At 41.0% G+C, this 246168-nt stretch overlaps 8 protein-coding genes across 14 annotated transcripts; 5 read left to right on the forward strand and 3 right to left on the reverse strand.

Moving 5' to 3' along the window:
- The first annotated feature begins 2726 nt into the window (after positions 1 to 2726).
- On the forward strand, positions 2727 to 38141 carry ptpn9a (protein tyrosine phosphatase non-receptor type 9a). The gene is made up of 13 exons (XM_033635781.2): positions 2727 to 3310; positions 13471 to 13614; positions 20149 to 20238; positions 24440 to 24564; positions 26163 to 26268; positions 28669 to 28779; positions 29202 to 29518; positions 31413 to 31500; positions 31852 to 31921; positions 32548 to 32626; positions 33570 to 33720; positions 34218 to 34425; positions 34769 to 38141. Exons 1-13 carry the CDS (start codon positions 3278 to 3280, stop codon positions 34957 to 34959), a joined length of 1713 nt encoding a protein of 570 aa, XP_033491672.1. The 5' UTR covers positions 2727 to 3277; the 3' UTR covers positions 34960 to 38141.
- A 4809-nt stretch (positions 38142 to 42950) lies between these two features.
- Positions 42951 to 78485, forward strand: sin3aa (SIN3 transcription regulator family member Aa). 6 transcript variants are annotated; one of them, XM_078167718.1, is made up of 21 exons: positions 42951 to 43023; positions 50704 to 50920; positions 51282 to 51461; positions 53212 to 53318; positions 55276 to 55570; positions 55681 to 55929; positions 57974 to 58126; positions 58300 to 58455; positions 58577 to 58666; positions 59657 to 59775; positions 59886 to 60096; positions 61379 to 61495; positions 61750 to 61988; positions 62608 to 62791; positions 65573 to 66149; positions 66619 to 66788; positions 68702 to 68875; positions 71243 to 71335; positions 71857 to 71951; positions 72222 to 72414; positions 77281 to 78485. In XM_078167718.1, exons 2-21 carry the CDS (start codon positions 50735 to 50737, stop codon positions 77509 to 77511), a joined length of 3819 nt encoding a protein of 1272 aa, XP_078023844.1. In that variant the 5' UTR covers positions 42951 to 43023; positions 50704 to 50734; the 3' UTR covers positions 77512 to 78485. The 6 variants fall into 6 exon arrangements, with proteins under 6 accessions (XP_078023844.1, XP_033490788.2, XP_033490792.2 ...); XM_033634897.2 differs by having other exon boundaries at positions 42972 to 43023; positions 51264 to 51461; XM_033634901.2 differs by lacking the exon at positions 42951 to 43023 and adding an exon at positions 46049 to 46232.
- An 18462-nt stretch (positions 78486 to 96947) lies between these two features.
- crabp1a (cellular retinoic acid binding protein 1a) lies at positions 96948 to 138315 on the reverse strand. Its single transcript, XM_033634433.2, has 4 exons — positions 137990 to 138315; positions 131403 to 131581; positions 103996 to 104109; positions 96948 to 97338 (listed from the first exon to the last, which is right to left on the reverse strand). Exons 1-4 carry the CDS (start codon positions 138057 to 138059, stop codon positions 97288 to 97290), a joined length of 414 nt encoding a protein of 137 aa, XP_033490324.1. The 5' UTR covers positions 138060 to 138315; the 3' UTR covers positions 96948 to 97287.
- A 9429-nt stretch (positions 138316 to 147744) lies between these two features.
- skic8 (SKI8 subunit of superkiller complex) lies at positions 147745 to 158187 on the forward strand. The gene is made up of 11 exons (XM_033634525.2): positions 147745 to 147884; positions 148259 to 148314; positions 148426 to 148453; positions 149191 to 149296; positions 150225 to 150397; positions 152722 to 152870; positions 153159 to 153252; positions 153831 to 153924; positions 155381 to 155473; positions 156482 to 156560; positions 158000 to 158187. The coding sequence occupies exons 2-11, from the start codon at positions 148303 to 148305 to the stop codon at positions 158087 to 158089; spliced, it is 918 nt and encodes a 305-aa protein (XP_033490416.1). The 5' UTR covers positions 147745 to 147884; positions 148259 to 148302; the 3' UTR covers positions 158090 to 158187.
- Positions 158188 to 158934: 747 nt separating this feature from the next.
- On the reverse strand, positions 158935 to 166811 carry slc25a44a (solute carrier family 25 member 44a). Its single transcript, XM_033634892.2, has 4 exons — positions 166514 to 166811; positions 163480 to 164178; positions 163251 to 163378; positions 158935 to 161731 (listed from the first exon to the last, which is right to left on the reverse strand). Exons 2-4 carry the CDS (start codon positions 164111 to 164113, stop codon positions 161540 to 161542), a joined length of 954 nt encoding a protein of 317 aa, XP_033490783.1. The 5' UTR covers positions 164114 to 164178; positions 166514 to 166811; the 3' UTR covers positions 158935 to 161539.
- On the forward strand, positions 163098 to 189300 carry ireb2 (iron-responsive element binding protein 2). Of its 2 annotated transcripts, none has more exons than XM_078167719.1 (22): positions 163098 to 163146; positions 175230 to 175316; positions 176357 to 176522; positions 176729 to 176866; positions 176973 to 177203; positions 177368 to 177437; positions 178172 to 178355; positions 178472 to 178611; positions 178862 to 179033; positions 179140 to 179240; positions 179495 to 179611; positions 179790 to 179949; positions 180820 to 180955; positions 183393 to 183477; positions 183560 to 183716; positions 184117 to 184241; positions 184338 to 184442; positions 184564 to 184706; positions 185496 to 185643; positions 185881 to 186003; positions 186218 to 186403; positions 188415 to 189300. In XM_078167719.1, the coding sequence occupies exons 1-22, from the start codon at positions 163113 to 163115 to the stop codon at positions 188523 to 188525; spliced, it is 2919 nt and encodes a 972-aa protein (XP_078023845.1). In that variant the 5' UTR covers positions 163098 to 163112; the 3' UTR covers positions 188526 to 189300. The 2 variants fall into 2 exon arrangements, with proteins under 2 accessions (XP_078023845.1, XP_033490782.1); XM_033634891.2 differs by lacking the exon at positions 163098 to 163146 and adding an exon at positions 171021 to 171149.
- A 10053-nt stretch (positions 189301 to 199353) lies between these two features.
- On the reverse strand, positions 199354 to 216731 carry snx1a (sorting nexin 1a). The gene is made up of 15 exons (XM_033634540.2): positions 216333 to 216731; positions 211908 to 212877; positions 209924 to 210060; positions 209529 to 209604; positions 209201 to 209244; positions 208827 to 208968; positions 208658 to 208736; positions 206610 to 206685; positions 206214 to 206327; positions 205079 to 205172; positions 204194 to 204399; positions 203847 to 203990; positions 201750 to 201830; positions 201584 to 201655; positions 199354 to 201096 (listed from the first exon to the last, which is right to left on the reverse strand). Exons 1-15 carry the CDS (start codon positions 216462 to 216464, stop codon positions 201046 to 201048), a joined length of 2418 nt encoding a protein of 805 aa, XP_033490431.1. The 5' UTR covers positions 216465 to 216731; the 3' UTR covers positions 199354 to 201045.
- Positions 216732 to 216769: 38 nt separating this feature from the next.
- Positions 216770 to 233145, forward strand: sv2 (synaptic vesicle glycoprotein 2). The gene is made up of 13 exons (XM_033634542.2): positions 216770 to 217001; positions 220693 to 220791; positions 221760 to 221921; positions 222713 to 222875; positions 223256 to 223377; positions 224684 to 224847; positions 224939 to 225019; positions 225220 to 225318; positions 228154 to 228242; positions 228791 to 228918; positions 230265 to 230360; positions 230479 to 230638; positions 232087 to 233145. The coding sequence occupies exons 1-13, from the start codon at positions 216908 to 216910 to the stop codon at positions 232268 to 232270; spliced, it is 1641 nt and encodes a 546-aa protein (XP_033490433.1). The 5' UTR covers positions 216770 to 216907; the 3' UTR covers positions 232271 to 233145.
- The last annotated feature ends 13023 nt before the right edge of the window (positions 233146 to 246168 follow it).

The raw sequence follows: 246168 nt of genomic DNA on the forward strand, positions 1-246168 counted from the left end.
GTTAACAGCAGCTCAGATCAGAGACCAGATGAATGCCACACAGAGTTCTAGCAGCAGACCCATCTCTAGAACAACTGTTAAGAGGAGACTGCGCCAATCAGGCCTTCATGGTCAAATAGCTGCTAGGAAACCACTGCTAAGGAGAGGCAACAAGCAGAAGAGATTTGTTTGGGCCAAGAAACCCAAGGAATGGACATTAGACCAGTGGAAATCTGTGCTTTGGTCTGATGAGTTCAAATTTGAGATCTTTGGTTCCAACCGCCGTGTCTTTGTGAGACGCAGAAAAGGTGAACGGATGGATTCCACATGCCTGGTTCCCACTGTGAAGCATGGAGGAGGAGGTGTGATGATGTGGGGGTGTTTTGCTGGTGACACTGTTGGGGATTTATTCAAAATTGAAGGCACACTGAACCAGCATGGCTACCACAGCATCCTGCAGCGACATGCCATCCCATCCGGTTTGCGTTTAGTTGGACGATCATTTATTTTTCAACAGGACAATGACCCCAAACACACCTCCAGGCTGTGTAAGGGCTATTTGACCAAGAAGGAGAGTGATGGAGTGCTGCGGCAGATGACCTGGCCTCCACAGTCACCGGACCTGAACCCAGTCGAGATGGTTTGGGGTGAGCTGGACCGCAGAGTGAAGGCAAAGGGGCCAACAAGTGCTAAACACCTCTGGGAACTCCTTCAAGACTGTTGGAAAACCATTTCAGGTGACTACCTCTTGAAGCTCATGGAGAGAATGCCAAGAGTGTGCAAAGCAGTAATCAGAGCAAAGGGTGGCTATTTTGAAGAAACTAGAATATAAAACATGTTTTCAGTTATTTCACCTTTTTTTTGTAAGTACATAACTCCACATGTGTTCATTCATAGTTTTGATGCCTTCAGTGAGAATCTACAATGTAAATAGTCATGAAAATAAAGAAAACGCATTGAATGAGAAGGTGTGTCCATACTTTTGGCCTGTACTGTATATTAGAGAAGTAATGTCTGTAAATAAGCAGATACATTTTTTAGAGTCACAACCCCTGCGAAATGACTCGTTCCACTACAAGGATGAAATCAATTCTGTTTGATAACATTTAGAAAGTCTAGAAAAGCGGCATGATATTTTATCCCCACTACATTTAGCAAAGCACTAAACCCGAAGTAGGTGGCCTGGCCAGCAGAGGCCTCTGATGTACGTGCTCTATGGGCCCACTGATGCGTAAGCAGTGCTTATCATCCAGGTAATTTCATACTTTGGAAACAGAGCTTTTTTGGCTTCATGTGCCACTGAGCAACTTTCATAGGAATAAACGAGGTCCCGCCTCCAATGCTGTATCTAGGTGTCTCATTTATAAAACAGTGCATAGGATCCCCACTAAAATGTACATACGGACAAAGGCCAAAAATTTTAGACAGTTCCTACAATCAGGCTTCCACCTCACCATTTGCATCGCCAATTTCCTGTCTTCAAAATGTTTGTAAGCATGGGTCAAAGTTTCTCCCAGATCTCCTAGATCACAAATTTTCTGTGGAAAGTGGCATACGCCTCTTTCAGGCCTTGTTTTATGCTTACTCAGTGTTTATAAATGTGGACCCCTTAATTCATCCATGGTCTTTGCCCAGGGGCCCATTGTCTCCTAATCTGCCCATGGTGCGTCGGATTTAGTGGCATCTAGCTGAGAAGTTGTAGACTGCAACTAAGTGACACTTCTCCTGTAGATGAGCTACGGTGGCCAATGCAAAAACATGAATGTATCTCTAAATTGACTATCTAGAGCCAGTGTTTGGTTTGTCCGTTCTGGGCTACTGTAGAAACAAAATGGTGGACTGGTGGAGGAGGACTGGTTACATGTAGATATAAACGGCTCTTTCTAAGATAACGAAAACAAGATTCTTAGTTTCAGTTTACTATGCACGTATAAAAACAGAGTTATGACTATTATACACCACTGCTGCCAATATATCCTCCTAAATCCTACATACTGGACCTCGAATATAAAAATACAGCGGACTATTTCTTGGCTCTGAGCAGTTGCTAGGCGACCAAAGAAGACGACAGGAAGTTGCTAACGTAACTCCCAGCATAGAAGAAACAGTGACAATACACAGCCCAATAAAGTTGCGAATTGTTTTTTTATTTTATACCTCAGTTTTTTGACATTATTACGCAAACAAGATATATAATATTAGTAAGTGAGTTTTATAAGCGCTTGTTCGCGGGTTATTTTGCCTTTTGGCGGAGCCGGGCTAGCTGTTTCCGATCGACAAGCTAAGCTAACCTTCTGCTAGCTTTAGCAAAGTTAGCTTTGTATTTAACTGCCGTTAACAGACAAATATCTCATCTAACTCTTGTCAAGAAGGCGTCTAATTTTTAGTTAAAGGTAAGACTAAACTTTGTACATAAAATTACATTAGCCTACACATTTCTTCACAGTGACTATTAAACATTAAAGTGAAATAATGTTAGCTAACGTTATATGAGCAATTTATATTTATTTTATGTGTAGGAATTTTAGTGTTAACGTTACATTGCAGTTGGTGTCCGTTATTTTCGTTTTACTTTATGCATATGGCCTCCTGTATTTCACAGCCCCCTCATGCCTCCTCCAGTTGCAAACTGACACTCAAAATGGTGATTTTCCTGTTTGGTTTCCTATTTTTATGAATGAAGGCGGAGGTCGTGAGCTTTAGTCATTTTCTGGTGTTAGCCACCAGGGGGTAGAGCAACATGCAGAAAGAAAAGCCTTCAGTCTCTCTCGCTGTCCGGGGCTGTGCGTGTGTGTATGTGTCTCTCACAACATAAAGGCGACGTTCACGGCTTAAAACTTGCAATTCATGGCATGGAGGAGTCAGCGGGCAGCTGCAGCCCTCTGATCTGTGTAAGGTTAGGTGGTTTAGCAGCAGATCATGGTCTGAACCCAGTTATCATCGAGCCGAAGCAGAGCCTCGTCTAGCTGCTCGAGTGTTGTCCTCTTTTTTCTCTTCCCTGTCCTCTTTTTCTTCTCCTCGGTGAAATCCGATACAACATCAACGGGGTTTTATATCTAGTTTTGTCTGGCAGATTCAGGCTAATTGTCTTGCATGTTTCGCAGTCAAACAGCACCAAGAGAGAGGAAACATTCAGCTCGTACTGCAGCGATTCGGATGCCTTCAACTTTGAGCGAGAGGGACAACCCCTAAACCCCGTTTTTACACGAGGGACAGACACACAGACATCTCCGTCATCTTCCACTTCATGAGAAGGACGCGTCTCGGTAAAAGGTGATCAGAGAACCGACGGGGGACCATGGCAGCTACTTTATCAGTGGAGGAAGAACAGGTAGGCCCTGAACAGTCTTTATGCTTTACACTTCTTCCTTTCTGTGTCTCACAGCCCTGAGTGTTTCCAGCCTCGGCCCTATACCTGGAGGTATTTTGGCCCTGAGCATTGCGTGTGTGCGCACCGCAGCCAGTGGCGATGGCAGTGCGCAATGGATTTGTTGCGAAATGGTCCTGAATGCGGAGCGGAAATATTGGATCGATTTCTAGCGCTTTATTGCTCTCGTTACATCACTGTCAGTTCCTCTCCGGTGGCTGTTGAGCTCAAGTGTTGCGAAATAGGCCGAGCTCGCCTTTATCAGCCTCCACAGATGTAAAATAGTCATTCTGGGGTCTTAAGAGTTGTTCATTTGTGGGCACAGACCGTGATATTACACCGGGGAAGGGTTTTCGGGAGAGTTGGAAACGCTGTCTGGTTCCACATTTGGCTCCCCCGGGGAATGTATACAGTAGAAACTTGGTTTATACTGTCATGCCTGTAATGTGGCTTTGAAATACTGAGAGAAGTGACATATATTCACATATTTAATCCAATTCCAAGAATAGGAAACGCAAATTCCTTCTTTTTTTGGTCTTATCAAAGCCTACATGACTTTCACCCTACTTACTATAATGTGGGATGCTTTATGTAAGCCTAAAAAGCTGTAAACTTCATTTTGACAAGTTTACCTTTTTGTTACATCCCTCCATATAAAGATATTAGTATAAAAACTTAAAGTATACCATAGGCTTTTGATCTTACAGTTTTGTCAAGTCATCACATCACTTAGCTCTATGTTTTAAGTTGTATGTTTCATTTGTTTGCTATCAAAGTTAATTTAAAAGAAAACTAGGACTTTTTTTTTTTTTTGGACTTTTTTGTTAAAACTAAGAACGATACTTAAATGATTGCTCAAGTGTTGCAGACTAACTGATATCTGTTCATCAGTTGGGTGAATAATCATTTCAGCTCTATACGTGCTTTATGTCTCATGGATTCAGGCCCTGAAGACACACTTTCTTTTTGAATTAAAAGACGACATCTGAATCTTTCCAGTTAAACCCATATTGCTAAACTTGTATTAATTAGTGTACTTTAAATCCACAAAGTAGCAAGCACCTAGCTATGACTAATGCAGTCGAATACAACCTCAATGAAGGTTTTAATTGTTGAAACTGTTTGTGCTGATCGAACTTCATGGTCGTTTTGGAGGCTGTAGCTTTCTGTGCTGCTGCATTGTGTTGTGTCATACTGAGGAAGTGTCTATAATATTTTGTCCACCTCGTTTATATCAACGAGGGTAGATCACAAAGATGAATAAAAACCTCTCTAAAACAGTTTCTACAAAAACTGAACATTATAACCTTCATGAATGTAGGAGTCACTGCAGGACTGTTGTGTCTGAATCTTTCCAGCTAAACCAGGATTGCTAAACTTGTATTTATCAGTATACTCTAAATCTAGAAAGTAGCACGTCTATAACGTACATTTAGCTGTGACCAGTGAAGGTTTTAATTTTTTAAACTGTTGGTGCTGATCCAACTTTATGGTTATTTTGGAGGTTGTAGCTTTCTAATGTTTTGTCCAGCTCGTCTATATCAATGAGGATAGACCTTAAAGATGAATTAACACCTTTCTCAAACAAAAACTGAACATAATAACCTTCATGAATGTAGGATTCATTACAGGACTGTTGTAACAGACTTTATTAGTTAGGTGTCCCTAATATACTGGCAACTTAGTGGACACTATAGTATTAACCTTGGTTGTTTGACAAGCTGTACCAAACCATACAGAATCCAACACAAGCAAACAGACTGTAGTAACTGTTTCTGTGAGTTGTTCATTTTGCTCTTAACAGAAACAGGTACTGCAGGGAATTATAATCAAGTTTCTGTATCTAGATGTTGAATCTGTGTATGATTTTTTTCAACTCTTCTTCTGTGGTGCTTTGGTCATGTGCGTGCGTGCGTGCCTTCTCTTCCCACTGCCTCCTCTCATCATCTGGCCAGCAGAAAGCCTTATCTGGCTACTCCATTTCCTGTGTGAGCCAGGGCCCCCGCTAGGGTACCGGACGCCCTCATTACATCCACAGCCTTGTGGGGGGTGTTTGGGTGGATTGTGTGTGTGTGTATGTGTGTGTGTGTTTTGCAGGGTGGCTCTCTCGGGAACATACACGGGTGTAGTGGAACTTCATTCTAAAGGCAGCTGTTAAAAGCATTTCCACTAGACTCGGGGGGAAGGGGGGAGTTTATGAGTTACAGAGTGCGTTTCTGTGTGTCTGTCTTGTGCTTTAGAGAAAATGTGTGTGTTGTTGTGCTGCCTGTGTTTGTGTGTGTCGAGTCTACTCCCAGGAAGCAGCGGAGTGAGAGAAATTGGGGAATAGGGAGAGAGTGACGTCACTGACTTCCTGTTTTGGTATTGACTCGTGCCAAATGGGACTCGCTGAAGTGAAGCAAAGCCGCTTGGCAACAGCAGTGCTACATTTGTAAATAGATTAGCATGGCATCTGTAATCAGATAGATTCTGGAAAGACGATGTCAAGGGCAGCCATGAATCCTTTTAAAATATAATGATAAAGAAGTGCATTAGCCCTGTCTGCAGGATGGAGGTGTAATCATGACGCTGCAGTAACCCCCCCCCCACTTTCCATAACCTCTTAATAGAGTTTCTTTCTGCTGAGACATTAATACAGTCACCATGTACAGTATGACTCCTCCTGGCTGGAATGCGAATACAATAGACATTATGTCTATACTCAGACATTAATGACCAGTTCCTGTTACGTAGGATCATGATGGTGGTAAGTTAAACATAAAACAAATCCAGTTGTGTGCCAGTAAGCCAGTATGTACAGTACATTTCCCTGGTACTGATGCATTCAAATGAAATGTCGCTATTAATAAAAAAAAGATTTACGCTTGTAATCAACAACCAAAAATATACACCATCAGGATGGGCTATAGCAGTGGTTCTCAACCAGGGATCTGGGGACCTCCAGGGGTCCTTCAGGGAGTCCTAGGAGGTCCCCAGAAACATGGGAAATAGTTTTATTTTCACTATTTAAAGGTCCAGTGTGCAGGATTTAGTGGGATGTATTGTCAGAAGTGGAATATATTGTAATAAGTATGTTTTCTTTAGTGTATAATCACCCGAAAAATAAGAATCACCCGAAAATAAGAATCGGAGCGTTTTCGTTACTTAATGTTAGTTTTTTGAGTAAACATGCTAAAAATTAACTGGTCCTGGCATCTCAGATATAAATAATTTTGGTTTGTGATAGAAAATGGAGTATTTTGGGGTTTTATACTATTGGTCAGACAAAACAAACATTCTGCAGACTTCTCAGTATTTATTATAATGTACTGATCGGTAGTAAATTAGTTAACAAGAGAATGATTTCGGACACAGCTCTGTCTCCCTGTGGCAGCAATTTCTCTCTGACGTCATAGTCCTCTGGGTCATGGTCTCCAACCCTTTTGGACTTATGGACTTGTTTTCAGGGCTGTTTGGCAAAGAACCAACTACAACTTCATCCACCAACTCGCAGCACAGCATGTTCTTACCCCAGTGAACATAATCAATTAGCTATCGACAGTCATTGTCAACACCGCCAATGAACAGCCCCCGACAACAAACTGGATTATGTAACGTCAGCTGTTTATTGTTTAAAATGTCTCACTCAGCATTTGAGAGTGACAAACTGAGGACATAAAGACAGCTGAAGTGGTGTAGATTTAAAAAAAAAAAAAAAGACTAATTCTGTACTTGCTCTGGCTTCTCAGTCGGTTTAGATTCACGTCAGGCAGTTTTAGCCAGAATTAAGTGTTTCAAGAACTTCGAGGAAAATATCTCCTGCCATATCAGATCTGGAGCGAGTCAAGCAAATATTTATGCATCCTCCAGGAATTGAATAAGTCACTCCTCCGCAGCGAGTCGTCCAATGCAGTCTGGTGTGCTATCATGAAAACAAACTGGTTCATCCTCAAATTCCACTCTGGCGGATGTGGCCCCTAGTGCAGAAAAACCAAACAAGACCGGCTTCTCCAGGAACAGAGGGTCACTGCCTGGAGTTGGCAGGCTCTCCTTAAAAGGCTAAGAGAGAAAGAGCAGCTGTCAGACCATTGAAATCTTGGAAACCTGAGTGTACCTGACAGCAATCTGACAGGAAGTTGTCTTTGGCCAACAACGAAGGATTAACGCTTCACAGTGCAACAACAAAGAGCAGACGGCCCACATTTAGTGGAACTTGTGGACTTTGTGTTAAAGGGCGGTACTGCAAAATTTGATTACTCCTCTGATAAAACAGTCCAGAACTTTTTATTACCATAAACAACTTTAAAATAGCGACAAAAACTGGAACACTGACTTTTTAGATCAACAGAACTATAAGCATCCAAGCAAAACTGTTTTTCCGCAGAAGAAGACCTTGTTGACCTTTTCACCAAGAACATTTGTCTGAAGTAGCTCTGGGTTTTATGTCTTGTTGACACTATATATTAGTTTTACTGCAGGTTTTTCTGTAAATAATTCACAATGCACTGCAAAAAGAAACTGTTTTAACTTACAAAAAAATGTGTCCAGGCTGTCTTGAAATTTTAAGTTGACTGAATTTAAGAAGACAAAATGACCTCAACTTGTCTTTGCAAATTCAGTCAACTCAAAACTTTAAGGCTGCCTGAACACTAATCTTTTTATTTTAACTGGGTATTGGCATTTAATACTTTTTAAGGTATCGACCAAAATAACCCAGTACCAAGTAGTAATGAAATTTCTCCAAACGATACCCACATACGAACCTTTTTGTACCCAGATCTAGAATAAAATGGCTATTTCTGTGGTGTTGCTCGCAGCCAGTTACATTCTGATTGGCCCACTACAGCAGCAGCTACAACCCACACAGTCTGTGGTGTGGTGAAGTTGAGTGCAGTGTATTTGACTGAGTTGTTTTAACAGTTATTTTATCATTTAAAAAAAAATGTGTTAGTGTTAAAATCATTTGGATCTTAAGTAGTGGTGGTGGCATTTTGCACAACTCAATGCTTCCATTCACATGATGGGTGTTGGATGAAGTTTTGAAAAAAGCTTTCAAATGAAGCACTCTTAAGCACTTTTAAGGATATTGGTATTGGCTTGGGATGTTCCTGGCAACTAATTTCCCTGTTGGCTAAACAAAACTTTTAATTAAGACTAGTCTAAAAAAGAGAAAACACTCAGAAAACAGTCAAGATTTAGCACAATTTATTGTTAAGTATTTGAAACATTGTCCCAAAAATATTGCGTTTAATTCATTATACGGCTAATCATGCATATCCCTAGTATTGGCATCATGATATTAATTATACAATACCAAGCTCTTGTAATAAGACAAGTCACTGCTCCATACAGTATCTTTCTTTGTCAGCCTTTTTATATTTATTTTGTTTATTAAGTTAACTGAGCTTGATTTCGCACCAGTCCAGTTGAACCAGCTTGAGCCAAACCCACTTTTAGAGGACAGACGACTCCCGTCAGGAAGTCGGCAACTGTCTTCAATTGTCTGAAGCCCTGAGTCATCGTCTTCATGATTTCCACCAGATTAATGGCACCATCTAATTGCACGCTCACTAAACTCCCAGTGCCTCAATAAAAAATGTAATAAAAGGGAGAGATGTTTAAATACATTTTGTGAAAGATGTCTTTCACCTCTCAGGGGTCTTCTTCTTTAGTGAATGGAGCTGGCTAAGCTGGAGCACCAATGTTAAACACTTATTTTATTGTAGGTTTAAAGATGGTCTCTGGCAAGGGATTTGAATGACATCCTTGATTTTGACTTTGACCCTTTCACAGTCGGTGCTCTGACTAGTTGGTGTCACAAACACTCCATTGGCTAAGAAATACTTTTCTACACATGCTGTTCCCAAATGTCAAAAATGAACTCAGAGTTAGTGAAGTTATCTTGGACTGTGATGAGAAACCTGCTCACACAGTAAAGCATGGTAGAGTTTTCTCTCTATTCTGTCGTAGAAGTGCGGCCAGTTCTCTCAGTAAAATATGTTGTTATAGGACCGTAATGTGTAGTTCATTGTTTAATTGTGAGGTCTGAAACACGTACCAGTCAGTTCATGTTTAAATTGTCAGTGTTTAATGCCAGTATTGTAGGATCTGTTTGAAATGATCAGAGATGTTTCCTCTACTGCACTGAAGAGCTCAGGATTCAGAATAACACCCCTCCCCATGAGAATCGGATATGAAACGACCTCAGCCCTGTCAGGTGCAATCATCCCTCATCCCTTGCATGTTAAGGCATCTGAACAGAGCAGACGCTGCAGGCCCTCCTGTCTGTGAAAGCACTGGCTTTCCTGAGGAGAGACAGTGGCATCCTGTCTCGAGGCTCAGCGCTTGTCAGTGATCGTTTTGTATTCCTGAAGAGCCGTGGACTCCCAGAACTTGACTTCCTGTCTCCCATGCATGCCCCACCACTGCTGTGTTTTACCAGAGAAGCGGGACCCTGTGTTTTGAAAGTGTGAGCTTTCATTGCCTCCTGTGTCGCCTTTTGACGATTCACTGGGTGCTGACTCGCTAACTCTGCGGGTGCTGAGGGTGGTGGGGGTGTGTTCCTGAGGGAGGGTATAATAAGAGCAGAGGGGAGGACAGGAAGTCTCTGAAAGACTGCTGGCTAAAATGGATAAGTTATGTGCAAGATGGATGGAAGGCTTTTATAGTAAACGCACATTAAACACAAGTGCAGAGTATGAGATAAATTTGATTGGTTCTTTTTTAGATTTGAACCAGTGTCTGAACATTGTGTTTGATTAAAAAAGAGTAAAAATAATTTCCATGTTTTGTAAGCTTACTTTTCTCTAATTAAGTGCTGTTACTCTCAGGGCCCTGACACACTAAGGCAACAGTTGGCCTTATGTTGCCTGAATTTATGTGGTTGTGTCCTCCACCGTTGGCGCTAGTTGGCCCTTGTTGGTCCTTGTCAGCTGTCGGGCAGATTCAGCATGTTGAATTGAGGGCGGAACCCACTGGTGAATAAAATCACTCTGATCGAAAGTTCAGCTTAGTGCACACGTAGAGAAAAAAAGGAAGTGAGGAAAGCAAACAAATGGCTAGAGTCAAGAGAGCATAACGAACTTGTTCTGTTTAGTAAGATAATGTTCTTAGCCACTGTTTGCTTTAGCAGAAATGTACAGTAAACATTGTTTGTTCTTTTAACATTGGGTTGTGTTGGTTATGTGCTAACTAGCGTCTTGAATCCATGCTGTTGGTCTTCTGGTTTCCCTTCTTGAATGACGAATAAAGACTATTGCTGCGTATAAATTGGACTCATGAGCTCATATTTATGATGTGGGAAGTCGTGAACACGAACTAGTGAAATCGCAACTCTCCAAAAATTTCCATTTAAGAGGTTGTGAATACCACGAGGGGCCTTCATATGGACTCTTCTTATGAACACGATAAACACAACCCCATATGAATGTAGCATGGTGTGGAGAATTATTTCATCTCACAGAGGTGTAGAACATACATGCTCGTTGACCATTAGCTGTAGTCTTTGCGGTGCTTTCAAGTGCAGCTTTTTGGCCAAGATTACGTTTTGGTGAGCCTCCATCTTGAAGTGACTATAATAAATACTCTTTCGTTGCACATTTTCAGCCTCAGCAGGCCGCTGTTTTCAGGATACACCCTCTAAAAACTCACTGACGCTACCCTCTCAGCTTGAAATTGCAGACAGACACAAGCCCCTTTTACACTGCCAGATTTTCCGCGAATGTTGGGCCGTTTTGCCAGCAAGCTGTGAGCGTTTAGACACACAGAGTCGGATTGGCGAGTTGATCCGAGGAGCCCAATTTTCCGCCTCATAGGGTAGACATATTGGCGGAACCCTTTTAGTTTAAACAGACCGAGGCGGCCCTCTGCAACGGGAGGGGCTGTTGAAGACTTGTGGGAGGAGCTGTTCATGATGCCGCATGTGCGAGCCACTGGTGGTGGATAAACAAGAAACAGCTGATAGCAGGAATTAGCGAGCAGCTAGTAGCAAGAGGGAAATGGAAACCTGACAGACACTGTAAAGATGAGCAACTGGGGAGATAAGGAATTGTGCGCCCTCCTTGCCCTCGCAAACAAAGAGGCCATTAACCGTCAGATGACGAGAACAGTAAAGAACGGGCCAACTTACGAGAGAAACGCCAAAGGACTGACCAGCCGTGGTTTCCCTCCCACGTCACTGGTTACGTCACACACTGAGCTACACGTTTTGTTACTTGCTCACGCCCCCCATTGCCCTGAAAAAGGTACATTCTGTATCAACAAAAGTAGGTAGGCGCTAGGGATGGGTCACGATTTTCGAATTTCGAATAGTCGTTTTATTTTTGAAAAATCGATTTTTTTAATGCGACTATTACTATTCGCCGTTTTATTTCCCCCCTTTATTTGACATGCAATTCAGCTCCTAACCGCACGAGGGCAGTATAGGATTGCTACAGCGGTGTGAGATGGGCTACCAGCTAGTTTGATGCTCTTCTACAAACAGGAGAAACATGCAGAGACTGCTACTCTGCGAGGAATGTCCACAGTCATTCGGGCTTTCATAGTCGAGCGCACTTCCGCGTTGTAGTTTCCTGTAAAAATGTCCGAGCTTTGCGCGCACAGGGCTTGCGGATGTCCGCTTTGAGTCTGCACGGACCTCCGTGGAGTCCGTTCCGCGTACGTTCCGCCCGAGTATGTTTGGGCATTTAATGAATGAATCTCTATGTGCGTGGCTCCCAGGGGGTTAGCAACTAGCTGGAGAACATAGAGGGACATTACGTGGCTGAAGAGCCAGATTTGGTGAGTTGGTGGAGACCAAAACGGAGCGAAAAGAAGAGTCAGTGTTGGACTTGAATTCACCAGTTTGTGCCTATGTTGTTCCTTGTCTGTTTGATGTGTAAATAAGCAAATGTTTGCTAACATTGATACTTTATCAACCTAAAGGTGATACATCAGTTATGTTTCCTCAACGGGCTAAAACAAATCTGTCACTGCAGGTTTTATATACATTACACTTGATTTTGTGAATAGCTGATACAAGATTGAAAAAACTTCAAAAGAATATAATTCACTTTACTCTCAGTAAGACTTAATGTGGAACCAAGTACTTAAGAACAAACACTCAGTTGTCTCACTAAGTTTTTTAAATGTAATATGTGGGTCTGATTAGCGCCACATAATCACCAGTAATCCATCATAATGTCTGTCGTCATTTTTAGCTCTTTTCCACTCCGCTCCTCTGGGGTTCTTTTCTGTGGCTGCAGCCAGATTTCACAAGAAACTAATTAGCATCTGCATCCTGAAACATGTTAGATACACATGTGTAAGTTTTACCATCACAGAGTTTGATGGCCAATTAATCATGTTCTCCCTGCTGAAGGGGAAGAGAGAACCAGATTTGGGTTCGGGTGACAAATCAAACCTGAAAGCATCATAAGTTCATTGCCATTAGTTTCATTCTTTCACCAAACATCCTTTTGTTATCAATGAAGAACTGTTTTATTAGCTTTATCTCAGCACTCGACTACGACATGTGACTGGCTTTGCTGCCAAGTGCTATTAAAAGTCCGACAGTGTTGCCCTGTTATTATTGCAGCTTCATGACATAAACACCAGTTCAGCAGGATTCCAGCTTCTCCTCTCATGCTTTCACATTCACTTTATAAAAACTAAGTGAACATTGTAAGCTGGATGTTTTCTTTAACTTAACAAAATATCCTGTTCATCTACAGGCTACATGCATCACTCCTCAGTTTTACTTGTTCTTTTTAGCTCAACTGTGCACTGTATTTTTTTTTTATTTTTCTTTCCCTTCACAGCTTTTACAAAGTGCCAAAACTTGCCCCAAGATAGCTGCGGGTAACACACGAGATGAAACAGCAAAACTGAGGAATAACTTGTGTAAAACCAATGGTTTTGGTCGGCTGCACAAATTACAGTTCACACATTTAATTTTGTACCTCCCTGTGTATATACATTCTGTAAACACACCCGCACTGTGAAACACTACCATGGATGTCTTACAATTGCGTCAAATATTCTGTGAGGCTGTAGATAGCACTTCCTGTGAGGATGTATCAAATTTAAAGCCCAGTTTCACTTCCTCTCCGTTTGACCCTTCGATTGTGGGAGAACAAAGTTTGTGACCACATCTGTGTCTGTTTCAGGCTACCAGGCAATTTCTGGAGGAAATCAACAAATGGACCAGTCAGCATGGAGTGTCACCATTGTCCAGGGAATTGGCCGTCAAGTTCCTCATGGCTCGCAAGTTTGACGTCCTCCGAGCCATCGAGCTATTCCACAGCTACAGGGTAAGAAAAGAGAGGGGAATCATTTAGATTAAAAATAACTTGCAGCTGCTCATTTAAACGAAACAGTTCAGCAGTTGTGACGTAGATCTCTCTGGGGTAGCCATATTAAAAGTCCTCATCCCTTAAACAGTGATTATGTACAGCTGAAAGTCCATCTAAACACAATCCATCAAACAGGAAATTCCCCAAAGTCTGTGCTGGATTTTGCTCCTAGTATGTAATGTTTGAAGTCATCGTATTAATTGACTAACCAAGTGGGCAGCTCACACAGATGTTCACACTACTATCACTTCATTAACACATATGAACGGCTCATCAGGTCACAATTTAGTTGTGCTACTTATGGTAACACCAACTTTTAGGCTAGCTACAAGAGCGTTTTCTTTGTGAATTTTCCAGTTTTGTTTAAGTTTTTATGCCTGAAATTTGCAAATGACAATAGTAGTCTTAGTTGGTCATGTATAAACATTTTAACCCCTATTACATTTAATAAAATGTACCCAACTACGTAAGGCATCAGAGTGAAATGAAGAAATTTGCCTTGATACAAAGTGAGAAAAGATCCTGTTTAAGATCGAGATATCTGATCAAAGAATAAATAAACAAGCTTATCATTTCATGGCAGCTTGAAACACTGGAGACTTTTCAGTACCAGATGTTGCCAACACAATTTGGTTGTACTCATCAAGTATTTAAGATGACGTGTGTATGATTTAGGGGGATTTGGTGGCATCTAGAGGTGAGTTACAGATTGCAACCAGCTAAAACTTCACCCGGTTAGATTTCCTTCAATGTTCATTGTTCAAGTTTTTATTATGAGCTGAATTATCCACAGGGGTCTCTTCCTCTCCAAAACAAGCAGACCAGGCAACTAGAACAGCTAAAAACAGTATTTCATCAAACAAATCAGTGCATCATCTACACTGTTCAGCATTTCGAAAATTGAAGGCTCACAAAAACAGACAGTGCATCATGGAGATCTCCATGAATAAAGACATACTCCATATGTTGATAAAAACGGTTAATTCAGAGCTAATGAGAACACAGCAATTCTTATTTTCAGGTCATTATACACTAAAGAAAACATACTTACTACTTAATACTTATTTTTATTAGGTAGAGCGGGTCGTCCACCAATCGGAAGATCAGCGGTTCCATCCCCAGGGCCTCCAGTCTACATGTCGAAGTATTCTTGAGCAAAATACTGAACCCCAAATTGCTCCCGATGATGCTTCCATTGGTTTGTGAGTGTGTTAGAAACTGAGTAGCAGGTGGCACCTTGTATGGTAGCCTCAACCGCCAGTGTGTGAATGGTTGAATGTGACTCGTAGGGTAAAAGTGCTTTGAGTGGTCAGATAACTAGAAAGGCACTATACAAGTGCAGTCCATTTACCATTTGCCATTCTGCAAATATATCCCCCTAATTCTGCACACTGGACCTTTTAAGTTCCCCTGTCATACTAAAGTTATGAATGTTATACACTGTGCAAACATGTGCAAACATTTTCCTTTCTGGGCCTCAAATAATATCACAATATTGTAGGGTATTTTTCCAATATCAGTATTCTTGATGATATGAAAAAATACTGACTCATTATAAATGTAATAGTTTTCTTAAGATATTTGGTAAAAACTGAAAAATATCTCTCATTTCTTTAGTTTGTAAACAATAACGATAACTCTGAGTGAAATTCAGATTTTGTATAAAGTATAAATAGTGCAAAAAAAGTAAATATCTAAACAGATGTCAAATACAAAAAATATACCCTTGTATCTATATACTATAGACAGACTATAGACAGAGACTTTCTTACCTTTCCCTCTCTATTTCTAAAATTCCAATTTTTTTTCTCGCCTGGGCCTGTACGCCTTGTTATTTCTAATCCACTCCTAACTTGTGTCACTCAGCGCTGACAATCAGACCCGCTGCACACACACCTGCATTTATTTTTGACATACTGTTACTCTACGAAGACTATCGCACATTCACACCTTTTTAAGTTCTTTGTCAAGCTTCCCATAGACTTACAATACAACAGGCTAAAGTTAAAAACTCCTCCACCACGGGGCCTGAAGCAGTTTTGCTGTAAGCCATGCTGGTTGTTGCTGTTGTCATTATGTCAACAAGTCGGAGTATTGCCACGATAACAATATGTTTTTTTTTTGTTTGTTTGTTTGTTTTGTTTTGTTTTGTTTTTAATGAGAAGAAAAAATTAAATTCAGCTGTTTTTCAAAAAACATGGCTGCTTACATTAAAGCACCGACAAGTTTTGATCCTGAGGTCTTTATGAGGGTGCTAAAGGGTGGATGGGAGTCATTTATTCTTCCCATCTGTCTTCAAGAGCACCTGCATTTTTTTCTTGAGTCTCATATGATAAAGACAGTCCTCGAGCACACCAATACCTTGTTCTCCAAAGTAGGATTTTTTTTTTTTAATCTTATTAAAAATGATACCCCTGTTATCGTGAACAATATGATATGGCACACCCCTGTTATCGTGAACAATATGATATGGCACACCCCTGTTTCTCAGCTCAGCTTAAGGTCATGAGGGGAGCCCTCTGTGACAGTGATGTTAACGACATAACCTTTCAACAGGTTCCACCAAAGTTACCAAACACCCAAAGCTGCTTGCTTTAACATCATTGGCCAGTTAGAAAAGCTACAACAGAGCCAGAGGAGTCAAATGTCATTATGTGGAGATAATAGTTTTAGATGAGATGCTGACTCATCTCAAACTGTGTGTTTATTGGAACTCAGGTTATTTTGGTGAAAATATTTTCCACCTTACTGTGGAACCTTTAATTTAAGAATCTTTCTATCTCGTCAGTCTGAACACTTTTTCTGTTTCAACGTTATCGTAAGAATATACACCCACATTGGAACAATCTTATCTCATTATACTGATCATCAGCCATTATTTCCACAGAATCAGTCCTTTTACAGTTTATTAACCTCTATTTGGATGATTATGACACAACGCAGGGTCTGAAACGAGTCGCGTTTGACACATAACTGCAATTTATCACCTTTGTCATTACTTCAGATGGAAAGAAATAACTGATGACATGTTTTAAAGGACAGTGAATAAAATCAGAACAACATGCAGAAGTATTAAAAAGGCCCAGAGGTAGAAAGGTGGAGGTCATGTAGAGCTTCTTCACCACACCCACAGAGCAGCGCAGTAACACAAGGCCCTTTTTTCATTGAACAAATGTCTTCAGAAGCCCAAGCCAAGGGAGAGATCGCCTAAACAGATGCACCAAAAACCTGGGGCCAAACACACACACACACACACTGAATTATATACTGGGGGGATATTTCAAGACGCAGCATGCAGGCTTACTCAGCTTTCCAGAGAGCTTTGAGCTTATCACGAAATAAGTGTTGCGTTGTCGTCAGAAAAGCTTATTTAGTTGGTACAGCTGAGGTTATGAGTTATGAGGTTAGATTAAATGAGGACCATAAAGTTTTACAGGGAAGGGTGTGTTGCATGCAAACAGTGTTAAACACAGTGACAGAATATGTCTAATGTATGTGTGATAAGTCAGACAAAAAGTTGGAATTCTAGTGCTTGTTTTTTGGGATATTTTGAGCTTTCTGTGAAGCTAAAGAGGTGAACAGCAGCTCTCTATTGACCAAAGTTCCTACTTTGTTTGCTCTTAACCAGGAAGAACAGTAAACTGAAAGTGGACCAAGTTTAAAACAGGCACTACCTATAGCTGCCAGCTGTGTATCTATAAGTATCAGCTATAGGCGACGTTAAGAGGCTGCCTGACTGTGTGCCACAGCGCAGCAGAGAAAATGTGTCTCTTCACTACATATCACTGAAATAGCAGTTGGTGACCTTGGTGATATTATTACCATCAAACCGGAAAATGATGATCAAGATGAAACCTCCAGGGCAGCGCCGGCGGATCAGACTGCAGGTCTCATTTACTTTATGACCTGAAAATAACATCTAGATAATAACATAATCAAGGCCTTCTCCTCCGAGCCACGTAATAACTACCAGGGAGTCGAGGATAATGTCTTATTTTCTCCCCTAAATGGTCTATACTGTTGTAAATTTCATCTCGGCCAAATCTGAACATGCAAAATGGGGTTTATCTGCTCAAATCTGCTCTGGTTTATCCACCGCAGCAAACGGAAAGTTCACAGACGTCTCTCGCAGACTCTAATTACCTGAATAGCTCCAAGACGTGGCAGGATTTTTACCACCTACCTTTTAGTAACGACGCTTCAATCACCAAGGTGGGTTTTTTATTTCTGCAACGAATAGTTGGCCCGCATGAACACGACTCATTTGTGAATGCCTCGACTGTGACTTTGAGAGGGATTAGTCTCCCCCCTGCCACGCCACAGTTCATTTAACTCGGTTTAATGCTGCGTCAGCGCCAGGACAGAGGCTGGGGACAAGTAATTTGTCAGAACAAACTAAGAGGGAAAGTTTCCAGTGAAGTGTTTGTTTGGTCGAGGGGGGATGTACAAACAGGCCGGGCTGGCATTCAGACTAATGTGGCTGGTTGTGTGAGTCGGACCTGGCATAAAAAAAGAGTGTTTTTTGTATTTCACCATGTATTGAAACTGCTGCACGAGTAGTTTTAGCCCAGACCTGCTGTATTTTAATGAATCAAAGCACTCAGATTAAGTGGAACATTTCCAAAAAAGTAACTTGTCATTTGAGTGAAGTTTCAGTGATGCAGTAACTTGTCGTCATCGTCAGGTTGACAGGTAGAGATTCCAGAGAGGCAGTCTAGCACATAATCCACCATAACACCACAATATGTCATTTTTTAGCTGCAACCAGCAACCCTTGAGCTCACTCTGATGGTCCGGTGGTTGGTTTGTTGTTTGCGCGGCCACAGTCAGTTGGCAAAAAGGGGCAATGTGTTGATGCATGCGTGTACTTGATCGCAGCAATTGCGAATTCTTGCTTGTTACACTTTAGTTTTTGTACAGGTGAAACAAGCAACGTATAACATGTTGATTAATGTACTTTAGAGGGGCTGGTCGGTAGATTTCCTTGGTTCTAGGTCCCATTTTTAACTTGTCTACTTGTCAAACATTTGCCTTTGTTTCAGTGTCATCAATCATTCTCTAGACATGTCAGGTACACATCTTACAGTCAGGTCTTCCTGAAGAGCTTACATTACTCAGAATATGGCTGCCCTCCAGCGTAATATATCCATTATGTTTTTTAAACTGCTGATATCTTCACATGGTAGTCTTTCTTTCATATTTGTCTCCAATTACCAATAACACATGATTGATTTAAAAAAAACAACAACTTTAAAAACATGGAATAAGACAGCCACAGTTTCCATCATGTCCTCTCTATCAAATAAAAAAGCCTTCATGAAAATCAAACTCTCTATTAAAGAGACAGTTCACCCCAAAACAAAAAAAATACAAATTGTTCCTCTTACCTGTAGTGCTATTCATCAGTTTAGATTATTTTGGTGTGAGTTGCTGAGTGTTGGTGATATCAGCTGTAGAGATGTCTGCCTTCTCTCCAATTTAATGGAGCTAGATGGCACTCAGCTTGTGGTGCTGCAAGTGCCAATACATTTGAAAAACTCAACAGCAATGTCTCTTTCCAGAAATCATGACCTGGTTACTCAAGATAATCAAGAGACCTTGTTGTGAGCAGTTTCATGTAGGAACTATTTTCTTTCTTCCACACTGCATCCACCAACCACATCCCTGTGCAGAAGGAAGCATGTACTAGCTTATGTAGCACCTCTGAGCTAGCTAACATCACAGCTCAGCCCAGGAGGACACCATTAATGTTTACATCTCGCACTGACAGGAGCACAAGCCTCTTGTCCTTGAGTATATGCACTCTGTCGTGGTGATGCAATCAGTGGGTGTAGTTCGATAGAAAGAGTCATGAATTCTGGAAAGAGACATTGCTGTTGAGTTTTTCAAATGTGTTTGTTTTTTTGGCGCTTTGAGCACCACAAGCCGAGTGCCATCTAGTTCTATTATATTGGAGAGAAGGCAGACATCTCTACAGCTGATATCGACAACACTTGGCTACTCACACTAAAACAATCTAGACTGATAAACAGCACTACAGGTAAGAGGAGAAATATGTATATTTTATTTTGAGGTGAGTCAGTCCTTTAAAATTAGTGTTAGTGAAACTATGGGGAAATTATTTTGGGTTTTATGACTTCTCTTTCAGGTAGATCATCCTTTATTTATTACTAGTTATTGCTGAGGTTTATTTGTATGCTCCGTCATCATAGTTCAGGGCCCGCATTATTTAAAAGCCAGAAACGGTAAATACAACGGTAAATGGAAATGACACCTCCCATGCTCGGCCCTCAGAATGAATTCAAGAAACTCCCACACACCCTACTCAGGGGGTGGAAAAAGGAATGGAAACTTTGCCGAGAGGGATCCTCCTGGCAGGAAAGTCAGGCGGGTACTTCTCCATTGTTCACAAAGAGCAGTTCACCTCAAAGTGACGGCCTGTTATAGTTCCTCCGCAGCCTGACTTCACCTGCTGTGATCTGTTCTCTTCAGGAAACACGTCTGAAAGAAGGAATCGTCAGACTTCAGCCTCAGGAAGAACCTCTGCGCTCGGAGCTGCTCAGTGGAAAATTCACTGTGTTGGTAAGAGTCATTTAAATCTCCTCTAGAGTTGGCATTTCTTAGATGGAAAAATCCAGCGTGATGTCATATAGAGAACAATTAAAGGATAAGGCAGGAGATATTCTGTAAATTCTTTATTATAAACAAGTCAAATGAAAAGACCAAAACCAGCCCTGAATCAATCCTGCGTACAAGTACTGTCTGTGTATTCAAAGCTTATTCTTCTGTCCCATAGTCCTCCATTTCACACAGGAACACACTTTTGAGGACGGGTTAGTCTGCATTAGTAAGATGCCCAGTATACATAATGCCGGACCCTCAATGAGGTCTGTTTTCAGTATAATGATAGTACATTTCACACCGTTTCACAATCATGAAACATATGGACCAATGAGCTCTTTTCTTTGCATCTCCAACAGCTATCATCCCCTAAGTCCCAGCCTTGACATTTTCTATTATCATTATTCTTTTAAAAAATGGGGAGACAATAACAATAATGACACTAATTCCTAAAACAAATACAACAAAAGACAAAAGACAGTTGGCTTTTAAAAGAGAATACTGTTGTAGTAGGTCGTAGTTAATGTGGAAGAGAATTCCAGACAGTAAGAGCATAGTGACTAAAAGCACCGTGAGCTGATTGAGAGTTGATTTTAGGTGCAATGAGTCGACCCTTATTTGATGATCTCAGGGATTGTGAGCAAGAGGCCGTGTGTCGCAAACTGCGGTTAAAAACCCCAACTGAGTTGCACATTCTGAATGTGCAGTATACATGACCAAAGAATGCCTCCAAATCATGAAACATATTGGCATTTCCCTCATGTCTTAATCGGGAAAAAGCCTATTTCAGAATAGCTAAATGGAAATATGCTGTTTACGTGAGCCGTATTAAATTTGGAAAATTAGTGTGCATGTAAACCTAGTCGCTGTCTTGGTGTCATGTATGCTTACTAGAGCAACTGGTGCAGTCACAGGCTCCAGAATTTTCCGTAGTTATCGCCTCAAGGTCCACACAGCTTCATCTATTCAATGTTATACTTGTGTTTGGTCATGTCGTCCAGTTCGTTTGCTGTCTCTGTCAAGTAGCTGTCTGTTAGTCAGTCACTCCACAGCAGGAAACAGCACTTCAAAATAAAAGCGCTGTGCCAGAAATTTGCTGTACTTCAAAGTAAAGTGTGTTTTTTTACAAAGTTAACACGTTTGCATGTCACTTGTGGTCCATTCAGAATGAGTCCATGACCCACTTATGGACCGTGACCCACCAGTTGGGAACCACTGCACTAAAGCACCAAATGTGTATTAATTCGCAGTTTGAAATAGTCCCCAACAGACGCACTTTTAACTGTTTTGAGTAATGTTTGCTCAAAGCTATAGCACCCAGCTGTTTTAGGAAATTATATGATTACATATAATAATAAAATTGAAGCTGTGTACTCATGACCTGTTTTTATAGGTTTACATCCTCAGTAGAAAGCAGTGGGCCTGTGTCAAAGGTGGGGGAATCAGAAAGTATCGAGACAGGCAGTGTTGGTTTTGGTGTTTTCTAGTGCTGTACCCAGATATTCGGATATTCGAATATTCGTTTCTATGGGTAGGTATTCGTTATGAAAATTTGGTATTCGAGATTCGTTTTTTTATTTACTTTTTTTTTTTTTTTTTTTTGGTGCTAAATGTAGCCTTTTTGTTGTTGGTAAATGTAGGTTATCAATAAAAATCAAAACTTTTAAATTCCATTGTTAAAAATGTGAAAATATAGTATCGCCTACCAACTGAGCTTCTGCGCACGGCAGGCTTGAGCGCATCCGTCTGAGGCTGTGGATCAATGCCAAGTTTTACCACTTTATCACTATTCCCTCTAACTTGTAGCTGTTTTTTCATTATCTTTTGAATTTAATATGAATTATGGAACTGTTTTTGTCAACGTTTGTTTCCCCCATTTTGTACAATAAATGATTGTTTAAAGTTTCAACAAGTTTCTTTTGGAGTGCGTGACACAAGTGTGTTTTGAAAATGACCGCGGACTGTCACCTGCTCAACGCATCAGTACCTTCGGATGCCATGACAGTAATAGATTATAGATTAATAGACTCTAATAATAATGTCAAAATATCATTTACAGACCGATTTAACAGACGATCACTGCTGCACGACCCGCAGGTCCATTTGCGGGTCCCGCGGGTTACGGGTCGACCCGCGCATCACTACTCAGCTCAGTCTATAAAGGCTGTACACAACAGTAAGGCTATAGACATTATATTCTATTCAGGCCGGCAGAACCAGCAGCGCATCGGCTCTACAGTGCACAGCACTGCTGATTAACCATTTTATTGCAGCACAGAGTATCTGCCAGCAACCAGTTACTTGCAGAGGCTTCCTACAACTTGTTTCAATGGTTCCGATTTAATCAGAAGACAAATTAAACAGGGTGACTAGCCAACGTGAAAATCAAAAGAAAGCATAGAATAATGTACTGAAGGAGACTGTTGTGCTATCACATTTTTTTTTTGTGGTTTGAGAGCAAAGATCCGGTCGCCGCTGTGCAAAACTCCGCAATACAATTAGGGTCCAAAAAAGCCCCCAGAGGAGTGCTTCGCAAGGAGTCTTTGAAAGGAGCCGAGCCTGGCGTAAAACCGGAGAGAGCAGGCAGCACAGCCACAGCTGTTGCTTATCACATTTTCTTTTGCTGTTGTTTAAATAACATTGTTGCTGTGCTTTTGGTCTTCAGTACAGTTCAGTCAAACTTTATTTATGTCGCACTTTTCATACAAAGAGAATGCAACACATTCACAAAGTGCTTCACAAAATATATAAACCAATGAAAGGATCTTAAAATAAGAGGCAGATGTTGTTATTGCATGTAATGTGTGTAATGTCACTCCAACTGGAAATGAAAATTAGGACAGTTTATGAGGTATGGGAGCTCGGACAGAATGATAGAGGATGAAACATGCTTCAGTTCTGTACTGTCTCTGACAAAGCAAACAGAAAAGCTCCCTTTTCAACATGTTAAGTTTGTTGAGTTGTCTCACTTTGGATGTTTTTCCTCCTCCCTCTGTGTCACCTTTCAGAAATCTAAGTTCCTCTGGACTTGTCAAGGAAGTAGCTTGGCTTTAGGATCAATAAATCAATAACTCACACCTCAAAGGATCCCAACCTGCTAATGTAATGAGCTCACTTTTCATTCACAAGGTTTTAGGGTTCAAACTCTGAATGCAGGCTTCTATAATGAGGACTTAAGAGGTCCTTTAAGGGTGCAAGTTATTGACCGACTGATGTGCCAAGTGGATTTCCTTTGCCAGATAAATTTAGCCCTTTGTCAGCCAAATCACAACCATAAAAGATGCCCCCCCCTCCCTCCAGCATGCACACACACACTCCTGCGTTTCCCTTCTTCCTTCCCCATTGACGTGCCACAGTGGCATTGATGCTGCACATCCTCTTGTCTGACGTCGGAGGTCTCCAGCCTCAGCAGCGAGCTTCATATCCTGCCTGAGGTATTTTTAGCCCCCGTACCCGAGAACACAGGCTTATTTGCTTACAAAGGACGGTTCCGTGGTATCTTAGGTCAGCGGCTTCATTCAAGTGAAGAGTTTCTGGCTCTCCTGACAACCAGCAGCCTGAACACCCTTATCAAACCTGAGAACACCCCTCAGGTTTGATATGAGAAATATGTTTCATTTTCCTCTCAGGGTGAAAACAGAGCTGTAAGACCTGCAGCATCATTACTGGAGAATTGTTCCTCCTGTTGAATTGTTGACAGCCCTTTTTGGCAGCCTGCCAGTAACCAGCATATGAACTTAAGTGCCCCCCTGTGGTCATTGTTCATCCTTCATTTTTTGCAGAGCTTCCATTTGGTTGTCTCGTTGTCACACTTAAAACTAACCCCAGTAAACAAGTGGCTAAAAGTACCACATGATTTCTATTTAAAAAAAAAAACACTTCACAGTCAATCCACTGGTAACACTTTCTTCCCAGAAATCATAACTCATGCAACTAAGGAGAAATTCAATGGTAGGTAGTGGAGATGCAGAAAAATAAACCCTTCAGAAGACAAAATAAAAGCTGTAGTTTCTTGTTCTTAATAGAAACATGGAGCTCAGTGTTAGCTACCTTGCTCAAGGGATACACAGAGGGGAATTTATCCAGTGTGAATAGTGAAAAGGGGGTAAACGTGTCACACTAGGCTGAATGCTGATATAAGTTGTGGTGTTTTGTATTCCAGAGTGTACGGGATCCTTCGGGGGCCTCCATCGCCTTGTACACAGCCAAACTTCACCACCCAAACAAGACAGGCAACCATGTGGTGCTTCAGGCCCTCTTCTACCTCCTGGATCGGGCCGTGGAAAGGTGAGGACTGGTTTTAGGATGATTCCCTGAATATAAGAGAAGTTTAACAAGAGACCTACTGTTTTTAAATTATGAGCCTGATGTTATCTGTCCAGCTTTAGCTTTGGAATCTGATGCAAGATTTTACTTTAACTAGAAACCGTACCAAATATATCACCCAATTAAGCTCCAAGTGGGTCAGTTTCCCTTGAGGGAATCCTGAGCATGTAATATTTAATTTGAATATTTAAAGACAGCTTTCTCTATTGTGACTTCCACTGTATTTGAAATTATGAGTGTTAATTCAACGTTCTGTCTATTTGAGGTGTCAGGGGAGGAAAAACGTGCACGTACCTTCATAAGTTAGCTGTTACTTGACCTGTTTGTTACAAAATCCAAAACATTTACAGAGAAGTCTTAAAGAAGTCTCATTATTTTTCCACCTTGACCCTATTTCCTCTTGTTTTATATCTAAGTAACTCATGGGAACATCATTTTGTTAAATTGGTCTCGTATTGAGTGACAGCAGCAGGGATACAGGCTGCAGTGTAACCACTTGGGGCATGTTCGCACCCCTAATTTACATCCACTGACTGCCACTGACAGGCTCAATGCTTATGCTCTAAGTGTCTGACAGCATTATGGAAAGGATCCATGCAGAGACAGACCTTTTGTTAAAGGGTAAGATCCTTTTTGTTTGACAAGAAAAACGGACCCAAAATCACTGTCACTAAACTTACTAGACTCCTTTTAAATAAACAATAATTTCAGCGAGTATAGAGAAAGAATATTGTCACACCTAACAGAGGGAATTAAGGGTTTATTTCGGCCAAACCAGAGTTGATGATTGTTGGAACAGTGAAAAGACAAACTAAGATGTACTGAAACTTTCGTCCATCATTAAAATTTTCAGAACAGGTTCTATTTCCTGTGTTTTTCACATCCGTCTGAGCCTTTAGAGATGTTTGACCAAGAATCAGTGAATAAAATATGGCAGCGGGACACAGCGGCGACAAGACAGAGGAATAGGGTGCACAGAATCATTTCATAACTCTGATAGCTCACGTTCAACAGGTCAGATAGTAATATTCAGGTGGATGATAATAATGAGGAAGAGGATGTGGACCACATAGAATGGGTAACTCCAGTGGAGAGAGGCAAAGGAGGAGATGTGTCTTTTAATTTTGTCACGTATTGTGAATGTTTGCACCAAATTGAACAATACAACACATCAGAATCAGTGTGCAAGGTTTCTGTGCCTTTACTGTTTATTTGAATGGCGTCTGCTGGGTTTGAGATAGCGATTTCAGGGCTGTTTCTGGTTTAACTAAGGACTTTACCCTTTAACAAAAAGGTCTGTCTCTGTAGGGATCTTTCCACAGGTTTTCAGACACTTCCAGTTACAATCTGAGTCTGTCAGTGGATATAAATTGATGGTGCAAGTACGCTCCAAATGATTACATTGCAGCCTGTTTCAAAGCTCCTCTCTGCAGCAGTCTCACTCAATACCACTTTCAAAAAATGTTTTCCTTATCAGTAACTTAGATACACAAACACAGGAAAACAGGGTCCATGTTGGAAAATACGGAGCTTACCTTTAAAATTCTGTTTGCCCATAGCTTTGAGACCCAGAGGAATGGCTTGGTGTTCATCTACGACATGGCGGGCTCCAACTACACAAACTTTGAGCTGGACCTGAGCAAGAAGATCCTCAACCTGCTCAAGGTTAACTTTACAGTGCTGCATTTTACACAGACACATACATGTGTTAATACACGTACAGAAAAAGCCAAACAAAGGAAATGAGATGCTTAACCCTGAGAAACGGTGTAATATTGTAGTGTAATATTCACAAGAACAGATGCAGATTTACTGTAAACACTCCCACATACAGTGGTGGAAAAAAGTTTTCGGACACCCTTAAAATTTTACACAATCTCAAATATTATCATGAAATATTTGTGGAAAAATATTTTTTGTGTTTCAAAAGGTGTGGCTGCATTAGACAGATACAAACAAATACAAATTATATTTTTTTGTTTATTGTTTACAAGAAAAACTAACAAAACTAAATTCTTGACAGTTTCAATATGTCAGTTCTCAACATTGTCGGTATCAAAGTCAACAAATAACAGAGAATGTGTTCAAAACTGAACAAAAAATAAATAAACCATCACATCATCAAATTAATATTTAGTAGTCCTGCCATTGGCACGTAGTAGAGCTCTAATCCTGGCTGGCATGTCCCCCACGAGCCTTTCACACTGAGGGGTAATCTTGTCCCATTCTTCTTGAATTACTGCTTTTAATTCTTCTAAATTCTTTGGTTTATGCTTTGAAACAGACCTTTTGATAATCCACCACAGATTTTCAATGGGGCTCATGTCCAGGGATTGAGCTGGCCACTCTATGACCTGGATACTGTGCTCCTGCAGCCAAGTTCTACTGGCCTTGGATGTGTGGCAAGGGGCATTATCTTGTTGAAACATCCAGTTTTTACCTCGACAAACAGTGCACGCGCAGAAGGGAGCATGTGGGTTTCGAGAATGGTACAATACTTGGTAGAGTTCAATGTGCCATCACAGACAGTGAGATGACCAACACCAGCAGCACTCATGCATCCCCAAACCATGATACTGCCTCCACCATGCTTGACAGTAGGTACTGTACATGCTGGAGATAATGCTTCGCCTGGCCTTCTGCGTACCCTCACATTAGTAGGAGGAAGATAAAGCTGGAAACTGGACTCATCTGACCACAAAATCTTCTTCCAATTCCTGGCTGTCCAGTTCTTGTGTGCCTGGGCCCAACGACGCCGGGCTAACCTCTGTCTCTCATTGATCAGGGGCTTCTTGATAGCCTTGTAGGACCTTAAGCCATGATCTAAAAGTCGGCCACGTACAGTGCGGGTGGAACACTGGACACCAGTTTGGTTTGACCACTGCTGCTGAAGCTCCTGTGATGTCATTCGGCGATTTTGCCTGCACATGCGGATCAGGATGCGGTCATTTCTTGCTGAAGAAACCCTTGGACGCCCAGATCTTGGTTTGTCTTCCAAGCTGTTGGTTCGTCTGTATTTCTGCAGAGTGTATCCAACTGCTGAAGGACTGCATCTGCACTTTCTGGCTATCTGGCGGCAGCTGTACCATTCCTGGCTGAGAATCTTTATCTTCAGGCGTGTTTCCTGCGTTAGGTTCCTTGTTTTAGCCATTTTTGTGTCTGAAGAACTTTCAAATGTGCTGGCTTTATGTAGACACGAAGCTTGGCAACAAAAATTGTGTCTTTTAATAAAAAGAACGACCTTCATCACTGGTACCAAAATGACCCAATACTCAAAATTTCTTATGTATTTTTATGGAACCAATCAATTTTAAGTTTTTAATGGCTTTTTTAGGATTTATTTAGTATTTTGGCTGTGACTGTACTAAAAGAAATTGCACTTGAAGACCTAAGAGTGGTTCTTAATGCAATATTTCACAAATGCATGGGGTGTCCGAAAACTTTTTTCCACCACTGTATATTGGAAGAAAATGTGTTGAATTTTCTGCTGTTGTTGAAAGTGATTCACTCCTTTCCAGGGCCAGGTTAATACATAACTGTTGAGTTATGTCCTTCTTCCTGTGAAGAAGCATAATGATTAAAAGGAGGTTGGCATCATCACAGGATTTAGTGCTCGTCCAAAGGGCAAGATGAATGGCTCAGCGACTGAGATGACAAGCATAAGAATTATTTAATCCATGCACCTTGGCTGTGTAATACTCAGATGAAGGCATACTTGCAGGTACCTGCCAAAATAAGCACCACTCTGTGTGATTTGTGCTTTAAGGATCTTGTAGTATGTCATCTGGAGTCAATAGCACAGACACTTATGTAGCCACATCAGCATCAGCGGCATGTATTTGTGCCCACATATTGATCTAAACATTGACTGTAGTCGTAGAGCTGTGCTCAGTTAGTGTAAACAGCAGTGCCACAATATAATGTGAATGATAAATGAAAGAGGGTGAGCTTCTGTGAGTGTGCTGTCCAAGTCCAAGTGTTACGAGGATAAGATGAGCACATGATTATCATGACTTTTAAAGAAGAATGAAATCCCATTGAAGTTGTGCTGTCTTTCTCCACCAGGGGGCGTTCCCTGCCAGGCTGAAGAAGGTGTTGATTGTCGGGGCTCCTGTTTGGTTTCGAGTGCCCTACAATCTGCTCAGCCTGCTTCTCAAGGAGAAACTTAGGGAGAGGGTAAATAAAAGTTTTCTGATACTTTCTCCATGTTCATGATGATTCTTTTAAGAGGATTGGGAAAATTCTGTTTAGTTTATGTGGAGTGGTATTGAGCAGGCACTTCAGTGTCATTGATTGTTGCAGGTGATCATTTGATTAGGGGCTTCTCTCTAACCACTAATTCTCCCTGCTGCCTCATATATCACCGGATGTTAATGCTTGTATCGCAGGAGTCGATCACCCTGCCACATCACTGTCCCTGAAGAATTTCATTAGTATGGATTTTTTTACAGTCACCTGATGCTCTACTGTAAATTGTGTTTCAGTTTTATTCCTGCAATCAAAAATAAATAAAAAAAAAAAAGTAGTTTCAGCCCTCCGTTAAAGGATACCAGAGGTGTTTAAATGTTTATGATGTGAATTTTCTCTCCTGACTCCAGGTCCAGATGGTGAAAATGGCCGAACTCCGCCAGCACCTCCCCAGGGACTGTCTCCCCCAGCACCTCGGCGGCCTGCTGCCTCTGGAGTCGTACAGCTGGAACCAGCAGCTGCTGGCGGGCCAGAATGGCCGGGTGGACCCAGTGGACGAACTGGTGGGCATCCCTGTGGAGGACTCTTCCATCCACGTCCCCGGACCTGAGTCCATGCGTCCACAGGAGCTGCTGGTACACCTTGGCAGGCTTCAGCGCTCAGGCATCCATCAAGAGTATGAGGAGGTCCGCAAAGAACCGCCGCCCGGAACCTTCCACTGTGCACAGTGAGTTTACTGCAGCATAGTATACTGTGTATATACACATAAATATCTGCTTTAGGGTTAACATTTGAAGCATCTTTACATTGCAAACATGGGATCATTACAACAACAAAACAAGGGATTAATTCACAATGTTCAAACTTACTATTTTCTCTAAAAGAAATCCATTAGATTGCTTTTTCCCCCAGACACATTTTTACACAAGGAACAATTTCAGTTACACTCTAAAACGATTGTCCTACATAGGCTACTTGTTTTTATTGTACAAAATGTTATTTTGTTCTAAGTTCACAACACTAATAGAAGCAGACAAACTGATACTCAGTATTTTAAAGTGAAAGAGTAAATTGACGGAACCGGTGGACTCTAGTGTTGTCTTCGCTGTGTCGATATGAAGAGGCTCAGACCGTGAATATCTTTGGAGGAGATCTCCGTTTATTCCTGACATCTCTGACAGCAAGAGGTAAAAACAAAACCCTCGGTCAATTACAACCATTGAACTCAAGACCCTACACAAGTTAAGTGACACAGGAATATATTAGCATATAATACAATACGTTTAATCTGAAAAATGAACTTAGAAACAGTTTAACAGCACTAAAACATGGGAAATACTACGAGAGCAATGTCACTTACCTCTCCCATGGAGCACAACAGTAGAAGGGGAGAGGTAAGGCAGGAGACACCCCTTTTATAGGTGGGGTACCCCCAAAGGTGAAAGTAGGGGTACAGAACGTATCAAATGTTCCACAAATTGACAATGGAGGCCTAAGCTTGTCACGATATAACGACTGAAACAAATTTTGTGTAATTATAATACTTAATATTACAAATGTAGATTTGACTTTGTCACACATATTACTGCTGTTTATTTAACCCTGTTACATACAGACAGAAGATTAATCAGTAACTTATTTTATAATGAATAACTTCAGTAATTTGTCAAGTGCAAAATGCTAACAACTTGATGGGTTCAGCTTTTCAAATGTGATGATTTTATTTCTGTATTTCTCATGTATGAGAAAGTAAATTGAACATATTTTGATTTTGACCTGTTGACTGTATAAAACAAGCAATTTGAATATGCCGCCTTGGGCTTTGGGAAATTATAGAGGACAAAAATTATTCAAACCCGGGACATCAGGTTCACTATTTGTAGACTTTCAATTGAGCACCGTCAATTTAAGTCCACTTAAAGTGCTTGTTTTTGCCACTGACAGGCTCAGATTGTTATTATAAGTATCCAACAACATTATGGAAAAAACTCTACAGAGTCTACAGCCTTGCTTTTGGACCCACTCCTGAGAAGGTCCATCTGCGGTGCAGCTTGGTGTGGCACAGCGCGTCTAGACTGACAATGGAAACACAAATCGGTGCGGCATAGCTTTACTCGGCGTGGCCACGAGTGACAATGGAAAAAGGGTATAACTCTCGAACATTTCCATCGTTGTTTTCTTGCAACAAGTCACCTCTTGCGAGATTTTAGAACGGGACTTTGGCTCGAGTGAGACTGGGTTATGCACAAAATCAAACAGACCAGCGAAAGGTCTGGACAAACACTTAATCTCTTTTTAGGGCCCTTTCCATAATGTTGTCAGACACTTATAACGACGATCTGAGCCTGTCAGTGGCAAAAACAAGCTTTTAGTAGACCTCCATTGATGATGCCAAATGCCTCGAGTGATCACACTGCAGTCTGTTTGACCGCTGCAGTTGCAGCAGTCTCTCTCAATACTGGACCAGTTTCAAAAATTGTTGTCTGCATGAGTCCGTTAGACCCAAAAACGTGAATCAAACAGTGCAGAATGAAAAATACTGAGGTTTCCTTTTCAGCATTGGTGGAATCTGGCTGCCGCATTAAGCGTCACTCATAATCTATGGTATTATTTGCCTTCAGATCAGCCTACAATCAGGAGAGGAATCGCTATGGAGACGTGCTGTGCCTTGATCAAACAAGAGTTCGTTTGAAAGCCAGGAGGAACGAGGTTAGTGCTTTTTAATAATCTGCATATTACAGTTGTCATTCATATGAAAAGAAAAAGACTGCCAGTTCCATTCATCATCATCCTCCGCTGCCAAGTAATGTGCCAAGCTTCAGCGTTTTGAATGGCTGCCACGCTGCCAGTATTCTGATGTACAAGCTGATATTTGTCCAGAGAGTGTAACCAGAGTATTTTCATTCTGCTGTGTTTACTCCTCTAAAATAACTGAATACACTGTCAGCCCCGTGTAGACGACTCAGCTGTACTATCTCATTCAGCTTAGCACAGTCCACCTTTTAGTGTTTCCTTTAACTGACGTGATGTCTTTGTAACAAAGCTTTGATGTTCCCACAGAGATCAGACTACATCAATGCCAGCTTCATGGACGGCTACAAACAGAGGAATGCATATATTGGTACTCAAGGTATGACATCTGACACATATTTTTAGTCAGTGTTATCTGGATTATCGTAGAAGTTTAAATCAATGGTTCCCAACTGGTCCAGCCCTGGGGTCTAGAAATCTCCCTAGTCATTAGTCCAAGGTCCACACAGTTCAATATATTCAGCATCATACTTGCATTTGGCCATGTCGTTGAGCTAGTTTGCTGTCTCTGTCAAGTAGCTGTCTGTTAGTCAATCAATCTACAGCAGGAAATGGCACTTCAAAAGAAAAGCTCTGTGTTAGAAATTGATTTGTGAAATATAGCAGTGTGGAGCCATTTAGCAGGAGGTTAAAAAGGCAGGATGCTGCAGAATTTTCTCAAAATACCGAGGGACTCTTCCTCATGCTGACAGAATAAGCTGTTGGACCTGCAAGTGCTGGATCTGCACACAACAACACACTGAGGTTAATTTTGTGATTAAAGAGTCGTTAGCAGTAAATGAAGAGTTGAGAGCAGGCGAGGGGTTTCAGGTTTGTTTTCTTTATTAGTGTCTGGTGCGAGTGGAGCTAATTAGGCTGCTGTTCCATGCAATCAAATGGATGTGCTCCATTACACTGATCTCTGACTGAACTGACGTCATTTTAATGTGCTTTGTACTTCTGTAGGACCGCTGGAAAAGACCTACGGTGATTTCTGGAGAATGGTTTGGGAACAAAACGTGCTTGTTATCGTCATGACAACCAGGTAATTTGAGCTGATTTTCGAAAAATCTAGATTAAAAGATAATACTTGTTTGTTGAGTCGGAAAATAATGCCAGTTTCCTTTTTTTTAAGACTAGTCAGGATTAGATCTGTAACTTAAAGGGGACCTAACGTCAAACGGACGTCTTCTAGCAGAAATCTGATCCAAAATCAAGAAAATATTAACATCAGAAAATAAGATTACATATTTCCCTGATGTTAGCATGTAGCTTCATTTAGCACTGTAGGCTCCATTTAGAGTCATAGTTACTCATGCTTATTCGTACCACAAGCCGACGTGGCCTACACATGAGACTCAGCGAATGCCCTTCAATCCATCCTGTTGAGTGTCCTCACATGCGACCCACCCCTCAGGTGATCACCCTAGGCACCGCGAGGATACTACCCTGTTACAGGTAGCGGGTCTTGCTGAAGAAACTTCAATGGGAAGAAGGAGGAGTGATGAGGTTGGAGTACCTCCACTCAGTGTGTCTCCCTTCTAGACCCAAGGACAGTCAGGACCATTACCACACGCTTGACATTTGCACGCCAGCACTCTTGGGTCTGACTAACTAAAAAATCTGGTCTGTCGTATAACCTCCGAACGTAGGGTCTGGAGATCAGGTAGAACACCCTACCCTCCAGGTTGACTCTAGATCCAGAGTCTGGGAACCACGGTTAATTAAGCCATTGATGCTTATCACGCTCATCTAGTGCTTATCCATGCCACAAGCCAATGTGGCCAACACACGAGACTCTGCGAATGTAAACATTTGCAGTAGTGTGCCTGGAGTAGATGACCTTATAAAGAAATCTGGCACGCTATGACGTCATACCACAGTAGAAAAAAAATTGTAACACTATGTATATGACACAAAATATGTAAGAGCATAACAGGTCCCCTTTAAATGTATTTCATCCACTATGTCCTGTCCCTCTCCTGCAGGACAGATGAGGGCAGTCGAAGGAAGTGTGGCCAGTATTGGCCTCTGGACGAAGGGGGGCAGGAGGTCTATGGCCACATGGCAGTGGTTAACCAAAGGGTGGACCACCACACCCACTACAACCACACCACCCTCGAACTGCACAACACTGAGGTACAACCTTTGAGCACTGCAAGGATTAATGTTGCAGAGGAGGAGAACAACAAAAAGCATACTGGTGCATACTGGTGCATACAGGCTCAGTGGAGTCAGATATATTGGCTGGCTGTAGTGAGATCCATCTTCCCCTCTTTATCTGGGTCAGATAGCAGCAGGATAAGAAATGTAGCCTAGATGCCCTTTTTAAACAAATTAGATTCAAAGTGTTAATTAGAAAAATTTAAAAGGTGCAGGTAGATGAGTTTTTTTAAACTTTGCTCAAAGCCAAGCTTGTTTCCTGTCTTTACTTTATGGTAAGCTGAGCTTAACACCTGCTGGCTCCAGGTTTTATATATATAGCGACATAGACATGAGTGGTATTGATCTTCTCATCTAACTCTTGGCAAGTAAGCTTGTTTCCTATAATATCGAACTATCCCTTTAATGGTGCCATATTTCAGGAGCGTAACGTACAACAAGCATGTAACTAAAAATATGTTTAATCCATTCAGACATGTGAACAGAGACAAGTGAGTCATTTCCAGTACCTCAGCTGGCCTGACTACGGCGTTCCCACCTCGGCAGTGACCCTCATCGACTTCCTGGGAGCTGTGAAGAGACAACAGAGGAAAATGGTGAAGGCTTTGGGACTTCAGTGGGCAGGCCACCCACAGGGACCCCCTATAGTGGTCCACTGCAGTGCAGGGATTGGGAGGACAGGTGAGATCCTAGAGATTGTATTCTTTTCAAAATATAGCTTGATGTCTGATAATTGACATATCACCAGTTGCGTTTCCACCAAAAACTTTAGGCATAGTACTCTTGGAATCGATACTTAACATGTATGGACAAAATTGTCAGACACCCATTTGTGAAGTTAAATAACGAGCTTCGGGTAATGAGGTTAACACAGAGTGGATAAGATTGTAAACATTTAGACCAAATTTGAACACAAGAAGCCTCAATTTTGCTTTTTTTTTTAAATGGTATTAATGATTGTGCTTTGTTATCAATAATTATTTTCTTAATAAGTGTGTCTACTAACAAGCCCTGTTGTTTGTAGGTACCTTCTGTGCCCTGGACATCTGTCTGTCCCAGTTACAGGACGTAGGCTCACTAAATGTTTGCCAGACGGTGCGACGCATGAGAACACAGAGGGCCTTCAGCATTCAAACCCCGGACCAGTACTACTTCTGCTACAATGCCATTTTGGAGCACGCCCAACGGCAGGGCCTGCTCCCAGCCAATCAGTGAGCTTCAGCCCTGACTTGCCAAATTAATCCATGAGCTCTGAGATTTCTGCAGCCAATCTGTTAACCCCGAGCTGTGTTGTGTGACCAATTCGTGAGCCCAGGAAAGTTAACTTCCTCACAGAGGCTGACTTCTGAAAGTAGGCCATCCTTCATTGGCAAGCCAGACCAAGACAAGACAGTGACGAGCAAAGGCCTGAGTGTTTGACATTATGATGTTTCATTGTGATAACATTCTCGCTTCCAACAATGTGACATTTTGTTTACGCCGAACATATCTCAGACAATACGTGGCAGTGTGTACAAACTGCTCCTGTGTCGTGCAGTTTTGTGGTCTACGGTCAGACACATTGGGCGGAGTGATCAAGGAAATGTTCATTAACCTTTTGTTTATTTATTCGCTACTTTAAACAGATGGTTTAGGGGACCTTTAAAGGAGCAGTTCACCCCAAATTAAAAATTCAATCAGTAACCACTCATCCAATGTCAGTTAAAATTCCACTGTTGGACTGCGGAACAATGAAGATGACCTTTAAATGTGTTTCAGTCAAATTCTCCTTAAATGCTTAAGTTAACATGGCCGTTGTGTGCCAAAAAGGCATGTTACTTTTTAACCCACACATGTCGTGGAAGGTTTATTTGCAGCCAAATAACTGTCCTATGAACATAATTACTGTACACAGACAATATCTTGGTCAGGTGCATGGTGTAAAAATTAAAGCTAACATTATGCTTTTAATGCACAAATTGTGCTAATTAGACTTTTGAAGGGTAACTGTGATATTTTTCATACTGGATCCTATTTTCCCATGTTTTTGTTTGTAAGTGACTAATGGGAACAACATTTTTTGAAATTGTTCCAGTACTGAGCGAGAGGGCTGCAGCCATCTGCGGAGAAACAGGCTGCTGGTGTGCAATTCCCCATTAAGGTTACACTGCAGCTCCTTTGCTGAATACTGGACCAATTTTAAAAACTGTTGTTCTCATTAGTCACTTAGACACAAAAACATGAGAAAATAGAGTCAGGGTTGAAGAATACCAAACTTACCTGCTAAAGGGGAATTTCTACTTGTGTGTTGGCTCTTTGCAAACCCTACGCCGTAGCCTACGTTGCCTACGTGATCATTTATACTTGTGCCGCTCTGCAGTTACACCTCCAAAACACTAGCTGGTGTCTGGGTTTCTGTGAAGTGCTTTAAAGTTTACTTGATTCAAAACACACCCAAAACATACATTAAACATGGCTTAGTAACAACAATTTCAAACACAAGTACACAAATCAGCTTCATTATAACTCGCAGCATTCTCAGACAAACACTTGTCTTTATCCGGACACATTTTCCCCACAAATACAACATGCTAATGTTTTTAGCACAAGTCTATGGCATTTTACATTGTATACATTAGCTTAGCAGCTAGCAGACTTTTCCTCTGTTCATATAAAACCAGGGACAACAGCAACATTTACCAAAGGTAAAGTTAAAAATTCTGCTCCATTACAGCACACAAGGTTCACTGACAAAACAACTGTCTTTGAGGGAACAACTTTCCACTGAGGGAAATGGTTTCAGCTTACAGAAATAGACAGGAGGTCTGTGTCGCTGTGACGTGTAGTTACATTTCTGGGGAGGTGCACGTCAGGCTACGGTGTAGGCTCTGTGCAAGAAGTAAGTTACTGACCCAGTTTTCATTTTTTTTGGTGAAATGATCCTTTAGCTAAGCACACCATTTTTAATTCCAACTGTTAAGCAACAATATAAGGTTTTAGTCAGGTCATAGTTTTTTCACCTCCTGTGTCCAGGAAATATTGTGTAGTGCATTTTGAGCACATGGTATTTGTCACGTAGATGGTACGAGCTAGTCTCAGGAGCGTCATACTGAACACAAGGAGGTGAAACTGCCCGTCTTGTTATCAAAAACAATTTAGTTAGAAAGTCTTTTGCCAAGAGGATGTTGTATTCCTCTGAGGTTTCATGATGCATTCTCCTTTGCCTTACTGAAAAACCCTGAACGGCTGTGAAGAGGAGTAAAGCACCTCCGTAATGGCCGATACATCCCCTCTGTGATCATTAAATTGCTCCATGTGAATTCCTCTTTAGTTCTTTTTTTTTGTTTCTGTTTTTCCATTGACAGCCTGACCTTCCATCTCACCTAAATATTGAGATTTCCTGACTTGCAGCACAGACAATGACCAGTGTCTTTGGCCGCCTTCGCTCACTAGCAGTGCCATCATGCTTCGGTGATTGTGGGAATGTATCGCTAAACGCCCACACACATGCACACGCACACATTTAGAGCAGTCTGCAGTGACTATGCCATCGAAGCATACATATGTGTACATCTGTGGAAGTCATCAGTTAAGACCTCATGAGTAGTGCAATACTTCTTTTTTTTGTTTTCTTTTACACAAATCACGTCTTAGCACTTTTAAATAACGATTTTCAATGTGCTCTGAGATTAGTCATCGTAGAGATAGGATGCAACAACACCTAAAACTTAATTCTGTAGGTCTACATGTGATGCTGGGATAATTGTTAAATTTAGTGATGCTAAAAACACATCGTGACAATTTGATCTCACTGTAAACATCTGTGTAGAGCTTTATTGGGACGAATCAAGAGGATTTTACAGGGACGCCAGAAATGAATGATAGACTAGCTGAATAAGCGTGCACAACCCTGTGCCTACACCCTTTAGAGTCCGTCTTGGGTGACTGAGAGTCTGAAGTGTATTTTTCATTCGTATTGTGTTACTTTTAAGTTCTACAGACTGTGGTTGTAATCCATGCTTTCATCTGGTCCCAGTATCTTGCCATTATTATAGAGTACATGTACAAAACCTGAGTGTCTGTGTGTCATACGTTGCATTATGTTGTTGCTGGGTGAAAAAAAAACGTGTTCTTTGCTACAGAATTCATATTGAATTTGCTTGTAGTGAAGCATTTTTTAAGTCTGCCATCCTCATGCACTCTGATTTTAGAATTATTTTTTTCCTTTCAATGACGGACGCAAAATGTGCCCTGTTTTATTTTTCTATTATTGTATTCAACAACTGTTTTCATACGATTACCCAGGATATACAGTTATCTACATTAATTTTATATTTGTTCTATTATAACCTGTTACTTTATCATTCGTATGACTATTGAATCAAGCTATACTGTATTAAATACAAACTATGTCAACATATACGTCTGTTACGGTGGGTGTTCTTTGGCTTACAACACTGATTTATTGAGTGTGTGTGATGTTTGCTGAGTTCTAATCAAGAGTTTGTTGATTATGTTAAGTGTCTCATATACTACCATACATTTATTAAAACTCCTCTAAAAGCAGAGTGTGTAAAAAAGAATAATAAAACGTGAAGAAAGGATGCACTGATATAGGTAAAGATATGTAGTTAAAGTGATAACAGACTTTTCAACTTTTCCCCCGTAGCGTTTCCATGTGGTGTTACTGTTGGCGCCGCTGTCGCAAAGACAACAGGATCACTTTCCATTTTCCACAGTCAAGCAGCTACCACAGTTTCCACAGGTACTTGGGTTGTTCCACCATCTGCCATTTCTGCCACTAAGGATAGTAACTTAACAGAACTTACACTGATACTCTTTGGTACATGGAGTTAGCTGCCTATAGCTACTTGGGAAAACAAAAGCACTATCCTCTTCCTGTTTTGGTTGCACAATGCTTTATACACTTTCTTAGCAGTGTAAATTGAGTCTTCATTTTCCCGGGGGTTTCTACCCATTGGCAGACAGAATTGAGCCTTTGCTAAGTCCCGCCCTCGGACGCAGACTGGCCAATCATAACGTAGCGTCGGGCTGGCTCACACCAGGGTCTGACAACAACACAGCTGTGCTCCATTGACTCTAATGCAGTCGTTTCAGATTTCCTTCATTTTCAGGCTGGTTTTGTGGATTTGGAGCTAAATGTTGTGCCTGGGGCACGTCGTGTATTAATGATACTTGTTACCTGGAGAGGTTGGAAAAAGATATATGTTTCTTCCCTGTTCCAAAACCAAAATCAAACCCTGAAAAGTGTAGGGTTGGTTGGCTAGCTAGCTACTGAAGATATAGCCTACTGAATGTTGCCTACAGTGGAAAAAAAGACCGACCCTGCTGTACAGGAATCAGTGAAGGCGATGCATCACTTAAAGCTGCTGATAAACACCTACAGGTCGCACGAAACACCTTCATTAAGTTCGTAAAGAGGTGATGGAAACACAGCGATGACTCGAAACATCCCAACTTGTTTTATTGTTTGTAGGTCTCTCACAATGGTCCCCAGTGGTCTGCAGCTTGGCAGTTCTCTTGCCTTCGTGTCATGCCATCCACCAGCCACCATCCCCTCCACCTGAAAACTGACAATGCCAACATTTTCCTCTGATCAACTGGGTTTTACTTTACTGTTTTGGTTCACTCTCACCACTCTTAACTTCATTTACAGCTGCAACAGGCAACTTTTTCGGCAGAAAGGCTCTAAAAGCTGCATATTTCTCTCGAGTTGGTGGAGACCAAAACAGAGCAAAAAGGAGTGAATATTGGACTTCTATTTGTCACACATCTAAAATCATGACTCCAAATGAATTATCTTGTGTCAATGGACAACTGTTGGCTAACACCTTCACCTTAACTTTATGAAGTGATAATGTTGAGTTTAACTCTTGCTCCGCTGCTCCCAAACAGCCAAACAAATCAATGAGTGCAGGCTTAAATAATTAGATCAGTGGAGATTGTCATTTCAGGCTCTGCATAGTTGAGACAGTGGATTTCAAACTGTTGACACATCCTACACTGAATCTAACCTATAAACCAAATGCATCTCACATTACAAGGCTTGGTAATGATTCCCAGTCATCTCAGCCGACAGCTGAAGGTCCAAACATCTCTTTTCTCTTGAAACACAGAGCCGGTAGTTTCAGTATCACTCCTACACTGCTGCACACACTCAACAAATACGGTGAACTTAGCTCGACTGTGGGGTTTGCCACCACAACGAAGGGAGAAGGGAATACCCACAACACGATGTGTACTCCCAATACGTTGAAACACTGCAGCAGAGAAGCATGCTGGGAGCTCAGTTCAGCAGTGTGTGGGTTTGTCTTTCTCAACAATGCTTATTTTTGGGTGTGGTAGGATGTCCCCAGGGCAAATTATTGCTCTCTGTATGTTGCAGCATAAAGCTCATTGAGAGAGAGATTCAGTGTGTGCATGTGTTCATCTCATTTTACACTGAAGCTTTTTGTCAACACTGTTTTCTGTCCTTAGCAACATTTTAGTATGAATTTCTTAAACTTTAATGATGATGTCTTAATGGAGCACCTTTAAAAGATCACTGTGATCCTGTATTACACATGTCACTGCTTCACAGGCCCTCAGTCCTACACCTGATTATATGGTCATATGGACTAAAACAGAACGATTCATTTGAGATCCGAGACCTCTAATCATCCTCTTCACCACATCAAACAAAGATGGTGACACCAAGAAAACAAACCTTGAATCAAGATCTCTGTTTTTTGTTCCTACTGTTCAGCATTTTACTGCATCAACTGAGGACCGAGTGCACAGAGAAAGTTTGGACATCTATCAAACTGAACATTTAACACAAGTTAATGTAATAGTTTTTAACTTAAAGTGTCATGAATTCTTCATCTTGAGAATTTCGACAAATATAAAAAGTTAAACAGCATTTCTCTTGGACAAATCTGCTGTGGACAAGTCTCCCTCCATGAAGTATCAGTGTTTGGATCTGCAGGAAAGGAAGTTTTCGGCCTTCTGAACATGAATGGAGCTGCTGCATCAAGTATGAAATTAGAGTCCTGGGGCTGATTGCACAAAACACCTCAAGACTTTCCTTAAAGTCCTAGTTAAGGTTTCTTCAAAGTAAAATCAGTTGCACAAAACACCCTGAAGTCTTCTCCTTAAGATGTTCACTTAAGTATTTATGGTTTCCTCCTTGCATTTGTCTTATACTTGAGGAATCCGTAGACCTTAAGTTCATGGGCCAAATAAAGGCAAATTTGATCGCAGGTGGGCCAGACCAGACTAGTAAATGGCTCGTTGTTTTTGGCCTCGTGCTCATACAGTGTATCTTGTAGCTAAAGTCTAACCAAAGCCTTTGAATATGTTTTTGTACCACATTAAATTCGCAACCTCTTCATTCAAGTTACCACACTACAAGAGAGACCTAATTCAACACATCAGGTCAAGAGTCGTAGTCATCAATTTGAATTAAAGCTCAAGATGCTTTTTAGTAGCATCAAATTCCACTTTTATACTGTGTCTAGCGGTTGGAGAGCAGTCATGATAGTATGACAGCCCATGTAACATCCTGAGGCACAGCAGCCTTAAAGAAGGTCCACTGATCACATAGAAAACAAGTACACAGCAGCTCACAGCACAAATCAATCTGGGAGTCTTACTGAGCTGAGTTATTTTTCCCACTGCACCACTTCATCATATCTTAGGGTTCCCCCACCTGCCAAATCCCACCTTAACCCCTGTTGACACCAGAATATTTTATTTCTTGACATTAATGTCGCCTGTTATTACCCTCTTAAAATCAGCCTCCCTGTGGAGACCTCTGCGAGCACTTAGGCAGTGGGCGGTAGATGCAACTGTAATTAATGAGAAGAGTCTGGAGCAATTATCACTGTTAAAGAGTCACTAATGGTTTACTTGAGACATTAATAACGATGTCTTTTCTCTCTTCTTATGAATGTTGTTTTGATCAGCTTTCCTCCGAGGACTTAAGTAAAGACAAATACACACATAATGAGCACCTGATACCAGTTGCACAGAACACCTTAAGTTTTTTGCTTACATTTAAGATTTAATTTCTCCTTAGCTGAGGGACTTAGTTGCAAAATGATAAAAAAATCCATTATTTTACCAGGGGAAGGGTGGTATGACATATTTTTGTAATAGGAGGAAATTAAAAACTTTTCTTAAATCTGACATTGCACCAAAAACAAAAAATAAAGATTATAAAAATAAAAAATTACCAGTGCTGTGCGGTGTGATTGACCCTTATCAGACTGAGATAATAATAGTAGAATAATATCTTTACCTGTTAGTATGTTAAAAATGTGTCAATATATGTGTTTTTTAACAAATGCAAATTAGTGGTGGGGGGTTAATATTTGATTAAATGATGACTTTAACTAATTTAAAACATTTTAATAACAAGAATTAAATGGAAAACTCTGTAGGAATTGATCAAAACTTCATCATTTTACGAGAGGAAGGGTGGCATGATTTATTTTTTGTCTGTGTTGCACCAAAAAATAAATAAATAAATAAATAATAATAATAATAATAATAATAATAATAATAATAATAATAATAATAATAATAATAATGTTGCACCAAAATCAGTGTCGTGGGGTATGACTGACCCTTAATAATAACAGCAGAATAATTGTAATAGTTGAAAATGTGTCAATATATGTGTTTTTAAACAAATGCAAATTAGTGGTGTATGACACAAACTGGAATGTAATGGGTTCATATTTGATTAAATAATGACTCAAACGAATTTAATTTCAAAGAATGAAATGAAAACCCTGGAGAAAATGATTAAAAAAAGTGACATATGGCCTTTGTCAGTGTCTTTGGTCATAAGGGATTTTTAGGAGGCTGTTTTTCTGAGAGGAGCACCGAGGTTAATGACGTCATATACACGTTTAAATTGTGCTAATTTAATTATAACAATGCATCACACATTGTTTGTTGCACGCATGTTTGTATGTAAAATCTGAATCTGACAAGTAGCTGTGGAGTAAAAAGTACACTGAAGTAGAGGATTACAGTCTAAATAAAGTACACGTACTCAAATATATAAATTGAGTAAATGTACTTGATTACTTGGATCTTTTCCCTCCACTGTAGAGATGTAGACTTTAGATGGGAGTCAATGGAGACAGTGTTGTCTCTCTCTGAGCTTTTAGCGGGTGATATTCAAAATAAAGTGACGTGTCATGTAGTGTGCGCCAATGCCAACGGAGGGGGGCGTCTCCAACTATTTTGTTACAAACACGAATCCGGAGTAAGGAGTCTTTTTCCTGGGTATGTAACAGCTGCTTAAACTAAATAATATCAACAGTATCGCTGCTATATGAAGTGAAGGGTGTGTGTATGGAGGGAGGGGGGCGGTTAGTGCTCAGTGGCGCCTTTTGTGTCTTTAAATGAATCGCGGGGGGCTTTTTATGGACGCAGACGACTCAGAGAATAGCCCCAAACACACCGAGATAGATGGCAACATCTGCAGGACGTCATTTTGTCGGCTAATAAACAGAGTGTCGCTCCGGGCTGAGCTGCTTAACGTGAGGCATCCCGCTGTCTGCGAGTCCCAACATTGTGTCTGCAGCGATGTGTGAGCATGTAACGCTAATGGAGGGGGGAGGGAGTTGTTGTGGTGAGACAGGTTAGACATTTTTACTCCCGACTGCTGAAGTAAACAAAGAATATGATTTGTCAGGAGCGCGGTCGGAGGAAAATGGGGCTGCGTGTTGTTCGGGGAGGGGATGGCGTGGCGCCGCCGTGCCGATGTTTCCACACCGCGACGCCGTAGTTCCCGTTTCGTTTGACTTTGGCATTGTTTAGTAAGGGCAACTGGATCGGCTCCTGTCGCCCTGAAATAAGATGCAGCCCGCCTGTAAGGCCCTGCTTCCCCCCGTGCCTCCACCAGCGCTCATGCAAAAAGCGTCAATCACCAGCTGATGCGTTTTAGTGTCTTTTGTTTGCAGCTTGTAAACACACACACACACACACGACGCTGAGTGCAGGGCTGATCCTCCTTCACCGTGTGCACTGTTGTTCGCTGCTGTGGGGGATCTCCACAGCCCCGCAGTGCCGTGTCGTGCAACGCTTTTTGCACAGAAATACTTGTTAAGCTTCCACAATGACCGTGCGGTGCGTTTTGGTCACACGTTTGTATCTTTTGCAAAGACGCACAAATTTACGTGGGGGAAGCCAGTCGGGATAGTCGTGGAAAGCTCTGTGTGTGTGTGTGTGTGTGTGTGTGTGTGTGTGTGTGTGTGTGTGTGTGTGTGTGTGTGTGTGTGTGTGTGGTGCAGCCCACGGTCGCTGCTGAAGCCTCAGCCTGAGCAGGAATGAGGAATCCCGGGCTGGTGTTGCAGCTCCGCCTGTCGTGGGCGATGGTTTATTTTGGAAGTTCCACCTTTTTGGGATTTGTAATGACGGCTGCATGCGGTGATTGGCTGAGGTGTCCACAAAGAGGAGGGACACGAGTGCTAAAGCAGACTCCCTCCTACAAAGTCACGTGTTACCAAACTCCAGGAAGTAGCTAGTTGTGTCGATAATACGACCAATAGATTGATAGATAGGACTCAATGAATATGTCCAATGGTAGTGACTGGTGTTATGTGAACTGTGTATTGTGGTGTACTGGTATAGTAAGGTGCTTGGTTGAATAAATAACTGTTAAAGTAACTATACCGTGAATCTATATATACACAGATATGTAATATACACCAGGTTGGATTACCAAGGCTGCAAGGCAATAATCTTATGCCCCTGTCCTTTAGAGAGGACATGAGTCAAAATCTAGTTTCAAAACCTTTTTTATTTTTTGTTTATATCATGCTCACATGGTGCATTATAAAGTTGTTTTATCTGTTTACCAAAAACTTACTGATGTAAGAGTACCACATGCTTTGTGCAAAATACTGCGCTGTACTCAACAGACCTCCAAATAGTTAATTTAAGCCATGAATGAACACACACGCACACACAGAACATAAATACAAAAAAATGAGTCAAACTAATTCTGCTTTTCAAAGTGCAAGTGGGCAGCATTTATTTGGCATTCGTTACTGAATGAACAGAGTTGAATAGATGTAATTAATGTCCTTGAAAATATTTGTGCAAAGGAAAAAGACGAGTCTGATGCTTCACTGTCAGATGGAAGAGGGTAATCCTTATACTGTTACTACTGTTATTAATACATGGAAATAGTGTGTGTGTTTGTGGAGAAGGCACAGCTATAGACATAAAATGTCTTTTCTACTCATTTTATTTGGATAGGCACAACACGCTCATGGATGGATTACTGAATGGTCTTGGTGGGCACAGGCCCAGAGGCCCCTCTGGCCTTTACATGCAAAATGTCACCCAAATTTATATGTACAGACGAGGAAGAGACTCAAACTGACCAAAAAAAAGTTGCAAAGGAACTGCAAAGAGACACAAAACAACTACAAAAAGACACAAACTGAATACAGAAAAGGGCTAAACAGCCACAAAGACACTCAAAATAACTACAAAGAGACATAAAATAAGCAAAAAGGACATCAAATTAGCTCCAAGAGACACAGAATAACTACAAACAGGTGCAAAACAACCACTAACAGACATGAAACTACTACAGAGACATAAAACCACAAAAAGATGCAAAACAAAAACAAAAAAGGAGCCCAAACCACCACAAGGTCTGTGTTTCTTGCTCCTGTGTAGAAAAGTTTGTGGGGCCTTTTGCATATCTGTGCCCCTGACCATAATCCACCCATAAACACAATGTGGTTGCCCCATAATAAACCGTGTATTTTTCTAGTCAAGTTTTGATCCATATAGTTAACGTTTCATACAGTATTGCTCGCCACACATGATCCAAACTTTTTAAAATCATTTTTTTAAAATCTAGAAGTCCAAAAAAAGTCCCTCAGGAGCATGGTGCAGCTGTGAAGGAGTCTTGCAGGAGTTAACACGTGCAGGATACAGAGCTGCAGGAGAAAGAGACAGGTCACTGTTATTGGTTTAAAAAAGTGCCATTTGAATACACATGTACATTGTTAGAGGTCTTAACTTTACCCCAGATGTTTAACAGTGTACTCATAATACAGGCGGGACTCCTCTCACCGCTGTATTGTCGCGCTTCAACTCAAAATGGGCGTGCATGGTAACCGCGATAAATCTTTGATTGACAGCCCTGATTCACAACCCGGGTTCCTTCGCCCCGCCCCTTGCGTATCCTCACAAAGTTCTGACCAATGGCGGCCGTCGGGAGGCGGGACTATGTCTGAAAACCCCGCCTCCCCCTAGAGCTAACCGAGCGGAGATTGTTTTCCTCTCCGGGGAGATTTTTCACTTTGCAGCCTTTAGCTTGAATTATTTTAAAAACACACGCCACCGATAAGTTGTCTTCAGCACATACGTCACTTTGGTACCTTCCCCGGCCAGAGGTGTAGCGGTTAACCTACAAATAACGGATTATCAAAGCATCATTCGCGATCTTCGGCTTGCTATTTGGGAGAGGGGTGAGTTCAGCTGAATTCATTCAGCATGCTAACACAGCTAGCTACATACCTACCGTTAGCAGACGTTTTAAGCACACCACACCGGGAATCGACGTTTCTCTGCATGTCACTCACTTGTGCCTAGATCCGATATGAGTGCTCTAATAAATCGATAGCTAAATGCTCGCTTCAGATTTAGCAATAGATACCAGATCGTTTAGCTGCATGTGCTTACCTCCGCTAGCCCCGGACGGCGCTCGGTGTCGGGCTAACGTTACTCAATGTTGTTTACATTAGCTAGCAGCTAACTGGCAGCTCGCAGCAACCTATCGACAAAACAAGTTCTCGGCGTAGTTAGTAGAAAAACCCGCCTTTGAATACTTCAAAGCTGGATAGTTAGCTTAGCGGTTAGCAAGTCAGCTACTTTCCGTGCTTACCTGCTTGAAATGGAGTGTAATTCGCTGCCCTCCTGCGCCACACTCTAAATGGCGGGCGTGGGGGGAAAGCGTCGTGCTGTAACTCGAGGTCGGTGCTTGTGTTGCCAGGCCATAAAGGGGATGGTGAATCGCTGTTGTGTGCTAACGGTTAGCATGTAGCTAGCAGACACATTTGCCTCTATGTGACTATAACGTCGCTACACCGAGTGGAGTTGAGGTGTCTATAAATACTGCAGCCTCGCTTTCTGTGGCCGTGTCTGTTTGAGGGAGAATGTAGTTGTAACACGGCTCCATAGTCGGAAGCGTCGCTAGTTAGTTGCTCAGTTTGACACTCGTTGTGCAACTTTTGCTCGACACTCGGGTTTTGAAACGTAATTTCCTCTCCCATGGTCGGTTTTCTTAGCTTTGTGTTTGTTTAACGCTTTTCATTCAGGTGCTTATGGAGTTGTTGCTGTCTTGAGGAAGTTGTGAATGGCAGACCGACTCCCACGTTCCCACAGCACCTGTTTGTTACAGCGGTGACGTAGGCTGTCTGTATTTCATTGGCTGCGCAGGCTGCAAGTTTTACATTCAGTGCATGTTAACATTTAGATGCATTGCTTTAGCACGGAGAGAGCACCTCACTTCTCTGACAGCACAAGACAGGCATTGAAGGGAAAATGGCAGCTTTTATTCTTATCAGTGTTAATGCAGTGTTCTCCCATTATATATCTCTCATATAAACCCCCAAATTGGGTAAGGTATTGACAGGGGGGTTTGCAAGTTATATCTCAACTCAGATTATTTATAAAGCACATTTAAAAACAGCCCACGTTGACCAAAGTGCTGTACAAAAGGGATAAAATGCTAAAAACACAAGAGGCAATATAACTGTCAGATACACAGCTCACACATTTAGAGACACACAGGCGCTTGTCAGGGAAGACCACATCATGGGGACTCAAACACTAATGAATAAAAGTAGGTTTGGGGGGCAGACAGCAAGGCACGATCACCCCTGAGCTAAAGTCTGGAGCATGGGGCCAGGAGCCCCAGGTCAGCTGACCTGAGGGACCTGAAGTCCCTAAGTGTGAAGATTTGATTCAACTTAATGCAGAAAACGCGCTTTCAGTGAATGACACTTTTTATAACAATTAGAATGAAATCTTCCTTCGAACATTTGCACTTTGATTAAACAGAGATCTGACTGTAGCTACAGGCTGAGATCTCAAATTTTAGTTTTGTTGTCTGTTCCTTGTGCTCGGACTGAGCTGGGAAAAAGGACCTATCGTCTCACTTGGAATAACCTCCAAAAAGATTTGAAACTACGCAAATTGTTTTCACAACCTGACTTTAAAGCTCTCATGAACACAAGGATGAATTAGTCGGTTGGGTCTTGTCATTGTGTTTAGGTGTTCTAATGTTTCTACATGTTACTGTATAACCTTTATGTTTTTTTATTGTGCGGTTGTTTGGCCATAACTTTTTGTGTGCTGCTGTCTCAGCCAGGTCTCAACGGTACCTACGTGGTAAAATACGGGTTAAATAAAAAAATAAATAAAATAAAAATATGAAAAAGAAAATAATGCCATTGTCTTTCATGAAAGTTTTCCCCTTTTATCAAGTCAAATTTAACTTCATTAGCCACTGTAGATATTATGTACACAAAAATACACACAATAAAAGAACAGAGATGTTCAATATAAGATAAAAGCTGTACATTGTTGTTTCAGGGTGCTCCACACCTCCCCAACTGTTTACTTTTCCCAAAATACCCTCCTCCAGTCTCCTCATGCACGCACAAAGTTTCCTCATTTTCATACTTTTGCTGCACCATCTGTGCGACAGCCCCTCGGTGACGTAGCTGCTCCTTCGTTACGTATGTACCCCGATGGAGTTTCAGGTTTGAGGCTGACCGGCACATCTCTTGTGTATACAATTCCGGGCATGGTGTTGTTGGCTCGGGACGCCGGCAAGTTCAAACAAAAGTGTAATCAGACTCTGAAGCAGGTCTGCAATGACACGCATGCACTTAGTCTTATGTCAGTGCAACTTTGACCCAGTTTGCGGGGGAACAACACCCTCCCAAAGTATCACACAAAATAAAACTGACATGTGCTATCACAATTTAATAAATCAATACATTGTACAGTGGGTACGGAAAGTATTCAGACCCCTTTAAATTTTTCACTCTTTGTTTCATTGCAGCCATTTGCTAAAATCAAAAAAGTTCATTTTATTCCTCATGAATGTACACTCAGCACCCCATCTTGACAGAAAAAAACAGAAATGTAGAAATTTTTGCAAATTTATTACAAAAGAAAAACTGAAATATCACATGGTCATAAGTATTCAGACCCTTTGTTCAGTATTGAGTAGAAGCACCCTTTTGAGCTAGTACAGCCATGAGTCTTCTTGGGAATGATGCAACAAGTTTTTCACACCTGGATTTGGGGATCCTCTGCCATTCTTCCTTGCAGATCCTCTCCAGTTCTGTCAGGTTGGATGGTGAACGTTGGTGGACAGCCATTTTCAGGTCCCTCCAGAGATGCTCAATTGGGTTTAGGTCAGGGCTCTGGCTGGGCCAGTCAAGAATGGTCACAGAGTTGTTCCGAAGCCACTCCTTTGTCATTTTAGCTGTGTGCTTAGGGTCATTGTCTTGTTGGAAGGTGAACCTTCGGCCCAGTCTGAGGTCCTGAGCACTCTGCAAGAGGTTTTCTTCCAGGATATCTCTGTACTTGGCCGCATTCATCTTTCTTTCAATTGCAACCAGTCGTCCTGTCCCTGCAGCTGAAAAACACCCCCATAGCATGATGCTGCCACCACCATGTTTCACTGTTGGGACTGTATTGGGCAGGTGATGAGCAGTGCCTGGTTTTCTCCACACATACCGCTTAGAATTAACGCCAAAAAGTTCAATCTTGGTCTCATCAGACCAGAGAATCTTATTTCTCATAGTCTGGGAGTCCTTCATGTGTTTTTTGGCAAACTCTATGCAGGCTTTCATATGTCTTGCACTGAGGAGAGGCTTCCGTCGGGCCACTCTGCCATAAAGCCCCGACTGGTGGAGGGCTGCAGTGATAGTTGACTTTGTGGAACTTTCTCCCATCTCCCTACTGCATCTCTGGAGTTCAGCCACAGTGATCTTTGGGTTCTTCTTTACCTCTCTCACCAAGGCTCTTCTCCCACGATTGCTCAGTTTGGCTGGACAGCCAGGTCTAGGAAGAGTTCTGGTTGTCCCAAACTTCTTCCATTTAAGGATTATGGAGGCCACTGTGCTCTTAGGAACCTTGAGTGCTGCAGAAATTCTTTTGTAACCTTGGCCAGATCTGTGCCTTGCCACAATTCTGTCTCTGAGCTCCTTGGGCAGTTCCTTCGACCTCATGATTCTCATTTGCTCTGACATGCACTGTGAGCTGTAAGGTCTTATATAGACAGGTGTGTGCCTTTCCTAATCAAGTCCAATCAGTTTAATTAAACACAGCTGGGCTCCAATGAAGGAGCAGAACCATCTCAAGGAGGATCAGAAGAAATGGACAGCATGTGAGTTAAATATGGGTGTCACAGCAAAGGGTCTGAATACTTATGACCATGTGATATTTCAGTTTTTCTTTTTTAATAAATTTGCAAAAATTTCTACATTTTTGTTTTTTTCTGTCAAGATGGGGTGCTGAGTGTACATTCATGAGGAATAAAATGAACTTTTTTGAGTTTAGCAAATGGCTGCAATGAAACAAAGAGTGAAAAATTTAAAGGGGTCTGAATACTTTCCGTACCCACTGTACATCGTTGACCTCTGTAAATCCTCAGGCGTCTATGTGCCACTAAAAGCATCGTGTGTTTTATTGGCTATATGGTCGGAGACCATGTAATAATTTCCTTCCCAAGCCAAACAACAGAAGTGGCTCGCTGGCACTGTGTGTGTATCCATAAATTCACAGATGGAAGTAAAAAATTACTGCCATATGCTCCTCAACAAAATACTGAATGAAATCAAGAGGCTGATTTAATGGATTCTGATAAGTTGACAGAAACCTGCCTGTATGAAATAGGGTCCATATGCTTTTTATTTGCAGGTCTCTCAGCTCTTACGAGTATGAGTTCATAATGAAGCGGCGACTGGAGGATCAGGAAACGGTTTTTGCGTCCCAGCAGCGGCGCCTCGCTGGCAACGCGGAGGCTTTCCAGCATCGTGTCCTGGCCCCTGCTCCAGCTCCAGCTGTGTATGAGGCCGTGTCTGACAACATGCAGCCCACAGCAGGCGTCCAGTACTCCGTCCCCCAGGGATACCAGGTATACTCTCCTTGTCCACTGCAGCATTTTCTTTTTTATTTTTTTTTTTTAAAAGATGACTTTTAGATTTAAAAGTAGGTCAAGTGCAGCAGTTTCAAGCCACCCATCACTCATACTGTAACTCAGCCTGTCACTTTAACCCCGTCAGCTTGTGGTGCCTGTCAGAGACTGAAACTCTGTTTTATTTCCTCCTGTAAGCTGTCTCACTTTCTATGAAGATAAATTGCTGTGCACTTTCTGTATGTGGTGATTTAAACGATCCTTTGAAGAGAAGGTTGTCGTGCTATCCACCACATATCTCAACAGATACACAGAAGTTAACAACTCGCCGTCATTGTTATAGGTATCTCTGCTTTCCCAGGTTCCCACCGTGGCCCAAAACAGTGGCGGGCATGGGCACACTCCGAGCCCAGCTGTTCATGGCGGGTCCCACCACCACAGCCCGGCAGTCCAGTCCCATGGGCCCTCAGTGATGTCAGGGCACAGCCATACAGCTGCACCTCAAGCCTCTGCACAGGGCCAGCAGTTTCAGAGGCTCAAGGTTAGTGCACTTGCTTTGTTTTTTAAAGGTTTTTACAGTTGTGACGCTGCAAAAATCAAAGAGTGTTTATGCCAAGCTAGTGAAAAATAATATACACAGTGAAATGTGTGTATTTTTAGCCCAATAAATGTGTAGTTGATTTGTTGGTTGCTCAAGGTTTGTGCATTTTTTTCTGGTTATTTAAAGGGCCAGTGTGTAATATTTGGCATGGTTTATTGTCAATCTGAATCTGAATATTCTACCCATTAATATGTTTATGTAAGTGTATAATCGCTATAAAATAAAATTCATTTGGTTTTCGTGGTTTTTGTAGCGTTATAATTATGCTTTTATATATATATATATATATATGTGTGTGTGTGTGTGTGTGTATATATATATATATATATATATATATATATATATATAGCAAGGGCCTTGCTTTAGAGAGGTCGCCATCTTGCGCCGCCATGTATGTACGGCAGAACGAGTGGACAATCCAGCCAGCCAGAGAATGCGTTTCGCGTGTATAAATGAACCAACGAAGACAGCAGGAGGAAGGGAGTAGTGAAAAGTTTTTTTAGTTATAAAGTTTGCGAATGGACCACACTTACCACGCAACAGGAGAGAATGAACCCAAACCGCCATCTGCGAGGAAAAGAAGACTTGTGATGCACTCTCTGCGGCGCTTTTCCTCCTGGTGATATATCTCCCCAACAATGGTAGCAGTAGCACCGAATCCCATTCTGTGCATTCAGCCTCTCTTCTCGCCCGCTCAGCATTAAACACATGGAGTTCCTCATCTGTATGCTCCGGCTCAAACAGGTATGGCTCTGGGTCTGTGTCCGCTACAAGAAACTCTTCAAAATCGCGTTCAAAGTCGTCCATTGCAGCTACTATAGTCCGGAGATATTGCTAGGCTAAATTAACAGCTGAACTCTGTTTACCGGCTACGCTGTCAGTCAGTGTGCGGGCTGGAGATTGAGCAGAGAGGGGAAGGGGTGCCCACTCGGTATGGTAAACGAGTATGTGTGTATGAAGTGTGTCCGTTACGCTAGAAGAGTCAGAGTTTGGGACAGAGTCTTTTACCCCCTGGAGTGTTACCGGAGTTTTTGGAGTGCTCAAATAAACTGGGCTTTTTCCCGAACGCTCCTCTGGTCTCCTGCTCGTGAGGGATTCATTACAATATCGTAACGTGGTTTAGATTTCTAAATAAACATTCACCTCGTCGCTAGATAGACCTACTCCTGAAAAACTCGTGCGCAAGGCTTTATGTCCCTACGAGGCCGCCGTCATTTACCCGACGGGAGGGGTGAGTGAGTGAGCCCTGCAATCTAGAATTTGACCACTGATGTTACTGTTTTCAACCCATTTTACACACTGGGCCTTTAAGTGGCCGCTTAACCCTTATCACGAGAAATCAGATTTTTCCCCTTAACCAAAGTTGTATTGAGCCAAGCAGATGGTTTACAGGGAAGCATTTAACGAAACTCATCCTGTTGGAGAGAATTTTAAATGAACATTTTAATACACAGGTTAATTTATTTATGCTTGTACTGCTTTTTCTTCAGTGTCTGTCAAGATTTTGAAATGCAATGCCAGGGTAAATGGTCACTGTTAATTTGTTGTATGTCAGTTGTAGCTCTTTTACTGTATGGATGTTTGGTGTTTAATATCAGAAACAGGGCATCGCTGCCAAAAGCGAATGTATAAAAAGGCAGATTGGCAGCCAGATTGATGAAATTGACTTTCTGTCTTCTCTGTCCCTAAGGTGGAAGATGCTTTGTCTTACTTGGATCAAGTGAAACTGCAGTTTGGCAACCAGCCTCAGGTCTACAATGACTTTCTGGACATAATGAAAGAGTTCAAGTCTCAAAGGTGAGGCCGCTGTTGTGATTTTATAGAAAAACACTGTGAGTTATTTGGAGGCAAACACAAAGTCGGCCAACTTTATGTTTGAAATGGGGAGTTCTTAGTAGTCCCACCTTGTCGAAAACCCACAGAAGCTGAAGGATAAGGCCACAGATCTCATTCAGATTTCCTTTTTGTTGAATATTTAAGTATATTATTAAAGTATTATCAAACCAGAACGATTCCCGTGTGTCCCAAAAACATGAAAAGTCTTTCACGAGTCTTTCAACCCTGAAAAAATCCTGACATGTTTTTGCCTTCATAAAGATAATTAGTGCACCGACAGTGACCTCATTTGCTGAGGATGACCGGTCCGTTATTTGTGTCATAGATGGCAGCTAAAAGTTGGCATTTGTTCAGAGCAATCTGAAGTTCAAAGGGCACGAGCTGCTCTTAGTTTGGTGAAACTCTTAACACCCCACAATGTTGGCAGCTCTTGAATACACCCTGAGTCACATCCCAGGTATAGCAGGGTGACGGCTGATGCAAGACTGTTGCAGCCGCATCTCTCAGGCTGGGAAGTTTTATGAGGATAAAACTGTGACTAAATTATAGAGATACAACTAAGAAGTGGAAGCCATTTTATTCTTAAAGTGGTAACCTAAGTCTGAAAGACCTTATAGCATTTGTCTGACTCTAAAACAACTTCATATGTGAGTACGGCACCAGCGACACATCCACTGCCAGTTCATCATGGACAGTTTTGTTCAGACGACATTTGTCATTCAGCAGTTAGTAGCACCATTGTGCCATGTTGTGAATTGTGCATTTATGGAGTGCATTGTTTTGCTGAGAAGGTTTGTGTGAGTTTGAGAATTTCATCTTTAACCTCTTCCACTCCACCTCTCCCTATTATAGACCCCTTTTCCTCTCATGTGGGGGACAGGGGATCCTGAGGGCGAGGTAGCAGGTCAACAGTATATGCCACACCAAAATGGTATACCTCATCTGGAAGCAGGGAACGTCAAGATTAATTTGAGATGCAGCTCAGCAGCGTGTGTCCAGTTTTTCATGTCATAAATATTTAGTAAACAGTGTGGGTTTTTTAGGCCCCTATTCAAACTTTGAAAGGGCTGAGAACATTTATGGTGGAAGTATATGAAGGCCACTCCTTTGCTCAGTTGTGTCTCATAACTTGCAGCAATTTTGGGTTTGTTACCATTTGTTGCACAGATTTGGTGCGAAATTTAAACATTTTTCACCACTTAAGAACAGAAAAAAATGGTCAGAAATCCTCCCAAAATACCACATGAAGACACTAAGATTTTGAGGAACATCATAGAAAAATCCATGCTTTAATTGGGTATTAAAAACTTCTGACTTCTGTAAGAATTGCCTTTTTGGCAGGTGGATGGTGAGCACCTCTGTTTTGAAAACTGCTCAGAAACCCCTTTATTTTAAATATACCTACTAAAGCCTTACAACCTCTGAATGTACGAGGTCTCGAGTTTGTGGATGCAAAGTTTCATGAGGAGACGATTATCCTAGAGGTCACTTTAGATCATTTTATACAGTGAGGTCAGGTTTAAAAATAAATGGTCTTACTACAATGAAATGACTGCTACGTGAACTTATGTCATCACACACAAATACATTTGGGCTCATAGAATCCACAAGAGTCTCAATTTTTCAGTCATACCCAGTTAGGCAAAATTAAGACATATGTAGTGCGTGCTAAAAAAATGGCATGTTTTTTTGCTCAAAACTGCATCATATGGTATCATATGGATTCATATGATACCAGTATCTTCACTAGTTTTAACTCAGCTGATGAGTCAGAGTTACTGATATTCATGGGGCTACTATTTTTTCATTAATAAAAAAGGCTTGTTTGAAATAGTTACACTTAGATTACGGAAGTGATTGGCAGGATGACACTCATGGTAGCTTTGATTTAATTCTGTCTTTTGTTTGTATTTTGCAGTATTGACACCCCTGGGGTCATCAGCAGAGTGTCGCAGCTATTCAAAGGTCACCCTGACCTCATCATGGGTTTCAACACCTTCCTGCCGCCTGGCTACAAGATCGAGGTCCAGACCAACGACCTAGTCAACGTGACCACGCCTGGTCAGATCCACCACATCACCCCGCACGGCATTTCAGTCCAGAACATCCCCATAACAGGAGCAGCTACCCAACATCCGCCCCAGCTCCCGTCTGCTGCGACCACCACCGCCCCACCCCTTCTGACGCAGCCCACCCAAGCTAAGATGAGCAAGGTGAGTAATTCAGAGTGGGAAGTGACTGATGAACACCAGCAGAGTCTCACAAAGGCAAAGATACTGTTATTCCCATCTTCTGAAACCCAAAATGTCATGGCCTTTTTCAGCCTCTTCAGCCCCAGGCGTTGACACCAAGCAGTCAGAGCAATCCGTCCATCCCTGCCTACACCTCCCCTCGCTCCCCGCCCATGCAGCTCCACCCGCCACTCAGTGGGACCCCCACTGGGCCACCCATGCAGAACAACCAGCCTGTGGAGTTCAATCACGCCATCAACTACGTCAACAAGATCAAGAACCGCTTCCAGGGCCAGCCCGACATCTACAAAGCCTTCCTGGAGATTCTCCACACATACCAGGTCAGATCGCAACGGAAACGTCAGTAATACTTCATTTCATATAAAGTAGTTTTTAGGCTTAAAAAGATTTAATTCTTTAGTTGCTGAAAACTCAGTCTCTAATTTTCTGCCACTAGGGGTCTCTCAATCAAAACAATAACAAAAGATGGAGCAATGCCGCCATTGCAGTTAGTCTTCCTAGTTAGGATTTCTTCAGTGTTCTTTGTTCAGGAGGTTTTTACCAGGAGCCAAATTATCCACAGTGGTCTCCTCCTCTCCAAATAAACAGACCTGGTGATTAAAACTGGTGAACTCACAGAATAAAGACGTTAAAAATCAGTGTTTCTCTGATGCTGTTTGGCTTGCGCAGAGGTGCCCAACAGCCATGCACCTGTTAATTTGCACTCACCTTTTTTCTCTGATAACTTAAGATCCAGACATTGAGGGGGGTTGTAAAGACAACCGGCAGACAGCCACAAACACTTTCAGTATGGTACCTATGGAACCAACAGTAACCCTTCAGACATGGTACCTAGACCCTAGAGTTTCCACTGCAAACAGTCCTCTTAAATGTGGGCGGGGCTGTTGTCACTTACTGCTGCATCCAGCACTCACTGTATTTCCTCATCACCAGTGACACAAAGGAAAGTCTGCACTTTGTTTATCGTCCACAGAACGAGGCTGCACGCCGACATTTTCAGAACAAAATAAAACAGGCTGCAGTGAGAGTCTCTCTCCATGGGATATTTAGAAATAGCAGGTTTGTGCATTTAGTCCTTCTCAGGCAAGCTCAACCGGCCGTAGTCCACAGGAACAACACTCAGCAACGCTTTTTTTTTCTCCAAGTGAGGATTAGAGTATATGCAGTTCACAAAACCTGGTAGAAATGAATATATATGTTTATAAAGCTTGAAGATCCACTCATTAATAAAAGTGTATTTCATCCAAGAGAGACATTAAAAACTGTTGAAAAAGTCGCTGGCAGTCGGCCCAGTGAATTAATTTATTTTTTCTCAGACTCCAGCTGCTTCAAGAGGCAGCAAAACATCCTTTCATTTTATAGTTACAGTTTACTAATAAAACTCTCCACGTTATGAACAGTGGTTACATGAGCCTCAAAACCAGCCACAACTCAGTCCTGAGCAGAGTGACCGTCCTCTACTGACCAATCAGACTGCAGTGTTCACAGCTCCAATCTGTGTGCTAGGTACCCCAACAGAGGGGGGACCAAAACTGGGGACGGTACGGAACAGTTCCATTGGTACCATCCACAACTTTTCACAGTGGAAAAGGAAAAAATGCACATCAGACTGAACTTTACTGTACTGTACTGCTCGGTGGAAATGGGGCGCATGACGCCTTTGACAGGCGACGGTGACCGCATAACACGGACCTTGTCCTTGATTAAAATAACAGATTTCTTTGGGTTTGAACATTGTTGGAAACGTTTGTGATAATGTAAGTGCACAACTCAACAAAAAATATATGTTGTTTTCAGACACTGTAATGCAAAGAAGTTCTGTATTATATCTTTAATCTCTGAATACGTCATATATACAGAGAGACATACCAGATCTCAGACTCTGACCCAGTGTTTCTTTCCGATCCAAGAACACAAGCTGATTTTAGCAGAAAACACAGTATATTGAGCTGCACTAACATCATATGCCAACAAGAATCTGAAAGACTTTCTGTGAAAAGCCTGAAATTCTGTGAAGAATCTGTGGAAAAATCAAATTAGTGTGGACTTCCTGTTTAAGACAGGACCTTGCTAGACTTCATCTTAGTAATGAAACTGTTTCCAGTTGCTCTTTCAGTAACGTAACCTTCTCCAAAGTGAGCTCAACTGCTTTGGCTTTGTTTGGCCCTGCGGGAGCGCCAACGCAGCGACAAGCTCGACCCTATTTTTCAGAAATGTCACCCTTTTCATCCCACTGGAGTTTACAGGCCTGAAATAAGAAAAACTAGAAGTGCATTTTGAAATTGGTGGAGGCCTTTGTGACCTCTCATATCACTCCAGGTTTCAGCAGTTACTTCACAGTGAACTTGTGTCTGTCTGTTACAGAAGGAGCAGCGTAACGCTAAGGAGGCTGGTGGGAACTACACACCGGCCCTGACAGAGCAGGAGGTGTACGCTCAGGTGGCCAGGCTCTTCAAGAACCAAGAGGACCTGCTCTCGGAGTTTGGGCAATTTCTTCCTGATGCCAACAGTTCAGTGGTGAGCAGAGACCCTCGTTATCATAGTCAAAGAGTGTCTTATTTAGTTTGCACCAGTTAAAGAGTCAACATTCAACCTTGATCCTAACAATAACCTGCTGGAATAATCCTGTTGTACTTCAGGAGATCCAGAGTTGTTCCCTCGTCTTGATTAGCACTGTGTCTTCTCCATAGCTGTTAAATAAGACCACAGCCGAGAAGGCAGAGTCCGTACGGAACGACCACGGCGGTACAGCCAAAAAGCTGCAGCTCAACAACAAACAGAGGCCCAATCAGAATGGCTGCCAGATCCGTCGCCATCCAACTCCAGGGTCCACACCCCCAGTCAAGGTACACACACATGCATCCTCACATACTGCTGAAGCTTTAGTCGACTCCTGCTTCCTTCTTCTTCCCCATCTGTTTTTGTAATGATTGCACCGATGTCCTCTCATCTGCTGTTTTGGAACAGAAGAAGCCCAAGTTACTGAATCTGAAAGATTCCTCAGTGGCGGAGGCCAGCAAGCATGGAGTCGGGACAGAATCTCTGTTCTTTGAGAAGGTGCGTTTTTAGTATGCTGTGTTTTGTCTCTGTTTGTTTGTGTGTAAAGCAAACAGCCATTAAATGAAAGGATAAGAACACAGGATGTGAAAGAAGAAAAACAATCACTAAGTTATGCAGATAGAATTTTAAATCACAGCTAAAGCTTGGGAAAGCAAAGCAGAGATTTTAAGGTGTATTAGCAAGAATTTCACTGAACCTTAAAATGGGATAAAAAAAAAGTGCGTCTGCATATTATTGCACATAAGATAAGTTATTGCACTCAAGAATAAGAACCTCAGTTCAGACTTTAGTATGGTGATGACTTTGGGGCAAGAGCGCTGAGCTGCTGCATGTACATGCACCGCCATCATCCTTAGCATACAGCAGAGTCACAGCTCAGTGTAGCAGGAGTCAGATACTTAGCATGGGACAAGAGTTAGAAGATGATGGTGGAGGTTTCGTGTCAAAGCAACAGGCAAATGCACTTGTGTGGCAATATTTCAGATTTAAACCAATCCTGCTTGGGATCCTGACGACATTAATGAAGGAAAAAAGGTTATTTACATCGCTAAGAAGTCGCCTGCAGCTCTTCATGTGGCTGCTCCTTCTTGTTAGATGACTCCCTGCAATATTTTAAATTGATCTGTTGTCAACAAATACCAAAAATGACCGTTGCTTTGTAGATGCATTTTTGATGAATGATTAGATAGCGGTCGTGCTATTATTACTGACAAACACATTGCATTTGCTGTGACAACTTTCTAATCAAAGCCAGTTAAATTCTTTAATGCAAATCTGCAGCAGTAGGAAATGTTCAGTTTGCATTAGCACTCTACAGACAATGACAGATACTGAGCTTCATTGACGAATATCTTTCCTTGTAAAATTTCTGGTGTATTCAATGTCACCTTGAGTTCATGAGAAAATTTCCTCACCGCGACGTCCCAACTTTAGTTAGGGAAAACTTTCTCTGTCACACACTGTCCTTACATTTATTTCTCACCTCAGGTGCGCAAAGCCTTGCGAAGTGCAGAGGCCTATGACAACTTCCTGCGGTGTCTGGTCATTTTTAATCAGGAGGTGATCTCCAGGGCTGAACTAGTACAGCTGGTGCTGCCCTTTTTAGGGTGAGTACTCACTCAGTGTCATCTCACCTGGCAAATATCATACTTTTTTCCCCCACAAGTGTTCTGTATATCTATCGTACATGTTTCTAACACTGAATTATGTTGCACAGAAAATTCCCCGAGCTGTTCAACTGGTTTAAGAACTTCCTGGGATATCGGGAAATGTCTCACATCGAAACATACCCCAAGGAACGGGCCACCGAGGGCATTGCCATGGAGATTGATTATGCTTCCTGTAAGAGACTCGGCTCCAGTTACAGAGCTCTGCCCAAAAGCTACCAACAGCCCAAATGCACCGGCAGAACTCCACTTTGTAAAGAGGTAAGTAAAGTTTAGAGCAGTGGTTTCCAACTGGTGGGTCACAGTCCAAAAGTGGGTTGCGGATCCATTCTGAATGGACCGCAAGTGACTTTGAAACACATTCAGTTTGTAAAAAACATTATTTGGTGAATTTCCAGCACAGAGCTGCATTTTTAAGTGCTGTACCTGCTGTAGAGTGAATGACTAACGGACAGTTAATTGACAGACAGCAAACTGGCTTGATGACATGGTAAAGCGAAAGTATGACACTGAATGTATTAAACTATGAGGGCCTTAAACTGATGACTAAGGATAAATCTGGACCCCGTGGCTAAACCAGTTGTAAACCACTGGTTTAGAGAGAACCAATTTACGTTAATTCAGTCTGTGACAAGTTTAGTACCTAAGAGCAGATCTGAGTGAGAACACTGGGTTTAGACAGGAAGTGGAAGTGTCGGGAAGCCGACCGAGCACTGTGAAGCTCCATGGCTGGCTTCCTGGCACAGCTGAGCTCCTCAGAGCTGATTCAATCAAACTCAAATTTGTTTGCCCCCTAAGTGCAGGTGTGAACACAGTAGTCACACACAATTGCGCACCGAAACAACCGGACTGAGACCTTCTTGAAGAGGTGGTCTCAGTCTGATTCCAAACAAACGGTGCGGTTCGTTTGTGGTGAGAACGTGTTCCGACCTCGATCTGAACCAACTGCAGTCACATGACACATTGTTTGGGTTAAACATGAGCATGTTACAGTCCTGGAGGATTATTAATGTGCACCTCCTCCTGTACTGCCTTAATATGCACATGCAGCACATCCAATGCATCAAAACATTGTTTTCTAGTTGGAGCCGCACCTCGTTTTCAAACTGTATGGTTTGACTAAAATGAACAATGACAGCAATATAGTAGTAGTAGTTGTCCCTCCATTGTGACATTAGAAAGTGTCACATTTATCTTGCAAGTGAACTCTTCTTCAACGTTTTGATTACTTCCTGGATTTTTCCCACATGGAAATTCTGACCAATCAAGAGCAGCTTTCTCATACAAGACATTTGATCTGGTCCGCTTGTAAATGCTGCCGTGAGAACATGAACCAACTCTAGGCAATTATACAACTTTGTAACAAAATGAGTCCCTGATTCAGACCAAAGCAAGACAACTCTAGGTCTGAAAGCAGCCTTCATCTGTTTAGATCAATAAATGTGTCAGTGTTTCATATTCATCGACATCATTTGACTCAAACTCCACATTAAAAAAAGAGGATGGACCTTTAAATATGACTGTTTGTTTCTGCCTTGTCCAGGTCTTAAATGACACCTGGGTCTCCTTCCCCTCCTGGTCGGAGGACTCCACATTTGTCAGCTCCAAGAAGACTCAGTATGAGGAGCACATCTACAGATGTGAGGACGAACGCTTTGAGGTGAGCAGGAACATTAAACGTTGATGTCACCACAGCGGTCAAGAATTATATTATTCCAGTAGATGTTCTGTTTTCTCTTCCAGGACTTTTTTTTCTTTCTCATGTTTGTTTTAAAATATCTCTGAACAAACACTTTTGAATTACTACTGCGAATTTGCTCAGTGATATTGTACTGTATGAGCTTTTAAATTAAAGATGAAGGGCACGCACACACAGCATTGGATATTAAAACTGCTGTGTTTCCTCGCCCACAGTTGGATGTAGTTCTGGAGACAAACCTGGCTACCATCAGAGTCCTGGAGACGGTACAGAGGAAGTTGTCCCGCATGTCAGCGGAGGAGCAGGCCAAGTTCCGCTTGGACAACACGCTGGGTGGCTCATCGGAGGTCGTACACCGCAAGGCCATCCAGAGGATATACGGAGACAAGGCGCCTGACATAATAGACGGCCTGAAGAAAAACCCCGCTGTGTCTGTCCCCATCGTGTTGAAGAGGTGGGAGTCGAACCTGAATTATGTTTATTAATTCCTTTTTAATCATCTGATCTGTGTACCTGGAAACAGAAGCTGTTTTTTAATCAAAGGATTGTTTTTAACTGGAGCTCTGTCATGTAGTTTTTGATATGGTGAAGAATCAGTGAGGTGCACACATATGCAAACACAGATGTGTACAGTTCACAAGCTCTCTGTTTACACAGTGCAGTGAATGTGTGTACACCAGCTTCTTTTGGGGCCAGACTGAGGCTATGAACCAGAGCTTATAAACCCACTAATCCACACAGGGGAGGAAAAGCCAATATGATGTTGGAGTGGTGGATTTAAAAATGGCTCCTGAGATTGAACGTGTACTTTTATAGACTCCGTTCTCTGTTGCTGCGAAAGGATTCGAAAAGAAGCCATTCCTGTTACAGTATCTCAGATCAGTACTCCTGTGTGAAACGCATAAATGTTGCAACAGATGTTTGTGTCTCGTGAAGATGTGAAGTAACAAAAGCGACACTGAACGCTTTGATACCTGTGCTGTAGTTTGAGAGTTGCAGATTTTGGTTTAAAATGTTCTTTAGAGATTGTGTGTTTGTATATCACATAGTTGACTTCGCTCTCTTCTAACCAGATTAAAGACCAAGGAGGAAGAGTGGCGGGAAGCCCAGCGAGGCTTCAACAAGATCTGGAGGGAGCAGAACGAGAAGTATTACCTCAAGTCTCTCGACCATCAAGGCATCAACTTCAAACAGAATGACACCAAAGTGCTTCGATCCAAGTCCCTGCTGAATGAAATCGAAAGCATTTATGATGAGGTAAGTTTCTTTCCTCTGAACCTCAGTATGGCACCAAACACAGAATATGGATAAAACCTGAATTTACCAAATTCTATTGTTAGCATTCTGTTTTTATATATGAACATAAACAGCTTTGGGAAACTGTATCTCAAAAAAAAAAACAGTTCTGCTGCTGCTCATGGCTGATAACAAATACGATAACTGATATTTTACATTTTTGTGTTTTAAAAAGCAACGTACAGCCTGTAGACTATGTACAGCTGAGGGTAATCAATCTGACATCACTATCGTTAACACAACAAAAACAGGAGAACAGTTCCTATTCTTCATACCTGCCGACATTAGGCTGTGAAAGAGAGAGAGATTTTCTGGGGTATTGTCAAATGGCCGACCTTCAACACCCCTGCCCCCATATAACCCTACACTACAGATGAACATAATTAATACAAAGATGTGAAAGTAAAATGACTTTTTATCAGTAATAAATTTATACTTAACAGTTAAGAGAGAGGGAGATTTTGAAGCCCAGTGTTACTGTGTGATTCTCTGGTGTATCAGTTAGGTGTATAAACTACACTGCAGAGTGGAGTCTCTAATAACAGAGACAAATACTGATTTTATTACAGACTTTTTGTTCTTAAACTATTTTCTTTATTATACAAATACACACAGTTTGTCACAGAGCTGCATAATATGGAAAAAATATTACGAATGTTTTTTCCATATTGATTTATATAGATATTTATTGCGATATAGGCTTATAATTTGATAATGCTGCCAGTTTGTAGTATCCTGATAATGACTGAAGCCTACAGAAAGCATAGGGTTTATAAATTAAACTTAGGACTATAATTTATTAACATATAAAATGGAACAACATAAGCATTAGTTATAGAAACTTGGCTTGGTTTAGAATATATTTTGTGATAATAAAAAAAAAAAAATTGATTAACATCTAAATGTAAACGTTGAGCTTCGCAAACATGCTTTATTTGTCTTGGCAAAATAATAAAAGTGAGCTTGTCTTGTATTTTATGAAAATAATAGTGTGGTTGCTGTAATGGTACCTTTAAGGCCAAAGTATACTTGCTGCACAAAACGCGTGCACATGCAGTTTTTCATGCACGTTTGGCTGCCATTTTGTGGTTGTTTGGCACGTAGGCCGCACACTTTGCTGTGAGGTAGCGTGACGCGTACGCGAGATGCACTACTGACATGAACACTAGAGGCGCTCGTGCAAAGTATACCTTGAGACTGTGAACGTGAGGTTGGAGGTGGACTGGTGAAAAGGATATAATGGAATGAAAGATGTAGGAGCAAGGTAGACCCAGAAGATGGCGGTAATGCAACGTAACGGATGCCAACCACTGTAAAACTCCAAAGAAGAAGAATTCCCTGTGCTTTTCCTCATCGATTGCTCGCATGGGTAAAACAAGGGAAACAAACTCCCCATGTGATTGGTTAAGGGGCCACACATACCATCTCCGATGGCAGCGGAGACAACTCCTTTTCCTCTACCGAGATCATAACAGCAATAAAATTATGATCTCCTCTTCATCGAGATTGTCCATGTTTGTGTTTATCCTGAAATACACTGTCACCGCCTTCTTCGCTTTTCGCGTCCTCTGTGTCTGAGTGCTGTGGTCTGCCCCTAGTGGAGACCACCAGTATCAGGTGTTTTGGCTGCATTGACGAACGTCCGTGCTGCAGCAAGTATACACACACAGGTGCAGCACACCGTGTACGGGTAGGTTTGGCCACGTAGCAAGTACACTCCTCGCTTTACAGGTGATGGAACTGGCGGACATCCAGAAATCATAGCCTTAGTCACATCTGTAACTCTCGATTTGTTGTCTTTCCCATCTTGGCTGGTACTGACTGATGGCATATTTTGCAGACTGTCTTATCTGTGCTTTGTTGCTTTTGAGATATCCATTTCCATAGAAGTGTCGTGGTGTTAGCTTTTTCCTCAACCCTTTCCTCAGCTTTGGAGGATAACACGTGGTCATTTTCAGCACTCGGCACAGCCCTAGTTTGTCACGCAACAGGCAAGCAGGCCTTTATCACTGTGTGATTTATACTACACTAAGGTCACCACTAACCATGAATATTTAATGTAACTCACATTGATTCTTTCAGCACATGCGATAGATGCGGATGCAGCAGCCTGTCATGGTGGTTTATCTTGTATGTTCACGCGTTTCAGCTATTGTCCAGGTGTATTTTTTCTGTTTTTGCCATTCAATGAATTACCTTTGTGTTCCACCACAACGCTGAACTCGGTGTTAACCCCCAATTTCATGCAGAACATTAGGGAATGCCTTGAACGGCTTTCAGCAGTTATTTTTGTTAGTAAATGTAAGGCAATCATGTCTTGGTCAAATAGGCACAAATGCTGTGGGGAGTGGAAAAAAATTGTAAGGTTGTACCGAAATTCACAGGGATCGATGGAATTTATGTTATTTGCCTTGTTTGCCTGTTTTGCTTTGTTTTGTCGTTGATTGCTAAATGTGATGTGCTGTCAAAAGGGAAAGTGTAGCCGTGGCTTCAACCTGCACCTTTTTTCAGACAGCACAAGTGTCTCAGTTATGTTAAATTACTTTATTGTAATGTTTTGCACTCTACTGTTTAAGTATCTGCCGTTTTCTATTGTTGCAATTGTGACATTTCGACATCCTGGAGGAGCTGAAATAGGAACAAACAGGAAACTGTAGAACCACATTTTCATTTCAAGATCAACCAAAATCAAATCTTCTGTGCATCCAAAATGCTGACAATGATTTTTTTCTTGCTGTGCAGCGCCAGGAGCAGGCATCTGAGGAGAACGCCACCCCACCCACAGGCCCCCACCTGACCCTGGTGTACGAGGACAGCCAGATCCTGGAGGACGCAGCAGCGCTCATCATCCACCACGTGAAGCGACAGACCAGCATTCAGAAGGAGGACAAATACAAGATCAAACAGATCATCTACCACTTCATCCCCGACATGCTGTTCTCCCAGCGGGGCGAGCTCTCCGACGTAGAGGAGGAGGAAGAGGAAGAGGAGATGGATCTGGAGGAAGGCGCCTCTAAAAAGCACAACGGCGTCCCCGGCAGCGGGAGCCCCTCCAAGTCCAAGCTGCTGTTCAGCAACACGGCGGCACAGAAGCTGCGTGGCTCCGACGACGCCTACAACCTGTTCTACGTCAACAACAACTGGTACATCTTCCTGCGGCTGCACCAGACGTTGTGCTCGCGTCTGCTGCGGCTGTACGGGCAGGCGGAGCGGCAGATCGAAGAGGAGGTCAGAGAACGAGACTGGGAGAGGGAAGTCCTGGGACTGAAGAAGGAGAAGAATGACAATCCAGCCATCCAGCTGAGACTGAAGGAGCCCAGTGAGTAACATCAGACACATGTTTTATGTTCCTAATTAAACCGTGCTGTATCACGTTTGTTTGTGTTGAGGACAGACCATAAATCCTGTTTCCATTGACTTTTGTTCCACATTCCTGCTCTCTCACACATTATTCACATTCTTCTTTTTTCTCAGAGAAAAGTATGTAAAAAATGTTTGGAGGCTCGTTGGAAACAATGGACAGTGTAAGAGAGGGGAATTAAAAGTTTTACTGAGGCTGATATTTAAACAATAACACAATAGATACTGAAAACTAAATATGAATGAAAACAAATACGTACTGTATATTGAAGCAGAGAATCACTGGATTTGGAAAATTAAGCTGCTGCCAAAATGAGCTCCACTTGCCAAATCAGTCCACGACTGATTTGAAATGCCGCCAGTCTCTGTGTCATGTGCGGATCCACTCAGCCATCTGATTTCTTCTTTATAATATTTCTTTCTTCCAGTGGACATCGAAGTGGAAGATTACTACTCAGCCTTCTTGGAGATGGTCAGGAATTTGCTGGACGGAAATATGGAGGCGTCTCAGTACGAGGACTCCCTGAGGGAAATGTTCACCATTCACGCTTACATCGCCTTCACAATGGACAAGCTCATCCAAAGCATCGTTCGGCAGGTGAGAATCTGTTTGTCATTTCTCATACAGTTTTCACGTTTCATTTGGTGGGCACATTAAAGGGTTAGTTCAGATCTTTTGAAGGGAGGTTGTATGAGGTGATTATCCATAGTCGAGTATTACCTCTAGTAGATGTCAGTCGGCACACCTCCAGTTTGGAGAAGCAGGCAGGAGTACTGCCCAGATGCTAAGCAATGTACTGCATTGATGAGGAGCAGCAGTATTTTAACCTCCTAAAACAATCAGTGTAAGTGGGCACTATATTGAGACTATTTTCACTGCTTTACCTTGTTGTCAAACAGCCTTTTCTGACAGGGAACTGAAGTCATCATCTATGCTCAGACTCCATTGACAAAAAAGTAACTTTACCTTGAAGAACACGGGAGCTGCTGGTCTTTCACTGCCTTGAGTGGTTAGTTTGTGTATTTGTGTAACTTTGGTAGTGCTGCCCCTGACTGAGAATTTTCCTAGTCGACCAATAGTCGTCATTTAGGGCCATTAGTCGACTAGTTGCCCGCATGTTTAGCTACTTCCATGTTTCAGATGATGTTTGTAGTCGACCAATGAAGATGAGTTTACATATCACCTTGGGTTCGTCCTTCACCTTCTCAAAATGATCCCACACTTTGGATTTCCTGCCCGACATGTTATTAACTAGCCTGTGGAATAACTGCAGATACTGTGGCTCCTGTCTGACTGCTGAGCGTGGACACTTCTGTGTCTGTCCTTTCAAATTAAATTCCCACATAAGTCATGTAGGTTTAGATTTATTTTGACAAAGCGCAGCTCCTAATAGAGTTTTACATTTGTTTTTTTGTGTGTGTTTTTTTTCTGCGAAGCGACCAATGAAATCTAGTTGACTGCTAGCCCTTCTGGTCAGCTAATGTTTTGGGGCAGCCGTAGACTTTGGTGTTTTTAAAGGTTTGTTCAGATTGACAAGAGTCACACAATATCACCAATAGGGTTGGGTTGAACTGATACTGGTATCTGATCCAGTACCTGGAATTCGGTTCAGGTACCTTTTTTCTGTATTTGACTTAATCTGAAATAATAAAATCAATCTGCACGTGACTCAGTAGACTAAGATGCAGTCCCACTCCTTTGCTCTGTTCTATCACACATAACACTAACCTATTGTTTCTCTTTTATGTGTGTACATGTGTTCTCTCGTGTCACAGTGATATCAGGCTATTACTGAAATAATCGAGAAACGAAAATAGACCAGACGCCAAAACTGTCATGCCAAAAGAGATCGACACAGCAGTGATAGTTTTGGCTCACAACAGAGCAACTGTGGCGCTCCGTGACAGGCTTCCTGGCTTCAGGGAACTAACTGCTTCCTGTCTAAAGCTCAACCTGGGGGCTTTGCAGAGGTCTGTTGTCGACCTAAGAGCAGTGTGGCTGGCTTCCAGGGTTCAGGATGCTTCCCGGCACTTTTGCCTCTTATGTAAATGGACTCTCAGGTGCAGAGCTCCTGTGTGCTGTGAGGGAAAATACCTGTTTTTTAAAAGGAGACTGGTGGCTTTAAAGAGAGCGATATAATGGCCTCAGTCCCCTGTAAGAGAGGGCTGTCTGATGGCATGGTAAAGCGGTGAAAATATTCTAAATATAGCGTGCACTTAAACTGATACTGATTTTTTTTTTAGATGGCTTAAATATGCTTTGCTGCTTCCCCTGTCCACAGCAGTACATTGCTTGGGTTTGTGTTGGCACTCCTGCCTGCTTCTCCAAACTGGAGGTGACTGACTGCCATCTACTTTATGTAATACACTAACGATGTATAAGTACCTCATAAAACTGAACTTAAAAAATCCAAACCATTCCTTTAAGCCTCCGTTAGCACAGTGAGCGTAATTCTGACATGTTTAAATGTTTTTTTTTCTGACTTAAAACACTTGCTTCTCTCCATCCAGCTTCAACACATCGTGAGTGATGAGATCTGCGTCCAGGTGACGGACCTCTACCTCTCAGAGAGCGCTAATGGAGCCAGTGGAGGAACCATGTCCACCCAGTCCTCGAGGAGCTCAGCTGAGGCAATGTACCAGCGGAAAGCCGAGCAGCTCATGTCTGATGAGAACTGCTTCAAGGTAAACACATGAAGGTCCTACAGTCATTAGAAAACTGGGGAGATGATGAAACTGGATGAGATGCAAGGAGATGAAAGATTGTTTTAAAAAATACGGAAATAAGTTAAATTAAAGTTAATTTAAGGAGAAGTACTTAGATTGACTAATTTTCCACAAGACTGCAGGAGTGGGTGATTTAATTAATCCATTTATGGAAGTTTGTTTACTGCAGAGAGGAACGGAGACCGTGAGGATTTCTTGTTTTGTTTTTGATTTAAATTCTGTTCTCGGGTGTGTTCACAACCAATAAATCTTCTCCACGCTTCTGAGCATTGTAATAAATTACTAGTGGCTGTGCAGAACGCTCTGTTACAAGTCTGTTGGCATCTAAAGCGTCTAAAATGAGGTCTTAAAAGTTTACAGATCAGCTGGCCTGACAAACACCAATGTGCTGTCTGCAGCTTACCAATCATTTTCAGTTGATATCATTTTTTAAGTTTTTCTTGCTCTCATGGAGCTCTGGCAATGTGTAAAAGCAGCTTAAGGCCACCTGCCACCCACAAACAAATTCCCTTTTTGATGTACTTTGAAAAGCTTCATTTTGCTGTTGATAACCTGCTCGGTTCACATGAGTCTATCCAATTTTGTCAGAAGAAAAATTACAGATTCAGTAATGACTTAAAACAAACTCACTCTGCAGTGACAGATTTTTAAAAACACATCAGGTAGTTGTGTGTGCTCTAGTTAGACGGCAAAGTGAAGTGAGAGACATTCAACAACGTACGGCTTGAAAACAGTACACTTAGTTCTCTGCTTCTTTTATTATCTTTTCTTTAAGTTAGGGATGCACAATAATATCGGTACGTCATCAGTATCGTCCAATATTGGCTTTAAAATGAACTGATCAGAATCAGCCAACATGCTTTTAGACCTCAAGTTGTCTTGCTTTGGTCTGAATCAGGGACTCATTTTGTTCCAAAGTTGTATAATTGCCTAGAGTTGGTTCGTGTTCTCACGGCAGCATTTACAAGCAGACCAGATCAAATGCCTTGAGCGAGAAAGCTGCTCTTGATTGGTCAGAATTTCCATGTGGGAAAAATCCAGGAAGTGAACAAAACATTGAAGAAGAGTACACTTGCAAGATAAATGTGACAGTTTCTAATGTCACAATGGAGGGACAACTACGCAGGTTGATTTTAGCGCTGCTCATCGTGGACTACATTGCTGTCATTGTTCATTTTAGTCAAACCATACAGTTTGAAAACAAGGCGCGGCTCCAACTAGAAAACAATGTTTTGATGCATTGGATGTGCTGAATGTGCATATTAAGGCAGTACAGGAGGAGGTGCACATTAATAATCCTCCAGGACTGTAACATGCTCATGTTTAACCCAAACAATGTGCCATGTGACTGCAGTTGGTTCAGATCCAGGTCACAAACGAACCGCACCGATTGTTTGTAACCGGACTGAGACCACCTCTTCAAGAAGGTCTCAGTCCGGTTGTTTTGGTGCACACCTGAGTGTGATTGCTGTGTTCACACCTGCCCAAATGAACTACACTTAGGGGGCAAACGAACTTGAGTTCGACTGAACTGAACCAAACGGGGCAGGTGTGAAAGCACTTGTTTTCATGTCTCCACCTGCTGGTGGGCCATCACGATAAGAGTATGCACGTATAATATGATGTTAATTCCACTACAGAAGAGATTTGATAATCACTTAACTTAGATGGGGGAAAAAATCGATGTATCCATATTGATATCGGTTATTGGCCTGATGAGATGTTATATATTGGCATATCAGATGCCGGCAAATATCCAGTATTGTGCATTCCCACTCTAAGTTGTTTCTCTTTTCATGTTCACGTTTATTAAATAGTTTGGGTTCTTTCACATCAGGGACCTGGGCTGGATGCAAGTACACTTGACCCCACAGTCCAGTTCGATTGATTAGTGTGAATATTGTGCACCATACCCGAGCATGGTACGCTAATCTGGCCTGAGTCCACTTGAAAAGGAGGTCTCGAGTACGGTTCATGTAGACTCTAGTACGATACATGGCAAGTGTGAATACCAACTGTACTAAACACAGAAGTGGACTGGTATTTAACTCGTCTACAGGAAGTTTTTAACCGGTTATAAAACAGTCTTAATCTGACAGTGAAGCCTCTAAATCAAACGGCAGCACAGCCTGCCTCGGACAGACGCATATCTGTCTTAGTTGCTGCCTTTAACCTGCAGTCGGAGCTCTGTTAGGAGGCTGGGAACTCCCCGCCTGACAGCTTTGCCTTGCTGCCCTCTGAGCCCTCATCTCATCCTGGTCTTTTATCTCTCACACGCTAACCTTTCGTTTTTCTTCACATTATTTGTCTTTTTCTCTTTCTCAGGTGATGTTTTTGAGGAACAGAGGGCAGGTGCAGCTCACGGTGGAGCTGCTCGACACAGAGGAGGAGAACTCAGACGAGCCCATGGAGGCCGAGGTAAGAAACTGTTAAACCAGCTGGAAGACTGACGATTTTAAGGTTTAGCTTGTGCGTATAAAGGAAAAATTTTTATTCTCAAGCCACAGAATAATTTCAAAATACGCATACCTTTTCTTTTTTACAAACCGGTTTGGATTTTTAACTCATAGAGCCTCTGTGATTGTTGATAAACTGCCAAAATTAGGAGCTGTGCGAATTCCCAACCATTCGCCCTACATTCCCACACTGATGTTTAGCGACAGTGAATGATTCTTATTTGGCTCCTTATGTCACAATAACTAACATCTCTGAGTATCATCTGCATGTTGTATGACGGGACTAAATATTCATTGAATAAATGCAAATAAAAGTTGTCACTGTTTTTACATTTTGTCCAGTAAGAGGCTCCACTTTTCCAGCTGGAGTGGAAACACTAGTAAGGACCTGTTGGCAACCTTTTGGTAATCCTGGTGTAGTGGTGTACAGTATCTTCCTAGTCTGTGTCTTAAATTCTTGTTACACTTGTCGTTTGGTTGCAGCGTTGGTCTGATTATGTCGGACGCTACTTAAACCCAGATTCCACCACACCTGAGTTAAGAGAGCACCTCGCTCAGAAGCCAGTTTTTCTCCCCAGGTGAGTCATCACATCAGGTCAATTGTTTTTGAATTGGGAATGTTATTTATTTTTTACTTGAAAAAGGTGATGTTAATGGTTGGGATTTTTTTAAATACATAACATCAGAGTGTCTTGCTCAGTAAGATGAACACGTCTCCTCTGATGAAAGTCAAATGTAAAAGTCGAAACATGAATCCTTCTGATTAAATTAACTCCAGTCGATTTGTTCTGACACGTTCCCCTAATGAGTCACACTCATCACGTTTGTCTCTGCCATTGTAAAACCAGGAATCTGAGACGGATCAGGAAGTACCAGAAGGGCCGAGAGCAGCTGGACAAAGAGGCGTGCGAGGGCGGCAAGAAGTCCCTGGAGAAGGAGAAGATGGAGTGCATGTTCAAGCTCAACTCGTACAAGATGGTGTACGTCTTCAAGTCTGAGGATTACATGTACCGACGCACTGCCCTGCTGCGAGCTCACCAGGTACTCACTGCTTCTTCCTGATACTATCACCACTGACCTCCAGATGACTTTCTTACTTCCTCTGTGAAATCGATTTCTGTTTTACTTCCTTAAGCTACTTTCATACCGCCACACGGGAACCGCGCTGACAACAGCCTACCTGTAAAAGCATTCCCCAATAAAAGCAAAGCATTTTTAAAAGTAGCTGCTGCTGCTGCTGCTACAGTCCAGGGCTGCAATGACAGGCAGGTGCTTTGCTTAATGTCACTGGCGGTAATACAAGCTAACTTGCAGCTTGGTGAATTAACTTCAGATTTTATTTCATCTCAAGTTCAGTGGAAATGTTTTCCTGGACTTAGATTTTCTTCTGGGGTCCGTTTCACAAAGCAGGTTTAGTGAAAACTCAGAGTCTGTTAACCCTGAAATGCGGGAAACTCTGAGTTTTCCATTTCAAAAAGGGAGGTAGCTCAAACCAGAGAAAGAGGGGTAACTCTAGCCTGTTTCAGAGAGAGAGGTAACTTAAGCTCTCGGTCAGTTACCGTAGTAACAGACTCTATGAACCTAACCTGGTCGGGACCAGGTTTTTCTCAATGAACCTCGAGTTTCTCTCTGTCTCCGCCCTCTTTCAGAGCCACACACTCCATTTGATTTCCTCATTCATTCAGTCAGCAGGCAAGTTTTGGTGTAGCCTAGTTCTGCCATCTGTCTTTTAAAAAAATCATTTAAAAAATCAGAGTCAGTATATTAGAAGTCCATTAGGCACAGTAGGTGGCAACTTTTTTCACTAACATGGCATGTCCTTTTGATAACGATCCCGTGGATGAAGGCGCAGAATTACTGCGCAGAGAATTAAATATTCATTGGGAGATGGTTATCAGACCGCGCATAGATGTTCTAGCATTTCCACACAATTATCTTTTTGAGCGGTACCGTTTCACATCACAGTCCATCATCTACATACACAACCTAATCCGTCCTTACATTTGCAACATTACCAATCGTGGTCATGCTCTCACATCCCAGCAGATATTGTGTGTTGCGCTCATAGACTGTATAAAAATGCGCTGCGTTTCTTTGCAAATGGAAGTTTTTGGACAATGTCGGAGATGCTGAGCACTTGAGTAAGGCAACTGTATGCAGGGCGGTCAGAAAAGTGTGCTCGTTTTACAGGCATCTGCCTTCTTTCTGTTGGCTGAGTAGAAGTCTGCGTTAGTTTAAATAGGCTTAAATATTTAACAGAACATGATATAGATGAGAAGACATTTATGTGTGTGAAAACAGCATTATGTTGGGGATAAAACAACTGCAGTCAAACAGCCACTTAATATTTACTTTACAATGTAAAACATGATCAAAATGAGGTACCCCCATGAGATTATGCCGAGGTCTTACCTGTTTGAACAATCGGCTTTGTTTTTATATTTCATCCTAAACTGTTGCCAAGTGCGCTTCTTCCCTGCGGGATTGCACCTAAATGAAATAAATTAATAGGCTACCATTCAAGCAGTTTTCCCCTGTAATATTATTGTGATTGCAAAGGAGTACATTTAAACTTACGCATTGACCCGAGCAGCAATGTTCTCCCACGCCGTCTCCCTCTCTTTTGCAGCTGCAGCGGTGTTGCACTTCTTTTTGAAAACGTGTGCAAACTCGCCGTATGAACGCATTAAGATTTCTAATTCTAGTGGGGTGAAAAACGCAGCCCTCCTCTTCCCCGTTGCCATGGTGACTTGTCGAATCGGGGCTCCATTGATGCTGGCTTTTTATAGTTGTGGTGCACGCGCTTAACTCCAGGTGAAACTACTCCGAGTTGATTAAACTGATTCAGATCAGCTGTTCTGGAACCGAAAACTCAGAGTTTACTATCTCAGAGTAGATCAACTCAGAGTTCAGGATTAGACTCAGAGTTTGTTGAACCTGCTTTGTGAAACGGACCCCTGGTTGTCCTTAAAAGTTGGTAGCACTATGTTGCCCAACTCCAGGTATTCATACACTAACATTATCAGCTCCTCCATCTTGTCTTCTTTCTACATCCACAATACCCACCTACTTTTATTTGATGGGCCAAAGTCAGGTGGCAAATTCAACACAGTGAACTCTGTGTGGCAGAGCAAAATCTCTGTGCCTTCACGTGGGCGGCAGCTGCTTCATACCCCTGCCGCCACGTCCAAAACTGCTTTCCCTAACTGAAATGATGGGAGGCGGCAAGTTACTTCACAGCAGTGTGAGTTCCACCCTACTGTGTTAAAGTTGTAGGCGGAGCAGTGAAGGAGTTACACCTGAGTTTGCTAGGTTGTTGGAAAGTGAAGGTTGGCTTTTGCCTTTATTAAAAAATTCACAGCTCAGAATGCATCGGACAAAAGACCAAAGGTTTCCTAAAGATCTTTGAAACATTATAAATTAACATAAAATTCTAAATTTTTGCAAATTTCACAACATGTCACAATAATAATAATAAAATAAAATATATAATATTACACACAACATGAGATGTGAATTGGGTGCACACACACACTGTGATAAAAACAGTAAGATTGTGAAATAGTGGAGGGGGGGCAGAATTGAACAGGCGGGTTTTGAGACGGGATTTGCAGGGTGTTATGCTGTCAGACTGTCGGATTTTTGGAGGTAGGGAGCTGTAAGCCCTGGCACCCATGCTGTTGAGGTGTGAAGTGATCATGCTCAGGAGACCAGCAGAGGAAGAGGAATAACAATTTAGTTACACAGATCTAATTACTTATAATTATTAAATTATTACAAAGATATGTATTTCATACTTTTGAACCCCTGTGAAATGTCAGAAACAAATCACTGACTTAATTATTCAAAACCCAGTATTTGAGTGTAACATTGAGCAGCTCAGCAGGCTGTGCTCCAGCTCCTTATCAGCTGTTAAAACTGTCAAAGCATTTAAACGTACTTTTCTGAAGCAGAGGTGACTTTAAGAGGTGAAATTACAAATCATTTTGCTAATTACAATAATTTCCTTCAGTCTGAAAAGTTAAAGACTTACTGCCCTCAGCTCAGTTTGACTCTGTTTCCTGTTCAGACTGTTAAAAGGAATAATTTGACATTCTGGGAAATACCCTAATTCACTTTCCTGATGAGAGTTAGATGGGAAGATTGATACTGCTGTCGTATCTGAATGTGTTAATACATAACTGGAGGCAGCAGCTGGTTAGCTTAGCTTAGCTTAGCTTAGCATAAAGATCATACACAGGGGAAAGTAGCCACCTTCAGTTTAGCGTACAGATGTGGGAATGATATCACTCTTTTTATCTGTTTGTTGTTTGTTTTTTGTTTGTTTTTTTTGCCCAAAATCAAACTATTTCTTAAAGGTCAGTACAAACTGGTCCTATATCCGTCCATCCATTTTCAGTCGCTTAGTGATAGCCTTGGGGGCAGCAGGCTGTGCAAAGCACCCCAGACGTTCCTCTACCCAGCAACCCTTTCCAGCTCCTCCTCGGGGACCCTGAGGTGTTCCCAGGGCAAACAAGATATGTAATCCCCCCAGTGTGTTCTGGGTCTGCCCCAGGCCTCCTACCAGTGGGATGTGCCCAGAACACCTCTAATGGGAGGCACCCAGGAGGTCCTACATAAGTACTATTTATAGGTGTTACAGAGGGACGTAACACAGTATGTAACGGCTGAGCTGACTTGAGTTGAATGTGGTTTAGGTCACCAGTGAGGGGAGCTCTAATGCAACTTCAGTCTGAACAGTCATGTCAGTGGAGGCACAGTGAGGTGTCACCTGTGACCTCAAGTATTTTGGGTCTGTTTCAAAAATATGGCTTTCTTTCCCTTCGTCTTTATCATCATGTGCGCACAAAGTCGCCGGCTTCCAGTGCACTAGAACTGCAGTTAACAGTTATTTTCATTATCAGTCATTCGCCCCATTAATTTCTCAATAGATCTGTTGATTGATTTGTCAATAAAATAGTGGAATGTGTCCCAGAGCCCATTGTACTGTCCTCCAGTGGTATGTTGTATCCAACCAACAGTCAAAAAACTCAAGGCTGTTCAGTTTATTAACGTGTATGAAAAGAAGCATCAAATTCTCATATTTAAGAAGAATGAAACCAACAATGATGACTCAATTATCAAAATAATTTCCAGTTAATTTTCTGTCGATAGATTAATCAACTAATTGTTGCAGCTCTACACTGCAAATCAAGTGACATTGTAAACGCTGACCACAGTGACCTCCATGTTTACTTTTGTACGACTGAATGATGTGTTCAGTGTCTTTATTATGGATGAGACGCAAGTGAGGGAAGCAAGGAGACAAGTTAGCAAAATTGAAAGCACCTTAAGAATCAGAAGATTGATTTTTCTGATCATAGGTTTCACTTCCTCCACAATTTTCTCCTAAAATGTGGTTGACAACTAAAGAACTCTGGTCTTAATCTTATCTAACAACTAAAATATTTTCACATGGGGGTCCGCAACCTAATTTTTATCAATTTAAGGGTCCTTGACATGAAGAAGGTTGAGACCACGTATGTAGTAAATCCCTAAATGCACCAAAAGATAAAACAGCACAGGGAAAAGACAACAAGTGCAGCAATGAAGAAGGGAGGAAGCTCCTGGAGGAGCTTAGAGTGAGGAAACACAGGTGTATCCTATTCATCTTTTCCAAGCATCTCTCTCGCGAGGAAGCAAGTGAGGGAAGCGAGTCGACATGTTGGCATAATTGAAAGTACCCTAAGAAGAATTTAAATAGCAGGTGGCAGAGCAGCTGTGTCAACATGCTTTTATTTTGTAGGTCATTAAAAAGGTACTAACCATGTACTAACCATCTCTATTCACTTCAGACTCACATCCCTAACCCTCAGAGTGTAGATGTCATGTTTGCTGAGTTTTTAACGCCATGTGGTTTCTCCTCAGTCACACGAACGGGTGAGCACACGGCTGCACAAACGCTTCCAGGCTTGGGTGGACGCGTGGGCCAAGGAGCACGTCACCCGCGACATGAGTGCTGACACCAATAAGTGGCTGATGGGCGAAACGCGTGACGGCCTATTACCCTGCACCACCAGCCGCCAGCCGGAGATCCTTCACTTCATGAACATCAACAAGTACCGCGTCAAATACGGCCCGCCCAGCAAGGCGCCGTAGCCGAGGAGAAACGGGGGAGAGAGAGACTGAATTCTGGGGGTGTTGGGGTCTGAAGTCAAACAGGTCAGGAGTAGAGGTAGGAACGAGGGCTTATTAATGTGTTTTTAAGGCCGACATGGGAGCACAACTAAGCTAGCTACCGTGTGTGTTGCACCCGGGGCGGCAGGATTACTGATTTTTACCAGCGTTTTTAGCTGGGCCCATTTCTTCACAGGGCCTTCGGTGCCAAAACTTAGGAATCGTCATGATCCAGTCGCAGACCTGAGCTCTTACCAGCACTCGGAGCCACTTCTCAAATTCCCTGAGCCTTTTTCTACGGGGCTCAGCGACGTAAACGGCGAGCCTGTGAGAGATAGAGTGGTGCTTTTTTTTGTACTTTATCACAACTGAGCTTCGGTTTCAGATTTCAACTGACCATTTTGTCTGAAGCCATCATGAGTGAGAGCTCCATCGAGATCAACCATACAGGGATTTCTTTACGATAGTGTTATCCGTGTAAAACAATATGGTGGACAAGTGCACTTATTTAGAAAGAGGAACACGTTACAGAAGGTTTTGTTTCCCAGATTGAAGGTTCGGACGGGAGCACAACAAAGTCTGAGAGATCTGGTTCAGACATTCCTGCGTTCAGGCCAAATCACAATTATGTACCTATCACTAGACGGAAAGAGGGTGACATTTCCTTTTCCAGAACACATGGCAGCATTATTAGAAACTGTGCCTGAGCCCCAAACAGTTTTGTCGGGTTAACATCAAACAGCACTGTTGCATTTATGTAAAAAAAAATGTAATGAAAAGACAAAAAATTAGCCTCACAACACTGTTTGGTCTCAGACTGTAAAATTGTATAGCTTGTGAATGTCAGATACTGACATGTATTCCAGTGTATGTGTTGTGTATATATATTATATATAGTTCTATTAACACAAATGATCCTTGCCGCCCTGGATGTCAACCTTTTTAAAACGCCCTCCGCCAATACACCAGCTTGTACACACACACACACACACACACACAAACACACACACTCGTCTCATTCTGGGAGGACTGTCCACATGCCGTTCACGTTGTAAATACACTGTATATAGTCTCAGACTTTTTATGACAGATCCGTGTTGTTGTGCTAGTAATACTTTCCAAGCTTACTGTGGACTTTAGTGATAAATGGCTAAAGTTAGTATGTATATGAAAAAGGCAAATGCAAGACCATTTATTACAGTTTTTACCAAAGGGAGTTGATTATAAAAATAGCTGTTTTCTTCCCCCCTTTGTGTGTTCCTTTATGTCTTTTCTTTTTAATTTCTGTAGTAAAAAAACGTGGAAAAGTAGAAATGTATCCAGGTCTTTCAGTTTTTATATATGAGATTTTTTTTCTTCTGAATGTGACATTTGGTTGGTTAAAAAAAGAAAGAAAAATCACTGACACCCCCCCCCTTTGACAACCAACACCGTCCGTGGCGATGGTGGGACTCATTTCATTTTGTCTTCAGATGAATGGACTCCACAACGGTCTCACCTTGTGATGCACGCTTCCCTCCCTGGATAGATTTCTGCTGCAAACATCACCCCACAACCATATTTTTGATAATGGAAGAAGTCACACGAGCATGTCTTTAGTCCCTTTATTTAGACATTATTTAAAGTAATAATAAAAACGACATTTGTAGCCTACGGAGCCCTTTGTGGAGTTGTTGAGTGTTTTATTCTTTTAACACTAACCTTTATGTATAAACTAACAGGAAAGTCAAAGGAGAAACACTTCTGTTAACTTATCAAACGCACAATAAATTCATGCAGATTCGTCTTAAGCCCTTTTCACACAGAGATCCTTCGATATGGCCACAATGTCGACCCTTCATTATGCTGGATTTACTTTTTTACACAAGTCCAAACAACAGCGGAATCATTAGTGTGTGATTTTAGATAGCTTGCCGATGTTTCAGGTTTAAAACAGGCGTGACAGGGTGACATGTAACACAACAGTGTCGGCCTCTTGTGTGACGTATAACACATGCACTGGGCTTTCCACATGGCGGCAGCAGTCCTTTACTGTCTCTGTTATGTGGCAGCTGATCTCGTCCTCTGCTTAGAGAGTAAAGAGGTCCCAATCTTACCACTTCCCATTTTGCGGACATTTTCGGCCACTGTTCGTCTTCTTAGAGTTAGCTGCTAACTGCTTCTAGCTGCTTTCTAAATCTCCTGGTGTTGGGTCACACACATAACATGTCATGAAAACGTCACACCTGTCCTGTCCTGCCAGCTGTCCCTTTTACACACTGTGGGATCCAATACCTATACTACCATACTATACAGTATGCCAGAAAAAGATTTAGTATGTCCCACTACATAGTATGTCAAATGCAGTTTGCCAAAAATACCAGGATGTTCTACTACATCTGGTCCGATTTTGCAGTTTGCAAGCCAGCATGTTTTCTGGATATTCTGAACCTCACATCAACTGAGCCACAAACAGATGACAGCTTGCTGACAGCTGATTGACAGCTGTCAGAAGTCTCAGTTATGGATGACAGCACATTAAAGTAACTGATAATCAGTTGAACGGTAATAAATGAAAATCAAATGTTCAACTGAAGAAAATAATCATAAATATTACAAACAACACGACATAACTATAAAAATACCTGATGGAGAACTGCAGATGTAATTTCACTGTTGCAAATATAATACGTTAGAATCTACAATCTGTGCGGTTATAACTTAAAGGTTAAATCACCCACATTGCAAAGGAACAACAGCAGAGCTCTAGTTATTTGTCTCTCGCGAACTTGATGAATGGCGTTTGTTTTACTGTATCTCCATGGTAGCAGATGTAAAAGCAAAAGGGTTAAAGTTCAGGGTGTAATGTTATGAGTCAGTATGTCACAGTTGTGTGCGTACTGCATGCAACAGTACTTTTTTACGTACTTTTTAAAGGGCAGCTGCAGTACCTACTAAGTACTAAGTAAAAAAGAAAAAGTGTGAGATTCGAAACGCACCCACAGACTTTGATTCGGCGGGACAGGGACATTAGTTTTCTTGAAAATTGAAACACACTGAAAACACTTTCTTAAAGGCCTTAGAAGACATTAAACGTCTTATATTTGAGTCACAAATGTCTTGAATATTTTCCTGAATGTTTTTGTATTCAAGTGTACGCTTGCAATAGATGTCAGAGACTAGTAAACCAAATGTAGGATCGTCACGATTTGATTATAAGTGCAGGATTTTCAGTCAGCTCCATGAGACCTGTAGCTAACTGTGTCACTACTACTATCTACTGTAGCTAGGAAGCTCTTTACCTCACAGTGGAAAAGTGTCATTTTTTCTTTATAAGTCCAGTGTTCAGGATTTAAGGGCATATATTGGCAGAAATAGAATATAATAGAGTAATTATGTTTTCTTCAGTGTATAAAAACCTTAAACTAAGAATCACTGTGTTTTTGTTACCTCAGAATGAGCCGTTAATATCTACTTATGGAGTGGATCCTGTTTTACCAATTACATCATGTTGTTCTACAGTAGCCCAGAAGTAACAAAACAAACACTGCCTCTAAACAGGACCATTCACGCTTTCATGTTGGCCACTGTAGTTCTCCTGCACGCTTGGTTGAATGCAGCCTCAGCCGCTAGATGCCACTTAATCCTGGCATCCTTCACACAATTACAATTTATCTAGATCCAGGTCACATTAATTGAATTTATTATTTCATTAGGAATTACAGCTACATACCACTGGGAAGTGAAACATGATATAATAATGAGCAGTTCTAGGTCATATTGTCCCTGCTGGTTTTCCATCTTACTTTAATACTTTGGTCTGTGTGACAGTAAAATGGGTCTTTAAATACATTCTGTGTGCTTCTAAAGAGGTCTTAAATTTAACATGGATTTGTTTTCCAAAATCTGCTGATGTAGATACAGGATTTGAATGAGTGAATGGCTTTATTTCAAACCCAAATAAAAAATGACATAATAAAAAACAAACAAAGCAAAGGTAACAGTGTCTGAAGAGGAGTATGTAAAAATGAAACTTTCATGTCCCTACCCCTTTCTTACATTTCTTCTTTTAACTCTTATATAATATTTCAACACATTCCCAAATTTATTTACAACTAATATACAACTATCCCCAGACTGTTTACCACCCAATTAAATAAAAAGTAGTCCAAGTACCTCCCAGTGTTACAAATAAATATGCACTCCCCTGACACCTTTCCTCATCTATATATCTGCCAAAGTTATATTTTATATACTTGATTTATAAAAACAAAAAACATTTTAAACATGCATCAGTGAGTAATTGTCAGTGCAAATGTGTTTTCTGTGAACACCTCCATCAAATGATAAAATGATCTGTTCCCTTTAACTCCTGTAGAGGGAGTCCTTGAACTGTCCACCAACATACAGAGCTCCTTCATTGTGCAAATGCAGTTCTGTTTTTACATGGGTGAATGTTAAGCTTCCTCAGAGACAAATTGAAAGTACTTAATGGCTTGATTTCATCACAAGCTTTAATTTACAGGTTATTATCAAGTAATCTTCCCAACGTGATTATGACTCACTCTGGTTTCTTACCTTCATGATTATTGGCCCAGTGTCAGTTTTTAAACTCCAGGCAATAGGGACTGATACTGATTTATTTTTCATTAATGAATTTATATTATGGGCTTATTTAGTCTGTTGTTTAGTCTATAAAATGTTCATTACAAATTACACTGAGTCCAAGGTGAGAGCTTTTGTTGTATCACCAACCTTTGAAATTCCAAAAGTAATATTGAGAAAAGCACCAAATCCACACATTGAAAAAGCAGAAACCAGCAACTGTTTTGCTCGATAATTAACAATTTTTCATACATATTCTTTAACAGCTTATCCTTTTAGAAGTCGCATGGGGGCTGGAGCCTATCCCAGCTGACACTGGGTGAGAGGCAGGGTATGCCCTGGACAGGTCACCAGACTATCACAGGGCTGAGACAGACAACCATTCACACTCACATTCACACCTACGGACAATTTAGAGTCACCAGTTAAACCTGCATGTTTTTGGGCTGTGGGAGGAAGCTGGAGTACCTGGAGAAAACCCATAAACAACAAATTATTTAATTGATTCTGGCAATAATTTCAACAAAAATTGATATTTAAAATTTTCTGCTTAGATTGTATTTATTCATTTATTTATTTATTCATGCAGGACAGTGCACGTTCATCAGCATTTCAGTTTCCACCTTAATTTACTGTGCCAGTTAGCTAATGTGCTCATTTGCAGTTGCAGTCCCTGGGCAAGTTATCAACAAATGTGTTATCAGTACAATGCTTCTGAGAGCACTGCAGTACAACACGATTCAATACAATTAAATACATAATTACATTTAAAGTAGCAGATCTATGTAAAAGCAATGACAGCATGTAAAGGCAGTGCCAGAGATGAGGAGGTGTGATAACTCTTGCTTGCACATTTAGTTTGCTTTAACAGGGTGTCTGCAGGTTCTAAAATGGTCTTTAAATGTCTTAAATTCAACCATTTCAGTCATTAAATAGTCTTCAACTTAAATTTGTGAGGTTTTCAATGCTACAAACATTTTATCTTATTTAATTTATCCATTTTTTATTTTTTTGTTATGAAAATGAGTGAAGCCTTTGGATGTAAAAATCCACATTTCTAATGTTATAAATCTTTTAAAAATATATAATACTGTCATTTTACTTCATGCTTGCACAGAGACCACATATATACTACTTATCTGCGATGCATGAACAAGTAAGATGTGATTTGTCCAAAAATCTGTCCTAGATTTAGTTAAAAGGTGTCTTGAAAAGGTCTAAAAAACTTAAGCCATCTCTTAAGTTTATGTTTAAAAGTTAGGAAATTAGAGCTCTCCCTTAATTCGGTATGAAGACTGTTTCTGTAGTGGATTACTCTGACTGTGAAAACTGTTCATCTTAACTTGCGATGTCTGTATTTTAGCATCTGGCTGATCAGTGAACTCCCGTATAGCCATGAGACTTGAAAACTACAGATAACATCCCCTCAGTAGTTTCACATTTAAAGTTTGTTTTTCTCTAAATAAACTTCACTTCACTTGAAACTGGTGAACATCCCACTGTGGGATGTAAATGTATGCTGTGCCATGTTGTTTGTCATCATCTTAAAGGTTTACTCTGCAGGATTGTCAGTTTCTGTTTGTAGACATGCTCACCAGAGACAGCGAAGGTAAGAATCAACCCCAGATTCACTTTCATTTGGCATTTCATTTCGCTATATTTTTGTATTTTATTTTATTTTTTTCAACACTGTGTCTCTTCGCTGCCTGCTGCTTACAGTGTGGCAACTTTTTATAACGCCCCGACCTCACCTGAGCACTGCGGGGGTATAGTAAAGAGGAACGATATTGAAATTTTTGCCGATATGTGATGTGCTAATAAATAACTTAATTGGCCGATAACCAATATTCAGCCCCAGACATACCAAACCAACTTAAAGAACTAGTAGCAACAAAAGCCAACTGTTGCCTCGCCTCAGATTGCCTGTGTCTCGACCAAAAAGTTGCACTCTGACATACAAAGACATACAGCCAACAGCCAAATAGCTCGCGCGTTTGTTTCGATCTCACTCCCTCTTGACTTCAGCTGTTTGTTTACTTTCCTCACTTCCATTTCTCTGTACCACCAATCACAGTGATTTCATTCACCGATGGTCTCCACCATCACAGAGATTGAACATGCTGAATCAACCCAAAAAAGCTGACAAGGGCTGATGAGGACCAACAGTGCAGGACACACTGAAAGAGCTAGGGAAACAGACGCTCACCGATGGCCCGACATTGACCAATAGCCGACCGTCAGCTTGGTGTGTCAGGGCCTTCTTTGGTTTCTGGCTTTGAGAGAGAGTAGTTGCTGTTCACAAATATTGAATGAACTTTTTGAGACCATGTAATAACAGATCAGTATTCTTAAATTAGGTGGTGTTCCCCTTTAAAATGCAAAATTTCTCACCTTTGGGAGGTCTGAAAAGGCTCTGAAAAACGAAAGTCAAACTATTAACACTTTCATATGATCAAAATGTTCAGAATGTGAACCCCTCTTTACTCCTTTATTAAAACCAAATATTTTCAGAAATCATTTTTTCACAGGTTTTCCTATTGATGCGCGAGATGATGAGCCTTGACTGTTGAGAGAGATGGGGCGGACATCTCTTGGCAGCTTTGTGTGAGATTCAGATCTGATGAGGGACTATCTGCTCTGTGATGCAAGAAGTGAACTCCACTGGGAAACTGGCCCGGCTCCAGTCAGGCCTCTGTGGGTGGCCCCGCATACTGTACAGCGAGCGAAGTGAACATGTCCCCAAACCCAATCTTCACCTCCTTTACAGTACCTGCAGCTTTGAGCCTCTTTACAAAAACCCTCAAAGACACACACCCTTTACCCACTTGGCTGTGGCGGAGCTGAGGCCCTGATGAGGAGTGAGGCCGACACATGCCAGCAGAGCCCTCCATGCCTCCCACCGGCAGCACTAACAATGAGTTCCTCAAAGGCAGCACCGGCCGAGGGGGAGTTCTTTCCCCCCCCACCCAAAGCTCTTCTGCGTGATTTCTTCCTTGGAGTGCACACTCCTGAACTTTCAACAGCTTTCAGCTCGCTAATGTCGGCGCTTCCGCAACTTCTGACTCAGAGAGCGGAGCTATTGTCACGACTACAGAGCTGGTATTGTCCCTCAAGCTTGGAAGCCTTGGCACCCACAATGCAGAGCAATTAACTCACTGAGAGAGACCATGTAGATTTCTCTTCTTTAGTCTTGCACAAAGTTTGGCAGCGTTTTTTTTTACAGTTTTTTCTGTATTTAAAAATTCATCAGGCACTTTCAGTTTTACAGAGGAGACAAAAAACAGCTGAACACTTGTCCTGTGCTCGTCGGTGGAGCAGACAGTCTTGGCAGCCATGACAAGACGTTTACAGCATTTGGATGATGGCAGGTTTTTTACTCTGTGTGCACAAGACATCAATAGTGCTGCTTAGTAAGGGCAGATAATCCAAAACGATGATGTATTTTTGGACTGGTTTTGAAGAGCGGCGGATTAGAAGAATAAGAAGCATGAATCGGAGCGGCTATAAATAACACAAAGCACTCATCATTTTTCTCACAAGTCATCTGTCTTCACAGCTTCATGGGTGATTTCTAGCATCCAGAGGCAGTTTGTGTCTCTACGAGCCCAGCTGAGATGTGTCTGCTTTACAGGCTGATTTGTCTTGATGATGAGAAACCCTGCAGGCTCCTCTCCTCCTGTAAAGGGATTAGTGAAGTCTGGCACTCTTACATAACCGCTGCAAGCTCCTGTGCTCAACAGTCGAGTATACGTGCTTGGCTCCAGCAACTTAAACAGATGAGGGGGAAAAACTCTCCAACAACTGTTTTAACCTTTTAAAGACCATCTCACTGCAGAGGTGTCAAACACTAGAGTTTCTCTTATCCTAGTCAGCCGTGATCTGGATGGATATCTTGTGTACAGACCACGTCAAGCTGCAGTGTTGGGAAAATGGAGAATACTATGAATCTGCTCTCATATTTTCCATAGGCTGTAGCTGTTTTAGTGACACAGCTGGAGAGCTTAAAATGTCAGTAGCCATGTTTCCATCAGCCTGTTTAGATGTGCATCTAGAAGTATCGCATCAGAAAATTATGATGGAAATGCCAAAATTCGAATTAAAATCCCCTGATTCGCACAAACTAAAACACGTTCGCTTTAGCTGGGTTTTGGTTGATTCGAAAAAAAGTTGATTCGCAAAACGGGGGATGGAAACAGTTATGTTCGAATTAAGTCTGACGTATTGTACCTCTCTCCATGGTGATATCCACACTCCGGGTCGGGAAGGCGGTAAGGCATTTACAAGCTGGTTGCCAACCGCCAGAAAACGTAGAAGAAGAATGTGAGACTTGTTTTGTTTCCGGTTCTGCGGAAAATTTCCGTGAGTTTGTAGTTTTCACCAAAGTCTGTACATTTAATGGAAACACACAGGATTCGTATTTCTTTTAATGCGCATTTCCCAATGATTCGAATCACTTTTGGATGGAAACATAGCTAGTGTCAGTCGACTACTTTGTTCCAAACTGAAAATCTCCATGCCATGACATTTTAAAGACAGTCATAGTTCTCAGAGAATGAACCCTTGTATCTTTAGTGAGTCTGACTTTCCCTCTGGCGCCACCGTCAGAGGCGGAGCGAGGGGAGTGGCCTCTGGATCTCCAGTCCTGAATGCTTTCTGAAAAGCCCAGGGGCTGGTTGCACAAAGCACCTTAAGTTAAAATTTTCCTTAAAATCCAAGTTAAGATTTCCTCAAAGAAAATCGGTTGCACAAAATCTTCTCAAGGCTTCTCCTTAAGGTTTCCTCAAAATGTTTACTTGAAGCACAGTTCAGACCAAAGATTCGGGACAAGATGAGTTGAAACAGGCAACTACTTGCAATGCGCTGTTCTGCAACCTTATGAAAACCTGCTGGTTCACACCAATGCAACTAGATGAGACGGTGTATCATCTCTATGCAACAACCCTCTGTTTTTTCATTCCCATTTGCAGCTTTTCAGGCTTATTTTGTGGCTGAATATAATTTGTAGTTCTTAAAATATGAATGAGGATAGTGATAGTGAGATACTGGCTACACTTGCATTTGTAGTAGTGATGAAACAGTGAAAAACAGAAACAAAACAGCATCAGATGGACTGTACTCATAATAAATATGCCACAATAGTATAAATAACCAGTGCCAATTAATCAGTCAGTGAAGTAGAAGAACAACCTTCTGAAGAGCACTCGAAGGCATTAGCCTTGGCTGGCTGATTTAATTGGTCCTTGCCTGTTCATTCAGCGTCATCGTTGCGTGACATTAATAACAGCAAGTGGGAAAAGTCGGGGATTCATGAGGACTAGGACGTTTGACAGGTTGACCCGGTAAATGCTAGACACTACAAAGAGCCGTTCAAAAACATTTAATCGTTCATTTCTGCCCGTCACCAGTCTCTATATACAGACTCTACATTCAGTGAATGTAGAGTGTGTAGGCAAACCCCGGAGATCTTGCCTCCGGAAGAAGAGCGGAAGAGCCCTGGTTTCCGGTTGTAGGCTGTTTGTAGTCTGCGTGATATTGACCAATCACGTTTGAGCCGGCTGCAGTTGTTGCCAGGTTAAACGGTCCATGCAGTGAACTAACGATGCGAAACATAATTGGCGTCACTGCAAACTCTGAATCCATCGCAATGGTTCAGCATATTTACTTACATATAAACGGAAGTCGGAAACGGAAATTCACCTACTCCGCCTAAATCAAACCAGAATGCCAAAAAATCAGGGGTCTGCCCCCAGAGGCTGTATCGCCGTCTGCCGGAAGTCAGACGCCGAATACAGCCGATGGGTTCCGAGAATGGCCCGTCACTAACTTGAAACTAACTTGAACTGACTCAGACATAATTGTGACATGACATTTCTAAATTACTGTCAATTTTGTTTTCGTCTTACATGATTTGATGTGTTAGAAACATTACCAATAAGGACATGTGGTTTAAATCACATCAAAACACTAACCACTGACTCATGATCAGATTTATTATGAAGCTGTTTCACTGTTTCTCTGCCCAAATTACTCACACGTAGATCAGAATCAGATGTGTTTGTATGACAACTGTTAACAGACAACAGCATCACTACAAAGAGTTTGAGCTTCTGTTGGCCTTTACACCTGTCATCATCTTGTGTGCCACTGTATCAGGGTTAGTGCTAAGTGTTTGTCACCTTCTTAAAACAGCAGATAATTAATACAATGAAAAAAAATCACTTGTGTTGACCATGATCTCAGATTTTTATAAATGACAATTGTACATTCCGTTTTCTGTTGTCTTAAAAGATAAAGGCTCATCCCATATACATAAACACTCTACAGACACAATCATTTAATTATATTACCCTCGTATCTAATAGGTTTGCTTTTATTTGTTTTCAGATTTCCCAGATTATCTGCCTCTGAGATGTCCGCCTCCACCCAACACGGTGAATCTAATCTTTGGTGCCCAAAGGCGCTTCTTCTCCGATAGTTTCTGAGAAGACGTTGTTGCTGTTGAGTTCTTCTAATGTAATTTTTCAATGCTTTCAACACCTCAAATGGAATTTCCTTATGTTATTGTGGCTGCAGAAATATTAGAGACAAAACCTGAGCACATAAAGCCAGAACTGACTGCGTGGTCAGATTTCATCAGAGAAAATTCTAGGTGAACTGAACCCAAAAAAATGCAGGAATGCAGTATGAATCACAGTTTGAGTCCTGGGATGGACATGGGGAATTTCTTGAAGGGAAAATGAAAAATATGCCTAAAAATCCATGATTTGAAAGTCTATAAGTTAAGGCATTGCATGGGTGCTGGGAAACAGAGCCAGAAGACAAACAATAAGCAAACAGTTTCACTGTGACACGGATGATGTGAACTTTAATGTGTCAGGACTTTAAACAGGTTGCCATCTGATAGCAGCTCTGAAACTGGAGAACTACTTGCAATGGAATCACTGCAGCTGCAATACAGCAATCTGAGACGTAAAGAAAAGATGTACCAGGGGTGTAAATTAGGGGGATCAGTTGCCCCTTCCTTACTTCCTACCCCCTTACTTCCAGTCCATAGCTCAGATCACACCCATTTTTGAACTTGGCCTTCACTTTGACTTAACTTCTTCTCTTAACTTGACTTTAACTTTCAACTACACACCTGTGAATTTTCCTGAGCTATTTAGTGCCCTGGTAGTTCACCATGTAACATTAAGGCTGAGTCCCTGCTGCAGGATCCCATGTTTGAGTCTGGCCCAGGGCCCTTTGCTGAAGGTCCTCTCCTCTCTTCCCTTTATATCTGTCTCTCGCAGTCAATAAACCATGAAAAATGCCAAAAAAATATTATGTGATATTAAGTTCCAATAACCCATTTCCTACTTCCTACCCCCCTACCTCCAGCGTCCTTGCCCTGACCACACCCATCTCCAAATGTGCCATCTTTATGATCTTGGCTACACACCTGTAAAGTTTCGTGATTGCATTTTGCACAGTTGAGATGCTATCATGTTGACAACGTCTGTAGACAGACAGACAGACATAAATACCTGGCAAAGTGGTTTCTGTGGTAGTTTCCACTACATTTGGTGTCTCCAGGACCACATTTCGCCACGATGACACACAGACAGACTCATAAGGTGAAAACAATACCAGCTGTCACAACAGCAGTAATATAGCTTGTCCCTGAATGCACCTCCATGGGCGACTTGCCTACATGCAAAACAACTACAGAATGACACAAGTAAAACAAACAAAATGTGAAAAATTAACTATTTAAAGCTAGTTTCTGCAGGTTCGTCATTCTCTGCTGAAACTTAGAAACCGGCAGGTGAAATGTGGAGCTTGTGTTTAGAATATTTACTACAGATATGTTTAAGATGATCTGCAGGATGTAAAAATAATAGTTAATGTGCTGAAACATGCAAACCCACTACTATAATCTTTTGTTTGCCATGTAATTGGAATATCAGAAATGTGCTTAAAATGTAAATGTTTTTTCATCATCATCATCAGGTTTGTTCCTGTCCTCTTCTTCTCCTCCTCTCCTCCTAGCAGACGTTTGTGCAGAGTTGCCAGAGTGCTCTGAGTATGTGCATGTCCCCTCCTGAGAAAGCCATTTATTGAGACCTAAGCGTGACTAAATATATCACAAGATGAAAGTCATTGGGGACATCAGAGGCACAAAGCAAGCTGGGTAATTTAATGTGACAGCAACCCCCCCCAAACACGCACACACACACACACACTTGGCTGAACTTGACCTTTTCCTTCCTCCCTTGGTGTTCATATCCAATACATGTACATTAATGTGCTGCATGCTACACCTTCACTAGGGTGGAGGGTCAGTCAGCACCATCTGCCAGGGTTAAACACAAGCACACTCGTTAGCATTTTCCTGACATTTCTGAGGCCTGTGCTGTATGACTTTAGCAGCGTCATGACAGCGCAAAGCTGGTGTCACCATCTTGGTACGAGCAGTAGTGTCACTAACAATCCCTCATGAATAGGAAGACGGAGTGAGCTCACAACTGTGGTACAGCAGCTCAAAGTTTAATCAAGGAGTCTTTCTTTAAACTGGGATGAATGGTGGTGATGTTTGGGCCGTATTTTACTTTTTGTCTTAATTTTCTCTTCTACTTTAGTTTGACTAATCTAGATGTTTGTTAAAATGTCCATTGTGTAGGCTATAAGGGGGTTATGTGAGTAGAAATGGAATATAACATTATATAAGTGAGTTTTCTTTAGTGTATAATCACCTGAAAATAAGAATCATTGTGTTTTCATTTCCTTAGAATGAGCCTTTTATTACAGTCCTTGTCCAAGGAGGTCATGTTGCACCGCCATGTTTCTACAGTAGCCCAGAATGGATAAACCTAACACTGGCTCTAGATAGGATCCTTTGCTTTTTTGCGTTTTCGCTTTGGCCACCATAGTTAGCAGCTCCACTACAATGAGAGTGTCGGAAAAACATGAATCAACGTTTTTTTTTTTCCAGTGTTTGTAGGGCTTGAATAACCTGGTCCATTGGTTTTGAAGAGGAAGAGACCTCTGTGGAAAATTTGGCTCCCGGTAAAAACCTCCTGAACATCTGGCTCTTACGTTATAAAGGTGAGCACACATTAGCAGGTGCTGGGCTGGTGGCCAAATAGCCTCGGAGAAACACTGATTTGTAACATGAAGCTGCTTTATTCAGTGTTTTTACCAGTTTGAATCACCAGGTCCATTTTTCGGAGAGGAAGAGACCTCTGTAGAAAATTTGGCTCATGGTACCTCCTGTACAATGACCACTGAAGGAATTCTAGCCGAAAGTTTCAGCTGGTTGCAATCTGCAATCCTCACCACTAGATGGCACTAAATCCCACTAAATTTTACTTTCCATGTCGAGATATGATGTGCAAGGTACCCTGGTTGCATTGGTTGTTGATGTTCAGGAACGCCGTGTCAAGTTCTGCCTGTTACATCCATTGTCTTCTTTCAAAATACACTTCCGTTTTCACAGGAAATTTACAGTTTGCATGCAGTCTTTTTTAAATAAACGCACTATGTCGGTACAACACCGCAAATCGACGTTAGGTTTAACAGCGTTTAGCTTTATAATCTCACAGGACCCAAGCACCATTCTCCTGAGTGAAGGTTGATGTTTTTTGGGCTCATCGACCACCCCTCCCGTGCACCCGCCTCGGACTTTTGTCACCTTAACTTTAGTTCTTGTACAGTTTTCATACAGTCTCCTTCAAAAATAAATGCACTTCATCATTACAACACTGCAAATTGCTGTTTTTTTCCCTTCAACAACAAACATACATGGTTGCGTTTTGCGTGCACACCCACATGGTTGGGTTTAGGCAACAAAAGCACGTGGTTAGGTTTAGAAAAGAGCAGGTTTTACAAACACATGGGAGGTGAACACCAGCCTCCTGGGTGAAAGCCGGTGACTTTTGGACCCGTTTGCCCTACTTGGACTTACGCCACCTTAACTTTCGTTGTTGTCCCACCACAATTCCCCCTGAACCCGCCAGGCACCGCTTAACAATAACAGAATCCGGCCCTGTATCATGACGATGGGAAAGGATGGCTTTTTTTGTCTGTGTCTAAGGCTGGATGTCACTGGCCAATTTTTACAGTCTATGGTTTTGACCAAGCGCCAAGTTTCGATGACTTCGGAGTGAGACCGGTTTGAAAGAAATGTCTTGTGTTGCTTGCGTCATTGGACCTCCTTTTCCCAGCAATTAACTGTGTGCATACAAATTTTATTAGTATCAAAAGGAATGATGGTAAATAAAAAGTGGAATGCACTAATTAGCCATAAGTCTTATTTTGCAGGAAACTTAATGGGCCTTATTCAGCAGAGTCCCAACCTCCAAAACCTACTCAGGCCCTGGGAGGAGCTTAAGTGGAACACCACGTGGAGATGAGGAGGGAAACTTTTGTTTTTTGTCTTTAGGAAGCGCCGTTGTGCTCCACTGTACTCACAGAGGCTCCACTGTTTGGTGCCCAGAAGAGAGCAGTAAGACAGGCGGAGGGGCCCCTTCCTGACAAAATGGAGCATAAACACAACAATCCCTTTATTCAGCTGTTTGGACCTGCCATCTGAACAGCAGCTTGTCATTAAATTAACATCACAGCAGGCGAGCGCCCTGGCCCTTGCTTCCCGGAGTATTGTGGTGCACTCAGGAGGAAACTCATTCTTTCAGGGGATACCAGGTCAAAAAGCAGGGGTGGTATAGACTCGTCCCAGCAGCCTTGGCGTTGAGGAATGGGAACAGTCGCCGCTCCTCTGTGTTAGTCCTCGCGAGGCCGAGTGTTGAAAGGACAACCTTTTAATCCCTGGCAGCCGTGAAGGACAGAGACAGATTTGCTTTTTGTTTTTGATGTTGTGCCACTTTCTCGCCATATCCACCCCGACGACAAGCCTGTAGTCCACGGCCAAGTCCTCTGACCGCCGCTGTGGCTGCAACAAAGTTCACTGCAGTCAGGCTGTTGGCCCAGATCATACACTCATGTGTCGTGCACCTGCTCCGGGGAAGTGCCTTGAATAAGTTCCTCAATGGTTTTTCCAGTTGAGAGATTTGGATGGTAGCAGTGCTTCGCCTGGCTCATGCACCAAAAACAGTAAATTAGCTCCAGAACAGCACTGAACACTAATAGAAAAGCTAAATTATTTCTACAGGAGTGGAGTTCAAACCCAGATTTCAAGAAAATGAAATATAGTCACTTCACCATCTTCATCTGTTTGAAACAGTTGGGTCGTGGACGCCAACCTGCGTAAATAGGTTCATTTATTTCAGTCAGCCGGTCTCTTTGATTCAAGCTTTTGGCATTAAAAACCTCTCTGGTGAATGAAAAACAGCCTCAGCTCACCAGAGGAATAAAAAGGGAGTACTCCTACAAGCAGACAAAGAGGAAAGTTTAAATCCCTGTAGTTGATAATAGTATTCACACTGTGTGTTTTGTAAAAACAATACATGAGAGAGCCTCAGTTCTTTGAAGCCTCCAGTTTGGCATTTTGGCCGTCACCATTTTGGGTTTTTTGGAGCCACTAGTGACCATAAATTTCCGATGAGAGGGTTGATCTGACTGAGAACCCAAGGACACCGCTGTGGTGGCAACTGGTGTATCACAAGGTGCCACACCTTAAAGCATACCCTGCTCTATCGTCTGAATTTACTTTAAATGGGACCATAATTTCAAAGATGAACATCACACTGTATTGAAGGAGACTTGAAACTAGCAGTTGAGACCACAAACTCATTGGGAACATGTTCACAGAGGTGATAAATCGTGTAAGAAGTAGGGTAATTTTCTCATATATGCTTTTTCTGGCTTGGCTTGGCTTGGCTTGGTTTGGTTTGGGCCATCAGCCCAGCGCAGCAGGGATTTGCACAAGATGAGGTTTTAAAGCAGAGTGCTGATCCACGGCTAAAGTCCCCTGTTGTGTGTTTTTCCACAGCAGGGCAGGTAAAAGAAATTTACCTGTTGGAGGTGAGCTGTTTGCAGAGGTGCAGTAAGAGCCTGTTGTCTGCAGCTCTTTATCAACATCTCACTGTGGCTGTTTCTGCTTTTACCTTCCTCCCTGCCCTAATATTAGACTTGCCTTTATTGAAGAAAAGTTGCTAACAATGTTCTGCTAATTCAGTAATTACACATTTCATTTCCTAAAGGTTCTTCACAATAAAAGTCACACACCGAAGGACGTGAGGAGTTTGGTTCGTTCATGTATTTGATATTTGTTGCTACAATTGCATGAATATCTAATGTGGAGTCCAGTGCCCACCTTGAATGACCAAACACACCTTGGGCCCCATGTTTGGTGCTACATCAGGTGCTAAGATTTTCCACCCCTTTAGCTTTCTCTGTGTTTCATATCAACATCTAAAGTCAGCTGTTAAAACAAGGCAAAAATTACATGAAAAAAAAAAGAAAAACACTTGCATCTTTGTTGGTACTAAGGGGCCCAAAGTGTGCCAAGAAAATCTCCCCCACACCATTACACCACCACCACCAGCCTGAACCGTTGATACAAGGCAGGATGGATCCATGCTTTCATGTTGTTTACACCAAATTCTGACCCTACCATCTGAATGTGGCAGCAGAAATCCAGACTCATCAGACCAGGCAACGTTTTTCCAATCTTCTATTGTCCAGTTTTGGTGAGCCTGTGTGAACTGTAGCCTCAGTTTCCTGTTGTTAGCTGACAGGAGTGGCACCTGGTGTGGTCTTCTGCTGCTGTAGCCCATCTGCTTCAAGGTTGGACGTGTTGTTGGTTCAGAGATGGTCTTCTGCAGACCTTGGTTGTAACCAGTGGTTATTTGAGTTACTATTGCCTTTCTATCATCTTGAACCAGTCTGGCCATTCTCCTCTGACCTCTGGCATCAACAAGGCATTTTCACCCAGAGAACTGCTGCTCACTGGATATTTTCTCTTTTTGGGACCATGCTCTGTAAACCCTAGAGATGGTTTTGTGTGAAAATCCCAGCAGATCAGCAGTTTCTGAAATACTCAGACCAGCCCGTCTGGCACCAACAACCATGCCACATTCAAAGTCACTTAAATCACCTTTCTTCCCCATTCTGATGCTCAGTTTGAACTTCAGCAGGTCGTCCTGACCATGTCTACATACTGTACCTAAATGCATTGAGCTGCTGCCATGTGATTGACTGATTAGTTATTTGCGTTAATGAGCAGTCGAACAGGTGTACCTAATAAAGTGGCCAGTGAGTGTCTAGAACTGAAGTAAAGTGAAATAATAAGCTGTTACTCATCATTTATGCAGACAGATTACAGATGGAGAAAACTGGACAATGTATCATCCCACATTCCCAATAATTGTCCAGGTATAATACCACCACTGTCCCAACTATTATTCTGTTCCATTTTTGAAAAAAAAAAAGACTTTTATTATTTCTTTTCTGCCTCTCTATTCACTGGACTTTGACTTTAACAGTCTTGTCTAGGTCTGACCACCTTGTTGGTAAAACAAGGGGAAGCACAGGCTGCTGGACAATCAGGTTAGAGGGGCCAGTGAAGCAAAAGAGGTCAGATAGATGAACTGACCACAACGCTACTGTGTCTGTTCGTTCCAATAACATCTCCTCCACATGACGGACCCTGAGGGGAAAGTCACATGAGGACAACTTTCCTCTTTTCACACTTCTGTTTGAATTCCAAAATACATCACGCAAAAAATTACAAATGCCTCCTCGTGCCCCTCTGAGTTTAAAACCCACTGTGAAGAATTAAAGCTCTTAATGTTGCCTGCCTCCGTGAATAGTCGACTCATGTAAATGTGCAGCCGTGGCGTTAGTCACGCTGAAGCGATAGGGCCCTGCTCGGAAGCTTTTGACTCTATTTGCTCCAGTCTGTCTGGTCTTATCTCACCGCCCCACTCTGTCTTTAATCTTGTTGCCTCAGAACTGTATCAGACACAAAGACATGTCTCTCGGGAGTGTCTGGGAAGAATCAGAGCAAGTGACGAATGGCAGCGGGGAGTGGGAAGCTGGAGCATGATGGGATGTGGGGTTTTAGAAGCAAAGGCTCTTTTTAAAGGGGAAGTTCAGGGTATTAAAAGCAGCTACAAGGAGTTTTTAACTGGTTGTGAAATAGTCTCAACGTAGTACTGATGCCTCTATATGATGTACATAAGAAAACAAGACCATCAGTGAGAAGACTGGCTGTTTCTGGTGCATCTCTTACAGATGTTTAAGGACACACTGTGCATCCGTTTCTGATGCCGAGGGTGACTGACTAAGCAGCGTTTGACGTCTAGGCTGGTTTTTAAGAAAGCAGGAGTGGATTTGTCTTTAGATAACCTTATTTTTGATCTTGTAATTTGTGGTTATGGTTGATACTGATTCTGGAAGAAGAAGAAGGAAAGAAAGAAAGAAAGAAAAGTGGAGTTTGCATGTTCTCTCTGCGTCATCGTGGGTTTTCTCTGGGTACTCCAGCTTCCTCCAACAGTCCAAAGACATGCAGGTTAATTGGTGACTCTAAACTGGCCGTAGGTGTGAATGTGAGCGTGAATGGTTTTCTGTCTCTGTGTCATCCCTGCGATATTCTGGCGACCTGTCCAGGGTGTACCCCACCTCTCACCCATTGTCAGCTGGGATAGGCTCCAGCCCCTCCGCAACCCCGAACTGGATAAGTGGTTACAGAAAATGAATGAAGGAATGAATCTACTTAGTGGCCATGCCGTTCCACTGACCGACAGTTGGTGGCAGTAATGTGTCGAGAAATATGGCAATGTACCTACAAAAAGAGGCAAAGAAGAGAATGCTTCCTGATGTAAGTACCACATGTTTCAAAATATTCTTAAGGCTACCTTTGATAGAAATGTTTATTATGAAGAAAGAGGCTGTGATTCTGTTTGTTCCATCTTTTATTGTTTCCTGTCATTGAACATGAATACTTAATCAATGCAACTGATGACTAAATCCTACGTACACAGCTGACACCAGGGTTGCAGATATGGACACTGAGATATCCAGCTACTGTACTGCAGACACGATACTCACTACAAATAACCAGATTACAGAGACACTGCTATTGTTTGTGGACACTATGCAGACTGATGCTGAGAGGTTACACAGGATACTTTGCAAATACGTTAGCGTGTTAGCATGACACAGTGTTGTTGGGTTTAAACGAATTGTTGTGGTCCAACTGGGTGTCTGTCTCGTCCTGATGAAGGTTGCAGAGCTTCATTCCCGGACGTAGACCCTTGTGCACACTACGTCGTCTGCCCCGAAAGTCTGGAGAAAACAAAAAGATAGTTGTGTGTTTTAGAGACCTGATCGTGAGAAGTCCTTGCAGTCAGCTGGTTTCACCTCAACAAACACCTGTGACAGTAGAATGCTGCAACTCAAGTATGTTGGGTAGTTTAATGGTGGGTTCACACATCAAAGTCTGGTTTCTTAGTTGAACTAATGTGAGGATGTTACACTTTCAGTTTTCTAGCTGGTCCAGCAAAACCTGCATGTCTAGAAATTATAAACAGGAATCATGTGACCATTTCGTAAGACAGCAGGTATTAAATACTTAAATAATGCAAGCATTTCGAGGAAGTCGCTCTGCTATCAGTCTTATCACAAAGGACGGCTTGCTCTGATAAGCTCCTATCACGACTTGTTGCATTTGCCACAACGTGCAAATAGGCTGCAAGTTCATCGTGTTCGTCACCAAACAGGGAAAAAAACATCTTCAACATTTTTTTAACCAATGGCAAAAGACAAAATGGTACACTTCCTGCGATCAGCTCAAAAGGCATTCATACCAGAAATGCACAGTTACAGAGTTCACCGGACAGCTGTCCAAGCAACACATTCTCACTGCGACCTCATCACATATTGACCTTTGGTCATGGACTTTACACGTCCAGATTCGATGTGAAAGGTACCCTGGGTGTGTTGGTTGTTGAGGTTCTGGGACATCATGTCAAGTTCTGCCTAAATACACTTCTGTTTTCACAGGAAATTCACCGTTTACATACAGTCTCTTTAAAAATAAAGGCACTAGATCTGTAAAACACTAAGAATTTTTTTTTGCCTTCAACAACTAACGTGGTTGGGTCTAGGCAACAAAACCACGTGGTTAGGTTTAGGAAAAAAGACCAGGGTTTGGCTTTATAATCTCACAGGACACAAACACTGCTCTCCTGGGTGAAGGTCCACCACTACCATCCGCCCCCGTTGGACTTTCGCCACCTTATTTTCGTTCTTGTCCTGCTGTGTTTCTCCCTGACGCCACCGAGTGCCATTAAACTATAAAAGGACAGCTTTTTTTGGTCATTGCCTGACGCTGCAAGTCACTGCCTAAGCAACGGTCATCGACGACTTTGGATGATCAGGTTGGACAGACCAACTTAACTGGTTGGCGGAGGCATACAATGGCGAGGCAATAATTCCAGTTTTTATTTTACATAATTACTTCCGTCACATTTTGTGTGTACAATCAAGAACATAATGAATGCCTTCAAGTGGAGATCGTATCAGTGTGGGCCCTTTTCCCTGTTTGTACTAACTATTACGCAAAGACTCCAAAGACACGCAAAATGACTTCTTGAATTTTTGGAGAGAAATTAGGGAGTGTGTTTGCCTTAAGACGTGGCCTGAAAGACACATTGCATGAACTACTTTGTGTCAGGCACAATGAACCTTTCTGAACCAAGTCTTGACTGTGAGGGATCTCTAAATGTCAAGGAAATCTTATAAAGCCATGATGTATGTGTCATGACATCACAGTCAAAATTATGGCCATCAATCTGGGTCATCGTGCAATCTGTTGATGACGAAACCAAAAGAAACTGCTTCATAACTGATTCATGCCTCCCTTGAATTCACAGGCTTGAAGTGTCTGAGTCCAATCCTCTGATGTGCCGTCATTTTTTCGTTTTATTTCAGGCTGATGTAGCCGCAGAAAATCCACACGACTTTGCCCTTACACTGTTTTCAAACTAAACCAATTAAACGGATCATGCAAATCATATGGAAATGTGCCCCACTTACAGTGTGAACTGCCACAGACAATCAGACCACTGCTTTATGATCGCTGGTCCTCCTTTGAGTCTCCAGCTGAAGCTCTGCAATTGTTTGTTTGTCTCTGTGTCTGGAGGCTTTTTTGAAAACACTGATATGATTCACAGTTTAGTGAGCGTTTATTTTGGGTTTACAGTTGCTTGTCCCAAAAGAAAGAGGCTGTCTGGTTGCAAAGATGACTCATGTCTCTTATTCTATAAAGAGGTTTCAAATTATTTGAAAATATTATACATATACAGTACAGGCCAAAAGTTTGGACACACCTTCTCATTCAATGCGTTTTCTTTATTTTCATGACTATTTACATTGTAGATTCTCACTGAAGGCATCAAAACTATGAATGAACACATGTGGAGTTATGTACTTAACAAAAAAAGGTAAAATAACTGAAAACATGTTTTATATTCTAGTTTCTTCAAAATAGCCACCCTTTGCTCTGATTACTGCTTTGCACACTCTTGGCATTCTCTCCATGAGCTTCAAGAGGTAGTCACCTGAAATGGTTTCCACTTCACAGGTGTGTCTTATCAGGGTTAATTAGTGGAATTTCTTGCTTTATCAATGGGGTTGGGACCATCGGTTGTGTTGTGCAGAAGTCAGGTTAATACACAGCCGACAGCCCTATTGGACAACTGTTAAAATTCATATTATGGCAAGAACCAATCAGCTAACTAAAGAAAAATGAGTGGCCATCATTACTTTAAGAAATGAAGGTCAGTCAGTCCGGAAAATTGCAAAAACTTTAAATGTGTCCCCAAGTGGAGTCGCAAAAACCATCAAGCGCTACAACGAAACTGGCACACATGAGGACCGACCCAGGAAAGGAAGACCAAGAGTCACCTCTGCTTCTGAGGATAAGTTCATCCGAGTCACCAGCCTCAGAAATGGCAAGTTAACAGCAGCTCAGATCAGAGACCAGATGAATGCCACACAGAGTTCTAGCAGCAGACCTATCTCTAGAACAACTGTTAAGAGGAGACTGCGCCAATCAGGCCTTCATGGTCAAATAGCTGCTAGGAAACCACTGCTAAGGAGAGGCAACAAGCAGAAGAGATTTGTTTGGGCCAAGAAACACAAGGAATGGACATTAGACCAGTGGAAATCTGTGCTTTGGTCTGATGAGTCCAAATTTGAGATCTTTGGTTCCAACCGCCGTGTCTTTGTGAGACGCAGAAAAGGTGAACGGATGGATTCCACATGCCTGGTTCCCACTGTGAAGCATGGAGGAGGAGGTGTGATGGTGTGGGGGTGTTTTGCTGGTGACACTGTTGGGGATTTATTCAAAATTGAAGGCACACTGAACCAGCATGGCTACCACAGCATCCTGCAGCGACATGCCATCCCATCTGGTTTGCGTTTAGTTGGACGATCATTTATTTTTCAACAGGACAATGACCCCAAACACACCTCCAGGCTGTGTAAGGGCTATTTGACCAAGAAGGAGAGTGATGGAGTGCTGCGGCAGATGACCTGGCCTCCACAGTCACCGGACCTGAACCCAATCCAGATGGTTTGGGGTGAGCTGGACCGCAGAGTGAAGGCAAAGGGGCCAACAAGTGCTAAACACCTCTGGGAACTCCTTCAAGACTGTTGGAAAACCATTTCAGGTGACTACCTCTTGAAGCTCATCGAGAGAATGCCAAGAGTGTGCAAAGCAGTAATCAGAGCAAAGGGTGGCTATTTTGAAAAAACTAGAATATAAAACATGTTTTCAGTTATTTCACCTTTTTTTGTTAAGTACATAACTCCACATGTGTTCATTCATAGTTTTGATGCCTTCAGTGAGAATCTACAATGTAAATAGTCATGAAAATAAAGAAAATGCATTGAATGAGAAGGTGTGTCCAAACTTTTGGCCTGTACTGTATAATATACTGCATCGTCATTTTCTTACTGATGCCAACATATTTGGTTGAGCAGAGTGGTTAATGAGATTTCATATTTAAACACGTGCAGGTAAATAATAGTTTCATCCCAGTCAAATACTGACAAAAAATATTTTGTGTTGCAATTCAACAGTATTTACAACTCGTAAATACTGTGACACTGGATGAAAGGTAGGTACATTTTCTTTTATTTTCTGTTTTGTACAGTCACGCTCTAACTTTAAGAGAGCACTCAGGGCTATTTTGGGCCTCAGTCTTTTTAAAATTAAGCAAAATGTACAGCTCATCTCCAATGTGCCATGCTTTATACCCTTAAGGTTTTTGGTTTGCTTCTGCTTCTGTTTATTCGACGACTGTGGAATGTTCTAGAGGCGTCCTTTTCATTTCTAAGACTAAGATTTTTTCTAGGCCAAGTTATAGTAAGATGTAGATCAACCTGCCAGGGAGTTGTACTATGTGTATATGAATATCTCATTTTGCAGACATCCATTCTGTAGATGGTGCTAAACATTGTACTGGTCACACTGCCTATAAGAACATTTTTCGTTTTGTTTTGTTTGCATCTGAAAAGGCTGTTTACATCAAATGAGCAGAAACTGCATTTCCTGTGAAAAGAGAAGTGTATTTGGAAAAGTCGTAATGCAATTGACAGGCGTAAATTAACAAGACTGTCAACATACAGAAAGATACCTCATGCGTCACATGTAGACATGAAAGTCCACAGACGAAGCTGCGATATTTAATGAGTTTGGATGAGAATGTGTTGGATATATAAAGATCTTATTTCTTTTTGACAGGGTTTCCAGTGATGGCAGTGTTGGCACCCACATCAAGCCAGCTGATTTGGCCCAATTCTGGGGCGTCATTCATGCCAAGTCTCAGCCGAGTCAAGCAACCGGACACAGCCCAGCTGATTTCATCCGGCATGCCGAGTTTGTGCAGATGCTGGGCCAGGTTGTTTCTGATAACGGCCCAGTGATAGCAGAGTCTGCAGCCATAATCAGGCCAGCTGATTAGGCCCGATATTGGGGCGTCATTCATACCAAGTCTCAGCCGAGTTGGGCAACTGGATTTTGCCTGATTCAGGGCCGTCATTCATAACAAATCTCAGCTGAGTCACGAAACCGGATGTAGCTTGGCTAATTTCATCCAGCATGCCGAGTTTGGGCCGTTGCTGGGTCAGGTCATTTCTGATAACGGCCCAGTGATAGCAGTGTCGGCAGCAGGAATCGGGCCTGCTGGTTTGGCCCCGATTCTAGGGCGTCATTCATGCCTAGTCTCAGCCAGAATCGGGCTAGCTGATTGGGCCTGATTGTGGGGCGTCATTGATACCCAGTCTCAGCCGAGTCAAGCAACCGGACGCAGCTCAGCTAATTTCATCCGGCATACCAAGTTTGGGCCGATGCTTTGCAAGGTCATTTCTAATATTGGCCCAGTGATAGCAGTGTCGGCAGCTGGAATCAGGCCAGCTGATTCAACCTGAAATTTGGCCAGCTGATTTGGCCCAAATCTGGGGCATCATTCATAACGAGTCTCAGCCAAGTCAAGCGAGTTCAGGCCGATTCTGGGCCAGGTCATTTTCGCTACCTAGGTTTCACTTTCACTTCTCCAGTCAAAGTGGTCATCTCACTTTCTTTGCACTGTTGTTTCTTACCATCCTTCACACTAACACCAACACTATCAAGCTGCTGTGGCTCCAAAACTAGGTCAGCTGTCTCAGGTGAATGACGACCAGATTTACTTTGTAGTGTTGTCATAGCAACAAATACAAGCTGCATGTACTGAGAACCAATTTCATACTGTTTACAGAATCCTTATGTGTAAACTCAACTACATGATTGAAGAATGTGGCTCCGCTCGGGTTTTCGGTTTTCGTTTTTTTTTTTAACACTGAACAGAAAAAGACTCGACGAGCTGCTCTGTGAATGTGGTCTGTCTGCGGGTTGTATGATGCCGTCACAGCAGGGAGGACTGAGGCGAGAAGAGCAGAGAAACACATGATGATGTCGCAGCTCGGCCAGATCAATCTCCATTAGTACACGGATGCTTCAGCTCCTCCAGGGCAGCCGGGCCAAAGTGTCACCAGAGTAGCAGGCGCTGCAACAGCTTATATCACCCAAACATTAGAAAAGATTTAATATGTTCTGCCTTCCTCTGAATAATGAGGAGCTTCTAGTGGAATATTGAGACACTATTTAAGCACTGAAGATATGCCTCTTCTCAATGCTTGCTTCTCAAGCTACGCAAACATCCTGTGATTACTTTTTCAGCATCTAAACCTTCTATATTGTTGTTTCAAGCTTTAGCCTTTTGGACATTCATCTTACAAGCGCTCGAGGAACAACAAAGCAGAGCGTGGGAGCGTCGAACGTTGAGAGAGGAAAGAGCTGTTGAGTCCCTGAGAACTGTTCGTCCGGTCCATTGGTCTTGGACGGCTCCCCTGCACATCGTTGGAGGGGCTTTGGACCCATTGACTTCTGCCCATATTAATCTGGCTAAATACAGGGGGTATTACTGCAATGTCAGCGTAGCAGCTCCTCTTGTTCTCCTTTCAGCATCTCTCCGTGGGGTGGATGAAAGCTCGGCTCCTTGGGAAACGGCCTCTCTCATTTCCTTTATAGATGAATCTCCAGGGTGACTTCATACACTCCCTGCCTCGTTTCATTAACCATTTCTCAAACGGAGTACACTGGCTGCTCCTCTAAAATCTCATCTTAATGCATCTGATGTCTCCCGAGTCTCCATGAGAACAAGCCACGTAACTAACGAGCCATACAGATTAGCTACCCATCAGATCACAGCCTCTCTATGCTTAAAATAACACTTTAGAATGAACATTTTAATTATTGTCTGTCCTCTCTTTGTTGATCTAAGCCGGAAATGAGAGTTCATTAATCGACTAAACTTCAGAGCTTTTCTTTTGTCTTTTTTAAGCAGTAATCTATTAAGAGGCTTTCAGGGAGACGATGAGTCACCGCCCTGTGCTCACCAGTATGAGCTCATCGCCGTTCAGCTCTCGGGTCCAGTAGGTTTTGGGGCCGTCACCGTCCACCAGAGTCTGCTTACAGTACATCTTATTCTCCGACACCCAGGTGGCGAGGCTCTGCAGAGGGAAGGACAACAAGGTGGGAAGGTCAGTATCATGGTGTCAGGGAAGATAAAACACATTGGTGAAGTGTATCCTTCAAAGGGTCAGCTAATGCCAGCATCACTGATTGGTGGGTTCAAAAATGTGCTCTGTCGCACCCAACAGTGATGTCACAGTGTACTGACACGTGCTGGAGTACACTTCTGCACCACTGCATCAAGGTGAGAAGTAAAAGCAGATATAATCAACATTTTTTACAGTGATTAAGTATCAAAGGGTTCTTAGTTTGAACCAGGGGTAGGGGAGCCCCTCTGTGTGCATTTTGCATGTTTTCCCCGTGTCGGCATGGGTTCTCTCTGGGTACTCCAGCTTCCTCCCACAGTCCAAAGACATGCAGGTTAACTGGTGATTCTAAATTGCCCGTAGGTGTGAATGTGAGTGTGAATGGTTGTCTGTCTCTATGTGTCAGCCCTGTGATAGTCTGATGACCTGTCCAGGGTGTACCCTGCCTCTCACCCATTGTCAGCTGGGATAGGCTCCAGCCCCCCCACAACCCCCAACAGGATAAGCAGTTACGGAAAGTGAATAAATGAGTATCAAATGACAATGTTAACAGTAATGTCTTTCGTAGTGATGAACCTATTCAATCAATCAATTCAATCAATCAATTTTATTTATAAAGCCCAATATCACAAATCACAATTTGCCTCACAGGACTTTACAGCATACGACATCCCTCTGTCCTTTGGACCCTCACAGCAGGTTGAGTATTGCGTATTGCATATTGAGAATTATCACCTGAATCTGCAACACCCCTCAACTTTGTGGAGCTTTATATGTCTCTTTTTGTTTGTTTTTTTGTTTTTCCATTGCAACTTCATCGCAACAGACATCTGTTTTCAGCAATTAAGCTCTAAAAACCCACCGTACACCACCTGCTGAGCACCAAACAGCAGACAGACACAGTTACACATAGCTGGTGAACACAGTGGAGCATTTAGCTGCTAAAGTTGGTGGAGACCAAAAACAGAGCTACAACAGCACAAAAGTTGGATTTACATTCACAAATATGACTTTAACTTGATGTTGCTTCATGGTGCGTCTTGATCCACCTCTTTTTCATTTTCAATTTGAACATTAAAATTAAAAAATTAAACATTTGTATTTTTACATAAAAAAAAGTGAACACTAAAAATCTCGAAATATTGCAAAGAATGTTAGGGTTTGTTGGTGGGTCGATAAATTGTAAATGAGACTGTGTGCAATGAAAACAGATTCAGCAAATAAATAATGATGTACAGTCATTGCATGGTTGTCTCTAGATAGCTTATATCATGCTTTTACTCACAGTGCTGTTACCAGTTGTCTTCCACCAGCATATAGATGTAATATTAGTTGTTCAAAACTCTCTATTTCCATTGTCCAGTGTGCTCTTGGTTTTTATACATTCATTATTTCTTCATTTGAGGTTTAACTGGCGCTCCCTTGATTACGTTATCTCATTGCGCCCTCACTTTTAGCAGCTGACTGGAGAATTAGTGCCAACTACTGCTTATCTCAATGAATCAATTCCCATTATTTGCTTAACAGTAGCGGATGGAAAAGCACAGAAATTAGCATTTTCTGAATTTCAGATATTTCAGATTTTCTGAAAATTCTGTCAAAAATTGCGATACATTTGGATGTAAACCCAATTAATGTTGCCCCAGAACTGCATAATAATCCGTAGGTTTGTCACTACAGACGACTGTTTTTTTTTTTTTTTTTTTTTTTTTTTTTAAAGATATTTTTTAGGGCATTTTTTGCCTTTAATTGACAGGACAGTGAAGCGTGAACAGGGGAGAGAGAGGGGCAGAGACATGCAGCAAAGGGCCACAGGCTGGGCTCGAACCTGGGCCGCTGCAGCAACAGCCTTGTACATGGGGCGCCTGCTCTATCCACTAATCCACCGACGCCCCAGACGACTGTTTTTACATACAAGAAATCATATGATCAGTTGTTGATATAAAACTTTTAATTATAGCAGCTTTAACCACATGATAAAGTTGATTCTGGTTCTGCTCCCTATTGGATCCTCTGAAAAACCACTGAACATCCATCACGTCCTACTAGCCTTATTGATATATAATATTTTATTTTTTAGTAGTTTTTGATATCTGACACAAATTGTATCTATATTATTACAGATATTAATTTGTTGAGGTTCCCGTATCCTTAACCAATATTAAACAGACGTTGTGCATTTAGCCAATTAATCCAAGATGTATTAAAGGTCCACGTTCATATCACTCTATCCAGTTTTAGGATAGCGTTTTTAATATGTTGAGCTTGGCCTCTAGTTTCAATGAAGGAAACGTCAATGCTACAGCAAACAGTGATATTTTAGATAAAGCCTGCTCCATAGAGAAAACCCTCCCAGATGAGTGGAGTCTGATTAATGCTCATGGTTTTGGAGTGAGATGTCCTAAATGAACAAAGAAATATAATATTATAAATCAGTGGCCCGAGTCTTGAGCAGACTGAAAAAAAAAGTAAAATCCTCTTAGCCCTTTGGTCGGTCGGGGTGTCCGTCTGCTAATTCGCTTCAATAATATTTCAAATGACTTCAACAGGATTAGTCAGACTTTGACTTCAGGACTAATTTCTCCTGATGTAACTGACTCAAATTGCCTATCAGAGAGCTAAGAATTCATAAAAGAGCAGAGCCAAGGTGACCCTGTGGCGCTAATTTGTGTTAATGGAGAGGATTTATCATTTTGGTCAGCTTAGGGTCCATTAACTGCACTCGTATCTCATTACCTCAACTGTCTGCTGACACAAAAGCTGCTCTGGTAGAGGAACAGTTTGACAGTTTGGGAATTATGTGTATTTGCTTTTTTTACTGAGGGTGTGATGATGAGATTGATACCACTCTCTTATTTTTATATTAAATATAAAGCTGAAGCATTATATCTGGTTTGTTTATTCAGTACGAAGTGTTAACACAAGCTAATCAGTGAGTTTTAGAGGTGGTGGTAGGCAGATTTTGTAGCCGTTGGACAGAGTCATGCTAGCTGAATCCCTGTTTCCAGTCTTTAAGCTAAGTCAAGTCAATCCAAAAAAAGAAATCTCTCTCCCTGTTGACTTCTGTACATAGCATTTTAGCATTCCAGGTTTACTCGTCTCAAAGTCAGTGGGTATTTTTTCAATAGGTATTTGGTTAGATGCCTGAAATAAGGTCTGCGGTTAACACAAGCTTAACAGATGTTCAAGGTTTGTTCAGTGTGATAAATGATGTCAGTAAATGCAGCACTTGGGAATTTTGAAGCTTTTAGGTGTCTTTAAAAAGACTGTTGCTAACAAGTGGCTAAATTAGACTACAAAACGTCATCACGCTGAACACAGCTTTACAGCCTCGTTGTGGTGGCGATGTTCAGTCAGACCGAGCATTTTCTTCAGCTACAACTCAACAAAAATGTGAGTACGAATATTTCCCAAAACATTAAACTATTACTTTAACGTCTATTTTAGAATTAAGTTTCCTCATCAAGTCCATAATCAAAAGTTGAGTTTACTATTCACATTTTCTCTTATATGTTGGTGTAATGTTGCTGTCTGATTTTAATTATATTTTCCCACAGCAGCAGCCTCAGTTTCTCAGAGGCAAATGTTAATCACCATATCAAAGGTAAGGAAAGCCATCATGGATCCCTGTGGGCCGCCGTCCACAGTCTTTGCCAAGCTAAACAACAGCAGGGTTTTTCTACAGCTCTCCCTCTGATTTTCTTTTTCCTAATAAAGCCAGAACCCAGAGAGTCGATTAGCTACGGCTCCGTTTTAAGCTTAGCATCAGTCTCAGCCTCTGACTTGGATGGATTTTCTCTCTTTCTCTTTGTTGCACATTAAGTCACGGACAAATTCTCACACATTGTCCCTCTCTTCCAAATAACACACCAGAGCTCGTGCACACACATTTGAGACTACAAGAAATTCATCCTGCATTCAATTTTACCATGTCCTGTGTTTCTCTGTAGCTTTTTACTTATCAGAACATCTGCTGCCTTTGGCTTTGGCTCAGACTCTCACAGACTTTCAATCACTTATCAGACACAAACAGTGTGTCGAAAAGTAGGAGAACATCTCATTTCCTGCTCGGTTTAAAACTTTTTTTTTTCTTGGTTGGTTTTACATTTCTTCCAGAGCCCGAAATAACACGCTCAGTTCCTCTTGGACTCATCTCTTCCCACAGTTTGATCACATTATCTCTGTCATGTCAGTATTTGCTCATTACTTTTTACAGTCTCAGCAGCTTCTGCCCAGTTGCTGTTTATTGAATCAACTCATATTTCACTGAGTGACAAACACCACATCTGAGTGATGGAGACATGCAGAACTACCTTAAGCTTCACTTTCCATAAAAACAACTTAACACTGACAAAAATTCTTGTACTGAAAAGTCCAAACTCCTGGAGTGATTGGTTTCCATAAGAAGCAATGGTCCTAATTAGTCATTTCTTCAGTCATCAGACAATGTTGGCATTGTACGTTTCTGCAAAACAGAAATATGTCACATTTGCACATTTCACACGAATCATATCAATGTTTCTAATATGATGTAATATATGGGAATGTATAACTAACTTTGTTATGGGGAGGTGAAGGGGATGGTGGATGGCGTGTCACCTAGGCGAGACGCCTGCCAAGCTGCGGACCGCTGTTCAAGACCAACAAACGACAGAATCAGTTCAGTCAGGAACACTTAAGTCAAATAAAAAATTAAATCCATTTGCAGTATTACATTTGGCAGTACGGCTCTTTTCTGGGGTCTCTCTGGCTTTCCTAGGCCTACGCAGAAATTCTCTTCTACACGCCTGCATGGAAAGCCTTAAGGCGGAGAGCGTACACCTCCCTGCCCTTCCATGCACCTACATGGAAATCCTAAGGCAGGGAGAGCAGCAGCAAACTTTTTTTACCCAGACATTGATGTTTTTCCTGTTGGGATTTTGCATCCAAAACCAGGTATTTTAACCCAAAACATGATATTTTCCTGACCTTAACCAAGTGGTTTTGGGGCCCAAACCTAACCAAGTTAACCACGGCACTGTTGAAACGTATCCACTACATATTAATGTGCAAATGGGACGTATCTGTGGTCTTCAGGAAACATGTAATGTCAACATTTTTTGTGGCAATTGGGTTTTCATTCTACTCATGATATGTGTCTCAGTCATAAGTTTCATTTCTCCCTTAAAGAGAAGACCTTAAGAGATTTTTTTTTGTTTGACTGACAGACGTCTTGGCCTATCACGGTTGGTGGTGGTTGCGGTCTTGTCCCACAGTTGCTCTACCCCGACTTTGCCCGTATTTTGACTGTGGTTTTTCATCTGTTTTTTTCCATCCATCCATCCATCCATCCATCCATCCACCCATTTTCATCTGCTTATCCAGGGCCGGGTCGTGGGGACAGCAGGCCGAGCAATGCACCCAGACGTCCCTCTCCCCAGCAATGCTTTCCAGCTCCTCCTGGGGGACCCCAAGGTGTTCCCAGGCCAGATGAGATATATAATCCCTCCAGCATGTTCTGGGTCTGCCCCAGGGCCTCCTACCAGTGGGACGTGCCTGAAACACCTCTAACAGAAGGCGCCCAGGAGGCATCCTGATCAGATGCCCGAACCACCTCAACTGACCCCTTTCAGCGCAAAGGAGCAGCGGCTCTACTCCGAGCTCCCTCTGGATGTCCGAGCTCCTTACCCTATCTCTCAGGCTGAGCCCAGCCACCCCACGGGGGAAGCTCATTTCAGCCGCTTGTATCCACAATCTCATTCTTTCAGTCACTACTCAGAGCTTCACCACCATGATTCTCTACAGACTACCCCCCTTAACACTGCCTGTTCAAGGTGGTAATGTCATGTCATTATCCAGCCTTGCCATTCTGTATTAAAGGTACGATCAAGAACAGCTGCAAATCCAAAATCCAATATTTTTCCCTCAGTGTATCAGAGACAGTTCACAGGAAACAGTCTTCCCACTGTCATCTCTTTGAACAGATTTTTGATTTTCATGTCACCTGCCGCAGGCCTGTTCCTGCCTTCCCATGCTAAATGACACACTGTCAAAAGCAAAGAAATCACGCTCTAGTCTCAGCCACACTGTCCTAGAAATACATTCCCACTTTTATCCATTTACCTCAAACCTCTGCGAGGTTGCTGAGCTTCATAGATCACTGTAACATAATAGGATCTCCTGTCAGGGGTGTATCAGTCCCATATTTGGAAATACATATGCCATTTTCTCCTTGCACCTTGTGTCAGTGTCTGATGAAACACTTTAGTGGACTCTGCATGTGTTTCTTAAGTCAAATCCTTGTGTTGACAGCCTTAATTTCTGATCTTTATTCACACAACATCTGCGCTCCCTTTCCTCGCCATGTAGCCCTATGGCAGGTGACTGTCTCTATAGCAACAAGCTGGGCTAAAAGACCCCACTTGTCTCAGTATTTCTGCCCAGAAGTGACTTGCTTTGTTGCACGCTGGGAAATTAAGCTTATGAGTTAAGATGAAAATGTTGCACCAACATAGACGCTGTTTTATTTCTGAAAACTAAACTTGCCCTTCAGCTTAATGCAGCAAAAACTCTTGTGCTCATGTTTGTCTTTGAGCTTTTTCCACCGTAACACCTCCATCCATCAGAACACATAATCGCCTCATTATGACTTCCACTCTGCAGCAACGCCCGTCTGGTGTCTGTTTCTCAGCTGTCTCTGAGACTGACAGGGAAGTCTCTTATCACCGTCTCCTCCTGGAAGTGAGAGGAGGCCGTCTGATCCCACCGCACTCACGCAGATTAACTGCAGCTTTTTAACCTTGTGGCGGTGTTAATCAGCCCTCTGCTCTTCGCCAGGCACAGATCAGCGTGTTATCCCTTTAACCACAGGGGTAGCCAGTCTCAGCCAAAACCCACTTAGGGCTCTCCTGCCAATTGCTCCACCTGAGAGGCAGCCAACACCCCACACTGCCCCCCACCCCTCACATCCCGCGTACATGTGCCAGTGTCAGTGGGTGCTGCCTCCTGCAGGTTTAGCTTCACTCTTGCGTATGATCGCCACACAAGAACACAATGTGCTTGTTGCTGGGGGCTACCTCCTCCATTTTTCTTGGAAAAGAAAATAGACAAAATACTATATAGTATAAATAGTATAGTATGGACTGTAACTTAAACCCTAATTTAAAGGGACAGAATAACAAGTTAACATCAGTGTAAAGGTATACTAATTAGTATTTTTTATGTAAACAATTCTTTAAATGACCATGTGCCATGTGAAATGGGCCATTCACAATCACGAAACCCACTGAAAATGGTCATCCGACTCTGCAGCTCTATTAAATCAAAACAGTAGACAATAGCCATGTTTCCATCAGCCTGTTCAGATGCGCATCTAGAAGTATCACATCAGAAAATTATGATGGAAATGCAAAAATTCAAATTAAAATCCCCTGATTCGCACAAACTAAAATACGCTCGCTTTAGCCGGGTTTTGGTTGATTCGAAAAAATGTTGATTCGCAAAATGGGGGATGGAAACAGTTATGTTTGAATTAAGCCTGACGTAGCGCACCTCTCTCCATGGTGATATCCACACTCCGGGTCGGGAAGGCAGTAATGCATTTACAAGCTGGTTGCCAACCGCCAGAAAATGTAGAAGAAGAAGAATGTGAGACTTGTTTTGTTTCCGGTTCTGCGGAAAACTCGCGCGAGTTCGTAGTTTTCACCAAAGTCCGTACATTTAATGGAAACACACAGGATTCATATTTCTTTTAATGCGCATTTCCCAATGATTCGAATCACTTTTGGAAGGGAACATAGCTAGAGTGTCCCACAGAAATAGATTATTTACATTGCGGTAGCTGACGCAAGGAATCAGCAAACTTTCTGTTGCTGCTGTCACACAGGTTAGACCCATCGATGGGTTGAGTGTGCAGTGTCTATGGGAATACAGCTGGTTTAATCTAAAGTAGGTTGGAAAGTGAAAGATGTAATGATAGACGTCTTTTGTCAGTGGATGCGTTTGTAAATCCAATCTGACGTTCTACACTAAAATGTGACCACTGCTGTTCAAAGAAATGGAGTGCTCTATTTATATATGATCTGACAAACAGTTAAGTTAAGCACAATCACTGCACTTGGCACTCTGCTGCTCTGTTTCCTCAGACAGTGCCTAGAGCAGTGGTTTCCAACTGGTCCAGCCACAGGGTCCAGATTTCTCCGTAGTCATTAGTTAAAGATCCACAGAGTTTTATAAATTCAGCATCAAACTTGTGTTTGGATATGCCATCGAGCTAGTTCTTCTGGCTCTATCAAGTAGCTGTCCATTAGCCACTCAGTTTACAGCAGGAAACAGCTCTTCAAAGTAAAAGCTCCAAGCTGGAAATTCACTGGACTTAAAAATAAATTGTGTTTCTTATAAACTTGACTCGTTCCAGAGTTACTTGCAGTCCATTGGACCATGACCCACCAGTTGGATACCTGGTGTACAACTCCAAAAATAGAAAATTATTTTGTGGTGGGCAATTTTGATATTATGGCGAGCCACCACAAATAAATGAATGTGTAGAAAACTCTGAGTAAAGCTGAGGGACAGAAAACCAAAACAGTGAACTGAAAAACACTAACACGTTTAAACAGTTTTGTTTTATTTTTTGCCATCTTTGGGGCCGCAGAAACAAGTTTTGAACACAATATTAAATTAAATATACATTCATTTTGGCCGGGTTATGTGAACTGCATGTATTCTAATCCTCCTCCAAAGTGTCGCAGAGCATCATTCCTGGGGGCTATGGCAACACTAAAACCCTGAGCTTGCCTCAGAAGGACTAAACGCACAAACCCTGCTACTTTTAAATAACCCATGGAGAAAGACTCTCACTGCAGCCTGTTTTATTTTGTTCTGAAAATGTCAGCATGCAGCCTCGTTCTGTGGATGATAAATGAGATGCAGACTTCCATCTGTGTCACCGCTGATGAGGAAATACAGTGAGTGCTGGACGGAGCAGTGAGTGACAACAACCCCGTCCACATTTAAGAGGACTGTTTGCAGTGGAAACACTAGGGTCTAGGTACCATGTCTGAAGGGTTACTGTTGGTTCCAAAGGTACCATACTGAAAGTGTTTGGTGGAAATGGGGCTGACTCTAATCAACCTTGTTTCCAGCAGTGGCAACAGGCAGCCAGACAACATTAGCAACTAGCTGGTGAGCATAGTGAACATTTAACAGCTAAAGAGCCAGATATTTTTTATCAGGAGTTGCTAGCAGCTGATGGCAGAGTGGATATTGGACTTCACATTTTCTCTGTCTTTTCAATGTGTATAAAGGCAACACATTCACTATGACAACTTTATATCTTTCTAATGTCAGTGTTGTGTTTCCAGCTCGTTCTGTTTTAAAGAAATCCTATTTGTATTTGTTTGCATATCCTCCATGTCTTGCTAAAGTCTAGCTGGTCATTGAGGATTTTACTCGCTGTGCCACTCCTTTACTGCAGCTATCTTCACTTTGTTTGTTTGTTTGTTTGTTTGTTTCAGGTACTTTCCCCCTCCAGCCTGCTCTGCAGCGGTGAAACACACGATCAGTTGGAATCCATAATAAGGAAGAGGTATGCTGCACACTAAAACTCAGCGCAATAGCCACTTGCTGATATATCTTTTTATTTATTTCAGCAGTTTTGGAAGCACTGGAAGGACAGACGACAAAAAAATATTATCTGCTCAGTGTGGATACAAACAACTTAACAATAGCTTGAAGCCTCTTTAACCTTAGAGGCAGTTTTTAAATTTAAACCTGGTTTTGCTGCAGCACAGAGACAAAACACATCACTGTCTTGACACCTTCTGTGATGCTGATGCTCAAACCCAAACAAGTGGATGTGGCAAATGTGTGGTGACAAGTCCACTTCAGGCGTCATGTGGTGAAAAAGCCACTGTGAGCCGTCTAGCCCTGCCCAGTACCCAGCATGCCCCAGGGCACAGACAGAAGGAGCCACACTGTCTCCTGGGATCTGAAATAGGTCATGTCTGCCCTCCTTCTCTGCAACATGTAGATCACACCATAAAATAAAAGGTAAGGACAAACACATATATTGAAAGCTGTTGAAGCATCTTTGAATTTTACAAGCCCTATCCGACCGTATGCTGTTTTGATGTACACGTAAGACAGAATACACACAGATCAAACACTTAATGAATTCTCCACTGCACATATCCAGAATGGCATTGTGGTTTCTAGAAAACAAATATCTCCTATTTCTCAGGCTTTTGGCCGACTTGTATTGACTTAATGTAGTGCATGTACACTATTTCACATTTTCCCCTCACTATGTGCATTATTTCCTCTTCGCAAGCATGAATATTATTACTCTCTGATGCCAAAGAATTGTTTTTGGGGAAAGTGAATTTTCTGTTTTACATTTAAGTGAAGAATCAGAAACATTTCCGCCATTTTGGAAGAGAAGCTTCATTTTTTTGTTTTTATTAAGGAGTTTGTGTTGTTTGTGTGGTCAGAGCAGCCGCCCTGCAACTACGAGAGATGAAGTGTCTCGCTCAAGGACAATTTGGCACGGTGGCTGCTTTAACCATCAAGTTGAAAGATGGTTGACTGGAGTTGATTCAGTTTACAGCCATGCATAAAAACATTATAGAAACTTTTTTTTTTTTTTTTTTTTATTAGAGCACAAACTTCTTGTGTTTATTTGAATTCAGAACTAGCCCAGCTAGTGACTGCTGTGAATAGGGCAGCTGACAACAAGGGAAAGACCATGTGACCGCTTGGAAAGACAGCTGACAGGAGGGAAAAGACCCCAGCGGTGCTGGCATGGGTTAGCAACCCATGGTAGCAGTGGTGAGGCCTAGCAGCCTTATTACAACCAAAATTAGCTACAGCCAACATAGGGAAAATACCCCAAGAGTCAGCGAGAGCAGGGGTGGAAGATGACTCACAGGTGGATTACACGGTAACAGACATTGGAAAGGACACGACTATGACTTGGACCGGTGACTCAGTGAAGGATAGGGGCACGGACCTATCCACCAGTGCTAGAATTAGCAGCACTCAGGGCAAAGTGAGCGCATCTGTAGAGGGCAAAAGTAGCATAGTTGAGAACAAGATGCTTCAGGTTTGTCCTTGCGGTTGGCAGAAAGTAACATCAGTGAAAGGCCTCAGAACTCATCAGGGAAAGAAGAAGTGTGTGGCAAAGAAAGGGCAGAGTAGCCGCATTGATCAGTACTTCCTAAGAAGTCAATCGAGTCAGTCGGATGAAGTCCAGCGGCAGGTAGAAAACCACAGTTCGCAGGATATCAGTAACGCTGCCACTGAGGAGGAGGGGGTAGTAAGAGAGGATGCAGGTGACACTGAGGCCAGTATGCTAGCCAGAGAAAGAACTATGGAGCAAAAGGTTAGAGTTAGATGGCCTAGAGCAAATGACAGTAAAGAATGGGAGATAGTTAATAGAGACTTGTCAGTAATCTTGAGTAGGCTTAGAGGAAATGCAATACAAAGGTTAGAAAAGATGGGAGATATAATGTATTCATATGGTGTAGAGAGGTTTGGGGTGCATGAGAGAAAGAGGAGTGAGAGGGTACAGTCAGGTAAGTCTAGGCGGCAGAGAGAAATAGAGAAGTTAGTCAAGGAAAGGAGACAGTTAAGAAAGCAGTGGAAAAAGGCTACAGAAGAAGAAAGGGAGGGAATTAAGGTGTTGCAAGAGGAGTTGAGAAGCAGGCTAGCAGTTCTTAGAAGGGCGGAGCATCTCAGGAAAAAGAGGAGGAAGAAGGAATATGCTAGGACAGGTTTTTTCAGGGACCCTTTTAAGTTTGTTAAAGGATTGTTCAGCCAGGAAAAGGGAGGGCAACTTAAAGCAGAAAGGTTAGAGGTTGAAGAATATTTGAGAAACACGTATTCAGATTTGGAGAAGAATAGGATAATAGGTTTCCCACCTGATATCCCTCCATTAGGAGGGATAGAGCATGAGATGGATGTCAGGCCACCTAGGTGGAAGGAAGTTCAGGAGGTGGTCAGGCGTGCAAAGGCTTCTTCGGCCCCAGGGCCTAATGGAGTCCCCTACCGGGTTTATAAAAGTGTGCCTGATACCCTTAAATTTTTGTGGAAACAGCTAAGAATAGTTTGGGAAAAACAAATTATACCAAGAGCATGGCGTAGGGCAGGGGGTGTCCTCATTCCTAAGGAGAAGGAGTCTGTGGACCTTAGCCAGTTCCGGATGATTTCTCTCTTGAATGTGGAGGGGAAGATTTTCTTTAGTGTAGTAGCGCAGAGACTAGCTAGCTACTTAGAAAGGAATAACTTAATAGATACCATGGTGCAGAAGGCAGGAATACCAGGTTTTTCAGGGTGTTTAGAGCATACTAGCATGATCTGGCACCAGATTCAGGCAGCGAAGATTAACAAAAGGGACCTACATGTAATATTTTTAGATCTTGCAAATGCGTTTGGTTCAGTACCGCACAGCCTCATTTGGAGTGCGTTTGACTACTTCAGAGTGCCACAGGTAGTTGTTAACTTAGTGAAAGCATATTTTCAGGATATTAGGTTGTGTCTAAGTACAGCAGGTTTCACAACAGGTTGGCAGAGGCTAGAAATAGGCATCATGGCAGGGTGTACAATTTCTCCATTAGCATTTACTATGGCAATGGAAGTAATCATCAGGGCTTCTAAGTGGGTGGTAGGTGGGGAGAGACGGCAGAATGGGTTGCATCTTCCACCAGTTAGGGCTTACATGGATGACATGACACTGGTGACCACAACAATGCCATGTACAAAGAGGCTACTAGAGAAGGTAAATAAGAACCTCAAGTGGGCCAGCATGAAAATCAAGCCTAGTAAATCTAGAAGCATCTCGATATGTAGAGGGAAGTTAAGTGATAGGAAGTTTGTCATAGATGATGAGGACATCCCAACAATTAGGGAAAAGTCAGTAAAGAGCTTAGGTAGGTGGTACAATGTAGAGTTGAATGATAAGGAACAGGTGGTGAAATTTAGAAAAGATGTGGCTGAAGGATTGGATAGAATAGATAAATCAGAACTTCCAGGAAAGTTGAAGTTGTGGTGTTTGCAATTTGGGCTATATCCTAGGTTAATGTGGCCATTGTCAGTTTATGAAATTCCAATATCTGTTGTGGAGAGAATGGAAAGGTCGGTTAGCTCCTACATTAGGAAGTGGTTGGGCGCTCCTAGGTGCCTAAGTAGTGTTGCATTGTATGGAAAAGGGATACTTCAGCTGCCAGTATCTAGTTTAACAGAGGAATTTAAATGTACCAAGGTCAGGACAGAGCTCTTGTTATCTGGGAGTAAGGACGTGGTAGTTAGGAGTGTGGTTCCAAATCCAACCAAGGGGAGGAAGTGGAACCCAAGATCGGCAGTTCAGGAGGCAGAGGCAGCTCTTAGACATGCAGAGATTGTAGGTAATGTTCAGTTTGGCCGGGGAGGCCTGGGGCTTGGCTCAGGTAAACCGGTATGGAATACAGCAGGCCTCAAAGATAAAAGAAAGCTGGTTGTAGAACAGATACGCAGACAGGAAGAGATAGTAAGGGGTGCAAAGGTAGTGGCCCAGGCTAAACAGGGACAGTGGTTGAATTGGGAAAGTGTAGAGAAGAGGAAGCTTAGTTGGAGGGACCTGTGGAGTATGGAGGAGAATCGTATTAGATTCCTGGTAGGGGCTACATACGATGTGTTACCAACCCCCCAGAACCTAAAACTGTGGGTAAATGAGGACCCATCATGCCCATTGTGTTCACGTACCGCAACTTTAAAGCATATTTTGTCAGGCTGTAAAGTTAGCTTGTCACAAGGCCGATATACATGGCGACATAATCAGGTGTTGAAATGTTTAGCTGCAGGTATCGAAGGGAAACGAAGACAGGTGAATTCAGAAGGTGTTAAGGATAGGGGCTTAGTAATTCAGTTTGTCCGTGAGGGAGAGAAATACAGAAGGGATAAGTTAGTGAGGAGGCAAGGGTGTGGCCGCCTAGAAGGTGCTTGTGATTGGGAAATGCAAGTAGATTTAGGGGGAAAGCTTGTTGTTCCTCAGGAAATAGTCTGTACCAGGCAGAGGCCTGACTTAGTGTTGTGGTCAGTGAGACAACAGATAGTTTATTTCATTGAGCTGACAGTTCCTTGGGAAGATTCAGTGGAAGAAGCCTATGAAAGAAAAAAGCTTAGATATGCAGACTTAGGAGCAGAAGCTGAGCAGCGAGGATGGAAGACTAGGATTTGTCCAGTGGAAGTGGGGTGTAGGGGATTCATAGCAAGATCAACTGTCTCACTCCTGGGGGAACTCGGAGTGCGGGGACAGAATTTGAGGAAGACAGTGAGGGAAATGTCAGATGAAGCAATTAAATGCAGCCAGTTTATCTATTACAGAAGAAATAATGTCAGCTGGGGGCCAGCAGGGGGAACTACTAAGCAGGGCACATAACTCCTTGAGATCAGGTGGAGAGATCCACTTCCTGTCAGGAGAAATCCAGGAAGAGGAAGCATTTAAGTGTGGGAGTGGCCTATTGGAATCCATTTTGTTTGAGGCCATGCGGCAAGGTGAGTGTGCTTGCTGATCCTGTAAGTCCAGTTAGCTCCTTTAACTTTAGCTTATATTGCAGTTATGCTATGTAGTGTGTGAAATAGAGTATGGTGAATGTGACAGGAAAGCTAGTATCAGCATTGCTTCTGCCTGGAGCTCGCATGTATGGAGCCTGGGTTTGGTTGAAGATGGCAGTGCTGTTTGGGCTGAGAAAGCCATGTGTAAGTAAGAAGGAAATCCAGGAAGAGGAAGGTTATTTAAGTGTGGGAGTGGCCTATTTGAATCCATTTTGTTTGAGACCATGCTGCAAAGTGAGTGTGTTTGCTGATCCTGTGAGTTCATTTGTCTCCTTTAACTTTAGCTTACATTGTAGTCATGCTATGTAGCGTGTGAAATAGAGTATGGTGAATGTGCTAGTAAAGGTAGTATCAGCATTGCTTCTGCCTGGAGCTCGCATAAACAAAGCCTGGGCTTGGTTGAAGTTGGCAGTGTTGTTTGGGCTGAGATCACTGTCCAGCCTCCTGGAGGTGTCATTGTTGTGAGGGCTCGTCCTGGGGAGGTAGACTGTACAGCCTAACCCGGCGGGGGAGTGTGATAGCCTAACAAGGCTTCCTTCCCTGGGTCTACCTCCTCTGTGGTAGTATAGGTAAGGTAAAGGAGGTTGTTCGGTTAGTGTGGGGAGCAGTGAGACCTGGCATTAGGGGAGTGTCTCTGGGACGCCAGAGATCACTGTCTAGCCTCCTGGAGGTGTCGTGGGACTAACTACACGAAACACCGGTGAAAGGAGGTTCCCACCCGATGACCCCAAAGACATGTTAGTTATCACTGCTCACGGGTCTGTATAGTTAAGCCTTGCCATAACAGCTTATCATAGGGCTTAGGAGGATTATTCACTGAGTGCTGATCCCTTTTTTTTTTTATTAGAGCACAAACTTCTTGTGTTTATTTGAATTCCAAAGAAAAGATGAACAAAATGTATCCTAAGATGTTTTGTCCTAAGATTGGTCCTTTTTGGCAGGATATCTTTTTGATTTGATTTATTTATTTAGAACATTCAAAAAAATGGTAATAATTCTAAAATAAAAAAGAATATATTGTAGAAAAAAAACACAAAACAGAGACAAACAATAAATCATGAACAGACTTACAACGAGAAACATAAATGAACATTTCATGTCGGAAAAGGAGTAGAAAGAAGCAGCATGCTCGTCCAACACATTCTCACTCCAACCTCATCATGTATTGACGTTTGGTCATGGATTCACGTCTAGATACAATGTGAAACTTCACTGATATTGAACCAGCTGTGTGGCATCACAGTGCGTGCAGATAAACGGTGTTTGGCTTCGCCCCCGTGCTGCTGCCAGCACCTGGGTAACGAGTATCATTAATAGATGACGTGCCCCAGGCACAACATTTAGCTCCAAATCCACAAAACCAGCCTGAAAATGAAGGAAATCTGAAACGATTGCATTAGGGTCAATGAAGCACAGCTGTGTTGTTGGACCCTGGTCTAAGCCGGCCTGATGCTACGTTATGATCGGACAGTCTGCGTTCGTGGGCAGGACTTAGCAAAGGGTCAATTACACTCTTTAGAAAAAAAAAATCTTCACCTGTGATTTAAAATGTTATACGTGTTAATGCACATCACATTTACAGTATATAAGAGATTAAAATATCAGATAACAAAAACAACCTAAGTAATATAATGTTAAAATACACCTTTTCTAAAATGCTTCAGTCCTCCAGCTTTGAAGTTTTATTGTTGTTCTATGAGTAAAAGATTTATTGCAGTATCCACCACATGAAATCTGAGGGTTCATTTTTAAATCATTTTTCCGTAATAAATCATTATTTTTCAATAAAACCTTTCAACTGTAGAGATCGACATTAATCCTACTATTACAACGTTAGGTTAATACACGCTCAAGGCTATGGACTGCTTTTTGCCTTAAAAAAATATGACTGATCTCATCCGTGAAACCCCAAATTCCTCCAGTGGTTAGAGAAACTCAACTTCACAGTGACTGTCAACTCCTCATCCTGCATCGGTTACGCAACTCTCCTCTGCTGCAGTGCAACAGCCACTGCAGCCTGTTCTTTAGGGAAAGTTTGTACATACAGATGGATGAGCATATTGCAGCACAGCGCTCACTATTTCAAACTCCTTTTCTCAAGTATTATTCTGTGCACCTGTGGATGGCAGGGTGGTTTGCTAATTTATGAGACTGAGCTGTCCTGCTGATGTGTCCTTTAGCAAGGAAAATGTATCCTAACCAACTTTTTTTTCTCTTTAAATTGCACGTTTGTACCATGTTTCTTCTACATTGCCTTTGGTTAGTCGTGTTAGACCATTTCATACCCTCAAGTCCACATGTTGCAGCCTCCTCATACACCCCACGTCACCCCAAAATTGGCTACCCAATCGCAAACTATGGCTATGTTACTTTTATAGATACACGTAACAACAAATACCCTACGTAATTATGAAGAAGCACACTACTATGTAGCAGATATGTTGAAACTTTACATTTCTTCATGCTTCAACAACATTGTGGTTGATGTTTGGATGATTAAGGCACAAAACCCACAAAAATCTCATTTGAAAAAGCAGCCATGTTTTGGCTTTTCATGGCGCTGTTCTCAGTAGATACATAACAGCAGATCACTACAAACAACCAGTTTTGTTGTTTGCTGGTCTTGAGCAGTGGTCTTTAGCATGGCAGGTATCTTGCCAAGGTGTCAGACCATCCGTCATCCCCTCCACCTCCCGATGACAAAGTCAGTTCATACTAAGCCACTTTTTATAAAATACTTATGAAACCTAAAAATTCAACATGTTTGTGGTTTGCAGAAACATACAATGCCAACATTTTCTTCTGGCAACTGGGCTGAAATTGGGAGATTGTATATTTCTGACTAACACAGCTGTTAGAAAAGACCTGAAGCATTTTCTCCCTCATGGAGATTTTTAATGTTAGAATATTAGAGAAATTCTGGATCATAAAAGACCCATGACCATCCCCAACTTCGAGACTGTAATCAATTATTACTGATAACTACATTTTCAATCTAGATCCAATAAAAAAACAAACAAACTTAAAACAACTTAAAGGTCCAGTGTGTAGAATTAAGGGGCATCTAATTGAAGACATGGTGTATAATATTCATAACTATGTTTTCATTAGTGTATAAACTCCTAAAACTAAGAATTTTTGTGCTTTTGTTACCATAGAATGAGCTGTTTATATCTACCTGCAGAGCCAACATATCCTCAGTCCTCACATATTGATGTTTGGTCATGGACTTTCCACATCCAGGTCATGGCGACACGCAGCAGCAGTGTGTGAGAATGAATGAGTGTCTTGTGTGGAAACTGTGGTTTTAAGTGGTTTTAACCGGAGTTTTCTTAACTGGTTTTAACCGTGTACCTGTTATTTATTTATTTTTAATACTCGAGTTTAATACTCATCATGGATTTTATGGGCGCCTTTTTCCTAAACCTGATTGCCATCGGGACTGCTTTCAACTTCCACCGGAGCAACCGGTCGCACAGGCTCATGTACAGCCGTGATTTTCTTATCCGCTGCAACAGTTCAGTGGCGGCGATCTCACTTGATGGCATTCCGCCAGAGATCCGGAGGGACCGGGTTGGAGGTTGTCGTCCGGGTCGGCTGACATCGGCGTGGGCGAGGCATACAACGCTCCACAAAGCCGGAGGCTGTCAGCAGCAGACAGCGGTACAAACGAGGAAGCGAGGCCGGAGAGGAGGTGTCCGTCAGCGCCTGCGGAGACTCGGACTCCACCGCTTGCCACTCCCCTCAATTGTCTTCGGCAATGTGCAGTCTTTGAGGAGTAAAGTGGACGAGCTCCAAGCGAACGTGAAGCACATCCCGGAGTACAGGCATGCCTGTGTGATTGCTCTGACTGAGACCTGGCTTAAGGATTATGATCAGAATCAGGATTTTGAAATTGACAGCTTTGGTCAGCCGTACAGGCTTGATCGTGACGCACAGATCACCGGCAAATCACTGGGAGGGGGCGTGTGCTTGTATGTTAATTCTCGCTGGTGCAAGACTGTCAAAGTAAGAGAATCTATATGTAGTCCCCACATTGAACTCTTATCTGTCTCACTGCGCCCATTTTATCTGCCACGGGAAATTCCACAAGTATTTTTGTCTGTGGTTTATATACATCCCAGAGCTAATATGGCAGAAGCAGCGTCCTCCATTGCTAAACTTGTGCACCAATTGCAAGGTATTTGCCCCGATGCCCCACATTTTATTCTTGGTGATTTTAACACTTGCAGTCTGAAAAAGCATTTTGGCTATCTGTACCAGTATGTAAAATGTCCAACGCGACATGGGAAAACACTGGACCTGTGCTATGGCACTATAAAGGGGGCTTTTAAATCTTTTCCACTGGCTCCACTTGGCTCTTCGGACCATAACTGTGTCCTGCTTGCTCCTGTCTACCAGCCGACCCTCAAGAAGGGGAAAGTTGAGCGCAAAGAAGTTGCTCTGTGGACAGAGAGTGCTATTCCTGAATTGAATGGTTGTTTGCAGAGTACTAATTGGGATGTTTTTAAAGACTCTTGTACCGATTTAGATGAACTGACCCACACAGTGGTGAGCTACATTACCTTCTGTGAAGAAATGATTCTTCCAAGAAAGTCAATCACAGTGTATCCCAATAATAAGCCTTGGGTCAGTAGATCCCTAAAGAATTCTCTCAATAAGAAAAAGGTGGCTTATTATCAAGGAGACATCACTCAACAAAAAGAAGCACATAAATTAGTGAAAAGGGAAATTAAGCTGGCTAAAATGCAGTACAAGGACAAGTCCAAGATGAACTTATGGCTGGTAATTCTCGTTCTGCGTGGAAAGGAATCAAATCTATGGTGGGAATTCAGGACAGGAAAAAAAGAGTGTCTAATGCTGACAGAGCTGACTCCACCCTGGCAGAAGAATTAAACCAATTTTATTTGAGATTTGATTCAATTGACTTTTCTGATGAACTTTCCATATTCAGGGCTGCCCCAGTAAGCAGTCAGATTCAGATTGATGAAATCAGTGTGTGGAGCACTTTTGAAAAGACTAATGCAAGGAAAAGTCAGGGGCCAGATGGCATTAGTGGCCGTCTGCTTAAATGTTGTGCCCCATTCTTAAGTGGAATCTTTGCATTTATCTTTCAGCAGTCTTTGTCACTTAACAAAGTTCCCTCATTGTGGAAAGAATCCATTATTGTCCCAGTGGCAAAGGTCCCCTCACCAAAGATATTAAACGACTATCGTCCTGTGGCCCTCACGTCAGTGGTGATGAAGAGTTTTGAGCGCTTAGTGAAGAAGAGTTTACGTTCTATGACACAGGCAGTGGTTGATCCACTCCAATTTGCCTATCAACCCAGGAAAGGGGTGGAGGATGCTGTGGCAACACTGTTGAATTTAGTTGTCAGGTACCTTGAGGGTAGGAAGACACATGCACGCCTGTGCTTTGCTGATTTTTCATCAGCCTTTAACTGCATGCAGCCTTATGTTCTTGCTCACAGGCTTTCAAAAATACCCAGCATTGATTTTGGAACCATATGTTGGCTAGTTGATTTTCTGACAGCAAGACCGCAGAGAACTCGTGTCATTGATACTCTGTACTGCTGTGCTCCACAGGCTCGCCTCAGGGGTGTGTTCTGTCACCTTTATTGTTCATGCTTTACACTAATGACTGTAAGAGTATGTTTGACTCAAGGTTCATCATAAAATTTGCAGATGATTCCGTGCTTGTAAGCCTTCTGCAGGATCATGAGGATGGACATGGTCCTGTCTTTGACTATTTTGTTGGATGGTGTAATGATTCTTATCTGCATCTTAATGTCTCAAAAACAAAAGACATGATTCTTGATTTTCGTAAGAATCCACCTGTCACAGCCCAAACCTTTGCTAATGGTAAAGCTGTAGAAATAGTCAGTCAGTACAAATATCTAGGCACCATCCTGGATGACAAACTGTCCTTTGAGACCAACTCAGATGCCATCTGTAGAAAGGCAGATCAAAGGTTATTTTATCCGAGGAAACTGAGGTGTTTTAATGTTGACAAAAAGCTTCTTAAAATGTTTTACTCTTCTTTTATTGAGTCCATTTTAACCTTTGCTATGATCTGTTGGTTTGGTAACCTCAGCATCTCAAATAAAAACAAGCTGAGGAATATTGTCAAACTCTGCCAAAAAACTATCGGCATGAGTCTGAATGACCTTGACTTTGTTTTTAAAACCAGAGCCACGCAGAGGGCAAAGGCCATTCTGGCAAACCCTCTCATCCAGCAGAGTTTCAGCTTCTCCCGTCTAAGAGAAGGTACACTTTCACTTGCAAGGCCAAATCAAATCGGTACCTTAAATCCTTTGACCCAACAGCCATTCCTTTTTTAAACAAGCTGTAGGCAAGCTTGATGGGAATGATGCACCCTTGAATTGTGCTGACTCTGTGTATTTACATGTATTTATTTATTTGTATTGTGTCTAGGGTATCTGGATGTATGCATTCTCTGCAGTGTGAGATACTGTAAGATTGTGTGTTTTAACTTCTGTTGCAAACCAAATTGCCCTTAGGGGACAATAAAGATTTTCAAATCAAATCAAATCACATATGACGTGCAAGATACCCTGGCTGTTCTGGGACACTGTGTCAAGTTCTCTTCTTTCAAGATTCCTGTTTTCACAGGAAATTTACTGTTTACATACAGTCTCTTTCAAAATAAAAGCACTATGACAGTAAAACAATGTGACAACAACAAAAACACCTGGTTAGGTTTAGGAAAAAAGAACAGGGTTTGGCTTTAGAATCTTACAGGATGGGAACACCGCTCTCTTGGGTGAGTGTCGGTCGAGGGGGGTGGCTTGACTACACCACAGCTCCCACCCGCCCCACTTGGACTTTCGCCGCCTTAACTTTCGTTCTTGTCCCACCACGTTTTGCCCCTGACGCCGCTGAGCGCCATTAAACTATAATGGCAACTGGCCGTGTATCATACTGACGTTAAAGGACTCCTTTTTTCATTGGTTTCTGACGCTGCAAGTCACTGCCCAAGTGCCGGGTTTCGATGACTTCGGAGTGACACCGTGCTCAGTCGAAAGTATTAAATGTGTAACAGAAGAAGAAGAAGCCGGTAACAACATGGCGAAATCTAAATCCAGAGCCGTACATTTTTAGATTGATGATGTGTACAGAGCTGTAAATTTGTCTGCCATGGTACCAGTTTGCCGCTAGCCAACTGTTGTTAACTCATTTGTTGATTGTTTGGTCTGTGACGTAATAGCTCAACCGGAAAAAGGTCCAATACTAACAAACTGAAAGGGGGTGTATCGTCACCCATTGTAGCGAAGTCGGACATACTTCGGTCAACAAATCGAGTCCCCTCAAATGTTTATACACTGGTACAAGGACAGTAGTCCAGTTAAATGTCCTAGTCGAGCTATAACCGTAGCTTGACTTCACTGTGCATGTTAACATACTGAATATACCACACAGTGAAGTTACACACGACTAGAATGAGAGAACTGTTGTGAGTTAATGAGCTGCTTCTTATATATGTGTCCCCTGTCATGTTTTGTCCATTGTGTGAGAGGGAAACACTGGATTACATGTTAATGTTGTTTACCCACTGTGTATCCTCACTGATACCAAACAACGCTCTTCTCCTCTGCAGCTCAGACAACAGTTGCTAAGCAGGAAGGAAGATAAACAGATGTCAGCCTCCGGAGCATTAATGCAAATATATCTCATTACCTAAAGTGATTCAGAGGCAGCGTGTTTCTGTCACGACATCTCGTCTCTAAATGCTCTTCAAATCTGCAGTGCTGACTCAGTGAACGCAGTGAGACAGCTGAATTTACAACATACACATGGAAAAGCTTTAAGTTAGAGATTATTGTAGCCTAGTGAGACACAAACTTTTGTTTGGTATGTATTTTAAATTTCTCCTAGCTATTTGGGGTCAGCAGGACCTGATAAGTATAAAACAACTAAATATTGTCAACGATAATAAAGTCTCACTGTCCACAAACAAGACAATAATTAAGTCCAACTGTCCTCAAATCAGATGATAATAAAGTCCCAATGTCCCCAAATGAAACGATAATTAAGTCCCAATGTCCCTAAACGAGAAAACAATAAAGTTTCAATGTCCTTAAACGAGAAGATAACGAAGTCTCAAATGAGAGAATATTAAAGTCCCAATTTCCTCAAATGAAACAATAACTAAGTCCCAATGTCCTTAAATGAGAAAACAATAAAGTTTCAATGTCCTTAAACGAGAAGACAACGAAGTCTCAAATGAGACGATATTAAGTGTCACTGTCCTCAAATAAGCCAATAATTATGTCCCAATGTCCTCAAATGAGACGAAGTCCCAGTGTTCTCAAATAAGAGAATAATTAAGTCCCAATGTCCACAAATGAAACGATAATTAACTCCCAATGTCCTTAAACAAGAAAATAATAAAGTCTCAAACGAGACCACATTAAAGTCCCAATGTCCTCAAATGAAACAATAATTAAGTCCGAATGTCCTTAAGCCAGAAGATAAGGAAGTCTCAAATGAGACAATATTAAAGTCTCAGCGCCTTCAAATAAGAGAATAATTAAGTCCCAGTGTTATCAAAGAAGACACTGATAAAGTCTAACTGTCCTCAAATGAAATGATAATTAAGTCCCAATGTCCTTAAAGGAAAAAACAATAAAGTCTCAAATGAGACAATATTAAAGTCCTTATGTCCTCAAATAAAATGATAAAAAAGTCTCAATTTCCCCCAAATGAAACAATAATAAAGTCTTTATGCTCTCAAACAAGATGAAACTAAAGTCTCACTGTCCTCAAATGATATGATAATAAAGTCTCAATGTCCTTTAACGAGAAGATAACTAAGTCTCAAATGAGACAATATTAAAGTCCCAATGTCCTCAAATAAGAGAATATTGAAGTCGCAGTATTCTCAAATAAGACAGTAATAAAGTCTCAATGTCCTTAAACGAGAAAACAAAATCTCAATGTCGAACGAGAAGATAACGAAGTCTCAAACAAGAAGATAATAAAATCCCAATGTCCTCAAATGAAACGATAATAAAGTCCCAATGTCATTAAACGAGACAATAATAAAGTCTCAAAGGAGACAATAGTAAAGTCCTAATGTCCTCAAATGAGACGAAGTCCCAGTGTTCTCAAATAAGAGAATGATTAAGTCCCAATGTCCTCAAATGAAATGATAATTAAGTCCGAATGTCCTCAAAGGTAAAAACAATAAAGTCTCAATGTGCTCAAACGAGAAAACAATAAAGTCTCAATGTCCTTAAACCAGAAGAGAAGGAAGTCTCAAATGTGACGATATTAAAGTCTCAGTGCCTTCAAATAAGAGAATAATTGAGTCCCAATGTCCTCAAATGAGACGATAATTAAGTCTGAATGTCCTTAAAGGTAAAAACAATAAAGTCTCAAACAAGACGATATTAAAGTCCAAATGTCCTCAAATAAAATGATAATAAAGTCTCAATTTCCCCAAATGAAACAATAATAAAGTCCTTATGCTCTCAAACAAGATGAAACTAAAGTCTCACTGTCCTCAAATGAAATGACAATGAAGTCTCAATGTCCTTTAACGAGAAGATAACTAAGTCTCAAATGAAACGATAATAAAGTCCCAATGTCCTTAAATGAGACAATAATAAAGTCTCAGAGGAGACAATAGTAAAGTCCCAATGTCCTCAAATGAGATGATATTAAAGTTTTAATGTCCTGTCTTCAAACAAGTACTTTCTGATAAACAGTGTCTTATCTTGTCACCGTTGCTAAAATAGGTCATATTGCATATCAGTGGCATATCAAATTACAAATGTAATTAATCATAAATAAACAAGTTTCAATCATTAAATTTGCTGCAGACTGACTTGGCAGAGATGGCTGCCATCTTGTTTCCCATGGATTAGTGTATTGTGCTCTTTCTGCCACTAGATGGCACAAAGAAGTGTCCACAAACGAAGACAACAGGCCTGAGTTGAGCAGAATGAAGTATAAGGTCAAATAAACCCAAGATTTAATGTCCTCATATGAGGACACAAGGTCTCAGGAGGATATGAAGATGAAACACCTCCTCTGCTCTGTAAAAGATAAGGAATAATTGATGTTTTATCTTCCCCCGAGACTCAGACGTACTTAAAATATGTTACAATGTACTGTACGTGACATCAAGAGGTGGCCAATACATACAGAAATAAATTTAATGAGGTAAGAAAGAAAAAGATTATCAGGCTCAACAGTCAAACCGCCTCCAACACTTTTCAACTATTTAATTATACAACCTGCATCTTTATTACACAGATGATGTAACTGTCTCTGTGTGTAGATAATATCAGATGTCTCTAAGGACACCAGCTCACTCTTATTACATCTAACAGGCGTAGCCTTTTTGTCAGACCAGACTTTATGTGTTACTTTACTGTTTATAATTTGCATCATTACTTAATTGTCTCTTTGACATTTTACAAGTATTTTAGCAGACTTTGGAATAAGTTCCAAGAGTTTCGAAAGACTTTGATGTTCCTGAAAAATAAAAAATGTACAGAGTAAACGTCTCTGCCTTATTTTCAAACCTGTGCAGGAGCTCTGACTGTCTATCAGGATGTGAGAAATCTCCCTCGGGGCCTGAAGAGGTTCAGAGAGAAACTCTCATCCATCCCAGCTCAAGCTGCCCTTAATCCAGCCGCACAGACGTGAGGATGATACCAATGGATGAGACTGCACTGAGGTATTAATTTTTTATTCAACGCTCCTCAACAATAGCATGCAGATAGCTTTGAAGACATTTAATACACACACAAACACACAGAGAATACCAAATGATGTGGAAGTGTTTTAGAGGACGCATTCAGTTAGATTTTGTAGATGTTAAGTAGACGTTTTGGATTCAAGTGCTGTTTCCTTTGTTAATACAGGTTTACTCACTTTAACATCATTCAAATGTTGAGGCTCCTGGAAAGAACACTATAATGTCAGGGTATATAACATTGTGTTAATATTTAATGATGTCTCTTCATCAAAGACAACATTTAAAGATTAGAAGTGCTGTAAGGAATCTGAGATGTTGATTGATTCAACCTTCTCTTATCCTCTTTCCTCGCACTCAATAGTTTGTTTTTGTCATTTCTGAAGACGCAGTGTTGACAGTTTTCTGGCAGCCTCGCCCAACTTTAACCAAACATTTACCCCTATCTAATCCTAAAATTTAACAGCTAAACTTGTGGAAAGCAGGATATTGTCACCAGATGGGAGTCATGTTTAATATAACACAAACAAACACACCATTTAGTTTTTGTCACTAGGAGGACATTACATTGACTTACATTCATTCCATGGAGATTTATCTTTTTTAAAGATATTTTGGGCTTTTTTTGCTTTAATCAATAGGACAGTTTATTAGCGTGAAGGGGGGGAAGAGAGGATGACATGCAGCAAGGGGCTGTGGGTTGGAATCAAACCCACAGCTGCTGTGGCAAGGACAGAGCCTTTGTACATGCAGCACCTGCTCCATCGGGTGAGCTAATGGGCACCCTGAGACTTAATTTTTAGAAGTGATCACATTCCTAATCCAGACAATTAAAGTTCCCCTTCATCCACGTTTTTAAGTATGTAAAAATACTGAAAATATTTTGCTATGATTAATATAGTTTTTAACATAGTTTTCCACATTAACAGTAAAAAAAAAAGAACAAATTTGCTTTTGGCAAGTTTCGCTCATCATTGTCCACTCTCCGCTCTCTGCTCTCAGCATTCTGCATTACACTTTCCACCTCCCATTGCCTGAAAAAAGTTTCTTCAAAAATTTTTTTTTCGTATTGTTGTGAAGTCCTGACTTCAGTTGCAACCCGGACTCACTCCGAAGTTGTCGAAAAGTGCCGCTTGGTTTGTAACTTCCAGCGCCAGACACAGGCAAAAAAGCTGTCCTTTCAGGTCAGCATGATGCATGGCTGGTTGGTTATTATTTAACGGTGACCAACAATCAGTGTTCATTTCCTGTGAGATTGTTAAGCCAAACCCTGTTCTTTTGTTGCCTAAACCCAACCACATGCTAGTGTTGGCTAAACGTAACCACGTGCATTTGTTGTAGAAGGAAAATAAGCATAAATTCGCTGTGTTGTACCGATGGAATGCTTTTATTTTGAAAGAGACTGTATGCAAACTGTACATTTCTGGTGAAAGCGAAAGTTTATTTTGAAAAGACACAATGCATGAACATGCAGAAGTTGACACGGTGTACCAGAACGTCAACAACCAACGCACCCGGAGTACTTTAGATGTCATATGTGAATGTGGAAAGTCCATGACCAAACGCTGATATGTGATGAGGTCGGACTGAGAATGTGTTGTTATTAGCAGTGCAAATTAATTTAGTCTTACAGTAAATTTTATTACAGTGCAACAAAAATGAAATGTCAAAAATTAAATTTTCCCTGTGATAGTTTACATGATTCAAATCGTGTATAGTCTGCTCATAGATTTTCATATTGTACTTAAGAAATGGAAAGCGAATGACTGCCGGAAAAGCAGGAAAAAATCAAAAATGAACAACTACGTAGGTTGAGTTGAAAAATTGTTAGCAAATATGTTAAGTTACGTGATTTGAGTTCAAACTTGCAAACACAAAAGTTTGGTCCTTTAAGCTGTGAGTTTTACTGAGTATGAATGTGTGTGTTCAAATATCTGATTTTGCAGTTTTACCCTGCACTTCCTTCCGTCCACCGTCTCCTCGTCGTATTCTTCACCGATGTGGAAGTTGATCTCGGTGGTGCGCACACTGGTGGATGTCTTGATGTAGAACTGCTCCCCGTCCTGACGGATCTCCACGTGGGGGTTGGAGGCCGCTGCCACAGCCACCTTCCTCAGCATGGTGTTCACTCCTGACCAGGAACATCGCAGGCCAGAGCAACGAGGCAAGAGCGAGGAAACAGAGGTCAGTTTCATCATTTTAACAAGATTAATTCAGTTATTAAAGAGGAAATTAGTGGGATGTTTCACCGCCTCAAAATGACTATAAAATGTCCTCGGGGATGTTTTAGGGTTGCTGATCATTACTCATTATGACTCAGTAATTACAGCATGCTGACGTTATGGTGCTCTGCTATTTTTTAAACCTAGATTGTAGCTGAAAATGAGCCAAGTAGGAATAATTGTTATTATACTTAATTACCATAATGTGTATTATGATATTCTCGCACTTTATCAGAAATGCACTTTTATAATTGCTCCAGTTGGTTAGCTAATACATTTGATTTTGTGTTCATTAGAGGCCGAAATTAATGTAGCATCTTACTGGTTACAGACATAGGTCAACAAGAGACAGATCAAACCAGTTGCCAGACGAAATGATGGCATTGTATGTTTCTGCAACTCATGGATATGGTGCATTAAATACATTACTATGTAGTGGACACACTGACATTAACATTTCAACAACTTTGGTTAACGTTTGGTTATATTTAGGCACAAAAACCACGTGGTGATGGTTAGGAAGAGATCATGTTTTAGCTTAAAAGACCTGAGCAAAATGAATCACCATGGTAACTTACGCTAAACAGCTAACCTACGTCAGAGTAGCCTATATGCTGTTATAGATCAGTAAAATCATTTCATTGTTCCAGAGCTCTGTTTCCATTGGTTTTAAAACAGAGCTTCAAACAAACACAGAGATCGTTTACAGCATTAAACACGTGGTTTTAGCAGGATTTAACTTATTCAAAGTTTATCTTAGTCCGCAGTGACAGTGTTGTTATTTCAAACTCTGATTCCGTTACTGCAGCTCACTATAAGGAGACATCTGTGTCATGAGAACTAGGAAAAACAATTGTTACTAATTTTTATTAGTAAAATAATCCACACACTGTTAACTGGCTACCATTATTGTAAATGCAACATTTCAGTCAGATAGACCTCATCAGTGATCAACTAGGCTACACTTCCACCCTTTACTTCAGTAGCAGAAACAGTCTGGTGTTACTTTAAAATGTGTAATGTGACATATTCAGAGAAATTTCATCATCATCCAACTAAACAGCAAAACGTACTCTGTACTAATGTCAAATGTAGCCTAGTGTTTCCTATACGTAATTTAAGTTTTGTCCGACAGTGACTTTCTGGAGAGTACTTTCAGTATTTCTACATTTCTGTTAGTATCGTCTACATCCCACACCACTGACATTTTACTGTCTCACAGTCGCAGACGCTTTCTGTACTGTTTCATCTCGCATGATATGATTCTTATGATGTCACTGGTATTTAACACCCCGCCTCTTTCACATGAACAAGCTTGTGGCTGAATAGGAAAACTCAGAGTTGACTGAACTAGTTGAGTACCCATTATCCAGACACTCAATGTTAGGCTTATTCAAACCAGATAACGAAAAGATATCCTGGGTAATTTGAACTGGAAAAACAACTGCACCTTAAAGTGTCTGGAAACACAGCGATGGGTTGCTACAAAACACCCATGTTTGGTGTCTAAAAAGCCACTTGAAACACAGCGACTGGCCAACTCACACCTGTTTTGTTGTTTGTTTGTCTTAAACAGTGTACTGCAGCCTAAGTGTCATCCACCATCCCCTCCACCTCCACACGACCAAGTCAGCCCTTACCCTTTGGTTACGACCAATAAATTCATTCATTCATTCAAATATTAATACGATGCATATGAAATGTGCAAATGTAACATATTTGTGGTTTGCATAAACATACAATGCCAACATTTTCCTTTGGCGACTGACACAAATCTAGCTCCATACTGAGCTACATAGATTGATCATTAACCCATAAAAACAACTCTAATCATGAGAGATAGATGTAGAAGAAAGAAAGGGCATAGGCTGAAGGCTGATCTCTGCTACATACTGAAAAGCTTAGACGTGTAAGAAAAAAACGTGAAAATGTCTCAGTCCTGGGAAAATCTTTTTTGTATTTGTTACAACAGAATTAAATGCACATTTGTGTCTGACTGAGAAAGTGAGACACAAATAGATAGACGAGGGATAGACAAGGCTTCTTTTTGATCTGTTGGTGCTAAAATTTTCAACAAAGCATCTTCCAGTGTTGTCTTTGTATTCTGCCTTACCCCCGACCCCACCCAGATTTAGACCTCTCCAGGCCCTCATGCCAGCTCCTATCAGACTCCAGTCCTTAAATATAGAGACACATGCTGGCTGTGTGTCTCCTTGTATTTCTGTGTGTAGTGAACATGAACATCTCCAACCGTAAAGTTTAATCAAGAATGGCAGAAATGTAGATGAAACACACAATAGATGGTGCGTGGCTCCGACAGAAACCTCAACTATTTCTAAAAAACTCAGTGAAATTTGGGGGATTTTGGCGCTGAAGTCTATGTGAGGGGTTACTGAGCCATGTCTAGATTAAAAAGTGAACTGAGGAGGTAAGAGGAGGTCAGCGCCGGCTCTTCTTTTGTCTGTGGTCATCCTGCGTGTGGCACTGCCTGAGCTTGTGGCAAGACTTTGGCACGCCCAGTTTCACTCTGCAAGGCCATCTGGCTTTATGTCCTGCCAAAGTCCTGGATCTTTTATTTTACTGACCACCAGAGGTAACTGAATATACTGAATATCTTTGCAAACAACATAAAGTTTTTAATTTGCAAAGATTTAACAGATTAAAGAGTAAAAATGAAATCAGCCGTTATGAGTTCTGAGAGCTCTTCCTCACCCTAAACCACTGTGGTGTGTCTTGGTCAACACCCAGACATAAAAACATATTAATTTGACAGCTTACACTCGACCCCACATGGGATCACGCCATGTGTTTTTATAGTATTAAATATGTATGAGCATCGGTGAGCCAAGCTGTCTGAGAAACTGACATATTCGCACATTTTAATTTGCTCACATTTTTACTTTATGCCTCATGTGTGTCCAAAGAAATCCTAAAAGGACAATACGCTTCAGGTTTTGGACCACTATTATTACAAGTAGCCAATAAAAATGGGGGACAAGGCTTATGTTTTTTAGACCCTCCTGACTATCTTAATGTTTCTGCTGATCCCAGGGCTCAGATTTAAACTGAAGCAGTTGCGTTTCTTGACAAGAGTCTCCATTAACTCAGGAAAGTCTTTCAAAAATTCACATTTTGACTCATTTGTAAAATTCTGCATGAGATGTTTCGTATCTTTAAATTCTTTGATCAAATTCAGACCCTCATTCCCGCTCTCAATTAGCTAACCTTGAGTCTGATCAGCTCATACAGCTCTGCTCACTCTGCTGCCCTGGATGTAACGAGACCATCCTACTGTAGGGAAACCTCAGAGTCAACAGATAATTATGAAGATGTTGATGGAAAGTGGCAGCCCTGCAGCACTGGAATCCACAGTGGTTGCCCATTGCAGTTCCCCATTGACAGAGGCCTTATGTAAGAGCGAACGAGTGATCTGCTCCGGCAGATGTGGTAAAATGTGTTCGTGAATGGATGAGGTGCTAAACTCGGAGCGTGACTAATTTTTCCTTGGACATAGAATTAAGCTGGAGGGATAGTTGCCTCCTTGGATCTAAACAAAACATGGGAAGAGGTGTTGAATTTTTTAGGTGAGCATTCTTTAGTGAATCAAACTGAATACATTTAAAGTTTTTCGTGTTTTAGAATAGACTTTGAGGCCTTCCTCAATGGTTGTCGGGGCTTAAATAGAACGGTGGATTCAAGGATAAGTCAGACATTAATCTGTATTTTTATTATATTGTCAACAAATCCCATAAAAAGCTCATATACAGCTTTGCCTTGATCTGTCTGTCAATACTTTCCAACTTCCCCCCTCTGTCTGTTCTGCTCTGCACTACATTTTTTTCCTACTGAAGACATAAACTTTTAATAACAAGTCACAGATATATAATTTAATTTTCAAAAAAGCTTTAATCATTTCCTAAAACAGCTGGGCACTGTAGTTTTTAGAGAATGTAACTCAAACAGACATAAATGGTGCATTTGCTAGGGACTATTTTCAGCTGTGGATTAATACTAATTTGGTGATTACAACAGCAGGAGGGTGTATTTGGGATTGTTTTGAATTAAACGACAGTGCCCAGGTTCTTCATAAAGAGGAAACATGTCACCCAGTGCAAATTGTGGCTCATTTATATGTAGGCTGGAGCCTATCCCAGCTGACATTGTGCGACAGACGAGGTACTACTGGACAGGTCGCCAGACTATCACAGGGCTGACACATGGAGACAGACATTCATGCTCACATTTGCACCTATGGCCAATTTTAGAGCCACCAATTAATCTGACCTAGCCACCTTGTGCTAAAACATATCAATTAATACTTGTTTGAATCTATGAGTAATGTTGACAGTTACCTTTATTATGAGGCTCAAATATGTTTTGCAGCTCCAGACAGGTTTTTTGATATTAAAGGTTGCCGTCCCCTGACACAAAGGAATAATCTAAGCTGCAGTACATCAAGTTATAGCAGCAAAGGCAGTACTTGTTTGAAGGGTAAATTCATGGTTAGTCTCAGTAGTGTCGTGGTAGTTGATAAGGTGGGTGTACTACTTGTGTAGATTACCAAGGAGAAGAGAATATACTCTCCTATATATTCCAATGGCTTCATGTCTGATAGGTGGATATACTGTAGACAGACAGAAAAAGATGTAGGTATTCCCCATATTATGCCAACCCCCTGACTCCACCACTCAGGACCAAGCACCGAGCCTGGGGCGACAGAGCCTTCTCCATAGCTGCCCCCATGCCCCTAAAATACTCTCCCCAAACACATTTGAGACCGCACTGACCTCTTCCAGTTCAAATAACTCAACAAAACTCATCTTTTCAAAACAGCTTTTAAGGTGTGAATAATATTGTGTGTATTTTACTGTATTCTTTTTTATGATCGTTTTTAACTAATGTAAAGTGTCTTTTAGTACTTTGAAACGCGCTCTATAAATAAAATGTATTATTATTATTATATACGTGCAGATACCCTCCATTACACCCACTGGTTGGTTTACTGTTTAGCTGTGACCAGCAGCTCTGTAGCTCGCTCTGTTAGTTGGTCAGTTAGTCCCAAAAATTTCCCCACCCTTTGGTGGCCACGGTTTTTGCCTTTGAGGCTGAAATTAGGCATGAAGGTTGGAGCTATTGTGAATTTATGTTTGTTTTAATTGGATTTGATGTCAAGAAAAACCAGCCATGTTATAGTTAAAGCTGGGCGATATGGAGAAAATCAAAGGTCACAATATGCTTCTACCAAATACCTTGATATCGATACTGTAGGGTTGACTACTGGTCCTTTTACAGAATATTTACACAATGAGATTTTTGATAAGCCTTTAAAACTGGGAAAAGACAACACACAACAATATAACAATATCCAAAATCTACGTCAATATCTACTCTGATATCACAAGATTGATATAAATCCTAGTCACAGTGCATGTTAGCAGGACGGGGTGTTTAAAGGAAGACTGCAGCCACAGAGGAGAGGCTTTCACAGCCAAATCTGCCCTCAGATGCTCAAGAAATCTTTCTGTTAGGTGCAGCAGTGATGCACAAACAACTAAACTGTCAATTGTTTCAGCTCTGCGAGGTACAAAACTGTTCACTTTTTAACTGAAGTTTCACAGTTTGTGCTAAAACAGGAATCATTCATGTCTAAAAAGTGTCAGTCGTAATCCATTTTGTCGTCAACAGTTCCTGGAGAGTTGTTAAAGCAGCTCCCTGCACTCACAGTGGGACTTCTCCCTAAAGATTTCTACATTATTCTAAAGACACACAGCCTTTTGATGTGTCCTGTCTGTTTCAGCGGTGCCGGCGTGACGAAACGCCGCAACACAATTGAATGACCCAGTTAAACTGGTCCAAATCTAAACCATCACAATCATCAGTTAAGACCAAGAGGGGTGAAAAAGAATGAAAAAAGATAGGACACAGGAGAACAGCGCTGGGCTCCAGAGACCTCCCCTGGCATTGCTAATGCATGCCCTACTTAAATGCTTAACATGAATAATGTTGTGCCCCCCTCCTCTCTTCATGTAACAATACCACGTCTGTTTAGGCTGGAATTCAGCATCCAGTGTTTCATATCTCCTGTAAAGCCGAGGGATTTCCCTTCAGCAGCATCTCCCGTAGATCTCTGCGTTCTTTTCCCGGGGAGCTTCTCCAAACAATACGATGTTGTTGGAAGTCAGGCATGCCATTCTCCAAGAACAAGAAAAGCCCTTTTCTATAATGGACATGATGGATAGTCAACCTCATGCAGGGATGTGGAGCTGGCTATGGAGGGAGGGGAGGAGAGGGGGGGAAAGAGACTGGAGAGGGCTTACCCAGGGCTTTGAGAAGTTCATCAAAATTCTCACTCTTCTTCATCTTCCAGGTGCCGGCAAAGTTAGGCATGTCTGCTGAGGCTGAGTCCAAGGGCTGCCGAAAGAACCTGTTCCCCGCTCTGATGCGTCTCTCTCTGTCCTCTTCTCCCTCTGTCTCTCTGTGACTCTTTCTCACCCTCCTCCTCCTTCCCTGTGCTCCTGTCTCCTCTGCTCTGGGCTCAGCCTCCTCGATCACACTGTTACACCCAAGTGTTTCTTTTATTTGTTTAGTTTTCTTCACACGCTCTCGCTTCGTCAGTGTGCCTCAGTGTGCCGGCTGCAATCTTGTCTTCAGCTCTTTTATAGCTACTGTCTTTAATGGGAGTCAAGGGAGGTCCCTCCCCCTGAAAGCTCTGTCCCATTAACACAGTAGAACAAGACTGACGTGTCTGCTTTCTCTGGGGACCAAAACGACTAGATTCAGTCTTTTAGAGAGTATTTATAGTGTTTCACCTTGTCAACAAATCAATTAATTATCCTTTTTTTAGTGTAAAAAAAGTGTAGGTTGGCTTTCATGTTGTTGATGTATTTTGGCTTTAAAAAGAAAGAAGAAGAAGGTCGCTTTGTTTTCAAACCATAGTTAAGGGAGTAGAGTTTGTGAAACTGATAATGTTCATTCAGGAAAACATGTAGGCTCTACATACTCTGTCAAGGTAATTAATCCATCTATTATGTTAAAAGTACTTTTTAGGTTTGTATTTTTTCAGTCTGTCCCTATGTAACCGGTGGACTCTATTGTTGCCTGCATTGTGCTGATATGAAGACGCCCAGAATGTGGATATCTTTGGAGGCGATCTCCGTTTATTCCTGGCAGAAAGAGGTAAAAACAAAATCCTCTGTCAATTATAATCATGTAATAATGATAATGATAATGACTTTATTAAGGACACAGAGAAAGGTCCATAGCATAACACACAAAAATATAATTATCTATGTACAAAAACACGATATACAATATATATATACACACACATATATATATATATATATATATATATATATATATATAAAACAAACAAGCTGGAGAGCCAGTGGCCCCACAGACAGAGAGCCTGCACATAAAGATTGTGTATTAGAGCAGGACAAGTAGGCACATCAGACAAACATTTGGATGGCACTACACCATTGTGGAAGTTTAAGGAGCAGTCTCATGCCATCATTATAGGTCACATTAAGTCTTTACATATTGCTCTTCCTGTAGGAACACCACAGGTGGGCAGCAAAATGCTCTAAAAAGAGCCATCTTCACACGAACTGATTACGTGCTAAATTTGCGACCAAGCATATTAGATAAATCATTGACAATATAATTACCAAGATATTTAATCTGAATACACACTTTAAGAGCAACGCCAGATAAGAAGAATTCAGGAAATACTAATTATCTGTCTTCCGTACCTCTAACAATCATAATGTTGCTGTTACTGGCGTTATATTTGATGTCAAAATCTGCACCATAGTTAGAGCATATCTTCAACAGCTGTTGTAGGCCAGCACTATATGGACAGAAGATTACCAAATCATCTGCATACAAGATGATTTATTAAAATATTGCCAACCATACACCCTGTCTTACATGAATTTAACTGTTGGGACAAGTCATCCATGTACACATTAAAAAGAAAAGCAGACAGAACGCTGCCCTGTGGGACTCCGTATAAACTCGAGCCCTTCTCCCATGGAGCACAACCACAAAAGGGTATGAGCCATGTAACATTCAATTTAGTGCAATAAAGCACAGAAAACATACCTGACAGCAAGAGTTAAAAACTATGTCCTCCATCATTAACGACCATATAACTCGAGCCCCTACACAAATGAAGTGACACAGGAATATGTTAGCATATTATACACTAAGTTTAGGATGAAAAATGAACTCATAAACAGCTTAACAGCACTAAAACACAGAAATTACTACGAGAGCAATGTCGCTTACCTCTCCCCTGGAGTACAACAGCAAAAGGGGCGAGGTAAGGCAGGAAACACAACTTTATCCACCTTATTCCTAGCCCCCATGATACCTTGCGTGAATTATGGGTGCAACGTCCGGTGTTGAACCGAAGCCGGTGATTTCCAATGCTAACAGTTTGTTTACAGTACTCTGTTCTTCTTCCCAAGAGCAACTGGGAAATAAAACATGGATCACACCACCTGTTATAGCTCAAACGGGATTATGTGATCATACCTCTGCCATCTCTGCAGCGGTGCCTGGACAGCGTGACGTGTGTGGTTGTGCTGCTGCCGTGGTCCTGCCAGATGCCTCCTGCTGCTGCTGCCATCATTAGTCATTAGTCATACTTCTACTGTTATTATACACATATGACTATTGTCACACATGTATACTGCCAGATATTAATACATACTTTCAACATATTGTACCACAGTAGCCAGAACTATAACTATAATATTATTACTTTCAATAATGTTGTTGTAAGCTACTGTCATTACCTGCATCTCTCTCTCTGTCTCATTGTGTCATACGGATTACTGTTAATTTATTATGCTGATCTGTTCTGTACGACATCTATTGCACGTCTGTCCGTCCTGGAAGAGGGATCCCTCCTCAGTTGCTCTTCCTGAGGTTTCTACCGTTTTTTTCCCCGTTAAAGGGGTTTTTTTGGGGAGTTTTTCCTTATCCGCTGCGAGGGTCATAAGGACAGAGGGATGTCGTATGCTGTAAAGCCCTGTGAGGCAAATTGTGATTTGTGATATTGGGCTTTATAAATAAAATTGATTGATTGATTGATTGATTGATCTCTGACAGCCATCTCAAAGCAACCGAGCGAGCTAGCAATTAGCTCGCCTTGCTCCGTTTGAATATCGTTAACTTTAACATGGCCCAAGCTAGCTTAAGGTAAAGCTTCTAAAGATGATTTCTGATGACTGATGAAGAGATTCTAACACATTCGGCAAACATTTCACATAATTCAGTACTGACTGTAGCTCCGTGTAAAGTGAATAAATGTGATGTTTCCCAGCTAACCCTCCGCTCGTCTGCGTTAATGACGCAGTTTACATGATTTTTTTTAACTTCTGATTTATTAAAAACTGTTCCAAGTGAAACATGAAGCTGAATTTAGCAGCGGACTTCAGTGATAGTAATATAAAGTAGGAGTAAAAGAAATAACTTTTGGCATTATTTTTTTTATATGAAGAGGAAGCACGGTAAATCAGTAACACATTCTCAGCCCTAATGACTAAATAAATATTTCAAGGTGTGTTGCTGAGTTTATTTTCTAATGTAGGTTGAGAATGAAGTCAGACGGGGAAAGACAGGGATATCATGTACTGGCGCTGAGTGACGGACCTGTCAGTCTAGGTGTCATTCTCTTCTGCAAATTGTGATTTAATACTTTTTCGCTATGCCTCGTGAAACTCTTGTGGTTTTATTTCTCATATCAATGGCACCTTTGGCAACAGGAACAATCCCTTGTTGTTCTGCTTACGTGTTCAACACAGACAAAAATTTAGCTTAGGCTGGTTGTTAGTCGTTACAGACACGAACAGTGCAACAGCTCTGCAAAGACATTTTAGAAAATTCTAAGTTAACATTAGTTAAATATTTGTTAAAAAATAAATATTTGCTAAACTGAAGGCAAATTACTTTTGAAAAGAACCAGCTTTGGCGGTTAGCCACGAAGAGTAGCCACTGGGACTAACCACAGACAGTCTATGGGACGAACTAGCTTACTGCTACTTACACTATCTCACTGGAAGTTGCGCCCATAATCATTTCTACAGTAGTGCCCTCAGGAATACGGTGGATACGTAGGGTACCCCCAAAGGTGAACATAGAGGTACAGAAACTGAGTATCAAACAATCCACATATTTACTATGGAAGCCTAAGCATGTCAGGTAATAACAACTGAAACGAATATTGTGTAATTATAATACTTAATATTACAAATGTACATTTGACCTCGAAACACATATCACTGCTGTATAATCAACCCCGTTACACCGACTCTGTTTCCTTCTGCACTGTTGACTAAATAACTGTGAGATATTAAAACTTTCAGTAATTCGGCCCAAAACTGACCCTGAACCACAAACACAGATCAAAGAGTATCTTTATAGACAAATAATGAGTCATTCAGATGTTTCCTTTAACAGGGAAGTGTGTATTTATTACATTCACATTGCATTATATTGTATTAATTATGTATTATTGTGTAAAATGTGATCATTTGAGTTTGCAGTAAATGTCCAGCTGCCTTCAAAGGACTGAGGTTGTAGGTTTTCTGCCTTTACTCTTTATTCTGCATTGTTGACTAAATAAGTGCGACGTATTACAGTAAAGTATTTTCATTAAATTAGCCTCAAACCAACAAACATAGATCAAAGAGATGGTATGTTGAAGCGATGATGAATCATCTGGATGTTTGTTGTTGATTCTGCCCTCAGGCTCTAACAAGACTTTATGTATTTATTATGTATGTGTTGTTTTGTATTAATTATGTATAAGTCTGTGTTGTTATGCAAAGTGGAATCAGGGATCATTTAGATGTTTTTCGCTCTGCTGAGATTTGGAATTGCTTTTGCATCGTTAGTTAGAAATGTAGTGCTGTAGGAAAAATACAACTGAGGTGTATGGATGTAATATTGGAAGGGCCGATCAGGCACAGGCCCTGGGGCCCAAAGTGTCAGGGGTCCCACTGGTCTTCACCTGCAAAGTGTCAGTCAAATTAACGTGTACCAACCAGGAAGGGGACGGCCCGTGGGCCAGAACCGGCCTGCCAAAGGGTCCAATCCGGCCCACTAGATGACTGGACTAAGAGGTGCCAGGTTTCAGGAGCATGTTAAAGAATGCAATGCCTACTTCATTTAAATTTCTGCTGCGGAGGCTTTTCCACCCTGAGCAGAATACAGTTCTCTGATATAACAATGAATACTTGCTGTTTAAAGATACTGAACATTGTGCAAAATATTCTCAATCAGCAGCTTCAGTTCAAAAGAATCTGTATCAGGAGATGTGTGGATAAATGCACATGTACTGACAGTGAGAAGTCGACTGACTAAATGTGGAAAAACTGAGACATACTGTTGAAACTGCACTTATTTTTCATAAGACATCTCAGGCTGTTCATCTCCTTTGTAAAAGGATGAATGTCTACAGAATATATTAGTAATTCTTTCCACAAAAAAAGGAAAATATTGGCGCTAATGTTACTTATAGGTTATTGTGCGATTGTTTTATTGGTCCGGCCCATCTGAGATCAAACTGGGCTGCATGTGGCCCATGAACTACAGTGAGTTTTACACCCCTTGCTGTAAACTGTGAGAAAGTGAAGCTCAGCTTTGCTGTAGGCTAATAAAGTGTCTCTCTCAAAATGATTTCAAAATGTTATTAAACCTGTTAACGTTATAGATGACATCATAGCATTACTAATAAACTAATAATAAATTAGTAAAGTAATTATTTTCTTCATAAACACATATTATCTTGTATTACTGACTAATGATAACAGTCGGTGTTGTAATATCTTTGGTCAATTTTTATCATGTTTCATTGTTACAACCTGTACGTTGTAATATACACAGGTTACTAAAAGCGATTTAGCTTGTATTAACTTATATTAAGTTTTATTAAAGTGCGCTTCCTACCACTACAGCATGTGCACTACTGTAATAAGAATTAGGCTGCCTTTTCAACATCTGGCCAAAGATGAAATTTGCTTTCTTTTTTTTAATGTATTATATTTTGCCAAGACAGTAGTACATTATCCAGAAGTTGGTGCATTATATGTGGCTACAAGATCCCAAATTAGAGATCTTTATCACCGCAAACCAAGAATATTCATAATTTACATATATACATATTTTGTTGTGTGAGGTAGATTGTTTAGTTTTCTGCTGTTTTTTGTTTGTTTCTGTTTTTGTGATGATGGAGTGATGCTGTTTGTTTGTGTATTGGTTGTGTTGTATGTAATCACCACCTGCATACAACGAGCTCCACTTCTAAATGCAAAAAAGTGGGAAAAAAAGAAAATGATGAATAATCAGCATTAAAAATGAGAAAAAACAAGAGAAAAATATTAAATTAAATCAAATTAAATTAAATTAAATTGATAAATGAATAGAAAATATACATATTTCACAGATTCTGTAAATGTGTTTGTTTATCTCCGCAAACTTTAAATAAATTTTAAACAATACACTAGTTCTTTCTGATTTTAAGAGGAAGTTGACAATCATCACACACCTTTGCTCAGATGAACAGAGTATGTACAGTACGCATGTATGCAGACATTTTATAATTCATTCAGCATTTTACAACTTAATATATAAGTGTGGTTGTTGGATCAAAAATAGTTTCCACAGGATGGATTTAAGGGACTGAAAACCTCTTAGAAAGAGACACCTCAGCTTTAAAGTTTCGCCTTTTTTTGGATTAGTCCTTTTTATTTCCATCGACACAGAGCGCCAAGACCAAATCCCATAATCAGGCTAGACTGACAATTTAAAAACCAAAAGAAGGAAAAATGATGGTTACATAAGGTGCTGCCACTTTGAAAGACGTCTTGCAGTTATGTTCCACATGTGGTGCTTAAGTGACGGAGCAGAGTCACGAAGGCACTCCATCTGAAGAATACTAGAAACATGAAACGTGTCCAGAGGTTCGTCTGTGCAGGACAAAGTTTTGATTCTGAGTTAAGTTTTCTGTCTAAACTTTATGTCTTTATAAGCATAAATATATCCGATCATATTCTGTGTTTTGAGTCAAAAAGAAGCATTAGATTTTTTGTTTTTGTCTTGAGGCAAAAATTTAAAAAAGCTCCCTTCATCCATCTACTTTTATCTGCTTATCCAGGGCCGGGTCACAGGGGCAGCAGGCTGAGCAAAGTACTCCAGACGTCCCTCTCCACAGGGATGCTTTCCTGCTCTTCCTGGGGGATCCTGAGGCATTCCCAGGTCAGAGGAGTGCAGTTGGACATGCCGACACAACCTTTCATGCGAGGCGCCCAGGTGTCATCTTGATCAGACGCCCTTACCTTCTCAACTGACCCCTTTCGATGCAAAGGAGTAATGGCTCTACTCTGAACTCCCCCCGGATGTCCGAGCTCCTCACCCTATCTCTAAGGCTGAGCCCAGCCACCCCATGGAGGTAACTCATTTCGGCCCTTTAATCACGATCTCATTCTTTCTGTCACTACCCAGAGCTCATGACCATAGGTGAGGGTTGGGACGTTGGGAGTTAGAGCAGTAAATCAAGAGCTTTGCCTACTGGCTCTGCAGCCAGCACCTTCATCACTGCTGACACCACTTCAAACCACCTGTTGATCTCAAGCTCCATTCTACCCTCACTCGTGAACAAGCCCTGGAGATACCTGAACTCCTTTGCTTGAGGCAGTAACTCACTCCCAACCTGGAGAGGGCAATCCACCTGTTTCCGGCAGAGAGCCATGACCTCAGCATTGGAAATCCTGACTCTCAACCTGACCGCTTCAGGCTCAACTTCAACACGCCCCAGTGCATGCTGGAGGTCACACTGTGATGACGCCAACATGACCACATCATCTGCAAAGAGCAGAGATGCAATTCTAAGGTGCCCAAAGCGGACTCCTTCCAGCCCCCTGCTGCGCCTTGGGACCCTGCCCATGAATACACCCAACGCCAACACCCACCTAAAACATGTTTGACTTTGCGTCAAGTATGCGGATACAGCTCACACTTTGGTTAAGACCGGATAGCTCGAAGCAACGACCCCTAGTACCCTGTAATTTCTGCAGTACCACCCACAAGACTCCCAGTCAGACGTAGTCGTAAGCTTTCTCCAAGTCCACAAAACACTTGTAGACTGGATGGGCAGACTCCCACAACCCCTCCAGCAGCCTTGCAAGGGTAAAGAGCTGGTCCGCTGCTCCACAGCCAGGACAGAATCCACATTATTTGTGCATGTCTGGAGGCAAAAATAGAAAAATGCTCTCTCCAGTCATTATAAATGAGATAAATGCGTGCGTGTTTTGTTGTTCAAAACACTTCATTTTGTCATATCAAAGATAATGACAACAGAAGCCATCTCTCCCTTCAACACGCTGCAGCTAATGCCACTACATCAGGTTCATTACCCACCATTATTATTTCCCTGAAAATACAAATGAATGACTCGGCTGAAAATAGCACTGCTGTGATCATTACTGTCTGCAGGACCGACAACAAGGAAATTACAAGTGCCTGAAGAGGACATTATAGACTCCAATCAAGGCTGTGGAAACAGATCAGATCCAGATATACTACATGCACACTTTTGAAGGACAGGCGCTCATTTAGTTGCATTTGGAGATTTATTATCCCTCCCAACATGTATGATAAAGTATAAAAACATGCAAGCATTTAAACGTCAGTCCATTATAGGTTGTGATCATGCATGTATGCAGGTCTACAGGTGGTTTTATGTGTTCACTCTTTGAAAGAGTCACCTGGAAGAGTTAACACTTTCCCTTTTTAGCATTTATAACCAGTCAACAACCAGTTAATTATATTTTGGGGGGTTTAATGAAGGGTCTTAGTGTTTTGTGATAGTTTTACTGCTATTTTAAAGACTACATCCCAACATGACAACATTTCTGAGTAATATGCTGAGTTTTTGGATTAGAAACATCACATTCAAAGGGACTGTAACTCTCACACACACACTCACTGCTCTAAATAGGACATCTCTCATCTTCTTCACTCACTGATGCCCCTTCTCTGTAACACAACTGCCCATTTCAGCTTCACTTCAGGAGTTATTTAAAACACACCGACTGTATTTGCTTTCCTCTTGAAACTTTATCTTGACAACCTTTTTTTGAATGTGTGGAGCTCAGACTGCTGCTGCTGCAGCAACTGTCAAAATACTGGCATATTTTTCTGCCTGCTCTTCAGGCTCAGGTTTGCCTCTCTCTCTGCAGCACAGAGGTTTTACTTTAGGCTGAGACAGTCAAATAAATAATCATGAGTCACTCCAAAATAAGTATTTATAAATTCTTTTTTATGCACAAACTGTAAGTGTGGGTAGGAATATGTGTAATGGGATTTATATAATATAACTTAGTTTAAACTGGGCTATCAGTGAAATAATAAATAAAACTAGTAGAAATGCTGTAACCCAGTCTACACAGTAATAAATTCAGTTTTCTGTCTAATTGTAGTCAGTGAATAAATTGATAAAAATTATTGAGCAATTATATCTACTTTTTTTCATCCATTTTCAAATTTATGTTTCTCGCATTTGATAGTTTTTTATCTGAACTTTTGTTGCCATGCCCATGCTGTTTCTCCCTCACATCTGTCTGACTTTTTTTTATATATTTACTTGAATTATTTTATTTATATAGAAATACTTGTGGATAAAACTGTAAAATTAATTAAATATGAATAATCATACATAAAAAGAAAACGATAAAAAACAAAGATTACATTGAACAAAAGTTTCAGATTAAGCAGTAATACTACATTGTTAAAAATGTACAATTCACAAAAAAGAAATGTATCTACAAGCTGAAATGCATGACAAATTAATCAATGATGTGTTGAGTCTTTGCAAATTAGAGTCCAATTTTATTAATCCAAATGTCTATTGAATTGATTGATTTATTTTCCAAATTAAATCCACCATTTATTTCATTTATTTAATAGAATTAAATTAAATTTTCTAATGAAATCAACTGTTACAAAATATTTTTCAACTCTAGTAATTGCTCTTTTCCTCCACGCTGGTGGCGATAGTGAGCTACATACGTCATTCGCCAATTGCGATCTTACACGAAGAAGAAAAAGAGCGGAAGTTACGTTAAATGTTGACATGGCGTCTCACCTGTAAATGAGCGAGCTTCAGAAAATAAATAAAACATCCTACTGAGAGATTTGAAGGTAGGTGGACGCATATTATATCATAGTGAAATAGTTTACCGTCACTACAGATGGTCTAGTGAACTGTGCGATAATCCGGTAAGTGTTAAAACAGCTAACTGCACGTTGTTGCAGTGCTAACCTGCTGTGTAACAGCGGCTAGCTCCCGTTAGCTATGCTATTTCAGCAGTTTTTCGTTTCATTCAACTGCTTAAATATTTGGCTGTTAATCTTAAATATCACTGTCTGTTCTGCCTTTGACTGCAGCAGCCTTACACAGTTAACCTCTTCTCAATAAGGTTGTTTTTCTCCGCAGACAAACTAATCTAATCGCAGATAGGTTTTTAAAATGAACATGCCCTGCTGTGTCAGACCTAACAGACTTTCATTTTCAGGTTGAAGAAATCTAACTGGCTCTCAGACTCCCAGGACCAAAACAATGAGCACTCAAGTAAGCAACAGATTAAATGCTTTCATATTTATACAGAGTATTTGTTCGGTTTGTTTGTTTTCTTGGTGAAGGAGCTCAAAGATTAACTGTGAGCTTGTGTTCTGATTTCAGTACAGCATCCTGTTCAAGCAAGAACACGGTGAGTAACACAATAAATAAACAGAACTCATGTATGACCATAACCTAATACGTTACTAGTCATTTTCCACAAAAATAGAATTCTGTTATTCAGAGCTATCGCCTTTAGAGTTTCTCTGTTTAAACCTAGTCTGTTGTTGTTGTTTGTTGTTACCAGTCAGCATAAGACAAAGACTTTACACAAAAAGAACAGCATCACAAACTGTTCTCTATCCTGCCCTGGGAGGAGATACAGGAGTTTAAAGTCACGCACAAATAAACTCATAAACAGCAAATAAGCAGATACACTGCACACAAGAGGGCTGAATTCCTTCTTCTTTTGATTAAGTCTTTATTTGAAATGAAAAGTTACAAGGACTGACAGTGCTGTGCACAGGGCAAATGCTTTTGAATCAGACTTAACAACAGTTTTTACCCATGGGCCATCAGGATGATACATCAAAACATATGAAATCGTCTGGCTCTTCAAGTGCAGTCCACTACTTATCATGTGCAACACTCCATTTATTAAGTACAGCTTGGTCCAGCCTTTATTCACACTATTTATTTCGGATTTTAAGAAGATTATGTTGTCTGTTTTTTGGCACTTGTTTGTTTATTGTCTAGTTGGCACCTGATCAGATGTAGCACCACCAGTTGTGTATTTTTCTCCTTTTTTGAGTAGCCTAGCATTTGCTAAAAACTTACTGAAAACTGAAACGCTATGGTCAGAGTTTTAACCTGTTTGTTTCCTCTCAGCTCACGATGATGCGATCTGGACGGCAGCGTGGGGTAAAAGTGAGGCGGATGGCTCAGAAACTATTATCACAGGCTCACTAGATGATATGGTGAAAGTCTGGAAATGGTGAGTGTTTTTTTTTTTTTAACACTTCTCCTCATGACAATATCACTTAATACAGACTTGTAACAGTCATATTATGTTGTTTTCTTGTTAAATACTTAATTTGTGCTTTTTTTTCCTCTTGTTTTTAACATTGGTTTAAATTAACATCTACATTTGTGTTTTCTATATTCACTAATAAACTTTTATTGTCTTTAAACTGTCTGCAAATCAACATTATGACGTCAGTAAAATGGATTATGTAGCAAAACAGACAAATATAATACAGTCATTTTTAAAGGCTATATGAAAATTAATAGTAGTCAAAGGTCTAGATCAAAGTAGCACTACATTCAGTCCTCAGAGCATTACTACATTATTTTTACTGTTTGTTTTTTTCTTAAGAAGATCAGTAACCAGATATATCTTAAGTACTAGTGTTAAACACCACAGCATAATGCACATTCTATTTTTATTTTTTTAATGTACATTTTAATTTAATTTATTTTATTGTATTTGGTTGCTTTATGTTTTGTACTTCAATTTCATACTCTTATTCTTCTTCGTCTTTAAATTAGAGCGACTGTAACAAATCCCAATTTACCCTTTGGGATCAACAAAGTATTTCTGTTTCTGATTCTGAACAAAGGAAAGGGACATAAAGTATTTACATTTTCACTTTGAACCAACACATCTGTAACAACAGCCCATGTTTTGTCTCTTGTCTTTTCTGTCAGCTGGTTTCTCATACATTTTTGCTGAATTTGCTGCAGGGAAAAACTTGATTTGACTTGTTGAGAAAATAATTTCACATTCCCCAGTTTTCGTTGGATTGTAGATGTTTAAATTTTGTTCTGAGCACTTTTAGGAGCGTCTCGTGCATGTTGGATTAAAAGTTGAGTTGAGTTTATTTGACTTGACGTGACCGATTTCTCTGACACTATTTCTGCAGGTCAGACGAGAAGCTGGAGCTGCAGTGGACTCTGGAGGGCCACCAGCTGGGTGTGGTGTCAGTGGACATCAGTCACAACGGAGCCATCGCTGCCTCCAGCTCACTCGACGCTCACATCCGCCTCTGGGACCTGGAGTCTGGAAAACAGATCAAGTCTATGGACGCCGGACCAGGTACGACTGGGCCTCAGATTTTTCACTGATTTAATTTGTACTGGGTGGTAGGATAGCATGGTGAGGAGAGAAATTATGCTTCCCTCAGCTTTAGATCTGATTTTGATGTCTGATTTAAAATAGAAATAGATTTTCTCAGTGAGTATTCTCATGTTGAACTTATCAGATGAATTATTCATTAATCAAACAGATGACTGACAATCCCCTTCATATTTAAAAAAAAAAAAAAAAAAAAAAATCAGGATACTGTATGACTTGCTTGACATTGCCTGACCAGATCGCAAACACAAGATTGCATCTGCAAGAGTAACTAAAACATGAGCTTGCACTCGTCTTGTTGTCAGGTTACTGTATACAGTTGAAATAGTTTGTTAATTAATTGATTAGTTAATGGACAGAAACATAACCAGCAATTTTTTGATTAGAAACTTATCAATAGTGTGACATTAAGCTGAATATCTTTACGTTTGGGGCTACTGGTTGGACCTTTTGATTTAGGAGATTTGTCATTTGCAGTGGTGTGTCTGTGTAACTCTGCAGTTACACCTCCAAAACAAACATTAAACATGGCTTAATAGAGACAGTTTCAAACACAAGTACACAAATCAGCTTCACTATAACTCGCAGCATTCACAGACAAACACTTGTCTTTATCTGGACACATTTTCCCCACAAATACAACATGCTAATGTTTTTAGCACAAGCCTATGGCATTTTACATTGTATAAATTAGCCTAGCAGCTAGCAGACTTTTCCTCTACTCATATGAAGCCAGGGACAACAGCAACATTTAACAAAGGTAACGTTACAAAATTCGGCTCCATTACAGCTCACAAGGTTCACTGACAAACAACTGTCTTATATTTAACACGTTTTCCAAATGAATATAACATGCTAACAGGCCTATGGCAATTTACATTTTATAAATTCGCCTAGCAACTAGCAGAGATTTCCTCTGCTCATATGAAGCCAGGATAAATCACACACGACTTAAAATGCTATTTTTTGTGGAGGCTTTACTGTCTTCACAATTTATTGTTTATAATCTGTGAAATTAAAGTAAATAAAAGCTTTGTTTCCACTGAGGGAAATGGTTTCAGCTTACAAAAATAGACAGGAGGTCTGTGTCGCTGCGACGTGTAGTTGCATTTCTCGGGAGGTGCACATCAGGCAACGGTGTAGGGTCTACATTGAACCTCTGTCCTCGTCATAGAATCTCAGTCTCTCCAGATGTAACATGTTGGCCAATTTATTTAACCATGAATCATATGTGGGAACAGAGTCCGTCTTCCACACTCGTAAAATTAAATACTTTGCAATCACCGTTACAAATAAAACAAACATTTTCTGATATTTGCCAGCAGAGGATAAGGAGCTGGTCGCTGCAAGGATAACTATGAGTGGATCAGGCTCCCAAAATTTACCAAAAGCCTCAGACAAACACTGAAAAGTGTTCTGTAGATTCACAGCGGTTCCAGACAGGTGAAACATCAGTAAAAAAGGCTGTGTAGCTTTTCCCTGGATTAATGAGGTCTATGTAAAGTTTTGAATCGTATAAGATTAAATCTGACATTCACTTAACGGTTGTGTATATTCCTTAAACATTCACCCCAGACTTCATCTGTTAGTTCGATATTCCGTTCGTCTGAAACACATTTTGAATATCTTGGCTCCTTATACTTCTGATACTGTGTTGTGTTTGTGTTACTGCTCTGGAATAAGGTCACTACAAAATGAAATTGTCACTCAGTTGAGTATAAAAACAAACCTGCAGGGGACGACAGCTCGTCTGCTCTGCTGTGTGGCACAGTGAGCTTGTTTTGTTTTTTACTTTAACCTCTCAGAAACCCCACACCCAGAAATGCATGTGTTGCTGCGAGTCTTGAATCCAAGCTGTACTTCATTTAATGTCACGTCACCTCCCATTAGTGACGCTCTGTTGCACTCAGCGGTCGGTCTGGGTCAGTGGATTATAGACCCTGTTTCTCCTCTCTTGGGGCGTACTGTATTTTAGTGCATTTGGAGTCTTTAGGAGTGAGTTCTGTTAATGTCAAACCTTTATTTTTTTTAAAAATTATATTAAGCTTATTAGCTCAAGACTGACTCAACCGAGCAGAAAGTGGGTTAGGTGATGAGACACATTCGTTGACCATTAGAAAATACAGTATAGGTGTGCATGTTTGCCTGGTTAGTCAAACATAAAATGTTTGCTTTATTGTTGTATTTTATGTGTGAACTAGGTGACTTGGTTAAGTCGGTTGCGTTTGCTTTTAAACGTTTCAATATATTCAGCCCTCTCTCTGTCTCTCTGCTCTCCTCTCCAGTTGACGCCTGGTCGGTCGCCTTCTCCCCAGACTCTAAATACATCGCCACAGGAAGCCATCTTGGCAAGGTCAACATCTTCGGTGTGGAAAGTGGCAAGAAGGAATATTCCCTGGACACTCGAGGAAAATTCATCCTGAGTATAGCTTACGTAAGGAACCATTAATTGTCTTTCTGGTCGGCTGGGCGGTGGCGGCTCTCTGAGGGCTGAGACCTCACTGTCTTGTCTTTATAATAACTCATCGTGATTAGTATTTTTTCTCATTCACACCACAGCTTCTTTTTCTTTTAGCTCTTAACCCTTTCCCTTCATGTACAAAGGTTGCGTTTAAAAGTATTTTAGGACTAGCTATAGCTCATCCAGTCTCAGATCTTTACACTTGGAAGTTTTCTTTACAATAAGTAACATCATTGGGTTTAATTCTGTTTTGCCCCTCAGAGCCCCGACGGAAAATATTTGGCGAGCGGAGCCATCGATGGAATCATCAACATCTTTGACATCGCCACCGGAAAGCTGCTCCATACGCTGGAAGGTAGGCCCCAACATTAATATGAATTATTTCGGTAGGAAATGATGCTGCAACTAGTGATTGTTTCCATAACCAGTCATACTGAAAATACTGTCTTTAGTAATGGATTAAACATTTTGTCTATTAAACATCAAATAATAATGAAAAGCGGCCAACACGCGTTTTTAGAGGTCTTCAAATTACTTGTTTTGTTTGACCAGCTGTTGATAACTTAAATGTATTCAATTTACTGTGATATAAAAACAGAGGAAGCATCAAATTCTCACATTGAAAAGCTGGAACGAGGATTATTTTTTGCCAACGTTTTGACTGATAAATGACTTCAAACTACATTTTATCTAATCGATTAATTGACTAATCTTTATAGCACTGGATGGATCTGACAGATATTTAAACACAGTTTTTTCTGGGGTAAAAAAACTCAGATACAGTTTGCAGCCCTCCACTGCTGTGTATTACAAATAATTTCTGCAAATACAACATTTAGATATTGTACATATACACAAATTTGTTTAGTATTAAGGAGGCAGAGATCACCCTGCAGTGACGAAGCTAACTGAGAGACTGTTTCCTCTCTTCAGGTCATGCCATGCCCATCAGATCCCTCACGTTCTCCCCCGACTCACAGCTGCTGGTCACAGCTTCCGACGACGGCTACATCAAAATATATGACGTGTGAGTAGAGCTGGCAGCTTGTGGATCCTCCTGCTGACCAGTTTTGGTCTTTTCTAAAATGTATTCTGTGTCAAAGATGCTCGGTATACATAATAAAATGTATATAGATATAGATAAAGAACAAGGGAGGGGAGGGTGCATAGGTGAGTGCATTTACATGGATATGAATAACCTGTTTATGAGGCTTATCCCGGTTTTGATCATATTTGGGATGCGGTTTTTACATAAACACAGAGAAATCAAGCGAGGGAGTTCAAGTATCTCAGGAGTGAGGGTAGAATGGAGCATGAGATAGATCAGTGGTTTGGTGCAGCTTCTGCAGTGATGCAGGTGCTGCGCCAGACCATCATGGTGAAGAGGGAGCTGAGCCAGAAAGCAAAGCTTTCGATTTACTGGTCCATCTATGTCCCAACCCTCAGCTATGGTCATGAGCTCTGGGTAGTGACCGAAAGAATGAGATCGCGGATACAAGCAGCCAAAATGAGTTTAATTCGGGGAGTGGCTGGGCTCAGCCTTAGAGATAGGGTGAGGAGCTCGAACATCCGGAGGGAGCTCGGAGTAGAGCCGCTGCTCCTTCGCGTTGAAAGCGGTCAGTTAAGGTGGTTTGGGCATCTGATCAGGATCCTCCTGGGCGCCTCCTGTTGGAGGTGTTCCGGGCACGTCCAGTTGGTAGGAGGCCCCAGGGCAGACCCAGAACACACTGGAGGGATTACATATCTCATCTGACCTGGGAACACCTCAGGGTCCCCAGGAGGAGCTGGAAAGCGTTGCTGGGGAGAGGGACGTCTGGGGTGCTTTGCTTGGCTTGCTGCCCCCGCGACCCGGCCCTGGATAAGCGGATGAAAATGGATGGATGAAAAGTACTAGTTACTGATTACTGAAGTCCGTTTGTGCAGGTGCCTGTGATGTTTATAAAAACAACCGGCAAAGGGAGATGAGAGCAACAGGAAGTGTTTAGCACTGTTCATTTACTCGGCTAACACTTGACAAATTAACAAGTGATTTCCTCTCTGCTCTGACTGCCAACAGCTGTCTGATCTGAGTGCCTCCATGTGTCTGTCTTTCTCTCAACCTCTCACACACTACGTAGTTGCCAACCTAACATACTCATATAACGCTGTCCTCCACACCAGTGCCAGCCTGTCACTTCCACCATGTAGAACAAGGGAGCAATGGATTTAGATACGCAGCCTCTTTCATAACTGAGAGATAAAACTCAGAGTTTATGTCACTCGGCTAAAACTGTGCCTGCGCAGGTAGTCGACGGCTTGGATAACCGGGATATGGTGTATAGAAGCAACCAAAAACCTTACCATAAACATGTTACTCATGTCCACGTGAATGCACTCTGCTTGCTGTCTGCTTGTAGTGTGCCAACATACAAATGCAGAAATAAACTGTATAGAAGAACGAAAAGAAAGTTTGCCATAATAAACTTTCAGCTGTTGTTTTACAGGCAACATGCCAGCCTGGCTGGCACACTGAGTGGACACGGATCCTGGGTTCTTAACGTCGCCTTCTCCCCAGATGACACCCACTTTGTCTCAAGGTAAAATCAAACGCATAAAAGCTGCATTTCTGCAACACATTTTACCACCTGAAGCAAATGTTGAACGACCTGAAATAGACAATGCCATTATAAATACTGGAGGTGTACAGAGACGTGTCAGTATCTGTATCTGTTCAACCAACAAGGTTATCTGTCTGAAATAAGGTCTGTAGTTAACACAAGCTGAATAGACTTAAATGTTTAGTTCTACAACATAAACTACATCTTTCAAATATCCCACGTGAATTTTGAAGCCTTTGCATGTCTTAAAAAAGGCGGTTGCTGATGAGTGGCTAAATGAGACTACAGAACATCATCATGATGAACAAGGCTGTAAGTGGAGATGTTAAAGTCATGCAACCATAGCTCAGTTTGTTTGTAGCCTAACGTTAGCTTTTTACTTCTGCCGATTGCATTTAAACTTAAATAAATCACAAAGTTGGTGTTTATTAGTGAAGATTATCTTGCTGAACAAAATTTGTAAGTATCATAAACGTTTGTTTGCCAGAGCTTATTTTCTGCAGTAATCTAAAATGGAGTCGAGAGAACCACGGTGGTGTTAACTTCCGTGTTAGCCTACAAATAAACGTCGTCCATGCAGCAGTCTGTAAATATGGCTATGAAACAAATCCTGAAATAAATAAATGAGAAAATGAATATATAATATATATGGGTGGAATATATATTTGTTTCTATCACATATTTGTGCTTTCCCAAAAAACGTATTCCAGTACACTTTTAGTAAATGCAATATTTTATAACAGCCAGTAGTTGTGAGCAGTAAACCTGCCCTTGACCGTCAGTGTACATTAGCAGACATGTTTTCCTCTTGTCTTCTTTCTTATGCCTTCACTCCCGTTGTGTGAAACCGTTGTCAGCTGAAGCTGTTTTTCAGACAGTTTCCAGTTCAGGGTGCCAAAATAAACCGAGCAGGTCAGCCAGACAACACAAAGTTTGACTCTAAGATGAACTGTTGAAACAATGTCCTCTCTCCTCTGCTGCTCTCAGCTCATCCGACAAGAGTGTGAAGGTTTGGGACGCCAGCTCCAGAGCGTGTATCAACACTTTCTTTGACCATCAAGACCAGGTGACAAAGATAACCCTATATCTCCTCGCTGAGTGTGTTTGTAATCAAATCCAATGTGAGAAAATCCATCTGCTATAGGTGCTGATGTGTTTGGCGGGGGGAAATCAATATGGCGTGGCCTCTCACATGACCCTTCTCTGACGTCTCAGCTCAGGCTAAACCAATAAACGCAGCTGTCATTAGATCCCTGGTTGCAGACGCCTGTGGGGAGGTTGATCTGTTCTCCAGTAAAGCCTCTAAATGAAATATCAGGGCTCCTCAGAGAGCAGATCAGAAGCTGTGGACTCTGCCATGTTTTTGTGTCATCATGAAAGACGGAAAACAAACCGCAGGACGTCTACAGGAATCATTTGCAGCCAATGACTTGTTCAGCTTTACTTTGTTCTTCTGTTTAGAGCATTTTTTCCGCCTTTGTTTGCTTTGGTCTCAGTTCTCTGCACCACTGAGTTTCTGATCAGATTAAAAGCATTTTAGAGGATTTTTGAGGTCACAGAACAGCATCCGTGACAGCTCCATTTTTAACTTGTTTACCTGTGTAGTTTGTGCCTAAACCGCCTTTCAGTCTTTGATGCTTTAGAGCAGTAACAGAACATGTGTGAATCAATGTAAAGCAACAATACTCAGGTAGGCTGTGGTGTTTAAACCATGCTCAGTTGGTACTAAGGGGCCCAAAGTGTGCCAAGAAAATATCCCCCACACCATTACACCACCACCAGCAGCCTGAACCGTTGATACAAGGCAGGATGGATCCATGCTTTCATGTTGTTTACACCAAATTCTGACCCTACCATCTGAATGTGGCAGCAGAAATCCAGACTCATCAGACCAGGCAATGTTTTTCCAATCTTCTATTGTCCAGTTTTGGTGAGCCTGTGTGAACTGTAGCCTCAGTTTCCTGTTGTTAGCTGACAGGAGTGGCACCTGGTGTGGTCTTCTGCTGCTGTAGCCCATCTGCTTCAAGGTTGGACGTGTTGTTGGTTCAGAGATGGTCTTCTGCAGACCTTGGTTGTAACCAGTGGTTATTTGAGTTACTGTTGCCCTTCTATCATCTTGAACCAGTCTGGCCATTCTCCTCTGACCTCTGGCATCAACAAGGCATTTTGATATTTTCTCCTTTTGGGACCATATACACCTTGCTTTCCTCCTCGTCCTCTCTGTAAAATGTTGAGTCAAGGGCCTTTGGGGTTTATCATTGACACAAACCTAGTATAGATTTTAATGTCACACTACCATCATTCTTACTGTTTGGGACATTATGTTAAACTTGTTAATTCTTGTGCAGTTCTTGATAGAGAGATTTCAATGCTGTTCGTCATACTACTCGTCTTTTTACTTGTTAGTGCACTGTTTTTCTAAAATGTGGATACTGCTTATAGAATTACAATTTTCATATTTAACTCAGAGCCCATTCTCACCTTTGCTGTCCGTGTTCTTGTCAGGTGTGGAGTGTAAAGTACAACAGCACCGGCTCAAAGATCATCTCCGCTGGAGACGACCGCGCCATCCACATCTACGACTGCCCCATGTGACGGAGCAGAGGTTCCACAGAGCTGCTGTTTACTCAGATCATGGAGATGAAGTTGGTAATTGGGGGAGGGAGGGACGGGAGGGACAAGCTGTAAATGAGATGGGTTTTTTGCACTGGCCCATGACGGTCAAATAAAAGGGTTGCTTTTTTAAACTTCTGCCTCTCTTGTATTTTTTGTATTTACGGGCTGAGCCCTTGACGAGCAGCTTTTTATCACGGAGTGGTTTGATTCAAAAAGCAAAGCATACAATTGTAAATTAAGTATCTTGAAGTTTATTTATTTATTTTTTAAAAAGCAGTGTGGTGTGGAGCCCTGAAACAGACAGAAGGCAGTAAAGATTTATCAGATGAGTCAAATGAGTAAAGAAAGAAATATAAAACTTTGTACTTCTCCTTTAACTTCCAGTTAGTTAAAGGGGAAGAAAAACACTTGATTTTGTAACAAAAACAACTTATTTTACTCTTTAGTTTCCTTTTATTTTGGTCTTAATGCACATTTAATCGTGTTTGTTATCCAGTTAGCTCAATTATTGACTTGTCTGATAACCAATGACTTAACTACTCGCTTTTTGTCAGTGTTATGGCTCCATATATTTGGAGATATTACTTTGGGATCTGGTATATTAAGAACATTGTGGTGAAGGCAGTGATGTTCAACTTGGTTTCAGCAGCAGTGTGAGATGAAGTGTGATGTAGTGCTCCCTCCAGTGGCCCCGCAGGTGAACTACCACCTCATAATATACTGACACATGGCAGATTGTTTTTTTACAGCAACATTATGACCTTTTATTTATTTTTTTTAACATATCTTTATAATGCATAGACCATAAAATAGTAACCAACCTCTGCAGTGATTCAGAATTCTTTATTACTTTTCATCAAAGGTCCACAAAGTCTCCCAACACATCAAACTACTCTTAACAAGTCTTTGATAATATACATGTAGCACTTCCTACTTACAGGCAAAAGTCCATTAAATTTGCTTTTCAGAAATCAATTACATCACTTCAGATACTGGGGTCGATCATTCATATCATCATACATTGTGTTGTAGACTGAAGACTGTGGTTTGCATTTAGAAAAGAAAGCAGCGAATCAAACCTCACTGAGGTGTGTGTTCTGGCAGTGATAATCATCTCTAAACACGGCCTTGTTGCTGTACCTCACACCCATTAAAGGAATAGTTTGAAGTTTTTGAAGTGGGGCTGTATGAGGTACTTATCCATAATTGGTGTGTTACATACACTAGATGGCAGTTAGCATGGCCCCAGTTTGGAGAAGCAGGCAGGAGTACTGATACAGAAGCTAAGCAATGTACAGCTGTAGAGGGGCAGCAGCGAAACGTGTGCACTATATTTTGAATATTTTCACTGCTTTACCCACTGTCAGGCGGCCCTCTCCAACAGGGAACTGAAGCCGTTATTTTGCTCTCTTCAAAGCCAGACTCCATTGACAAAAACAGTGATGACGGCTCTGACACACCAAGCGAGTGTCTGCTGCCCTCGTTGATGCGGTGTGTCCTGCATTGTTGCCTCTCATTGGCCCCAAGTCAGCTTTTTTCTTGGCTGATTTAGCATGTCGGCAGTGGAGTCTGTCTGCAAAAGGAGTATTCTGATTGGCAGTTTAGCACAGTGCACAAGAAGAGAAACGGAAGTGAGGAAAATAAACAATGGGCTAAAGTCAAGAGGGAGTGTGACTGAAACAAACTTATTTTAGGCAAGATTATTTTTCTTGAGCCCAAGTTCTTCAGCAGAAAGTTTTATGATGGTTCGTGTTATTGTTCACTGGTGCACTGTAAATATGCTTTGTTCTTTCCACACTGGAAGTGTTGTTAATGTGCTGACTGGCTAACTAGCAGTGTGTTCATGTGCTGAGCCTTAAATTGCGTTTTGTTGCTGCCCTGTCCACAGCAGAGCATTGCTTATTTTCCGTGTCTGTACTCCTGCCTGCTTCTCCCAACTGGGGGCGTGACCACCGTCATCTACTGTAGGTGATACATCGACTATGATTAAGAGCCCCACTACAAAAAAAATGAACTATCCCATTAGGTGGCTGGTGAAATCTGAAGGCAACTTTGGAGTTTAGTTTTGTCTACGGGTGTGGTGCTGCTGCCTTTACTCTTTCTGTGGTAGCTGTAACCAAACCAAAACACCCAGTGGTTGAAGTTTCAGTTGCAGATTGGATCCTCTGTCATCTGAATAGTATAAATAATGTACAAGATTATCAACAGTAGAAGTGCCCCATGGGGAAAATTCCCACCTCTTTAATGTGGTCTAAGACCTGTAACGTTAAATTTACACCTTCTGCTTCAAGCTCCACTTTGTTTTGTACAGTCCATTTACACAAACGGGAACAAAAAGAAGCAGAAACACCCATCTGATCGACACACTATAATAAGAGTTCATCATTAAACCTGCACCACTGACTCCACGACTGATGGTGAATAAATCATGTGACACAGCTACACACTCATTACAGAAAGCCTTTAGGTGCACAAACTCAGGCCTGTTTTCACAAAGACTAAATGTAATGTTTGTTGTCCTGTGAGTAAACAGAACATCAAACAAGTTGTTAAATATTCTTTCAGAAGTCTAGTTTAATTTTCACTCTTTGAAGATTTGCTAATTTCTTGTGTACAATTCAACAGCATTGCTATACTTAGATAATACACTTTATTCTCTCTTCAATTAGGCCGAAGCGAACGTGAGATTCTTTGCAGATGTTTCACAACTTGTGCTAAATTTTCTTTTCACTGGAATGCACACAGACATCAAGCTTTCCTGCTCCTCAAGTGTTCGATTAGACAAAGAAGGCATTCGTGTCTGAAGATTATGGCACATTGAAAATTATTAAAATACATACAGGCAGAGTCGCTCTATTTAAAAAAATTGAACCCGGCTGGATCGTGAAATCAAAACGTGCGTTGAGTGTTCACGAGCTGACGCTGCCTCGGTGCAGTTAAAGTATGACACAGTAAAAAAACAAACAGTGACCTGCTACATATCCAGGTGAAAGTACACTGGGGCAGTGATTTCATATTGTTAAAATATACAATACAGGAGGCGTTAATTAATCAAAAAAATCTGTCCTTTACGAGTCTATGTTCTTCAGTCATCTGTCAAATTTTAAGATTTGTCATGTTTTTGCTTAAGATGGGGATTTTTGGCTAAATGCAGCACATTGTTTTCACTCATATTGTCATATTTCACAGTAACAGTTTAGCAGAACAAGAAGAAAAGGGGCCGGTGGAAATGGGTCTGACAAATAGAAAATGGCAAGATTATAACACTTGTAACTAACAAGGCGTGTGGACGCAGCTTAAACAGGTGAGCAGTTACCCCAAGGCTGATCTGGTCATGGATCTGGGTCGTTGTCTCCTGTGTGAAAAGTTCCTGCCGGGCTGTGCAGAGGTGAAGCACAGTACGAGGTTGTCCTGGTTCTCTCTGGTGTTTTACCAGTGTCTGGTCTCTACAAGCTCAGCTCGCAAGCTCAGTCTCTTCAGTGTCTCGTATCCCACCACGATGAGCACTGACGTGGGCGTGGAGGAAATGATGCGGGCCGACAGCCCCTTGGTCATTGCCCAGACGCCCTCCTCTGCCAGCAGCTGCTTGAACGTTTCAATGACAGACGATCGTCCCTCCACCTTTAACACACAGGAGACTGGTAAATCATCTGTTATTTACTAATACATTTATGGTTACATTAAATGTTAATTCTTTTGTTAGTTGCTGTTTTAAAGGTCAAGAATGAACTTTCTCATCTCAACTTTTTTGGCGACTGCAGATGAAAACAAAGTGCGACGAGTTGACAATTCTAATAAGTCTGATATCACCCAATCAAAGATCTGACTGAAAAACAAATCTGATTTGCCTGAAAGCCAGTAAATTTTATAAAAACATCAGCTCCAAAATCAGCCCGATACTGCACCAAAATCAGGAGCAAGTTGAGGAACTATCGAGTCATGTTAGGAACTAGAGGAAGTGTAGCAACAGAAAAAAAGAGCTGACTTCAGCTGTATTTGGAACTGAGAGAATTCCTGCACCGAGGACCTGCTTCTGTGGTGCAAATTTAATACTGAAATCCTGGATTAAGTTTATTCATTTACACTAATCAACCACCCCAACGCAACTCAACTTTGGTAGGACTTAACACTTTCAGTAAGTTCTTAATGCTGCTGGATGGTCCGCATCACTAAATGCAAACCAAGCACTTCACTGCAGCTGCCGGCTGCAGATACCTGTCCACAATTCGTCTCATCTGTTCCTTTTCCTTGCAAGACAGCCAATCTTGCGAGGGTCAATAATTGCACCTCTTTTTGTTTCCGCCACCAAATTAGTGGTGAAACAATGAAACAAGTTTGAAGAAAGGTATTCGCACATCCAACTGTCTCAAATGCAGGTGTGTTGGAAAATATCACCTGTGTCTTTGAACAGAAAAGTGGTTAAACACTCTTGACAAAGTTTCAGGAGGACTTAACATTAGTGTTACTAATAAACTGTGAAGCTGAGCAAGAGCAGGATGTGGGATTTTCTGTTCAAAGAAAAAAATGAAACAAAAGCGAAGCATTCAAGTACTGATGTGGACGTAGATTGCCATGGCAACAATTGGAGCTTTAAAGCCTTGAAGTATTCAGGTCAGCCCTTGAGTGAGTCTTATATTTTCTTTGGTGTACCTTAAAAAAAATCTGTGATAGTTTTGTTTGCTCACTCATGCAGCTGGAGGAAAGAGACTGTTGATTTAAACACACAGCAGCAGGTTTTATCACTGAACAACCTCATGTTATATTAGCTTAATTAAAGCTTCCACTTGCTCAGTCATCACTTCACTGTAATGGGAATTAGGCCAATAAAGTTGGTCAATATTGTCCTTGTTTATCACATGCAGGGTAAGGTCAACTCATGTTGTCCAATGCAGATCTGACAGACTTGATCACAGCACAGCAAATGCAGTGAAATGTGTCTTTGTATCCCGAAGTTTCCCCCTGCAACTGAAGAGATCCTGCCTTGTGGAGTTTCTAAGTCTAAATGCGATCTAAAAATCTTTTCCACAATGCTCCTGGTAAGTGAATGCAGACATTAACTAGCTTTTTAAAATGTTCATAAACTCCTAATCACACTCTTAAATCTTTTATGTGGTGCACAGTGGTGTGTTTCCGTGTTTACCTGTACTCTTGCTCGAACAACATCCATGGGGTTGGTGATGGTGGAGGCGGTTGCTGCTGCCATTGGTCCTGCCAGAGCCTGCAGAATCAGATGGGGGCACGTACTTGGTGCCATCAACGACAACTGCTCTGGGAACACAATTTAAGAACAGTGTAAGGCCAATATATTTGTGGTTTCAGGCATGCAGGTAGCAGCTTGGAACAGCTACTGTAAACTGGTGTCCACTTACCTGCATAAAAGTGATAAAAAGGCCACCATAGTGCGCTGTTCGGGATGTACGTGAGTAGCGATGCCACGTAGCCCCTATAAAATCCCCTGAAACCATCGGCTGCAAATATCTGCACCGTAATGTCACGGGTTTGCCCGAAAGTCAGTCTGCGCTTCGTCGTTGCCAGCATCATTTTGGGTTTGGCCTTGAAGCGAGTCAGGTGTTCCCCCTGTCCTTGCATCATCAGGTGCTGGGACACCACGTCTATGGGCACAGTGATGGTCTGAGCCACCAGGGAGGCGGATCCTCCAGCCACCACCGACTTCACCGTGTTACTGGGTGAGTACTGGGACACATACTTACGCACCAGTTCGTAGGTAGTGATATAAGCCTGTCCTGAGACCAGAGTGAATGTGTTGACCATGAAGCCACGGTAGAGGCCCCGTACCCCCTCCATACGCAGGATCTTGCAGAAAGCGTCAAAGGTGCCGGAGTAGAGCGCCTTTCCCTTTTGCACCTGGAGCCGAGTGCGGATGAGGCTGGCCGGGTAGACGGTGGCCCTGGTGGTCAAGGTCATGAACACACCCAGGGAGTAGAACTTCCTCTTGTCCAGGTCCTCCCATTCTATAATTTGGATTGCACCTTTCTGCTGCATGGTGCCAGCTAGGGCAGCGCTGCACCGCTAGAGCCACGTCATCAGGCCTTTGACTGCCATTACACCTGCAAACGAGAGCAATCAGCATCAGAAACATCCTGCGATCAGACGTAAGAACCTGCTGGGTTCACCCAAATATTTGTTCATTCAGAATTTGGACTTTCGCTCTTGCGTAATGAACATCCTGCCACTATTACCCTTATTAATTATCTGCTAGTTATGTTCTTGCTTAATCAGTCAATCATTTGGTGTGTAAATTTTAGAATATCGTGAAAAATATAAAGTGTTGTTTTGTCCAGATGCCAGCACATACTTAAAATTATAAGACACACACATGCGGCAAATTCTCAGATAAAACAAGCTGAAACAAACTAAATTTGAGCATATTTTCTTGAAAAAATTACAAAAAAATATACATATATTCTGTTAATTAATCAAAAAACTGGAGCTGGCAATGATCTGTGCTGATGTGCTGTTTTTTAATTACTCAGTGTTGTTTCTATTTTTTTTTATATACAGACTTCCTCGCTAAGTTTCATTATTGTTGCATATTTAAGACTGAATTTTTTGTGAGTCCTCATAATAATCAGGATCATTTCTCCCACATCCTCTTTGCAATCCTGAACTGAGCAGGCTGATTTGCAAGACACTGGTATGTCCTTGTTGTGGTAATGTTGCTCAATTTATATACTCTCACTGGCCACTTTTTAAGGTACATCTGTTGAACTACTCATTAACACAAATAGTTAATCAGCCAGTCTCGCGGCAGCAGCTCAAAGCATTTAGGCATGTAGACATGGTCAAGATGACCTGCTGAAGTTCAAACTGAGCATCGGAATGGGGAAGAAAGGTGATTTAAGTGACATGGTTGTTGGTGCCAGACGGGCTGGTCTGAGTATTTCAGAAAATGCTGATCTACTGGGATTTTAACACACAACCATCTCTAGAGTTTACAGAGCATGGTCCCAAAAAGAGAAAATATCCAGTGAGCCAAAATGCCTTGTTGATGCCAGAGATCAGAGGAGAATGGCCAGACTGGTTCAAGATGATAGAAAGGCAACAGTAACTCAAATAACCACTGGTTACAACCAAGGTCTGCAGAAGACCATCTCTGAACCAACAACACGTCCAACCTTGAAGCAGATGGGCTACAGCAGCAGAAGACCACACCAGGTGCCACTCCTGTCAGCTAACAACAGGAAACTGAGGCTACACTTCACACAGGCTCACCAAAACTGGACAATAGAAGATTGGGAAAACGTTGCCTGGTCTGATGAGTCTGGATTTCTGCTGCCACATTCAGATGGTAGGGTCAGAATTTGGTGTAAACAACATGAAACCATGGATCCATCCTGCCTTGTATCAACGGTTCAGGCTGCTGGTGGTGTAATGGTGTGGGGGAGATTTTCTTGGCACACTTTGGGCCCCTTAGTACCAACTGAGCATGGTTTAAACACCACAGCCTACCTGAGTATTGTTGCTGACCGTGTCCATCCCTTTATGACCACAGTGTCCCCATCTTCTGATGGCTACTTCCAGCAGGATAACGCACCATGTCACAAAGCTCAAATCATCTCAAACTGGTTTCTTGAACATGACAATGAGTTCACTGTACTCCAATGGCCTCCACAGTCACTGGATGGAACGGGAAATTCACTTCATGGATGTGCAGCCGTCAAATCTGCAGTAACTGGAGTCAAACCTGGTACTAGCAAGGTGTACCTTATAAAGTGGCCGGTGTTATGCAGATTATGCATGCCTCAGGATTCTAAGTACATAAATGCATTCAGTAAATACCTGCAGGGCTAATTCAGTGACCCACTGCTGCATTAGAAAGTAGGAAATATTGATGTTTAACTTGTGTAAAGACAAACCTGTAAACATTTAAGTAAACAAGTCACAACCTGATGGACCTGACAGACCTGAACGGCTTCCTGTTACCAGCTAACACCAACAGAGAAGAATGCAGAAGTTGGTGCCTCAGGCCGTATCAACACAAAACATTTATGCTACGTTACCTTATAAGATAAAACAGGACACATAGAGGAAGTCTGACTACATGAACTAGTTTGCTAATGAAACGTAAAACTTGAGTGCAGCTGGTGTTCAGAGTAGAGCCACAATGACAGCGACCCAAAACCCTGATTATCTTTATCTACAACTTCACCTTCACACTAGCAGCGAGGCAGTTTCACAACACTGCCATGTGAGAGTCCACTCGGCCATTTTTATTGTTGTCTTTTGCAGCCGTTACTGAAGGAAAGGGGGAAGAGACGCACGTGCAATGTCACACAGTGTTCTCGCGCTGTGTGTTAGCTAGCTAAACAACAGGAGCGACACTGAGCCAGCTGTGCGAGGAATAAGCCTGAGTTTTCACCCAAACACACCGATAAAACTCACCTGTTAGAGGGTCATTCAGCTCCGGTTCACCTTCCGCCTCCACGGTAACGGTTAACTGTCACGGCCTGCTCTGCTACAAGGTGGGTCATGTCTTCCGTCCATTACTGCTGCGAACAAACACAGTCAAAGGTGAAAGGTCAGGGGTTGTGCTTCACTGCAGCGTGTTGTTATTAACATTACTAACTATTAATAGATTAAAAACACTCGGTTTTAACGTTGTTTTCTTTTCCATTTGAACGCTACAACGGTTTAATTAACTTAGCGAGTTAACATTAACGGTTTGATGAATTTGACGATCATGATGCATTCAGGGTCCAATGCAAATGTAGGAATTTCAAATAACCTATGAGCAAACAAAGCGTTAAGGGAGAGAAAAAAAAATTAGGACACAAGGGCATTGATTTATACAGTTATATATGTATTTATTTATTTATTTGACAGGGACGATGCAATGTAACATACTTCCAACACAGAGTATGAGACTGATGTGTTGCACAGAGTTTGTAGCTGTTGCCTAATTTCAACTCTTGTCCCTAATTGGCTTTTAGATGTGGTGCTAAAATGTTGTTATTATATGTTTACAACAACAGTACATAATAAACATGGAAGGCACAATAAAATGCATAAACCACAATCCACACACTACAATAACACACCTCAGAACACATGCCACAGTACACACACCACAGTTCAAACATCACAACATATCCCACAACACATCTACTACAACAGACATACCACAATACACATACTAAAGTACACATACCACAATACAAATAAATAAGTAAATACATTTTTAACTAATAGATATCACCATTGAACTTCCACAGTCGTTAATTTACATTAAGACTCTTTTTTATATTACAAGTTCTCTGAAGTGTTATGTTTAAATATGCAAATAAGGCATTATGTTATTTAATCTGAGCTAATTTGCAAACATTTCCAGAACAAAAATCCAGGTTCCAAATTCTTGTTTTACTCTGTTTTCATATTAGAGTCAAAGGCTTTTATAAAGGGTATTTTGGATATCTCTTTTTATGACTCCATAAATCAGAAAATACTGTCAACAGCCCTTTAAAAATGTTCTTTAAATCAGGGTATGGATGATATATGAATAAACCCCTCGGTAAAACCCTTCAGGATATAGACAGGAATAAACCTACCCGTTTCAGAGTACGACGAAAAACGAACCAACTTAAAAAAAAAAAAACTCCTAACGAGAAAATGGCCTTTAAAAATATGTATTTTACAAAGACAAAAAATAAGACAGAAGGGTTTTTACTAGTAGATATCACCATGGAACTTTTTAATTTTAATTCTAAATACACAAACGAGGCATTATCTAATTTAACATGTGCACGTTTGCAAACATTTCCAGAACAAAAATCTAAACACTGGATGAAGCCAGGTTCAAAAATGTGTGTGTGTGAATGGCTGAATGTGACTCATACTGTAAAAAGCGCTGAGTGGTCAGATTACAAGTTTTCTTGAATTTTATATTTACAAAAGCAAATGAGGCATTATCTTAATCAATCTGTGCTTTTTGAAGACATTTCCAGAACAAAAATCTGAACAAAAATAAACACCTACATGTGTATTCAGGACTTTTTTCCCCCCATTAATTTGAAAGAGGACATGGTTTGAAAGCAAAACAGCCCAAAATCTCAAAATGGACCTGTGCATGTTTCCACCAAACATGTAAGAAGTGCTTAGACAATTTGCTTAAGTAAAAGTAGGAATACTGCAATATAATAATTACTCCATTACAAGTAAAAGTCATGCATTCATAACCACACTGAAGTAAAAATATAAATACTGTATCAACAGCTAAATGTACTTAAAAGTATAAAAACCACTCATTACACAGCAGAATCGTCCCTGTCAGTCTCATTATCATACAATTATTTTAATATTATAACTAATGCATTAGTATGTATGCATTTAATGATTAAGCTTGTTTTGAGAAGACTAATGTAAACTGATTTATACACTGCCGAATAATTTATTTTATAACCATGCATCATATGTTATAGACTGAACAAGATTCTGTTTGTTAAACCTCAAAGTGCACAGTGACACACCCACAAACAGCAGTCAAACAAATGAATGGTTACAAGTACAATATTTCTCTATACAATTTATCGCAGTAAATGTTTCAGGTGGACACACACAAATAACATATGATTATTAGCTCATAACTGTATTGAAGTACAGTACCTGAGTAAATGTACTTAGTTAAATTCCAACGCTGATATCTGGAACACGAAGATATAAAACAAATGAAAACATCAAGAATCTGAATACAAAACAATATTGTAAAGAATATTTTACTTGATACATACCTTATATTTCAGATTATAAATCTTTCTCCACAAGCTACAAGAACTGCAGTTTTTACAGGACACATAACAGTAGTTTGTCTCTGACCAAGGTCACTTGAATGCGGCACAGATATGGTCGGAGGTTCCCTGAAGGCAGCACAGTCACAACTGCACAGTCACGTGGGATGTTTGCAGCTGCAGTTTTAAAGTCACAAACAGTCAGAGACATGTAGCGTCATGTTTACCCCAAACATGTATGTGTTTACTAACTATGGCAAAGGTTTAGAATAATCAGCCCGTTATTTTTTATTTCAGATTGATGTCATACATTCTTTTTTTCTTTGTTTATCATATTTATTTTTCTGGAGGCCATAAATTCAAATATCTCTTTTTCTCCTCTGTTTTGTTGTAAAGTGTGAACTAATGTACTAATGTAAAGGATGCTTTTAATCTTACTGGCACCAGTGCATTGACTCCAAATCAAACCTGGGACACCAAAATTCTAAATCTTAAAAAAGAAGAAGCCTATGCAGCAATGTTCATAAATCTATTTTGTTGTGTACATGATCACCAAAGAATGTTGCCATACACACCTTTTGGTTTAGGCCCTGATTAATTTTGTATTTTAGGTATTTTATTTTCATTCATTTATTTTACTTTTATACAATGTCAGCATCGTTTCAGTAGGCTAATACACGAATGCACATTTGATATCTTTTCTTATACCATATTTTTGACAAAAAGAGAACATTCGATAACAAGCCTTTTTCCTTGACACTCTCCCACCCCTCCCTTATACTGCCTGTATAAAAAAATATAAGGAGATATTTATATATGTGGTAAATGAGCAAAGATAATACCAAAGTGGTAAAATAAAATAAACACACACATAGATTAAAAGAATGAAATTAAATAAACATAAACATATATAAAGGCTATACACAATTTAGTTTTCACATTTGATTTTTTTATTATTACTCTCATTTATCTATTGTCATTATTATTATCCTTATACCAGTAATTGGCAAAAAAATGATAATAAAATAAATAAAAAATAATAGTAATAAATAATAGATAAGGATCATTTATTTGTAGTAGTAGTAGTAAATAAATCTTAAGGATTTTTTTTTTTTTGAAAAATTGTAACAAATTTCAGAGACTCAAAATGGCATTCAATTTCTGTCAGAAACTACTTAAAATATGGGACTGAATTTAAAAAAAAAAAGAATTACCTTTAAGAAACTTAATAATCTGCTCTTCCTTATACTGCTTGCAAAAAATAGAAGAAGATATTTATATATGTGATAAATGAGCAACGATAATACCAAACTGAGTAGTAAAATAAAGGGAACACACATAAATAAAAAAGATAAAATATAATTGGTATTAATGAAAAATACACATAAACATGTACAAAAGCTTTACCCACAAATTAGCAATCACATTTGATATTTCTATTATTACTTTTATTTATTTATTTTATTTGTCATTATTATTATACCCAAAAACAAACAAACAAATAAATAATAATTAAAGGGCCACTGACTACATTTTCCCTTGGTTTACAGCCACATCTGACAATGGGTGAGTGATTTCTTGTAAGTTAAATGGATAGATGCGCTTTTCCGTCAAAATAAAAGCACCAAGCTAATAAAAATGCGGTGAAACTTTTAATTTAAAGAATATAATTTTCAAGAAAAGCTCCAAGCCATTAAGTTAATCGATTTTCTTACACCCCTCATCACCCCAAATCGATGGTGTGCCAGAATTTAAAGTTTTACTTTGGTGAACACTTTTACTTTGGTGAATTTGGTGAATTCTGCATCCGCTCTCTAGACCGGAACCAGAATCCAGACAAAATTCAGAGTGGATAAAAACCAGGCTCTTTCACTTTATGTGAAGAGCCTGGTGACGCGAGGCTACATATTTCAGAGACTCAAAATAGCATTTAATTTCAGTCAAAAACTACTTAAAATTTGGGACTGAAATTTAAAATTTCCCTAAGATTAAAACAAGTTAACATACATGCATAATTTCCCAAAGAGTAAAACAATATGTTCAACCATAAAACAGATATATTGCACTTTGTTATTCAGTGTTGCAGAGAGTTCATTGAGGACAGGACTTATCTATTAAATGGCTCCATCTTTATGATGTGCTGTTTTATAATGTTTTTATTTTGGCAGTCACCGATGGGTGGGCGTGTCCTCAGACCCCCGCCCTCTGATTGGTCGGCTCGGTGCTGCCAGTTCAGTCGTGAGAACGGGTCGTGTTGATTTCAGAAGTCATCATGGCGCTCACTTCCCCAGTCAAAGGTAAAGAGGTGTCTTCTGCTAACCTTACCTAGCGAGCCGTTATCCGATCAGCTGAGCACCTATGAAGACATGAATCGATTAAAGAAAGACGACATTGCTCATAAAATGGCTGTCGCTTGTTTTTAGTCAATATTACATAAAGTGAACCGGCGTCAAACAGTGTTGGGGACATTAAAGCTAACATTAGCTAGCTTGGTAACGTTAGTGTTTGCTCCACTACTAATAGAGAGCCGTTAAATTAGCGGGTTAGAGGCGGCTTTGCCCCGCTCATAAGGACACTACACTTTCTAGGGAAGCATTAATTGTGTTGTAATGGCCTGATTTATCTCGTCAAGACGTTCAGACAGTCGCACGATAAGGACTCAGCTAGCTAGAGTGTGCTTCACGATAAGGACGAGTGCTAGCTAGCTTTGTAGCTGCCTTCCTTACCTTGTCGTCAGGACACATGTACAGATGATTTAACTCATGAGGATGTCCGCAAACAGCACTGTCATCACCACTTATTATATTAGCTTGCCGTTACAGTGTGTGATTTTACAGTTGATGTTATTGTGTAACAAGACAAGGGTTGCTTTTAATGTCATCAGGTAACGGATCTCATAATAGTGTGATTAATATAGGCCATAGTGACAATGACATTGTCTGTTCACGCACCCACCCGTTTGATAGTGCAGCATTACCTCTGTGCTATTTGACCTCTATGTTGCCCAACAATAATGGGGCATTTTCAGCAGGCATGTCTAACCAGTGAAAACAGGTTCACATCAGGTTATATCTCCACAGGATCTCACAAGTGGGCACCCAGTGTTTTTCTTGTACTGCAAGTAGTCTACATGATACTGTGTGTTTTACATTCAGTCTGCTCTGCATTGGGTCAGTGTTTGCATACAGTTATTTTAAAACACTAGCTGACAAAAGCATCACAGTGAGGCAGGGAAATGTGAGGTTATGTTGTTGTTATGTTCAAAACATGGGAGTGATCTGCAAGCTGACTGTGTATCATCAGACCAAATTCCACAGAGACAGAGCATTTCTGCTTACTGTCATTATTATTATTCTATTGACCTCCTGAGACCCGAACCTTTGTTTGGTATGCATTTTTAATTTCTCCTAGCTATTTGGGATCAGTAGGACATGATGAGTACAAAAAACTAAACACTGTCAACAATAACTTAGTCCTAATGTCCTCAAACAAGACTTTAATAAAGCCTGAAGTCTTAAAGCAAGTACTCCCCAGTTAACAGTGTCTTAGCTTGTTACTATTGCTAAAATTTGTCAAATTTGTTGCCATATTAAACTACAAAAATTATTAATCATAAAGAAACAAGTTTCAACCATAAAATGTGATCAGGTTTTGTCCACTTTTGTGTTGGGGTCAGCTGCAGACTGACTTGGCAGAGATGGCTTCCATTCTCTTTTTACATGGATTAGTGTGTTGCGGTCTTACGTCCACTACATGGCACAAAAAGTGTCCACGAATGAGGACAACAGGTCTAAGTTAAGTAGAATAAAGTATAAGGTCAAGTAAACCCAAAATGTGATGTATTCATATGAGGATTCAGGGTCTCAGGAGGTGAAGACAAATAACAAAACAACATATAGCATCATACAACACGGTACACATATACATATCTGGGGGTCAAGTAGTCATAGCTAAGTCTCCCTCTAGCTGCCAATTTAGACTTGCCATTAGCATTTTAACAAGTACCATATCATATACACACACCCACACACATCTCCACAAATGATGTAATACATAAAACAAGTAAACACATGCCAACACACACACAAACCCACAAGCATACACATACACACAAATGTGCACTAAATAGGAGCATGTGCAGAGGTGGATGAGTGGGCAAAAACAAGTAACAGTATAAAGTTTAGGGAAAATAAAATTATGATATTAATATTTAATCATTATATTGATTGCAGTAGTAATGAAAGGAAAATTCATATAAACATATGATGCCAAATTCTTCATCAGCAGTTTTTAATAATTTAGCTACAAAATAGGTTGCAGTGGAGTCAAGAGCACAAACTCTTATTAAGACAATATTTGACTCTGCTTTGTTTAAAACTGGTTTATGCCAGTTTAGTTAAGTTGAGCCAAATTATATAATTTTGCTGTCTTCTCTGGCAGCAGTGATAATGCTCTTGCTGCAGTGCCCCACCACTTGTGAACATGTTTTGAGGAAGTACTGCAGATGAAGATGATACGAAGCCCCCAGTGCGTCATTCACACTGGTTTATTATCAAATTTGTAAAACTCTAAACTAGACTAAACCAGTTCTCTGAAATGTTTGGTGACATCTTTTCCTTTGACTTTCACCTTTGCATGCCTTCGTGATGGACTGATTGCGGCAGGGTTGCATCAGAGCATTCTTCCACTTTGTATTTATTCAGTAAATACATGTTTAGGATTTGGGAAACCAGAAATATAACACATTTTAAAGAAATACAGTATGAAATTATTTTACACAATTCATATTTGAGTGTGGTGCGATGTATGCAGTTTCATAATCATCACAAAAGTGTGGCTTTCAAAGCCAGTAACCCGAGAGCCAATGTTACAGCATGATAACCTGTTGTGAGACCAGTGAATAGCGCGGTGCCAAGATTCACAAAATAATTTTCTTACCATAGGGGCTCAGCACTTGCTTAGCCAAGTTTCTACACAAAGTTCAAAGGAGAACATCAGCATTAAACAGCAACAGCCTTGTCTTTTGACCCAAACCGTTGAGTCTGTACTGTCATGAAGTGCTAATCTGGTACAAAACCATCTTGGTTAAGGTAACCACATCCTGCACAAGCTCACTTCAATATAGTTAAAAGGAAGAAATGAAACCAGAGAGATCATTTTCATTTTTCTTCCCTTGGCATTTATTCTGTATTTTGCCCCATAATGCACTGTCAATTTTTTATTGTTACATTCTCCAAGGCACTTACTAAGATAATTCAAAGTTTGGCTGTTCTTGAGAGCAACCGCCCAGCTTCTTATAACCACTAACACAATATAGTGTGTCATAAGCCAACTCTTTGGATGCTCTAAGTGCACACATGCCACAGAAAAATTGAGGAGGTCTCCTGCCATTTTCTTAGAGATGCCTTAAAGAGACCCCAAAAGCAAAAATACATATTTTTCCTCTTACCTGTAGTGCTGTTTATCAGTCTAGATTGTTTTGGTGTGAATTGCTGAGTGTTGGAGATATCAGCTGTAGAGTTGTCTGCCTTCTCTGCAGTATAATGGAACTAGATGGCACTCAGCCTGTGGTGCTCAAAGTGCCAACAAATTCATTTGAAAAACTCAACAGCAACGTCTCTTAACAGAGATAATCCACAGACCTTGTTGGGAGCAGTTTCATGTAGGAGCTGTTGCTTTTTACTGAACTGTATCACCATGCAGAAGGGAGTGTGCATCTACTGCTAGCTCAACTAGCACCACTGAGCTAACTAATGATACTGCTTAGCCGAGGAGGACACCATTAATGTTTACATGAGCCTCTCGTCCATGAGTAGATGCACGTTTCCTTCTGCATAGAGATTTGGTTGGCTTGTGAAGTTTGGTAGAAAGAAAATAGTTCCTACATGAAACTGCTCACAACAAAGTCTGTGGATTATCTTGAGTAACTGGGTCATGATTTCTGGAGAGAGACATTGCTGTTGAGTTTTTTTTTTTCCTCCCCGCACTCTGAGCACCACAAGCTGAATGCCGTCTAGTTCCATTATATTGGAGAGAAGGCAGACATCTCTACAGCCAATATCTCCAACACTCTGCAACTCACACCAAAACAATCTAGACTGATAAACAGCACTACAGGTAAGATTTTCGGGTGAACTGTCCCTTTAAGCCTACTCCTTACTTGAACTTTGAGATCTCTGCTGGGAAAGTGTCACCAATCACGTAGTTAAACATTTGTTTATTGCATCTGTTTTTATAATCTCCCAGAGTAAACCTGTCCAACCTGCAGTCAGACATGTTGAGGCAAAAAAATCTGATTGGAAGTGATCATATCTATCTATTTACACTTGTAAAGGGAATTACAGTTGTATTAATAAGTGCTTGTTTTTCCTCTGCAGAGCACCCATATAGTCATCTAATCGACACACTGAAAGATGGCAGGATCAAGTTCTTCAATCTACAGAAATTAAATGATCCAAGATATGGTGAGTTCAGGCCCTCTCACTAAAAGAAAGGGCACATGTTTATACACATATTCCCTCTTGTATCATATCATCCCCCTTGTAATGTATCATTCAATTCATCGTGAAGGCCACATAGCTGAACATGTTCTTTGTGTGTATTGCTAGACAAATGGTCAACTGAACTTATTAAATGATACATTTCAGACTGCAACTCTATTTTCTTTATATGGACACAACAGAAAAATCTATCAGTATATTGTGCTAGCACAGAATAAAGTGGTGTTTACCACAGGTGTGTCCCAGGATAGCAGTGTAAACATGCACACAAAGGTCATGAGGAACACACACCAATCAGCCAAAACATAAAAATCCCTGACAGGTCAAGGAAATTGCATTGATGATCTTGTTACCATGCGATGTTCTGCAGGGAAACCTGTGGTCCTGACATCATGTTGATGGTACTTGACACACTCCACCCCCCAAACACCCCTCCGAACTCCCATTGCCCACCGTAAAAACTTCAGAAATGGCTCGAGGAATGTGACAAAGGGCTCAAGGTTTCAACCAGCCCCCAGATTTCCCACATCCCAGTCACGCTCTTTGTCACGTTCCGCAAGTCATTCCTGAACAGTTTTTATGGTGTGGCATGTTGCATTGCATTGATGCATTGGGGGGCCGTTAGGAGATGTACTTGATCTGCAATAGTGTTTGGGTTGATGGTGCGTGCCAAGGATTCCCAGCAAAACATTGCACTGTAACAAAATGATGTTACAGTGATGTTATTCACTTCACCAGCCAGTGGTTTTAATGTTTTGGCTGATTATTGTATGTAAACAGCAGTCTTAAAGAACACCTGTGAATATTCCTGTAGATGACGGTAATTGTTGGATTAACCTCAGAGAGCCTGCATTGGTTTAACACTTCATGGCCCTCACAAGTCCTCAGTGCACGTCCAATTGACAATTACCTAATAAGGACAGTGAATACTTAATGAACAATTAGATTTAATTATATATTGTTTGCTGTGGGAAATTAAATTTTTCTTTGTTTGCTCTGTATAGACAAGCTGCCTCTATCCATCCGTGTCTTACTGGAGGCAGCAATCCGTAACTGCGATGGCTTTTACACAAAACAAGAAGACGTCCAGAACATTCAAGATTGGCAGCAGCAGCAGAATAAAGCCGAGGTGCCGTTCTCTCCAGCGCGAGTCCTTCTCCAGGACTTCACGTGAGTTTCACAAGGATTTTGGTAAAAACAGCTGATCCACCAGGAGCCGGCTGACTCCTGTGTCATCACGATCTTTCTTTGCTTTCTTTGACATGAACAAATGATTCTAATTATAATATATTCAGTTATAAAAGTAGAATATTTCCATAAATCCTTAAAGGACTGTTAGGTTTGATTATTTTTCTTCCCCTGGTTTTCTTTGACAGTGGTATTCCTGCCATGGTGGACCTGGCAGCCATGAGGGACGCTGTGGCCAAACATGGCGTGGATCCCAGCCTGGTCAACCCCAAATGCCCCACAGACCTCATCGTAGATCACTCATTACAGATTGATTATAGCAAATGGTGAGTTTGCATTCATATGTTTTAGCTTATTTTAGCTGAATCACTGAGAGTTCGCTAGTTTTTGCTGTGTTTCCTTAATTATCACATTTATTTTTTTTACCCACAGTGCCATACAGAATGCTCCAAACCCAGGTGGAGGGGACGGCCCAAACCAGAGCCAGGGTCCTTCCCGTTCCGCACCCTCCAGGCGAGGCTCTCACTGTGGGGGCCAGCGGGGCTCGTGTAGTAAAGCTGCCTGCAGTGACCCTCCAGCCTCCCCAGGTCGACCTGCAGCATCTGTCCAGCAGATCGAGAATACGCCTCTCCTCTGCCCTTTCCACCTGCAGCCAGTGTCAGAGTGAGTGTGACACACAGCAGTGAAAATATTTCTAGATTCAGACCAAAAACACGTCACTACTTTGTTTTAGTCCTTTTAAACAGGTCTAACTGACAATATATTGTCAGATTGGCCCAGACTTCCTCTTTAGCATGTTCACTGGTGAATTGTTCTCTTTTCTGCAGACCTGAAACAGCTCTGAAGAATCAGGAAATGGAACTGATCAGAAACAAAGAGAGGCTCCAGTTCTTTAAGGTACAGCAAAAAGCAAATCTATTTTTATGATTTTATATCAGACAATCCGAGGGAGACACATATCTAATAGGAATATTTTGAGATTTTGGAAAAGATGTTTACGCTCTGGTTGAGAAGGCCAACTACCACCTCTGAATTCATTTTGTTTGGAATAAGATTAGGTGGAATTTGAAGGAGTACTCAGTGCAGTCCTCATCATGGAATTGTTCTGTATATTTCAATGAAAAATGGAAATGAAAAATTGGTATCTGTGCACTTAGAGGCTAAGACACACCAAACCAACACCAAAGAACTAGTGGTGATGAAGGTAGACTGTTGCATTGCCACACGACGCCTAAGTTGCACTGAACACACCACAGAGACCACAGGGCCAACTTGCACGTATGTGTTGCGTCTGCCGGCTAAAAAATAATCTTACTTAATATAACAAGTTTGCTTCAATCTCAAGCCCTCTTGACTTGAATCCTTTCGTATCTTATTCACCATCTCTGACATCTCCACTGCCGATTCAACATGCTGAATCGGCCAAAAAACAGCCGACAAAAGACGATTAGCCAGTGGTGCAGGACACACTGCAAAAACTAGCGCGACAGATGCTCACTGACGGCCAACAGTCGGCTGATGTGTCAGGGCCCTTAGAGAACAGAAAATAAAACAATGACTGTCCCTTGACTGAGACAGAAAGTTAAATGTTTTTCTTACTGTTGCTCTTTTCCTGTCTGTCAACTAAACAGTGGTGTTCAAAAGCATTTAAGAATGTGAACGTGGTTCCTCCGGATGTTGGTGCAGTCCACCAGGTGAATCTAGAGTATCTGTCCAGGGTGATTCAGGTCACCGACGACTTCATCTACCCTGACAGTGTGGTGGGAACCGACTCACACACCACCATGATCAATGGCCTGGGCATCCTGGGCTGGGGTAAAACATTTTTTTAAACTTTAGAGTTCTTACTTGTTTTTGACATATTTGTTGGCAACTTTGTCAACCAGGCAAGTTGATTAAATGTTGTGTTTGTCTGCGCTTTACTCCAACAGGTGTCGGGGGAATTGAGACAGAAGCTGTGATGCTGGGCCAGCCAGTGTCTCTGACTCTGCCTCAGGTGGTGGGCTGTAAACTGGTGGGCTCCATCAACCCTCTGACAACCTCCATAGACATCGTCCTCGGCATCACAAAGGTAACAACGCTCTGCTCTAAAGATTTCATTCATACACACAAAATGGACTATGGTATATACAAATTCTTAGTCACTACAGTGAGGAAATGAAACTGTGATTTCCCAGTCGGAATCATTAAAAAGAAGCTTGACAAGCACAAGTTTATCACTGCAGGAATCGAAACTGAAATGAAGGAATCAATAAATGCAGCACATAAATCAATGTACAATGCAAGTTTGTACTAATGTATCTTTTGCATTTATTTTCCAGCACTTGCGGCAAGCTGGCATCGCTGGAAAGTTTGTAGAGTTTTTTGGACCTGGTGTATCGCAGCTGTCAGCTCCTGACCGAACCACCATCGCCAACATGTGCCCAGAGTACAACGCCACTGTCAGCTTCTTCCCCGTCGACCAAGTCACACTTAAGCACTTTAAAAAGACAAGTGAGTCGGCACAAGCTATACTGTTTATTAAGAGTTATGTACAGCAGCAGATTCTGTCACAGCATTTTCTAGATTGGTAACTAACATGTCATAATTTTCCATGCAGATTTTACCCAGGAAAAACTTGAATTGCTGGAGGCTTACATGAAGGCTGTAAAACTTTTCAGAAGCTATGAAGACGCCTCTGAAGATCCCCAGTACTCTGAGGTATGTGTCAGAGCTTGTGGTGAATTGTCACAGGATACGCAGATATCATAGATAGATATATTTATGATATAAAGATCAGTTTTTTTATGTAATTTTTGAACATTCTTACATTTCACATTAAATAATTTAATTTAATTCCCATCTTTTGTGTAATGTCTGTTAGAAGTGCTTCCTTGTAGCTGTATTTTCCAAAACAGAAGAGGAAGTGATTTTCATAATAAAAATGAAATTAAAACCATTCTTCATCTCTGCAGGTGATTGAGATCAACCTGAGTTCCATAGTGCCCTATGTGAGCGGACCGAAGAGGCCTCAGGACAGAGTGGCTGTCAGCAGCATGAAAGAAGACTTCCAGAGCTGTCTTAATGAGAAGGTAATCTACAAAAAAAAGAAACACAATAAAACGTTCATATTCATGGTACTTAAGTCCTCAGACACTGCTGACTTCGTTCATGGAGATGCTGATGATGCATGGTTGTACATGTTTTTGTCACCTGATAGCTGAGTGTTATCTAACATGTCAGTGATTTTGTTATTTGGTTTGCCTGCAGGTGGGCTTCAAAGGCTTCCATATCTCAAAGGAGAAGCAGGACACGCGGATTCCTTTCCTGCACTGTGGTCAGGAGTATCAGCTGGCCCACGGCTCGGTGGTCATCGCTGCTGTCATCAGCTGCACCAACAACTGCAACCCGTCTGTCATGCTGACCGCAGGTAAAGGACTGAGCCACAAGATCAGGATCAGATTCACTCTGAAAATGTTCTTGTGTGTTAAAGTCTACTGAACATGTGGGATAGACAAACCTCTGACTGGCATTTTTTGGAGCATATTGTCAACTAATCTTTTTGTATTGTTTTCTTTTCACATTTTAAATGGTGGATTGTAAAATTCTGCTTTATTTCACTACATCCTTTAACCATAAATCTAATTAAAGCTGCAATCTTTTCTGTTACTCATTTAAAGTGTTATGCCACAATCAGACAGAGTTTGGAAGGTTGCTGCATCTTTCTTTAAATTGTTGCTAGGCAAACACAAAATCACCTATCCTTAGCTCAACCACTACTTTGCTGTGAGGTAAACTGACAGATCTGTACCTTAAAATCGGCAAAAAAAAAAAAAGGACAGGCAGAGGTTACAGGGAGTGCTACCAGCTGGTCCAGGAGGTTCGCCTGGATCATGGTCAATACACAGGTTTTTTAGGATGAGTCAGGACAGTTCTATCAGGTGTCAATCAACAGGCCGTACAGTATGGTTGGTAAATGGCGACGATGAAACGTTAGCTGAACACTGTACGCTCCCACTTGTTGTCATCACCACCACAGATGCCCCCCTCTCAATTCATCTGACAGGACAGTGGGAAAAACACCAATGAAGTCAGGTCCTTTTCCGCACTGAGTTATAGTTTTTCAGCTCGAGGTGGTCAGGGTGTTCCTGGAAATTACAAAAACTAGCCCAGGTTGCTAAAACCTGCTCTGTCTGACCAGGGCCTTATGCTGCTTTGTGATACTTAACTTCTATCTACTTCTCTGTGTGGCTGCTTACTACAGGCACATTTGGGTAACACAGCTGTTTGTGATTGACAGGTCTGTTGGCCAAAAAGGCTGTGGAAGCGGGGCTTGTTGTCAAGCCTTATATACGGACCAGCCTGGCTCCTGGAAGTGGCATGGTCACTCACTACCTCAATACCAGTGGAGTCCTGCCTTACTTTAGCCAGCTGGGGTAAGTATGTGCACACAGTCTCTCTCTCTATCTCTCTCTCTCTCTCTTTCTCTCTCTTTCTTTCTATCACACACACACACACACACACACACACACAATTGCCCTTTGAACACCATGTCAACGACCTGGGGTGAACCCGCACACACTGTGGAGTTAAGAGCAACATGCACTTTACAAAAATTAAGGTCAAACATTGCTCAGAGTAAAAGAGTTAGAGGATGTGGTTTGTGGTGCTTTTTCACTGTGAAAGTCTCATGTTATTACTGCAATATTTTGTGTTTTGATGAATGTTGTGTTATTTTTGTGAAATGTTTTTTTAAAACCTCCCAGTCTAGATAATTATTACTCTTCAGTTTAACTTCCTGAGACCTGAACTTTTGTTTGGTATGCATTTTTAATTTCTCCTAGCTATTTGGGATCAGTAGGAACCAATAAGTATGAAAAACTAAACATTGTCAACAATAATTAAGTCCCAGTGTCCTCAAACAAGTACTTCCTAATTAACATTGTCTTATCTTGTTACTGTTGCTCAAATTGGTCAAATTTGTTGCCATATCAAACTACAAACATCATTAATCATAAAAAAACAAGTTTCAGCAGGTTTGAGTTCAAGGGATAGTGCACCCAAAAATGAAAATTCAGCCATTATCTACTCACCCATATGCCGATGGAGGCCCTGGTGAAGTTTTAGAGTCCTCACATCCCTTGCGGAGATTGGCGGGGGGAGCGGCTAGCACACCTAATGGCAGACTGCGCCCCAGACTAATGTCCAAGAACACAAAATTATCAGTATCTCCATACTGCTCATCCATAGTGATCCAAGTGTGCTGCAGCCGCGACATAAAAAGTTGTTTCGAAAAACATCATATGAGCTCTGTTTTTAGCCTCACTGTAGCCTGTAGCTCTGACTGCTTCTCTGTGCTCCGCATTCATGTGTACGTGCTTGTGCGAGACCAGCGAAAGCATGAGCTTTGCTTACCCATGTTTACATTACGTGACACGTGCACCTCAGAGGGAGACAGCAGTAACCACAGTAGCTAAAAGATAATTTGCACTACGGTCTTTTAGCAAAGGACAGCCCAACATGTCTGAAGACTTTGAAATTGAGGAGGAACAGCATTTCTTTGTTGAGCCGTATCTGTTTGAGCCCGAGTATACGGACTGAACTCAGGCTACTGGACGAAGCAGCCGCCGCAGCTCATGAGCCTAACCCTCAGCCAGCCACAGAATACCGGAGTCCAGCACTGGAAACCTGGTGGTGTAGTTGTTTCAAATGCTAAGCAGTGCCAACGGATGAGGAAAGTCTTTGCTGCTCAGACTGGGAATTGGCGATGCCTGCACTTGAGAATCTGGATATCAGTACTGACGAGACTGCTGCTCTTCAGAGACCGTGCAGCACCGATCACTCTGAGCGCGCACATGTGAGCGCGGCGCACAGAGAAGCAGTTAGAGCTACAGGCTACAGTGAGGCTAAAAACAGAGTTCAAATGACGTTTTTCGAAACAACTTTTTATGTCGGGGCTGCAGCACACTTGGATCACTACGGATGAGCATGTTAGAGATACTTTGTGGATTCAATTTTGTGTTCTTGGACTTTAGTCTGGGGCGCCGTTTGCCATTAGGTGTGCTAACCGCTCTCCCCGCCGATCTTCGCAAGGGATGTGAGGACACTCAAACTTCACCAGGGCCTCCATCGGCATATGGGTGAGTAGATAATGGCTGAATTTTCATTTTTGGGTGCACTATCCCTTTAAGTAGAATAAAGTATAAAGTCAAGTAAACCCAAAATGTGATGTCCTCATATGAGGACGCAGGGTCTCAGGAGGATAAATGGGTCATATATTAACAAGCTAGGGGTGACTGAGGCTCAGAGGTAGAGCGGGTTGTCCACTAATTGTAAGACAGCGGTTGGATCCCCCGATCCCCCGATCCCCTTGGGCAAGATACTGAACCCCATATTGCTTCTGATGGCTGCTCCATCAGTGTGTGAGAGTGTGTGAGTGGTTACTGAGTAGCAGGTGACACCATGAATGGTAGCCTCGACCACCAGTGTGTGAATGGGTGAATGTGACATAGTGTAAAAGTGCTATACAAGTGCAGTCCATTTACCGTTCCGTTAAAGTTTTGTTATTTGGTTCTGTAGGCTACTCAACATTTACATGTGACAGTTACCGTGTGGAAATATTTAGTTGACATCGAACTTAAAACAGGTAGTTCTTACGTAGAGAGAGATTGAGTTGGTGATGTGGAAATCTTCACTTAATAAACCCTTAAATTACTAACCTGTAACAGCAGTGTGGTCTGAAAAGGTAAAATGTGTTCAAACTTGTAATCATCCCTTGTCATAATTATAGTTTGTGTGTAAAAGTGGGTTAGGGTTCGTCCAAATATTTAAATTCCTACACACAACAACAGTGTGTTTTTCTGGATGTCACAGGTTTGAGGTGATTGGTTATGGCTGTGCCACCTGTGTAGGGAACACAGCTCCGTTACCTGAAGCTGTCGTAGATGCAATCAAACAGGTAAGACCTTCGTAATGCTAATCTTCATAATTTCTGCGTGCATCTCTCAGTGACTAAATCTTGATGGTTACTTGTGTTTTAGGGGGACCTGGTGGCCTGCGGTGTGTTATCTGGAAACAGGCACTTTGAAGGCCGCCTGTGTGACTGCGTGCGTGCCAACTACCTGGCCTCCCCTCCTCTGGTGGTGGCGTATGCTCTTGCAGGCACTGTGGGAATCGACTTTGAGAAAGAGCCTCTGGGTAAGAAAGACACACGTCAGGAGCTCTCTAAAGCCGCGGCACTAAAACCTGAGGTTCATTACAGGATTTTAGGAATTTGGCTGATTACAGTGAGCGAACATTTAGTGACTCAGCATCTTGTGCAGACATGCTGCAGCCATAGAAGAGATGACAAAGGAGCAGTGTGGATAGTTCAGGGTCTAAAGCACTGTGTTATCTGGTAGCGATGGGAGTGAATTTAACAGACATTAAACAAAATTTAAGGCTCAAGCTGAGGAGTTTTCTTTGATATTACACTTGTATATTAAACACTTCTAAGTTCTGCTTCCTAAAGAACAAAACCTGAGACTATTTATCAAACTGAGCAGATGTGTTTATTGTTTTCGTGGTGCAAACACTGAGCATCCTGTTGTTGATGCAGGTGTGACTTCAGAGGGGAAGGAGGTGTTCCTCTGTGATATCTGGCCGTCCAGGGAGGAGGTCCAACAGACTGAAGAGGACACAGTCATCTCCTCCATTTTTAGGGATCTCAGGGGAAGGATGGAGGTCAGGGCACAATCTCTCTTTCATGCCTAATGTCAGTTTCTCCCAAATCACATGAATTAATGATGATATGAATGTTTTTGTGCCCACTCTCTTCAGAAGGGGAACGCACTTTGGAAAAACATTGACAGTCCAGATTCTGTGGTTTTCCCCTGGGATCACAAGTCCACATATATCCGTTCGCCATCTTTCTTCAGCAAGTTGGTGAGTCTCTCAGCCTTTGTGGTAATTGTTATTTTGCCATGTCTTTGGATTTGACACATTGAAGGGATAAAAACAACAGCAGTCTAGACAATAAGTGTCCTCTGCTTGTCTTTTGTCTCAGAGTAAAGAGGTGCAGCCTCCTCAGTCGATAGAGAACGCTCATGTCTTACTGTTCCTCGGGAACAAAGTGACCACGGACCACATCTCACCAGCGGGCAGCATCGCCAGGGTCAGCGCCGCTGCCAAGTACCTGCTGAGCAAACGGTCAGTTTACTATCAGACACCAGGATGAACAGATAATCCTAAGTGCTATATCGTAGGCAACTGGACTTGCTTGAGTCTCTAAAAGACGTTTCATCTCTCATCCAAAAGGCTTCTTCAGTTCTGGAACTGAAGAAGCCTTTTGGATGAGAGGTAAACGTCTTGAAGTAACTAAAGCAAGTCCAGTTGCCTACGATATAGCCCTCAGGATTACCATGACCTGAATGACTGAGAATCTTCACCAACAAATCTCACCAGTACTGATGAAACAGTCTCACAACAGGGTCCATTTGTTAGCTGCTCTGTTCCACCACTGTTTATAACAAAGTGTTATTTCATTGAGAAGTCTGGATGGGGGAATATTAGATTCTGACTGAGGAGATGATGCACATTATATTCAGATTATTGCATGGCATGGACACAGCATCCTCATCACCGTCCTAAATTAAGCAAGACTACATTTTTGGCTGCTCACAGGCGATAGCTTGTCTTGCTCGTTGGAACAGTGAAATTTATTATTTATTTAAATGTTTCTAGCAAGTGTTGGAAAAGATGGTGCCTATCCAAGAAATATAGATTTAGAAGCCCAGTTTTCTGTGGCAAAAATAGAACAAAAACTGAATTAAATTAAGTTTGTAAATTATTTAAATTAAATTAGTATTTAAAGATATAATGTGAATGATGGATGCATATACAGGTAGACAAAGGAAGTGTTGTTACTTTACACTGTTTCTGTTTATGGCTGCACAAATGCAAATTTAATAACATCTCACTTTGAATATTTCCCCTCAGCCTGACGCCGCGGGAGTTTAACTCGTACGGCGCTCGCAGAGGGAACGACGCAGTGATGACCAGAGGCACGTTTGCCAGCATCAAGCTCCAGAATAGATTCATCGGCAAACCAGGCCCTAAGACATTGCACATTCCTTCAGGCCAGACGGTGAGTGTGAACTTTTTAAGATCAGTAACCCAGAGGTGGATTCATTTGTGTACTTGTTTACATATCGGGTAATAGAAACACTAATCCTGCAAAAGCTGGCTGTTACAATGGTCAGACTTGTGATGTTTGTTGTAGCATTGTGTGTGTCTAACATTGTCAGTTACTGTTTTTTGCAATTTCTGACCTTCTCCTAATAATGTCTCCTAATATGTCCTCTTCCTGTTTGTCTTTGATCAGCTGGATGTCTTCGAGGCAGCTGAGCGCTATCAGAGAGACGGCATCCCCCTCATCATCCTGGCAGGCAAAGACTATGGCTCTGGAAACTCCAGGGACTGGGTAGCCAAAGGACCATACCTGATGGTAAACTGCTGTACACTCACACAACACTTTTCACTGACCAGACGACATGATAGGCAACAAGTTACACTTTGTTTTCATTTCACCTGACTTTCCAAGAGCTTGACATATTAAACCAAATCATTTAAAACCTTCTTGCAATGAAAGATTAATTAATTCGCTGGTAACCTTTCCCAAGTTTGCTTTCGCTGCTCACCTGCTTCTTTGCCGTCGACAGGGGGTACGTGCCGTCATCGCCGAGAGCTTTGAGAAGCTGCACAAGAACCAGTTGGTGGGAATGGGCATCATGCCGCTCCAGTTCCTGCCTGGCGAGAACGCAGACTCGCTGGAGCTCAGCGGGAAGGAGAGGTTCACCATCATCAGGCCGGACAGCCTGAGTCCGAGGCAGCAGCTCACTGTCAAGGTAGGCAGCAGACGGTCAGCCCTGAGCTGTGGTCACTGTCACACACAGAAACTTGGCTTGTTGTTTTGTTTATTTGTTAATGTCTGTAGGCGAGACTCCCTGGAAAGCACCGCCGACACTGAGTGAAACATTCTGGTGAAATGAATTTAATTGAATTGATTTCTTTTTGTTGAGGTGGCAGAAGTTGTAAATTATTCGCACAGCTCTTGACAATTTTCAGAATAGGGATGTCAGTTGAAGTTCATTTTGCTTTCAATAGCTCGACACTCATTAACCAGTAACTAACAGGCTCATTTTATAAGAAGAACACGTGCAGTGACGTGAAGTAGTGGAGGCCTTTCTTTTTGGTCTGTCACTTCATTGACTCAGTGAGCTTTAGCAACACAATTCAAAGCACTACCTGCTTGGAGGTGGTGAAATGTTGTGAGAAAATGTCTTGCCTTTGTTTTTTATTCTGTTGACTTTCGTGGTAGACAGCCGTCTAGCTGAGTTAACATGCTGAAACATTTAACACTGTTGGTTACAGAAGCTGCTCGCTGTCTGTCTGTCGCTGTTTGATGGATTTTCAAAATAAAAGTGTATCATAAAGATGAAGACATGGATCGATGTTTTCACTTTGCATCGATGACATTGGATTGTTGATCATTTAATCGATATGTCGATCCAGATCGATGGATCGTTACACCCCTACTGATTAGCAATCCTTGGCCACTCTGTACTGTGCACTGGCAGGGCAGGAGCTAGCTAGTCGTGCAGCTCATTTAGCGATTGCCACTGGTAACACACTGTCCAGGCTCATGGTGGTGGGATGGCGTTTTGACTGAAACATGGCTTGATTTTGAGCGGCAAAACCCCCTTTAGCTATACTAGCCATGCTGACGCAGCTAATGGTGCTACATAGTTAACAAAGCTAAAGGGATTTTGCAGCTCCAAATGAAGCAGTTTACTCACTGGGGCAACCTGGTGGGAGATCAGAGGGTGGCCACAATGTTTTTACAGCAAGGCCACCATGGCTTGGGATTGCTGTTACCAGCTATCATTGCTGAATTAGCAGCGACGCTAGCTAGCTCCCACTTAACCTGGGTGGTGCGCAATACAGAGCAGCAGCTAGCTAACCAGTGTAGCAACGCCTTATTAGATTAGCAGAGTGCTGGTACGATTACTTAACTGTAGAGTAGCAAACCGACATGTGTAACCTGACAATTTTTTTTTAAATTCCATAACAATTTACAAAGATTATTTAACAAAATTAAAGCTACACTGGAAAATCAGAGTGTTTGCAGGTCCTTAAAAAGTCTTAGATATAAGGCCTTAAAAGTCATTAAATAGTCTTAAATTTGAAAGTGTGACGTCTTAATTGCTGCGAACATTTTATCTGATTTATCCATCTTTTAATCTCTTTTTGTCAAGCTCTTCAACATCAACGTCCACATTTCTGATGTTAGAAATCTTTAAATCTACCACTGAACCTAATACTCTGAATCTTTTTTTTTTATTTATACCTGCAATTGGCAAAATGTAAATTAACCTAACTCACTGTAACTCACATATATACTTCTCACCTTTGTACTTACCTGCAATGCTTGAATTAAAAAGCAAGATGATTTGTCTTAAATTTGGTTAAAATTTAAAAAGCATTTATTTTAAGTGTGTGATACCTGTCAACACCCTGTTCTTTTTTTTGCCACTAAGAAGCAGAAAAAAATTGCAGCTTTGACAGATTATTACCAGTTTAAAGCTGTTAAGAGTACATTAGCAAATTATTGTTTACATACACACTCACCAGACACAAAGCAACATTATTATCATTGAAGTCGTGTTTCTGGCAACCTGAAGAACAAGTGTCTAATATTCACTCTTTGTTTAGTTCCATTTTCATCTTCAGCAATTCCTGAGAAAAGTATCTTGCTCTTTAGCTGCTAAAAATATATTTGATCCAGAGCAGCTGTGTGTTAATAAAGGCACTTTGATGAATCATGTAGTGAAGGAGTTGTTCTTGTGTTTCTTTCAGACAAGCCAAGGGAAGTCCTTCTTCGTCACTGCGCTGTTTGACACTGAGACGGACATTATCTTTTTCCAACACGGAGGTCTCCTTAGATACGTTGCTCGGACTCTTCTCTGAAACCACCCCGCAGCCTGGTCCTAAGCCTTCTGAATGTGCCCAGCAGTCACCATCAATTCACCAATTAGTCTTCAGCATGGACGAAAACCAGCTCGACGATTTGTCTGTTTGAGCTGGATGAACGTCTCCAGACTTTTGGAGCCACAAGACGTCAGCCGTCAGACGTGAGCTGCTTCTTCTATCACTACATGTGACTGTGTCTGCAGTCGCAACAGAGGCAGTCAAAAACAAAACACAGAAGGACGTGGTGACATTCACTCAATAAGGAGATTGTACCCTAGACGACCTTTGAACATTGTTTTTTGTGTTGTATCGTGTTTGAGAACGAACTCGCAGCGTACAGAGGGGACATTTCTTTCATCACGGAGTTAAACCAAGAAGAAATGGATCCTGTCTGCTTCTGTTGTCATTTAACAAAATAAAACAATCCTGCCCAGAGAGGCTAACGTGGTGCTAGGTACTACGGCATGTTGTTTCTTAGGGTGTGGTTCATGTATTTCTACCAACATCCATGCAAAGTCTAATTTTGCAGAATTGATGTCAGTTGCCCATATTTCTTAGTGGGGCCAAACAATCATATGTAAATCAAAGTTCCCTTAATATTTCTTTAATCAAAGTCCCTTTTGCCGTCGTCTCCTGATACACTCAATTTATGTTATGTGGAAGATGTGAAACCCTCTTGTTGCTGTTTGCTTGTGTCACTAAGCTACATAAAGACGGCTCCGTCTGCAACTGACAGTCCTCCGCATCACATTAAAGGTCATTTATAAAAGTTTTTCAGCCTGAAGAATTCATTAATATTAATTTACAAGGCTGGAGACGCCTCAAACAGTTTGATTGAGTATTTAAGTCAAGTATTTAAAATACATTTTGTACCCAAAGTTTAACTATATTATATCAAAGTGCAACATTATAAGTTTAGTCAGCCGAACTGGTGCTGAGGTGAAAGGTAGTGGCGCTGGTGTTGCCGGCTGTGGTTACACTTGTCATTTGCATGTAGTTATTTATTTTCAATTTTAGGTATTTTGAAAAACAGATTTTGTGTAATCACACGGCTTTATCACCCAAATAGCTTTTTCTTTATCTCCAGTGAACGTGTCCGGTTAAATCTCTCTCCTGTCTGACACCGACTACCATTATTAGCATTATAGCATTATTAGCATGAACATTTATTTAAAGGGAATCTCCACAGATTTGACACATTTGTAGGTCGTGTAAAAAAATGTAAGCCTTTTTTGGCTGCCCGAAATATTATGAATTATCTTAAATGGTGTCCTCATGAGAATAACTTAAGTATTTTTCAACCTGGACTTTGTTTTCCCATGTTTTTGTGTCTACGTGACTAACGAAGACGACAGTTTTTGAAGTTGGTCCAGTACTGAGTGAGAGCACTGCAGAGGGTAGCAGCGAAACAGACTGCAACGTAATTGCGCGTGGCTGTGGTTTAGGAGGTAGAGTGTGTCTACTAATCCGAAGATCGGTGGTTCAATCTGCCCCTCAAGTCCACATGTTGTAGTGTCCTTGAGCAAGATACTAACCCTAAATTGCTTCCAATAGCTGTTCCATCAGTGTGTGTTAAAGCTGAGTAGCAGGTGGCATCTTGTACAGTAGCCTTGGCCACCAGCGTGTGAATGGGTGAAGGTGACTTGTAGCGTAAAAAGCACTTTGAGTGGTTGGAAGACTAGAAAGGCGCTATAGAAGCGCAATTTACGTCCACTAAAAGTGCTGGTTTTTGCCACTGACAGGCTCAGATTGTTATAAGTGTTTAACGTTTTGGAAAGGATCCTACAGAGATAGACCTTTTTTGTTTGGTCAGAAACAGCCCCGAAATTGCTATCAACCAACTGACCAAACTCCATTTAAACATTAAATTTAAACAATAATTTTAACATCCCAAAACACACTTTATTGGAATTTGACAGAGACAAAATAAAACTAACAAAAAGCATCTTGGTTTGTCTTTAGGCTGTTCCAACAATCACCAGCTCTGGTTTGGTTGAAGTAAACCTTTAATTCACCCAGTTAGATGTGAAAATTTGCTGGTTATACACATCCTAAAATGACTGTTTATTTAAATGAAGTCTTGTATGTTCGGTGATATGGATTTTGGAGAACGGTTTCTGGCTGAACAAAAAGGTGTTACTCTTCAACAAAAAGGTCTGTCCAGGGTTTCCCGGGTCATGGAAAACCAGGAGAAGCAATGGAATTTCACAATCTCTTTGTCCAGGCCTGGAAAAGTCATGGAGTTTGTATAAAGTTCTGGAAAAGTCCATGTAATGTAACATAATAGTGAATTTATTTCCTGTAAATTACCCACGGAGATAACATAGCACTAATATGCGTCAACTTAGGGCTGCTTGATACATCATTTCAGCATCGACACTGCAATGCATAATAGTCCTGTTGAACAATGTGCAACGTCAGGTGAGGCAAATTAGCTCAAACAATTTTTTTGATGCTCGATACAAATGGAAACGTTGCACAGTTCTTGTTTTCCATGACTTATACCTATCAACCCTTTTAGAAATTGCGTGTTTATGTGATGTGGTGTGGCGGCATTTGCTACGGGAAGCGAGACTCTCTTGCATATGTGTGTGTAGAAAAGTACCATAACCAAGCCAGCAAGTGCAGCAGACAGTGACGTGCAAGCTTTTCTGAAATGAAAATTTTATGATGGTTCTTGAAAAGTCATGGGAAAATTTTGAAATCTTGTCCATGAGAATGTGTGGGAACCCTGTTTATCTCTGTAGTAATCCCACCCATAATGTTGTCATCCACAGGTAATTAAAACAAAATAAAATTACTATTATGTTACATTATCTGGAAGGTACTGCAACAGTTAATTTCATTACAAACAATGAAATTCCAGGAGTTTTCCAAAATTTCCAATGATTTATACAAACTGCATGACTTTTCCAGTCCTGGAAAATGACACTGAAATTCCATGACTTCTCCAGGTTTTCAATGACCGTGTGAACCCTGGACAGACTTTTTTGTTAAAGAGTGACATCCTTTTTGTGTAACTACAAACAGCCTTGAAATTACCATCGCTAAACCCACCTGACTCCATTTAAAAAAAAAACAGTCATTTTAGGGTGTGTATAACCAGCACATTTTCACATCTAACTGGGTGAATTAAGGGTTAATTTGAACCAAACCAGAGCTGGTGATTGATGGACCATGATGTTTTTTTTTTAGTTTTATTTTGTTTCCGTCGACTTTGAATCAAGTGTGTTTTGTGATGTTGAAATGATTGCTTATTTAAATGGAGTCTGGTGAATTGGTCGATAGCAATGTCAGGGCTGTTTCTGGTTAAACAAAAAGGTCTGTCTCTGTAGGATTCTTTCCATAAGGTTGTCAAACACTTACAATAACAATCTAAATCTGTCAGCAGCAAAACAAGCACTCTTAGTGGATGTATATTGATGGTGTTGAATGTCCTTAGTGGTTACATTGCAGCCTGTTTCGCTGCTGCCAGCTGCAGTTGTCTTTATTAGTTGTCTTTATTTGTGTCTCCTCGACACAAAAACATGAGATAAAATAGGTCCAGGTTGAAAAATACTTACATTTCCCTTTAAGTCAATGTCACTTGGGGCTGAAGACTAAAAGTTTGTAAAATTTAAAAACTCACCAGCTCACCAGACCTTTGTAACTCACTCCTAATCTCTGCTTGAAGCTAGCAGCCTTGGCTACATTAGCTGCTGCTAGCACAACACTCAAATCACTGTCTGACCCACAGGCTTGTGAATTGCATTGTGGGTAATGTAAGCTTAAGGTTTTGTAAAATAAGGCCAATAAATACTTCCCAAAATGGCAGACTAGTTCTTTACATGGTCTCACTTCAACAGCTGGATCAGGTTTCTGCTCCCTGTTGTGATTTGACGAGACGTGTAGATAGAAGCCGCACAACAAAAGACAAGTGTGAGCACAGCCCTTCATATCTTCGGTGCCTCTCATGCCATCAGCTCACTGTCCCCACATCACTTATTAAATATTACGAAAGCTCTTTGCATGAGGAGATTATCAAATCATATCCAGTGAGAAATGACTGATAATTACTGGTTAAAGTATTGTTTAGTTTATAACCCATCATATATTACATGTATGGAGGTACTGGATTTTAAAAGTTCAGTGTGACATCACTGTTTTTGTGTTGGCTCTGTATGTGCATGTTCAAACCATTTTAACTCAGTGATTTTGGTGGATAATGGAACTTCCTGAAATCGTCCCTTCAGTGTATCATGTCACATTATCTAGAATGTGGATTGGAGCCTTTATGCATTTATATTTTTTTAGAGAGCATGATAGAAAGCTGGCTGTGTTTAAGAGAAGTTATTTATTGATTACCTACACTATTCTGTGATATGTTGAAACCATTAACTGCCTGAAACTGTGTATTTGTTTTTGTCATTTTACCAGTGAACAATGACGGTGTTTTGTCAACTGCCAAAACAAGTTGAAACAAGTAGCAAGCTGTTATGAGTCTGTCATAGTTCCTGCACTGCTTCTCATCACAGGACATGAAGGTTCTTAGCTCCTCGGCCAGTCCGTCTTCACAGTTTGCCTTCCTAGTTTGGGGTTGTTTTGATTAGATAGTGATATGTGGATGCAGCACAGTGTGGAAGCTTTGGCTGTAGTGTCATCATGTGTAGCAGTTTGCTTCCCATTGTCACAGTTTAGGGAAGCAAAGTATGCAAAACAAGTGCACTGCTGCACATGTGAAAAGGTGTCTGGATGTCTGTAACTCTGAATCATACTGTACATAGTTTTTAATAAATGGTAAAGGTTGTCTGTGAGGTGTCAGGGTGCTCTGTTCAAGGATAACACAAACTGATTTTACACAAAATGGTTACTAATCATGGGGAATACAACTCAGTCTCTGACAGCAAGTTGTATGATATATAATATGTGGGCAGAAGGGGTTGAGCAAAAGACTATTGAGCTGCACTGAGGAAAACGTAGGATCAATTATTGTGGGCATGTTTAAGATTGAATTACAGACCTTTGTTATGTTTGTTATAAATGGCAAAACTGGTCATCAAGCTAACCAAACAATTTTGTCTTCCAGTGGAAGATTAGTTAGCAAAATTTAAATATTTTGGAATCATAACCCAACAAATCCTATATTACTTTTGAACCAACATCAGCAACTTATCATTTTATTTACACAACAAAAAAGCATTTTAATAAAGGTTACAATAATGTGACTTTTTCTTGACAATTATTGAAAAACTAGACTAAAACTTGTATTACAAAATTCAATTACATGTTTTATAACATTCCATGGCGTACTATACGATGACTTTTGAAATTAAATTGTTTATGAGACTGTATACTATGGCATACTATACTAAAAATATTTTTTGCATACCAAGCCAACTTTTGGAATGACATTTTTTTGCAGACTGGACTATGACGTGCCATTTGGTTGCCATTTTATACTACGATGGTTTGTTATGCCGTTTTGATGCCATACTATACTATGACGCTTTTTACACAATTTTGAGGCCTTACTATACTATGACCTTTTTTACGCCATTTTGATGCCATATTATACTATGACGCTTTTTACGCAATTTTGAGGCCTTACTATACTATGACGTTTCTGAAGCTGTTTTGATGCCATACTGTACTATGACGTTTTTTATGCCATTTTGATGCCATACTATACTATGACGTTTCTGAAGCTGTTTTGATGCCATACTATACTATGACGTTTTTTACGCCGTTTTGATGCCATACTATACTATGTCGTTTCTGAAGCTGTTTTGATGCCATACTATACTATGACGTTTCTGAAGCTGTTTTGATGCCATACTATACTATGACCTTTTTTACGCCATTTTGATGCCATACTATACTATGACGTTTTTTATGCCGTTTTGATGCCACACTATACTATGACGTTTCTGAAGCTGTTTTGATGCCATAATATACTATGACGTTTTTTATGCAGTTTTGATGCCACACTATGCTGTGAAATTTTTTACACCATTTTGAGGCCTTACTATACTATGACGTTTCTGAAGCTGTTTAGATGCCATACAATAGTATAAGGCTTTTTTATGCCATTTTTAGGCCATATTATACTATGAAGTGTTTTTCTACATTTTGGTGCTATACTATACTATGACGTTTTTTATGCAGTTTTGATGCCATACTATACTATGATGTGTTTTTCTACATTTTGGTGCCATACTATACTATGACGATTTTTACATCATTTTGATGCCATACTATACTATGACGTTTTTATGCCGTTTTGATGCCATACTATACTATGACGTTGTTTTACACCATTTTGATGCCATACTATACTATGACGTTTTGTACACCATTTTGACACCATACTATACTATGACGTTTCTTATGCCGTTTTCATGCCATACTATACTATGATGTTTTTTACGCCATTTTGATGCCATACTATACTATGCCGTTTTTTATGCCATTTTGATGCCATACTATACTATGACGTTTTGTACACCATTTTGACGCCATACTATACTATGACGTTTCTTATGCCGTTTTGATGCCATACTATACTATGACGTTTCTTATGCCGTTTTGATGCCATACTATATGATGACGATTTTTATGCCATTTTGATGCCATACTATACTATGACGTTTTTTATGCCATTTTTATGCCATACTATACTATGTCGTTTTTTAGGCCATTTTGATGCCATACTATACTATGACGATTTTGATGCCATTTTGATGCCATACTATACTATGACGTTTTTTAGGCCATGTTGATGCCATCCTATACTATGACGTTTTGTACACCATTTTGATGCCATACTATACTATGACGTTTTTTAGGCCATTTTGATGCCATACTATACTATGACGTTTTGTACACCATTTTGATGCCATACTATACTATGACATTTTTTATACCATTTTGACACCATACTATACTATGACGTTTTGTACACCATTTTGACGCCATACTATACTATGACGTTTCTTATGCCGTTTTGATGCCATACTGTACGATGACGATTTTTATGCCATTTTGATGCCATACTATACTATGATGTTTTTTTATGCCATTTTGATGCCATACTATACTATGACGTTTTTTAGGCCATTTTGATGCCATACTATACTATGACAATTTTTATGCCATTTTGATGCCATACTATACTATGATGTTTTGTACACCATTTTGATGCCATACTATACTATGACATTTTTTATACCATTTTGACACCATACTATACTATGACGTTTTGTACACCATTTTGATGCCATACTATACTATGACGTTTTTTATACCATTTTGCTGCCATACTATACTGTGACGTTTTTTATGCCGTTTTGATGCCATACTATACTATGACGTTTTTTTACACCATTTTGATGCCATACTATACTATGACGTTTTTTTTTTTGCCATTTTGCTGCCATACTATACTATGACGTTTTTTATGCCGTTTTGATGCCATACTATACTATGACGTTTTTTTTTTTGCCATTTTGCTGCCATACTATACTATGACGTTTTTTATGCCGTTTTGATGCCATACTATACTATGACGTTTTTTTTTTTTGCCATTTTGCTGCCATACTATACTATGACGTTTTTTATGCCGTTTTGATGCCATACTATACTATGACGTTTTTTTTTTTTGCCATTTTGCTGCCATACTATACTATGACGTTTTTTATGCCGTTTTGATGCCATACTATACTATGACGTTTTTTTTTTTTGCCATTTTGCTGCCATACTATACTATGACGTTTTTTATGCCGTTTTGATGCCATACTATACTATGACGTTTTTTTTACACCATTTTGATGCCGTACTATACTATGACGTTTTTTATGCCATTTTGCTGCCATACTATACTATGACGTTTTTTATGCCGTTTTGATGCCATACTATACTATGACGTTTTTTTTTTTGCCATTTTGCTGCCATACTATACTATGACGTTTTTTATGCCGTTTTGATGCCATACTGTACTATGACGTTTTTTATGCCGTTTTGATGCCATACTATACTATGACGTTTTTTTACATCATTTTGATGCCATACTATACTATGACGTTTCTTATGCCGTTTTGATGCCATACTATACTATGACAGTTTTTTTAGGGCATTTTGATGCCATACTATACGATGACGTGTTTTTTACACCATTTGGATGCCATACTATACTATGACTTTTTTATGCCATGTTGAGGCCAATACTATGCCATGATGTTTTTCACACCATTTTGATGCCATACTATACTATGGCATCTTTTTCACCATTTTGATGTCATACTATACTATGACGATTTTTATGCCATTTTGATGCCATACAATATTTCGACGGTTTTAATGCCATTTTGATGCCATACTATACTTTGACGTTTGTTATGCTATTCTGATGCCATAATACACTATGACGTTTTTTAGGCCATTTTGAGGCCATACTAAACTATGACGTTTTTCACACCATTTTGATGCCATACTATACTATGATGTTTTTCATGGCATATTGATGCCATACTATACTATGACGATTTTTACGCCATTTTGATGCCATACTACTATGACGTTTTTTGTGCCATTTTGAGGCCTTACTATAATATGACGTTTTTTAGGCCATTTTGATGCCATACTATAGTATGATGTTTTTTTGGCCATTTTGATGCCATACTATACTATGACGTTTTTTGTGCCATTTTGATGCCATACTATAGTATGATGTTTTTTTTGTGCCATTTTGATACCATACTATACTATGACGTTTTTTGTGCCATTTTGATGCCATACTATACTATGACGTTTTTTAGGCCATTTTGATGCCATACTATAGTATGATGTTTTTTTGTGCCATTTTGATACCATACTATACTATGACGTTTTTTTGTGCCATTTTGATGCCATACTATACTATGACTATTTTCACACCATTTTGATGCCATACTATACTATGACTATTTTCACACCATTTTGATACCATACTATACTATGACGTTTTTTGTGCCATTTTGATGCCATACTATACTATGACAATTTTTAATGCCATTTTCATGCCATACTATACTATGATGATTTTTACATCATTTTGATGCCATACTATACTATGACGATCTTTATGCCATTTTGATGCAATACTACTATGACGTTTTTTTTACACCATTTTGACGCCATACTATACTATGACGTTTTTTGTATCATGTTGAGGCATACTATACTATGACATTTATTATGCTACTTTTCTTCCATCAATGTAAAGTTTACTGTATTCTCAGTTTTCTGAGACACTTTGCTATGACATGTTTTGTTATCTGACTATTGATATAATTCAACACAAAAGGTGCTAAATGAAAAAAACCCACATCGAGAAATAAGACACTGAAGTCTGACGTTCTTAATCAAATTCCAAGTGTAAACAGTGCAACTTTTATTGATTTATTTTAAAAGAAATTTCTATGACACAGTGCTGACGTTGCTCTGCACACTGACAAGTGATGACATACAGTTTTAGGCCACACTAACAACCAGTTTTATTTGAGTGCTGTCAAACAACAGTTGAAAACAAGCGTGCATCTAATTGTCAAAAAAGGAAAAAAAAAACTGTGCAAAGAAATGCCTGCAAGTCAAGAGATGACAAAAAATGATACAGTGAAACTCGTCACTATGCGGCTTAATTTTAAGTTTGTGCAAATGTGAAATTAAAGCTGTAGTCGAACGATGGTAGCAGTGCCACATGTGACACAGGTTTTCAACCGTTTGATGTTAAAACTAAACTTGTCAAACTGCAGACTGAGGCTTCAGGGAAGCATTAGGTTCAATATGACATCAGTACTTTTAGTATTTGACATTAACCTCATGTCTACGAGTCAGTAACAAGCCTTTTTTGCATGTTGTTGCCCATTTACTAGAAATCACACACACTATTATATCATGAAATCATTAACTGTTCCAGAGACAGGTAAATCTGATAATCACTCACAATATCATGCAAAAACTGCCCAACTGCTTCCACTTTATCAAATGTCAGGATTTTTTTAAAGATTTTTATCATCAGAAAATAAAAGGTACCCTGTGATTTTTTTTGGTAACAGTACTGTTTACATTCACCGATTAGTAGACTGTATATCTTAGAGGTCTAACAAATGTGTTGAATGCATGGTGTAAAACAATTTTTTTGGAAGAATCTCAAACGTATATTGCTTGTATCCTTGTTTACTACCTAGCAGTCTAATTCTTATTTCTTGTCTTTGTTGGCACATTGCTGTTTCTTGGCATGTCACTGCCACCAAGTGTTGATCAGTAGAAAAGCAGAAAGCCATCAGCAGGACTGCGTTTTGCATCACCACTGTGAGATACCAACCAAAATTGGGACCAAACTGAAAAAACACCAGTTCTGTTACACTATCACTGATCAAAAACTCCACAGGGTACCTTTAAAAAAAAACAAACAAAAAAAAATCTGCTAGTCAGGTAAAACTATTTCAAGAGGTCACCAAAATAACTGAAAGAATAACGGAAAATAAAAATAATTGTTAGCTTCAGCCCTAATACTACAGCCAACCCTATCTCAGAGCAGGACTCAGAATCCTCCCCTCCAGGTAGCCTTTGGTTTCTGTGTGTGTGTTCATTTCACTACTGCAGCATCAAAGTTCACTTGCAGAGACTTGAATCTTGCTTGAGAAAGCTAATCCTCACAGCGGACATGTCAGCATTTACTGTGCTTTCCTCAAAGTCAATCATTGTTGCTGGGTAATGCCTTAAAAAGTGTCAACATATGACACTTACTGTAGCAATCCCCCACAACAATGACGCAACAACTTTGACATAAACAGACTCAGACGTGATGTTCACTGTGAAGATTACCTGCTACGAGTATGTGCAGGCTGATTTTAATGCAATGCAAAGACTGTCTGGAGAAGTTGGAAAACAACAAAACAAAAATCTTTGCAGTTAGAAGCAAGAATATAGAGGAAAAACACTTAATTTGTAGTAAATGGGCTTAAAGGAATATTTCACCTCTCAAATGACCAACTGAATATTTATCACTTACCCTGCATGACATTGACTTTGAAGAAATATCTAATATCAAAATATCCGTAAAAACAACTCTTGCAAGTCTCATTTATCCAGTTGTTTGCCCAGTACTTAAAGTGAAACTTATCGTTGCTCTCTTCAAAGCCACTACCAGCAGTTTCTCCTCCATTGTTTACTCACTGTAAACTTGTTGTCATGACCACCACAGATGGCCCGCCTCTAAAATAATCTGATTGGACAATAGGGGAAAAGATGATGAAAGAAAGAGATGACGTTTTTTCAATTTGAGTTCCGATCGCTCTGGCAAAAACGACAGGTGCCAAGAGCGCAGAAACACAAGGTGTGTGGCAAGGCAAAAGCCGCAAGCAAAAAGATTCACTCTCATTAAAAACAATTACAAAAAGCCGCCTCCAGCTGCAAAAACGCTTTCTGTGTGATCAGGGCCTAACACCTCAATTCATCAAAAACTTTTTCTGTTGTTGGATTCTTCGTTCATCAGAGACGTGCAACAAAAACAAAGTGTCCCTAACAAAGTTAACATAACACAGGGCAAGTTTACAGATGGTCATTTGGGTGGTGAAATATTCCTCTAAACATGACGACAGCAGAATTGTTCTGTAACCTCAGCATTGACAGCATTATATCATTATGGCTGTTGTGGAAGTAACTGTTAACAAGCCTCTGCGCTGCCCACAACTGTGTACAACTTTCTCCCAAACCTACGTTACACCAAAAACACCATTCTGACTTAAAAGGCACAGACATGTGTAGTTATAAGAGTAAAGTTTGCACTATGATTGAAATCTAAAATATTTAACTCACAAGCTTTGACCTACAATGCAACCCTTGACCACAGCTGTAGACGCCGCTAATCTAATGCCTCTCAACACCCTGCATCCCCCCCTCAGCATCAACAGTATTTTCAATCTGAAAGAAAAACAAAACAAAAAAACATGGCTGGTACTTAAGTACTTTATCCACCTGGTGGAAGTGCTCATAAATGTTATTTAACTGTATTTTTTTTTTTTATCCCTTTGAGTCATTAAAAAGAAGAAATAGACTGAGACTCTTGGCCACTTTCTTCATCTGGGTCCCCAGAAATATTTGATGAGAGAGCAGCCGCGCTGTAAACAATTAACCACTGCTGATGTGAAGGAGCTCCTGATCACACGAGGGAGAAAATCCTGAGAGCGACAACTCGCTTCATTTCCCTTCTCTTGTGGAAATCAATGGAATCATTCATCTATTCTCTTTTCGTGTGTCCATATCTTTTGTATATGCAAACTCTTTTCATCTAATAAGAAAATATTTGTGGAAGGTTAAATGAAAATATACAATTATTAATACAATAGAGTACAGAGCTATATGTTAAAGGTGATTAAAAAAACAGGTTGATTGTATCTCCCTTTACAATGCGCGCATTTTCCTTGGTTTAAAGGCAAGAGGTAAAGTGTATAAGAAGAAGGCAGCCTGTTCTGTCATCCAAAAGGCTGGTGCTCGAGGATTAGGCGATTGCTTTTGCTTCTGGTAAGAAAGCCTCCCAGTACTTTATGAGCTACGGAAAAACAGAGACAACAATGTCATTTATCATTAACAGACAAGAAGTGGTTAATATTTAGGATCTATAACAGATGCGCTACAATATTTCCTTTTCCTGACATCATGTAAAAAGAAACCAAATCACTGATACCTCGCTTGTTAGCTTGTTTTTTTTTTCTTTTCCTAAAATATTCCATCTAAAAATCATCCTTCAATGGTCCCAGGAATACTGCACATCACCATATCTATGATTTATATTTACACTCTTTTCCATTTGTTACTTTTCATTTGAATATATTAAAATTCACACTTATTGCAATGCTGCACTGATGAAGTCTTTCTAAATAAGATCACCAACTTCAAACCCTTTAAATATACATAGGAAATGATTTTGTGACATCAGAGTCACATACATACATACACTGACTGGTTTTACAAGACGAATATTCGATTATGGAAATGTTAAACATTGATGTTTGACGGGAGACACTGTCGACACCCACCTGCTGCTGAGACTGAAGCAGACACTCCAAGTAGTTAATTATCTCTCGTTTACAGTTCTTGGCTTTTTCTTTCTGTTTGGTTAAATTAAGAATAAAAACATTAATTAGTAATAAGTAACATTTTCAGCTGTGCAGTAACTTATGCAATGAAACGATGGATCAGCACCTCAAAGCGGATGACTTCCTTGCGCACAGTTGCAGAAACTCTTTCAAAGTCTCTCTCGTACTGCGTCACTTTGGCCTCCCACTGGTGACAAGAAGAGAGGAAACGTTTAAAGTCCCGCAGTACAGAGGCACATTCATGTCAGGATATTAAAAGAAAAGAAATATAAGCAATGCTAAAAAAATAGAAACAGAGAAAGTCAGTAATGGAACTCTAAAATGTATTTTCTTAAATCAGTTATGATATTGAGATAAAATGGTGTTCAAGTATCTCATATGCCACACAAAGAACGTCAGATAAAAATGACTGAACTTCTGATTCACCGTCTCAAATTAATGTCTCACAAACTTTACTTTGAAAGTCCAAAAATGTGACTAACTTTGAATATTTTTTTTCTTTTATTTTTACAATCCATTCGTTACTGTTGCGCATTACTGTAATCACATTACATCTGTCAGTAACACACTGATGTAGCAAGTTACTGTTGTCATCTCAATAATCACATTACAGTTACGGATCAAACAATAACGCTGTTTCTTGGAATCCACAGGTTCAATTATCTGCATAATGGACAATTAGAGAAAAATCATGAAATGTGCCAGAAACAGCGTTGCCGTCCAGAGCGCCCGTTCAGAGGCTCTTCAGCTTGGACAGTCTTGTGCTGACTCAGAGGAGGAACAGTTTGCCTGACAAACAATTTGATGATCTCCTTCTCATGAGGTGTAACCACTGCTTTAGTGATAAACATGTAAAATAAGCTGCTGGACTTATCTGCTACAAAGCTGTGGTTTTGTGTGTGAGTGACATGATTGAGTTTGTTTTGGCTCGTTAAATGCAGTTTATATCCCATTTAAACATGTTTTTTTTTTTTAAGACTGTCATCATGTAATTGTGTGAGGAAGGCCAGTCTTTGATTAGACCTAGTGATGTATTATTTTAAGGCAAATAATATTTGTAAGAGGTGGTGACCCATATTAGCATTAACTAACTCTGCAGCCCCACAAACTCCTCCATATATCATGAGTATAGTACAGGTGGGTCGGACCTGAATGGAATGTCAGTAAAAAGGAAAAATAAATACAGTTTGCTAAAGGGGGAAAAATTCTTTATCAGTGATTGTACCATTAAAAATCACATTTAAAAATGGGGCTTTTCGTCTATTTACATTACGTTAAGTTTCTCATTAATCTAGGGAGGATTACGTAGAATAACCTTTACAGAAATTACCGCCTAAAAATATACAAGCACAGACACAAACATGAGGAGTAAAGCCAACAAAACAGCACAGTGTGACCACTATCTAAAGCAGCTTTCTTAAATGTGATTAAAAACATTTCTGGGAAACTTGAGTTAATACAAAAGTCATTTTTCTTATTTTACAATCCTGGCAAAAAATTAAAAAAATTTTGAGTAGCAAATCTGAGTTTTCTGTTATAAGGGCGACCTCTTTTATGTGTTGAGATAGTTTCATTTTTGAGGCCGTTATAGTAATGCAATAAGTAGTGTTACAAATTACTTTCCAGAAGGAATAATCAAATAAAGTAATGCATTACTCATTTTTAAAAGAAACGAGACCGGTAACATGTGAAACATTACTATTTTGAGTAAGAACAGCAACACTGTTTGATATAAACAGGAGTAAATATTACTGTTTTTCTTTCAGGTGTATTGTTTGGTTATGGTGATGTATTTATCTGTAAATATTGATGGTTAAAAGCAGCCTTGTCAGACAGATTAAGGCGCTTTAGCATAACAGAAAAAACTTAAGTATTCAATTTCTTGCCGAGACAAAAAGAATGTTGCTTTAGCACAGCAAAATAGAATGTAAAATCTAATTTATTTGCTTTGCTGTATCCAGAAAAAAACTAAGTTAATAGAAAAATACTGAAGTGATTAAAATCAAGTTTAACTCCATTTGTTTGATCGTGCTTCCTGTTTCTGATAAGACGAACACAATGATACAGGAACAATATGAAGGCTTTTCAAGAGGCTCATTATTCATGACTCAAACATTGTTCTCAATCTTGGAAGAAAGAAAACACACATCAAACTCCAGCACACAAGTTATTTTCACTGTGTTGACTTTGGCCTGTGTTGTACCTCAGCGATCTCCTCTTTGGCCAGCTGCAGTTTGTCGGGCTTGTTGGCCCACAGCAGTTTGGCCTCAGTCTCCCTTTTCTTCTGCAGCACAGTCTGAGCATCCTGCCAGCGCTGCCACGCCTTCATCCGGTGATCAAACGACCCCTGCAGGTCACACACACACACACACAGAGGATCATTTCATGTTTATATTTAGCTATTTACTTTTGCCATGAAGCTGAGGATCTTATCCACCACAAGTGAAAGTGCTCCTGTTACTTTTATTACTGTGGGTCATTTTTAAACTATTTAAGGATTCATTGCTTCTTAAGATGTCCAGATATCATTAGAAATGATTTTCTCAGTACCCTCACGGCTCCGAGCAGGCGGATGTAATCTGCGATCAGTTCTGCAAAGCCGAAGGTGTCGTTCGCAGCCTGTTCTTGGTGCAGCTGCTCCATCTTGTCCTCCACCTCGGCCAGCTGAGAGAGAGCTCGGGACAGAGCAGTGTTGTCCTCTGCGCTGCCCAGCATGGCCGTGCTTTTGGCAAAGCTGGCTGTGTTTAACGACAGCTCTGGAGGGGAGGAGAGCCAAACATTAATTTGAAACAGATGTTTTCCACTCAGAAACAACAGAGAAACAAGTGATGAAAAATAACACTTTGTAAAGAAGTAAAGAGATGGTTATATTAAAAAAAGTGCTTCCATTAGGCTTTAGTGAGAGTTGGTTTCATACTTTCATACTGAGGAGACCGAAAAGCATCAACTGCCAAATAATACACAAAGTCAACTTGCTAATATCCGGTCAAAATTTGTTCACTGAACCTTTTGAAATATTTCCATACTGTCCAGTTTCTGATACCAGCTCATGTCATGGTGAAGGACACTGGATCTCATTGTGAATGTCACCATAGCGTTGAGCAATATGAGCAAAAATTCACATCTCTGTATTTTCAGGCTGAGGGACGATACAAATTATATATCTCGGTATTTTCTATGAAATGGACTACATGTTCAGCTACAAGTCAAAGCCACATCTGAGATGTCACAAGCACTATTGGAAAAAAGTCTAAATCTATATCTTGCTTGAAAATATACAGATATATCGTACATAGTCGTTACATCGCCCAGCTCTGTCACCATGAGAACTTGGTGTCAGAATGATCCTCCTCCACGGCTCAAAATCAGGCTCAAACATAATTACGACACTAATGGAAGGCAGATCTTTTACTGGTTGGTAGGGAGACGACTAACCTTTCCTGTGGACGACCAGAGATTCCACCAGCGCGTGGAGCTTCCTGAACTGCTGGTCTGCAGACTCCACCTCCTGCAGCTTCTCCTCAAACCACTGCAGCAAAACAGAGTTAGAGAGTTAGTCAGTACAGCTTAACTATCAAGGACAACTGTTACACCAGTAAAGGCTGAGCTCAATAATATTGCAAAGCCATGTTACTAAGGATACATCAAACAACTGTTTGAAGACAACAGACAGACAGACAGACGGATAGATAGATCTAGATTTTTTCAACCTTTCTGTGGTTATTAAAGTGAAATTATTAGAATTTTTGTATACAAGTGAGTCACGTGAATCTGATTCAGTTTAAATACTTTCCCAGACATTCCAGAATTACACAAGAACCCTGATCCTGATCATACATGTATGCACACTGTGACTCTTTGGTGCTTTCAGAGAAAAGCGTTGAGCTTAAAACACTCCAGTCCAGTGCAGTTTAATGTACGTATCTTTTTTTGTGTGTATTCAGCTGGAATAAAGTCTCCCTTGAATATCTGAATAAGCTCTATAAATGCATGTGTGTGGTACTTTAAGCTCAGATGAAGAGGAACTCAGTGTCAGTGTCTTTATAAAACAGCTCTTCACAAACAAAGTCTTTGATCAAAGGGACTGGCTGCCTCGTCTACAGCATTTAGTGAACTATGGTGCCATCTAATAAATATGCCAAATGTTACCTTGAACCACAGCAAACACAAAAAAGCACTAGACATAAAAAGATTTATTCAAAACCACCAGATAACTCTAGAAAATGTGTCTGATCATTTAAGCTAATTATAAAAACTGTCATAACAAAAGAAAAAATGTGTAAATTCTCATTGGAATAAATTCAGATGAATCATGAAACTCAAACAAGTTAACAGTCTAATGTTCTTACAAATGTCAGGCCACTGTGAACCCCCCCCCTAATGTTTTGGCACTGTGCCTTTCAGTGCTTCAACCCGACCATACTGGCAGCCTTTGACTGAGCTTGAAATGTTCTGCTTTTTACTGGAAAACGCAGATTTCCTCATAACAAAAATGATCTGCTGCTCTCAACGGTTTCCATTCTGAAGAAGCCCTGATGCAGCGAGAGTGTCTGTTTACAGCTGAACTCACCACGTCTGACTCATTCATCTTGATGGTCATTTTACTGACAGCATCTGTTGCTTTGTTGATCATCTTCAGAAAGCCGGCGCCGCTCAGAGCCTGGGTGCTCACTGCTCTGGGCAACTGAAGAAACACACACACACACACACACACACACACACACACACACACACACATTTATTACAATACAAACACCAACCAGACTGCACTTAAAAATATACTAAAACTTGAGATACACAAAGGGATCAAGCAGAATGAAATGGCAGGGGAATAATACATCCCTCTTAGACTTGTTCTCTCAATTTAGACACATAATTTCTAGATGCCATAAAGATTATTTTATCAGAAAATTATCACATGCTACATCACAGAACATGTTTGTCTCCAAACTCAATTTCAGCTTACTTCCTCTCTCTCCAGGAACTCTCTGACATCTGGATCCTGGATCAGCGACGGGTGATTTACCACTCTCTGGAGATACCTGCAAATGGGAGGAAAAAAGCGCCTCAGTTTCATGTTTTCTATGAGTAGGGCAATTTCAGACCTATCTCCACAGTGTTGTGTCAGTGCTATGGAAAGATCAGAAAGCACATGTTATAATTCTGCTGTAGGGTAAAAACTGCTCTGGCTTGTTTGAATTCTTTAAATTAATAACAATCGTCCTGGGTGTCCCAGGATGCAGCAGCAGGGCACTTGCAAAATAGTTTCAGAGGGGAAGTGGTATTGGAACATTTGCATGTGGGGAGTCGAGCACTGTCACTAAAATCTCTCTCTAATATCTCTCAGTATCAGATATTTGTCAATTATGTCATTCAACTTTTAGTGCTAAAAAAGACAAACATAATTTGATTATCGTTGCCTTAAAGGTGAAATTTGACCATTTTTGGCTCTAGAGGAGCTCACTGGAGCTAGTATAAGTGGCTCTTGCAGAAACTGAGCATAGCGTTAGTTCAGGCAGGACACGCTGCCAAGCTCAGCTCACATCCCAGCTATATTAGCTGATCTCAAACAGCCCAATCAACTGATGGAGCAGCTGACTGATGGAAGGGAGTCAGCTGATAGATCACATGATTCCTTTCTATGCAACCAGTTGGTGAATCTCATTCAGGGCGCCCTGTTTAAACTGCTCTGGCCTGCCTACTGTTGCTGCTTCCTCTGCAAGCTGCTTTGCAACCTGCCTCCACCCCAGCTCCTCCTTTTCATGCTGTGTCTGACTTATTAATGTCATTTCTGTTTGTCATTGATGCTACTCTGTTCTGTTCCCAGGGGGTCTTTACTGCTGCTCTCCCTGCCTTAGGCTTTCCATGTAGGTGTGTGGAAGAGGCTTTCTATGTAGGCCTAGGAAAGGCAGAGGGGCCCCAGAACAGAGCCATACCACCAAATTTAATGCTGCAAATGGAAATAAAGTTTTCTTTGACTTAAGTGTTCCTGACTGAACTTTGTTGTGATATCACAGAAGCTCATGTAAAGTGAAATGGATCGGTACATTGGTGAAGTCAGCATCGGTTGCACATGCCACTGCCAGGGTAAAAAGATATGGCAAATCAACTCCAACTGGCTGTGTCAGAAACAGCAGGCATGAGAGTCCCCTGAGAGAATTTCTGAGAACAATGCAGGTCTTATTGCACAATCCAAATCTTTGTCAAAACTTGCCATTTTCAGTGCGTAGGCTGTAAGCTTGGAGGTTGTTGTTGTTTGCCATGGTGATGGGGATTTAAAAAGCGGTAACACACAGATAGCAGAAGGTAGGGAGAATGCTGACCTAATAAGCCGGCCAATCTCAGGCTCACAGCCTCAGTCTACATCCAATGAGTCAGACTACAAAAGCCAAAAACACCACAACCCTTTGTACACAGAGATTACGCTATAAGGCCACTACGAAGTCCCTTCTTTATGCCTCCTTTGCAATTTAACACAGAACCAAACAACAGCTGCTTCACTCCGCTCGAATGTGTGATTATACACTGCATCGTGCCTTTGCGGAATCAAAAGAGGTGTGACTGGCGTGTTACTTACCACATACGTGTCTCCCTCTAGTGTGACATAAAACATGCTTTGACAGCGCTGTGTAAACACTAACGTGTCAATAAAAACCATTTACCATCCCCGTTATATGGCGGCTGATCTTGTTACTGTTCGGAGGGTAAGGAGCTCCCGGGACCTCATTGTTCTACCAATATGCGGACATTTATGGTCGCTGTTCTTCCTTATTGATTATTCACAGGTATTTTTTAAATCTCTCGTGGTGGATCGCACGCATAATACATTGTCCAAACGTCAAACCTGTGTCGCTGACTGTCCTGTTTATACAGACACCGTTTCAGTGCTGTCACTACCACTACCGTACGTGTCCCTATACAGCATGGCAAGGGGGTAAGGCAGCAAAAATGGGGCTTATGGTTTTGTAACTGAATTGTTCTGACACAGCTTTAATTTCATTCCTTCTCTCTTACCTCTCCAAAGCGCCTCTTCTTCTCTCAACAAAGTCTGCAGAAGAAGAATCTTCCTTTCCCACCTTCACCTTTGTCATACCTGTGTGAGACAGAACCCCTTCTTACAGCTGATGGAGATTAGATTTAAATTTAGAGTATCAGAGGAAACAGTAAATCCGAGTCAGCCTACCCAGGATGCTCTTCTCTGGTGGTGGAGGCACGATGTATCCATTTGGTCCATGTTTTTCAGACAGCTTCTCGTAGAGGCCGAGGAAGTCGCTGAAGCGTCGCCTCACTGTACATACCTTATTACGGAACATGGGCAGTTGGCTCTGAAATATTAATATTGGTGAAATTTGGTGAATTACTACCATTAGATTCTGATATAATCTAGGTTTGACTTAAGACCACTGCTTGGGCGTTCCTCTTACAATATGCTGACCAGCATTTCCTCTCTTGGCACATAGTTACAACACATCTGATGAGTAACTGTGCTAACGTCCTCTGGATTAAAGATGACCAGCTTTAGTTCAAGTTGAATGCTGTATATCGACAAGTATTTACCTGTGTGGTTACTTTGTAGGCCATGTAAGCATTCATCCCGTCCCCTAAAGAAAACAACAATTAAAGTCAGTACAAAAAAAGACTTAAGGAATATAACTCAAGGATAAAGCTGCATGTGAGTTGATTTATGCTGAACTGTCACTACTTTCTCTTCTGGTTTCCTGTGCCTTATTCACAAGTTTGAAATGATCAAATCGAAGACTCAGGTACCTCAGAGTAAACTTTGCTTGCTTTATGTTTACAATGCACAAACCAGTTTATTACAGTGACCTGTATACGCCAAAATATATTCTTTATTCAAAAGAGAATAACACAATATACATCCCACCTATTTTTTCAGGGTCTTTAACAGAGACAAAGATCTCAAATTTGTCATCCTGCTCTTCTTCTTCCTCTTCTTCCAACTGAAACAAACAGAAAATGAATCACAGCCAGTCGCAGCAATCTGCTGTCACCAAGCACTTCTATTAAACAGTCAATTTAATTTTCTTTCAGCAGAATTGGGATTTTTTGGGCGGGAAATCTTAACTGTTTTAGTAATTTTGAAACTTTTGTTCTGATGGGTGTTAAACGTGCCAAAAAAATGCGAATTCAACAACTGACTCTTCTTAAAATTCTGATAAACTTCAGAAGCAAATCTCTGAACTTGAACAGTTTTCAGTCATTACTTGGTGGCAGTCACACTGAGAATTTCGCTCTGGGATTAGATATGCGTCTGTGTACCTCCTCCAGGGCAGCAGACTGTGGCTTGGCCAGGCTGGCAGCTGCTGACAGAGAGGGGGCGGACGCAGACGGTTTGGCCGTCGCATCTTTCTTTCTCTCGTCCCGTGGACTGTCGAGGGAAAGCTCCACTGTGGCTTCTGTTAGAGAGAAAAGGGAAACCAGACTGAGGTCATTACATGCTGAATGGAAATGTGTAGACAGATGACCATTATTTACTTAAAATCCTGGCCACAAATAAATATGCAACTGAATGCACTGATATGGACTTTGAACACCTACAGTTTGTCTTTTCTGCTTACAGTTTAACACAGGTAATCATGTGGACCAGTACCTGAAAACTGACGTGCCTAATTTATGGGACAGTTAGAGGGGAACTTTATAAGGAAGTTGGATTGCAGGTGTTGGAGAGAACTACTGACTAATACTGAAACTTAAAACTTAAGATTTTTAAACAATATGAACTAAACTGAAACAGGCAAACCCACTCTGGAAACAAATGGGCTGTTTCAGACAGTGACCATAAAATAAATGCCTGGTTTAAATCTCACCATGAACCTTTGCTGTTTGTCATTCTCTGTCTGTCTATGCTCATTTCCTGAAAGCTTTCTACAGTCCACTATCTAATAACGGCAAACATACCTCCAAAAAATAAACACTGGAAAATACAATGCAAACTGAAAGGCCATAATATGACCATCTGGTGCTTTTAAATTATGGCTGGTTCTGGTTATGTTTTTACTTCCAATAAGTCCCTTATTGAAAATAAACTTTTTTGAGTGTTTGTTTTACTTAAAATAAAAGTAAAAAACAAAATAAATCATTCTGCATAAGTATTTGTACTTTCAGTACATTTTCATGCTCATACTTCGAATTCAGGACTTTTTCTAGTAAGCATTTCAACACTGTGATGTTGCTTGTAAATGTCTGAGTACGACGCCTACTACTGGTTTCTGTTTAGAAGAATAACTTGATGTTAATTTATCATCCTCTACAAAAGTAAACTGAAAGATAAAAACAAGGTTTCTTAGTCTGACCCCTCTGCAGAGGACATAACCTAGCATTCTGAAGTCTTGTTTGTTGTTCAGGCCTTCACACACGTTTAATAAAAGCCAGCAGATTTCACTGAATTCCTCAAAGAGTACTTCTTCACAGTGTTACTGATAATGACAGTAATGTTTGTGTTTGTACTCTACAATATATGAGTGGTTGAAGGGGAAGAAAGAATTGTTTTCATCCTAGAAACAGCACACATGACTTTGAGTGTAATTGATCTCCCATGTTCAAATGAACTGAAGTATGAGGATAAACACTTGAGAGTCTGAATGAAAGACTTTTTGCGTCATGTGAACACTCCCTTTGTCACTATGGCTGCTTTCAGACCGAGAGTTGTCTTCCTTTGGTCTGAATCAGGGACTTATTTTGTTACAAAGTTGTATAATAGCCTAGAGTTGGTTCGTGTTCTCACGGCAGCATTTACAAGCGGACCAGATAAAACGACTAACATAAGAAAGCTGCTCTTGATTGGTCAGAATTTCCATGTGAGAAAAATACAGGAAGTAAACAAAACGAAGAAGAGTACACTTGCAAGATAAATGTGACACTTTCTAATGTCACAATGGAGGGACAACTCCAGGACTGTAACATGCTCATGTTTAACCCAAACAATGTGTCATGTGACTGCAGTTGGTTCAGGTCGAGGAAGGAACACGTTCTCACCACAGATGAACCGCACCAGAGTTCGTTTGTAACCGGACCGAGACCCCCTCTTCAAGAAGGTCTCGGTCCAGTTGTCTTGGTGCACACCTGAGTGTGATCGCTGTGTTCACACCTGCCCAAATGAACTGCACTTAGGGGGCAAAAAACACTTGAGTTTGAATGAACTGAACCAAACAGGGCAGGTGTGAAAGCACCCTTATGCTCCCCTTAGAATACCAAATCCTAAAATCCCAATAATGTAAGATATCAAGAAAAATAGTGGACCCACCTGCAAATATATCCGTCTCCTCTTCAGAGTGGACTCCGTTAGTCTTGGAGTTGACAGTGCTGGTGGTTTTGACGCTGGGCACTGTGGTGACAGCTTCCTCAGTGAAGATATCAGCGGGTTCTGCAGGACTGCTCTCCAGCAGAGGCCCCCCTGTGCTGCTAACATCAGCAGCAACTTTGGTTGTGACAGGTTTGTCCTTCTGCTCTTTGCTGACGGTTTTCTTCGAGGTGGCACCCAGCGGCTCACCGAACAGATCCTCATCAGGTTCACCGAAGAGGCTTTTCTGTGGCTGCTTGGCAGGTTTAGTCTGCCGAGATTCTGTGAACAAGTCGCTTCCCTCATCTTCAAACAGGTCGACTGTTGCCCGGGTGGGTATTTTGGCTTCAACGACGGGTGGAGCGTCACTAAGGAGGTCAACCAAAGGGTCGACAAATTTCTCACTGGCAGGTGGTGGCTGTTGCGTGTCGCTGGCTGGCATATCATCACTGAGGTCGAGGATTGGATCAGTGGAAGTTTCTTTTGCTTCCTGTTCCTCATCACTTCCTGTTTTCCCATCAGCAGGTGGATTTGTAACATCACTGGTCACTTCATTTTTATCGGTTGCTGCTTCGACGGTAACATCTGCTACCAGAACTTCCTCTTGTGGCGCTTCAGTTTCACTTCCAAATATATCCTCAAAATCATCAGAGGGTTCATCTAGAGGAAGCCGAGTTGTGTCTTTCACTGCGTCTGCAACGGCACTTTCAGCTGCAACTGGCTCATCGGGAGAGTCGATTATGTTGTTTGTAAGATCAACGAAATCATCCGAGGGTTCGCTGGCGACTTCGCTCACTGGTTTGGTTTCTGTTTGGCTGCTGATGGGCTCGATTAGTGGAGCGTCCATGATGTCGGTGGGAGGCTCTGTCGTAACATCACTGGGATCGCTGGCAGGTGGCTGTGTAGTGTCCACTTCGATCAGTGGAGGGTCGCTCTGCAGATAAGGGAGGAAAGATTTTGTTTAGAGTATTTAAATTATCTGTAATGTCTTCTGAAAGTTTCTTTTGTCCGACAAACAATCCCGAATCCAGTAACAGTCACACTAAATAGAGCAAAGCAGCAATATTCACATCTGAGAAACTGGGACCATTGAGTTTGCTTGTCAGATGATTATTATTAAATAGTTGACAATTTTATATCAATCCATCAAGATTAATCAGCTAGTCCTTTATCCTCACTGTGTAATATGTTTTCCATGACTAACACAGGGATTTTACTCATACTGTAAACTTTAACAAAATCAAAATGCCCAAAATGTTATTAATCTGTTGCACAATCCAAGTCTCTGGTATCCAGTTTTAATGTTCTTAACATCCAAAACACATGTATTATCACTACAATATTACTAAGAACACGACTTCACATTTGTGATTTGGGTTGTTGATAAATAACTTCAACTTTTAATGGATTTAAGGGGAACAAACAAGAAACAATTTAGTTTAAGTGTGAGCTGTACTAGACACTGTAAGTGGTAAATGTGACTGCTTGTTTAATGTCACTCTGGATTTATGAGTGAACAGCCTGATGTTTGCTTTTGTCCTCATTTGCATGGTATTTTTCAACTTCATTCCGGACTGAGTCGCCAGATGACTCTTTTGGAAGAGCTACTTTCCGTGGAGAATGCAAGAACAAAACATTTTTTTTATCTAACTCAAGGCTACTGGGTGTGTAGCTGATAACAAAAACACGTCTTTGAAATGAGAAAGTATGTGTCTTGTAACAGAAGAAAAAGCAATGTCATGCTGAAACATTTTATCATGTTTCAGGAATAGCTTTCTCAGACGAGTGCTCATAAAGAAGGCAGTTATATAGACCTACACTTAATTGCAAGAGTATTAGGTATGCCTAGCTGATGATGCTAATACATACACAACAGTCCTGCGATAAAACGTTCTTTACTTTTACGATTCAGTTTTTGTTGAAACTTTTATAGAGTTGCTGGTCATTTCTTGAGACTGTAGTTTGTGGTGCTGCTTAATTGTTTTGTGTTATACTGAGAGGTGTTTCATTTAGTCCACCCTCACTGTAGATAACATTGGAAACACCGGTTTGCTTGATACACAGAGCAAACTAGCAGAATTAAGACGTTTCCTCATACCATAAACATTAACAAAAATCAAACTGTCCATACAGCTTTCTTAAAATATTGTTGCAGCATAATCCTACTCTTTGTTATGAAGTTATAGTCTTTACATCCAAATTGCATGTATGTATTTTCACTATAATACTGTTCAAACACAACTTCCACAATTATCTGTACTGTGTTTTAGTGAGGGGTGTAATATTTAGTTCCTCTTTAGGGACTATTCATTACTTAGGAGGGGGAAGAGGGTGGTGCAAAACCAGAGAGGCATATCAAATAATTCTTAATGCACCGGTGCGGTTGTGGTTTTATTTATTTTAAATACCCTCTAAACCCTAAATCCCACTGGCGGGTTGAAAAGGCATGTTTACTTTAAAGATCACCAAAATCACACCATTTAACAACCAGAAACTATAAAAATAGAAACAACTGTGGGATTTTCAGATTTGTGACAGTCAAAGGTGTCTATCTTAAAAATCACTCACTTTTTTTCTACATATCTCATTTAAAATTTTGCCAAAAATAAACTATTCGCACTGCACTAACCTAGGGTTGTGCAATATGACGATATATATCATGTGACAAGAGAAAAATGTCTATCGTTTCATATTTTTCTCTATCGTTTATATTGCTGTGATGCAAATTACACTTTTTATGGTAAACTTTTTATTCATTGGATTAAAATGTGCTATATCGTGATTTGTATCATTATCGGGATGTGAAATGACCTATATTGTGATGTGAGATTTTGGTCATATCACCCAGCCCTACACTAACCAGATCCTGTGAAAAAAAACAACAACATGCATGTCACTAACTTGGCTTCTTCTCTGGAGCCTTTGTGCTCCACTGTCTCACAGGTTCCTTTGAATCGTGGCTACGCCTGGATCACGTGTCGTGGTTACGCTGCTGCCGTGGTCCTGCCTGATGCCTCCTACTACTGCTATTATTATTAGTCATACTTCTACTGTTATTATACACATATGATTATTGTCACATACATATGCTATCATATAGTAATATATACTTACAACATATGCTACCACAATTACTGTTATTAATATAATAATATTATCACTAAAATTAATGTTATTGTAGCTATTGTCATGACTGTTTACTGTGCATCTCTCTGTCTCTGTCTCTCTTAATGTATCATTTTGTCATATGGATCACTGTTAATTTATCATGTTGATCTGTTCTGTGGACTCAACATCTATTGCACATCTGTCCGTCCTGGAAGAGGGATCCCTCCTCAGTTGCTCTTCCTGAGGTTTCAAACATTTTTCCCCAGATTCCCCTGATCTGTAAAACATGTCCCTTTATTAATGCACGAGACCACTGTGACTCCACTAATAACCACTGCCTGGTCCACTTCCAAACATGACTTCAGCTACACTGTTAAACACAACATCCACAACATGCTGAGTAATGTTTTCCATGCAGCGCTCGAAAAAATCAAAGACAGCAACTTTCCAATCTCTCCTCTGAACTTTGACTGTGGGAAAACATCCGGGTTCTGACCATGTGACCAGAGCTCACTCACATGACAGGAGACTGCACGAGCCAGCTTTTTAATCCTCATTCAGAAAGAGAGTGAAATTTCACTCACTTTTACATTTGAATACGAGAATCACTTCCCAAATGATGTCAACTGTCAGTGTCAAACCACACAGACCTCAGTCTCTGTAGCCTGCTGACATTAGGGCTTGCTTTACCTGTGCATGGCCTAAAAAGACTGCACACCCAAAATCTGGAAGAGGAACACCTTCAGATTTCAGTGCAAGTTAACCTGGAGGAGTTGGAGATATTGTGCACAGAAAACATCCGCATATCGTTAAGCAAATAGGAGCTTTATTAGATTACTTTGTGTCCTAATTGACCTGATCAAATCACAGTCAGCCAGTTCTCCACATTGCAACTTTTTCAGGAAGAAATCAATACCAAAATGGGCGTTTGCAACAGTGTCAAAGATCACAACAGGCTGTTTAAAAGCCACAAACTGTGACGGTAGGTGTGTTTTCTGCACCAAAACCCCCCAAAACTGCTTTGATTATTCAACTTAGAGTAAATGCTGTAAGTTAAATATCATCCGGCATGACAGTTGGTTGTGTCAACATTATTATCTCAGTTTCCTAAAAGCTAAAACAAGCTGAATGTTTGTCGACACCCTCTCAAAACTTTTGCTAAAGCGCCTCATTAGCTCTCTTTGCTGACGTTAGCTAACTAGTCAGTTAATGTCAGTTAGCCAAATCAGAGTTAGCTTAGCTTAGCTAGCTTAGCGTCAAACCAACGTTCGGACGACATACCGCGCTCAGGAAGAGGTCCTCGTCCCCGTCGTCTTCATCGCTGTCTCGGCCTCGGACTTCTTCAGTGTCCAGCACATCTTGGTCCTCGGAGTCGGGGAACGGAGGAGGACTGCGCTCCGAGCTGGTCGCCATCTTCAATCTTCTTTAAACACACACACACACACACACACATACACAAGGGGAGGCAACCGTCAACGGCTCCCCGGCTCTTCTCTGCACTGCGCGGCACCGACGTGTCTCCTTCAGCGGCTAACGTCAAAGGTGCTCATGTAAAGCTGAAGTGGTGGTTGTGCTAAGAGTCAGCCTGAAGACCGGACAGCTACCGCAGGCACAGGAGAGTGAGTGGAGGCTCGGGGAGGACGTGCCAAACGCCGCTGTCTTTTTACTTCCTGGTCCTCCTTCTTGTCAGGTTAGCTTCGCCGTTAGCCTGGCAGTCATGAGACCGATGCAGCGGCTCCAACAGTAACATGGATCTGGACAGCAGGTAGCAGGTTTGTGAAGCTAATCTAACCACAGTTCAGTGCCCAAAATAGAGACGTCTGATTTTTTTTTTTTTTTTTTTTTTGCTGGTGGGGATGACTCGTCACGTGCATACCGGAGACGCGGAGGCGCGAGAGCCTCTCCTCAGCAGTGCCTACCTGAAGCCAAACGAGCTGGACTCAGATGAAGGTAAAAGTCGCTGACACTCCATCACTTCATCACTAACTGCTGTTTGACTCAGGTTTAATTTAATAACCAGACACACAGACATATAACACACATTCAGTATATTATGCAATGACATTTTAGATATAGTGTTTTTTTTTAGTTTAAAGGGCACCAAAGCAGATTTATTTCTGTAATCATGCAACACAAGTTATCCCATATCTCAATTTAACTCCCAACAATACACAAAATATCCCTTTAAGAGTTAACTTAAGGAAGTGGTGGAACGAAAGTACATACTCAAGTGCTTTAATCAGTATTTTTGAGGTACTCTACTGAATGGGAATGCATGATATTGGATTTTTTTCCGCTGACATCCAATATGCTGATATGTAACAACTCATCTGACCAATAACCAATACTGATATCGATATATCCACATTTTTCCCTAACTAATTTTAATGATCATCAAGTCTCTTCTGTGGGTGAATTAACATCATATTATGCATGCATGCTCTTTTCATGATGGCCCACCAGCAGATGGAAACATTGGCTGATTCCGATATTTCATTTTAAAGCCTGTATGGGCCGATACCGACAATGAGAATCCCTAAAAATATCCCTCTAAGAGTCAGCCCCAGGAAGTGGTAGAAAGTGCCTAAGAACAATTTCGAGGTACTTGTACTTTACCCAATAGGAATGCATGATATTGGATTTTTGCCGATATCCAATATGGCAATATATAACAACTTATTTGACCGATAACCGATAGATAAATCTACTTTTTTCCCTACCTAATTTTAGTTATCAAGAAGTTTCTTATGTAGTGGAATGAACATCATATTATGCATGCATACTCTTATCGTGATGGCCCACCAGCAGATGGAGACATGAATTACAAGGCTTTTTAATGTATTTAATATTCATTCATTGTACAAATTAAGAAAAAGCATGTTGACCGATTGTTATAGTTACTGATATTGGACGATAATGATGATAATCCCTAAAAATATCCCTTTAAGAGTCAGCTCCAGGAAGTGCTAGAAAGTAAGCACATACTCAAGTGCTGTACCTAAGTACAACTTCGAGGTACTTGTACTCTACCCAACACGAATGCATGATATTGGAGTTTTTGCTGATGTCCAATATGCCAACTCATTTGACCAATAACTAACACCAATATCGATATATCCACTTTTTCCCCAACCTAGTTTTAGTGATCATAAAGTCTTCTCTGTTGTGGAATTAGCATCATGTTATGCATGCGTACTCTTATCGTGATGGCCCACCAACAGATGCTTTTAAATGTATGTGATATTCGTTCATTGTGCAATTTAGGAAAAAGCATGTTGGGTAACTCTGATAGTTCATTTTAAAGCCCATATTGGCCAATTCTGATGATGAGAATCCCTAAAAATATCCTTCCAAGAGTCAGCTCCAGGAAGTGGTAGAAAGGAGGTACATACTCAAGTGCTGTACCTAAGTACAATTTTGAGGTACTTGTACTCTACCCAATAAAGATGCATGATAGTGGATTTTCTGCCGATATGTAACATCTCATTTGACCAATATCTGATACCGATATCGATATATTAGCTTTTCTCCCTACCTAATTTAAGTGATCATCAAGTCTCTTCTGTAGGGGAATTAACATTATATTATACATACATACATACTCTTTTCATGATTGCCCACGTGCAGGTGGAGACATGGAAAATGATGCATTTAAATTTATGTAATATTCATTTATTTTGCAAATTAAGAAAAAGCAAGTTGGCCAATTCAGTTCATTTTAAAGTCGATATTGGCTGATACTGATGACGTGTCGATATTATTGTGCAGGCTTTAAAAGATCCCTCCAAGCGTCAGCTCCAGGAAGTGGTGGAAAGTAATTGCATACTTAAGTACTGTACCTAAGTACAATGTTGAGGTAATAATAATAATGATAATAATACAAGTGGCTGAAATGAGTTTCCTCCGTGGGGTGGCTGGGCTCAGCCTTAGAGATAGGGTAAAGAGCTCAGACATCCAGAGGGAGCACAGAGTAGAGCCACTGCTCCTTCGCATTGAAAGGGGTCAGTTGAGGTGGTTCGGGCATCTGATCAGAATCCTCCTGGACCCCTCCTGTTAGAGATGTTCAAGGCACGTCCCACTGGCAGGAGGCCCCGGGGCAGACCCAGAACACACTGGAGGGATTATATATTTCACCTGACCTGGGAACACCTTGGGGTCCCCCAGGAGGAGCTGGAAAGTGTTGCTGTGGAGAGGGATGTCTGGGGTGCTTTGCTTGGCCTGCTGCCCCCACGACCCAGCCCCGCATAAGTGGATGAAAACGGATGGATATTAATAATTAATTGGATTTATCATTATTATTATTATTATTATTGTTATTATTATACATTGGATTTATATAGCACTTTTCTTGATACTCAAAGACGCTTTACAGAGAACAAGAACAACAAAAGAAAACAAAAATGAAATAAGCCATAAGAATGGAAACAATGCAGAGAGAAAGGAGGACACAGTTTTTTAAAGGTTGTAGAAACTTGTACAAATATTGTACTTTTTACCCCACTGCATTTGTGATTACTTACTAGTTACTTTAAGTAGTGGGAAGTAATCAATTACATTTACTTAACTACTTTACTCAAGTACAATTTTGAGGCATATAATTGAGTTAGCAGTAAGACAGACAGACCAGCAAATGATGGAAAAATAAGCAGGTCATGTATCAGCTACACCGCATGAACTTTGAAAATTGTGTGGGAGTGAAAGACAGCCCATATAATATTCCAGTAAACTACAGTGGTGGAGGAGGCAGCACACTAAGATCTTAATGAAATATTCTGTAAAAGTCCTGCATTCAAAATATCATCCAAGGTACAAAGAAGTAGGACTATTAGTATCAAAGTAAAAGTACTCATTATGCAGAATAATAAATATTCTATTTTGGGTTATAGTTATTGATGCATTAATGTGTTTGTCACTTTAATGTTGCAGCTGCTACAGGTGGAGCTCATTTTAGTTGGTTTATATTTTTTTTATTAGTAGTCGGAATCTTCAAAGTAAAGCTGTCGAAAAATTGTCGTAGAGTAAAAAGTACAATATTTGCCTCCGAAACAGGAATAGGAGTACCCTATTAACTAGCATAAAATGGAAATACTCACGTAAGTGACATATTCCACCACTGTTAACTTAATACAACTCCAGTCAATACATGTTTGACAGCAGATTCCATGCTGTTTCCACTCAAAACTGATTTCTAACAGCTACCTCTGTTTTTAACATCACAATTCACAGTTGGAGAGTAAATGACACTTTCTGAGGTACACATTTTAGTCTCAATGATTTAGAATCTCCTGCAGGGGTCCTGGCCAAGTCCTGAATGTCCTCAGAACCCAAAAACTGCCCCTTTAGCTTTCAATAAAAACATAAAACAGTGCCAACATAGCTTACAATCCAGAGTGAATTGAATTAAACGATTAATCAATTATAGAAATAGTGGCTGATTGTATCATGCACATGTTGAAACCACTCCTATACTGGAATACCTCCTGACCTCAGATTTCCTGTTTGTCAGTTAATTCATAGTAAATTGGTGTTCTGAAAATCATCAACTGTCATTAAACTAACTTTGAGGATTAGGGTTTGAAGTTATTCATCTGAAATCATCCTTCATCTGACCTGTTCGTATGTGTTTTTGCTGCTGCTTCAGGTGAAGTAATTTTCGAAAGGAGTGTATCAAACACCACCAGTGACGCTGGTGATGCTCCACATAGAAGATTAACATATGAGGAAGCAGTGGAGAAAGCAGGTAATATAAAGTTTCATGGTGTTCTTGTTACTTTGGGCCATTTTGTGTTGCTCTTAAACATCAAAAGTACATTAAAATGGAGGCGCTCCGTAGCTCAACTACTGGAGCGGACGCCCTGTGTACAAAGCTGCAGGCTCAATTCCAAGCCACAGCCCTTTGCTGCATGTCGTCCCCCTTTCACTCTGGAACTGTCATGTCTAATAAAGGCAAACATGCTGAAATAATAATCCTAAAAAGTACAAGTATTATTGCTGTTTTGTCAGACACACGTTTAAGATGCATTTTAACCAAATTTAGGACAGATTTTTAGACAATTCACGTGTGACTTATTCAAGAATTACAGGTAAGCACTGCAATCAAGTAGTATATCTGTGGTCTTGTGCAGAGGTCATTTTTATGTAGGAATATGGTTATTAGAGTGAGTTAAGTCAATCTACAGTTTGCCAACAGGTAAGTGCAAGTATGACGTAAAATGACTTTTATAGTTTAAAGATTTGTATGTGGACTGTTACATATAAAGACTTCACTCATTTTCACAAAAGAAATTAAAAAATTTATAAATGAAATTAGATAAAATGTTTTGTGGCAGTTAAGACCTCACAAATTAAAATTTAAGACTTTTAAGGCTTTATTGTAATTTAATTTTAAGACTCTTTAAGGACCTGTTGACACCCTGAATACATTTTGACCTAACAGTGGTGAGGTAGAAAAAGAGTACATGACATAATATTAAAAACATAATCTGGATGCATTATTGTGAAAGGAATAAGCTCAGTTTCGAACACATTAGATTTCACAATATCTTTAAAGCTGATATGTAATACTGAGGTGTCCCTTGACTATAATGGGCAGCTAGACGACATTACTGTTGAATATATCCAAATTAGGCCTATAAAGACATCCGTTGATTCCTTAACGGATCACTTTTCCCTTTGTTTACTCACTGTCTGTTCTGCTGTCGCTCTCAGGTTTTGGTTTGTTCCACTGGCTGCTGCTGGTGGTGTGTGGTTGGGCCAATGCCAGCGACGCCGTGGAGATTCTCTGTGTGTCTTTTCTGCTGCCAACAGCACGCTGTGATCTGCTGCTGAGCTCTTCAGACATGGGCCTGCTCACTGCCAGCATCTTCCTCGGTGAATCACAGTCATTTAATAATAAATCTGTTATCCTGTCTGAGCTGTGGTGGACAGATAGAAAAATGAATCGGCAATTATTTTTGACAATTGGTGATCGTTCCAGTTATTTATTTTTTTTTTAGTAAAATGCCAAATGTCGTCTGGTTTCAGCTTCTCAGAGGAGAGATTTTGCTGCTTTTCTTTGTCATTTATAACGAATATTTACAGGTTTTTGGAGTGTTGGTTGGATGAAATAAGCAAATTAAAGGTGTCACTGTGGCCTCTGAGAAACTGAATGGCATTTTTCAAAAAATGTTAATGTTTTATAGACTTACCAAGAAAATAATCAATAATGAAACAATCATTTATTGCAGCCCTGAGCAGGTACAGTTCACCTGTGAATACTAGGGCTGCTACTAGCAATTATTTTTATTGCCATTAATCCATCTACTATTTTCTCAATGAATCAATTAGTTGTTTGGTCTATAAAATGTAAGACAATAGTAAAAGAAATGTTGACATGTGTTTCCCAGAGCCCACGATGACGTTTGGGGAATTGAAAAACAGTTACAAACAGAGCATGATGGTGCAGTGTAGAAAATCTGACACTGAATTTTAAAAATGTTGCCAACATTTGAATAAAAAACGAATGAGGCTGAACTCTTCAGTCTAGTTGCGAAAACAACACTAAAAGAAAACAAGAGTCTACAGCCATACCAGTGTCGGCAGTATCAGCAACGCTTCAAGCTAAATGCTAATGCTAAATGCTGTTGTCTTGTCTTACATTCTTCCTTATTCCTGTTTCTAAGGAATGATGGTGGGTGGTTACATGTGGGGATACTTGGCTGACCAGAGAGGGCGTCGCAGGGTCTTGATTGTGTCCCTGACAATTAACGGGTTGTTTGGAGGTCTGGCCAGCGTGGCGCCATGGTTCTGGCTTATCCTGCTGCTGCGGTTCATCAGCGGCATCGGGTGAGCATGTGATTTGTATATGTTTTACAGTTTTTTTATGTGGGTGCCAAGTTGTGTACCTGACAGCCACACAGTGCAGTGTGACCTCATTAAGCAGGGAAACAAACTTCATTCAAGTATGTTTCCCTGCTTAATGAGGTCACACTGCATTTAAAAGGTTGTGTTTTTTTCCTTACAACACCCACATGAAGCAAAACATAGGTGTAGGTGATGGAAAATATGAGTCAAGCAAACTGGAAGTTATGAAGTGGTAAATTGTGAAAGTGTGACCTTTACCTGCAGTGTCCTCATAAGACCAACCACAGTAACGATTTGCCTCCTAAATAAGTAAACAGTTGCAGACAGCTCAAGATTAAAAGCTGTTTTCTTCCCCTCTGCAGTGTTGGCGGGTCGATCCCAGTTATCTTCTCCTACTTCTCAGAGTTTATGCCCCGTCTGAGGAGAGGTGCAATGATCAGTGCTCTGGCCACCTTCTGGATGGCAGGAAACATCCTGGCTGCAGGTGGGAAGACACATAAATATAACAGTGTCAGTGTTGCAGGATAAAAACACAAGTGCTGCTACCACTGGTTACAGGACAAACCTCAGTCACATGCTAACATCTAGTGTGCTTTATCTTGCATTAATAGCTTGCTACATGTTACATTAATGACTCCACATCTGTCTGCATGCATTAGATTAACACATCTGTGGGTCTGTATCTCTGTACGTTGCATTTTCTTTTCTTAATACTTGGATCTTTGCACATCCTCTAAAATATGTTTCTTCACGTTCCTGCTTAGCTTTCATTTTTGAACAGTTATCTTATACATATTTCTACTGTATTTTCTTCTGTTCTATAGTTATGTTTACTGTCCATGCACCAAAACACCAAAGCAAATTCCTTGTATGTGAAAACCTACTTGCGGTAAACTTAAATCTGATTTGATTAATCAGTCGCCCTTTTAATGACGGACATTTTGATTTGTCCTACAGCAGCAAGAAAAGCACAGATGCTACAAATATCATCAATGATGGCTCTGCTCTGTTTAAGTGTGCCAAGATGAACTTGTGACTTGTCATGGAGAGCATCGGACGGTTAGACGTTAATGCTTTCCATTTTCTCACAGGAGGGTGTTGTTTCATTGGTCTTTCCCAAAAGCTGAAACATGCCACTGGAGTTTTCTGCCCATGTTTTGTTAAGATGCAGGCAGAGGAGGTGAAGAAGAGACGCAAGGTGAAATGAGTCAAGACAACGGGGGTTTAACAAAACGTGACATACTTGCCTTGGCGCTGACATTTTAAAGCAAATTCAGTTAAATAAAATGCGTGGCACAGCTGCGTCATGTATCAATTGTATTGTTATTATAGCCTACCGTTGTATTTTATGACCTCTGTCAGATGAGCACAACAGTCTTTGTAACAACTTATATATTTACTTTTGATTAAATTCACAACCTGGCAGCTGTGTCACCCATCTTTTATACGCCATGGGTGCCATAAAAGCCTTCCACAAAGGATAAGCCGGCTCATAGCTTCTCTGGCAAGCCTCCTCTCTCCTCAGGATGCATTTAGAGATTAAGACATCCTTGAAGATGGCTCGCTAACACTAACATCAATTTCTGGGCAAGAGGAGTACATTTATACAAAGTTTAACTAGTTTGTTCTCGCTTTAAAAAACCTGAATACATCCTTAAAAAACAAAGATTTAGACTTTGCAGTGAAAGCATGAACTTCTTGGCAGGCACTATCACAATAAAACAAAGAGTTCTGAGTCCTGACATGGAAAATGTCTAGCCTTGTGTACTGAGTGTCTATCTTGTCTGCAGGTCTTGCCTGGCTGGTGATTCCAAGAACCTGGGCACATTTTTCACTGGGATCACTGGAGTTTCAGAGCTGGAGACTGTTCGTGGTGCTGTGCTCTGTTCCCAGCCTCACGTCAGCCATTCTCTTCAAGCTGCTCATGCCTGAAAGCCCCAAGTTCCTCATGGAGGTATTTAAAGGTCACAATAGTGCCTGTGTTTGCAGCTTGCTTTTTGTTTTCTCCTGAGCCGTCTTTGAGACTTTTGTCCTGCCTTTCCCAGGCTGGCCGAGAGACAGAGGCGATCCACGTCTTCCAAGTGATGTTTAAGCTGAACACATGGAGGAAGGGAAAGGATTTACCGGTAAGAGACAGAGATTGAAATGACAAAGTACGAGCCAAAGAAACAGAGCAAAAGGTGAAATCGAAGGGAAGTTATGTTTCTAATGAAAGTTTGATTATTTGTTTGTGGTTTGTGCAAGTTCTCTTTGCCACTTCCTTCCCTCATTCTACAGTGTAATGATCTACTGTGAGTGTGACGACTAATTTCAAACTCTTCTGAAGGAATTTGGTTTGTGCACCAGCTCAAAGCAAAAAGGGGAAGTGGAGGAGACCAGAGGTCGTGGTTCACGTGGAGGGAGACTCGCCAGTATTTTGAAAAAGGTAATGTCACTAACAGAGAAGAACTCCACGTCCACAGAGATGATATTTAGAGGTTGTCTGAGACAGAGGACAGCTGCAGAAATTTGTCAGAGCACATTTTTTTAATTCAGCTGAATGCATTGAGGTGAGATGCCAGCTGTTTACATGGCTAATGAAAATTAATATTCCACTAGTATTCTCATTTGCATGCAGCTGAGCATACTCTGAATAATGTGCTCTGACATGTTTTTTATGTCAAAATACAGAAAAGTTAAACAGTCAGAGCTGCTTGCACCATTTTGCTTCTATGCATCATGATAGGATATTTTCAAAGTTTGCCACCGTCGGCAAACTTGTTGCGCAGTGCAAATACAGCCTCCTACAACCACCTTCTTGAAAAAGTCGACGATATTTGCACAAACCCAAAAATCTGTTTATATTTGAATGTTTATAATGTTTAAAAGTAGATGTGCTTCTGCTTCCGACCACAAATGTAGGCTTGTCTTTTGGGTATGCATCTCTACCTCAGCTTTAGGTGAGCTGGTTTGTGTAACAACAGAGCTGACTGTGACCAGACAAGAAGCGGTGTGTCGCAAACTGCGGTAAAAACCACAGCTGAGACACATCTTCCAAATGTGTGATACAGTACAGGCCAAAAGTTTGGACACACCTTCTCATTCAATGCGTTTTCTTTATTTTCATGACTATTTACATTGTAGATTCTCACTGAAGGCATCAAAACTATGAATGAACACATGTGGAGTTATGTACTTAACAAAAAAAGGTGAAATAATTGAAAACATGTTTTATATTCTAGTTTCTTCAAAATAGCCACCCTTTGCTCTGATTACTGCTTTGCACACTCTTGGCATTCTCTCGATGAGCTTCAAGAGGTAGTCACCTGAAATGGTTTCCACTTCACAGGTGTGCCTTATCAGGGTTAATTAGTGGAATTTCTTGCTTTATCAATGGGGTTGGGACCATCAGTTGTGTTGTGCAGAAGTCAGGTTAATACACAGCTGACAGCCCTATTGGACAACTGTTAAAATTCATATTATGGCAAGAACCAATCAGCTAACTAAAGAAAAACGAGTGGCCATCATTACTTTAAGAAATGAAGGTCAGTCAGTCCAGAAAATTGCAAAAACTTTAAATGTGTCCCCAAGTGGAGTCGCAAAAACCATCAAGCGCTACAACGAAACTGGCACACATGAGGACCGACCCAGGAAAGGAAGACCAAGAGTCACCTCTGCTTCTGAGGATAAGTTCATCCGAGTCACCAGCCTCAGAAATCGCAAGTTAACAGCAGCTCAGATCAGAGACCAGATGAATGCCACACAGAGTTCTAGCAGCAGACCCATCTCTAGAACAACTGTTAAGAGGAGACTGCGCGAATCAGGCCTTCATGGTCAAATAGCTGCTAGGAAACCACTGCTAAGGAGAGGCAACAAGCAGAAGAGATTTGTTTGGACCAAGAAACACAAGGAATGGACATTAGACCAGTGGAAATCTGTGCTTTGGTCTGATGAGTCCAAATTTGAGATCTTTGGTTCCAACCGCCGTGTCTTTGTGAGACGCAGAAAAGGTGAACGGATGGATTCCACATGCCTGGTCCCCACTGTGAAGCATGGAGGAGGAGGTGTGATGGTGTGGGGGTGTTTTGCTGGTGACACTGTTGGGGATTTATTCAAAATTGAAGGCACACTGAACCAGCATGGCTACCACAGCATCCTGCAGCAACATGCCATCCCATCCGGTTTGCGTTTAGTTGGACGATCATTTATTTATCAACAGGACAATGACCCCAAACACACCTCCAGGCTGTGTAAGGGCTATTTGACCAAGAAGGAGAGTGATGGAGTGCTGCGGCAGATGACCTGGCCTCCACAGTCACCGGACCTGAACCCTGTCGAGATGGTTTGGGGTGAGCTGGACCGCAGAGTGAAGGCAAAGGGGCCAACAAGTGCTAAACACCTCTGGGAACTCCTTCAAGACTGTTGGAAAACCATTTCAGGTGACTACCTCTTGAAGCTCATGGAGAGAATGCCAAGAGTGTGCAAAGCAGTAATCAGAGCAAAGGGTGGCTATTTTGAAGAAACTAGAATATAAAACATGTTTTCAGTTATTTCACCTTTTTTTGTTAAGTACATAACTCCACATGTGTTCATTCATAGTTTTGATGCCTTCAGTGAGAATCTACAATGTAAATAGTCATGAAAATAAAGAAAACGCATTGAATGAGAAGGTGTGTCCAAACTTTTGGCCTGTACTGTACATGTCCAAAGAATGCTGCTAAAACCTCAATAATACCAGCATATCTCAGAGGTCTAGGAAAAAGGCCTAATTCAGAATATTTTAACTGAGTATGCTGTTTACAGTAGCTGTGTCAAATAAGGAATCTTGTCATATTTGGAATAGTGGACTACTGTTGTGTGTTTGTGTAGGACTTTAAGTAGGGCAGCTAGATTAACCAGATGTGGGTCCTCAGGGTGAAACTTGCTGTAATACTGCCTGACCACATTTGTAGGGCTTCACCTCACTATCAACAGCACTGTCAATTAATCTTCTCATTATTTACTTTAATAATTCATAGTTTTTTTCTGCAAAATGTCAGTAAATAATAAAATATGTCCTGTATTCTTCCAACAAAATATTCAGAGAACTGAAAGTAGCAAATCGTCAAATTTGAGAGGCAGGACTTTAGAGGACCCTGTGGGCAGTTGTCCATTTTGCCTGTTCAGTAATCCACCCTTTCAAACACACAGTTGTTACTCATACTGCTATATTATTATGTTATTCCTTGATTACTGATATTTGTCATTGTCATTTAATTAATTTCTCTGGTCTGACTTACAGGCCTTGGTGCCCATTAAACAGATGTTTCGTGGATCGCTCAAATGCAGGAGCATTTCTCTGCTCATCATCTTCTACTGCATCTCCTTCGGGTAAGAAATCCCTTCTGTATGTCTAAATACAGACTCAGGAGTGTCAAAGGTGAAACTGGAGCTCTCCTTTACGCTTCTGTTGTTGCAATGGTGTAAAAGCTCAGGGCTTGGATTCATCTCGTGTGCTTTATCACCACTGATGTGATAAATGTACAGCAGGCAAAATTTTCAGTATACAAAATCTAAGACGACATCAAGTCTCATATACTGATATCAATATATTGCCCAGCCCAACTCTGATGTCATAGATACTTCCTGTTCACCCAGTCCAGCCCCCTCTCTTGCCTGGCTATCACTTCCCGAGCTCTGCAGCTTTAAACGGCAGAGAGAGATAACAGCTGCAAATATATATCTCCAACAAACAGAAATCATGTCTGAAAAAACTGTTAGAAAACGACTTCAACTTCACCAACGTGTCTGTGATGCTTTATATTGACCTGCAGTCTCAGTGAAGTTTTACATTTAAAAACTTAACAACTGAAGCTGAACTGTAACTTAATTTAAATACTTAAATCTCTTTAAATATATGCATGTTTGTGTGTGTGTAGGTACTACGGTCTGTGGATGTGGTTCCCGGAGCTCTTTAAGAGAATTGAGGACGGTGGTTCTCCCTGTGCCAACGGGTCCGTGACGTCTCCTCTCCACGACCAAAGCTGCTACCCAGTGAAGACGGCAGGTGTGTTTCTAGGAACACAAAGATTTTACTGCAGTCAGCAAACACACAGAGCTGAACATGAAGCACAAATTTATAACAGTCAAAGATAAATATGTTTGAGAAAGAGATTAGAATAAAGGATCATTAATACATACGTATTTCCTCTGTACAATAAAACTAAACACATTTAAAGTATAATGAGACTGAAACAAACTATAATGTCACCACCAGAGTAAAAGATGGCTACACAGAGGAGACAAAAATGAACCAAGACAAAAGGTGCTCAGGGTATTTTTAAACTGGTGGATGCAGGTCACTTCATTTTTTTGTCTCTGTAAATGTTGTTATTCTTTTGTAAGACCAAATACTTTGGTACTTTGCATCTGGAGACAGAAAGCACCAGATCAGACTCAACCCCAAAGATGTGGTCCTTGAACTTTTCAGTTTATTGTTTCCTCTCTGAATTTGAGACTCTAAACTGCCTCTAGATTTGAATGTGTTGTGTCTGTAAAACTTCAATTAGTAGCCCGGGCTATTATTAGTTAAATCACTGAAATCAACAGGCCTATATTTGGGACAGGCTTTTAATTTGTTTCACACAAAACTGTTGCTCAGCAAAGATGGAAAATACAACACCCGTCATACCGACACAACACCACTTTATCCTGTTAAAACAATAGTCACAACTTGGATTCATTTTTATAAAAAACCCTTTTGATTCTCTTGATCTGAGGACTCTAGGAGGTCGAAAAGAATATGACTAACTTAGAGGGTAATAGACAAATGGACACATAATTTGACTTAATGACCGCTTCAGAGGTAACGTAAATCGCATGTGTCATATCCGAGTCCTCCTTTTCATCCGTGTTAAAAAATCCAAAATAAATCCAGACATTTGATTTGAACGCCAATGAAGACACAACAATCTTTCATCATTTAACAGCACAGAATCTGGTGTTGGTACAGTATACAATCCGTTGCTTAAAACCAAAGCAATATGACCAATAACTCTTGATTTCTTTCTCCGGTGCCTCCGTCCTTGTTTTGATGAACTTCCTGCTAAATGCCGCTGACTGAGACCTCTGATGACCTCACCAGGAAAAAAGCATCAGCGCCATCTAGTGGACTGAAAAAGCTTGATTTATTATTCTAGTACCAATAGTTGTGTTAAAATGCGTATTTGCAGAAATTAATGATGTATATAATACAAGACTGATACTTGGTGTCCATGTATCGATATAATATTGCCACGCAAAATGTCGCCATACTACGCTGTATCAATTTTTCCCCCACAAGATGAGCTGGTAATAAAAAAACAACAACTTATGGATGTTTCTTCATTACCTTCCTGTTTCTGTCCCTCACAGTGTACATGGAGGGCTTCATCATTGCCGCAGCAAACCTACCAGGAAACATCTTCACCATTCTTATGATGGACAGCGCTGGAGGAAAAGCTCTGCTGTGTGAGTCTGTTTAAGCTGAGGTCTTTTTTCATGCAGCCAAGAGGAGTCTGTCCACATCACCAGCCAGTGCTCGTCTTTGAGTCCTTGAATGAAAATCTCTTCTTTGTTGCGCCTCCAGCCTTCAGCCTGGTGGTGTCCAGTCTCAGCGTCTTCCTCATTTATGTGGTCCAAACCAAAGTCCAGAGTCTGATCCTGTCTTGCGTCTTCAGCGGCGTGTCAGTGATTGCCTGGAACGCCTTGGACGTGATTGGAACAGAGCTCTACCCGACGCAGCTACGGTCAGTTTGTTTTTTCTTAAAGCTCAATGTATGTTTAGCTAGAATCCATAAAAGTGGCTCAAACATGGCCGTTTAAATTTCTCTGTCAATTTTGGATCCTTAATTACTTAGATAGGTTTGTTTGTAACTAACTGCACTCCCTGAAGAAATGTTATCATATTTTTGGAGAAATGAAAGAGTGATTCCAGAGAGAAGCAGGCAGAGGGGTCTACAGTCTGTGTTTGAAGGATATATCCAGGATGTCAAACTGACTCAGCAGCAACAACAGGTTAAAAAGACAAAGATAGTTAGAAGCTAAAGCCGAACTATAGGCTACAGATCACAGTGTAAAAGTGAACCACCACATCACTGCTGATCGCCACACAAGACAATGAATATAAAGGGAAACTTTGCTGATATTGAACCAGCTGTGTGGCATCACAGTGTGTGCAGATGAACGGTGTTTGGCTTCACCCCTGTGCCACTGCTAGCACCTGGACCTCTGCCACCTTCTCTGGGGAAAGGCAAACGCCCTTCTTCTGCGCACACTGTGATGACACACAGCTGGTTGAATATCAGCAAAGTTTCCCCGCTTCCCTTCACTGGTTCCTGTACAGCAGGGTCGGTCTTTGTTTCACTGTTATAATCATTAAAAAGCAAAAGCAGCATGTGTATACATTCAGTAAGCTATATCTTCAGTAGCTAGCTAGCTAACCCTACACTTTTCAGGGTTTGATTTGGTTTTGGAACAGGGAAGAAACATATATCTTTTTCCAGCCTCTCCAGGTAACGAGTATCATTAATACACGACGTGCCCCAGGCACAACATTTAGCTCCAAATCCACAAAACCAGCCTGAAAATGAAGGAAATCTGAAACGACTGCATTAGAGTCAATGGAGCACGGGTGTGTTGTTGTCGGACCCTGGTCTGAGCCGTCTGATTGGCCAGTCTGCGTCCAGGGGTGGGACTTTTTCCAAATTTGAGCTTGTTTCCCTGTGACACACTTTCACCTCTACAGACCTCCAAAAAATGCTTCAACTGGGTGAACTAACAACTCATGTTTAGAGCAGGACAGAACTCATGATAAGAAGTCACAAGGCTTAAAAATTGGGAACCACTGTTACAGACTGAGTTTGACCACATTCAGTTAAATGTTCCCATGTTTTTGTTCCTTTCTACTGAATCATATTACTGACATTTTTATGTTTAATCCAATGATGTAATATGTTTGCTTCCTGTTCTTTACTTTTTTTGTTTTTTTCAGCCTTATATGAATATACAGTACTTTGTTTTTTCCATTTAAAAGAAACTATTTGATGTGTTTTGTCAGCATTAACAAAGGACAGAAAAAATTGCAGCTAAACCATCAGAGTAAGTCAGCAGGAGTCTTCACAGTTTTGGGGAAAGTGTGACACACCCACAGCTGCTCACACATCCTGGTGTTTCTTACCCTCTCTGTTTCCATCAGGTCCTCTGCTCTCGGTTTCTTCACCGGCGTGGGCCGAGTGGCAGCCATCACGGGTAACATCACCTTTGGAAAGCTGGTGGACACAAACTGCGCCGTGCCAGTGCTGCTGGTGTCGGCTCTCCTGCTGACCGGAGGACTCGTGGCTCTCCTGCTCCCACAGACCAGGCAGACTGAGCTCACCTGACGGCTCAGACTCTACATCACATTATTTTATATGAATAAATTATTAGCAAACGTCGTCTTAATGTCCTCGTGGAAGCAGACTGGAGGATGGAATGCCTTTGTTCTCTGATTGTTTATCTCCTGTTTCTGCTCCCAGAGGATGGTTCTGTGCCTTCTGTCATCGCTCTGTGCCTTTTTATGTTGCCTCGTTTAAAATGCCAAAAATAATAGAAACTGTCAAAAGACGGTGGGGACAGTATTCAGGGGAGTGAGTCAGGAGAAAAAGAAATGCAGGTTTACAACAGTGTCTATATTGTGAGCTCGTGAGGATCAAAATTCTTACCAGATGTGAGTCAGTGTGAAGGATGCCTTTAGAAAGTGTGTCAGTCTCTAAACTTATCTCCTAACTTATCTTATATGTTGAACATGATTATGGAAGTATGAGTGATTGCTTAAGGAGGTTACTATGGGCATTATTTAATGAACAATAATGTCTTGATGGATGTTTCAAGCTTCTACATCGTTACTACTCCAGAGTTTTACCATGAGTGAAAGATACGTCTGAAGGAAAACACACACTCCACATTTCATTTTACATGTATGCATACAGTACACCTTTAGAGGAACTCAGGATCTTTTTAGCTGCTAACGTTAATCATTCTTTGCCCAATCTGTGACTTTATTTGCACAAACTGGACCAAACCAGTTCAACATTCCTGTGAAAACCAAAGACTAAACATAACTTCAGATCACAATCAAACAGATTAACAAACCTTTATATCAGCCTGAGTCGCTGCATTGTTTATGGGCTCATATTCCCAGCAGGGAATCAGTAAAGCTGTCTGTACTTTGTGACTGCTGAAGCTTTTTCTTTTTTAATAAACAATTTTCAACTTTTGTTGATCTCTGCTGTGTCTGTTTTGGTGTAATATCACCCACTCTCATAGAGCTTGGGTTTTCCTGTCTCACTTCCTGGTTTTCAAAAAGGTGGGAATGCTGCTCAAGTACTGGTGCTCTTTCTACTTTTTGATAAATTTATTTAAAAATATTGCTGTCGGATCTGTCTAAGCCATAACATGTTAAATCTGTAGCCCGTCTAAATCCAAACGAAGTAGGAATTATAGTTAAAAAATGAGTATTTTGATTAATATTAAGAGAACTTAATGGCCACTCACTATGACTGCTGTGAAATTCATAAATATATAACTTTCCGTCAACTCCTTCAGACATTAGCTTCATCAGATCTCATCTCAGACATCCATCATGTACGCTGTTCAACAAAAAAATAATTAAATCATTGGGAGGTCGGCCTATTACTAGGATTAATTATCAAGACATATCTTTTTAAATATGTTTTTTTCCCAGCCTAATTGTAAAGTAAAAATCAAAAACCACAAAAAAAGGTTTTGTTACAGTTTTCAAGAATCAGTGTTTCAGTGTCAATTTTCTATTATATTAAACTGGGAATATTTGGATCTTGGACACTGTTGTACAAAACAAAGCATCTGAAACTGATATAAACTGATATTTTCCCACATTTTATGAACCAACAATGAATTACTTAATCAAGAAAATATTAATTAGCAAATAATTAAGTAATGAAAATGACTGTTAATTGGAGCCTTAGAATGAATTTAAAAGATTTTTCCACCATAGATTTTTCTGCCATAATTTGCATTGGGTAAATCTATAAATTAATGGTTTATTTATTTCCCTATATATTCTTTCTTTTATATGTGCTTCATGATGATTTTAAATCATCAATACAAAAAGCACAAAAACAAAAGTATGAAAAATACTTCACTACAAGTAAAAGTCTTGAGGCCCATTGTGTAGGATTTAGGGGATATAATAAAAGAAAATTAATATATATATATATATATATATATATATACAGTACAGGCCAAAAGTTTGGACACACCTTCTCATTCAATGCGTTTTCTTTATTTTCATGACTATTTACATTGTAGATTCTCACTGAAGGCATCAAAACTATGAATGAACACATGTGGAGTTACGTACTTAACAAAAAAAGGTGAAATAACTGAAAACATGTTTTATATTCTAGTTTCTTCAAAATAGCCACCCTTTGCTCTGATTACTGCTTTGCACACTCTTGGCATTCTCTCCATGAGCTTCAAGAGGTAGTCACCTGAAATGGTTTTCCAACAGTCTTGAAGGAGTTCCCAGAGGTGTTTAGCACTTGTTGGCCCCTTTGCCTTCACTCTGCGGTCCAGTTCACCCCAAACCATCTCGATTGGGTTCAGGTCCGGTGACTGTGGAGGCCAGGTCATCTGCCGCAGCACTCCATCACTCTCCTTCTTGGTCAAATAGCCCTTACACAGCCTGGAGGTGTGTTTGGGGTCATTGTCCTGTTGAAAAATAAATGATCGTCCAACTAAACGCAAACCCGGATGGGATGGCATGTCACTGCAGGATGCTGTGGTAGCCATGCTGGTTCAGTGTGCCTTCAATTTTGAATAAATCCCCAACAGTGTCACCAACAAAACACCCCCACACCATCACACCTCCTCCTCCATGCTTCACAGTGGGAACCAGGCATGTGGAATCCATCCGTTCACTTTTTCTGCGTCTCACAAAGACACGGCGGTTGGAACCAAAGATCTCAAATTTGGACTCATCAGACCAAAGCACAGATTTCCACTGGTCTAATGTCCATTCCTTGTGTTTCTTGGCCCAAACAAATCTCTTCTGCTTGTTGCCTCTCCTTAGCAGTGGTTTCCTAGCAGCTATTTGACCATGAAGGCCTGATTGGCGCAGTCTCCTCTTAACAGTTGTTCTAGAGATGGGTCTGCTGCTAGAACTCTGTGTGGCATTCATCTGGTCTCTGATCTGAGCTGCTGTTAACTTGCCATTTCTGAGGCTGGTGACTCGGATGAACTTATCCTCAGAAGCAGAGGTGACTCTTGGTCTTCCTTTCCTGGGTCGGTCCTCATGTGTGCCAGTTTCGTTGTAGCGCTTGATGGTTTTTGCGACTCCACTTGGGGACACATTTAAAGTTTTTGCAATTTTCCGGACTGACTGACCTTCATTTCTTAAAGTAATGATGGCCACTGGTTTTTCTTTAGTTAGCTGATTGGTTCTTGCCATAATATGAATTTTAACAGTTGTCCAATAGGGCTGTCGGCTGTGTATTAACCTGACTTCTGCACAACACAACTGATGGTCCCGACCCCATTGATAAAGCAAGAAATTCCACTAATTAACCCTGATAAGGCACACCTGTGAAGTGGAAACCATTTCAGGTGACTACCTCTTGAAGCTCATGGAGAGAATGCCAAGAGTGTGCAAAGCAGTAATCAGAGCAAAGGGTGGCTATTTTGAAGAAACTAGAATATAAAACATGTTTTCAGTTATTTCACCTTTTTTTGTTAAGTACATAACTCCACATGTGTTCATTCATAGTTTTGATGCCTTCAGTGAGAATCTACAATGTAAATAGTCATGAAAATAAAGAAAATGCATTGAATGAGAAGGTGTGTCCAAACTTTTGGCCTGTACTGTATATATATAATAAGTATATTTTCTTTAGTGTAAAATAATCACCCTAAAAATAAATATCCTTGTGTTTTTGTTACCTTAGAATGAGCCATTCCCGTTTTCACATCAACCACCATAGTTAGCATCCCCCTGCGACGAACAACATTGAAAAAACCACAGCTTTTATACCTGAAACTGCTTTATTCACTTTGTATATAAGTTTAAACCACGGAGTCGCTTTGTTTTCGAGAGGAGACCTTTGCGGATAATTCGGCTCTAATTAAAATCCTCCTGAACGTCTGAATCTTAAATTATCAGAGAAATAAAAAGGTGAGCATATATTAGCATGTGCTAAGCTAGCGACGTGCCGAACATCGTCGGAGAAACAGATTTATAAAGTGAAACTGATTTATTCGGTGTTTTTACCGGTTTAAATCACAGGGGCTGTAGGTTTCGGAGAAGGGTGTGTATGGGAAAAGATAGGAAGAAGGATAGCGCGCGGACGGTCAAAACAAACAAAACAGTGATATATGGTTAAAAACTCTCAGAGTAATAGTCGGAGAAATCTGACAGGTGATCCTTTGAGAAGGGCACCTCCAGATCATTCGAGGCGAAGTGAGAAAATGGGGAAAAACGGAAAGAAGAAGCAACTTTTCATGGACTCGGTGGGTCGGCACGGCTGTGTTGTGAATGGACCAGAGATAGGAGCTGGTAGGGATGAGTCTGATGAGGTAGATGATTCTTTCAGTGATAGTAGTAGCTTTATGAAGGTAGGTGCTGGGCCGAAGCAGAGAAGGGAGCGGGATTATCTTGGAGGTAGCGGTACCGATAGGGCGAAGAGAACTAAAGTGTCTGAGGAGAGGGAGCGAGAGGAGTTGGGGTATAAAATCATATTGAGATTTGGTGAGGAGAAGGGAATTTCTTCTATGAATCCAGTGAAACTCTCTGGACTTTTGAACAGTAAGGTAGGTGATATTCGTATGGCTAAAGTCCTGAAAGACGGTAACTTGTTGATTGTTTGCAAGGATGAAAAGCAGCGAGAGCGGGCTGGTAAGAGGCCGTTTACACGTACACGGTGATTTTGATAAACGGAGACATCTTCCTTCGTTTGTGCCCTTCGTTTACACGCAAACGGAGATTTCTCCTCTGAAAACGAGTCTTTCTAAAAACTCCGGCCAGAGTGGAGATTTTGGAAAACTCCGGTTGCGCGTTTGCATGTAAACTGAGATAAACGCAGATAAACGGAGTTATAGGCAGCCCACGTCACAGTATGCGCCGGAACTTGCGCCTGTGTAAAAAGTGCGACGTATGTTGCTATGGTGACAATGGATACATGGAAGGCTTGAGCTTCTCGTTACACTGCCACCTACAGGTTCGGCATGCTCTTGTGTATATATACACGGGTAAGTGTAAACGAAGATCTTTTTGAAAACGGAGATGGTGAAATGTCCGTTTATGAAAATAGCCGGCGACGTGTAAACGGCCTCGGAGTGTCAATGGAGGAAATTAGGAGGCCGTTTATACGTTGCCGGCTATTTTCATAAACGGACATTTCACCGTCTCCGTTTTCAAAAAGATCTTCGTTTACACTTACCCGTGTATATATACACAAGAGCATGTCAAACCTATAGGTGGCAGTGTAACGAGAAGCTCAAGCCTTCCATGTATCCATTGTCACCATAGCAACATAGGTCGCACTTTTTACACAGGCGCAAGTTCCGGCGCATACTGTGACGTGGGCTGCCTATAACTCCGTTTATCTCCGTTTATCTCAGTTTACATGCAAACGCGCAACCGGAGTTTTCCAAAATCTCCACTCTGGCCGGAGTTTTTAGAAAGACTCGTTTTCAGAGGAGAAATCTCCGTTTGCGTGTAAACGAAGGGCACAAACGAAGGAAGATGTCTCCGTTTATCAAAATCACCGTGTACGTGTAAACGGCCTCTAAAGCCTGTCTAAAAGGGGGAGTTTTGAAAAGTGCCCTGCGGCTGCAGGTAACTCGTGGAGGAATGAGAGATGACAGTGAGTCTGTGTTGCTTGAATTTGAAGAGGAGGTACTCCCAAAGAAAATCACTCTGGGTTTTTTGAGTTATAGTGTAAGAGAGTATGTGCCAAAACCAATGAGATGCTACAACTGTCAGAGATTTGGACATACAGCCAAAAATTGCAAGGGAAAGAGAAGATGTGCCAGGTGTGGAGAGGATCATGAGTATGGGCAATGTAGACATGAGCAGCCAAAATGCTGTAGCTGTGGTGGCAATCACAGTGTGGCGTATGGGGGGTGTGAAGTAATGAAAAGGGAAGTGATGATTCAACAGATAAGAACCCAGAATAAGACCACCTATGCAGAAGCTGTGAAAATGGTGACACAGAGAGAGGGGCAAGATGGAAGGATGGAGAGAAGCAGAGCAAGAGTACAATCAGCAGAAGTGAGAGAGCCAGATCAGGCAAGCAAGGGGAAGATGATGGTTGAGGTAAAGAAACTAGTCACTTTCATCGCAGGTATAGTCAATGTCACAATGGAGGTCAAGTCAAAAACAGAATCCAAAGGATTGTAAAGGCAGCAAACTTCTATCTAGATGCCGGTGGGCTGACTTGGGAGGAGGTGAATAAGAGTCTCGGTAGTCAAGAAAGTCAGGAGCAGGCATGGGCTGGGGTCTAGTGCTGTTAATGGTTTTTGTACTGCAATGGAATGCAAGAAGTCTATTGGCTAATGGACAGGAATTTAAAAAGTATGTAGATGAGTTGCCCAGTAAACCAGATGTTATCTGTGTACAGGAAACATGGCTAAAACCAAATCTGGATTTCAGGATAGTTGGTTATGTTTCCGTCAGGTGTGATGGGGGGGTGGAGTAGGGGGAGGCTGTGCAACATTTATCAGAGAAAATGTTTCTTTTAGAGAGGTAAGTATAGGAAATGAGCTAGAATATGTCACTGTTGAGATATGGACTAGTGAAGGGGAGCTGGTAGTCATTAATTATTATAATCCTTGTAAGAAACTAGAGGTAGATAAGTTAATGCAAATTGAGGGGATGGATGGAAATAGGATAATGTTGTGTGGAGACTTCAATGCTCACAGTACTTTATGGGGAGGAGCAAGAACAGATGCTAATGGGGTGGTAATTGAAGAATTGCTGGAAGAAAAGGGCATGGTTTGTGTCAATGATGGTAGAGGGACCAGGATAGATGTGCGTACAGGGAACATTTCGGCACTAGATTTAACCCTGGTTTCTAGGAATTTAGCAGGAAGATGTGAGTGGGAAGTGGTAGATGACACAACAGTAGGGAGTGATCATTTTCCAGTGTTGTGTAGTGTATTACTCCAAAGGAATGAAAGGCAAGGGAAATTTTGGGGGAATTGGATATTTAATAGTGCAAAATGGGAGCAGTTTGAATATATGTGTGAGAGAGAAGTATCTAAAATAGATTTAAATGAGGAGGTGGAGGAGACTGATAGAAAGTTTAGAGCAATATTGATAAAAGTAGCTAATCAGACAATTTCTAGAAGTAAAGGAACAATGAAGAGAAAGGCTGTGCCCTGGTGGACAGATGAGTGTAGTATGGTAGTGAAAGAAAGGAATAAAGCTTTAAAGGTTTTAAAGAGAACACATAATTTCCAGAACTTAATTAAATATAAGCAAGCTCAAGCAGTTGTTAGGAGAACTGTACGTAAAGCGAAAAGGCAAAGTTGGCAGATTTTTTGTAATAAAATTGGTAGGTCAACTCCTGTTGGGGATGTTTGGGGCATGATTGGAAGCATGAGAGGTGTCAGGAGAGAATGGCAGTATCCAGTTTTGAAGCTGGAGGAGGAAATGGCAGAGTCTGAGGAAGAGAAGGCTGAAATGTTAGCTAGGGCCTTCATTAAGATCCATAGCTCTGACAATTTGTCTGAGGAGGGTATGAGAGGAAGAGCAAGAACAAGTGCAGCACATCCTGGGATCTTGGAAAGAAGGGAGGATACAGACAGTGTAATAGATGCTCCATTTACTTTGGCTGAAATGAGGAGAGCACTAGCTAGATCTGGGCTAACATCTCCTGGTGGGGACGAGATTTGCTATATAATGCTAAAGCACTTAGGGGTCTTAGCATCCATGAAGCTGCTAGGTGTATATAATAAAGTGTGGGAAGTGGGGAAATTACCAAGTAGCTGGAAAGAGTCAGTGATTATTCCTATCAGGAAGCCAGGAAAGGATCCGTCAAGTCCAATGAATTATAGACCTATAGCCCTAACATCACATATGGGGAAGATAATGGAGAGAATGGTCACAGATAGACTGACATTTTATATGGAAAGCAGAGGACTTCTGTCTCCTTCTCAGAGTGGGTTTAGGAGGGGTAGAGGGACCATGGACCCTGTTATGTGTCTTGAAACAGAGATCAAGAAAGCACAAGTGAACAAAGAATCTGTAATGGCAGTGTTCTTTGATGTAGAAAAGGCGTATGATATGGTATGGAAGGAGGGAGTAATGATCAAATTAAATATGATGGGAATAACAGGTAGGGTATATAATTGGGTTAAGGAGTTTTTATTTGACCGATTTATTCAGGTTAGAATTGGAGCAGCTATATCACAGAAATATAAGGTCGATAATGGTACTCCTCAAGGGAGTGTTATTAGTCCTTTACTGTTCTCCATTATGATAAATGATGTTTTTTCCCAAGTTCAGGGGGATATTGGGCGGTCATTGTTTGCAGATGATGGGGCCTTATGGAAGAGGGGGAAGAATGTTGAATATATTGAAAAGAAAATACAAGAAGCAGTCAATGTAGTGGAAAAATGGTCCTATTCTTGGGGATTCAAGTTTTCTGTAGGAAAAACCAAAGCAGTATTATTTACAAGAAGGAGGGGTGCTGATCCTCAGTTAAAGATGTATGGACAAATAATAGAACGAGTGAAAGATTTTAGGTTTTTGGGTGTGTGGTTCGATGAAAAGTTGACATGGAATGAGCATATTAATAAGGTACATGCTAAGTGTAAAAAAAATACTGAATGTAATGAGATGTTTAACAGGATTAGAATGGGGAGCAAGTAGGTCAGCTTTGAAAATGATTTATGTTGCACTGATCAGGTCAGTATTAGACTATGGGAGTGCTGCATATGGTTCAGCATCTAAGTCTTTACTGAAAAAGTTAGAGGTGGTGCAGTCTCAAGCCTTGAGGTTGTGTTGCGGGGCTTTCAGATCAACTCCTGTGTCTGCTCTTCAGGTTGAGGTGGGAGAAATGCCACTGCATTTTAGACGAAAGCAGTTAATGATGAACTACTGGGCTAATCTTGAAGGGCATTCTGAAGGGCGACATCCAACAACAAAGGTGCTTCTTCCCTGTTGGGAGAGTGAAAGGGCCAAGTGCAAGTGCTTTGCTTGGAACAGTGTGAAAGTAGCTAAAGATATGGCATTAGATCAGTTAAGATACTCACCTACAGTGCCTTTATCAGTAACACCACCCTGGTTGTTTCCTGCAGTTTCAGTTGATTTATCTATGCTCCAGGAGCAGAAAGAATCTGGTAATATTGCTCAGCTAGTTGAGGATAGGCTGAATACAGTGTACCAATTAGCTGTACCAGTGTTTACAGATGGATCTAAGGATCCGGATACAGGGAGAACAGGGTTTGCTTTCAGTGTCCCAACAATGGAAGTCTATGTTAAAAGAAGAACCACAGGTCATTTGTCTGTCTACACAGTTGAGATGTTGGCAATAGCATCAGCATTACAGTGGGTAGAAGAGTCACAAATCAGAGAGGTTGTTCTTTGCTCTGATTCATGTTCAACACTAATGTCCTTAAAGTCAAATATATCAGACAGTAGGCAGGATATTATTTATGAAATTTTTGAAACTTTGCACAGGATTAAAAATATGAACATTGGGGTGACATTTATGTGGGTTCTGGCTCACAGAGGAGTTGGGGGTAATGAATTAGTAGATACATTAGCTAAAGAGTCACTAAAAATGAACGAGATCATGGAAATCGCATTGAGCAAGTCAGAAGCAAAATGTTTAATAAAGGAGAAGATCATGAGAGAATGGCAGCACGAATGGGATACAGCTATTACAGGTAGACACCTGTATGCAGTCCAGTCAGTAGTTGGCAAAGTAAGACCAGCCAATAGAACCACCAAAGAGGAGAGGATTTTAACCAGACTGAGGGTAGGACATGCTGGAATAAACAAGACACTGCACCTGATAGGGAAACATCCCTCAGGGCTATGCGAGCATTGTCAGGAAGTAGAATCAGTGGAGCATGTTATTTTGTGGTGCCCAAAATATTCACATGAACGTGAAGTATTAAAGAGAGAAGTCAAGACTGCACAGGAGGAGCTGACACTGAAGAATGTATTAACAGTTGGTGTAGGAGGTCTTTTCAAGTTTTTAAATGATACTGGGTTAATTAGAAGGATTTAGTCGAGTTGAAACTGTTTATTTATCTATTTTTCTTTTTTTCCTTCCATTTATTTATTTATTTATTTTTTGTTATTTTAGTGTTTTTGTTTTGAAATCGAGCGATAACGCTGGTCCACACTCCAACACATTAGGTGGCGGTAATGCACCTCAACGTTGGTTGCCACCCGCCAAAAACACCAAAAAGAAGAAGAAGAAGAAGGTTTCGGAGAAGAAGAGACCTGTGTGGATAATTCGTCTCATTGTAAAAACCTCCTGAACTATAAACACTGAAGGAATTGGGGAAAAGTTTCAGCTGGTTGCAATATGCAATCCTCACCGCTATGTACCTCTTAGCCCCCCTTAATCTTACTACTCTTTTAAAAGGACAGTTCACACTGACATAAAACAAACACGTTTTTCGTCTTACCTGTGGTGCTGTTTATCAGTCTAGATTGTTTGACTAGAACAGTCTCTTTACAGAAATCATGTCCCAGTTACTCAAGATAATCCACAGTCCTTGTTGGGAGCAGTTTAATGTAGGGACCACACTCACCTGTTCCTTAAGGCAGATAGTTAATCAGCCAGTCACGTGGCAGCAGTTCAATGCATTTAGGCAAGTAGACATGGTGAAGATGACCTGCTGAAGTTCAAACTGAGCATCAGAACGGGGAAGAAAGGTGATTTAAGTGACTTTGAACGTGGCATGGTTGTTGGTGCCAGACGGGCTGATCTACTGGGATTTTCCACACACAACCATCTCTAGAGTTTACAGAGGATGGTCCCAGGAAGAGAAAATATCCAGTGAGCCAAAATGTCTTGTTGATGCCAGAGATCAGAGGAGAATGGCCAGACTGGTTCAAGATGATAGAAAGGCAACAGTAACTCAAATAACCACTGGTTCCAACCAAGGTCTGCAGAAGACCATCTCTGAACCAACAACACGTCCAACCTTGAAGCAGATGGGCTACAGCAGCAGAAGACCACACCAGGTGCCACTCCTGTCAGCTAACAACAGGAAACTGAGGCTACAGTTCACACAGGCTCACCAAAACTGGACAATAGAAGACTGGAAAAACGTTGCCTGGTCTGATGAGTCTGGATTTCTGCTGCCACATTCAGATGGTAGGGTCAGAATTTGGTGTTAACAACATGAAAGCATGGATCCATCCTGCCTTGTATCAACGGTTCATGCTGGTGGTGGTGGTGTAATGGTGTGGGGGAGATTTTCTTGGCACACTTTGGGCCCCTTAGTACCAACTGAGCATGGTTTAAACACCACAGCCTACCTGAGTATTGTTGCTGACCGTGTCCATCCCTTTATGACCACAGTGTACCCATCTTCTGATGGCTACTTCCAGCAGGATAACGCACCATGTCACAAAGCTCAAATCATCTCAAACTGGTTTCTTGAACATGACAATGAGTTCACTGTACTCCAATGGCCTCCACAGTCACCAGATCTCAATCCAGTAGAGCACCTTTGGGATGTGGTGGAGATTCTCATCATGGATGTGCAGCCGACAAATCTACAGCAACTGTGTGATGCTGTCATGTCAATATGGACCAAAATCTCTGAGGAATGTTTCCAGCACCTTGTTGAATCTATGACACCAAGAATTAAGGCAGCTCTGAAGACAAAGGGGGTCCAACCTGGTACTAGCAAGGTGTACCTAATAAAATGGACATCAGGACGTCCCCTGAAATGTTTTTACATTTTCAAGGAAGAATTCAGGAAAACATCCCAAACTCTGAACAGATTAATTATAGATTTGAGATAAAACAGAGGACACATGAGAGTGTATCTGTATTTTTTTATTTGTATAATAAATAAACTTGTAATACTTCAGGACCACATTTCACAACCACACACACAGAGTATGAATAAAACATACTTTGGATATTTGAGAGCCAATGCAGATAAATCAAATCACCAGACATGAATTAAATAATTTCATTCAACTGTTTCTGTGACAGCAGTTTGTTTTTCAGTGTTTTTTTTTTTAATTTTATTTTTACATTAAAAGTATAATTTCTTACTCTTTACATTCGTCATCATGACTGTGATGCAGTGACTGGAAACATCAGGTCTGAGTGGTTTAACGGTAAAAACAAAGCAACAGGTACAAAAAAAGGCCAAAATAAAATCGTCTACTGCTGCTGCTAGTTTTCTATGACGAGAGCTGAAGTCTGACTGCAGTGTGCTCCTTTGGTAAACACATTGATCAACAGTAAATAAACAATAAATAAATAATGTATTAAAGATAAGAAACGTGCAGCTGCCGGACACATGAGGGTCCGAAACAGAAGAGAAGCCACATGACCTCTGACCTGAAATCAAAATACAGTAAGAAGGCATGAAATCAGTCTCAATGACATCAAGGTAACAATCAACTTATATTGTTTGACGTTATCATGAGCACTAGTTCAAATGTACTCTTACAATCTCTGGGTATTATTTTAATTTATAGCTATTTCTTTACACAAAGTCAAACAGAAATCATATTTTAGTGAAAGTTTGTTGATGTAGTCAATGTAAGACATGTTGAATTAATTTGAATAAATTTGCTGTCTTGCCGAAAGTCACATAAGATTGATAACACTGTTAAGCATGAGCATAGTGGTGATCTCCTTCATCTAACAACCCACAAGAAAGCAAATATTCCCAAAAATGTGATTATTATTCATTAAAAAATCCATTAAAGGTCAGATTAAGGGCAAAGTTTGCATTGTGAATTTAAAAAGTTAAAAACATTAAACGACTGGCAGACATTTTGTTTTTGTTTTAACTCATTTTTTAACCCCAAAATACTGAAAAAAAGCTCTGGTTCCAGCTATTCAAATTAAAATATTTGCAAAGTTTTAATTTGATACCCATTCTTGAGAACTGGGACAAACCCTTCAAAATATTAGCAACACACCTACTTGGTTTCTGTGGTAAAACATTATTGTTAAAGTATTTATATATATATATATGAAATAAATGATTTATTAGATATTTTGATATGCTTTAATGTTTTTTCAACTTATTAACTTTCCCTGTGCCAGAAAACAGCCTTTGTTCCAGACAAGAATTCACAATTTCAAACAATTAAAAAATGTGTTTAAAGCCTTCAAAATCCAAAAATGACAATACATACTGACAACGCTGGTGTGTAAATGTACTGTTATAATTATCTTTCTGTGAAGTTAAGCTTTTTTTTTTTTAAATATAAAAATGTCGGCCCTTTAAAGATGTGTTCCAGATTTTTGTCAGCTTCGTCAGATCTTTACAAAAACATAATTTAATCAGGGGTTAGCTACATCCTGTGGACTTCTGTCTCACTTCCTGGTAAACTTAAAGGGATAGTGCACCCAAAAATGAAAATTCAGCCATTATCTACTCACCCATATGCCGATGGAGGCTCAGGTGAAGTTTTAGAGTCCTCACATCACTTGTGGAGATCCAAGGGGAGAGGGGGTAGCAACACAACTCCACCTAATGGAGGCTGACGGCGCCCCAGATTCAAACATCCAAAAAACACATAATTGAAACCACAAAATATCTCCATACTGCTCGTCTGAAGTGATCCAAGTGTCCTGAAGCCCCGACATAAAAAGTTGTTTGGAAAAATGTCATTTGAACTCTGTTTTTAGTCTCATTTGTGCTCATGTGCGCGCGCTTGCACGCGAGACCAGCGAAAACACGTGAACAGTATGGAGATATTTTGTGGTTTCAATTATGTGTTTTTGGATGTTTGAATCTGGGGCGCCGTCAGCCTCCATTAGGTGGAGTTGTGTTGCTACCCCCTCTCCCCTTGGATCTCCGTAAGGGATGTGAGGCCTCCCTCGGCATATGGGTGAGTAGATAATGGCTGAATTTTCATTTTTGGGTGCACTATCCCTTTAGTATTTTAGGATACATTAATTAAATAAAGTTGTTGTCAGGTGTGTCTCAACCATAACATGTTAACTCTGTAGCTGCTCTAAATCAAAACTAAATACAAAATAAAGTTTGAAAATGAGTATTTTGCTTAGCATTAAAGGTAGGGTCTGGAGGATTTTCC

Source organism: Epinephelus lanceolatus, chromosome 5 (assembly GCF_041903045.1).
Source record: "Epinephelus lanceolatus isolate andai-2023 chromosome 5, ASM4190304v1, whole genome shotgun sequence".
Taxonomy (NCBI): Eukaryota; Metazoa; Chordata; class Actinopteri; order Perciformes; family Serranidae; genus Epinephelus; species Epinephelus lanceolatus.

Excerpts from the sequence above, each read along its gene's own strand:
- ptpn9a (XM_033635781.2), top strand. The coding sequence starts at position 3,278 with ATGGCAGCTACTTTATCAGTGGAGGAAGAACAG. Across the intron at positions 24,565-26,162 it reads CTGGATCGGGCCGTGGAAAG|CTTTGAGACCCAGAGGAATG; the intron begins GTGAGGACTGGT and ends GTTTGCCCATAG. Across the intron at positions 26,269-28,668 it reads AGATCCTCAACCTGCTCAAG|GGGGCGTTCCCTGCCAGGCT; the intron begins GTTAACTTTACA and ends TTTCTCCACCAG.
- sin3aa (XM_033634897.2), top strand. The coding sequence starts at position 50,735 with ATGAAGCGGCGACTGGAGGATCAGGAAACGGTTTTTGCGTCCCAGCAG. Across the intron at positions 53,319-55,275 it reads AAAGAGTTCAAGTCTCAAAG|TATTGACACCCCTGGGGTCA; the intron begins GTGAGGCCGCTG and ends TGTATTTTGCAG. Across the intron at positions 55,571-55,680 it reads CCCAAGCTAAGATGAGCAAG|CCTCTTCAGCCCCAGGCGTT; the intron begins GTGAGTAATTCA and ends GGCCTTTTTCAG.
- crabp1a (XM_033634433.2), bottom strand. The coding sequence starts at position 138,059 with ATGCCTAACTTTGCCGGCACCTGGAAGATGAAGAAGAGTGAGAATTTT. Across the intron at positions 104,110-131,402 it reads TGGACGGAAGGAAGTGCAGG|AGCCTCGCCACCTGGGTGTC; the intron begins GTAAAACTGCAA and ends TTCCCTCTGCAG. Across the intron at positions 97,339-103,995 it reads ACGGCGATGAGCTCATACTG|ACTTTCGGGGCAGACGACGT; the intron begins GTGAGCACAGGG and ends TGTTTTCTCCAG.
- skic8 (XM_033634525.2), top strand. Across the intron at positions 152,871-153,158 it reads TCATCCTGAGTATAGCTTAC|AGCCCCGACGGAAAATATTT; the intron begins GTAAGGAACCAT and ends TTTGCCCCTCAG. Across the intron at positions 155,474-156,481 it reads GACACCCACTTTGTCTCAAG|CTCATCCGACAAGAGTGTGA; the intron begins GTAAAATCAAAC and ends TGCTGCTCTCAG.
- ireb2 (XM_078167719.1), top strand. The coding sequence starts at position 163,113 with ATGCGATCTAAAAATCTTTTCCACAATGCTCCTG. Across the intron at positions 186,004-186,217 it reads CCAAAGGACCATACCTGATG|GGGGTACGTGCCGTCATCGC; the intron begins GTAAACTGCTGT and ends TGCCGTCGACAG. Across the intron at positions 186,404-188,414 it reads GGCAGCAGCTCACTGTCAAG|ACAAGCCAAGGGAAGTCCTT; the intron begins GTAGGCAGCAGA and ends TGTTTCTTTCAG.
- slc25a44a (XM_033634892.2), bottom strand. The coding sequence starts at position 164,113 with ATGCAGCAGAAAGGTGCAATCCAAATTATAGAATGGGAGGACCTGGAC. Across the intron at positions 163,379-163,479 it reads TTTTTATCACTTTTATGCAG|AGCAGTTGTCGTTGATGGCA; the intron begins GTAAGTGGACAC and ends TTGTGTTCCCAG. Across the intron at positions 161,732-163,250 it reads TTGTTCGAGCAAGAGTACAG|GTGGAGGGACGATCGTCTGT; the intron begins GTAAACACGGAA and ends TGTGTGTTAAAG.
- snx1a (XM_033634540.2), bottom strand. The coding sequence starts at position 216,464 with ATGGCGACCAGCTCGGAGCGCAGTCCTCCTCCGTTCCCCGACTCCGAG. Across the intron at positions 210,061-211,907 it reads GGAGACGGATATATTTGCAG|AAGCCACAGTGGAGCTTTCC; the intron begins GTGGGTCCACTA and ends TCTCTCTAACAG. Across the intron at positions 206,686-208,657 it reads AGAAGAGGCGCTTTGGAGAG|GTATCTCCAGAGAGTGGTAA; the intron begins GTAAGAGAGAAG and ends TCCCATTTGCAG.
- sv2 (XM_033634542.2), top strand. The coding sequence starts at position 216,908 with ATGACTCGTCACGTGCATACCGGAGACGCGGAGGCGCGAGAGCCTCTC. Across the intron at positions 220,792-221,759 it reads GGAAGCAGTGGAGAAAGCAG|GTTTTGGTTTGTTCCACTGG; the intron begins GTAATATAAAGT and ends TGTCGCTCTCAG. Across the intron at positions 225,319-228,153 it reads TCGCCAGTATTTTGAAAAAG|GCCTTGGTGCCCATTAAACA; the intron begins GTAATGTCACTA and ends TCTGACTTACAG.